A 288,358-nucleotide genomic window follows, 5' to 3' on the forward strand; every position below is an offset into this window, starting at 1 on the left:
TGAATAGTGACATGCAGCTACTCACAGCGACGCATATTCTGCAGCTGTGTTGTTGTGCTTTGTGGCCACAGCAAAAATTAAACAGCAAGCTGCTTTCGGCGAAAATTACGAATGCAGGTCTATGGAGCCACCCTGCAACCATTTCACAATTTCAGCACTGTAATGCAGTCTTTAAAATGTTAAAGGGGTTGTAAAGGTACAATTTTTGTTTCCTAAGTAGCTTTTACCTTAGTGCAGTCCTCCTCCACTTACCTCATCCTTCCATTTTGCTTTTAAATGTCCTTATTTCTTCTGAGAAATCCTCACTTCCTGTTCTTCTGTCTGTAACTCCACACAGCAATGCAAGGCTTTCTCCATGGTGTGGAGTGTCATGCTCGCTCCCCTTGGACTACAGGAGAGTCAGGATGCCCTTTAACACACAGCTCCTTTCTCTATCTGCAACATAGAGAGCGTCCTGACTCTCCTGTAAGGCAGGGGGCGAGCACGACACTCCACACCAGGGAGAAAGTCTCGCATTACTGTGTGGAGTTACAGACAGAAGAACAGGAAGTGAGGATTTCTCAGAAGAAATAAGGACATTTAAAAGCAAAATCGAGAGGGGCGTGGCTAGCCGCGGACTGTGATGGCTGCTTGAGAGCCGAGCTCCTCATCATCGGGTCACACAGCGGCACTAATCTGCTATCCAGGCACCTTCTCAACACCCTAGCTTGGCGGCTATTTCCTCGGTGATCGAGCAGCTATGACGAGGAAGAGAGAAGAGGACAGAAAGCTGCAAAAGCTGACCGAGTTTTACCCGTACTGTCAGCATGGAGGTAGGCAAGATGGCGCCGGTCTATCCTCCACTCCAGCGCACACCGCTCATTTCCCTCCTCTCTCATCTGCTTTCCAGAGCAAACATAGCGGGTCCCCTGGGAGCCCACAGTCTTGCCCAGACACTCCACAGATAGCCATTCCCGCAAAGGCACGTTTCAGGATGGATGGGCTGGGATGCAGCCCGGTAACAGGGCCGGAGGTGGATTCAGGGGATGACACAAGGGAGCTTCCTGACAGGATAAAGAAGTTCCCTACTGCTAACCAACCCGTAATGGTCACTGTGCTGAAAGATATGTTACTCTCCCTCCGCAGCACCATTCAAGCAGACATAATGTCCTGCATAAAAAAATTCCACACAGACATACAGGAGGTGGAAACGAGGGTGGAACACATTGAGTGCAAGATGGGGAAATTTGCTTCAACTATTAACGATCTGGTGGATGCCCAAGAGAAGGGTGAGGATGAGCTGGAGGGCATCAAGGCTAAGCTGGCAGATATGGAAGACAGGAGCAGGAGAAATAACATAAAAATTATAGGCTTCCCTGAATCAGTTCAACAGGGGGAACTGAAGGCATATGCTACTGCCTTGTTTTCAGACATACTTCCTGACCTCACTGCATAGACGTCACCATTGATAGGATTCACCACCTCCCCAAACCATCCTATCTCCCTGATAACTCACCTAGGGATGTGATCCTAAGATTGCACTTCTTCCATGTCAAAGAGCAGCTAATGGTGGCTATGCGCACCAGAGATCGCATTCCGCCACAATACCAGCACTTGCAGTTTTATGCAGATTTATTGCAGTATACCCTGAAAAAGCGGAGAAGTTTAGTCACTATTAGTGTTGAGCGGAATACGCCATATTAGATTTCGCGATATATCACGAATATATAGACGAATATTCGGGAAATATTCATTAAAATCGAATATTCGTGATATTTTATGAAAAAAATAATTTGTGCGAAATTTCGCTAATGCGAATGCGAAATTGATTGCGAAATTCTCGTCCGTGCATGCGCGCTAAGAACACGCGAGAACGGAGATCGTTTCCTGGATCTTTGCCAGAGACTAAACACACACTAAACTAAGCTACCTTAAAGAAATGTACACTTACACTAACTACACAGAAATCTATCTAACACTAAGCTACACTAACCTGGACAAAACAACACAAATCTGAGCTTTTAGAAAAGCTGTTGGGTCTTTTGCTTTGAAAAAAGCAGTTGGTAATAGAAGCAGGAAACTCAGAACTGAAAGCACTATAGGAAGCACAATGCTCTAAGCTCTAAGATCGCAATACACTGGAAAAACGCACAGAAACACTCCACTCTCTCTAGCCACCTTGTGAATCTGCACTGAAATACTGCTGGGAGTGATCTTATATACTGGTCGTGCAGGCAGGTTCCTATTGGTTGCTATGGAGGTTGCTAACCTCTGACAACTGTGGTAGGAGAACTCTGATTGGCTCTGATGCAAAAGAAGGGCGAAGAAAGTATTTGCGAATATTCGTCAACATAAAAGGATCGCCTCAGCTACTCGGCCCAGGGTCTCTAATCATACCAGCAATGCTTTTAGACGTCGATGGAGATCACTAGGATGTGATCTGTTTTAAAAATACATTTGAAAAAATACGAATATTCGTAATAGCGAATTTTGACCGCGATATTCGAGTTATTCGCGAATACTCGAATATGCAATATTCGTAACGAATATTCGCAATACGAATATTCTTGAGCAACACTAGTCACTATAACCAAAGCACTGAGGAACCATCAGATCTCCTACAGGTGGGGTTTCCCAACTAGTATCCCCATCACCAAGGATTGGAGGAGCCATGTGGTGACCTTATTGGAGGGTGGCCTGTCCTTACTCAGAGATTGGCATATTCTCCCAGATGGGGAAGCCAGTGCTGGCACCTTAAAAAAGAACTTTAAAAAACACGCCTGAGCCTGGTGGGCAGTAGGGGGGAGCCAATAGGGGGAGCCTATCTCTCTCGTCCACAAACTTTTGAGTAGCAATTATCTGCACCCTAAGACATTGTTGTTCTCTTTTGACCTGAGCAGTCAAACCTGGGGTTAAAGGTTTCCTTCTGCCCAGGACTTCAGTTGTGTTTCTTTTTTTCTTCTTTCATGTTGTTTTTATTTTTTTCAACCCTGTTTCTCATTACACGTCAGAGTTTGCCTCAAAAAACAGTTGGAGGAACGCCCGGAATTACCTCCTGCAGACCGCCTCGCCGGCTGGAAGAATCGCGGGGATGATCTTTAACCACGACTCTGTAGCCCCTGCAACATCACCTCTGAGTTCTTCCATGGAGCTTCTTCAGAACGTTAGTACCTTAGCTAAAAGGATTCTGCATGCTTCCAACCACATGTCTTACCCTCTGTCTGAAAATTGGAAGTTTACACACCATATGCATCAGTTATCCTTGCCGTGGGGTCTCCAAACCAATAACCTTGACCTGCTATTATGGGGGTGACCTTTTTGTCTATTAATTATAAAGGCCTCAATCACCCTGCTAAACGCAGGGCGCTGTGGGCTGAGGCCCTACAGCACAAGAGCGACATTTTGGGTGCACAGGAGACACACTTTTGTGCCTCAGCGCAGCCTAAGTGCTCCCACAAAAACTTCCCTTATGTTTTCACCGCGAGTGCTGGACTCAAGGAAAAGTGGTGTCCTCACGGAAATCAGGGAAACAGTTTCTTTCCAGCTCCATTAGGAAATTAAGGACGATAATGGCAGATATCTTATGCTGATCTGTGATATCAACTCTGTCGCATATACATTGGTGAACGTTTACACTCCTAATTCTCATCAAATAAAATTCCTTAACAAGCTGATGAGGAGGGTGGATCGTGTCAAGAAAGGGGCTCTGATGCTTTGTGGGGACTCAACCTTGCCCCTGAGAGATCTATGGACTCCACTTCTGCGTCCTCCCGCACACGCCCTTCACTCCTGCATACGATACGTCATCATGGCCTGTATGATGCATGGCGATGCCATCATGCTGGTGAGAGAGATTTTACCTTTTTTTCTGCGCCCCACCGTTCCTATTCAAGGATCAACCTTTTTTTGGTTGACTTTGGCCTTCTGTCCAGATCTACTAGAATGGACATTAACACCATCACCTGGTCGGACCACGCGTCCATATCTCTCACTTTATCAGTGTGTTATCCCGGTCTGGAGGGCTAACCCATCCCTCTTACAGAAGGAGGACTCTAGGGGTACATTGGAATCTAATTTGGAATTTTTTTTTGATTCAGTTGATGATTGTTCAGTTTTATGGAATGCCCATAAGGCATTTATGAGGGGAATTTTTATTAAGATTGGGGCAGGGGTGAAGAGGCGGAGGCAAAAACGCATTAAAGAGCTGACCGATACTATTGGAGATTTAGAATCCTAAAATAAGCAGGCCCCCTCACCCTTAGTTTCTCTGTCGCAATTGCGACATGATCTTAGGCTGTGTCTTTTGAAGGACTTTGAGAAGTCAACCAGACGACTTAAAGCTATGTACTACGCCAACTGTAATAAGGCAGGGAAGACACTTGCACTACGCATCTCCGCAGTAATAGATATAAATCTAGAATCCCTTATATCATACATCCTACCTCTAAAATTAAACAACACCATCCCAACGATATTGCAGATGGCATGGCACAGTGGTGACAATTGGTGGCACAGTGGCTGCGTTTGATGGCATGGCACAGTGGCTGCGTTTGATGGCATGGCACAGTGGTGACAATTGATGGCACAGTGGCTGCATTTGATGGGCCCAGTGGCTGAATTTGATGGGCACCGTGGCTGCATTTGATGGGCACAGTGAGGCTACAATTGTTTTTTTTTTTTTTTTGCCCCCCTAAAAATTTGGAGCACCTGCCCCTGACCAGCTCCAAGAGTTGAACGCTCCTTTTAGTCTTTCGGAAGTTCATTCAGCTATAGACTCCTTACCACTTAATAAATCCCCGGGCCCTGATGCGTTTGTTGGGGAGTACTACAAGTCATTCAAGCAGATCCTTTCTCCCCATTTAGTTGGTCTGTTCATCGGTGCGGTTGCCTCTGCCTCTTTCCCTTTGGAGATGTTAAAGGATTTGATTATCACGTTACCCAAGCCTGTGAAGGAACCATCTGAGCCACAAAATTTTCGGCCTATTTCACTTCTTAATACCGATTTAAAATTGTATGCCAAATTAATTGCCCATCGGCTAAATGATGTTCTCCCTGACCTTGTGCATCCCGATCAATCTGGCTTCATGAAAGGGCGCCAGACCTCGGATGCCACCAGGTCATTGATCAACATCATTCACTATGCAAATCATACGCGAACGCCTTCTCTGCTCCTCGCTTTGGATGCTGAGAAGGCGTTCGATCGGGTGCACTGGGGATACCTGGCCAAGTTGCTAGCTGCTTTCGGTTTTGTGGGCCCGAAATTCTCAGCTATCTTGGCTCTGTATACCAACCCCACGGCACAGGTGTTTATGCCTGGGGTGTTATCCACCCCATTTCCTATCGCAAATGGAACGCGCAAAGGGCTGTCCATTGTCCCCTCTGATTTTCAACTTATTGATGGAGCCCTTGGCGTGTCACATTCGCGATCACCCTCATATTTCTGGTTTCAGCGCTCTTAATACCACTCACTCCATTAGTCTATTTGCTGATGATGTCATCCTGATGCTCACAGATGTGGAAAATTCCCTGTCTTCGGTACATAATTCCTTACAATTGTTTAGTCGTTTATCTTATTATAAGGTTAACGAAACCAAGTCTTATATCTTGGGTCTGAATATAGGATCTGACTTGCAGAGCAAGCTGGCCGACTCCTACCCATACGCCTGGGATAATGTGGGGATAAAATACTTAGGCATTACCCTCACACCTACAACGGCAAATTTAGTCAAAGCTAATTATATTCCTTTGCTAGATGAGCTCAGGACTAAACTTCAGGAATTGGCGAAAGTGGAACTCTCCTGGTCGGGTAGGTTAGCGGCCTTCAAGATGGTTATCCTGCCCCAATTGATTTACATGTTCAGGACACTCCCTATACCAGTGCCACACTCCTTTTTTTGTACCGCACAATCAATTCTTAACAAGTATCTTTGGCAGGGTAAGAGGGCACAGTGTGCCTTTTCCAAGCTGATCAAGAACAGGCGTGTGGGTGGAGTAGGTATGATTGTTTTGAGGGATTACTACACGGCAACCCTGTTGGCCCAACTTAAGGCCTGGTTCCCAATATCCAAACTGAACAGGTGGTCGGAACTGGAAAGATCCCTGGGTATAGCATGCATCACTTTCTTTTGATGTCCCGCTTTACCACCATGCAGCGTAGAGAACTCTCCCCTACGATCTTAGCATCCCTACAGGTCTGGGACCTGCTTACTACCTCAAATTTCCACCACATAGCTCACTCTACTTTACCTCTACTGATTCAGTGTTTTGTTAGCTAATCCCCAATCTCAACATTGGTAGTTGGGTTGCCAAAGGGATAAGAGATATCACAGACTTAAGGGTGGGTCCAGCTCTGAAAACGTTCCGTTCCCTCCAATTAGAGTTTGATCTGTCCTCTCAGGACATATACACTTACTTACAAATCAACCATTTTCTATGTTCTCATCCGATTGAAGCCATATCCCTCCCATGGCAGGTGACTCAGTATTATTCCAGCCCTACAGTCAGAACCAAAGGTATCTCATTTTTTTATTTGCTGCTCAGCAACAAAGACAAGTTTTCCAAATCTTCTGCAATGTTGGCTTGGGAAAGGGAGTTTGGGACTGTGTACACCCCAGATCAGTGGCGTAAGGCTTTCAGTGTGACATATGCAGCTACCAAGTGTGTAAATTTGTGGGAACTCACCCAGAAGAGATGGTTATATGACCCCATACAGGATTGCTAGTTTTGCCCCGCAGTCTTCCGCCTGCTGTGGAGACTGAGAGACTGTGGGGAGATAGGCACCCTTTACCATATTTTATGATCCTGCCCCTCAGTGACCAGATACTGGATGGAAGTCTTTCAAATGATTTCACAAATTTTAAATCTTGTCATTCCAGCAGCGCCAGGCCTGGTGCTATTGTCACTGGACATTGAGACACTTCCTGCTGGAACTAGAATAATAGTCGCCCAGGTCCTCCTGAGTGCAAGATTAGTGCTTACCCGGCACTGGAAACAACAAAAAGCTCCTTCTCTAGAGGAGGTGATTATAACTACCCACACCCATGCCACAAATATGAAATACTGTTCGCCTCAACGCAAAGTTCTCTTCACAGAGTACGCCCCTTGTGGAAGTTATGGTTTGACTGGTATGAGAAGAAAAAGGTGTATTGACACATTAGTTAATATTGTGACACTGATTGTAACTAGCTCTTTTAGTTTGGGCTGACTCTGATGAACGGGTTGACACATCCATTGTTTATTTTACTTTACTTTTATTTTATTTTGTTTTATTTCAATATGTTCTACTTTGACTTGTTTAGATTTCTCTTGTGTTATTCCTTCTAGCAGCACTCTGCTTCCATATGTCTGTTGCTGTTGCATCAGCTCTATGCTTTGTCTGTTGATACTTGAACATTTTCTCAAAAGAAATATTGAAATTAAAAGCAAAATCGAAGAATGAGGTAAGTGAGGGAGGACTGCACTAAGGTAAAGGAAGCTATTTAGGAAAAAAAAATGTACCTTTAAAATTAGGAAAATAAGGGGGGATATGATCAACATGTACAAATATATAAGGGGTCCATATAGTGAACTTGGTGTTGAGTTATTCACTTTACGGTCAATACTGAGGACAAGGGGGCACTCTTTACGTCTAGAGGAAAACAGATTTCATCTCCAAATACGGAAAGGTTTCTTCACATTAAGAGCTGTGAAAATGTGGAACAGACTCCCTCCAGACGTGGTTCTGGCCAGCTCAGTAGATTGCTTTAAGAAAGGCCTGGATTCTTTCCTAAATGTACATAATATAACTGAGTACTAAGATTTGTAGGTAAAGTTGATCCAGGGTAGGTCCGGTTGCCTCTCTGGGGATCAGGAGGGAGTTTTTTCCCCTACTGTAGCGAATTGGATCATGCTCTGCTGGGGTTGTTTGCCTTCCTCTGGATCAACTGTGGGTGTGGAGTTGCGTGTATAGGATTGTACTGTATTTTTTATTTTTATTTTTTGTGGTTGAACTGGATGGACTTGTGTCTTTTTTCACCCTGACTAACTGTGTAACTGTGTAACCCCTTTAAGCCTTCAACAAAAGACATTACCTATGCCATTTACTGCCTGTAAAATGTCTGTAAAAAGCAATCTGGGCATAGGTTGCTTTACAGAGATGTGTCCTTACTGCACATCTAAATGAGTCCTAAGAGAAGAGCGTACATACTTATTGGGGGTTCTTAACAAAAGGCAAATCCACTTTGTACTACAAATGCAAACTACAAGTGCAAAGTGCACTTGAAATTGCATTGAAAGTGCACTTGGAAGCGCAGTTGCTGTAAATCTGAGGGGTAGATCTGAAATGAGGGGAAGCTCTGCTGATTTCATCATCCAATCATGTGCAAGCTAAAATGCTGTTTTTTGTTTTCCTTGCATGTCCCCTTTTTGGATCTACAGCGACTGCACTTCCAAGTGCACTTTCAGTGCAATTTCAAGTGCACTTTGCACTTGTAGTTTGCACTTGTAGTGCAAAGTGGATTTGCCATTTTGTAAATAACCCCCATAGTGTTGAACGAGGCTTCATTGAGTCCACTAAAGCCCATAGAAGACACTTCCAGGATTGTTAATTTCCTAGATCTCCCACAGATCTCACTGGCTCCTCCCGCCATACTCCATGGATGAAGTAGTGACCTGGAGGTCTCATCTGTAGGAACCAGTGATAGCTGCAGGAAACAAAAAAGATGAATACTCTTGGAAATGTCAGCGGTGGACTTTGAAGCACAACAACAGAGCTGGGTTCAGCAGCAAGGTGCCAGAAAAGGTGAGTATGTACACCCTTATTTTACAGGTAAAGCTTTTCTTGGAAACTCTAATATAGGGACAGAGTCCCTTTAAAAGTCAGCTATTGTTAATACAATTAAAATCTGAAATTTATACGTTAGCGGTTCAGAGCAGATGGTCAGTTTAGATGGACATGATATATTTTACAAATGCGCCAACATAACACATTCATTTTTCAGCATTTACTTTTGATTATAGCTCAATTTCAGTAAAATGCAGGAAATTGAGAGCAGCCATTATTAAACTCTGACCAGAGAGAGATGCTCCCAGCTGTACACTGGAAAGGCAATGAGAGAAAAAGCAACCTGACTGTCCTGATAAATAAATATACTTAGTCAGTAGCACAAGCCTGGCAGATACACAATTCAGAATCTCTTCTGTAGGCAGAGATTTCCACGTAGCTGTGCCAGATTACATAGGCATATTTCACATTTACTCTGGGGGATCCATACCTTGTAGAATAAATGTTGTTAATTTGATGACAGGCCAGACTACAGGGGGGCCAATATATAATAAATACTTAAAATAACTTCAGAGTTATGGACAAAATTGTGTGACTATTTGACTATGCATTGCTTGTTTTTATTATTATACAGAATTTATATAGCACAGTTTGCCCAGTACTTTACAACATGAGGGCAGACAGTGCAGTTACAATACAATTCAATACAGGAGGGATCAGAAGGCCCTGCTCATGAGGCCCCATGTACACGGGACGCTGCTAAACGTACATTCAAAAGGCAGTTGGACACTTTTTTCAACTGCTTCTGAACTTATTCAATGCTATCCTATGTGATCATGTACACAATTTTTTCCCATTCTTCTTTGCAAAATAGCTCAAGCTCTGTCAGATTGGACGGAGAGGGTCCGTGAACAGCAATTTTCAAGTCTTGCTACAGATTCTCAATTGGATTTTTAGGTCTGGAATTTGACTGGGCTAACACATGAAAATTCTTTAATCTAAACAATTCCATTGTAGCTCTGGCTGACAGTCAGGATCATTGTCCTACTGGAAGGTGAACCTCTGCCCAATCTCAAGTCTTTTGCAGGCTGTAATAGGTTTTCTTTTAAGATTGCCTTGTATTTGGCTCCATCCATCTTCCCATCAACTCTGACCAGCTTCTTTTGTCCCTGATGAAGAAAAGCATCCCCACAACATGATGCTGCCACCACCATGCTTCACAGTGGGTATGGTGTTTTCAGGGTGATGTGCAGTGTTAGTTTTACACCACACATAGCGTTTTGCTTTTAGGCTACAAAGTTCATATTTGTTCTGATCTGACCAGAGCTACTTCTTTCACGTGTTTGCTGTGTCAACTTCATGGCTTCTCACAAACGGGACTTCTTATGGCTTTTTTTCAACAATGGCTTTTTGCCACTCTTCCATAAAGGCCAGATTTGTGGAGTGCATGACTAATAGTTTTCCTGTGGACAGATTCTCCCACCTAATCTGTGGATCTGTGCAGCTATCCAGAGTTACCATGGGCCTCCTGGCTTCTTCTCTGAATAATTCTCTCCTTGCCCGGCATGTTAATTTAGGTAGACAGCCATGTCTTGGTAGGTTTGCAGCTGTGCCATACTTTTTCAATTTTTGGATGATGGATTGAACAGTGCTCCGTTAGATGTTGGGGTATTTTTTATAAGCTAACTTCTCCACAACTTCATCCCTGACCTGTCTGGTGTGTTCCTTGGCCTTTATGATTCTGTTTGTTCACTAAGGTTCTCTAACAAACCTCAGGGGGCCTCAGAGAACAGCTGTATTTTTTTTTATAAGCTAACTTCTCCACAATGTTTTCCCTGACCTGTCTGGTGTGTTCCTTGGCCTTTATGATTCTGTTTGTTCACTAAGGTTCTCTAACTAACCTCAGGGGGCCTCAGAGAACAGCTGTATTTATTTATACTGACATTAAATTATACCTAGGTCAGTGGTTCTCAACTCCTGTCCTCAGGACCCACTAACAGGCCAGGTTTGCAAGATAACTGAAATACATCACAGGTGATATCATTTGTCGTTCAGTGGTTGCAGTATTTTAGTCTGGATCTCTCCAAGGTAATACTTAAAATCTGACCTGTTAGTGGGTCTTGAGGACAGGAGTTGAGAACCACTGACCTAGGTGGATTCTATTACTGAATAAGTGGCTTCTGAAAGTAATTTGTTCTACTAGATTTTAGCTGGGGTATCAGAATAAAGGGGGCTGAATACAAATGCCATACCTTTGATATATTTTTTTGTTAAAAAAAATGCAAACCATTATTATTTTCCTTCTAGTTCACAATTATGTGCCGCTTTGTATTCGTCTATCACATAAAATCCCAATAAAATCTATTTTTCTGGTTGTAACATGAGAAAATGTGGACAATTTCAAGGGGTATGAATAATTTTTCACTGCACTGTATATCATATAAAGCGTATTTCTAGGGATAGAAAAACACATTCCCTTTCCAACCCCACCTCCCTACAGACTATGGCCCGGATTCACGTAGAATGGTGTATCTTTGTGCAGGCGTAACGTATCTTATTTACGTTACGCCTCCGCAACTTTTACAGGCAAGTGCCGTATTCTCAAACGAAAGTTGCGGCGGCGTAGCGTAAATTGGCCGGCGTAAGCCCGCCTAATTCAAATGCGGTAGATGTGGCGTGTTATGTAAATTTTATGTGACCCCACGTAAATGCTGCTTTTTTTGACGAACGGCGCATGCGCCGTCCGTGAAAGTATCCCAGTGCGCATGCTCCAAATTAACGCGCAAGAAGCCAATACTTTTGACGTGAATGTAAATGACGGCCAGCCCTATTCGCGAATGACTTACGCAAACAACGTCAAATTTTTAAAATTTGACGCGAGAACGCCGCATGTACGCCTCATATAGCATGGGTAACTTTACGCCGGGAAAAGCCTAACGTAAACGGCATAACTGTACTGCGTCGGCCGGGCGTACGTTCGTGAATTCGCGTATCTAGCTGATTTACATATTTCTAGGCGTAAATCAGCGTACACGCCCCTAGCGGCCAGCGTAAATATGCAGTTAAAATAAGGCGGAGTAAGAGACTTACGCCGGTCGGATCTAATACAAATCTATGCGTAACTGATTCTAAGAATCAGGCGCATAGATACGGCTCGGACTCAGAGTTACGACGTCGTATCTGGAGATACGCCGGCGTAACTCGTAAAAGAATCCGGGCCTATATTTTTCATTTAAAACGTTGTTACCCTAAAAGCTCCAATTCCTTCCCTAAAATGACAATCAAGGGCCAGATTCACAGTGGACTTACGACGGCAAACGCCGTCGTCCGAATGTGAGCCGTCGTATCTATGCGCCTAATTCTTAGAATCAGTTACGCATAGATTTGGCCAAGATACGAGCGGCGTAAGTCTCCTATGCCGTCGTATCTTGGGTGCATATTTACGCTGGCCGCAAGGGGCGATTCACGAACGTACTTGCGCCCGCTACGATGTTTACGTTACGATGTTTACGTTAGGCTTACGTCCGGCGTAAAGTTACCCCTGCTATATGAGGCGCAGCCAATGCAAAGTATGGACGTTGGCAAGCGTATCTTTTTACGTCGTTTACGTAAGTCGTATGTGAATGGGGCTGTGCATAGGTTACATTCATGTCACAGGCATTGGGCCTGGCGTATCTTATGGAGTAAATTCAACGTGATACTGAGCATGCGCGCGCATGTGCCGTACGTTAGCCGCGTAATTTACGTGGGGTCACGATTCATTTACATACAACACGCCCCCTACCAGCCTATTTTGAATTAGGCGGGCTTACGATGGCCAATTTACGCTACGCCGCCGCAACTTACGGAGCAAGTGCTTTGTGAATACTGCACTTGCCTGTTCAAGTTGCGGAGGCGTAGCGTAAATAGGATACGCTACGCCCGCACAAAGATATGGCCAGATACGTGAATCTGGCCCCATGTGTCATTTCCCAGGTCTACGCTCCACTGTTCTACAGTGTGTGTAGTTTTGGTCTGACATGTTTTTTGTTTGTTTTTTTGCCTTGTGGATGCTGTTTATTGACTGACCCAAGTGTCCATCTTTGGGTACTCACAGCATCCTGAAGAATTCCAGCACGATATCCCAACAAGGAGTTGACACAAGAGCTAAGCAGCAGAAATCAAAGTGAGAAATTTCCAATCACCAGTCATTGCTACTAGAAGAGGCACTACATGGTACCATGTGATTCAGAGGTAAAGGGAACGATATGTGTGTGTTTTTTTTTTACCTGCCTTAAGTCTTCTAATGGGTACATTACTGCAATTTCTTTCAAGTTCAAGCTAGAACATCTAATCCTTTTACAGAAAATCTTCAGCAGGTATGTGTCTAAAGCAGGATTAAATTGTCACCCAATCATCTAGCATTGTGTATTATGGAATGCAGCAATCTAGTTTACCTGCCGCGATATATATGCATTGCAATTAAAGCAATTAACTTTTCATCGAGCTGTAATTATGCACATAATTAGTTCATGTATATTTCTCATTTTAACTGAGGTTTCTTCAAGATGCAAAAGAAGCAAAGCGCTGCTTGAGTTAAGCATTTCCTACACCTGCCAGCTTTTTCCAACCAATACTGATATTAATGTTTATCCACAGCTTCCAGCTGCTCCAGTTTTGGAGGGACTAGCTTACTAACCCAAATGCCTCTTTCCTCTACGTTTTTTTTTTTTTTTTAGTTTGATGTAAAAATTTGCTATTTACCAGCCAAAACGTTTTTATTGCTTTTTTTACATTAAAATATATCTGAACCAAGCACAAACCTGTAATGTATTGCAGCGTACCATGCCTTAGGCCCCGTACACACGAGGAGACATGTCCGATGAAAACGGTCCGCGGACCGTTTTCATCGGACATGTCTCCTGGCAGCTTTTGGTCTGATGTGTGTACACACCATCAGACCAAAATCCCCGCGGACAGAGAACGCAGTGACGTAGAAGACACCAACGTTCTCAAACACGGAAGTTCAATGCTTCCACGCATGCGTCGAATCAATTCGACGCATGTGTGGGATTTCGGTCCGCTGGTTAGACGTACTAACCAGCTGACATGTCCGACGGACAGGTTTCCAGCAGACAAGTTTCTTAGCATGCTAAGAAACTTTTGTCCGCTGGAAACCTGTCCGCTAGGCCAGGAAACCTGTCCGCTAGGCCGTACACACGACGGAACATGTCCGATGAAACTGGTCCGCGGACCAGTTTCATCGGACATGTTCCGTCGTGTGTACGGGGCCTTAGATGTGGTAGCTGCAAAGTTTTCTTTTTATTTCAAGCTAAGAACTTTTTCAGCAAATACAAAAAATATCAGTTGATCATGCCAGAAATGCACTTTCCTTTTCACTTCCTGTGAGCAGTTATGAAGATTATCTTCCTTCTGTATCTTTTGTAAAGTATCAAATTCCTTGCCCTTGTGTAATATATGTAGGCAGGTGGCCTATTGTAAGCTAGTTAGTCATGGCTGGCCAAGGTTTGAAAGGGGTTAAACCCATTTTTGAAGTTTCTCCCTTTTTTTGGGCCCTGCCTCTCTCCCTGTTCTGTAAATAAAAAGGGGAATGGGCACTACAAAGTGAACAGTCGGCATGGAAGAAAACACAGACAAGACACAGCATGTAATCTCCAGCTACTTCACAGAATTCTAAGAGGAGCCGGGACCAAAGAGAAGACAGGTCATCTATAAGAGTTTGCTGGGACCTGTGGTCCATCTTGAGATACTGACTCATCAGGACACCCAAAGTTCATGGACTTCTCCACATGAGCCTTTCCAAGAATGGACTATTCCCATTATTTCACCTGTTCAGGTGAGCTTGGGCAGCCTCCGCTAGGTGTAGCTAGGCTAAGAATGTTTTGGCATGTTATATGTAGCGCCTGGTTACTTTTCAGAACCGGTGCTATTGAAATTTAGAGGGGGTCAGAGAGTTAAGTCACTCTGACCATTCATAATTAGTTCGAATTTGGAGCTTCTGGCCCAGCTTGGCTGTGCTGTGGGCTCATGCTGTTGTTCTTGGGGTGCAGTACTACCCCAAGTAGGCAGGTGGCAGCAGTGGAGTCAAGGACTGGATACTTTTTTTCCAGCAGCTTATCAGGAGGAGGCTTCCTTGCTGTGCATGCTGAGGAGGGGTATTTATGGGGCAGACGCCATCTTCTTGGGTCTTCGTACTAGGATTTCAAAATGAGGTTTTATTAAAATGCACCAATTTACCTGTATTTGATTATATGTCACTGCGTTTTTCACTATTAAGTCCAGGCGCCTGTAACACTATTTACCACATCAGCACTGCACTTTAAAAACTAGCGCCATTCCTACTTCCATCCTCTCTCAAATCATTATCTCACCTAGGTGAAATAAATCAGGTAGGGGCAGCTGCTTAAATTAATTAATTAAAGGGTTTGTAAAGGATTTTTTTTTTTTATCTTAATAGCTTCCTTTACCTCAATGCAGTGCTGTTTTCATGTCCTCATTGTTTGTTTTTGCTCTCAAGTTGCTGCAATTCTTTTCTGATCTCCACACTTCCTGGTTGTCTGTTTCCTGATAACCACAGTACTGGGAGCTTTCTCTCTGTGGTCACTAATCAAGGAGGTGTGATTACTGTTAGCTGGATTCATATACAGTTATGACGGCGTATCAGTAGATACGCCGTCGTAACTCCGAATCCGCGCCGTCGTACATTTAAGCGTATGCTCAAACTGAGATATGCTTAAATGTTGCTAAGATACGACCGGCGTAAGTCTCCTACGCTGTTGTATCTTAGCTGCATATTTACGCTGGCCGCTAGGGGCGTGTACGCTGATTTACACCTAGAATATGTAAATCAGCAAGATACGCCTATTCACGAACGTACGCACGCCCGTCGCAGTAAAGATACGCCATTTACGTAAGGCGTTTTCAGGCGTAAAGATAAACCACCAAAAAGATGGCGCAGCCAATGTTAAGTATGGACGTCGGCACAGCGTCGTATTTTTCACATTTTACGCCGTTTGCGTAAGTCGATTCAGAATAGGGCTGGGTGTAGGTTACGTTCACATCGAAAGCATTGACTATTTGCAACGTGATTTGGAGCATGCGTACTGGGATACGTCCATGGACGGCGCATGCGCCGTTCATTTGAAGCGTCATTTACGTGAGGTCACAAATAATTTCCATAAAACACGCCCACCTCTTCCACATTTGAATTAGGCGGGCTTACGCCGGCCAATTTACGCTACGCCACCGCAACTTACGGAGCAAGTGCTTTGTGAATACTGCACTTGCCTCTCTAAATTGCAGCGGCGTAACGTAAATAACATACGTTACGCCCGCAAAAAAGTTAAGCCGCCGTACGTGAATCCACCTATGTGTGTCTAAAACCCCTCAGCACCAATCAGTTTAGTTTTCCAAACCATCACTGCCCTGTATTGGCTCTGTGGCTCTGTACAGCAGAGGCAGGAAACAACATGCAAAAACGAAACTAGAAACTACAGGTACATTATATAATTGATGTTTATCTATTTGTAATCGTTTTTAAAAGGAATCAGTTAACTATTATGTCTCTATACTCTGTAAACAGTCATTTCAGCAAAACATTTTTTTTTATTTACAATTCCTTTAAGGGTGTAAAAACTCTATACTTACTCACAGGCAATATTTGGTCCTATTGCGCGGATTCATTTTTCACTATCACACTGGAAATGGCTGAAATGGGAATAATGGGCCTAATCCTCAAAAAAATGGCGCAACGTAACTTTTTCCATTTAAGTTACACCGCCGCAAAATCTCTAACTAAGTGCCCGATCCACAAAGCACTTACCTAGAAATTTTGAGCGGTGTAACTTAAATCGGGCCGGCGCAAGGCGTTCCTCTTCTCCATGGGGCGATTACCATTTAAATGTTGCGCGCTCCCGCGCTGGCCGTACTGCGCATGCTCGTGACGTCATTTTCCCGACGTGCATAGCGTGAAATTACGTTACGTCGGGCTTTGTGGATTGCGACGGGACAATAAAGTTGCGTCGGGTAAAAAAAAAGATACGGCGCCAAAAAAAAATTCAAATTTAAAAAAAATTGCGTCGCGAGCAAGAAAGGTCTGTTTTTACAAGGTGTAAACAGTTTACACCTTGTAAAAGCAGCCCTAATTTTGCGTTTGCTAAATTAAACTTACGGAGAAAAAACGAAGCTGAAAAGCTTCGTGGATCTCCGTAAGTCCTAATTTGCATACCCGAGGCGGCATTTCGACGCAAAATGCCCCCAGCGGCGGATGCGGTACTGCATCCTAAGATCCGGCAGTGTAATTCAATTACACATGCCGGATCTTCGTCCTAACTATGGGAAACTGATTCTGTGGATCAGTTCCATAGTTAGGACCAGGGATACGACGGCGTAACAGCAGTTACTCCGTCGTATCTCTTTTGAGGATTTGGCCCAATATTTTTATAGTGTGTGGTGGGACTAAGAGCAATGAACCATGATTGGATAAAGTCATTATCGCAGTGGCCAATTATGGCTCTGACAGTGCTATGTGTCCTGATTGGGCAAAGCTTTCATTGCTTCAGCCAATCGGGGGTTCCAATGCACTGTGTGGCGGCACAGTGCATTGTGGTCATTCGGTGGGCCGAACAAACGGTCAAATACTTCAATACTTCAATAATTCAGGTGTTCCTCAAACGGGTAACAGACAATGTTTGGCCTGAACTCATGCTCGGGCCGAACCGTTCACCCCAACACTACTAGGTACATTTTTCACAAAATACTATTTGACTTTAAAGCAAAACGCAATGCAGAATACACACACTGGTATGTGTGTGTGATGTGTCTATTTCCTCCATTGTCAATTTTTTTTTTCGGTGGCTGGCTGGCTTGATTGGGGGTAAGGTTGCAGTCTTACTGAAGCTTTTTTCTTATAAGAAGGGTGAGTTGCTAAGCATCCACTCACTCACTTGCAGGTTAATAAGAATAGTAAATCTTTGCAGCTGTATACGTCATGTGGAGATTATTCAAAGTTTAGATGATTTATTGTGTAAAAATTATAGCAACTGCCAGAGTGGCTATGGTCTGTTTTTCCATAATTGTATTTTACTATAGACATATCATACTGTTTATTGTTATTGCTGCTACTATTACTACTTATTATTATTATTATTATTATTATTATTATTATTATTATTATCCTTGCCATTTTCCTCTGTATTCATATATACTGTATACCAAGTATATTATTACTAACTTATTATTATTAGTAAGACTATAATTATACACCTGTCCCTATCCTTATGAAATTGTGAGTTGTATATCAGTGAACTGTACAATTACCATAAGAAAAACTGCTGGTGAGCATGAATGTGGCTGTCTGATTTATGCAATTGGGACAAACCCCAGCTCTCAAGGTTTAGCTGCACAGCCATTTTAAAGATGAACACCCTCCCTCACATCTACAAACAATATTCATCAAGCTCCCTTCAACTTTATTTCAGGCATATAAACGACCTTGTGTCAAATTCTTATGTAGTCACAAATGCCCTAGGACAGGGATCCTCAAACTGCGGCCCTCCAGCTGTTGCGGAACTACAAATCCCATGAGGCATTGCAAAACTCTGACATTCACAGACATTGTGTTGTAGTTCCTGAACACCTGGAGGGCCGTAGTTTGAAGACCCATGCCCTAGGATAAGCTTTGACCAACTATCGAAACCTAAAAATAAAGGCGGAATCGTCTCCCAGACATTAGAAATTATTTCCAAGCATGCCACTTGAGGAGAATCATAGATTGGACAGTACACAATTGTCTCAAAGACTCGGTTAGCTTTGAAGATTCTTTCTCACCCTTACTGCTTAGGTCTGTTCCTTGGATCCTTCCCTACCACATCCCCCAGACCTTAAAAGACCACCCTCCTACAGATTCCACTCTAAGCTTCTTCAGAGAGGTATGCAAGAAATTTCAACTTTCTTCAAACCCAAGGCCTTTCCATCCAATTCCTGACAGGCTCTTGGCCACACTCTGAAATATTGGCACACCAATTCTACCGAAATGGCACACTCTTATGCCGCGTACACACGATCGGTTCTTCTGATGAAAACGGTCTTATGGACCGTTTTCATCAGACGAACCGATCGTGTGTGGGCCCCATCGTTTTTTTTCCCATCGGTGAAAAAACTTAGAACCTGTTTTAAAATGTTCTGAAGGTTAAAAAAATGATCGGCTGTGGGGTTAAAATGGGTTAAAAATCAATGCATGCTCAGAATCAAATCGACGCATGCTCGGAAGCATTGAACTTAATTTTTCTCAGCACGTCGTTGTGTTTTACGTCACCGCGTTTTGACACGATTGTCTTTTTAACTGATGGTGTGTAGGCAAAACTGATGTAAGTCAGCTTCATCGGATATCTGATGAAAATATCCATCAGACCGTTTTCGTTGGATGAACCGATCGTGTGTACAGGGCATAAGACTGCAACTCACTCACAAAAAATCTGAACAACAACCCCTTTCTTTACTTGATCTACTTCCAGGTCCACCACTTCCTTCAAAACATCAACCACAACTCTGCATTATCTCGCTTCCTTACCCCATTCAAAACTCTCTGCACTCAATCCTCACCGCAACAACACATGATTTCTAATAACCATACCATGCTCTTTGCATCTGTCTAAAGCCCGGAAAGCATGCCAAGCCTGGTAAAGGGAACTGCAAGTAAACCTACCTAAGGAGAAGTGGGAGTGTATTTTCACAATAGCCCACAAAGGCTCATTCAACGTCACAACTCAAGAGAATAATTATACAAGCCTCACTTGATGGTACAGAACACCTGAGTTGCTCAATAAATGTAATCCAGACATTCAGGACAAATGCTGGAGATGTTACAGGGAACCAGGCACACTTCTGCACATCTGCTGGTCTTGTCCACTAATACAACCATTTTGGACACAAGTTCATGCAGTAACATCACAAGTCTCCACATACTGTCTAGATTACACCCCAGTTTAATTCATTCTTCACCATACCTCTACATCTGTTCACCCGTACTGAGTATATTGGGACGTCTGCCTTTACACACACAAGAAAGTTAATGACATCCCAGTCTTAGTCCATAGGGTTCAATGTTGAGTTGGCCCACCCTTTGGCACTATAACAGCTTCAACTCTTCTAGGAAGACCATGGACAAGGTTTAGGAGTGTGTCTATTGGAATTCTTAACCATTCTTCCAGAAGCGCATTTGTGAGGTCAGGCACTGACATTGGACAAGAAGGCCTGGCTTACAGTCTCCACTCTAATTCATCCCAAAGGTGTTCTATCGGGTTGTGGTCATGACTCTGTGGAGGCCAGTCAAGTTCCTCCACCCAAAAATCGCTCATCCATGTCTTCATAGACTTTGCTTTGTGCACTGGTGTACAGGCATGTTAGAACAGGAAGGGGTTATTCCCAAACTGTTCCTAAAAAGTTGGGAGCATGAAATTGTCCATAATGTCTTGGGATGCCAACGCCCTAAGTGTTCCTTTCGTTTTTGTAAATATTTGATCATATCTGACGACACTGAATAAATAACACTTTGCTACAATGTAAAGTAGTGAGTGTACAGCTTGTATAACAGTGTAAATTTGCTGCCCCCTCAAAATAACAACACACAGCCATAAATGTCTAAACCACTGGCAACAAAAGTGAGTACACCCCTAAATAAATGTATATATATATATATATATATATATATATATATATATATATATATATATACATTTTATTTAAAAACAAAGGTTTTTTGTTATTGTTTATTCATTTTATTTTATTTTTGATTTTGTTCGGGTGGAAAATTGTTAGGTTTAGTCTGAACGGGGGGGTTAAGGTCTTAAGGTACAGACAAATGCATTGTTTTTCTTTTAGCATTTAAAATGAGAATTTTTGAGAAGCAACATTCACGTTAATTTTTTTTACATCTTTGTTCATACCATGGGGATCCATTTTAGAGTGGGTTCATCCTAAAGAAATCATGGTTGTTTGATAATGATAGTTCAGAGTTGCAGAAGCCAGGCATACTAAATTCCTGGGTTCCAAGGAGGGAACTATAAGTAAACATAGCAAGCGAGCAGATATTGTGGATAACAATGTGATTCTGCTCTTGTTTTTCACTTCCAGAGTCCTGGTGGAGCGAGATTGGAGAGGTCTCTGGAACAGAGATGAAAGATGTTCATCTGGTTGGCAGTTTGTGCCGTACCACACTGCAATTTCTTTTCTGAAAAACATTCAGGGGAGAAGGGACAAACAAAAAGCAGGTTTATTTGTGTTGTTAGACTCAAAATTTATATAGGAAATGTATCTATGCAAGGTAAGGGGCGAATTGACAGTAAGGTCTCCTTAGAGGCTTTGCTGCCAATTCAAAGCACTGAAATACCGCTGAAGTGCCAAAATTGTGGTAGAAAAGGCCATTGTGAGCAAGCCTGCCGACCGATATCGACAGTAAAGTGTTATAGGAGGTTGGGAGTGAAGAAAAGATGGGCTGCATGGTCAAGTTGATAGAAGAAAGCCATTACTGCGCAAATGCCACAAAGTATCCCGCTTACAAACAGCACAAAGACAAGCCTCAAACCTTCTGGCACAAAGTAATTTGGAGTGATGAGACCAAAATTTTACTTTTTGGCCACAACCATAAACCCTTCGTTTGGAGAGGAGTCAACAATGCTTATAATGAAGGGTACACCATTCCTACTGTGAAACATGAAGGTGGATCGCTGATGTTTTGGGGATTTGTGAGCTTTAAAGGCACAGGAAATTTGGTCAAAATTGATGGCAAGGTGAATGCAGTATGGAGAGGGAGATATTTTATGGAGAGAGAGAGATTTTGGCACTGAAAGGTTCAAGAATTATATGCATGCACCTGGACATGAGTTTGCGTTTGTCATAAAACGTCACTATAAGGTAGACTTAAAGACTGCACACAAAATTGGTTGATAACTTTATTTCAGCACACCTTTATTTTATTGTGCCATTTTGTCATTATTTAATTTATCTTATATTTTTGCAATTTTAAGTATACTTGTATCTATGGCAATAACTTATTTATTCACAATACTGTTGCTATATGAGCATACGTGGAGGTAACAGCATGTAGTGTAGTTGTCATTTTAGTCACAAGGTAGTGTAGCACCATTTAGTGTTTGTAGTTTTATTAGTCCTTGTGGGAACACAATTAGGTGTTAGCAGTGGCCACATTATTTATTTATTATTTCGGTTGCTTTTTGGTAGCGTGGGAGTTAATTCTTACTTTAGCACCAGCCCCACCAACACATTCAGCAAAAACCTCACAAAGTGTTAATCTTTTTTCCCTTCTGTATGTGTGAAACTAATAAATAAAAAAGCTTAAACTTTAAATTTCTATGATGTCTTTTGAAGAGTCCAGAGAAGGGGGAGTCATTTGAACTAAATAAAAATGAGTCATGAAATATAACAATGCATTGGGTATTCAGTGGTTAAACAGCTATTTCTTACACTGATCAGCCATAACTGTATGACCATTCACCTAATATTGAGTGGGTCCCTTTTTGCCACCAATAAAGACCCTTTTTCTGCCAAACCAGTCCTGACCTGTCAAGGCATGGACACCGCTAGACTTCACACTCAATTAGACTAAATTGAAGAATTTGTAGGCCAAGTCAACTCCTTAAACTTGGTTTGAGAAACACAATAACATTCTTGAATGTTTTTTCTAGTGTGACAGGGCACATTGTCCTGCTGAAAGAGGCCACTGCCACCGGGGAATATAATTTCCATGACGGAGTGTACTTGGTCACCAACAATGTTTAGGTAGGTGGTACAGGTCAAAGTAACTGCCACATGAATGGCAGGACCAAGATTTCCCAGCAGAGCATTGCCCAAAGCATCACACTGCCTCCACAGACTTTTCTTCTTCCTGATGCCATCTCTTCCCCAGGTAAACAACACACACACACACCTGGCCAGCCATATGCTGTACAGGAAAAGATGATTCATCAGACCAGGCCATCTTCTTCCATTCCTCAGTGGACCAGTTCTGATGCTCAGGTGCCCATTGTAGGCTCTTTTAGCTGTGAACATCGATCAGCTTGGGCATTTAATGCCATTTTTTCTTCTTTCAACACAATCAACATGTTTTCTTGATGCCTTATGTAGCACCCTCTTGTTAGTGTGCTAGTTTAAAAAGGTTAGTTGTTAGTTTAGGCAAATTTTCTTGGCTGAGATCTAGGCCTGGGTTTTGAATCTGGGTCAGGGTTTAGTGACTCAGAGAGGCTGCATGACTCATCCTGACAGATTTTCTGGTGCCCCTCCCTGTTCTCTGGAACACTAAAGAATGTTCTAGAAATAGTGTCTGTAAGCTAGGAGGGGCTGTCATGCATATTTATGAGGGCCTCTGACAATCCCCTGCAAATTGGCGGGCAGAGGGCAGACTCCCCTCATAAATGAACATGAGTCAGGTGGAAGATGGAGATGGAGTGCTGAGGAGGCTGTCGGTGTCCCTTGAGGGCCCCCAGGTGACTTCGGGACTGGGAATTGGGTGCTGGAATAATCCCCCAAATCACATGGAGGAAACACTTCATGGAGGCATGGAAGCAAGAAGAGGACAGCACGTCCGGGAGATCTCCTGAGAGCCACCTGGGTTTGCTGATGAGTGTCAGTCTCGAGGACTGTGGGGAGAAGTTAGCGTAAAAGGGGTGGCTTGGCAGTGCATGAAGAGGTGGTGCTGGGATCAGTAGCCACGGGAGGAATGTAAGCTGGACACTGAACTTGTGCTTCACATGCAATGGGCCTCGGGTTCCTGCCTATACCAGGCCATTGCTCTAATCTGACTGAGTATTTGTCAGATCTTTATAGTGTGCCAGCTGAGTTCTGCAAGCAAGTGAGTACTGGACAAAAAAGTGGAGTGTGTATATAGAGGCTGTACATAGGACTGTATATAGGTAGAGTTGTCCCTGAAGTGGGCATCCTATAATCTGAAAATCCCTATCCAAGTTATTATCTCTCAATAAAAAATACAAAACAAAATCACGGACTGTTCTCTGACTCCGAGTGCCTTTGGAAATTCGATGTGCCTGGCTGTGAAAGGTGGTGCATCCCATTCTACTTGCAGCTCTTTAGGGGATGTGCTACACTTATATATTCTATTGACTTTCAGATGTCATGGTAATGAGGTAATTTTTAATTAACCTGTCAGTGTTTATAAAGCTGATCTGTATATGTATAAGAAATAAGGGAAGTAATAATATAACGGTTAGAATAAAATCCAAACAAAAACCTTTAACATTCAAAGAGGGGGAATACCTGCTAATACAAGAATATACTAATAATCTGGATTTGGATCCTTTAGGGTGTGTGGCTTAAGAGAGTGACTGTTCTTACTGTACCTGCCTCTAATGATTGAAATTTAGTGCTGCTAAATCTAAAAACAGACTAATATGATAAGACATCCTGACAAACTTGAGACAACTCCCCAACAGAGAGCTGGAGTTGCTTCTGGCTTTTTCTATATACCATGCCTCATAAGGTCTTTGTTTCCATGGTAATATGTCATTGGCTCTGATGTCACATATTGCATCCAACCCTGTGAAGTCTGGGAAAAGGATTTATAAAAGCTGAAGTAAAAGAATGTGTATTTATTGCCCACAGCAATCACATTTTAGTTAAAAACAAAAAGCAAAGCAGACAATTTATTGTTTTCTCTGTGTGTGACATTTTTTTTTTTTGTATTTAATAGAATTAATGAATACTCCTGATTTAAAAATAATGCAATATCATAAAGAAAATGCCTCCGGCGTATTTCTTCTGTGAATCTGGCCCATTATTTTGTACTTTTTGTTATAATAAATATCCCCAATTTAAAAAATAAATAATTTCTTCGTCAGTTTAGGCCGATATGTATATTTACAGTAATAATTGCAATAAGCGTATATTGATTGGTTTCCGCAAAAGATATTGGGCTAGATTCAGGTAGGGGGACGTAAGTTTATGCGGGCGTAGCGTATCCTATTTATGCTACGCCTCCGCAACTTAGACGGGCAAGTGCAATATTCACAAAGCACTCCGTAAGTTGCGGCGGCGTAGTGTAAATCTGCCGGCGTAAGTGCGCCAAATTCAAATTGTCAAGAGGTGGGCGTGTTTTATGTAAATAAAACATGACCCCACGTAAATGACGTTTCTCACGAACGGCGCATGCGCCGGCCGTGAACGTATCCCAGTGTGCATGCTCCTAATCACGTCGCAAATAGTCAATGCTTTTGACGTGAATGTAATTTACGCAAAGCCCTATTCGCGAACGACTTACGCAAACAACGTAAAAATTTCACATTTCTGGAGATACGCCGTTGTATATCGTACCTGAATCTAGCCCATTGTGTCTACAAAATAGGGGATAGATTTATGGTATTATTCTTCTTATTATTTTTTTACTAGTAATTACTAGTAATCAGACACTTTTGACACTTTTTGGGGACCAGTGACATTGATACAGCGATCTGTGATATAAATAGCCACTGATTACTGTATAAATGTCACTGGCAGGGAAGGGGTTAACACTAGTGGGTGATCAAGGGGTTAAATGTGTTCCATATGTGTGTTCTAACTGTGGGGGGGGATGTGGCTGACTAGAGGAGGAGAGAGATCGTTGTTCCTACATGTAGGAACACACAATCTCTCTCCTTTCCCCTGACAGAACCGGGATTTGTGTGTTTACACACACAGATCCCGGTTCTGGCTCTGTCACAAGCGATCATGGGTGCCTGGTGGTCATCGCGTCTGCCGGGCGCGCACAAGCGGCTCCAGGGACACACTGCGAGCGTCTTAAAGACTTAAAGAGCCGGTGTACAACCAGTAGACGTACCCCTTGCTGATCAAAATGTGGTCTGCCCCATATTAAAGGGGCTTTAGACAGTTGTCACCAGGAGAAGTGTCCATGTTAGAAGATTTGAGATTTGTCCTTGCTTTTATTCCAGGGGACAATAGTCATCAAGACAAATATAGTCAAATGTCCCAACAGGGACACCATCAGCTACAGGTATAAGCTTCATAGGTTCAAACCTCTCACCACTCTAACCAAAACAATCTTTCTAAATGTAGCTCTTGGCTACATTTTATTCTCATCATCCTTATCTGGACTTATCCAATCCGAACACACCCAACCACCTTTGATCTGCCCCCCTCCTCTTACATTCTCTGTATGGGTGTACTGACTCCAATTCAGTCCATTTCCCAGTTATCTAAATGGCTTTAGCTTTAAACAACACTTAGTCTGCTAAGAAACCAGAAAATATATTCATAATAAATGCATCTTATGAGAAATATGTTTTGCATAGATAGTGAAAGAATAAGCTGTGCATGAATAATTTTGTAATTACCTAGGATAAAAGATTAGATTGATTGCAATGAAGATTACACTGCAAACATTCAGTTTCCCAGCTAAGCTATCCAAATCATAATGCAATTTCACTAAATGAGCTAAAATAAGTACACAAAATAATAAAAAAAGGAATTTCCCAACAATGATAATCAAGTAAGCCATATCTGCTAGCAATAGGCAGAATATCTTTACTAAGAGATATATATATATATGCTACTATTCCTGATCTTTCCATCTTAAAATGCTACTTATGCCACGTACACACAATCGTTTTATCCAATGAAAACGAACCGATGGATTTTTTCATCAGATATCCGATGAAGCTGACTTTCATCAGTCTTGCCTACACACCATCAGTTAAAAATCCGATCGTGTCCAACGCGGTGACGTAAAACACAACGTCGTGCAGTGATTTCTCTAAGCTAATATCTATAAGTCCTACAAAAGTATTTGAATAGTGCTTGCTCAGTTTGGACTGATATGTTTTGTTTGCTTCAGTCCTCAGGTTGGTTGCATTCTGGACTTAAACTGATCATAAAGCTCTCTTAGAGGGCAGATCTCTGCACTCCCTGTCATATCCAATGTCTCATGGGTAGACTATCCCTTACTCAACCAATACTTTGATAGGGGGCTGCTTCTGAGACTCAAAGGAGAGCCAAGACTTTCTAGGAGGGGCGTAATACTTTCTCTGGACTTCCTTGCTGGCTCCAGATGAGATCTATTTGCAGTCCAGCTTGGGAAAAGAATGATCTATGAAGACATGCACTCTAAAAGCTCTTCAGCCAGGAAGCTTGCCAAGATCAAAGCTTTAAGCTAGGAAGGATCTTTTGGTGACTTACAGCTCCATGTAAGATCCCATCTAGTCCAGTTGGAGTAAGGTATGAGCCATGATGTCAATCTCTCTAGGGCTACATCCTTAGCAGAAAGCTTGGCCAGAGTCAGGGCCTTAAGACCCCTTGACAGCTTGCTGCTCCAGATGGAATCTTTCTGTCCAGTTTTGAGTAGTCTCAGTCAAGAAGGCAGCGTTTATATGGGTTCTTTTTCCTCAGTCAGGAGGTTTGCCAGGACCTGGGCCTTGTGCTGAGTGGGATCCTTGTGGCTTTCTGTCCAGTATCGGTACTATTTAAATTCATACTTGGCCGCAATCTGAGGTGGCTTCAGCATTCTATGAGAACAAAAAGATTTCTTTCTCCCATATGCAGGACCACCAAGTATAACTGGTTCCATGCCATGGATATTGGGGTAATGTGAGCATGCTCTCAAGCTACAGCATTGCTCAGAGATTTAGGACATATTTGTCAATCTCTCTAGCAGAACCAGCGGGAAGAAGATATCATCCAGAATTTTCGCTGAATTTGTCATGCCAGCTAGCTATTAGGCTTATTAGGCTTAGGGCTTGGTTCCTACAGAAGCAGTCATCAGTCACCACACACTCATCCAGGATTGTGTAGGCTTTGTGGGTTCCCTGTGAAAGGGTGCCAGCAATAGTTGTAGGAAGATGACATGTCTTCCATTGAAGCTGTTCTGGCTCATTGTGGGGTGTAGCTAACTTCCTTATTCTGTTAATATCTATCCATAGGGTTTATGTTGGCTATGACTGAAACCCTACTTTTTCAACATCCCATCCTTCTTTTTTGGGGCTAGTTAGTTTCCAAACATATGCTGCCACGGAAGTATGTCAGGAAAACTGAAAATGTACTATTTTTCTTTCCTGATGCACTCCATGGCAGCAGGTGTTCCTTCCCAGAGTCATGAGCAAGCTAGTTACGGAACGCTGCCTCTGGCTCAGCCTGAAAATGTATGGGCTACCCAAATGTTTACTGCCAAGGAGTCCATCAGAAAAGGAAAAATCTGGCAAGTATTTGATAGTAAATTTTCCATTTTATATACCTAGTTTTCCATTTAGAAAAATGTCAAAGTTACTCTTTGATTCTTTGCTTTAATGACAGTTGTGGGAAACTTTCTTGCCTGCTTTAATGTTTTTTACATATGCATAGGATTGAGCTATTTACATTGCAGTAAAGTAAACACACAGTATAATTTTATTTATTTCTCATCTTAAGGGTATTCTCATAAATAAATCACTTGAATAATGTAAGCATTCCAAAGGCTGAAAGGCTGAAAGCTGTTCATACAGCATATACAGTATTTACATACTTACTGCATATGTGATTTAGAGAGAGAGAGAGAGAGACAGAGACTGCATAATGTATGGCCTGCCTTACCATGCACAAAATGGGTTGGCAACCCTTTAAGCTTTAATATAAAGAATTAAAAAATCTTTTAATCGAGTGTCCCCCTTACCTTCTTTGTATACTGTACCCCACACGACTGATCTCAAATCAGCTGGCAACCTCCTCCACTAGCCTTGGCCTACAGTGCCTTAGGAGGATGTAGAGAAAAGCTGCACAGCTGTAAAATCATAGGGCCAGATTCTCGTACGCCTCCGCAACTTAGACGGGCAAGTGCTGTATTCTCAAAGCACTTGCTCCGTAAGTTGCGGCGGCGTAGCGTAAATCGGCCGACGTAAGCCTGCCTAATTCAAATTTGGAACAGGGGGCGTGTGTTATGTAAAATAGCCATGACCCGTCGTGATTGACGTTTTTCACGAACGGCGCATGCGCTGTCCGTGGACATATCCCAGTGTATATTGCTCCAAGTACCCCGCAAGGACGTATTGGTTTCGACGTGACCTTAAATTACGTCCAGCCCCATTCACGGAAGACTTACGCAAACAACGTAAAATTTTCAAATTTCATTGTGGAAACGACGGCCATACTTAACATTGGTATGCCGCATATACGCCTCATATAGCAGGGGTAAATTTACGCCGGGAAAAGCCTAACGTAAACGGCGTATCTGTACTGCGACGGCCGGGCGTACGTTCGTTAATTCGCGTATCTAGCTGATTTACATATTTCAAAGCATAAATCAGCGTACACGCCCCTAGCGGCCAGCGTAAATATGCAGTTACGATCCGACGGCGTAAGAGACTTCTATGCGTAACTGATTCTAAGAATCAGGCGCATAGGTACGACCGGCCAGACTCAGAGATACGACGGCGTATCTCTTTTGAGAATCTGGCCCATAGTCTTTCTTAAAATAGGATATGTTATACACAGGGCCGTCTTAATAGCATCATGTGCCCCTGGACAAAGTAATGCTCTGGGGCCCCCTACAATGGTGCAGGTAAACAGACATCAAGTAGGTAGGAGGCAGACTGCCTCCCCTGTGTATCTATCACTCCCAGTGCCATCATGGGGCCCCCAATTTTGGGGCAGCGTGGGCTCAAGGACCAGCTGCTTTGAGGAAAAAACAGGGGCCCCCCATGCAGCTGGTGCCCCTGGGCAGTGCCCAGGTGTGCCCTCTCATTAAGACAGCCCTGGTTATACATATGCCACTGGCACTTCTGTATAAATCAAATGAGTTTATTTATAATCTATATTAATAATGTTGGTAATGTTAAAATCTCCACTAACTACAGGACTCTTTATATTAATTAGATCACCAACTACAAAATAAGTGTTAAACATAAATTTATAAATATGATCCCAACAAGTTGTGCATTACAAGGAAAAGTCCTTGGAATGTTAATGAATTGGAATGTTAATGAATGCTCTATTTCGTAGCTCCATTAATCCATTTACCGCCAAAATACCTTGACTGAACCCTAACTAAGTATGCAGAAATACACCTAGGGAAAGATGTACAAAGGATGTACAGAGAATGCACACACAAAATCTTGCTCAATTATGTGCACTTTTGTGTATTTTTATAGTAGATTTTGTTCATACAACATGAAAATGCATTATCGTACAAATTATTGCATTTTCTAAAGAAAACACACACCACAAGCATAGACCGAAAAAAGGCCTGAGCTTTTACTGAGAGATTTCCCATATCGCCTTGCAACAAGGAAGAACACTTATGCCCCGTACACATGATCAGAAATTCCGACAGCAAGTCCGATGTGAGATTTTGAACGGAAATTTCGACCGTGTGTATGCTCCATCGGACTTTTGCTGTCGGAATTTCTGCCAACAAAAGATTGAGAGCTGGTTCGGAAAATCCGATCGTCTGTAGCAATTCAGACGCGCAAAATTCCGACGCATGCTCGGAAACAATTCGACACTTGCTCGGAAGCATTGCACTTAATTTTCTCGCGTTCTTGACAGACGAAAGTTCAGAGAACTTTTGTGTGACCGTGTGTATGCAAGCAAAGCTTGAGCGGAATTTTGATCGGATTTTCCATTGGAAAAAGCTTAGATGGTTTTTCCGACGGAAAATCCGATCGTGTGTACACGGCATTAGGCCTGATTCACACCTATGCATTTTTTGTGCTAATTTTAAAGGCTAATATGTTAGTTATTGTCCTAAAAAGTGTTTGGGGACCTGGGTCCTGCCCCAGGGGACATGTATCAATGCAAAAAAAAGTTTTAAAAATGTTTGTTTTTTCGGGAGCAGTGAATGCTTAGAGTGAAACAATAAAAGTGAAATATTCCTTTAAATTTCGTACCTAGGGGGGGTGTAAAGTTAGCATGTGAAAAAGCGCATGTTTCCCGTACTTAGAACTGTCAAAGTGTCATTTCTGAAAGAAAAAAAGTAATTTAAAACCGGACTCGCGGCTATAATGAATTGTCGGTTCCCGGCAATTCAGAGAGAATTCATTCATAAAAAAAAAAAAAGCGTGGGGTCCCCCCAAATTCAATTACCAGGCCATTCAGGTCTGGTATGGATATTAAGGGGAACCCCGCCGTCAATTAAAAAAAAAAGACGTGGGGTTCCCCCCAAATATAAATTCCAGAACCTTCAGGTTTGGTGTGGATTTAAAAAAAATGGCGTGGAGTTCCCTCAAAAATCCACACCAGACCCCTTAACCGAGCACGTTAACCTGGCCGGCCTCAGAAAAGAGGGGGGGACAGAGTGCGGCCCCCCTCTCCTGAACCGTAGCAGGCCACATGCCCTCAACATGGGGAGGATGTCCCCATGTTGATGGGGACAAGGGCCTCATCCCCACAACCCTGGCCGGTGGTTGCGGGGGTCTGCGGGCGGGGGGCTTATCAGAATCTGGAGGACCCCTTTAACAAAGGGGACCCCCAGATCCTGGCCCCCCCTATGTGAATTGGTAATGGGGTACACTGTACCCCTACCATTTCTCGAAGGAAGTGTAAATAGTTGTAAAAAACACACACACACCGTAGAAAAAAGTCCTTTATTAATAAAAAAATTTAAAATAAATCCAGCGGAGGTAATCCACTCGGTCCCGGCTCCCTGCTCCAACATTGTCGGTATCCAGTGACGAGTGATCTCCTCTCCAGTCCAGCGGTGAGAAGATTGTCCGGGATCCAGAGCGCAGCATCGCCCGCCTCCTCTCTCCGCCGGACACAGCACGGCGAATGACGCGGCTGAAGCTGTGACATTTATTTTATTGGTGAGGCGGGGCCACCCGTCACGTGACCCCGACCCCTCTGACATAAATGGTGATAAATACTTAAAGGGTTACTAAAGTTTTTTTTTTTTATAAAAATAACAAACATGTCATACTTACCTCCACTGTGCAGCTCGTTTTGCACAGAGTGGCCCTGATCCTCGTCCTCTGGGGTCCCTCGGTGGCTGTCTCAGCTCCACCCCGCAAGAGCTAACCCCCTTTCTGGGAAGCGCTCTCCCAAGGGGATTAGCTTGCGGGCATGCTCCTGTGATACACTCGGCGGCCATAGCCAAGTGTATTTGCCAAAGTACTGTCATTTACCATATGAACATTTAGCATCTGTTTCCATGGGAAGCATGGGCTTAGTATAATGTAATGCACAGGTGTCAAGCACAAGGCCAGTGGGCCGAATCGGGCCCTCCAGGCCATTTCATGTGGTCCTCGCACCTCTTCCGCAGCTGACGGAAAGCTCCAGCCCTCTTATGATCCTCCGCCAGACACTTACTTTCTGCTTTAAAGCAATGCATCCAGTTTCTTCCCAGCAGCAGCATAAGGTAAGAGGGGTGTACTGTGATGATGGGGTGGCAATTGACATCTAATGTAAGGGGAGGGGATGCGCTGGACATCTAATCTTACAGATACAACCGGCCCTTTTGAGGGCAATCATAATGCTGATGTGGCCCGCAATGAAATTGAGTTTAACATCCCTGATGTAATGAATAAGAGCCAAATCCAGCCGAGAAATAAATAAAATGGAACCATCCTGGCAATTTCTGCTAATTCCATGACGTCTGTGACAAGCTGTCCAGAAAAATAAGAATATTAAGCTGTTTGAGATGCTGATCAAGGAAATGCAGAATGGCTAAATTATCTTGTCTTCTTGTCATGTCTGAATTTGAAATCTTTGCAAGACACAGAAGAGAAAAAAAAAATGAGGGGTGAATATCTTTTCAGTCAGCTCAACTGCCTAGTGTGATGTTCAAAACTACGAACAGGCATTTTAGATGGTACCCTACAGAGCTGCTGATTATCATGTCATTGGGGGATGATGTACTTGTCAAGAGCCAAGAGAAAAATACAGCATGAAATTCTGTCAGCTCAGTGTTTGTAGTAAGAACAGTTTGGAATTATAGTACAGAGCTGTGTTTTTTTATTTAATTAAAAAACACTAATTTTAAAGTTAGTTTTGGTATCTAAAGTGACTTTGCCTGTAGAAGACAGCACAACATGGCAATAAAATTTACAGGAGAGGTAAACACTAAAAGGTTTTGGTACATATCAGTGGTTTAAGAGAATTCTTTATGGATATTGTGCACAATTAGCCATTTTCTCTCTCCGGTGTCATGTAACTCCTTAGTGTTACAAGGTCTCAGGCTTTGTAAATTTGGTGTTATCGCTCTCACTCTCACTTAGTTTGTAGGGTTCAATATGGAGTTGGCCCACCCTTTGCAGCTATAACAGCTTCAACTCTTCTGGGAAAGATTAGGAGTGTCTATGGGAATGTTTGATTATTCTTCCAGGGCATTTGTGAGATCAGGCACTGGTGTTGGATGAGAAGGCCTGGCTTGCAAAGTTGTTCTTGAGCAAGCTGAGGTTATAAGCTAATGGGTAGAGATGGGCCATACATACTCCTGTTCGGTTCACAGCAAAACTCTTGAACTGGGGGAAATTCTCCTCCTAACAGCAAATGCCATTGAAGTCTATGGGAGCTGAACTTGAAAAATCAAAAGTGCTAATTTTAAAGGCTCGCCCCATCTCACTTGAAGTTTACGGACAGTGCGCCCAACGTATTAAAGCCCAAAGGGGCACCTTAAAAGGTATATGGCACATTTAGTACTGCATGTGATAAATGATTTTATCGGGTACGTCACACCTGTCTTAGTAGAACTAAAATCTGTGAATCTTCTACCCTGAAGAGCGTTAATTTTACAAGCTCTACACTTCCTACATGGGTAGAACCCTTTGAGATCACCAAAGAAAACTGGGCGTGAAGGTGGATCCAAGACATTCAGTGCAATTGAATGTCTAAGGTTTGGGGCACCTCCAAATAGGATTCTAGGGTTAGATGATAAAAGTGGACCTAAAATTTTATCGTTTTTTATTACCGGCCAGTGTCTCTTGATGATACGTTTAATGGCCCAGTATTGGCTTGAAAGGGTGGTTAAAAAGGCCAAGCCAAAGTCCTCTCTGGTGTCCCCATTGGGTAATTTTTCACAAAGGAGATTTTGACGATCTCTAGATCCCACTAGATCCCACCTCTTTTATTTGTGCTATCATAGCCCTTTGCCAAAAATCTAGACCTTAAAACCTCAGCTTTTCTATGAAACTCCACTAAATCTGTACAATTGCGCCTAAGGCGCATGAATTGACCTTTAGGAATAGCCGACAGCTGATATCTTTATCTCCTTTTTGAATCTTAATGATAGAGGGATTGTTTTGAGTCATGAGCGAAGTTCTACTAAAATACATTTTTTGGACCTCGATATTTCCATCGATGATGGTAGGATTGTTACATCCACTTTCTTCAAGCTGACAGTCAGGAACGGTTATATACCGTTGGATTCATGTCATCACAGCTCCTGGCTGTCGGCTGTTCTTAAAGGTCAATTCCTGTGCCTTAGGCGCAATTGTACAGATTTAGTGGAGTTTCATAGAGAAGCTGAAGTTTTAAGGTCTAGATTTTTGGCAAAGAGCTATGATAGCACAAGCCTTGATCTTACCATAAAAGAGGTGGGATCTAGAGATCGTCAAAATCTCCTTTGTGAAAAATTACCCAATGGGGAACCAGAGAGGATTTTGACTTGGCCTTTTTAACCACATTTTCAAGCCAACACTGGGCCATTAAACGTATCATCAAGAGACACTGGCCGGTAATAAAAAACAATAACATTTTAGGTCCAGTTTTATCAGCAAACCCTAGAATCCTATTTAGAGGTGCCCCAAACCTTAGACATTCAATTGCACCGAATGTCTTGGATCCACCTTCACGCCCAGTTTTCTAAAGATGGGGCAAGCACATCGTTAACATTATAGCTGGCTTCGACAAACACAATGGGGCAGATCCACATACATCTGCGCCAGGCGCAGCGTATCTAAGATACACTACGCCGCTGTAACTTACTTTGCTTTGGTTTGAATCCACAACGAATCCGCGCCATAAGTTACGGCGGTGTAGTGTATCTCTCGCGGCGTAAGGGCGCGGAATTCAAATGGCTGTGATGGGGGCGTGTTTTATGTTAATACGTCGTGACCCAACATAATCGACGTTTTTTTTTAACTGCGCATGCGCCGTCCCTGGGGGTATCCCAGTGCGCATGCTCGAAATTAAACCGGAACCAGCCAATGCTTACGATGGTGACGTCATTCTATGCAAATTCCTATTCGCGAACGACTTACGCAAACGACGCAAAAAAATCGAAATTGTACGCGGGAAGGACGGCCATACTTAACATTGAGTATGCCACCATATAGCAGCTTTAACTATATGCCAGAAAAAGGCGAACGCAAACAATGGAAAAAAATGCGCCGGGCCGACGTATGTTCGTGGATCACCATAAATAGCTAATTTGCATACTTGCCGCGGATTACGACGGAAACGCCACCTAGCGGCCGCCGAAAAATTGCATCTAAGATCCGAAGGCGTACGAAGACGTACGCCTGTTGGATCTAGCCGAGATGCCATTGTATCTTGTTTTGAGGATTCAAAACAAAGATACGACGTGGGAATTTTGAAATTACGCCGGCGTATCAATAGATACGCCGGTGTAATTTCTTTGCGGATCTACCCCAATGTGTCGAAGCACTACGACTTGAAGCACAACATAGATCCAAAGGGCACGTTTTTTATGGCCCTGGAAAAATATGTGCCTCATTGGCGTGGGAGTAATGGCAAAAGGACTATATCCAGGTCTGAAACCAGCTGGATTCATAGACTTGGTTGCCATGTCCCAGGGGGCCTTAATGTCGAATGGGACATCAACTGCTTTATCAATAATGGGTGATGTCCCTCTTCATTAATGCTTTTCCCTTCCTTTTTAAATTAAATAAAAATAATCTTTTAGAGAATAAAAAGATCTTTTAAATTGGGATAAGTATTTTCTGCCTAATGAATTTTTTATATTTGTCCTTTTGATTAGTCACTTTTGACTAATATTAACAATTTCTAGTTACTTTCAGGATCACCTTTCAGACTATGTAATGATTTGTGTATTCCTTTGGGCTAAACTGTATCTGATTTTATATAATATATAATTTAAAATGTTTTGTGCCAGTATAATGTTGAAAATTTGATATGTTGAGCATTATCTTTTTATCCACTAGATGGCACTCTCTTATTTTTAACAATGTTGTTAATGGGAGAGGGAAGTGTTCTTTTCATTAACCACTTAAGCCCCGAACCATATTGCTGGTCAAAGACCAGAGCACTTTTTGCGATTCGGCACTGCGTCGCTTTAACTGACAATTACGGGGTCGTGCGATGTGGCTCCCAAACAAAATTGGCATCCTTTTATTCCCACAAATAGAGCTTTCTTTTGAAATAAATTAATATTTTTTACTTTTTACCATAATAAATATCCCCCAAAAATATATAAAAAAAAAATTCCTCAGTTTAGGCCGATACGTATTCTTCTACATATTTTTCGTAAAAAAAATCGCAATAAGCGTTTATTGATTGGTCTGCGCAAAAGTTATAGCGTTTACAAAATAGGGGGTCGTTTAATGGCATTTTTCTTCATATTTTTTTTTACTAGTAATGGCGGTGATCAGCGTTTTTTTTTTTTCGGTACTGCGACATTATGGCGGACACTTCGGACACTTTTGACATATTTTTAGGACCATTGGCATTTCTATAGCGATCAGTGCTATAAAAATGCCACTGGCAGGGAAGGGGTTAACACTAGGGGGCAGGGAAGGGGTTAATTATGTTCCCTGGGTGTGTTCTAACTGTAGGGGGGTGGACTCACTAGGAGAAATGACTGATCGCTGTTCATACATTGTATTTCTCCCCTGACAGGACCGGGAGCTGTGTGTTTACACACACAGCTCCCGGTTATTGCTCTGTAACCAGCGATCGCGGGTGCCCGGTGGTGATTGCGACCGCCGAGCACCCCTATTGGCTGCTGGGAGAGATGACGTAGATCTATGTGATCTCGCCCAGCAGAGCCGACCTGCCACCGTAAAACTGCGGCGGCTGGTCGGCAAGCAGTTAATGATTATTCCTCTCTCTCTGTTTTTATTCTGCAGCATTCTGCCATTCATCCACAAGATGTCACATGTGCTGATGATCATTGACCAGTGCTATGTGCACACCTTTTTTCCTAGCTCTGTGGTTGGTCCACTGTAGAACCAATGGACTCGCTCCATTGGTGTCTTGGACTGTATATTAGGCACATGCACGTGTGCGTGCCCCTTGATGACGTCAGTGTGACAAAATGATCGTCGGGCGACACGCACATGCACCACGCATGCGCGAAATCCCCAGGCTGACTGACGCCAAACAGAGCTGCTGCCTTTTTTTCCTTGCAAGGATTATTTTATCTCTCACTGACAGGGAGTGTTTGTATTTTAACTTTATTTGCTAAATAAACCTCCCTCCTCTTTTCAAAACACCTGCACTATGGGATTTTTTATTTTTTTTTATTTCCATTGCGGCTTACTTACCATCCCACTTCTGAGTGTGCGCTTCTCACATTCAATCACACACCTGTGACACCCCTGGAAGGATACACTTGGAAGGATCTGCTAGCTGTGGATCGGAGCTGATCGGTGCATGAGAGACCGAGGAACGATTCCGCAGGATTCATCCATCTATTAGCCTGTTTTGACCCCCCTGCTAAGGGCGGTCACTGGCTTTCTGGTAAGCCTTTAATTTACCTCCAGGTGACGGGCTGGCTGCACTCAGTGGAATCACTTTTTTCACATTGGATGTTCACAACTTTTCTTTGAACTCACTGAAGCTTTCTTACTTTGGATTTTCACCTGTGGATCTATCAGATGAATTGATTCATGGACTATTTGTTCACGTGCAATTGTTTTCAGATTTTATTTAAATATTTATATATTGATTTGTATTGATTGTACTAAAGGTTTAATCTATTATCCAGTGCTACATTGTTTTTACATAGTCTTTTTTCGTTAAGTTAGCAAAAAATAAAAAACCCTGTGATGATTAAATACCAACCAAAAAAAAGCTCTAGTTGTATGAACAAAATGATAAAAATGTAGTTTGGTTAAAAAAAAATGTTTTTATTGCTACATGTCCCCAGGCACACTGCCTTTGGCAATCTGGTGCCTATTAGCTCCGGAAATGGCCATTACTGATTTCTATGGTTAAGCTCCAGTTTCATTGGGGTTCAGAGTCATAATCCAAACTTCTGTCATATAAATTGAACCTGCGTTCAACCTAGTTGGGTACATTTGGATTATCCCTTTTGGTGGCAAACCAATTTGATGACATTATCTACAATATGCTAGATGTAAATGGTAAACATAAAACAGATCGGAATTTCCTTTAGGATAAACTCTGATGGATTTTTCTGACAGAATTCCGTTCAAGCTGTCTTCCATACACACTGTCACACCAAGTTCCGACCGTCCAAAACGCGATGACGTACAACACTACGACGAGCCGAGAAAAATTAAGTTCAATGCTTCCGAGCATGCATAGACTTAATTCTGAGCACGCATGCTTTTTTCTTAGTCGGAGTTCCATACAGACAAATGGAATTTTTATCACAAAAAAAGAGAACATGTTCTCTTTCTAAGTCCGTCGGAATTTCCGATAGAAAAACTCAGATGGGGCACACACACGTCAGAATATTAGATGCAAAAAATCAGTCTGACCTTTTCCATCGGAAATTCTGATTGCGTGTACAAGACATGACTGTATATGCAATTGTTTCTACTTGACTGAAAAAGGTTTTCATCTTGATCATAGTTTATAGAAAAAATATGCACAAAACACTGCATTTTCTTGAACATATAGATACTGTATATGGTTTTGAATGTAGAATAAAGTAACAGGCAAATGTAAAATAAGGTCTTGCAACAATACAACGGTAAATGAAAAAAGATGTTGTCAAGTCTCATCATGAGGTTCAAGGATGAGCAAAACAACTTATAAAGTATCAGAAACGGCATTTCCTATAATGCAGTACAATAAGTAGTGTATGCATAACAAGTCACTTCATTGATGGTAGGCATGCCATAACACCTTGAGAGCTCTTCAATACTGAACAAGGCCAAGCATTGGGAACATGTTGTATTTATACCACTATTGTAATTAGAGGACATTCCACATAAAGACAAACCTCACACTCTAAGGTTCCTGCAGCAATGAATCCGGAAGTAATACACCTCCTCTTCTGCAACCAAGCAACCAAGGACACTGCTTCTTCCAAACAAGGACCTTCCTAAGGATTGTAAACACAGCTTGGTGATCTAATGTAAAACCCCACCATGCAAAATGTGAGATTAAAACTGAGTTTAAAAACCTGATTCAACGCAACCACCAGACGAATGAACAACATAAATATGGAAACTCTCTGGACTATATTAAATTGTCACTTTGTTAATTACCAAAACGAATTAGAATGTACAAATCCTTGTAGTAAAATGGTACCACACACAATAAACACACCTAAAACCGCACATACACCTCTCTCTCTAGCATTAACCCTGTATAAAGCAATATAGCTAAAAATGTATAATATATATGTATTGTATATATGTATGTTGTGGGGGGTGGATGAAATTGATTTCAGATAAATTCTTATGCATGTAAATCAGAGTTCATAGCACCCATCCAAAGAAAGACATAAAGTATCTGTCAAAGCAAAGCAGTTGAAAATCAGAGATAGATCCAAGATTTGTGGTGAAATGATGAGCGAGTCCTCAGTTCTAATAAGAATCAAGATATGATGTGGTCCAGAGGATGGTCAATGGTCACTGATTATATAGTTGTATCAACTTCGTAGACATACAGGCATATACAGTAGCCACAGCAGTGAAGAATCAGCCAAAAGATATGTGAACATGGATATCACCTCACTCGCACTCTGATCATGATCCAGGTTATACAGAGTAAATATGGTCCATCAGCAACTTGTGATGTGTGTCAAAGAGGCTAAATTGTCACTATGTCGTTATATTCTGATATCTCCACAGCTCAAAAAAAGAAAATTTGCTTCATTGACCTCCACTCTCAGGGAGCATAACATCACCTGCAAGTGGGGCTTTCCTTTCAAGCGCTTTGTAACCTTCCAAGGCTAAACCATCACCATTCATCATCTAAATCAAGGCTTAAAGCAACACCACAATTGGGGTATCTCCCCACCTCCTTGAATCGGTCCTCCTCAACACGTATATCTGAGGCCTGGAACACAGTCAATAACACCTGATGTACCTACTACATTGCTCTAACCTACTGTGGCCTTCATATTTTTTTTACAAAACGTTCTCCTGTGCTGGGCTTTATTCTGACAAACATTTAGCATACAGAAAATGGAGAAAAGGAGCCCAAGAAGGCAAAGGTCCCAAATCACATAAGCTTAACATTGACAACAGGAACTTATTGGTACACCTGACCATGTGAGTCATTTAATTTAGTCAACTTTACTCCCAAAAAGCACTGGCGAGTGTGCTATAAGTTGTACAAATCATGAGCTGAGAGCCCATGTGCATGAGTAGGGAGAGAAGGTATTAAAGGGTGAGAGCAAGGTAATGGGGGAGGGAAAAGGGAAGGGGTGGGGAAAAGGGGGGGAGGGGGGTTTCCAACAAAATAAAGTAGGAAAAACAACCAGCACTTTAACTGAGAGCATAAATGTTGCTAACTGAAATATTTCATGGGTCAGAGCAAGTCCACTCTAGTCTTTAATAAGATAAACTAAATCAATTACTGTGGAGGTGTAAAGGGCCAGAGGCAGTGTGCTGAGGACCCTGTAAAACAGTCGAAGTATAAAAAATCCAGGTGGCACAAATACCATAAACACACATACACACATACTGTATATAAACACACACATATACTGTATATTGTAAGGGGTTAGCTCGGTAGCGGGGTGTGTGACCCCTTGGATGGGTTCACTACACACTAAATTTATACAGACAGGCAGTCGAAGACGGTTGAAAACAAAGATTTTGGTTTATTCTTCCATCTTGCTGGAAACAAGTGCAAGCATCCAAAACAGCATAAACAAAATCAAACATAAAATAAACCCTAAATTCAGGTATGCAGACACAAATAAACCAGTGGCGGCTGGTTCTTAGCATTTTTAGGGGGGTGCAAGCAAACTGAAAAATCCTGAAAAAAAAAACATCAATTGCATCCACTGTACCATTAAATGCTGCCACTTTGCCTATCAAACAATGCCACTCTGCCCATCAAACGTCACCACTGTGCCCATCAAATGCTGCCATTGTGCCATCAAATTCCTCCACTGTGCCATCAAATGCCACCACTGTGCCATCAAATACTGCCACTGTGCCATCAAATGCCACCACTGTACCCATCAAATGGTGCCAGTGTGCCCACTAAATGCTGCCAGTGTGACAAATGCTGCCACTGTGCCCATCAAATGCTGCCACTATGACTATCAGAAGTTGCCACTCTGCCCATCAAACTCTGCCACTGTGCCATCAAATGCCACCACTGTGCCATCAAAGTTCCCCTTAATATCCATACCAGACCTGAAGGGCCTGGTAATGGGATTTTGGGAGGACCCCACGCATATTTATTTTTTTTTATCTTGGTTCCCTGCACAAAATGTAATTTTTGAAGGAAAAAAAAGCCATTTAAAATTATTTTCAGCTATTAATGAATTGTCGGGGTCCCGGCAATACAGATAAAAGTAATAAAAAAAAAACGGCATAGGGCCATAGTCAATTTGCATCTGCATCTGGGTGCAGGCCAAAACGGTCACCCAGCCAAGCCATGGCATCTTTTGGGTTGGTGTAAAAGTGAGCTTTTCCATTGTGAATGACCCGTAGCTTAGGCAGAAAAATCATAACCTATTGTAGGCCTTCAGTGTACAGATCCTTCACAGCGTTGATGTTGGACTTCCGTAGAAAAGTCAGGATAGATAGATATAGTATTGCTATTGTAGCGGAGTGCCCCTCTTTTCTCTAGCTAAGCAAAGAATGGTGACGTTTTTGTCTTGGAATTTGAGGATCTGCGCAATTAGAGAGTGTGGAGAGGCAACTGAGGGCGGGGGGGGGGGGTGGAGGGTGCAGTGGGCCTGTTCAACTACAAAGGAGGGGGATAGCTTGTCAACCCCAAATACTTTTTGCAACCAGAAATGAAGGAAGCGCTCTGGGTGAGTTCCCTCAGAGCGTTTGAGGAAGATCACAAAACAGAGATTGTTCCAGCGGGAACGATTTTCCAAATCATTTAATTTTGCTTTAAGGGCCATCATTTAATCTGTGGCTGTGCTTAGTGTAGCAAAAAAGGGGGTGCAGAGTAGCCTCTATTGTGCTAATTTGTTCCTCAACCACCCCAGTTCTTTCATGCAAGTTCTGTACATCTTGCCTCAATAAAGAAAAATCAATATATATAGTTTCCATCTGCGTTGTAAGGGGGGCTGGAAAGCCAGCCATGGTGTCATTAACAGCTGATGAGTAATCAACTGTCAAAGGGGTTCCCCGCTGACAGCTGAAAAAAAAAACAATTGGGCAGGGAAAAAAGGAAAAAAAACTGTTTGGGGTCCACCCAAAATCCATAAAAGGCCCTTATCCAAGCATGAAGCCTGGCAGGTGAGTGTCCCCCTCCTAAAACATACCAGGCCACATGCCCTCAACATGTGGAAGGTGCTTGTTGCAGGCGAAACCCCTCTTTAACCACTGAACACCAATGGTGGGTGGGATTCATTTTACTATCACTAATATAATTTAGCACCTAGTGTATTCCCACTGACACCATTGATCAGCACTTATTTTACTCCACCTAACATCATGATTATTGCTTCTTTTACTCCCACTGACAACAAGGATTGAGGCTTATTTTACTCCCACTGACACCAACTATAAAGGGTTTATTTTACTTTCATGAACACCAATTATTTAGAGCTAATTTTATTCCACTGACACCAAAGATTGTCATGATTGCTGCTTATTTTACTCCCACTGATACCAAGAAGACACAGGCAATGGGACTTATTTGACTCACACTTTCTGTTTAGACTACCCCAAGCCACAGTTTGTGAAAAACAGCCTCAACCTCCCAGGAGCAGCCCATAAAGGATTTACTTTAGATCCAGCATATCAGCCACCTTTTAAAAATCTGACTTTGATCATTTTGACAGAGGTTGGAAAATTTATCCTGTAAAGGGCAGGGTTTGTTAAACCTTGTACTTTCAGAGATGTTGGTTAAAAGAAAAATGGTCTACATGGAAGATTTTTGTATGGGAATTAAAGTGTATATTTTGTGAAATTAGTTTCTTATAAAACCGTAATCAAATGAATAGACATGGGCATGATATATCCGAGTCTTCGAATAACTAAACATTTGGCCGAATATTCATTCGGAACTAAACGAAACGCACATGTCTACAAATGAACCACATTTATTTAGCCTTGCCTATATTTCACTGCGTCACACTGCTACTTGATCACCCTGGTAATTTTCTCCCTCAGTTGGCAGCTCTGAAATTGCGACTTTTTGTTGTTGCTGTCATATTTTAATACACTTTGCAAATTGCCCTTTGCCTTTCTAAATAAATAAATCTTTAGAAAAATAAAATGGGGTTGGGACTTTGTATGAGGCACGTGGCATGCACCACCACAGGCCTCCATCCCTGTAAGGGTATAAAAAATGGAGGGTTGGGACTTTAAATGAGATGCGATTATAGCAGTATGTGATTAAAGCGGTGGTTCACCCTGCAGAACAACATTTCAGCATAAAATTCGGCATAGTAGCGCAAGCTACAGTATGCCGGTCTTAATTTTTTTATCGCCGTACTCACAGTGTAATCGTACATAGTAGATTCTGACTGCCCCGCGGGGAATGGGCGTTACTTTCAAGAGGGAGGGTGATTGACGGCCGGCTCTGGCACGTCACGCTCCCCGAAGACAGCCGGAGTAGGTCTCGGCTCTTCACGGCGCCTGCGCACAGACTATGCGCAGGCGCCGTGAAGAGCCAAGCCTATTTCGGCTATTTCCGGAGAAGCGTGACGCGCCAGAGCCGGCCGTCAATCACCTTCCGTCTGGATTGGAACGCCCATTCCCCGTGGGCAGTCGGAATCTACTATGTACGATTACACTGTGAGTACGGCGATAAAAAAATTAAGACCGGCATACTGTAGCTCGCGCTACTATGCCAAATTTTAGGCTAGAAGAAAAAAAAAAAAATTTATTTTATAGGGTGAACCCCCGCTTTAAGTATATATATGGAAAATATTAAAATTGTTTCCATAATGACCAGGCTCAAAAATACCAGCCCAAGAAGCACTAAACCAAATTAATCCCTGTCTATTGCTAATCAATAGACAGGGAGCAGATGGCAACAATTTTTATATTTTCCATATATATACTTAATCGCATACTGCTATAATCGCATCTCATTTAAAGTCCCAACCCTCCATTTTTTATACCCTTACAGGGATGGAGGCCTGTGGTGGTGCATGCCACGTGCCTCATACAAAGTCCCAAGTATTAGCTAGGGATGGAGATGCGATTTTCAGGAGTGTAACAGAGTGCCTCCACAGATCTACCACCAACAGTTAATTTATGCATTGTAATTTTTTGACTAGCTGACCCAGTTTGATGTGGTCCGCACCCAGTTTGGTGGTATTTTGGTTTGGTAGGCATGTATTGGTTTCACCCCTGTTTTTTGTCTTTCCAGTGCTCTCATTTGCCAGACCAACTATATATAGGGGCAGGTCTAGGTTGCCATCTGCTCCCTGTCTATTGATTAGCACACCTGTGCTCCTCCTTTGGAGGCTTTAAAAATCATAGTTAGGACTGCAGCTACACAGAGTGCCGTGACGCTTGGCCTGCAGCTTGCCAGGTATTTGCAAATTCCTGCAACTAAACCTCTGTTTTAATTACATACAGTTAGACAGATTAATTTGGTTTAGTGCTTCTTGGGCTGGTATTTTTGAGCCTGGTCATTATGGAAACAATTTTTATATTTTCCATATATATACTTAATCGCATACTGCTATAATCGCATCTCATTTAAAGTCCCAACCCTCCATTTTTTAAATAAATAAATCTTTAACTTTAAGCAACATCAACAACACACAGCTGACAACAAATGAACATTTAGAACAGCCTGGGTTTTTTGGAACATATACAGGTAATAATGAAAGCAAATCCTGCTGTACTAAATTTGTGTGTTTACCAGTAACCAGATGACAATTGTGACTAAAATATGGGGGTTATAAGATAATTAGGACCTTATTATAACTCCACAGCTAGCAATGCGATATATTGAGGAGTAGCTAGAAGAGAAGATCTCCACAGGGAACAATGAAATATTTATCAGTCAGACATGATTTCCCAAATGATATGCCTTCTAGCCGCTCTGCTGATTTATGATGATTCTAGTTCCAATCAACCCTTTGTTTCAGCATTCAGATATAATTCTTATCTTTTAACCTAATGTTGTATTGTGTTTTTTGCTGATTTTACTCCTTCCAAAGATGTATCTAATGGGAAGCAGTGTTGATCCTTTTATTTTGTTTAGCTGCAAGTGCAGTTTAAAGTGTATCTGAATTCAACTAGAAAAAACAAATGACCATAGCAATCAAAAGGTAAGCAACCAGAGGCGTCTCCACATACCATAAGATATTTTTAGATTTTCCAGGGTGCATCGAAACCTAGTCATTCTGTTATGCAAAAATAAAGTTTTCGCTATAGAATGTACTTCAACCAATATCAATCCCCTGTTTTTCATTACCTTGTAACTGACCACTTAAAATGATGAGAAACTTCACTCACTAGTGGCAAGTAACAGGAGGTGGGAGGGTGGGGTGAAGCATTAAGGTAAAAAAAAAGAATATGATATGAGCATATTATAGCATTTTGGTGATTTGAAGGCTCCCAGGATACGCTAAAGAATTTTCAACATATGAGCAATTCTGGGCAGATGAAGCCTTTAGCCTGTATGTTGTGTGCACCCTTTAAGGTGCCATGCTTATTAATCTATGTGGGAAGGATCTTGGTGTCACTTCCAGTTTCACGTCATTACCACAGATAATTGTCAGTATTTATAGTCACCCAAGAGTCACAGCTAGTACTCATTTGTAGCAGTGGTAGCCTGTTCATATGGGGCGCAGGGGCACCACCCCCCTAATCCATGCACATGGCCCCTAATCTACATACATGGCACCAGACACATGGATTCCAATGTTTTTTTTTTTTTTTTTTATGCACATGATTAGAGCCTGACACTCTAATTGGCTTCAACAAAGGGTAGGCAGAGCACCGTGCCCTGAGCCCACTGAGTTGTGTGACAATTGTGAATTAATATTTGCTATTTTCTGGTAGGAACCTAAGAAAGAAAGAAAGGTAGAAAATAAGGAAGGAAGGAAAGAAAGAAGGAAAGAAGGAGGAAACTAGGAAGTTATGGCAGGGGAAGGGGGGAAATAAGAAAGGGTTCTAATCTTTATTAAAACAACAGTACCCTTTCACAATCTTCTTAATTTTATAAAACTCCATAATATCTTTAATAGAAGAGAATACAGGAGCAGCTGTTTCAGCTCTAATAACTCCTCTCCTCATTTCTCTATTATGTAATACTTCAATTCTGTATCAACCTTTAGAATATTTACATACTGCTTCTCCACTACTATTATCATAGCCTCTGAAAGGAAAACTCTCAGTCTTGCATTTGCTTATTTTTCAAGGTCTCCCATACCCAAGCAATTCCATCACAGATAAATGAGTTGTCCTCTCACTATTGACCTCATTATTTGTTTTGTAAAACAGCTACTAGTGCAGAGAATTAAATTCTTGGAAATGTGTTTTCTACAAGATTGGATTACCAATTGTTTCCCTCTACTGGAGTTCTCAATCTTAAACCCAAGAAGACCTGGACCTGTTTATAATCCTCCTTAAATGTGAATCCTCCTTAAATATGAATGTCAGAGTTGTTATTTATATATTGTATGAATTTGTTTTCAACCATCCATCAACAACTTAAATCAAATCAATATTCAAATCATTGATGAACCTACCAAAAATACATTTGTCTTTAAAATGTGTTGCTATTTCCAAATACGATGCTCCTCCCATTAATCCATGTAGGTTGGTGCCACACCTTAGATAGCATTACATAGTTATATAGTTACATAGTTGGTAAGGTTGAATAAAGACACCAGTGCATCCAGTTAAACCTGTGGGTGTATGTATTATATTTCTACCACTTCCCATATCCCTGTGTACTGCGTTCTAAGATTTTTTTTTACATTAGTGACATTACTTCCTGAAACCACTGGTTGTAGAAGGGAGTTCCACATCCTTACCGCTCTAACAGTGAAAAACCCTTTTGAGTGACCTGAGACTGAATAGTCTCGGATACGGGTCTGATATGGACGTAGTTCTTTTGGCGTAGGGGTTCTCCTTACAATCCATACCAGACCTAAGGGCCTGGTATGCTCCTGGAGGGGAACCCATGCCAGTTTTTTATTTAAAATTTGGCATGGAGTTCCCCCTCATGATTCATACCAAACGCTGTGGCTAGAATTAGCGGGAATCCAAGTCGGATCCCCGTCGCTTTTATGTCGCGCTCACTGGAATGTGCTTTTTCTATTCCAGCGAGTGCGAGATGTCACCCTGTCGCCGAGAACCAGCGTGATGCCGTCGTGCTGGAAACACATTCTCACAGACAGGTACTGTACAGCATGTGTGGGAATAGGTAATGGATTCTTCAAGCCTGTCCGAAGCCAAGATTGGTTTCAAGCCTTGTTCTGGTTTGTAGCCTGGAAGTGATGTCAGTATACATATGGAGACAGTCTGGTCATAGGGGGCTGTAAATATTTATCCATGAAATCTCCAAAATAATTATTCAGAAGCCCTATGCTCATCATTAGATTTCTTGCAACCAGGGCATTTTTTCAGCTGGAACTTGGTGGAACCACCTCTGGCTCTCTGCCTACCACTATCAACTGGAAACACAGAAGTCACCTACAGTGGAGGTACAAGAGCCAGCTGGGTGCTTGAGCTGTATACAGAAACAAAAGTAAGATATGTGGACAATGGTGGAGCTTTTAAGGAAGGTGGGGTTGCATGGAGAGGTCAGAGCTGAAGATGGGGGAAAGTGGGATGTGGATGGGGGATGCAGAGGTAACCAGCTGTGGAAGAAAACTGAAGTCTCTTTGTAGTGCCCCCCCGATCTCTGCACCCTCTATGTAATGCACTCCTGGTGCTTAATGCGCCTTAAGACCCTTCCACTGTTAGTGAAATTTAACCACATTGTTAACCCACTATGTGATGAGGGTTTGAGAGTGTGTGTGTTTGTGTGTGTGAGGGGGTTTCGGGGGGAGGGGAATCGTAATTGAGTTCCTGTACCTATTTTTGAGAAAAAAAGCCCTGCTTGCAACAATCCCTAGGGAATATCTCAAGGTTTTGTCCAAACATATCAAACTGTGGCTGTTCAGGAATTTGTCTACACTGGATTTCGTCTAATTTTTATCCATTACTATATATGAAAGCTTCCCTGCTGTCAATGGTTGACACGCGCACGCCCACTAACGCCAGGCGTGCTATTTAAACCAGACTGACACACTGGGACTTTGCTGTCTGCACTACAGCGTTACGTGTGTTCCTGATATCTGAAATCTGTTCCTGTGCTTTACCCGGCTTTCTCATGACCATCCTTGTCATCTGCCTGCATCTGACTTTGGCCTGTCTGACTTTTCTTCTGCCTACTTCTTTGGTCCCTCTACTGCCCGCCTTGTCTAGTTTCAGTCTGCTGCACCTGAACCTGTTCCAGGTTCCAGTCTGCTGTCCAGTTCCTGTGTGCTGTCCAGTTCCAGTCTGTTGCACCTGCCCGCTGATCCAGCCTGTTCCAGGTTTCAGTCTGCTGTTCCAGGTTCCAGTCGGCTATCCAGTTCCAGCCTGCTGTTTCCCTGCACAGAGTCTCCAAAACTACAGACCAACCTCCTGCTGTTGATCCTGCCAGACGCTTGTGCCACTCCTGACTCTTGTGCCTCCTATTTACTCTACCAGGGGCCTCAAACTGGAGCCGTGAGAGAGGCCCTCCTCTGCAGATCGGGGTCATCCACTAGGTACATGACAGGTGTTTTTATTGATAATTGTCACAAATGTCACGTCTACCCCAACGCAGGTGGTCAGACACTATATCTGGCTACTGTGCGCTTCACCTATAGCAGCCCCCTTTCCCTTAAGGCAAGCAGGCCTACCTACTTGGTTGCTCCTAGGACTTAAACACAATGCTATAGTGTCTGGCCCGCCCAGCTGGCGAACAGAGCAAACAACATTTTACTGGCAGTTAGCAGACAGCGTGGTTCAAAGACAGTCTTTTACAGTATCCGTTCCAGGTAGAAGGGCATGCTGCGTTCAAGTTGAAAATCCAGTCCAATCCGGGCCAAACACAGGGGATCCTGTGTCTCTATCATAAGCTAAGGATAAAGTATTCAGTTTGCTTGTATCAGGTGACTGAGCAGATCAATCACCTAACAGGTGAACACAAACAGGGAAAATGCAAGAGCCAAACTCCATGCTGCTGGAATTGGGAGCAGGAGCACTTAAAGTGGAGGTTCACCCAAAAAATCTATTTTTAACAGTAGATTGGGCCTAATTACGGGAAGCAGAATCGGGTGTTTTGATTAAAATCAATGCAGTACTTACCTTTTTTGAGAGAGATTTTCTCCCGCCGCTTCTGGGTATGGGCTGCGGGACTGGGCGTTCCTATTTGATTGACAGCCTTCCGACCGTTGCATACAGCGTGTCACCAGTTTCCGAAAGTAGCCGAACGTCGTGACGCGCTGTATGCGACCGTCGTTGCAAAACGAGCAGGATTCAGGCCAAAGTGGTGTGCAGTAATGCGTTGGCCTGGGGGGGGGGGGCTGAGCAGAGCCGATCGGTGCCGTTCAGAAATGCTTGAAAAGACATGGAAATACTCAATTCCCGAGCCTTTCCGAGGTTTGCCGAGGTCAGCCAAGCTGTCCTTGGGCCTTTCCGGACGTTTCTGAGGCTCTCTGGCGCCCCCCACCTCTGGCCACATGTGGTATTGCATGTCATTGAAGTCAATGTCGAACAAATTAGTTTTGTTTCCATTGACCTCAATGGGGAAACTCGCTTTGATATGCCAGTACTTTGGATTACAAGCATTCTCCTGGAACGGATTATGTTTGTAATCCGAGGTTCCACTGTATATATTTTTTAGGGGAAACCCCATGCTGTGGTTTTTTTTGTGGGGTCCGCCTTTAACAACTATACCAGACCCTCAATTAGGTCAGAATATAAAAGGAATACCTGACTGATTTTTTACAAACGGAAGTGAGTCACTGTAGCTGTTATTTACTGTCATTTAAATTCGCAGCACCCTACTTCAAAAGGTCAAATTGACAGCAGGGTGGTAATATACCTTTGGGTCATTACACAGTAAGGAAGCTGATAATCTCTGATATGGAAACCCGTGCCTTGGCAAAAAGCATAGATGATCCAGTGATAGCAGATTATCTAAGTTCTCAACCGAGGCACCACACCAATTGTTATTTCATTATGGGTCCACTTTAAGGAGAACTCTTATTTTGATTATCAAATACAAATATCAAATTATAAAATACATTTGAGTAAAAAAATGATGACAAAATCTATATTACTTTCACATTTTTTTAAATATGGTATAAACGAACCAAGGATTTGTTTAAAGTGCTTTATAAATAGGCAGAATTCTGGTGAAATATTGATTTAAATTTTTAAGGTCCATGCAGTACTTAACCACTGTGCCTCCTGCACATATACGTTGGCAGAATGGCACGGCTGGGAACAGGCACGTACAGGGCTGTAAATAAAAGCCCAGCTGTGGGTCGCACGCGCGCGCCCCCGGGGAGCACACGCGACTCGGTCCAAAGTTCCGTGGCCGCGGGACCAGCGGACCTGATCGCCCCGGTATCCCGCGATCGGTCACAGGAGCTGAAGAACGGGGAGAGGTGTGTGTAAACACACCTTCCCCGTTCTTTACAGTGGCACTGTCATTGATCATCTGTTCCCTGATATAGGGAAAGACGATCAATGACGTCACACGTCCAGCCCCGCCCCCTACAGTTATAAACACATATGAGGTCACACTTAACCCCTGCAGTGCCCCCTAGTGGTTAACTCCTAAACTGCAATTGTCATTTTCACAGTAATCAATGCATTTATAGCACGTTTTGCTGTGAAAATGACAATGGTTCCAAAAATGTGTCAAAATTGTCCGATGTGTCCGCCATAATGTTGCAGTCATGAAAAAAATCACTGATCGCCCCCATTACTAGTAAAAAATCCCCTATTTTGTAAACGCTACAACTTTTGCGCAAACCAATCAATATACACTTATTGCGATATTTTTTTTACAAAAAATATGTAAAAGAATATGGCCTAAACTGTGGAAGAATTTTTTTTTTTATATATATATTTTTTGGGGAGATTTATTATGGCAAAAAGTAAAAAATATTGCTTTTTTTTTACAAAATTGTTGCACATTTTTGTTTATAGTGCAAAAAATAAAAACCACAGAGGTGATCAAATACCACCAAAAGAAAGCTCTATTTGTGGGAAAAAAAAGACGCCAATTTTGTTTGGAAGCCATGTCGCATGCTTGCGCAATTGTCAGTTAAAGCATTGCAGTGCCAAAATCGCAAAAAGGGGCATATTGGTCCGGGTCTTAAGTGGTTAATGGTTACATTTATAGTATCTGTTTCCTAAAGGGTTACAAAATGTAATCTTTACATATCTGTTCTTGTTTCTTACATGTTCATGTATACATTTATCTTGTACATTACATATTTGGCCACTAATGTAGGCAAAACCTTGCCATAATCTTGTTTCATTTGATTGATGTGCATGCCTTCACAATCGCTCCACAGCCATAGAAATAGCATCCAAGTTTTCATATTCACCAGTGGTCCAGAATCATGTGTTGTAATGATTATGAATCTGTGACAGAAAGTGTAACCCCTGGGGAAAGATTACCTTTAGTACCAGTGTTCACATGATGGCTTCTGCATTAATCCAGGAGGTTGGTGGCGATAGCAGATGGAATATCCTTTAAATATTTTTTTTTTACACTTTGGCAAAATATAATAGGTTGTTACAAGTAAAAGGATTGACACTACTACACCTATCACAGAAACACATCTGTCAATTAATTCATGCCAAGAATACACATATCATACATCCACCAGTGACAAATGATTAGATGACAGTCATATATATTTGTACTTTTATAGCCCTCTAAATTTTCAGAGAGAGAGAAAAACATTTTTCTTATTATAATATCACAAATAATGTTATTTCCTAAATGGTAAATAGGATCATTTCCTTTGTTGCAACACCGATCATATAACAATTATCAAGCATTTCCTTAGAAATAAGATGATCAATTTGTTTGGAAAAGTATTAAAATATATATATATATATATATATATATATATATATATATATATATATATATATATATATATATATATATATATATAGTGGTTTTGGAGAATCTGAGAGTTGTGACTCTGCCCGTGTAGACATTCTGTATCACAACATGAACTGTCAAGTCATGTTTATATATTGACTACAATTCTGCCAAGAGTTATCATATGAGTCTGAACAGTGGCGGTGCATCCATAGAGGGCGCAGGAGCGCCGCCCCCTCTCTCTCCTGCACCGCCACTTCAACAATACATAGATACATGCATTGCATGAATCTATGTATCTTCGCTGCCGCCCGCTATTCAGATGGCCGGCCCCCTGGTGAGCGATGGTCATCTGAATAATGGCAGCTGGTTGGCTTTGGAAGTGCCTATCAGAGCCAGCGGCTCTGATAGGCTTTCTGATTACAGCCCCCAGGCTGTGATCGGCTTCCAAATAGTTATCCAGGGGACGCACGGGGGGTGCGTTCCCTGGCTAACACTGACAGGCGTCTCAGCCAATCAGGTTCACCGTTTACCAGTTCAGGTTCTGAAGCATCATCGAGGGTGGGAGAAGACATCGAGGGACGATGGAAGCAGGATGGCTGACCCCAGAAAGGTAAGTGCCGGGGGGGGGGGGCATTTTACAGGGCACAGTGGTAGCATTTTACAGGGCACAGTGGGGAAAATTGATGGGCACAGTGGCAGCATTTTACAGGGCACAGTGGCTACAATTGATGAGCACAGTGGCTACAATTTATGGGCACAATGGCAACAACTGATGGGCACAGTGGCGACACTTGATGGGCACAGTGGCTACAATTGATGGGTACAGTGGCGACAATTGATGGCACAGTGGCGACAATTGATGGCACAGTGGTAACAATTGATGGCACAGTGGCTGCGTTTGATGGTATGGCACAGTGGCTGCGTTTGATGGCACAGTGGCTGCGTTTGGCATGGGCACAGTGGCGACAATTTATGGGCACAGTGGCAACAATTGATGGCACCGTGGTGACAATTGATGGCACAGTGGCTGCGTTTGATGGCATGGCACAGTGGTGACAATTAATGGGCACAGTTGCGACAATTGATGGCACAGTGGCTGCATTTGATGGCACAGTGGCTGCATTTGGCATGACACAGTGGTGACAATTGATGGGCACAGTGGTGAAAATTGATGGGCACAGTGACGACAATTGATGGCACAGTGGTGACAATGGGCACAGTGGCATCAATTGATGGCACAGTGGCTGCGTTTGATGGCATGGCATAGTGGTGACAATTGATAGGCACAGTGGTGATAAATGATGGCACAGTGGCTGCGTTTCATGGCATTGCACAGTGGCTGCATTTGATGGCATGGCACAGTGGCAACAATTGATGGCACAGTGGCGACAATTGATGGCACGGCACAGTGGTGACAATTGATGGCACATGTTTTAGTATAGGTGGTAATGTGTTGGCTGTTGTGTATATATATATATATATATATATATATATATATGTATATTATATAAGTCCAACATATACAGGCCGGATTTCGAACCTGTAATTCAAAGAGACAGGAAGGGTCTCAAACCATTACTTAATCAGTTGAATTAAATTAAATGATAAGTCTAGTTTACACATCAGACCTGTAATTACATGTTATAAGTCAAAAGAGGTTTGTCTATTGTCAAATAGGCAGAGACAGGATGGAGTCGTTTTTACATATCAAATCATTACTCAGATCACATGCAATCTAATTACTTATTAGAGGGGGCTTATTGGTATGCAAGGATGTATACTAATTAGCTCCCTAATACTAAGTAGTGACTTTGTCAATGGATAAATAGATAGGAAGTCTTGTTAACACTTCAAACCATTACTTAGGCCACAGGTAATCTAATTACTTATTGGAGGTTATTGGTATGCAAGGATATATTCTAGTTAGCTCCCTAATACTAATTAGTGACTCCTGCTGGGAGTGACAATTACTTGGCACTCTAGACAGGACATAGATCCTGTCCTTCAGATCAAAGATGACCAATCGGGTTGCTCAGCTATTCAATGAACAAGCAATATATGGTTGAGAGTTCTGGTTAGCAGACAGAGAGAATGTATTCACGGTATTCTCTCTGTATGGGTTTGGAGACATAGGTCTCTGAAGACATTTGAATTATATTCTGTTGGACTCTTGTATCATCTGTGGACTTTGGACTTTGTATGTTATTGGAAGTTAATTAAAGTGGTTGTAAACTCACTTTTTTCACTTTTGCCTACAGGTAAGCCTATAATAAGGCTTACCTGTAGGTATAAAGAATATCTCCTAAACCTGTACGGTTTAGGAGATATTCCCCTCGCAATGCGCCACTGATTGCAGCGGCGCCCGCGCAGGGGGGATCCTCGGCTGAAGGGCCGGCCCCGTCGACCCATGCCGGAAAGGAAATCTCCCGCGCGCATGCGCGGGAGTGACGTCATCGCCGCTCCAGCCAATCACAGCGATGGAGCGGCGATAACCGGAAGACACGCCGAGGCTCGGCTCGGTGTGGACCAGGTAAGTTACCTACCTCGTTCCGAGGTAAGTATTTCATAATGAGCTAATATGCGGTGCATATTAGCTCATTATGGCTTTTTCCTTGCAGGTGTAAAAAAATAAATAAATTATATGCGGGTTTACAACCGCTTTAAATTTGCGTTCTCTGGAGAACCTGTGTTGCTGCGAAACAACTTAATTTATGGTCATCATACTAACATCTAAGATATTAATTATCTAACCGGACTACTGGACACTATACATCTATATCACTACAGCACAGTGGCGACAATTGATGGCATGGCACAGTGGTGACAATTGATGGCACAGTGGCTGCATTTGATGGGCACAGTGGATGCATTTGATAGGCACAGTGGCTACGTTTGATGGGCACAGTGGCTGCAATTGATGGGCACAGTAGCTGCGATTGATGGGCACAGTGGCTGCAATTGTTTTTTTTCTGTTTGTTTGCACCCCCAAAAATGTTGAGCACCAGCCGTCACTGAGTATGAATATGCATATATTACCCAGCTGTTTTAACATAAACACATATCTTTGTCCCCAAGAGGTATATACTGGGGATGTATGTAAATGTAGCCACATGTTTCAAGATGTTTCAAGATGTTCCTCAACAGGCTTGAGAAAGAGACAGGAACACCTTGAAACACATAGCCATGCCTCCAGGATGTCCCCTAGCAAATGACATCATCTATTGAGTTCCCTGTAGTTTCCTCCTGGAAAGGAAGTGCTATGAGCTTCCTATGCCTTTGCGTGTCAGTGCTGCACAATCCCTGGACTGCATGCCTCTGCTACAGGGTTCCCTGGATGTCCTGATTTTTTTAGGCACTACATGCCTTCACAAACTTACTTCATGTGAGTTGCCAATTTGTTTTACTGTTTACTGCCCTTAGATGGCACCCTCAGCTGTGTGTATTTTTATGTCTTGATTCAGATATTTCTTCTGTATCTCAGGAGGTGCTGCATCTTATGAAAGGAAGGTTACCGGAGTCAACCCCTGACATACCTGATAAAGACTGGTTTATTGTACTTACAGTTATGCATCCCAGTGTTGATTTCTCTTCTTTAAGGAGGTTACAGTGCCTTGAAAAGGTATTCATACTCCTTGAAATTTTTCACATTTTGTCATTTTGCTACAACCAAAAGAATAAATGTATTTTATTGGGATTTTATATGGTAGACCAACACCAAGTGGCACAGAAATGTGAGGTGGAAGGAAAATTAATAATGGTTTTCAATTTTCTTTTTACAAATAAATATGTGAAAAGTGTGGCGTGCATTTGTATTCAGCCCCCTTGAGTCAATACTTTGTAGAACTTCCTTTTACTGCAATTACAGCTGCAAGTCTTTTTGGGGACGTCTCTACCAGCTTTGCAAATTTTGAGTGTGACATATTTGCCCATTCTTCTTTGCAAAATGGCTCAAGCTCTGTCAGATTGGATGGAGACCATCTGTGAACAGCAATTTTCAAGTCTTGCCACAGATTCTCAATGTGATTTAGGTCTGGACTTTGACTGGGCCATTCTAACACATGGATATGCCTTGATCTAAACCCTTCCATTGTACCCCTGACTGTATGTTTAGGGTCGTTGTCCTGCTGGAAGGTAAACCTCTGGCCCAGTCTCAAGTCTTTTGCTGACTCTAAGGCCGAGTACTCACGATCAAACATGTCCGATGAAACCGGTCCGCGGACCGTTTTCATCGGACATGTCTGCCCGGGGACTTGTGTTCGATGGCCGTACACACCATTGAACAGAGGTCCGCGCGTAAACAATACGTGGGGCGTGTCCGCGGTGTCGCCGCGACAATGACACGGCGACGTGGGCGGCCTGCCTTTAAAAGGCTTCCACGCATGCGTCGAAGTCATTCGATGCATGCGAGGGATGGCGGGCGGCAGGACATGTACGGTAGGTCTGTACAGACGACCGTACATGTCCGGGCGGACAGGTTTCCAGGTCCGCTGGAAACCTGTCCGATCCACCAGAAAATGGTCCGCTCGTGCCTACACACGGCCAAACATGTCTGCTGAAACTGGTCCGCGGACCAGTTTCAGCAGACATGTTTGGTCGTGAGTACGGGGCCTAACAGATTTTCTTCTAAGATTGCCCTGTAGTTGGCTCCATCCATCTAACCATAAACTCTAAAAAGCTTCCCTGTCCTTGCTAAAGAAAAGCACCCCCACAACATGATGCTGCCACCACCATGTTTCACGGTGGGAATGGTGTTCAGGGTGATGTGTAGTGTTATTATATATATATATATATATATATATATATATATATATATACAGTATATATATATATATGCACAGAGGTGGATTAAAGTGAAGATATTTACCTTCATTCATCTAGTCATATCACAGATCACCAAATGGACTGTGTGTTTGTTTTTTTCATGATCGTTCTCTTTTGGAATGTATAAGAACACTGCGTGCAATAAGGAGTACATTGCACTTTATTGCTAGTTTTAAGGCATATAATTATTTATTTTGCATAATATCAGAAAATTGACAGCATATTGCACATTTATTTCAATTTTTGTTATTTATTTTTTATATATGCACATTGGATATAATTTTGTATATGCACATTTGATATTTGAATTTTCTATAGTGCTGCACTTATTTTGTATCATTTTGTATTTTCATATATTTTGCAAGGGTTTGAAGTGCCGGCAGCTTTTTGAATACTATATAGCAGCTCACAAGGTTTTATCTAAATTTAGAGTTCGATTTTGGTCTCATCTGACCTGCGCACCTTCTTCCACATGTTTGCTGTGTTGCCCACATGGCTTCCCACAAACTGCAAAAGGGACTTATTATGGCTTTCTTTCAACAATGGCTTTCTTCTTGTCACCAGGGCCGCCATTAGGGGGGTACAGGCAGTACACCTGTAAGGGGCCCATTTGGCAACCCCCTTTAAAAAAAAATACTTTTTTTTAGGGGTCCGGAGCCCCCCAGGGCCCCAGATGACAACCCCCCTTTTTTATTATTTTTTTCAATATATTTTTATTAAATTTTTTATTAAAGGGCCAATTTTTTTTTTTTTTTTAGAGGTCCAGAGGTCCCCAGGGGCCCAGTGCCCCCCATGGCCCTGGACGGCAACCCCCCTTTTTTATATATATGTATATATTTATTTTTTATTAAAGGGACAATTTTTTTTAGGGGACCTGACATCCCTAGGGGCCCCGGAGATCCCCAGGGCCCCAGATGACAACCCCCCGTTTTTTATAAAAAAATATATTTTTTTCTTATATATATATATATTTGTATATATATATATGTATATATATATATATTATTAAAGGGCCCAGAGGTCCCCAGGCCCCCGGATGGCAACCCCCCTTTTTTATAAACAAATTACATTTTTTTATATTATTTTATTTCTTTTTTTTTTCTTTTTATATATATGTATATATATATATATATATATATATATATATATATATATATATATATATATATATATATTATTATTATTATTAAAGGGCTTAGAGGTCCCCAGGGCCCCATGTGGCAAACCCCTTTTTTTATAAATGTTTTTTTTTTTTGTTTATATATTTTTTTTTATTAAAGGGCCCAGAGGTCCTTTTTTTTATAAATGTTTTTTTTTATATATTTATTTTTTATTAATTTTTTTATTAAAGGGTCCAGAGGTTTATTTTTTTTTATTTTTATTAACCACTTCTCTACTTTGGGTGTTTTTCAGATTTGGTGTTTACAAGACTATTTTTTTCTAACACCCTAGAGAATAAAATGGCGATCATTGCAATACTTTTTGTCGCACCATATTTGCGCAGCGGTCTTACAAGCGCACTTTTTTTGGAAAAAAATCACTTTTTTGAATTAAAAAATAAGACTGCAATAAATTTGGCCCAATTTTTTTTATATATTTTGAAAGATAATGTTACGCCGAGTAAAATGATACCCAACATGTCACGCTTAAAAATTGCGCCCGCTCGTGGCATGGCGTCAAACTTTTACCCTTAAAAATCTCAAAAGGCGACATTTAAAAAATTCTATAGGATGCATTAAGGTGAAAAAACATGAGGGTTTACAGCCCCTTTAAGACTCACTTGTAACACGTGTCTCACATACCTCATGCCACAATGGCACTAATTTAAAGTAACCACTCTTTTAAAAGAATATGTCATAAAAGTTTGAATGTTATAAGATCTTTTAGTCTGTTGAGAATGAAAAGATATACGTTTCCTGCCTACAACAGAGCTGATGTTACAAATATCACACTTACGGCAAGGATAAAACCCTGTCAGAGTCTCAAAAAACATTGATCTCCTGGGGATGGGGGTCTAAAACATTGCATGCAATCCTATGCCACCATGATGGAACTCCTCCTACCATAGGATGTACAGCATGATGATGTCAATACGAGACATCCCCTTCCTACACCCAGAGGTCATTACCTAAGGGTCAATTTCAGAGGGATTTTACCAAAAAGGAAGATTACTATATGCAGGCTCAAACTTTGAAAGCTAGGTTTGTTAAAAAATGATATGATGTATAGAACTTTAATGAGTTATTAAAATGTTAATAAAAATGAAAGGAAGGATGTTAAAGAATCCGACAAGTATGGTTGGTCCATGGTGACCAATTATTCCACACAGCACTTTGCAGTTAAAAGAATTTTTAAAAAGCACTGGTCAGCCTTAAGGAAAGATCCTACCGGTATTTAGGGATCTTTGCTGCCTGTACATCTTATGGTAGTTTACAGAGGAGTTCCATCATTGCAGCATAGGATTGCAACCAATGTTTTAGACTCCCTCAAAAGACAAAAAATGTTGAGACTCTTTCATTTTTTTTTTTTTTTTTTAATTGGAACTACCCCATTTGTAATTTTGTTGTCTTCTACATATTTTCTTTTTTTACATTTTTGGATATATATTGGTTTTATGATTGTAATATTTTAAGATTAACACATGAGGGTGCTGTGCCTTTTTTGAAGTCCATCTGACGTGATGGGGCTGTTTACAATTTGCTGTTTGTCAAATCGGAGCCAGATGTTTTGATCTTTCTGAGACTATAAATGGATGTCTGGTGGTGCCTCCTTCCTGTCACTGCCCCTGATGGCATTTGTTACAAAGAAAAGCATTGGCAGGGGCCAGACGAAGTGACAGCTCCACGCACGCTGATACCAGAAGTGGCTTCATATGGAGTCAGCGACTGATCGGATGCTTATGGTAAAGGGCAATGTTGCCTTTTTGACTTACTGTATTTATTGCCGTATAACACGCACAGGCGTATAACATGCACCCTAACTTTAAGAGGGAAGTTTCAGGAAAAAAAACTTTCCACGCCCCCCTGCGTATAACACACCCTCCATTTTCAGGGTAAAAAAGTGAGTGTTATACACCAATAAATACAGTATTTCTATTTTAATACGTTTCTGGCCTGAATTTGCTACACTATGAGAGCTTTCCTTCTTATATGCTACTTACCTTTGGGGATTGCTGGAGCCTTCAGTATGATGCTTATGTGAAGATCTGTAGAGACCAGGTGGCTGTACATTTTGAGCGCTATATGACCATGCTTCAATAGATAGTAATATACAGTGCATCTGGTAAGGTACCTTTGTACACACTGAGGTAGACATTTACTTGATGGGCTTATTCTTTACAATTTGTGGAAGATCATTATTGATGTTTTCTTTATATGACGCCATATCTTATTAACCTCCCTGGCGGTATGATTCTGTCTGGAATTACATACCAAAAGTGGTACAATTATTTTGCAAGGAAATTTGGCATTTTATACTGTAGGCCTGCAATTTTTAGGAATTACTCATTTAAATCTGACCAAACAAGAGTCTAGTAGGCATCCCGGGTATGAATTTTTTTTAAAAACAAAATTATAAATTATAATATAATAAATAATTATAAATAATTCTAACAAATAATAATATAATTATAATAAAAATTATTCAATAATGTAATCAACTCAAAATCACTGAAATTTGCTCAGTTGCAGAATTGTCGCTGTCATTACTAAAGGGACACTTTTGGTTGCTATGGACAATCTACAGTTTGCAGTCAGAAAGAACAGTTTTTGTTTATATAAAAGTACATGTAGGGCACTGGGCAGACCACTAGGGACAAGGGGGATGTGTATTTTTTACATATAGTACTGTAATCTATAAGATTACAGTATACTGTATGTAATGTGTTTGTTTATTTTTTTGAATTTGGCGCTGTACTCCGCCCCCGTCGCAGGGAACGGAGATCGGCAGCACACGGGCACTGTGTGAATCAAGCGAGGACGCCGCTCGCTCACACAGCGGGGATGCATCGCAGGATCCAGGGACAAGGTAAGTAACTGTGGATGCTGCGAGAAGGTAAGCCGCGCCGCTGCACGCTCTGTACATCTACCCCGAGCGTGACTCGGGGATACAGATCCTAGCATGGAAAAACCACCCCGAGTCACGCTCGGGGATACCGGTAAGGAGATTAAATAGTAGTTCACTCTACTGCCTAGTACACACAATAGTTTTTCCCATCTGGAAAACTGCTGTGTTTTCCTTTGGCTGGGAAAACCAGACGTGTGTATGCTCCTTAGCAGTTTTCCCGTAAGGAAAGCTGCGGTTTAAAAAATGAGAACATGTTCTCGTTTTTCTCGCTGTAAATCGCATCATTGCATCACTGCGAGGGAGCCTACACACGGCCGGTTTTCCTGACCAAAGTTCTCCTGGCAGTTTTCCTGTCGGGAAAACCGGCTGTGTGTACAGGGGAAAAGGGACCGAGCCGTTTCCCGATTTTCCTGTCGGTCTTTTGACCGTCGGGAAAACAAATCGTGTGTACTAGGAATACTTGTTTGGACACTTGCGAGATTGGACACTTCTTTTGATTGTTTGCACTTTATATATTAGTGGGTTATGTGACTACTTGATATTGTTGGATTTTTGTTATTTTTGTTTTATATGTTTTATTACTTTTTATGATATGTTTATGTATATGCACTTACTAATCTAGTGGTGCATTCTTTTATATACATTATTGAAGATTTTGGATCACAGAACTTATTGCTGGCAGCTTACCTATGGTCAGCAGGTAGCTCAGAGTTATCTCCTCTATATATAAAATACCTTTATAACCTATTTACTAAAAGTACATAAAAAGTTATTTTCTTCAATTCCAATTCTTTTACAATCATCTGCAGTACTAAATGTTTCAAAGAGCTCAATATTGTTTAGCACCTGACAGGAGATTTAAGGATAACGTTTAAAGGGTGCAGTAAAGTACGCAATATTGATCGGTTTATATATATATATATATATACACATACAAACATACACACTTGTATTATTATTATTTTTCTTTTTTTTTGGGGGGGGGGGTTGGCTTTGCAAAGTATTCAGCTTTTACATTGTACACCTGATATATTCTCTATAAACGACAAATATCAAAACACTATTTCCTTATGCTATTTTATATAACCAGAGCTCTGTGTAATTGTTATTCTAGGTCTGTACAGAACTGTCTCATCACCATAATTTTGCTGATGCCAATCTGCTGACCTCCCTAGTTAGTCTGACCGGTGATAATGACCGCTGTGCTTTGCTTGCTGTTAGGGGAGTGGGATAATTTACTTCTAATTACAGAAGTTCGTTAGTAAACTACTAACTACTTGGCCTAATAACATGCTGTCATTAGCACTCTTAGGTTTTCTGTCTCCTTTGACCACGCATTACAATGTATTTGCAAAGGGACGAAATTATTTGCACCATTTTCCCATATTCAAATGTCAACTTAATGACCATTTCTTACAACTTTCACTAAAAAGCTTGTCCAGCTTGAACAGAAGTTCATTTGCTTCTCACTCCTTCATACTCTTTGCAGCAGCAGGGATGTGTCATCACATTTATAAGCCCCCATTGAACATTATAACTTCCATGACCTACAGTAGCTAAACAATATCTGTGGGAAAACATTCAGGACTAGGAATGAGCTGATGGTTTGATCCAAACCTAGGTTTGCACTGAATGTTGGCTGTTCCGGCATTTTGGTGGACACTTGAACATTTGGCCCCATTTGGCGGGGGCGGAACATTTTATATAGAAGTGGTATTTCTACCACATCTATATATACCACTGTCAATGCTTCCAAAGGAAGCAGTGGGTTCTGGTCTCCATCAGATTCTCGTACATGGCAGCTGGGAATCCTCTGTCCCGTAAGCAAAGAGACGGGGCTAGCAATGGCCAAATTTGGTCAATGATGTCGCTACTATCCCTTCCCTTTTATAGCTGATGACATTTTGAAGAGCCACCATTTCTCAAGCAGTACCATCAGGATCCGTGGTATGTTCCAGGTCAGTGCCTGGACAAGGTCATCCAATGCCCAGGTCAAAGATGCCAAACTGGGGACAGTGCTGGGGACAGTGCTGCCGCCTTCTTTCTACAGGTGCAATATCAGATTAGCACTTTGAAGGGTTTGCTTAGCCACCCTTACCCACAATTTCTGCGGCCAGTGTAGAGAGGAGGTGGACGAGGGTTATAAAATGACAAGAGAAAGATGTGGGTGGGGGGCTGGGTAAACAAACCCCGCAAAGTCACGATCTGTCAGTGCACCTGTATGGAAGCTGGTAGCTGTGTATGTAGGAGCACTGCACTGACAGGAAGGAGGAACTGGCGGGAGAGAGTGAACTCCACCCTACCTCCCCCAGCTCTCTCCCCATATACTGTACAGTTCAGTACTTGGCTGTGCGCTCTCTTCCCTTCCTCCTTCCTACCAGTGCAGCTCTTCTGTATGTCTGTGAACATTGCTGCCAGCTTGTAATACAGGAGTGCTGCACTGACAGGAAGGTGGGGGATAGAGAGCACAACCTGCACCTGCACCTAGCTCTCTCCTCGCTCAAAGGAACCTAGCATAGGGCGCCCCATCCCTAAAACAAATCATTGCACCCAGAGCAGCCATCCCTTGTTCTGGCCCTGCTCCGGTTTGTCGAAGTTGCTGGCAGGCATTATGATTGATGATGAATTTACAATAAGGGACATTTTTCTTTTTTAAATTATTTTTTTAAATTAACATTGTCAAGTGTTTGGCTGTCTTTATTTCTAGATTACATTATTTTGTGTAAATAAGTAGCGGCACTATGTATCCCTTACCCACTCATGTAGGGGGCAGAAGTGGTATCTGGGAGTCCCTATACTGTACCTACCAGCCAGGGCTGTGGGGAAGAGGCCCTTGTCCTTATCAAGAAAACACAACAAAATACACTGGCGCTGTACAATGATAGTATAATTATGATGGAAAAAATATGTTTAGAGAAGAACCTCTTCTCTCATAAACAGGGTATACGTGAGAGAATCCAGAGCTGCAAGAATATATAGTACCTGGAAGTACCATGGACTCTGAAAAAACACACAGAGTGCGAAACACACCGTCAAGGCTCCCCTCAATACCTCCCCCCACTTTTACAGATCTATGTTAGACTCTATTTCCTTTACTGGTCTATGAAGTTTTTAATTCCAATATTTCCACCAAATACATTGGAGCGAGTGGACCATATCTTTGTCCACTAGAGAGCAGCAACAGCACATGTTTGTGCTCTAACTATTGACCAAAGGCATCACCAGCTCCAGCAGTGTCTCTTCCTTGGATGGTATCGGCGTCGCAGACGTGTGACGTCACCCGATACGGAGACCGTTGTGCACCTGAGCGCGTAGCTGTTTCCCGGTTCCTGCTGCGATACCATCTCTGTCAGCACCATCGGCGATTGAAGATTCCCCCGCCCTACATCGTGGTGAGTTACCAGCCACATGGGTAACCTTGGGAACACAGCTCAGCGCCACTAAGGATCTGACTATCACACTCTGACAGCCTGAACAAGGTAGTGTTTGTCCTTGTTTTCCCCTTTTGAGGAACTGGTCTTAGAGCTCTGGATACCATACCCTCTATGCTCCACAGTACCTGTTGATTGTACACTATATCACTGCATATGTGCTCCATGACTATACATAGACCATTTCCATTGATTTTACTATATACCTTTTTTTGTCTGGACTGCTTCCATCAATAAATGGATTTTGCTTATTAAATTCTTGGTATATATTGAATTTTTGATACATATTGAACTTCCTGAGAACCATGAGCACGGACTGCTAGTTCCTTGTCCTTATCAACATGAGGACAAGATACTTTTCTGAAGGGTGGTCCTCCCATGTTGAGGGCATGTGGTCTGGTTTTGTTCAAGAGAAGGAAGGGGCACCACTCCTTCCCTCCTTTTACTCCATGCAGGCTGCAAATCATTTGGGGGGATTGTCATAGAGATGATTGGAAATCTCCATGGTCGTCATCCAGCGGCAGCCGGTTCTTTCTCCGGGTCCCCGATGGCACAGCAGAGCCCGAAGAAGCATCGGATGGTGGTGGAAAGGGGATGTCCCCTCCTGTCGCCTGTAGCTGCAGGCATCATCCAGATATCCACAATGAAAGCAAAGGATGTCATATGACGGCCTGCAGTAGGGAAGTAGTAAAGGAGCCTGCCGGAGATGTCATCCCTGCTGTCAGCGGGGGATTCTTTGCTGACAACAGAATGTAAACAAAAGAGCTGGCATAAAAAACAGTGTGGGAATCCCAATCTTTATGGTGATGCCATGTCAAAAATAAAACATGTGTGAGGTCCCCCCAAGTCCATACAGGTCCTTAACTTAGCATGTAGCCTGACAGACCAGGAAAGAGGGAGGACACGTGAGAAACTCCTTCTGGCCCATGCCTGGCCACTTGGAGGGGCCCCCCCGGGGGCCGTACAGACCCTCCACCTATACTTACCTAAAACATTACAGGATAATTATACAGTATGCTTTAACAAAAGGTGCAGATTTGAGATGGATTAAAGATCAATCTGTAGGTGGAGGAGGAGCAATTGTTTATTTATTTGGTTGATAATATAATTCCTCTGTCAGCTTTAGCTGGCAGTGCACATAACACTCAAAAACTCCATATTAAAATGGTAATTAAGGTTAATCATGAAAAAATCTACCTCTATCAACTTGAAGTTGTACTCAGATGATCTGAACACTGCCGTAATTAGGAATGTGGGGGGTGTATAATAACAATAAGGGGGCGCTAATAGTAGGTGATAAATAAATTCCAAATTTGGAGCCAATGTTAAATTAGAAGTGAGTATTAGCCTTTACTCCACCAGCAACAATGGTAGATCTGATAAAAAATATATAAATAGACATTATCAGGGTGTAAAAAAAATAGGCAAAATTACCAAGGATAAAGGTGAAAGTAGAAGGGGCCGGCCATAGTTACACTAACCTTCCAGGTCATGATCTTAATTGCAAATCCGCCTCTCAGGTATCAGCACTTCCTGTGAACTGAGTAACCTGGATTTTTCCTAAGGGGTTCACCATTTATTTAAAAAAAAATTTAGATCATATCTTTGAGAATGTAGAATTTGCCCATAGTCAAGAATAACATACCGTTTAAATAGAATTAGAAAATTTTGCAATCTTGCACTTTGTTTTCTGTGCAGCACTGCAAATACAGATGGATACACTTTCCATCATCCTTCTTGATACATAAGTATCTATGGCTTATAGGGCATACAGACAAATTAATATAAGAGCTACTTTAGAAATGCTGTGTTGTATTAAAAAAATCTGAATTACCCACTCTCATTCTGCAGCTTCCGGCTCTTTCTATATTAATAACAGCTGCTGTACGAATGAGCAATCTAATTTCATTTTACCGCACTGTAGAAATCTCACACACAGACGTGCCCTGTTTTTCGATGTTGTCCTATTATCCCAGCAGGTGGAGTGCTTTGACCTAGGTTAGTAAATTTCAAGACTGGCTAAGCCTAAGGGCCTTTAGCTCAGAGATAATTACAAAAAGCCGCAGTGTCAATTCCAATATATGACACAGGATTGTTGGATGTTACAGCTGTAGCACCCAAGAACACATGCCTGATTTGTAGTTAACCAGGGACATCTGCATTTCTCAAATGGCTTTGGCATAAAATAATAAAATTGCTCTATTTTTACAAAGAAGAATATATGGCTACTTCATAGTGATCTTACAGTGTTTGAGATGGGCTGGTAAAAATGATTGGGCTTATCAAATTAAACAAAGGGAAAAGTGCAAGGTCTAGCAATCCACAGCAGTCAGTTGTCAGTTGTCTTTTATTCTTTTGACTTTTTAAAACTGGTCAGGATGAATTCCGATTGGTATTTACAAATGATTGCACATTATTTGTTCTGCTCTACTGTATAGAATGTGTGAATCTTTCTTTTAATAAGCAGCATTTTACTGTCAGTCTGACAGCAAAGGTTTAGGTAGCAAAAACACTTGGAAATTGAAAACTGATAATTCTTATGCTGAGTACACACGACCATTTTTCATAATGAGAAAAATAATTTTTTTAAAATTAGTCATTAAAAACGGTTGTGTGTAGGCTCCAGAGCATTTTTATCGTTGTCGTTTTTCTCGTCGTGAAAAATGGTTGTGTGTAGGCTTTAACGATGGGGAAAAAAATGCGCATGATCAGAAGCAAGTTATGAGAAGGAAAATTTGCATAATCAAGCCCAATTGGTGGCGCCATTGGAATAGAACTTCCCCATTATAGTGCCGTTTTACGTGTTGTACATCACCGCGCTTTTCTCAAGCATTTTTTATCACGATTGTGTGTATGCAAGGCAGGCTTGAGAGGAATCACGTCGAGAAAAATTTAGTTTTTTTCCATGACATGGTTGTGTGTTAGATTTAGCCTCCCTTCAGAGCAACAAACTGTGGTAAAAAGGTGTATTTTATTTGTGGATTACTGCAACACATGGCAATGCACAGCACTCTGTGTGGGACTTTGCTGTGCCATTTATTTATAATGGCCTCTCTTAATGCATAGTACATTAGGTGCTTGCAGCAAACCACAATGAACATAGTGTGCAATGTGGTGCTCCGCTTTAACATAAAAATTGCTGCACTGTTTTTTGGTTCTGTTGACCTGAATTGGCAGCCTATGCAAAATATTTCAAGTTCATTATGCATGCAGCCACTTGCCCTAAATAAAGCTACATTTATGGAAAAACTGGTCATTTCCTGTGTTTGTGTGTTTGAGTCCATGACTGAGTCCGTCTTTAGCTTTATTCAATAGAAAAAGCAAGGAGCAATCTGCTAATTTCTAGAGAGACCCTATAACCAGACCATAAATTACACATCAGGAGTGCCCCTTTATATATCAGAGCCCTGATTACACACCAGGAATGCCCCTTACCCATTAGAGTCCCCTTTGCACATCAGAGCCCCCATTACACATCAGGAGTACTCAATTACAAATTACAGAAAGGGATGAGCCCTCGGTTCGAGTCGAACATTGGGTGTTTGCCCACAAACAAACCAAACATATAGGGCGTTTGTGGGAAATTCGAGGGCCACAGAACGCCCCATAATGCACTGCAAGATCGCAGTGCATTGACGTCTGACAATTGGCCAAAGCATGCAACTGACCTGCATGCTTTGGCTAATCACAGCACGCTCTGCTGCGAGAGCCATAATTGGCTAAAGGCTGTGTGCGTTTGGTCCACCCTCCACACTATAAAAGGCTGCTTACATAGCGGCGGTGTGTGTATATATATATATATATATATATATATATATATATCTAGTCTACACTAAATGCAGAGTAAATATATTCTGTATATATATATATATATATATATATATATATATATATATATACTCTGCATTTAGTGTAGACTAGATATTCAGTGTAGACTCTATATTCAGTCAGTGCAGGCAGTGTATTATAACACACTGTATTGAAGTGGTTAAGGGAAACCCCGTGGCAAAGTAAAAAAAATGGCATGGGGGTCCCCCCTAAATCCATGCGAGGCTCTTCAGGTCTGGTATGGATCTTAAGGGGAACTCTGTGCCAAAATATTTTAAACAAATGGCGTGGGGGTCCCCCCCAAAATCCATACCAGAACCTTATCTGAGCAAGCAGCCTGGCAGGGCAGGATAGGGGGGACGAGCGCCCCCCTCCTGAACTTTACCAGGGTTCTTGTCCTCAACATGGGGAGGGTGCTTTGGGGTCCCTTTAGGGTCCCCCAAAGCACCTTGTCCCCATGTTGATGGGGACAAGGGTCTCATCCCCACAACCCTTGCCCGGTGGTTGTGGGGGTCTTCCTATGTGAATGGGTATGGTATTGTACCCCTACCCATTCACCAAAAAAAGTGTAAAAAAGTAAAAACATAAAAGACAGTTTTTGAAAATTCCTTTAAAAAAAAGTGTCCTGCAATGTCCATCCATCTTCAATCATGGCGCAAACATTTTTTTAAATTTTGGCGTGGAGTTCCCCTTAATATTCATACCAGACTTAAAGAGCCTGGTATGGACTGGGGGGACTCATGCTGTTTTTTCCCTTGATTTTTATCTATATATCTGGGACCAGGCAATACATTGCAGCCACGAGCAAGTTTAAATTAAATTTAAACCTTTAGAATTTTAATTTTGCTGTGGGACAGTAAAACACTTCAGACAGATGAGCTACTTTACAGGCAGACTAAGTGGAACCCCATTCACGATATTTAAAGGAATATTTTTTTTTTATTGTTTCACTGTAAGCATTCTTAAAATCACTGCTCCTCAAAAAAAACTGTAGTTTTAAAAAAAAAATGATTTGATACATGTCCTCTGGGGCAGTACCCGGTCCCCATACACTTTTTATGGCTAAAAACTTGCATTCAAGCCTTAAAATTTAGCACGTTTGATTTTTTATGTTCGTGCCCCATAGACTTTACACAACAAGAGTGCCCCCTTACACAACAGGAGTGCGCTCTTATGCATCAGAGGCCCCATTATACATCATACATGCCACTTTACCTCAGAATTGACCCCATACACCTTTATCCCTTCCTGCATTACACATCAGGAGTGCCCTCTTAGACATTAGAGCCCTTCTTACACATCAGGAGTGCCCCCTTACACATTATAGCCCCCATTACCAATTATAACCCCCCCCCCATCGCACACACACATACTTTGCCCTTAGTTCCAAACACTGTGTCGTTGACAGCCAACACTACTCACCACCCTCAGAAAACATTCCACATACCGTACTTTACAGACTGAGGAAACATAAGTGAGGTGGAACAGATCTGGACAGAAGTTTCTTACTCCTTTTAATGCTGTGGTCTGCAATTTATTGCGAAAAGGGAAATCTTGCTGGAGACTATGGGGGCTGCAGGGGCGAGGGTGAGGTACAGAGACCACAGATGATGAGCATCCCTATCACTACTGAGTGGTGTCCTCCTTCAATTAGGGCCCAGGGAATGTGCCATAGCTAGCATACTCGAGAAACATCACCAATGGTATGATGCTATTTCACTACAATAGTTACTTTATTGTCAATTGATTGAGATAGTGTCAACATAACACCAGATTTTGGGCAAACATTGTTGGCAAACATTTTTTAAATCTAATTCACCCAGTTCGACAGCTAAGCTAAGTTTAAAGGTTTCACTAATCTGTAGATACCAGTATAATGGTACATTGTGTTCTGCAGGCATTGTGTGTGAAGTTTCATGTCATCTGAAACAATTACAACAGCAGGCAAGATAGTACATAGGAACCCTCATTTTTTACATTGTTTTGGAAGTATATATAATCTAGGTATTTTGAACCTTGAAAGCCAGAAAGCTATTACACCTTCCTAGTAGTTGTATTGATTACTTTTCTGTTTTACCAGGAATAAAACAATATATTCATCCAACAACTCAATGGTCTTGGGGGGAATTCATCAATCCAGAAAAGCCAGGATAACTTTAAGTCCTATTTCACCCAGCACTCTTTCTGTGCAGCACATTAATGCAATCCTCGACTCCTCGAGATATGAGTCACGTGTGTGCAGCATCAATGTACAGAATCCATCCCTAAGATGTTTAATCCCAAGTAACTACACATTTGTACGTGTTGAATTCAGAGGAACATGCAGAGAAATTGCCCATTCCACCAATTCAGCGTACCTCTGTTACCTGACTCATAGTAATGTAATGAAGCCCCACTGGACACATAGCGCGGGTCTCATGCATGTCCTAAGTTAACTCGTCCCTTGCCATATATCTCCGTAATGCTAGTCTGCTCCAGGTGACTAGAGGAGACAGACAGCTAGGGAGGGAGTCAGGACACTGACACCCTCGCTATCGAAGGACCTGTCACTTAACCAGGTACCACGCCAAATGACTGGTTGCTATAGTTCTTCCTTTCGGTTACTCATGAAAACTACCTCCTCTTCTTTCCCTTGTAAGTTAACCTTTTGTAGTGGTGTTACATACCTTTATAGTGTCTTAACAGATCCAGTTTTTTTAGGAATACACCAAGACCCAACATGCACCCCTTGAATAACTTCAGACCAGGCTCAAAGCAGTTTAAACAACCGTTACTGAGAATTCAGTAGAACATGTGTAACATGGATAAACATCCTTTCCCTAAGTTCACCTAACCGAGGCTGTCCCAGTGTACCTGCAAAGGTGAAGTCCTTTAGGGAAAAGTCCAATATTGAAAGAACTTGAGTAGAGGTGTCCATAATCACTAAAGAGTCGGAGCTCGGAAGGTGGACCACAAGTCCCAGCAAGTTTCTGTCCGCATGCCTGCTCACTCGCCTCCCTGGGATCCAAACCTATTTCGTTTTATATCACGCAGGAAGGAAACAGGACCTCAGAAAAAACTCATAAGCATAATCAGGAAAGAAACATTAAGCTTTCCCCCCTGACCTGGGCAGCCAAGTAGCTAAAAAACACATACAATACAGTAGGAAACCTGCATGTAATTAAGGCAAACGTGAGCAAGGAGACCAGACACTACAAGTTTTTCTGATGAGGCACCTCGCTCAGGGTTTTCATGATGGTGGGGCTAATGAAAAATCTGAGTTAATGTCAAAAATGAAAGCCACCAAAGCAATTATGTATAACTTCAGCATCAATAGTAGCTCCTCCTCCATGTATTATTATATGCATTATATGTTCTGCCTTAACTAATAATTATTGGAGGTAATTTATAAATCTAGAAGAGAACCAACACATTTATTATTTTCACTACAAGCTATCAGTTTGTTTATTACATTTCCTTTCATTAGATTTATGGTAAGAATTGTGAAAATATAAGCTAACCACTCCTAACCAGCTCCCATATTAGCATCTTTCTGAAGGGGAAAAAAATAGTTGCAACATCAATGATAAATTTGAGGCAAATGTGTTAAAAATACTACAATAAGTTTATTAGGCCTGTATATACACGGGTAACAAATTAGAAAATGACGTGAATTTGTGCAAGGTGTGTGTCCCACTCTGTCTGCAATATCCATGCATAATAAATCCACCCTCAGTGTCATATCAGGAATGCTACATAAGCTTCTAACAACACATACATTTCAGTGAATACTGAACATTTTAAGGTAAAGAAAAATGTCTGCTATATTTTTGTTATTAACCAGATTAAAGTAATTTATCTTTGCTTTTTATTACTAAGACAATGATAATTGTCCTTATGACATGTCCTGCTCATTATACACACAACCATGAATACAATTAAAATGAGGGAAAAAATAAAATCCAGCCACTGCCTACTGTGCTCATTGTCAGTGAAGGAGTGGATTTTATTAAATTGCTTGTCTTGCAATAATCATATTTTCCTTTCCCTTAATAAGCAGAAAAAGCTAATCGCATTATGTCTGTGTGCTTCTTTCTTGGCTGCGGGCCACCTCAATAGGCGACAAGGATTAACTGCTGAATGGGCAGACATAACAGAATACTTTTTTTTACGTTTTTAGGTGTACAAGTTGGTTTTACTTTTATGTCTTTTATCTTTGTCCATGGATAGGAGATACTTACTTTATGTTTTAAATATTGAGTGCTGCTGTATGAAACATTGAGAGTGGCTTAAAGGAGTTATAAAGTCTCAAGGTTTTTCACCTAATGCATTCTATGATTTCATACCTGCATTTCAGTGTGTTTTCAGGAGCAATTTCTGAGACATCTGTGTGGGTTGCTACACAGATGTCTATACAAATAGCACCCCAAAGTCGCTAAAAGTAGTACAGAAACTACTTTTGGGAATCAGTGCAATGTCACAAAGTCGGCATCCAACCGATTCGGACAAGGCCTTTGCTGGCAATAGCCGCCAATTTGGCATGCAATTTGACATGTCAAATCACATGCCAAATCGCTGCCATGGGAACCTTAACCTCAGCTTGTTTATGAAGCACCCTGGAGATTAGGCAGGAATGCGCCGCACAGATTTACTTGCCAGGAGTAGTTATCCTGGTTGATTGTTAGAGATCCATTGATTTCTCCCTAAGTTTGGCCTTGTTGCACTTTTCTCTTTTACCACTAGGTGATCGGATACTTGGTGGTACTGGATATGAGAAGGGCAACCCAAGGTCTGGTTATGGTTATATGGGGTATCTCAGCCAATGGGCAGGGTTTTTCTTGGGTCCATTGGCCTGCTGGGAGAACCTATATATTTGGGTGGAGTCAGGTGATCTAGGTTCGGTGCCACCTGGAAGGCTGTCTGGGTGGATGTGTGTCATGTGCCCCTGGTTCCTAGGCTATAGATTGGGCCTATCCCAGGGGTGTCTGGCTGCTAGGCTGTCTGAGGGCCTATCCAGAAGCAAGAGAGCAGTGCAGGGTTGGGACTGCGGCTTGCAGTCCAAGCAGAAGTGACGGTTCTGTCGGCCAGAGAACCTGTCAGTGGTCGGATGTAGAAAGGAAACTGTCGCCACTTAGGGACCAACAACCTTATTATCAGGGACCACAGTGAGTAACTGAAGCAAGTCAGGGAGCAGTATTCTCACCAAACGGGATCGGTGGAGAATTGGGAAACCTCAGGCGGTGATCAAGTAAGGGACCCAGCCAGCGGAGGTGAAGCTTGCAGAGCAGCCTTGTGTGTCAAGCCAGGAAACAGCTCCACATTACAAATGAGGATTGAAGGTTAGTTTACTCTTTAAAAAGGTGATTTAATTTTTTGACTGGAGTTATGTTTTTAAAAAGGCTGATATATCATCACTCTAACTCAGTATGCTTACTTATGTTGGAGATCAAGTTTAATCACTCTGGTGATGTTGAGCATTCATGCATATAGCCCTCTGTGATTTATGTATCCATTATATTTGGTGGCCACTGGATGAATTACACAAGTTCAAGAATGAAAACATGCTTTACAGCTTGTCAGACTATTGCTGGCTATTTTTATTGCTTACAATACTTACTTGATCATCCCATAATTATAACACGCTGTGTATTCCATGTGTCCTACCCTGTGATTGCATTTTCCTATGTATGGTGGCAGATAAATTGACCATAATAGCAGCAAAATACAATATATAACCATAGCTCATAAATGGTTATTGCCTTACATTACTGTTAACTATGCAGTGTGTTTGCTGTGCATTGGTCACAACACTGCTATACACCAATGATGCATGCCTTTTTATTGGGGCTGTTATTTTTTTTTTAAACAGATTGGAGTGTCTTTAAATATATATATATATTTTTTTACATTTGATAATTTTGTTTAAGCTGGAGCATGCTGATGAAATAGAAAATAAACATGTAAAATCCATTGAGGCCACAGACAGCAACAAAAGTCTGACAAAGATTAATGCCGCGTACACATGGTCGTTTTTTGTGATGAAAAAAAACAAAGTTTTTCTAACTTCATCATAAAAAACAACGTTGCCCACACACCATAGTTTTCTGAAAATGCTCTAGCAAAGCGCGGTTATGTACAACACGTACGACGGCACTCTGTTCCATTCAAGCTCCCGTCTCATAACTTGCTTCTAAACATGCGCTGGTTTAAAACGTCGTTTAAAACGTTGTTTTAGCCCACACACGATCATTTTTTATGACACAAAAAACGACATTTTGAATGTTCGAATTTTTTTTGGTCGCTTTTTTTAAGACAAAAAAACATGTGAAGCCCACACACGATCATTTTAAATGCCGTTTTTAAAAACGTTGTTTTATTTCATCACAAAAAACGACCGTGTGTACGCGGCATAATTGTTTAACCTTTACTCTTAGGCACATGCATATTAAATTGCAATGTTTTTATGAAGCACCTTTCACTTTTTAAATCCTGCAGCCCCTCTGCAGCTACTTCATGTCTGCCAAGGTGGCATCATGTGTATTAAAATGGTCACTAAAAGTAGAACAATAGGTAAAAAACTTATTTTTTTCAATTTTGGATAGAGCAAAGTAGGGTTATAACCCCTGTCAGATTTTTTTTTTATCGCCATCTGTGTCCCATTGTGGAGATTTACCTTCACTTCCTGTCCCATAGCCAAACTGGGAGTGAGAGGAAATCCCTGCAAATTAAGGAACTTCCTTGGGGACCCCCAAGACACCAGAACTAGTGTCCCCATTGGAAGATTTCCCCACTAATACTTTTCTAGGGACAATCCAAAATTTGTGATTTTCTTTTACGTCCACTTTCAATGATAATGGTAAACAGGATAAATAGAAAGGGTGCACAGACAGCAATAAAAACAGACAAGTGTTACAATCCCTCTGCACTCTATCCAAAACTAAAATAAAAAGTTTTGCCTTTAGTTAAATTTTAAGGAGGGACGTATATGATCGGTGCTTCAGATGTCCGCTTGATCCTGGGCTCCACTTGGCCTGTAATATCAGCAGCAACAAAGCAACCACAGAAGATAGGAAAACAACAAACTCTGCTCTTGCTCCTGCTTCCTAGTGCTCAGAGCACTATGTCAAAGCATCATACCGGCATTCCACAGAAGCTCATCAATTTCAACAGGATCACAGGAGACCCAAGAAGGCACTGGTCTGTCTTCCAGAGGCTCCCGGTGTCCACACAATACAGTCTACGGACTTCTGCAAACAGGGGACACAAGCACCCTAGGTGATGTTGAGTTCTCTTAAAAAAACACCCCACACCCAGCACTCGCAGCCTGGCCAAAACTCTAAAGGGAGAAAGATTTTCTTTGCCCTTCACAGAGTCTTATAGACACTGGTTGTCCCACAATAGACATACAACATCAGTTTTCCATAGAAGATTTTGCCACTGCTGACTAACCAGTATCAGAACACTCTATGAAAATAATATTACTCTCTCTAAGGCACACTCTCCATAGTGACTTTTTAGAGATGCCTCTCTGAGAAACAACACCACAATAAATCTAAAATGTGAGACCTATATGTACTGCACAGTGGTCTAGTAGACACATATACTGATCACGATACTGAGATACAGTTGCTGAAAATTAAACTTGCTGAAATGGAAGATTGCTCCAGGATATACAATATTAAATTTAGAGGCATACCTGAATCTGTTTCTCTGTCTGATCTTGCAGCCTTTATTCAACAGCTTATGAAGGTGCTTACTGTATATCATATTCAAGCAATTTGGAACAATGCATTGATAAAACTCATAGGATCCAAAACCTAAGTTCCTACTTCATATTGCTCCTAGGGATGTCTTGCTTACACATTCTTCACGTTAAAGATTGCAATAATGGCTGCTGCTAGACAAAATCAAGTCTTACCAGATATATTTGCAGGAAAATCCCTACACTGTATGTGGATTTGTCCTAACTGACTTATCTGAACAGGAAAAAGCCTAAACTACTGACCAAAGTTCTATGGAACAAAAATATTTCTTACAAACAGGGCTTTCCTATGAAGCTCCTTGAGATAGGGCAGGGCACAATTGTCCCAATCTATAGCCTGTCCTATTCAAGACATGGAAGCTTTTTCCAGCAGATGTCCAAATCTTATTTAGCAAACACAGGGTGCTAAACAATTGAATTTTTACAGCAACACCCTTCTTTACAATTGTCTTTTTCCTCTTCCTACCAGCTTTTAAACTCAGGCCTACCTGAAGGAGCTCATGATTATCACTGGTTCTATCTTACCTGTTAAGCATTTGTTGCCTTACAGGACACAACCTTACTAAAAGAAGCCCAGGCACTTAAAGGAGTTGTAAAGGTTTTTTTTTTAAATAACAAACATGTTATACTTACCTCCACTGTGCAGTTTGTTTTGCACACAGTGGCCCCGATCCTGGTCTTTTGGGGTCCCTCGGTGGCTGTCGCGGCTCCTCCCCGCAACTACTATACACAGACATGCGAGCGAGCTCTCATGGTGTGTACAGTAGCTGTTGCGGGCGTGCTCCCTTGATACAGCGGCGGCCACAGCTGTATCACTCGGCCCTGTCTCCCAGCGTGCCGCATCATTGGATGTGATTGACAGCAGCTTCAGCCAATGGCTGCGCTGCTTTCAATCCATCCACTGCAGCCAATCAACTGCCGGGCATCGACTCGAGGCATCATCTGATGTCTTTTCACCTTAATGCATAGAATGCATTAAGGGGAATTTTGTTTTACCTTTACAACCCCTTTAAGGAAGATGTCTTTCTGGTCTGAGAATCTAATTTTTCATCTTCTAAATGCCTACAATTTGTAGGCAATTCCTTTAATTGCAAATGGCCCAAAAAAAGTTCTGATTGCAATTAGTGAGTCTACCACCTTTAAACATATCAAATAAATCTCTGACCCTCAGGGAAGATACTTTATTGAAGTTTGGGAACTTAAACAACACGCTCTATATACATGTATGTCTTTCTCCCGAACACCAACAAACTCTAATTTCTAACCACATTACCTAAAACTGTTCAAGACATCCATCAATGACAGTTTGTAATAGGCAGACACTTCAATATGGTCTAAAACCATCCCGTTGAGTCTTCCTACTCCATAAAAGCCTTATTCCAATCTCTAGGCAAATGTCTGCACAGATATAAGTTATATGATATTTGGCATTGTCACCACAGAACCCAAAAGGACTACCGTATTTTCCGGCGTATAAGACGACTTTCTGGATGCAAAAAAATGCATCCAAAGTCGGGGGTCGTCTTATACGCCGGGTATACGCTAAGTACTCACTTTTTTCCCCAGCGCTGACAGACCCCCATGCTGCGATCGCGAGCGTGTATTGATTTCAAAGCCGCGCCTTCACTGCAGAGTGTTCTGTGATAGGAGGAACAAAAATCTTCCCAGCAGCGCCTCTGTTCTTTGTTCCTCCTATCACAGATGCCTTCTCATCCTCGGACGAGATGAGAAGACGTCCGTGATAGGCGGAAAACATAACAGAGGCGCTGCTGGGAAGATTTTTGTTCCTCCTATCACAGAACACTCTGCAGTGAAGGCGCGGCTTTGAAATCAATACACGCTCGCGATCGCAGCATGGGGGACTGTCAGCGCTGGGGAAAAAAGTGAGTGTTATTGCACTGGGGGCAACAAGTACAGGCACAGTGGGGGCAAGTGATGGCAATGTGGGGGGCATGTAATGGCACAGTGGCAATGTGGGGGCATGTAATGGCACAGTGGCAATGTGGGGGCATGTAATGTAATGTAATGGCACAGTGAGGAATGTAATGGCACAGTGAGATTTGAAAAAGACTGTTTCTGTCAGCGGTTCTGGCTACCCCTCAGCTTCCAGAAAGACAGTAAGAAGGGGGTAGTCTTATACAGTGAGTATATCCCAAAACCAAAAATTTTCCTGGAAAATTAGGGGGTCGTCTTATACGCCGGGTCGTCTTATACGCCGGAAAATACGGTATATATTCTTCTTCCCACATACCTCTTATTCCAAGATAGGCTATATTTTAACAAATAAATGGTAACTACAAAATATCTCCGGATCAGAAAGTGGTACGATTACATAGTCTGACCCTGCCCCTGTTGTGTTCTAAATTGAGAATACCCACTAAACTCATCACATAATATATGGAGGCTTAGCACTTCTCGTTTATGGGTGGACCCTCACACTTTTTTTTTACTGCATTTATCATTGTCAGCATTCATTTATTCACATTTCAGAACTTTACAGTTCCGCAGGAAACCTGCTGACAGCTGATAAGTCATCGGTTGTTAAAGACACAGCTGCGGGCTTCCTGGCCCGCCCCTTAACAACCAGCTATTCTTCATAAAGAATTTTTTTTGGTCAATCATTTTTTATACCAATCTGAATTTGAATCGTTGCGAAAATTTGGAATGAAATTAAACTAAAAAAAAACTCCAAAACGAATCAACAAAACAAAATTAATAACATAACGAATCTATCCAAAACAAGACTAAACACATATTTCCATTCTCCATATGTAAACTGTACAAATTGAAATACAAACTTTTTTATTTTTAATATCTACAACAAGTTAGAACTCATGAACTCTTAAAAGCGGACAGAATAATGGTTTTAGAAATGTTATTACTCTCCTCTCCAAAGTACTCTAATAATAATAATACATTTTATTTATAGTGCCCTTTACAATTAAAGAGATCTCAAAGTGCTACAAGTTAAAAACAAAAAGAAAAGAAAAATAAGCCATTTATTCCATAAAACATCTAAAAGAGGCAAAAATATTTGCAAAAAAGAGATGTCTTAAGACCTTTTTTTAAAACAGCCAATTGATTGAGGAGCCCTCAGGGTGTCAGGTAGGGCATCCCACAGACACGGGGCAGCTGCAATAAAGGCCCTGTCTCCCATTGTCTTAAGTCTAGTTCTGGGTATGTGCAGAAAGTGCTAGGCCCTGTCACTGTATAAAAGTAGGCACAATCAACACAAATACCAAGGGAGGGGCTCCAGATTGTTTTTATTGATTGGAGAAAACGGACTATTCAGTTTTCTCTGTGTTTTGTAATCTCAGTTCGGAGTCTGGAGTTTGAAGACTTCAAAGAGACTTGAGAGGGATAAAGCCTTCAATCTTGTGTCAAGGTCTTAACGGAGACCTGCAGGCTGTGCGAGTGTGCAAATGTGCACGCTTGTTGCATGCATGGATCTGACTTTAGTGCAGGGCTCCTGTTAAAGGAGTTGTAAAGGTTTGTTTTTTTATTTTCTAAATAGGTTCCTTTAAGCTAGTGCATTGTTGGGTCACTAAACTTTTCCTTCGATTTCCCTTCTAAATGTTTTTTTCCTTTGTTTTCTTTGTCTGAATTTCTCACTTCCTGTTCCTCCTCAGTAAGCTGTTCTGGCTGACTAACCCCCAGACAGAATTGCTCAGATGATGGGGGCAAGCTTACTGAGGAGAAGGGAAAATTTAGAAGGGAAATTTTTTGCCCCCTGTATCTCCCTTTTATTCCGTTTCCATCTAAATTCTATCCAAACTACAAACATTTAAATTGGCTCTAAAATAGAAAACAGAACTTTAGCAGTAATACCAGAGTAACAAATGAAAAAAAAAGAATTTGTTTATGCAACAGCAACATCTACAACAGATAAAACAAAATTTAAAACTCAGAAATCTATTTTGAAAGCTTTCTTGTACATATGAAGAATGATTTGAAATATAACTAAGTGTTGCTACAAACAGATGTCACCTTTAGAAGATGCATTTGATTTTTTCTAGTATTTTTTTTTTCTGTTACTTTGTGAAGTTCCTTGAATGCTGCAATATTTTTTTGTATGCAGGAGAAATACAACTAAGTTAGAAATTTGTCACCTCAAAACATTCTGAGAGATGAGTATCATGTAAAGTTGTTTCCTGCATTTTTTAGACACTCATTTTTTTCTCATAGAATCAGAAAACGTACTTTACTGAAGGACATTACAAAATCTCAAGGTTTTATTTCACTCAAAATGATCTAATAATTGTGACATTGTTTTGCACTTTCTCTACATGGCTGTGAGATTGAATGTCCCGAATTAAGAATAAGTAATGGGTCAGTGACCTTTTTCACATTTAGGAGTGTAATTATAAAAAAAAAAAAAAATCCATAACAATTCAGCCAGTAAAAGTACATGTACAATTATTCTGTGCAAATAGGGAAATACCTAATTTGATTCCTAGATGGTGAGATGTATCATAGGAATTTCCTATGATAAATTTAGCATCATCTTATGTCCAAGTGCAGTGTTTTCTGTTTTAAAACATTTCAAGACATTTAACCAGTGCGGGGAATAGCCTAAAGAAAACTGCGTTAGAAAAAAACTACAAGAGAAGCTGCAACAAGAAGTGGGATACACACAAATACAATGGAAAATAACTAATATTTGCGCTCTAATTAATTAATAAATAAATTGATGAATAAATAAATGTGAAAACCTAACACATAAATGGATCAATAGGCAAGTGAATCAATAGGTACTATAAGTGAATAATTAATTCCCACACATGTAAATGTAATATATAATCCTGTGAATAAACCTGTGAATAAAAAGTAAAATCCAAAGAAAAAATATGTGTTTCCAAAATATATAAACAAATGAATAAAAATCCTGTATAAAAAAACCCTGCAAAAAAGAATCCAAAAGTATATATCCAAGGCACAAGGGGCCAGATCCACAGCCAGCCGCCATAACTTAAATATTCCCATTTAAGTTACAATCCCGGAAAATTTCTACCTAAGTGCCCGATCCACAAAGCACTTACCTAGAAATTTTCGGCTGTGTAACTTAAATCCGGCCGGCGCAAGGCGTTCCTATTCAAATGGGGCGAGTCCCATTTAAATTAGGCGCGCTCCCGCGCCGGCTGTACTGCGCAAACAGTTTAGGCCTTGTAAAAGCATCCCTAATTTTACGATTGCAAACTAATACTTACGGAGAAAAAACGAAGCTGAAAAGCTTTGTGGATCTCTGTAAGTGCTAATTTGCATACCCGAAGCGGCATTTCGACTCGAAATGCCCCCAGCGGCGGATGCGGTACTGCATCCTAAGATCCGACAGTGTAAGTCCCTTACACATGTCGGATTTTCTGCCTATCTATAGGAAACTGATTCTGTGGATCAGTTCCAAAGATAGAAACAGGGATACGACGGCGTATCAGTAGATACGCCGTCGTATCCCTTTTGTGGATCTGGCCCAAGATCTTTTGCAAAAAAGAATTCAAGTCCAAGATACAAATTATTTTGCAGTAGAAAACTCAAGTAAGAAAGTGAATCAATATGTGAATTTGTCCAACTTCATGTGACTCTTAAAACACCATAAATCCACAACCTAAAGAAGTGTGCGCTTTCCAACTGCACAGACCAATATAGCCTGTAGCTTACACCCGGCCAGGGTCTTTTCCTTGCGATGGTTCCAAAGGATAATCCGGTCACTCCACAAGCAGGGCCGTCCAAGCGGGGTCAAAGGTGAGCAATCCGTCTCCACCGGCCAATTGATAGCTCAGGGGTAGCAATATGTCTCTACTTGTCTCTGATTGTAGAATTATATGAGTGTGATACTGTTCTATTATCTGCACCATGCAGTAGAAATGGAGATATATATATATATATATATATATATATATATATAAATATATACACTATTATATTTTATATATATATATATATATATATATATATTATATATAATATCCCCCAATTTAAAAAAATGAATAAAATATTCATCAGTTTAGGACAATCTATATAATCTTCTACATATTTTTGGTAAAAAAAAAAATGCAATAAGCATATATTGATAGGTTTGCACAAAAGTTATAGCGTCTACAAACGATAGGAAAGATTTATGGAATTTTTATGGCATTTTTATTATTTTGTTATTTTTTACTAGTATTCGCGGTGATCTGACCTGATGGCGGACGTCTCACTGACGCCTTTGCATCACTGCCCGTACATTACGCTGGGGGCGGAGCCTTTGGGCCCTTGTGGGCATATCTGGACGTTCAGCACAGCTGAGACTCACAACTGATGGTTGGAAAGAGCGGTTACATCTCTATGAACAAACTGACAACCTTTGGATATTTTTCACTCCACTGAGATATTTTCTAGACATGATTTTAAGGGGCTAAGTGGAGACCGCAGTAAGAAATACCCCTATCCAGACCATGCTGATCCTCCGGATGTTCCCCTGTTGTGGCTTTTGTTTGCTCCGCCTCCTAAGCTCCCAAGCTGGATGCACTATACGGCTGCCATCTTGATATCCGGCGTTTGGCGATCTATTTCAGTCCGTCGATACAACATTGATGCATTCGCCCCTGAAGAAGCAAGCTTGTTTTATGCCGGTACATGCTGGGTATTAATGATGTCTGCATTATGTTTACATATTTCCCTGTTTTTATGTATGCACATTTTATTTTCTTATTGTATATGTGTATCCACTGGCCCAGCAACTTTCAAGTTTTATTGTTGCTGATTGATATATAACATTTGTAATAAATATTTACAGTATATATTTACTTTTATCTGTGCTGTGTACATTGGCTATTATGACGGGTAAATCACAGTCATTGTTGTTGCCGCTCTGTTACATAACACCTTAAAACGAATAAATACATTTTGTCTCATTGTTCGCTGTGAACATTGGCTAAACCTCTCTCACCTCATTCAAAGTCCCTTGGCTACCTCTTTTGTCTTTTTGTGTACAGTATAATATAATCAAACATTCAATTAGGGAAAACTCAAAGTTTCTTGTAGTAGAATCAGACGTCAGGCCATAACAGGGTTTTCCAACCAAATATTTTAAACCAGGGGTCTCCATACATTTAAAGGGTCAGTTTACGGTCTTTCAGACTTAAGGGGGGCTGGATTCTGACCAGTTGCGGTAGAAAATGCCCCAGGGCCGAGCATCAGTGAGAATAAACATGGCCCTTGGTGGGCAGTAGGAGGAGTAATAGTACTCCATCATTGCTATTAGTAGTGCCCCATTGTTGGTGGCATTGGGAGGAGGAATAGTGCCTCATATCATTGGGAGCAATACTGCCCCAAGTGCCGGATGAAGGCTAGCACAGGGACACATCCAGCCCTCTGGCCGCAGTTTGGAGACCCCTGGTTTAAACAGTGGGTTTTATTTACTAACACATGATCTCACATGTAATGTTATTGACTAAATATGATGATGTGGACAATATGGACGATTTGGATCAAACACATAGTGCTTGGTTCTCAGAGCTCCGTGAGCAGAGAGCTGGTGACTGTCAGTCACCACTGTCTGCTCCTCCCTCCACACTCACTGGAGTGCTGGAAAGTGAAGGGGCGGGAGCGGCTGGCTCAGCCTCTTAGCGGCTCACTGAGAGGCTGAGCCAGGTGCAGTTCCAGTGGTCTGGGTGGATCCTGACCATATGGTTGCGATCTTTCCCCAGCCTGGACTGGTTCTGTGACGTCAGCTGATAGTGGACTTCAGTCAGCTGTCTCAACTGTCTGCTGAAATGGGGTCACAGAAGTGCAGACTGGCAGAACGGACTGCACTCCTGTGGACCACAGGAGAAGTACAGCCAAAAGAGCTTTGGCTGCACTTCTCCTTTAAATGGGGGATTACAAGCATATCCATTAATTCAGTCACTTTCCAAGTGACAAATATGGCACAATTGGTGCTAGTATATCAGCATTTAATAAAAATGCATCCTGGAGGAGTTAAAAAGAACAAAAGTAAAACATGAGAATTAGACATCTCTGTAAATCTAGTAAGGTACATCACTCTTTAATAACCTGTCTGGTTACAATTATAAATAATTAAATAAGAAAACAGAAAGTGAAGGGGGAAAGAAAAGAGGACCAGAAATAAAAATAAAATTGAGTGAGGGGGTGGAGGGGAGTTATTGAGTGGACGGGAGGCAAGGAGGGGTGGGGAGTGTGGTACTCTAAGGGCTTGGGGGGAGGGGGTAGGAAGGTGCAAGAGGCAGAACTTGGAGTGGGGAGAGAATCACTGGACTCTAAGCAGGATAGCATTGAAAATGCTCCCTCATATGGCTTACTACCGTGGGGACCCAACTCTTCCCATAAGTACCTCTAACTTATATCCTGAAGTAAATTGGCATATTCAATCGTAGCTCTGTAGGTGATCCAGCCGGCCCAAATCAATTATAATGTGATATTCTATCTTGTGTAATGTGAATCAGTTCCTCCGTGTCTGCTATTTTGTTATTGGGAGAAAACCATTCTGCAGTAACAGGTGGTTGTGAGGTTCTCCAGTAGACAGGGATACATAGTCTGGCTGCTTTCACCATGTGCATTACCAATGATTTAAAATATTGGCACTTAGGCAGGCTCGTTATGATGTACCAAATATTATGTGGGATTAAAATCTAGATGGAGGATTGAGACAGCCAAGGTTAAACAATGGACCTCACTCCAGTAGGTGCTCAGGACTGGGCACTGCCACCAGACATGAATCAGGGTTCCTTCCTCCATATGGCAACGCCAACATTTATCAGAAGCTTCAGGTAATAGACATGTGCATTCCTGTTCATAACAAATGGATTTTCGTACGAATTTGTTAGTATTCGTACATTCGGATCAATTCGAACATCCGAAAAGCTGAAAGAACCAAAATACGAAAATGATGGAATTACGAATAAGCAAAATAACGAACAAGCGAAAATACGAACATACGATTGGACAATCTTACTAAAAAACAAAACACCAAAACAGCAAAAGAACGAAAATGACATCTATAACGAACGATTTGCATTCCGTATTTTAAATCCTTTGTCTGTTTGTATTTTCATTCGTATGTTAGTATTTTCATGTGTCTGTTTTGTAAATCCGTTTCTTTGTCTGTTTGTAAATTTGTGTACTCATATCGTTTTCTCGATTGGGCACTGGGCAGTGTAGTTAGTGAGTGATCTATCTTACTTAATATCTTAAACAATCAGCTTATCCCTTTTGTGCTGAGTCACATTGTACAGTGTAAAGCCTCGTACACACGATCGGACTTCAAACAAACTTTTCCGTGGATTTTTGTCTGAAGGGAGTTGGCTGGACTTTTGAAACCGAAAAAGTTTGTCCGATGGAGCGTACTACACGGTCGGATTTTTTGGAAAACACTAATTTTAAAGTTTGTTGGCAAAAAGTCCAACCGTGTGTACGGGGCTTAAGAGAAAGTCTATCTTGATATGGATTAGCCGCGTGTTGCGATGTATTTACGAAAGTACAAAATTACGAATCCATTGAAAATTATTTTCTAACAAAATTCTGAATTTCGAATCAACGAAAATAAATTAGACAGAATTACGAATCATTCAGTATAAACGAAAATAAATCTGTTACGAAAAGGTCCGAATAGGAAAAATTGCGTCTTACGAAATTACGAATCTTTACAAATCCACGGAACGAGATGAAATGAAACAAAAAAAAACATTTTTTGTTGTTGTGCACATGTCTATCAGGGCATACAATACTATCTGGTTTGCTGTTTAAAACAATTTTCTTGCACATTCACATTCAGGGGGCCTTTATAAGTCATTATGTGAATTAATTCCTAGACCTCATCAGATAATGGGCCACTTTTTCATATCATATATGGTTTGGCATTCACTTTAGGCATATGCCAAACCCACACGATGAATGGTTTCTAAATAGATTTAGATAGTTAAAGGAAATCACATGATTTTTGGGCGAGTCTAACATAGATATAGATTTCAAGAGGTGCAAGTTCTACCATGGATAGATCTGTCCGAGGGGGCATTCAGAAAGTGCCTAATTTAAAAGTAAGCCCATAGAGGTGTCAGATGAACAGACAATATGGTCTTAAATGTGTCCCCTGTCAAAACAAAATACAAATAACCTGCCTGCACCGTAGATTTGGTCCAGCAGGCTTCCAACAGTTTTCAATTTTTTTGAGCTACAATGGGACTTTTTGTTCCAATTATGTCACTGGCAAGCCCAAGCAGTTTCTCAGTTCCTTAGCCCCGCCATGCAATCACTGAAAACATCAAATTAAAAGTTTATTTTTTCATAACAAAACATGCAGAGTATTAATATTGCATGACTGTACTATATCATGCATTATTGTGAAATGCAGGGTTCACATCCACTGATCAGCCATAACATTACAATGACCCACCTAATATTGGTCCAACAAAACAGCCCTGCCCCATTGCATCATGGACACTATTAGACCTCTGAAAGTATGCTGTTGTATCTAGCACCAAGCCGTCAGCAGCAGAATATTTAATTTGCAAGGTGAGGCCTCCCTGGATCAGACTTGTTTTTTCAGCATATCCCACAGATGCTCGATGGATCGAGATATGGAGATTTTGGAGGCCAAGCCAACTCCCTGAACTCAATGTTTTGTGGCAGGGTGCATTATCCTGCTGAAAGAGGCCAATACCATTAAGGGAATATTGTTGAAAAGGTGAACTTGGTCAGCAAAAATATTTAGATAGGTGGTACATTTTAGAGTAACATCAACATGAATGGCAGGACCAAGGTTTCCCAGCAGAACATTGCCCAAAGCATCACACTGCCTCTGCTGAGTTGCCCTTTTCCCATACTGCATCCTGGTGTCATCTCTTCCCCAGGTAAGTGACACACATGCACCCAGCCATCTATATGATGTAAAAGTAAACATGATACTTTGGACCAGGCCACTTACTTCCATTGCTCTGTGGTCCGGCTTTGATGCTTATGTGCCCATTGTAGCAGCTTATTCTACTTTCAATGCATGGACTTTATGGACAACATTTAATTATATAAAGTGAAGTGTGACAAATATAAAGTGTATCTTAAAGAGAAGTCCAAAGATATTCAAATAAAAGAGGTCTTCCACCAATCCTGCAGATCCTCTCTGTGTAAAGAAGTCACCAATTGCCACCACCTTTAACAAAGCATACGATCACCAGACCATAAACTGTAACAAATACAGCAATCACAGCATGTTTCACAAGCACAGCTCTTCCCCAGATGTTCACTATATGCAACTACTCCAGAATCAGTCATTTTCAGCAGCAGCAGAAATAAATCCCCACTAAAATTAATAGAGAGAAAGAAAGCTGATGCCAAGTCGCGTTGTGCAGTAGTGTGATGAAAGCACTGAAACTCTGACCAACGTGTTTCGTCCAATCAGATTTTCTCTAGGAGTGATTGGTGGCACAGGCTGAGGAAGAATTGGGTAAAAACAATCTTCTTTGCACTTTTTTAGAATTTATTTTAGTTTCAAGACTGGATACGTGAACTGATTTAACCACCTAAACATGGTACCAATTATTAAGATGCCCATCAAGACTGGATACGTGAACTGATTTAACCACCTAAACGTGGTACCAATTATTAAGATGCCCATCATCACCCTTGTCAAAGCTACCACTACCAACTACTTCTGTCTGGGCAGCCCAGTGCAGCAGGCACAAATGCATACTGACTTGATTAACTTTGCCTCTAAGGGGTAAACTGGCAAGCTATAAGGCCAGAAGATAATTTCTCTAATTCCTGTTGGAGAACAGGGCACTCGGAAAGAGATAACATTTCTGATGAGCATTATTTAAAGTGGTTAGGCCAGAAATAAATATAACAGTATAGTAATTAATTCAGCTACTGACAGATTCAGCAGAAAATGTATTTCTTTTTTAAAGAGTTGTAGCATGTGCAAGTGTTATGCTGTAGGTGACAGATTCCTTCTAATAATTGTAATTAATTTCATTATGGTAAAGTTTCTCATTTGACTTTCAGAATAACTTGTAAAACTTGACATTTGTTTTCATTGCAAAATAATCAACAATGCAAATGAATAACGTCAAATTATTTTTGAAAACAGCAGGAATCAAAATTAGCATGGCTGGGAACTGAAAGTGAGACTAGATAAAGACGCTACTGTACATTTCACTGGTATCATTAGGTTTAGTTTTATGAAACAATTAAAATGCTCAAAGGACTTAAACAGAACTCTAATTCCATTAATGCTGTGTAGGCAGCTCATGCTTCAGAGACCATGACATTTTAAGTGAGCACTGTTGACACTAAAGGATTAATTGAAATTATGAAACAGTCAAAAAGAGAATGACTAAACTAAGTATTGCAAAAGTCAGCGGAGAGGAGTAAGACAGGTAGAAAAAATAATTTCTGAGCCAAAGTTCAGCTTTCTTGGTCACTTTTACAAAGACTTTAAAGACACAAACTGTGGAGACCATCATAATGCTTTACCCTTCTGGAAGCCAGCTACAGTACCATGAAGAAAGAAAAAAATATTAAAAAAGAAAGGCAAAAACACACATTACAAGGTGAGTATGCCATCTCCTATAGATTCAACAGAAATGATCAATACCAACCTTTATCAATCTTGTTCATTACTAGACTTGTGCATTCGTTTTCGCCCAAATGCATTTTTGTCCGAATTTCGGGTGTTTTCGTAATCGTTTTAAAAAACAAATACGAACATGCAGAATCCGAAATGCTTTATTTTCGTTTTCGTTGCTGCAACAGTTCGATATACAGTAGATAGGAGATTCGACATGACACTGACAATAGAAATCTGTGTCTATCGAACCTGTGGTCGAAATCAAATGTGCCTAACCTTAACTCTATTAGTCCAAAATTATTCTACATAGAGAGAAAAGATTCGGCATTATAGAGACATTGTTGTGGTAGACCATTCAACACGACGAAGATTCGACAAAGCAGCGAAAAACATACAAATGTCGAATCTGTCATTGAAGGATTATGGTGTCTGTCGAATGTTCTAAGAAGATCCAACAAGCAGCTAAACTGTACGACGCCGCAATCTTACATTTCCGGTCAAATGCTTGGCCCATAGGCTATAGAAGAATTCAAATGTTGGTTGACGAGTAATAATAATTTATAAATATAATTAATACTAGTGTCATACAACATAAGAATTCTTCGATAGCTTGTAGGCGGAACATTCGACCGGGAATGTAAAATTGCTGCATCGTACAGTTTAGCTGCTCTGTCGAATCTTCTTAGAACAATCGACAGACACCATAAGCCTTCAATGACAGATTCTACCTTGGTTAATTCGGATTTTCGGACAAATGCATTTTTTAACAAAACAAAATAAATAAAAACAAATTTCGGGAGTAATAAATACATTTTTCGAACGAAAACTAAATTCCGAAACAAAATATTTCAGTGTGCACATGTCTATTTATTACTATGCCCTAGAGACCCTTTGAGTAATTTCTAGGTCTCAGGGAATAATAAGATCACTATATTGTAGATATATAAAAGTGGTATATGTGTATTTGTTTAACCACTTGCACACACATATACGTTGGCAGAATGGCTGGTACAGACAAATGGGCGTACCTGTACTTCCCTTTGAATTTTCCACCTATCGGGTGCGCGCATGTCGTGGGAGCATGCCACAAACTTGATGTTCACCACCGGCCAGCAATTGTGGAGAGGAGAGGCAGAACAGGGAGATGCCTATGTGAACAAGGCATTTCCCTATTCTGCCTAGCAACATGCCAGGGATCTACTGCTCCCTGTCATCAGGAGCAGTGATCTCTGTCATGTTGTAGTGAGCCCATTCCCCCTAGAGTTAGAATCGCTCCCTAGTACACACTTAACCCCTTAATCGCTTCCTAGCGTTTAACCCCTTCCCTACCAGTGTCATTTATACAGTAATCAGTGGCTATTTGTAGCTCTAATCGCTGTATAAGTGACAATGGTCTCAAAATAGTGTCAAAAGTGTCCGATGTGTCCGCCATAATGTCGCAGTCCCAATAAAAATCGCAGCTCGCCCCCATTATTAGTAAAAAATTCCCTATTTTGTAGACGCTATAACTTTTGCGCAAACCAATCAATATACACTTATTGCGATTTTTCTACCAAAAATATGTAGAAGAATATGGCCTAAACTGTGGAAGAATTTTTTTTTATATATATATTTTTTTGGGGAGATTTATTATGGCAAAAAGTTAAAAATATTGTTTTTTTTTTCAAAATTGTTGCACTTTTTTGTTTATAGCGCAAAAAATAAAAACCACAGAGGTGATCAAATACCACCAAAAGAAAGCTCTATTTGTGGGGAAAAAAAGGACTTCAATTTTGTTTGGGTACAACATTGCACGACTGCGCAATTGTCAGCTAAATCAATGCAGTACTAAAGCAACGCTGTACAGAATCGCAAAAAATGCTCTGGTCAGGAAGGGGGTAAATCCTTCCAGGGGGCTAAAGTGGTTAATATACTATATATATATATATATATATATATATATATATATATATATATATATATATATATATATATATATATATATATATATATATATATATATATATATTTATTTATACATACATACATACATATATACTATGGCCCGGATTCAGAAAGGACTTACGACAACGTATCTCCAGATACGCCGTCGTAAGTCCAAATGTGCGCCGTCGTATCTATTCGCTTTTTCAGGAAAGCAGATACGCCTGAATTTTGGCAAGATACGACCGACGTAGGTCTCCTACGCCGTCGTATCTTGGGTGCATATTTACGCTGGCCGCTAGGGGCGCTTCCGTTGATTTACGCGTTGAATATGTAAATGAGCTAGATACGCCGATTCACGAATGTACTTGCGCCCGTCGCAGTAAGCTATGCCGTTTACGCAAGGCGTACGTCCGGCGTAAGTTTACCCCTCATAAAGATGTGCTACGCCTATCTAAAGATGGGATGCGCTACGCCTATCTAAAGATGCGCCAATCTCTCTGAATCCGGGCCTATCTTTTTATACATTGTTAAAACCATGAGACCAAGACTTGCAGTTAGGTCACCTTTTACCTCATGTTTCCTCGTGTTGTCATTACATTGTTAAAGGTGCCCCAAGTTCGGCAAACGCACCAAAAACTGTGGTAACATACCATGCGTCGCTCCAAAAATAGTTGTAGCGCTACCCCCGCAGGAGCCGCTGGTTAGATTTGGGATCTACTCTCTTTAACTGATTCACCCAATTTAACTAGCTCGACCCCCCCCCCCTTGGCACATCAGATCAATGCAAAAGTATTGCGGCTCCTACTTGGCTGAGGCCACAATAGCACACATAAAACATGCAATGACAATGCAATAATATTGTTACCTTTCTGTCTTGTTGACGGCTCCCAGGAGTAAACACATGTCACACAATTAATATATTCAAACCAACTAATAACTTTACTGTGCATATGGTAAAGAAAATTAAAAGGGTTTGAATAACATATAGATTATACACAGGTATTAACACACAATGACTCTGCAAAGGCCCTTGCAAGAGTCAGCAAGTAAAGAAAGGGGATCTAATACTAATAGGGTAATGCTATTTAACTTATGTTACTTTAGGCAATCTATGCTCGCAAGCTCCCCTTAGCGGGCAGTCCTGCAGAGCAGCTAGTGTAAAGAACCTTTTGTCAGGCCTGGCTCTAACAGCTCCCGGATGTCTTCTAAGAACAGAGTTAATGTTGCAGCCATTGGTGCACTTTTAAATTGTAATCCGAAATTGTAAAAGAAGGAATAAACTCAGTCAAACAGGGTACAATAAACACCAAGGTGGATGAACTGATCTCCGGTCAGCGTCAGTACTATGCTGGTATAACTCTCAACTTGGTAGGCCTCTCAGTTTCAGTCATATATCAACACGTGGCTCCGGCCTATGGAGTGACACTAAGTTATAAGCTGACGTGGGGTAGAAAACTTTGGGCATGTGCCCTCTCACCCGAACAGACCCGATCTGCCTGAGTACTTCACAAAGACAAACGATCAGTCACTGCTCCGTAACACACGGTCTCCGGTATCTGGCTCCCCACTGCTCTTCAATCGTCAGCTGGCGAACTCTCCGGTCTCCTGGAACACCCGCTCTCCTGGAACATCGCAAGGACGTCATTGTTTTCGACGTGAACGTAAATGGCGTCCAGCCCCATTCACGGACAACTTACGCAAACGACGTAAAATTTTGAAAATTATACGCGGGAACGACGGCCATACTTAACATTGAGTATGCCACCAGATAGCAGCTTTAACTATACGCCGGAAAAAGCCGAACGGAAACGACGTAAAAGAATGCGACGGTCGCTCGTACGTTCGTGGATCTTCGGAAATAGCTAATTTGCATACTCGACGCGGATTACGACGGGAACGCCACCTAGCGGACGTCAAAAAATTGCATCTAAGATCCGAAGGCGTACGAAGATGTACGCCTGTCGGATCTAACCCTGATGCCATTGTATCTTGTTTTGAGGATTCAAAACAAAGATACGACGCAGGAATTTTGAAATTACGCCGGCGTATCACTAGATACGCCGGCGTACTTACTTTTTGGATCTACCCCATACAATTTAACAATCCATTCAATTTGTATCAAATCAGACAGGTCCTTGTACTACATAGCTGAGGACGTACTCAGCAGGTGTCCATGAGGTGTGGTGTGGAGCAGGACATACTTTTCACGTACCTGGTCCTGAATCTGAAATGCTGAGAGGGCTCCCCTTGCAGCTGAGTGCTCAGTGTTCCCGAAGATAGATAAAGGGAATATGAAGCCCAAAGAAGCATAGATTGCCAGCTGTGCCACAGATGAGAGATGTAGGTATGGAGATCTCTCTGCAGGTGGATACCAAATAAGGTGAGCAGTAGGACCCAGAAGAGCTGATGGTTGTGCAGGCTGCACACAGCAGGAAGCAGGTTGCAGTGGTAGGTGCAGCAGGCTGGATACAACAGACAATGCTTTAAGCTGGAGCAACAGGTGAGTACTGCAGGTAGGTACATCAGCTAGCCACCAAGGCGGATCACAGCAGACAGAGCAAAGCAGAAGGCATAGTCAGGGATGGATGCAGAGATCAGTGAGCCGGTGGTCAGCAGACAGGAGATCAGTGACGTGGTCAGGCAAGCCGAGGTCATACACGGGACAGGAGACAAGAGCAGATGTGTGGGCAATTCGATTTCAGAGCCGGGAGAGACAAGAGGTAGCCAAGGGCAAGCTGGGTCAGTAACATGTAATCAGCAGCATAAGCAAATCAAGGGAACAGAAAGAGCGAAGCTGAAGACCAGTCAACAATGTCCTTGTACAACAATCACTCTTTTAAAGACTGGAGGGTAACATCATCCACCATGAATTGTGTGTGGAGCACACACACATGCGCCATGTCAAATGTGAATTTTCAATACATGTGTGGCATTCCTGTGCACAGGGGCACAACCATATTGGAAATTGGCCACTGTGCCAGGCCTACGGGCAACTCTCCTCTGGCTAGTCTCTTGACAACACTTGTAAATAGGAGCTGTGTACTGTTTGGGCTACTGAGACACTGCTGAGTTTTTGCAGAAGGTGAGCCGAGGTCTAGATTTATACCAAAGGTTGAAGGAACGTTTTGTTTTGTTTATGCTGATGAAAGCTACTTTGTTTTGCCTATTTTTGGAAAATGATGACTGTTTCTATTTTCTATCTATAATTGACCTTGAATGCTATTCTTTTTTTAGCAAGAAAAAAAAAAAGTTTACTTTGTGAATATGCACGTTCATTTTTTATCTTAAATCTTATTCTGAGTCATCAATCCAACACTAGCATGTATTATAGCCTCAGGTGCTCAAATGCCTTATTAAAGAGACTAATTGTGCAATGTCTATAATTTGGATTGTTCTCTTGAGAGCAGCAAAAACAGACTATATAAGATACATAATAATTTGTGCTGAAACTAATGGCTCATGAGAGTACCTGTCTTCTCTTTTTGCTTTAGCTTTATAACTGAAGTTTGTAATGAAAAATGGTTCTTTTTAAAACAAAATCAAAAGTTAGTGTAAAAGCAATGTCCTTTTTAGTTGGGATCTGGTCCCATAGGGGAAATTATATATATATATATATATATATATATATATATATATATATATATATATATATATATATATATATTTGTATGTGCACTATATGATAAATTTACATAAATGTCTGATAAATAAAACACGCACAGTTTTTTGTTTTTTTTTTATTCATACAAATGTAAAAAATAAAAATAAAATGTACTGTACACACTGATTAGAATTAGACTTTGTCTAATTGGACTTTTTTTGGTTTGCTATTGGAATTTTATTTACCAGATTTAAATGGGCAAATAAAATCATAACTCCTGGGATATTGATCTGGTCTGGATATTGATCAGAGGGGGAGAGGTGTATACAGAGGTGGTTGTTAATCATTTTCAGATGTTTTGCTATTAATTGCTACTACCAACTACCATCCGATTAGAGTCAGACCACTTGGCCTTCAGGAGAAAGATTAAAACCCATCTCTTCTGAGGTCAAGGGGTTTTCCTTACCCATGGAATGGAAACAGCGCCCAGAGGCGATTCAGTTCGCATGTGTTGCGCTTTACAAGTTTTTCACTCACTAACTCAATTGAAATTAACAACAGGTGCACTAGATGGGCAACAATGAGACAACCTCCAAAACAGGAATGTTTTTTCAGGTGGAGGTGTCTGACATTTTTTTCCCCTACTCATCTTTTCTGACTGTTTTTAACTAGTTTTGCATTTTTCTAGGGTCAGCATCACTACTGGTAGCATGAGGCAATTCTTGGACCCTACAAAGCAGGGATATGCAATTAGCAGACCTCCAGCTGTTGCAGAACTACAATTCCCATGAGGCATAACAAGACTCTGACAGCCACAAGCATAACACTCAGAGGCAGAGGCATGATGGGACTTGTAGTTTTGCAGAAGCTGGAGGTCCGCTAATTGCATATCCCTACTATAAAGGTTGCACAGGCAGTCCAACTCCTCCAGGATGGCAAATCAATACGTGTCATTGCCAGAAGGTTTGCTGTGTCTCTCAGCACAGTCTCTTTTCAATTGTTTTTATTAGAATTATGTCACTTACAAAGGTAAAGAAAGTTAAAATGTTCAACATTGGTCTACATAGGTCAGTACCAAACAAACGGAATAAATTGTGACACATGACACAATGACACAATGCCACCATATGTAGTAAATAATGGAAAAACCATGGGTCGGAGACCGCGCATCCTACTACACAATGTGGAGCTACGGCCTCCTACATAGGAATATACCGGTAACAACACGTATATCGTGAAGAGTCAACTTGATATGTAACATACTAAGGTACATACTGTTCCATCTCTTTGAACGGTTGAAAGTCATCTGCCTACAGGAGCCTGGCCAAAGTAGACGGACCCACACAGGCAGATGTTGGTAATCCAATATGCATTATACATCAGTGATAGAACATTGAAAGGAACATTAATGCTCCCAGCACAGTCTCAAGAGCATGGACGAGATTCCAGGAGACAGGCAGTTACTCTAGGAGAGCTGGACAGAGCCGTAGAAGGTCCTTAACCCATCAGCAGGACCGGTATCTGCTCCTTTGTGCAAGGAGGAACAGGATGAGCACTGCCAGAGCTCTACAAAATGACCTTCAACAGGCAACTGGTGTGAATGTCTCTGACTAAACAATCAGAAACAGACTTTATGGGGGTGGCCTGAGGGCCCAACGTCCTCTAGTGTGCTCTGTGCTCACTACCGGACACTGTGGAGCTCGATTGGCATTTTCCATTGAACACCAGGTCCGCCACTGGTGCCCCATGCTTTTTACAGATGAGAGCAGGTTCACCCTGAGCATATGTGACAGACGTGAAAGGGTCTGGAGAAGCCGCGGAGAATGTTATGCTGCCTGTAATATTTTTTCAGCATGACCAGTTTGATGGTGGGTCAATGATGGTCTGGGAGGCATATCCATGGAGGGACGAACACAGACCTCTACAGGTTACACAATGGAACCCTGACTGCCATTAGGTATCGGGATTAAAATTCTTGGACCACGACAATGCCCGGCCTCATGTGGCGAGAGCATGCAGCCAGTTCCTGGAAGATGAAGAAATTGATACCATTAAATGTCCCGCACGCTCACCTGACCTAAATCCAAAAGAACACCTTTGAGACATTATGTTTCGCTTCATCCGGTGCCGCCAGGTTGCACCTCAGTCTGTTCAGGAGCTCGGTGATGCTCTGGTCCAGATCTGGGAGGAAATACCCCAGGACACCATCCATCGTCTCATTAGGAGAATGCCCTGCTGTTTTTAGGCATGCAAACAAGCACTTGGGGGCCATACAAACTACAGAGGACCATTTTGAGTTGTTGCAATGAAATTTCAGCAAAATGGACTAGCTTGCTGCATAATTTTTTCACTTTGATTTTCAGGGTGTCTTTGAATTTAGCCCTCTGTAGGTGGATAATTTTCATTTCCATCAAATGATGTGCCATCCTTTTATTCCTAACACATTACCCAGTCCATATCAGTATAGATATCCAGCATGAGATTTTTGCCCGTTGAGATGTTTTCAAAGTTGTCCTAATTTTTTTGAGCAGTGTATATACCAGGGCTTTTGGAGAGCGATAGCAAGAGTGCCACAGCATGAGGAAATGCATGTACAGTATAAGGCTCATGAACCCCACGGCAGATATTATGCAAGGATTTAACCATAGGGGTACCCAAAAACTGTCATATGAAAACACCTAGCTTGTGGTTATGGCATAAGTCTCTTCAGCATCTCAGTGAAAGGAAGCATGCCGGTTTCTTTCACGTTTCTGTTCCTAATTATTTTATACATATATAGATAGATAGATAGATAGATAGATAGATAGATAGATAGATAGATAGATAGATAGATAGATAGTAGGGTGTGAGTATGAGTACTGATACTTGCACATAAGTACTTGACGATACCCAGTACTGATTCCTTTGCGGTGTGATATGAGCTCATACAAAATGAATGGGCTTAAGTCACACATGAGTTCGACTCGAACTCAAAGCTCATCCCTACTCACTTCCCAGCCCCCACACTCACCCTATACACCCCTAGTGCCCACAGTCACCTCATATACCCCCAGTGACCACACGCACATGTCTTCAGAGGACAATTGTTGGCTAGGAGATGTAGTTCATCTATACATTGGCCCCCCCAGCCAATCACTACGGCATCACCCAGCATCATCTCTGCAGAGGAAGTCTGGGGTTAATCCAGATGACAAATAGGGGATGCCCAGTGTCTGGGCTATGTTTCCACCTCCCTGGCTCTCCTGCACTCCCTTCCAAAGATGGATCGGGAAGCCCACAGCAAATGGCTGGAGATCCACAGGGCCTCTCCTCCTGCTTCCTCCTCTTCCCTATTTACAGCCACGGACACAGGTTAGAAAGAAGGATGCAGCTGTGAAAGAGGGGAGGAGGAGGAACCGTAGCTGAGCCCAATCCCAGTGCGAGGCCGTAACAATTCGGGAAAGGAGGGCAGGGGTCTCGGGATGAATGACAGCTTCACTCATCCTTCTGGCAGGTTCTGGCAGTGGCGAACAATGTTGGGAATGTTGCACGGATGATGGGGGGGGGGGGGGGGGCGACAGCAATCCCCACTGAAAAATGCCACCCCAGGCAAACGCCTAGTTTGCTTCATGGTAGCTATGCTCCTGGGTATCAGAGTATTTACAACAGTGGAAAAACTTGTGCAAATGCTTAGTATCGACACTGATACCGATACTGGTATCAGTATTGTTGCAACCCTAATATAAAGTATAATGCCTCGTACACACGACCAGTTTTTCCATCGGAAACACTGCGGTGGAGCATACACGCGGCCGGGTTTCCCAGCCAAATCTCTCATTGCAGTTTTCCTGCCAGGAAAACCAGCCGTATGTAGGGGGAAAAAGCTGCTGAGCAGGTTCTCGGTTTTCCTGGCAGTCTTTTTACCGCCGGGAAAGCCGATCTTGTGTACGGGGCATAAGAAGCAGAATTTTAAGTTTGTGTGTTTAACATAGACAAGCTGGGCAGGGCTATCCTACACAAAGATCTTATACAGTAGGTGAGTAAAACGGCCTTTCCTGATTGTTGGAAGTCCTGAAAAAGGAACCAGAGCTAATATATTTGCAGTAAAGAGATTATGTCACTTAATTAAAAAAAAATACAGCTGCTAGCAGGTATAAAGTGCAGCAGATTTACATGTTTCTTGCACTCCCAAAGGCTGTGCCACTCTGAAACTGCAAGGCACCATACCTTTCTGTTAAGAGCTTGTCCACCCACTTCTAAATCCCTTGCATTCCTATTGGCCAGTGATGCAACTCTCTGTTGTGATGGGCCAAAATAAAAGGGGAGATGTGTGTGGTGGTGTTGGTGGGGTGTCAGGATGGCAGGAAGAAATGTGCACTGCTTTATACTAATGTCTGAGTTGTATCAGTTTACAATAGTCTAGTATATAGGTATGCTTCAGCTAATTACAAGTCAGAGAATGTTTTCCACTCTTTTGAAGTGTGAAGCCAAGAACACACGGCCGGGATTCCCGGCAGTATAAAGTCTGCCAGGAATCCAGACGGGAAACCCCAGAACCTGCTCGGTAAGTTTCCCTGTGTACACACGGCCAGGGTTTCATGTCGGGAAAACTGCAGGGAGAGCTTTGGCCGGAAATCCCGGCTGTGTGTATGCTCCCTCGCAGTGTTTCCCCATAGGAAAACTGCCTGGTTTAAAACCACCAGGAATCCCGGTGGGAAAATAGAGAACAGGTTCCCTTTTTTTCCCACCGTGATTCCCGGCAGTTTTCCTGTCGGGAAAACTGTGAGGAAGCATACACGCGGCTGGGATTCCCGGTCAAAAGCTCTCCCCGCAGTTTTCCTGGCAGGAAAACCGGTCGTGTGTACGGGGTTTAAGAAGACAAACACAGTAATATGGCAATATGCTTAAACCACAGGAAATTATAGGAATTTTTTTCCCCTATATAAATAAAATAAACACTTAGACTACACAAAATGGGAAGAAAAGAAAGCAAGAGGCACTGAACGGTAGCTAGGGGGGGGGTGGGGGTGTGGGGTGGGAGGAGGGTCGCATGATTGAGTGTGGTAGAGGGAGGTATGAGAGTTCATCAATGATGAGTAGTATGGAGGCCACAGGTAGAGCCCCTTGGGGAGGCCTAAGAGGGCTAAGGGTGGGAGGATTGAGTAGGTCGGGTAGGGAGAGGAGGGTGGGATCTAGGGGGGGGAGAGGGGGGAAGGGGGGGAGGATGGGATGGGGTACACACCACTGCTAAAAACTTGATGACACTATTTACAATTTTCTTACTTAGTTTGTTCCTTTTTATTACCTTCTTACTTTTTAGGGTATGGCGAAGCGGGTAGACACTTATTGTGGCTTCCCCCTTTTTCCTTTTTTTCCTTCCTTTTTAAGGGAGGGGGGGGGACAGGGGGGGAAACAAGGAGGGGAAGAAGGGTAGGAAGCAAAGAAGAGCACCCTGGGGAGCTACTCTCATATAGCCAGTATTTTATTTCCAGATGTTTATGTTTCCAGTGGTGTTTCCCATTGGTATACAGAACTTTTATTGCTGCCCAGATTTTGGACCTCCTTCTTTCCATTTTAATGCCGGGAATTTTTTCTTTTTCCTTTTTCTTTTTCTCAAAGGTCAAAGGTCAATGCATTTTTACGACTGCATTGAATTTTTCCATTTTGATCCCTCTCGATATAGACAAGAGAGAATAAAAGGGGGACCAATGTTAAATTCAACTATAGGATATGGTAGATAAGACGTTCTGTATAAAATCTCTGAATGTGCGTGGAATGAGAGACTCCATTAAGAGAATGACCATTCTAGATATGTTGGGGGCGAGAGGAGCAGGCCTGCTCTGTCTGCAGGAGACGCACTTAACCGCAAAGACAGCCGCACAGCTGAGCGGCCCAAAATTCCAGTCCACTTATCACTCGTACCACTCATCCTATTCCAGGGGAGTGAGTGTACTGGTGGGGAGAGGAGTGGTATTCTCCTGCAGAGAGAGCAGGATAGACGACCAGGGAAGGTTTATATTTCTATTCTGCTCCATTGAAAATAAATTATTTGTGATAGCCAGTGTCTATATCCCTCCTCCATTTAAATTCGAAGTTCTACACAAATTGATAGAGTTTACATTGGACAAACCAGGGATACCGATACTTATTATAGGGGATTTTAATGAAGCCCTAGATAGGACGCAGGACAGGTTCCCGCCGGGAAATAGACCTAAAACAAAGGGAGAGGATCGACTAGCACTATTTCTGGATGAAGTTGGACTATGTGATATTTGGCGTACGCGCTATCCGCAGGAACGCCAATATTCCTGTTTCTCGAAGACTCACCATACTTTATCCAGAATAGACATGGCGTTGGGCAACGATGAGGCAGTAACACTGGTAACAAATATAGAATATGGCCCAAGAGGTATCTCCGACCACTCACCAGTTGAGTTGACAATAAAAGCTAGGGGTAAATGGTACCCCAGTGAATGGAAAATTAGTCCTCAATGGCTCGAGCTAATGAGCGAACATGATACGGTGATGTTTGCTCTTAAAGAATTTTTACAGATAAATGAGGGAACTGCACCGGTAGGGGTGGTATGGGATACCCTAAAAGCCCACCTCCGAGGTCTCCTGATTCAAAAGATAGCAGGGATTAAGAGGAAGAACAGAGAGGGAGAGTGCGAGGTAAGGAACCAGTTGCTACAGGCAGAGAAGAGATACATAGAAGCCCCAACCCCGCACAGCTTAAAAGAGTGGTTAGAAAAACAACAGATATACAAAATGATTATATTAAAAAGAACAGAGGGGAAACGAATATTTCAAAGACAGAATCAGTTTGGAGAGGGAGAGCGAGTAGGGCGTCTATTGTCTCTACTTATTAGAACTAATTCCCCCCCCTCCACTGTTACAGCAGTCAAGTTAGCAAGTGGGGAAACGTCTATCGACAAAACCGTAATATTAAACACCTTTAGAGAATTCTACGTATCCCTTTATAGCTCCAAGAGGAGGGAGGGGACCGAAAGGCCGGGAAACTTCCTACAGGGAATGTCCGTCCCTACCTTGACGGAGGAAGATAATGTTGATATGGAGACGCCAATCACTCTAGGTGAACTAAAACAGGCAGTGGCTGGGATGTCAACTCAAAAGTCACCTGGCCCAGACGGGTTGCCCGTGGAGATCTATAAAAGATATGGCGATATTCTGCTACCAGAACTCCTCAAGACATTAAATTGGGCATTGACCCACGGAACACTCCCTACCTCTATGATGGAAGCTACCATCATTGTCCTACATAAGGAGGGGAAGGATCCAATTGAGGCCTCGTCGTATCGCCCCATATCACTCCTATGCACTGACGCCAAGATCTTGGCTAAAGTATTAGCAACGCGCCTAAACCGATATATCCAAGCGCTCATACATTATGATCATTCGGGCTTCATCCCTAATAGGTCAACCAGTATTAATATCAGGAGACTATTCTTGAACATGCAAATTCCAACACAAGGGGTGGGTTCCAGAGCTGTCTTGGCCCTGGATGCCGCCAAGGCTTTTGACAGTCTGGAATGGGACTACCTATGGAAGGTCTTGGAAAAGTTCGGGTTCGGCCCCAGGTTTATTGGTTGGGTGAAGCTGTTATATAACCAGCCAAGAGCAAAAATTAAAATCAACAACGAACTCTCTGATATCTTTCAACTAGAGAGAGGAACTAGACAGGATTGCCCACTCTCCCCCCTTCTGTTCGCGCTGGCGATGGAACCACTGGCTATTAAAATTCGAGGATCAGAAGATATACAGGGGTTCCGTAGACTAACCAAGGAGGATAAGATCGCATTGTTCGCGGACGATGTCCTTTTTTTCCTGGGAGATACAGAAAACTCGTTAAAAAATGTGATCAAAACGGTGGGCTCTGGGCTGGTCATTAATTGGGAAAAGTCGGCACTATTGCCAATTGATTCCCTCGGTGTGCAGATACCCCATGGTGTCCCCCAGTTAAAAGTAGTAGATATGATGAAATACCTGGGGATATGGATCACGAGGGATATTAACAGCTTCGTCTCAAACAATTTAATTCCCCTCTTGTCCAAATGGGAACAAAAAAGAGACATCTGGTGTAGACTACCGCTATCTATAGCGGGGCGATGCAATCTAATAAAGATGCTGTGGCTGCCCCAGCTACTCTATATCCTTCATAATTCCCCAGTCTGGATAGATCAAAAATGGTTCAAAAGGATAGAATCCATTTTCAGAGATCTAATTTGGAAGAAGGGTCAAGCCCGGATTGGTCTCCGGACCATGCAGTTACCAGCTAAAGAGGGGGGAATGGCAGTTCCCCACCCGAAAACATACTTCCTAGCTTCGCAACTACAACACCTTGCGAATTGTGGACCGGAGGGAGATGGGAACCTCGGTACACTGATGTTATTAGGGGCACCACACAGGACAATATTGGAGGCACTCGAGGCTGGCTCATTTATTTATAAGGGTTCAACGATAAAACTAATCCTTAAAGTATGGCATACAACAAAAGTACTGTTGGGCTATAAGGGAATAACAACGTTTGCCCCTCTCTGGTGCAATCAGAACTTAAGGGAATTAAAAGACATTGAGAGATGCAAGGAATGGGAGAGACAAGGGATAAAAAGCTTGAATCAATTGTACGATGGTGAACACATGAAATCCTTTGCAGATTTGCGACAGGAATTCAACATAGCAAATAAAACATTTTACAGATACCTCCAGATCCGGCACGGCATCCAAGCCCAGTTTGGGTCACAACCCATTGTATGGTCCTCGGCCCCTACCCTCTCGAAAATAACCTCTTCAAAAACAACTAAAGGCCTGATCTCTGAATTGTATTCCAGAATAGGAGTTAAAACAATAAGTAGGGCAGGCCCCATTAAGAGCAGGACGGGGTGGGAGAAAGATTTGGGGCAAATGACCACGGAACAGTGGAGTACGATCTTGAGGAGGGGGGTACTGGTCTCGATCTCTCCGGCTCAGAAAGTATCACACTTGTTCCTCTTGCATAGAGTATACTATACCCCCAGGAGAATGTTCAACCTTGGGTGGAGAAGTACTGACAAATGTCCAAGGTGCAGAGCGACAGGCAGTCTCATCCACATGATGTGGAAATGCCCCAAGCTATTTAGATACTGGGAGGAGGTAATAGACATAATAAATAAAACTTTTAAAACGAATCTGGAAGCTGAATCTAAGACATGTTTACTAGGTAGTATTGAGGAGAACAGAGTGCCTGCTGGTACCCTTGAGGTGGTACTGAGATGCCTCTTCCAGGCCAGGAAGTTAATTGCGTGGAGGTGGCAGGCCCAGACTCCACCTACTGTTAAATCTTGGGTTGAAACCATTAACACAATGATCTGGAGCGAGAGAGTGACACTCACTAGACAGGGCAACTATGGAAAATACGTGAGGATGTGGAAACCTTGGCTAGACATAATGGGATGCCCTATATAATTGATATATACTTTAACCAGCTATCTGATACCCCTATATGGGGAGGATTTATTTAATGAAACAAACTAACTTTAAGAAACTAGCCCACGGTGTGATGGGAGGGTGAGGGGTGGGAGAGGGGTGGGGGGGGGGCGGATATAAGGGAAGAGAACTTTGGAGTTTAAATGGGGCTTTTCCCACTCAATCACAATGACACGGAGACGCAGGGGGGGGGGGGGGAATGTATGTTTGCGTATGTAGTGTGCTAATTCCATGTAAATTGGTGTACCACTTTTTGTATTTTGTGTATGCAAACAACAATAAAAAATGTTATAAATTAAAAAGAAGACAATGACTTTCCTGAGCTTTGTCTCTGTGAATACCTAACACTGGCTTAGGCTACCTTGAGAACTGGTCACACTTGCATTTTTTGCGAATTGGATGAGGTGAAAACCACATCCAATTCACACATATGTGAACATGGCCTCAGGGTTTAGCTAAGACTAAACCAACCAGCACTAGACATATGGGGAGGACAGAGTAAGATTCCAAAATCACATAGTAAACAAGTTACAGTGGCCAGAAACTGCCACTAGATGTCTGCATACTACAGAAAATTGATAACCTAATCACTTGCCATCCAGCGACATACGTTGCAATTAACGAGATATCATTTTTTAAGGCTGACAATTCCCCTCAATGTAAAATAAATCATAGTGGCTAAGAAGCTGCTGGATTACTTTTACAGGCAGTGGAATGGGGTCCCATCCCCCACCCACCGCCGACTTTACTGTGCTTTCCCTGTGATCAGAGAGCCAAGTAAGGATATGACTTATGGCATCAGGTACCTGGGACACATAGATAGGAACTGATGTTGTTCTTCCCACTGTGTGATGTCAGAAAGTGGAAGCGACAAGTATTTTGGAACTTACGGTTTCATTCTCATGTAAACCAGCTGTTACAAGCTTGAACAAACATCTGATCCAACTGATCTTGGTTTGATTGGATGTTTTGGAGGGCAGATGAGAGATCTCAGCCCATACTATCACAAGGGATGTTGTTCATCTATTCTGACAGCATTAAAAGAGATTAAAAAAAAAAGTTACAGTGTACATTTTAAAACAAATAATAATAATCCCCCCGTGCTTGCGCTTAAAGGTGACTACATACATAGGTCATGCACGCATATGTAAACTATGTTCCCACCACACCTGTGAGGTATCGCTGAAAATGTTATAGACAGAGCAATAATTCTAGCCATAGGTTTGCGCAGCCTAATGCATTACGGTGTGCACCCTTAAGCTCAAACACACATGCATGTGTATGTATCTATATATATATGACCCTGGCACATTGATCGCCCTGCTGGCACAGTGAAAGAGAAGAGCATAAACACTTCTCTTATGGCAGAACTGGTAAGAGGGAGATCTTTCCCATGTTCCTGTTGCTACACAGAGCGATAACACTAACGTGCATGGGGTGATTAGGGTGTGCCTGGGCACACCTGGCACACCCTGTGCGAACGCCTATGATTCTAGCACCAGACCTCCTGTCTAGCTCTAAACTGGTAACTGTAAGGCCAGTTCACACCTATGTGAATAGCTCCTCTGCATGGGACAGCATGGGAAACCTCAATATCTCTACAATGCTAATATTATTTAATTTCCACTTTAAATTGCTGTAATTGCTACAGACAAGGGTTAGAGAAAGTTGCATAGTGATCTGAATTGATAGGGATGTTCCTCTTAACAGGAAATTTCTAGACAGGCAAAAAGTATTGGAAAGTTCATATAAAATAAAAAAAAATCATCTTCCAGATGAATGGATATCTGCAGTAAACAGATATGCCACAATGTATAAATATCCAAAAGGATATTTACACTTTCAGTATAAAATTGTATTAGATACAGCTGTAGTTAGCAGATAGTAATTGTTTAAAATTAGCAGCCAAACTTAACAGAAAACCCTGTAATTGCAATGGCCTGGCTAAATCACTCAACTGACAAGTTTATAAAGAAACTCTGACATTAAAAACCCTTGTAATTCTCTGACATTAATGCAAACATCACAATAATCTGAGTATTATAAAATATGTAAATAAGTCATCATTTTTTTTATTTTTTATAATAATATGAAATTTAAAGTTCTGCAACATGATTTGCATTATGTGTTGTTCAGCACATAAAATGATAACAAACCAGATTGTGTATTTTCCACCTTCAGCATTTTTAGATTGTATAAGTTTATTTTCTTAGTATTTTTATTGCAGCCTAGTAGTTTTGCTTTTATGTGTGCTTGGCATTCATGATTGTGAAATAAAAAGAAATTGTGAAAAAAAAAAAACAGTCAATAAATATGTCTTAGACTAGGCTCACACTGTAGCAGATCGATGCGGGCGCGTTTAAATGGGTTTCTGTACATGCAGGAAACGTGGAGAAAAGGCCAAGCCAACCCTTTTTAAACGTAGCTGTGCGGAACTGCATGGTGCTGCGGCACTACATGGTTTACTGTAAAGGGTGGGCCAACTCAATATAGAACCCTACAGACTAAGACAGGGATGCCATTAAAGTTCATGTGCGTGTAAAGGCAGACCGCAATGCTTTTGACAATATAGTGTAAATATATATATATATATATATATATATATATATATATATATATATATATACTATATATATATATATATATATATATATATATATATATGTGTATATATACTGTATATATATACTGTATATATATATATATATATATATATATATATATATATATATATATATATATATATATACTGTGTTTCCCTGATAAGCCCAAATAAGCCCAGGTCTTATATTAATTTTGATAAAACAGGGTGATATATCTGCACTAACAAATAAAACAGCAAAAGGAAACCACCAGCACAGTTTGCAGATAAAGCAAACACAAATAATAAAGTCCAAGGGTGCAGCGCTTCAGTGTAAAATTATAAACAATATAAATGTAATAGTCCAAGTGAATTTTTTTTTCAAGATAAGGCCAGCCTGATGCAAGCACGCTATGAGCCACAGAGTTTTTATAGGTCTTGATGTTTCTCTGTTCCTGTAAGTAGAATACAATAAAACTGTGTTTTTTACCTTCAGTGGCGTCACTATTGTTGCTTTCCTCTTTGCATTTTGGTTAAACTCCTGCTGATTAAGGATGAGCTCCAGCGTGTTCGCATAGTGCACGTGCAGAGCCCGTCAGGAAGTCTGCACGGCGCTGTGCTAATCACAGCCAGGGAGACATTTCCAGATGCTCAGCTACAGAGATCGGAAAATGTCTCCCTGGCTGTGATTAGCACAGCGCTGTGCAGACTTCCTGGCGGGCTCTGCACGTGTACTATGCGAACACGCTGGAGCTCATCCTTACTGCTGATGATTGCACAACATATCCTTATGTCCTTGTGAGTTCTGAATGTCTTTGTATTGCTGACAATTCCCTTATCAAGTTGGAGAGTGAAAATTGCTACTGACTTCATACATTATATGATTACGATGCCTGTATTTATGTCTATCTGGTAAGCAGATTGATTGACAACACAGTGGTGTGGTGTGCTTTTATCAGCTTTATCTTAAAAAAAAAATTCACTTGGACTATTACATTTATATTGTTTATAATTTTACACTGAAGCGCTGCACCCTTGGATTATATAAATTTTGGTAACAAAAGACACAGTAAGGCTTATTTTCGGGGTAGGTCTTAGCATGTAATGTGCTGTCTTCTCTCCCCCTCTCTCTCCCTACCTGACAGGAATACCCAGTGCAAACTGAGTTAAAATGCTTGTAAAATCCTACAATCCACTCTATTACAGTAGTATATAATGTACAATGTGTGTGTTTCTGTAATATAATTGTGGCAAATACCTTCATTATAGCACCGTGTAACAGGCGCTCCTCGTGCCCGTTCTATCTGTAATGGGTTCCGCGCTGAAGCGCATTACGGTGACCGCGCAATGATGTCCTTGCGCGCCACCCTGTGCGTTCCACCGTGGAAAGCGGAAGTGTGCTATACGGCGCTTCGTTTAAATTATCTGCCAATACATTACAGCTGTCTGGTACTGGTCTCCTGCCTATAAAGGCATTCTCCTGATACACAGACAGTGTTCTATTATTGTCAGCCGTAGCTCGGCCACGCTACTGATATTGGTGCCATCGCTCCCCATGCTGCAACACTGCTCCAGCCTGCAACTACTCCTTTAGTGTTGTTACATCTTCTGCAACAGAGAGCCATTGCTGGGGACAACCTTGAGGCCTTCCTTGCTGAACACCTTACACCACGGAATCCCTGCTTACTACACTGAAGCCTGCAAATGGACACGTAGCTATTGTGTCACTTGTAGTGCCATAGAAAGATCTGCTGCTTGTGTTCCATCTAATGCAATTACTATTACTTATTATGCCTTGTGGATATCAACATACTATTTGGGATATATTATTGTTCTAAGGACTGTTTGCTAAGGAATACCTTAAAGGGCCATCTTCCTCCAAATTACCTAAGCTATATTGCTTCTCATATGCAACTATAACTACCTAAGCAATATTGCTTCTCATATGCAACTACTATTACCTGAGCTATATTGCCTCTCATACGCAACTACTAGTTGTCACTACAACTCCTATTTACTACAAGGTTGACATAAGTACAAATCGCTTATAGGCCTTCTCCTAAAATTATTGAACATGTTCGCTCTAACTTTTTTCTGTTCAAATTTTTTATTGCAAAAATAAAGAGTACAGAGTAAAAAGAAAATAAACATTTTCCGCTTAAAACAATTGCGGAGATACAATGGTATATGGTAGTATCATTGTGTACATACATTACCGGGAGGACCTCCCGGAATTACTTAACAAAGGATTAAGTGCAACTCAGTGAGAGAAGGTGCTATACTAGGGTTATGTGGGGACATAATGGTTAAAGACAAATAAACCTAGGATAACAAAGCACACGTTTCTATACCATAAGGTGACGTAGAACAATAATCCGTACTCAACACATTTAAGGGTAGAGAACTGAAGGCTAATGGGGGGTCACGGGTAACCGTATCACCCTAGTGCATAAGACGGTAGTTTTCAACATAAGGGGGGGAGCCCAGGAAAACCAGGGCAGGGAAGGGGAGACGTAGAAACGGGAGATGAAAGAAAAGATGGTGAAAGGAGGATAAAGTAAAGAAAAGAAAAAAAGAAAGCGTGTGTCGACGCGGGCGGGTGCACCCCCAGTGGGCCATTGTGTCAGTTAATGAGAACATCACGACAATCATGGGATAGGGAAGGTGGCTACAAAGTCAGGAGGGAGAAAAAATTCCACCCATGGAGACCATATTTTATCATGCTGTGGGAACCGGTCCAGAACAATTGCTTCGGTCTTGCTGTGGATCATTGCTTGGGTCACTCTGTGTTTAACTTCGGCTATATGTAGTTTGGAGGTTTTCCAGGCCTTGGCTATTGTTTGTTTAGCAGCAGTGGTCAGTTGTAATAGGAGGCGAATTTGAGCTCTGGTATAATTACCATTGATGTGGTTCAATAAGGCCAAAGCTGGGTCAGGGTGGAGGGTGTCGCGTAAAAGGGTGGAGGCCATAAGGAATATCTGCTTCCAGAACTGTTGTGCAATGGGGCATGACCACCAGATATGTTCATGGGTACCCCTTTCTCCACAACCTCGGAAACATACTGGAGAATACAAAGGTGAAAATTTAGCTATCCTAGCCGGGACCAGGTACCACCGCATGAGGACTTTATAGTTGGCTTCCATGGCCACCACATTCTGTGTGGAGGACATAGTACGGGCCCAGATATTTGCCCAGTCCTCTGGTTCCAGAGCTATTTGTAGGTCCTTGGACCACTGTGCAGCATATAGAGGGAGTACAGAGGGCGGGGTCGTAAGATGACTGTAGATCCGTGAGATAATGCCGGGAGCATGTGGATCTGAGTTACATATGTTCTCATAGAAGGACATACCGTCAAATGAGGAACAAGCACCCACTACCGAACGAGTGAAGTGGGATATTTGGAGGTAGTGGAAGTATTCGACAGAGGGTAGCTGAACTTGGGACTGGAGCTCTGAAAAAGTTTTCAAAGTGGTTTTATTCATTATATCGCTTATCCGACATATTCCCGTTTGGGACCAAAACCGGAAGGATTCCGGTTCTACAAAAGCAGGATAAAAAAGTGGGTGGCCAAAAAACGAAAGTAAAGGGGCATGGGCGGAAACTAAATGGAAAGGGGAACGTAAAGAGTCCCAAAGTCTGAGCGAGTGACGCGTGACCGGGTTTGTGATGGAGGTGCGGGCCGACGATGGTAACCATAGCAAGTTATGGACCAATAGGGGAAAAATATCGATGGCTTCCAAACCGACCCATATGGGGATTTCAGTGGATGCATGAAGCAAAGTGATTTGGGCTAGCTGGGAAGCCTGATAATAACGAAGAAAATTGGGAATCCCAAGTCCCCCGCTAAGCCTGTTGCGGAGAAGAATGGATCTGGAAACCCGTGGTTTAATAGGGCCCCAAATATATTGGAAGACCCGGGATTGAATAACTCTATGATAATATGATGGGACAGCTATCGGGAGGACTCTGTAAAGATAAAGTAATTTAGGGAGCAGGGACATCTTAACGGCAGCAACTCTGCCCATCCAGGACACACACAGGGGTTTCCAAGATTCTAGTAAAGACGATAACTGTGTCAACATGGGGAGGTAGTTGGACCGAAAAAGGAAAGCTGGGTCACCCGTCAGCTTTATGCCTAAATATGGCAGGGAGACAGTGGACCAGGTGAATGGGAAATATTCTTGGAGGTGAGCAACCTTATCATCAGGGAGAGACACATTGAGAGCCCGCGATTTAGATTGATTAACATCTAGACCTCAGATTTTAGCAAATTTATCGAGAATTCGTAGTAGACTAGGGAGGGTTAGACGGGGGGAAGTTACAAATAGGAGAGCGTCGTCTGCAAATAGACAAATCTTGTGAGAGGTAGAGGCAATTTCTAGTCCCTTAATTTCAGGGCTGGATCTAATCAGGGCAGCCAGTGGCTCTATTGCCAAGGCAAAGAGTAGAGGGGATAGGGGGCAGCCTTGCCTAGTGCCCCTACCAATTTGGAAGCTATCAGAGCAGAACCCCGAGTATTTGACATATGCCTGTGGGTGGCTATAAAGGGAGCCCATCCACTGTAAAAAATGTGGGCCGAAACCCCATCGGGAAAGTATAAAATTTAGATAGGGCCATGAAACTGTGTCAAAAGCTTTCCTGATGTCGAGGGACAACAGGTGCATGGGAATTTTACGGCTTCTAGCAACATGTTGAAGCAGGACCACTCTACGGATGTTATCGCTAGCTTGGCGGTGGGGAATAAAACCCACCTGGTCTTTGTGTATCATTCCTCCTATGATGGGATTAAGACGTAAGGCCATAATCTTGGCTAATATCTTGATATCTAAATTGAGTAGCGAGATAGGTCTTAAATTGGACCAGATTGTATTGTCTGAGTTGGGTTTGGGTATCATCGCTATAATGGCTATCAAAGTGTCTCGGCCAAACGAATGCTGCTGCAGGATTGCATTGAAGGCTTTAGAGAGAAGTGGGGCCAAGGTAACAACAAATTTTTTATAGTAATTGCTCGAGAGTCCATCTGGACCAGGTCTCTTATGGGGCTTAAGGGTCTTTATAGCCGAGATGACCTCCTCTACCGTTATAGATTTATCCAAAAGCTCACGGTAGGAATCCGACAAAACTGGCAAGGAGATGTCTTGGAACAAAGCTTCAGCTTCAGCCGGTGAGAAAGAAGATTGGGCCTTGTACAATTCTTCTAGTTTCCGACGGAAAATCGCTAGAACCTTAACAGGGTTGCTAGTAAATGAGTTCTTATCCGTACGAAGCCGGATAGGGACATGGGTTTTATCTGGACGGCGGAGGCGTAGTGCCAGGAAGGTGTCAGGTTTGTTGGCCTTGGTATAAATGGTGTGGGCGGACCTGCGGATGGCCTTATCTGCTGACTCGGCCAGCAACAGGTCCAAGTCCACCTTGGCCCTTTCCATAGCTATCCTATGGGGCTCAGAGGGGGAGGATTGAAACCGGAGGAAGCATTGATGAAAGTCGTGTTCTCGTTGGGCTAGCTGTAATTTCCTATCACGATTTAAGTGGGTCGACACGGAGATACACTTACCCCTAATTACTGGCTTGTGCGCTTCCCACAGGAGAACAGGGGAAATTTCAGGTGTAGAGTTGTGCTTAAGATATTCTGTCAAGGCAATCTGGATATCAAAACAATAGGACTGGTTAGTAAGGTGGGCTTCATTCATACACCAGGTGCGATCCTTAGAGCGTGGGATCAGGGACGAGACTGAGGTTAATACTGCACAGTGGTCAGACCAGGTAATAGGCTGGACAGTGGAGCTAAGCAAGATAGGAGAGGAGGCAACCGATACAAAAATATGGTCAATCCTAGAAAATGACTTATGGGGGTAAGAATAAAATGTGTAGTTTTTCTTGGTTGGATTACATTCCCGCCATGAGTCAAGTAAGGAGGCCTGTTGAAGAAGTTTCCGAAAACGCAGAGAGGGAGAGTATTGATCAGGAGCATAAGGGGATTTGTCTAGGTGAGGCTGTAGTATCAGATTTTTAGTCACCGCATAAGAACAGAGTGCCCTTGCAATGAGAACGTAGGACCTGAAACAGGTGTGAAAAAAAGGGAATTGGGTTGGTATTTGGGGCGTAATAAGAAACAAGAGTGACCTCTACTTCTTGGAGCAAACCAATCAATATAATGTAGCGGCCTTCAGGGTCTTTTATTTCTGAGGTCACTGTAAAGGGGAGTGAGTGATGTAGGGTAAAAAGGACACCTCTGTGTTTTGTACTAGCTGAGGCAGTAAACACCTGAGGGTATTTAGGGCTGAAATATTTTGGAGTATTGCGGGCAGAAAAATGAGTTTCCTGGAGGGCCACTATGTCAGCCTTCAAGGAGGCAAATGTATGAAACGCCTTAACTCTCTTGTTTGGAGAATTCAGGCCCTTGACATTCAGGGAAAGAACATTCAGGGGGGCCATTTAAGGCTGAGAAGATTACTATACTGAGGCCTCACCAGGGGACCCCGACCACGTCGACAGGAGAAGAGAAGAAAGAAGAGAATAGAAAGGTGAGATAAGGAGGAGGAAGAAAGGGAAGGGGAGGGTTCGTAGGGCAAACCAGTAAACATCAGGAAGGGTGAGAGTCAAACTCTGTCGCCCGACCAAATAGTGCTCTGATCACCGGCCAGCCAGCCAGCACGGGGGTGGGTGCACCGTAGAAAGGGGGAGCAATGACTGCTCTCCGCCACGAACAGGGGATATAAAGATTGCGTTTCATATGAATACGTGAAAGGAATAACATACAGTAACTTTAAATCAAGCATATTCCTAACAACAAAAAGTAAAAAACATAAATGATAACTTACGTAACGTTTTCAGACTAAACTGAGGGTGTGTTTGGTTAACACTTGCAGTGTATATAGCGTCATATAACAGAGGATAAGTACCTGGTCCTAGACCTGGGTATTAAAATACCCCATTCTCTCAGGGGGACACTCAAGGGTGTAGCGGGGTAGGGAAAGGAGAATGGGCGAGGGAGGGTAAGGGAAGGTAAAGGAGGATATGAGATTTTGGGGGCTAGGAGAGAATCTAGGGAAGGTTAAGGTAAGTTGGGAAGGGTGGGGAAAGGAGGGTGGGAGGGGGAAGCATTATTCCTGAGACATAAGTCCCGTGGGGGGACATAATGTAGAGCACATAGTAGGAACCAGAAAGTTCCTGATGGTGAACCAAACAACCAATAATAACTTTAAGACTGGAACTATACCTGTGGTAATAGGGTTGTATTTGTAACACACAAAATGCATAGGTATAGCTTAAAATGAACCTGGTAGGTGAGTGCAAAAATGTGTCATACTCACTCCAGGTCACAAAAAGTCGCGGCCCGAGGCGAGCAGACTCAAAACTAAATGGGGAACATGCCTGAATATATATGTATATATAACAAAAAAAAATTTTTTTAAAGGCATAAAAAAGAAAAAAAAAAGAAAAAATGTTAGATAGCAAAAAAAAATTGAGGACTGGACCTGAGCAACCCCTGCGGGTTCCACAGGATTGTAGTAGCCTCTCTCCGGGAGAATGGAGTGGAGAACCAATGCTGGCAGACTCTCCTAGCTTCAGCTTGATCTTCCGCGAGTGGAACAGTGCAGGGCAACAAGCATCATCTGAATATTAGTTCAGTTCGGCACTGGGGAAGAAAACAAGATACAATCGAAAAAAAAGAAAAGGAAGGGGAGACCTGCAAGAGAAAAAAAAAAATGAAGTTTAAACAAGCCTCTTCAGCGAGGCGAATACAGTTGACGGTCAGGAGCTCCATCTCTATGTGAGCGAGCAGGGGTCCCCTTGCGGACTGAGGAGGGACCCTGCTGTGCTCTCCTCGGGGTGAAGGAGTACGGATGGGTGGCATCACGGGCAGGGGTGCGGGGCAAGTTAGTCTCTGATGACTGAGCAGGGACGGCGAGGTGGAGGGATTCCAAGAGGCGCTGCAGGGATTCAGGCGACGTGCAGGAGTGTTGTTGGCCTTGATGGGTGAATTGCAGGGCGAAGGGAAATCGCCAAGTGTACTTCAAGTGGTGCTGGATGAGAACCTGCAGCTGGGGTTTCATCGCCCGTCTCCTAGCGATGGTGAGGGGAGCCAGATCAGAGAAGAGCTGATAGGTATGGTCCTGGAACAGGAGGGTATCCTTGTTCCGTGCAGCAGCAAGCAATTGTTCCTTCGTGCGAAAGAAATGCAGCTTGATGATAATGTCCCGGGGGGGGGCCATCTTGTTGGCGGCAGGTTAGGGCCCTATGGATCCTATCGAACTCCAGGCGTTCAATTGGGATGGAGGGTGCAAGCTCTTGGAACAAGGCTGTAGAGAAAGATTGCAGGTCATCTACAGTTTCAGGGATGTTGCGGATACGCAAATTGGACCTGCGCGAGCGGTTCTCGGCGTCCTCCAAACGAGAGAGAAGCGCGGCATTCTCCTCACGGAGAGCCGCCTGCTCTTGGGCCTGTTCCTGGAAAGTTAGTTCAATGTCATCCACCCGAGATTCGAGGTCTGATGTACGTTGACCAAGCTCTCTGATTTCCCGGGACAGCCTATTGGTGATCTGATCCGAGGTGGTTTTGAGCACTTTGTGAAGCATGGCCTCCATATATTTAAAGAAGTCCCCTTGTGACATACCTGATGGCGGTATAGTAGATGATTCACCGGGGTGTGCTTCGATGTCTTCATCGTCCTCACTTTCAGCACGGGTGGATCTGTCTGGTGAGGCTGCGAGCTGCTTAGCCAAGGCCTTCGCCGCCATCTTGGACGAGGCGCGTGCCAAGGCCTCCTTAATGGGTTTAGGCTTCGTTTTGCCTCGATGTCCGGTCAGGACCATTCCGGGAGGTGCCTGGTGATTACCGGAGAGGAGTGCTGGGAAGAATGGGGTTGCTGGGCGGTCCAGATCGTTAGTCAGAGCCCGTTGTAGTGGCGGGGAGTGCGGAGCTCTAGAAGGACACGTCTTCCATCACGAGCTTCGCGCATGCGCCCCCCGTTCTAACTTTTTTATGCTAAGGGTTGATGGTATTTTATACCAACTCCCTTAGTGGCCTAATACATCCCTATATGTTCAATGTGATATGATGTAGAGAACCCCCAAACTCCTGTTTGTGTGGAGTGACGCCTGGGGTCCCGTACTGATAATCACTTGCATATAGAGGTTTATTGGAATATTGATCTTTAAAGTAAACAATATAATTTTAAACGCTAAGCTCTGGTCGCATGTTGTAATGCGTCCATCCTTATTAGCTCAACGCCTTTCTTTATGTGAGAGAGAGCTGATGTAGAGATCCCCCAAACTCCTGTTTGTGTGGAGTGACGCCTGGGGCCAATCCTGAGTGCTCACTTAAAGAAGCGCATTGAAGTCCTTGCTAACCGCAGTTGTGGTTCACTCCGTTCACCAGTGATGTTACACACCGCTCTGCGCTTCTGTGACCCGCCGGAGCTCACTTCCCTGCAATTATATTATAGAAACACACGCTGTACATTATATACTACTGTAATAAAGTGGATTATAGGATTTTACAAACATTTTAAAACTAGGGCTTATTTTCAGGGTAGGACTTATATTTCAGCCCTCCTGGAATATAGCTCTAGGGCTTATTTTCGGGAAAAGACAGTATATATATTGAGAATCTGTGGCAAGACTTGCAAATTGCTGTTCACAGACGCTCTCCATCCAATCTGACAGAGCTTGAGCTATTTTGCAAAGAAGAATGGACAAAAATGTTCCTCTCTAGATGTGCAAAACTGGTAGAGACATCCACAAAAAGACTTGCAGCTGTAATTGCAGTGAAAGGTGGTTCTACAAAGTATTGACTTGAGGGGGCTGAATACAAATGCATGCCACACTTTTCACATATTTATTTGTAAAAAAAATTGAATACCATTTATCATTTTTATGTGCCATTTTGTGTTGGTTGATCACATAAAATAACAATAAAATACATTTATGTTTTTGGTTGTATCATGACCAAATGTGGAAAATTTCAAAGGGGTATGAATATTTTTTCAAGGCTCAAAAGTTGCTGACTTGTGTTCTGACTTGATCTGAGGAAGGGCGTTAAGCATGTTAGCCCGAAACGGATATCATCAATGTCTGAATATCTTGAATACTTTTTTGGTATGTAACCTTTATGAAGATATTTGAAAAATAAAGACATGATTTTAAGTGCAGCAACTCTTGAACTTTCTTCATATATATATATATATATATATATATATATATATATATATATATATATATATATATATATATATTCATATGGTCGGTGGGAAGACCTGTTTGATGGCACTTGTTGTACACCGGGTGCAGTTCTCCTCTACTTCTTTGCAAATTTTATATATATATAAATATAAAATGTATGGTAGTTTGGTGTCTACAAACATCTCAAACATCTGGTCAAATAGTATAGTATCTTGCAATACATTTAACACAAAATCAGCTAAAAGAATTGCAAACGTTTAGCAAACAGTTATCGGAAAGGGGGGATCTGAGCAATTCCCCTGGTAAACAAAACATTTGAACGTGCTTTAAATTTAATGGAAACAAATATATATAAAAGTGGAACACACAGCTATTTGATACTTTACAAATACCCTCAAAAATGCCTAGAAAGCTATATTACAACAAACTTGCAAAGACAAAAATAAAAAGCTGGACATATTCAAGGTTTGAAGAAAACACATTTTATTTTATGACATTTTCATTTTAAAACAAATTTAATTAACAATGTTACACAATTGACCTTACAGTAAACAAATGCCAACTGTAATCATTAATATGTATCATTTTCTAAACAAATGCATGAAATGTTCATAAAGATCATACTGAAATAAAAAAAAATAAAAAAAAGGCTTTTCTGTGATTCTCCAAATCTCTGAGGATTTTTGCAGTAAATTAAAAAAGTGTCTGCAAAATGAAAAATGTTACTACTGTGTTTTAGAATAGTGAGATGGAAATACAATATGAATGTTAATAAATTGCATATCTGTAAAGTCTCTGGCACTGTCAGACCAAGCTGGTACCTGTCAGCATTTTAATTTTATTGTGTTTAACAAGGCTATTAATCATAAAAGTGCAAGTTCGTTTTTTTATCACAGCTTTGCAAATTCTTTAATATTGGCTCAGTAGCTGAAAAAGTACAGTTGTGAGACTTACAGTGTGCAGAGTATAAAAAGTTGCTAGGTCAAGTGTTAGAAAAACCTGAAATTAACTTGTGACTTTAGTTTCTAGCTGGTTAAACTAAAATCAATAACATTTGTTTAAATTTCTCAGAACAATTGCTTTGCTACTTTGGGACAACACCTAAAATTGGACATAGACAGGTAAATGTCTCACTGGGAATGATAAGTGTTCAGTTAGTCTCTTTTGAGAGTTTGTCAAGCCAAAAACGTTCTATGTTTTGTAAGGTCCAGGGTCAAAACTAGGGGGGGGGGGGTGCAGGGAGGGTAACACACCCCACGTGACACATCTGGGGGGGGGGGGGGGGCGCTGCCAGGGGCTTCGTCATCCCCACCTGCACTAGGAAGCTCTTCTCCAAGGGAGTCACTGCCGCCCACTTCATAGTTTGGCAAACACTGGAGAACCAAATAAGAGGAAGACTTTACATGGGGCACTAGCACTGAATCACTCTTCTCCTCCCACCCACCAGTGCAGTAGAGGCCCTGGACTGGGGGGGTGTAGTGGGGGCCTTGGGCTGATGGGGGGCGCAGAGGAGACACTGGGCTAGGGGGGGCAGAGGAGGCCCTGAACTGATGGGGGTGCAGAGGAGACCCTGGGCTTGGAGGGTGCAAAGGAGGCCCTGGAATGAGGGGGTGTGGAGGAGGCCCTGGGCTGGGGGTGTTACAGAGGAGGCACTGGACTGGGAAGGTGCAGAGGACGTGCTGGAGTAAGGGGGGTAGAGGAGGTCCTGGTCTAGAAAAGGGTTGGTGTGGAAAAGACCCTGGATTAGGAGAGAAGGCCCTGGACTAGGAGGGGAGTACACAGGGGGCACTGGACAGGAAGGGTGCAGAGGAGGCCCTGGACTAGCAGGGAGTGCAGAGGAGGCCTTGAACTAGGGGATGCAGAGAAGGCCCTGGACTAGGAGGGGAGTACACAGGAGGCCCTGGACTGGGGTGTTCGGGTGTTGAGGGAGAGAGAGTGGAGGCTTCTGTATCCCAGAACGCACTGGGGAATGAGAGAACTAGGACAGAGCCTTGGTTGTACAGAACTGCTTTGTCGTAACCCCATTTATTTCTGTGTGCAGGCAAAAACATCAACCAGCCAGCAATACTGACAGTGCCAGGTAGGAAATGTCAATTATAATATATCACTGCACAGCCAAAAAAGTGTTAACATTATATATAATAAACAGTTGAACACAAAAGGATTAATCCACAAACAATTTTCTCGGCTCGTCGTACGTCTTGTACATCACCGCGTACTTGATGTTCACAATTTCCGACAACATTTGTGTGACTGTGTGTATGCAAGACAAGTTTTAGTCAACATCCGTCGGGAAAAAAAAAACATGGTTTTGTTGTCGGAATGTTCGATCGTGTGTACGTGGCATTAGACTGGAAAAGAAAATGTCCTTCATGGAACAGGAGAGCAATAGTGAGTATGATTACATGTGAAAGTATATATATACAATGTGTACATATGTTCACTGCGCTACTCAAATTACAGTAACAAGCAGCCAACACCACAAAATAGATCAATTTTGCAAAACAATTCAAACAAAGAAAATAAGTGTAGCGCTAACGAAAAAAAGTGAAAAAGACTGTGGGCCATATTCTTAAACAAGTTACGTAGGCGTATCAACAGATACGCCTACGTAAGTCCCTTTCCTATGTTTAAGTGTATTCTCAAAATGAGATACACTTAAACATGCCTAAGATACACCAGCCTGCGCCGTTGTATCTTAGACTGCAATATTTACGCTGACCGCTAGGTGGCGGTCAGCGTAGAATATGCAAATGACTACTCACGCCGATTCTCGAACGTACGCTTGCCCGCCGTAGTGTTTTAACGTCATTTCCGTAAGCGATACGCGGCGTAAAGATAAAGATGCCCCCTAGGTGGCGTACTCAATGTTAAGTATGGCCGTCGATCCCGCGTCGAAATTTCAAAATTGAACGTCGTTTACGTAAGTCGTCCGTGAATGGCGCTGGACGCCATTTACGTTACAGTCAAAACAAATGACGTCCGTGAGACGTCATTTAGCGCGATGCAAGTCGGGTAATTTACCCGACGGAGCATGCGCATTACGATCGGCGCGGGAGCGCGCCTAATTTAAATGATCCACGCCCCCTGCCTGGATCATTTGAATTAGGATGGCTTACACGGGTGGACTTTACGCGATGCCGCCGCAAGTTCACAGGTAAGTGGTTTGGGAATCCGGCACTTGCCACTTAAACTTGCGGCGGCGTAACGTAAAGTACATACGTTCCGCCGCCTGAAATGTATGAGAATATGGCCCAGAGTGAATAAGTCTTATGGCAAATAACATGAGAACACCAAAATGCTCATAAAGTCCACAGTGCAAAAATATGAATAAAAAGTCTGTGAAACAATCCAAATTTGAATGTTGGTTGACTAGTAATAATAATTTATAAATAAAGTGTCATACAACATTAGAATTCTTCTATAGCTTGTAGGCGGAACATTTGACCGGAAATGTACAATTGCGAAGCTCCGTCAAATCTTCTTAGAACATTCAACAGACACCATGAGCCTTCAATGACAGATTCAACCTCGGATTTTTGGACTAATGCATTTTTTAACGAAGCAAAATAAATAAAAATTAATTTCGGGAGTAACTAAATGCATTTATTTTTCGGATGAAAATGAAATTCCGAAACAAAATATTTCAGTGTGCACATGTCTAATAAGGATCATAACTGGAGTTTAGCTTTAACCTTTTTCTCTCCAGTACAAGTACAACTTTGATACAAACATAATTTTTCATGCTACTAGTTTCAGTGAAAGAATGCAAGGAAAGAATCGTATAAATGCTCAATTCAAAGTGAGAAATTGGGACAACCAAGTAAAGACAGCCAAGCTACAGTATCCTGGAAATGCAATTACTTCAGTTTTTCTTGCTTGTGGTAGAGACAGAGGTTAAGGAGGAGACACACATCTGTTTCATGTTGCTTTCTGCTTGACATTCTTTACAGCCATTAAAATACACAGTCTTATCAGAGCCTTTGAAGATATTAAGGAATACAATGCCTGACTCACCAATGTAAAATGTGAAGATGTGCTTTTGGTCTACTGTCAGCTCAGCAGATGATTCTCCATCTTCTGATACAGTGTAAATGTCGCCCCTTTGTCTAAGCTGTCATCTTGGATTGGCTTCCCTTTCAGCAATACTTCACTTACTTTGAAAGGGAAAACCAAACTCAGGAGTGATCATCTTTGTAAGAAGCTAAAAGACATAAAACAAAAATGAATGCATGTCCGGAAACATATTATAATGTGTTTTAATATTGTAAGATACAAACTTGAGAGCATTTAGTGAAATGGAAGTATAACAATGAAGCAACTTAGTTAAGCTCAGAAAGTAGCTGTACTGTATGCTTAGTTTTTTTTTTATGGAACAAAATCTGGTTTATGCCACAATATACCAACGTGTTTTAGAATAATTGGATTAATGCAAATCGATCCACCCAAAGCCAATATCCCAAACCCAAAATAAAGTAACCCCTTTATATCTGTATGCTGCATTGTAGTGCATTATCAGTCATTTTTGTGCATTAACATGTGTTTCATTTGGCCAGCCCATTTAACGTATGCAGAATGGGCTGACAATGCACCACATTGTCCAAAAAATTAAGGGCCAGATTCACAAAAGAGATACGACGGCGTATCTCTGAGATACGATTGTCGTATCTATGCGGCTGATTCATAGAATCAGTTACGCATAGATAGTCCTAAGATCCGACAGGTGTAACTGTGTTACACCGTCGGATCTTAGGCTGCAATTCTAGGCCGGCCGCTAGGTGGCGATTTCATTGCGGTCGGCGTAGAATATGCAAATGACTAGTTACGCCGATTCACGAACGTCCGCTTTGCCCGTCGATCTAAATTTACGTCGTTTCCGTAGAGATGCGTCGCGTAAAACTAAGGGTGCCCTCTAGGTGGTGTAACCCATGTTAAGTATGGCCGTCGTTCCCGCGTCGAAATTGCACATCGTTTGCAAAAGTCGTCCGTGAATGGTGCTGGACGCCATTTATGTTAACGTCAAAACCAATGACGTCCTTGCAACGTCATTTAGCGCAATGCACGTCGGGTAATTTTACGGACGGAGCATGCGCAGTACGTTCGGCGCGGGAACGCGCCTAATTTAAATGGTGCCCGCCCCATTTGAATTAGGCGGGCTTGCACCGAGCGGATTTACGCTACGCCGCCACAAGTTTACAGGTAAGTGCTTTGTGAATCAGGCACTTACGCTGTAAACTTGCAGCGGTGTAATGTAAATGGGATACGTTACGCCGCCGCCGCAGCGTAACGTAGTTTTATGTGAATCTGGCCTTAACATCCTAGAAACAAGAATGGAGCACCAAGCTCAAGATAGGGGTCCAAATGTCAATGCTATCAAAACATTTTTGATTAGAGTGGGAGTTGGACTCTGGGAATAAGAAGTAGAGTGAAAAAATCCTAATGTATACAGACAAGCTCCACATGTGGCGGTACAAAACTGCTTTTAAGGCACATAATATCTTTGTTTCTCTTGGAAGCAATGTACTGCCTTTTTAACCACTTCTGGACCGCCCGCCGCAGTTTTACGCCCTTTGTTTTAAGAAGAATAACCGTGTTCTGGTAGCAGCTAACCATAACCACGGTATCCTCTTCTTCAGTGGGCGGTCCACTACAAGATAAAAGTGGTCTCTTCAGCGAATACATCGTGAGATCGCTTTCCGGTCCTCTCTGTTGCTGTGTATGGAGATGAGTGAAGGGAAGATGGCACCCACCCGTCTCCATATAAATGCAGGGCAGAAGCAACGTCAAAACGTCACTTCTGCCCATACGTCTTAAAGGGACATTTTATTGTTGTCATTTTTTACATGACATTTTTTATTGCATTTAAGTCCAAATATGAGATATGAGGTCTTTTTGACCCCAGAGCTCATATTTAAGAGGACCTGTCATGCTTTTTTCTATTACAAGGGATATTTACATTCCTTGTTATAAGAATAAAAGTGACCCAATTATTTTTTTCTTAAAAAACTGATTTAAAATCAATAAAATAAAGTAGAATAAATAAGATATATTTTTTTTAAATTGCCCTGTCCCGACAAGCTCACGCACAAAAGCAAACTCATACGTGAGCAGCGCCCGCATATGAAAATGGTGTTCAAACCACACATGTGAAGTATCGCCGCGATCGTTAGAGTGAAAGCAATAATTCTAGCACTAGCCCTCCTCTGTAACTCAAAAAGTGCAATTTTTTAAACATCGCCTATGTAGATTTTTAAGGGTAAAAGTTTGACGCCATTCTTTCACAATATAAAAAAAAATAGCTAACTTTACTGTTGTCCTATTTTTTTATTAAAAAAAGTATTTTTTTTCCCAAAAAAGTGCACTTGTAAGACCGCTGTGCAAATATGGTGTGACAAAAATGATTGCAATGACCGTCATTTTATTCTCTAGGATGTTAGAAAACAAAATGTATAATGTTTGGGGGAGTCTGAAAAACAGGCTTGGTCTTTGGGTGGTTAAATCGTATAATTTCAAGTTGAATGCTTCAACAAAGCTTATGAAGCTGGCTAAAAATCTCACTATTGGCGTATTAAAAGCCTGCTGTACATATGTTTATTTTACAAGATGAATCATGTATTGATGAGGCCTAAAGGTTTCAAGAATACTTCTTCAAGCTTGCTGAAAGAAAAAGCTTGCTGTACAAACTACTTGTATGCAAGCTGAAGTACTTATATATAGTGAATCTCTATGCCAAAATACATTTCTGACTCTGCTCTTGGCCCCCTGCTAGTTTGAATGCGCCTGCCCATTTTGGCATAATCTAGCAACTTCTGTTGTATTTTCCCTAATATAAAATAAAATTCACCAGGGTCTCATAATGGGCATAGAAATTGTTCAAGCACAGATACATAGAGATCTCACCTACAGTCAGGTGGTTTGCCTCTTCAGTGTCTACCTTTTAATATACCATAGAAAGAATAAAAGTTGCTGATTTCTATGCCTTACACCATATGACACTATGGGCTAGATTCAGAAAGAATTTACGTCGGCATATCTATTGATACGCCGCGTAAATTCAAAGCTGCGCTGGCGTATATTCTTTCTGTATTCAGAAAGCAAGATACGCCGAAATTAGGCTAAGATCCGACTGGCGTAAGTCTCTTACGTCGTCGTATCTTAGTTGCATATTTACGCTGGCCGCTAGGTGGCGCTTCCGACGATTTACGCAAGGATTATGCTAATTAGGTAGATACGCCGATTCAGAAATGTACGTCCGCCCGGCGCATGTTTTTACGTCGTTTACGTTAGGCTTTTTCCGGCGTAAAGTTACCCCTGCTATATGAGGCGTACGCAATGTTAAGTATGGACGTCGTTCCCGCGTCGAATTTTGAAAATTTTACGTCGTTTGCGTAAGTCGTTTGTGAATAGGGCTGTACGTAAGTTACGTTCACGTCTAAAGCATTGACGATTTGCAGCGTAATTTCGAGCATGCGCACTGGGATTCTTTCACGAACGGCGCATGCGCCGTTTCATAAAAGACGTCAAATACGTGGAGTCACACTAAATTTAAATAAAACACGCCCACATCATCCACATTTGAATTAGGCGGGCTTACGCCGGACCTCATAAGCTACGCTGCCGTAACTTAGGGCGCAAGTTCTTTATGAATACGGAACTTGCGCCCTAAGTTACGGCAGCGTAACGTATCTGAGATACGTTACGCCAGCATAAAAATACGCCGGGCGTATCTGAATCTAGCCCTATATATACATTTAAAAAGCAGAAAATAATTGGGGAGTATAAAGATATAATGGGTTTATTCATAAACTATAAAATTCTTTATTTAGACATAAACCGACTGACTGAACATCAAAGCTGCCATGCCAACGTAATTAAAAAAGATGTCTAAATAAGCATCTTATATTTAGAGTACACTTGAAACAAATGTTTTTATGTCACTTGTAATAGGCTTTTGTGATAGAAAGATATAACACATTTTAGCAGAAAACATTAAACTCTTGTCACGGTTAAAGAGGATCTAAACTGTGAAGTGAAGACTGCTTTTATCACATTGGCCAGTTTTAATGCCACCTACACACGGGCGTTTTTCATGATGAAAAAAATGCCATTTTTTTAATTGGTCATTAAAAACGATCGTGTGTAGGCTCCAGAGCATTTTTCTCGACAAGAAAAATGGGCAATGAAATTTTTTTCTCGTCATGAAAAATGGTCGTGTGTAGGCTTTAAAAACGGGGGGAAAAAATGAAGGAGCAACTTTTGAGCGTTAAGAACGCGGTGACGTAGAACACTACGACAAGGCGAGAAAAATAAGAACAATGCTTCCGAGCATGCGTCAAATTGTTTCCGAGCATGCGTGGGTTTTTCCCGTCGAAATTCCAAATTCGGAAAAATTGAGAACCTGCTCTCTGATGCCACGTACACACCATCACTTTATGTGATGAAAAAAAACGACGTTTTTAAAAACGTCACTTTAAATGACCGTGTGTGGGGGAAACGTCGTTGTATGTCTTCTGAAAAACGACAAAAAAAAATTGAAGCATGCTTCAATTTTATGTGTCGTTTTTCAAAACGTCGTTTTTTAATTCACAGAAATTGACCGTGTGTAGCAAAAAACGTTGTTTAAAACAACGTTTTTACACCCGCGCATGCCCAGAAGCTAGTTATGAAGCGAGCTTCAATGGAAAAACGTGGTGAACGTAACCTCGCTTTGCTAGAACATTGTAAGAAAAACGATGGTGTGTAGGCAACGTCGTCTTTGAAAATTGAAGTTTCAAAAACGTCGTTTTTTACTTCACAGAAAATGTAGTTTTTTTTCATCACATAAAGTGATGGTGTGTATGCGGCATGAGTCTGTCGGAAATTCAGACGGAAAGTGTGTCCTATGGGGCATACACACGGTCGGAATATCCAATGAAAAGCTCCCATCTGACTTTTTCTGCCAGAAATTCCAACCGTGTATGCAGCATTAGGCCTTATTTATACTTATCCATCCTGGTGCATTGCTCTACTACAACACGTTATTATACATTTCAATATCATTTATTTTGAATGGCACCCCAAATCATTAAGGCCTCGTACACGTGACCAGATCTGTCCGATGAAAACGGTCCGCGGACCGTTTTCATCGGACATGTCCGCTCGGAGATTTTGGTCTGATGGTTGTACACACCATCAAACCAAAATCCGCGCGGACAGACAACGCGGTGACGACGGCGTGAAGGCGACATGACGGCGACGATGACGCAGCGACGTGCATGAACCCGGAAGTTAAATGCTTCCACGCATGCGTCGAATCACTTCGATGTCATGCGCGGGTTCTCGGGCCAGCGGACATGTCCGATCGGTCATACTGACCATCTGAATAAAGCACTTGCCTCAAAAACTTGCGGCGGCGTAACGTAAATCAGATAGGTTACGCGGATCTAAAGATCCGCTGACCTATCTGAATCTGGCCCACTGTGTTACACCAAATGTGTTACTGCAGTGTAACATATAGGTGCAAAAGGTGAACTAATGCCGCGGACACACGACCGTTTTTCATGACTTGAAAAATGCAATTGTTTTAATTGGTCATTAAAAACGATCGTGTGTAGGCTCCAGAGCATTTTTCTCGACGTGAAACATGGCCATTAAAAATTTAGAACATGCTCTATTTTTTCTCATAATTTTTCACTTCGTAGTTTTTCATGTCGTGAAAAAAGGTCGTATGTAGGCTTAAACGACGGGAAAAAATGCACATGCTCAGAAGTTATGAGACGGAAGCACTCGTTCTGGTAAAACTAGCGTTTGTAATGGAGATAGCACATTCATTACGCTGTAACAGACTGAAAAGCACGAAGACTGAAAAGCACGAAGACCAATCTTTTACTAACACGAAATCAGCAAAAGCAGCCCAAAGGGTGGCACCATCTGAATGGAACTTCCCCTTTATAGTGCCGTCATACGTGTTGTACGTCACTGCGCTTCGCTCCAGCATTTTTTTTTCACAAACGTGTGTATGCAAGGCAGGCTTGACAAGAATCACGTTGAGAAAAACTTTTTTTTTTCCTAGGACATTAAAAATGGTTGTGTGCATTAGCCTGTTAAAGCCATCTTCAGCTGCAGTTTGAGCCTATTAATTGCCCCAGCCTATTAGATTGTAAGCTCTTCTGAGCAGGGCCCTCTTAGGCTGCATTCACACTATAACGCGGCGTACGCGTTTTGCCGTGATTTGTAAACTTTTTTTTTTACAAAACATTTACATTGATGTCAATGCCGAACGCCGAAAGCCGCCTGAAAAAAAGGGTCCGGGACTTGTTTTCAGGCGGCAGGCGTACGGCGTTTCGGCGTTCGGCGTGAGATGTGAACCATCTCATAGACATCAATGTAAATTCGCCCCTCCAGCGGCACGAGCGTCGGGCGTCGGGCGTAAATACGCCTAGGTGTGAATGCAGCCTTAATCCTCTTGCATTTTATTGTATTATAACTGTATTGTCTCCCTTTTATATTGTAAAGCGCTGCTTAAACTGTTGGCGCTATATAAATTCTATATAATAATAATAATAATAATAATAATATTTAACACAAATCATCTTAGTAGATCTGACTGTCTTTATCCAAGGAAGGGAGGCCCAGTTCTCTGCTTGTGGTCAAAACAGTGAGTTGATCAACACAGTGCTCAACTGCAAATAGGATATAATGGGCTCAATTCACTACACTTTACTACAAAAAGAAAGATCTTTATTTTGAACCATGTAACTGTAATTCTCAAAACGTATTAGATTAAAAGTGGATGTAAACCCATTTTTTTTATTTTTTATTTTTATGTCACTATCTACAGTATAAAATTTCCTATCATCTGTGCCCAGTCTTGCTACACAGAGTTAATCCAGCTCTGAGCAATCCTCTTTTATTGTTCAGTGAAATAAAACTGACTTACAGAGAAAAACCTTAGTCCGTTCTGCCCCCTTGCTGTGAGTTACAGGTTATTTACATATCTCATGCACTAGTCTGGAGACAGGCATTATTTTTTAATTCCTACACCCACTTTTTTTCTGAAGTCATGTGGTTACTTTTCTGGATTTTGACTGTATGTTAGTGATCATAGCAGAATTTAGTGTAAGGGGAGTGTAGAGGTGGGCGGGGAGTCTACTGACATCATGACTCCACCCACAGAGCTCCAGACAACGGATCCACCCACAGAATCTGCAGTTTTTCAGTTTTTATAACAGACAGAAGGGAGACATTTGACAGGTAAGGATACATGCAGGAGGCATCTATATCCTTATAGATCAGCACTATGGCAGTAGTTTAGAAAGGATGAGAGTGGGTTTACATCCACTTTAATTCAAAATAACTGTCACTGTTTTTGAAAATAAGGATCCCTGTCCCTTTGTCTCATTTTAGTGCAGGCACTTCTGATGAAATTCTAATTTGAAATGTCAGCTACTGCGAAGCGGAAATGGTTAGAATTTGCTGCAAAAGGGTTACAGGTGAAGACACAGGGTTCATTGGGCAACTACTTTTTTCAGACTTGAGAAACAAATTAGAGTGTGCAAGCAATCAGCAATGTTTATACCCAACTATATTAGCAGTGACACTATTCATGAAATATCAAATGAGTGCTTCAAAATGCAGAGTTATGATGGGGCTGCCATATGTCAGTACATGCATTTACTTGTCCTTTTAATATCTTTTTATACCAACTTGGTCCATTTCCTCCAGCGCTGCTATATATTGCAAGTCTGCCCTTTTCCACAAGATAAGAAAGGTAATGTTTGCTTCAGATATCATATGAACAGCTTGCTTAGTCTCATCAATGGCAGTTTTAAAATGTCACTATAAATTTGTTGCCAATCTCACGTAGAGGTGAGAGCAGTTGGTGGCCATTTATGAGCAAAGAACCATTTGTTTAATTTCCAGACTAACTGCGTTAAAATAAGAGTGACAAAATGTTTTGTGTAAACAAGGTACGGTACTTTGATTTTTCTACTGTAGTTTCACAGTCCACCATTGCATTAACCACTTAAATACCAGGCACTTACACCCCCTTCCAGCCCAAGCCAATTTTCAGATTTCTACGCTGTCGCTGTTTAACCACTTCAGCCCTGGACCATTTGGCTGGTTAAAGACCAGGCCACTTTTATGTAGCACTGACAGGGCAATGATAGGCAACACTGATGGGCACTAAAAGGCTGCAATGATGGGTATTCATGGGTGGCACTGATAGGCGCCACTACTGAGAACTGATGGGCACTGATAGGTGGCACTGCTGGGCACTGATACCTGGCACTGATGGGCTTTGATACGCAGCACTGATAGATGGCACTGAAAGGCATCACTGGTGGCACTGGCACTGTTGGCACTGGCACTGGTGGCACTGGCACTGGTAGGCTTTGTGGATGGGCACTGATTGGCAGCTGCCTGGTCTAGGGGCATACCTGGTGGTCCAGTGTGGGTGCTCATCCCTGTTGGTCCCGGCGGCATCCTGGAGGTCCTGGGCGGTCATCCGAGGGGGGGCTATGCTGGTAACAAATCAGCACAGACCACCCTTGTCAGGAGGGGTGGTCCGCCATCTTGCTGCACCATACCTATGCCTAGGAAGCTACCGTGCATGCGTCAAAGTAATTTTGAGCATGCACGGGTTTCCACGGCGACCAGGTAAGTACACACACTCTCGGGTTTCTCGTCTAGAATCTTGCCGAGAATCTCACGACTAGAAAATAGAGAACATGTTCTCTATTTTTCTTGTCTAGATTCTGGGCAGTTTTCTTGTCGAGAAATATGAAAGCCTCGTACACACGCACAGTATACTCGGCAAGAAAGCTCTGCCAGCAGTTTTCTTGCTGTTTCTTGCCGAGTATACCGAGCGTGTGTGCGAGGCTTGATTCCCAGCCAAAGCTCTCCCTACAGATTTTCTGGCGGGAAAACCTCTCGTGTGTACACTGGGAAAGTTACAGAGCAGGTTCTCGGTTTTCCCGTTGGGATTCCCAGCGGACTTTATACCACCGGGAATACTGGACGTGTGTACAGGGCTTTACAGTATGTATTTATACATGTTGATCATACCACCCGCCCCCACCCCCTTAATATCCTCTTCTCAAGAGAGAAAAAATCCAGTTCCTCTAATCTTTCCTCCATGCCTCTTATCAGTTTGGTTGGCCCTTCCTCCAGTTCTCCAATATCCAGGTGAGTATTAATATAATATATCAGAGCACCAGAACCAAACAATAAAGTGATATTTCCCCGGAAGCTGCATACAATCTGCTTCCCTTTGCAGAGGGAAATAAAAATTGGCATCACAACCAACGCTCATAAGAAAATAGTAGTGCCAGAAACAGTCCATTAAGAGTTATTTCAATATATTATTTGGTAACCTCTGGAACAAGTAAAGTACATTTGTCCAAATTATGAGTGCATCTTGCTCTCTTAATCTTCATCCAACATTTGAAGTTCCAGGAAAAATTACAGGAAATATACAATGTTTAAAAGTACATATAATGTTGCAGAACAGCATGGCATATATATGATGAGGCAGTGAGGAATAGTGAACAAACAGCATGGAATAAAGTCTGTACAAGCAGAGTTACGATACAGCAGTGATTTAATTTAACTGCCAATTGAACGGTCGTTAAACGCTGCAGCCAAATAAAACATTTGTCCTTTTTTTCCCCATAAATAGAGCTTTCTTTTGGTGGTATTTTATCACATCTGCGGTTTTAATTTTTTGCACTATTAACAAAAAAAGATCGTCAATTTTGAAAACAATTATGTATTTTTTATTTTCTGCAAAAAAATAAAAAAATACAATAAAAAAAGGTAAACAATCACATTTCTTCATCAATGTAGGCCAATATGTATTTTGCTACATATTTGTTGGTAAAAAAATCCTAATTAGCGTATATTGGTTAGCATAAAAGTTATAGCGTCTACAAACTATTGGATTTTTTTTTTTACTAGTAATGGTGGCTATCAGCGTCTTATAGCGGGACTGTGATATTGCAGTGGACAAATCAGACACCTAACTGACACTTTTGACACTTTTTAGTGATAATAATACAGTGATCAGTGCTAAAAAAATATGCACTGTCACTGTACTAAAGACACAGGCAGGGAAGGAGATAACATCAGGGGCAATCAAAGAGTTGACAGCATGCCTAAGTTGTGCTTACTAACTTTGTCGGAGGTGTTTTGACTAGGGGAAGGTAAAGATCCATGTTCCTGCTTAGCAGAAGCACAGGATCAGTACCTTCCCCTCTCAAAGAACGGCGACCTGCATTGTTTACAATAGGCAGAATGTTGTTCTGCCTGTGTTATGAATGATTGGTGGGTTCCAGTGCACAATCACAGATTGTGTGCCCCAGACCCGGAAATGTCAGATCACATACTGGGTACGTGATCTGGCACAGAGCGGCCGCCCTGCCGCAGAATATGGGCAGTCCACACAAGGTTAAACCTCAGAAATGTAACATACTGTATTGCAGCTTACCAGACATTCAGTGTGGTGGCTGAATTATAGATACAAAATAAAAACAAACTGTGCTATGTAATCCACATTAACTAAAAGCAGCAACTCTGCTGTGAGATACACACAGTCATAAACCACAATTAAAAGAATAGAGCTGCACTAAACATCAATATAAAAAGAAAACAATAATGAATGAACCAACAGTTATTAATTAGATCTCATTTGGAAACTTAGTATAGACCATAATAAAGGTCCCACCCCTCGTGAACAAAATTAGAAAAGTGTATGTCACTTTAAACGCCCTCCTCGTGATGTTAGTAACTCACAGCACGACATGAAGTGCAACCTCCACCACATAAATTACTAGACATGTGCACACTGAAATATTTTGTTTTCGGAATTAATCCAAATTAATTAAGGTTGAATCTGTCATTGAAGGCTTATGGTGTCTGTCGAATGTTCTAAGAAGATTTGACGGAGCAGCTAAACTGTATGACGAATCGTACATTTCCGGTCGAATGTTCCGCCTACAAGCTATAGAAGAATTCTAATGTTGTATGACTAGTAATAATTATATTTATAAATTATTATTACTTGTCAACCAATATTCAAATTCTTCTATAGCCTATGGGCCGAGCATTTGTCTGGAAATGTACGATTGTGGCATCGTACAGTTTAGCTGCTTGTCGAATCTTCTTAGAACTTTCGACAGACACCATAAGCCTTCAATGACAGATTCAACGTTTGTATGTTTTTCGCTGCTTCGTCGAATCTTCGTCGTTCATGTCAAATGGTCTACCCCAACACTGTCTCTATAATGTAGAATATTTTCTCTCTATGTCGAATCTTTCCTCTCTATGTAGAATAATTTTGGACTAATAGAGTTAGGTTAGGCACATTCTACCACAGGTTCGATAGACACAGATTGCTATTGTCAGCGTCATGTCGAATCTCCAATCTATATTGAACTGTTGTAGCAAGAAAATGAAAATAAAGCATTTTTTTATGTCGGATCTTTCGGATTTTGGATTCTGCATGTTCGTTTTTGTTTGTTAAAACAATAACGAAAATACCCAAAATTCGGACAAAAATGCATTCGGACGAAAACAAATGCACATATCTATAAATTACAAGCTTACCAGATAGCAAGCCTATTTGCACTTGCGGCTAATACCCAGCCATGGCCTTTGTCCTCAATGGGAAAGTCAGATGACAGCTCACATCATAAGAAAAAATCTATGCATACAGGATGGTAGGCATACAGGGACATATACCCTGCATGCAAAGGGTCTGCGCTTGTGGCATACGGTCCTGCACACAATTAATGCTGGGATGCATACAGCTTCTGTGTAATTTAGGCCACCATTGTTTTTGACAGGTTGCTGGCAGCAAGCTGCATGCTCCATCCTTGTGAATGCCAAAATATGCAAGAATTTTACACTGTACAGACATATGCGTCTTTGTGCATCAACACCTCAAAATTTTTTACACAATTAACTTTTTTGCATGCATACACATTACTGAATTTTGACATTTTGCCTGGCGTTCTCTTTTAACCACTTGCTTACTGGGCACATAAACCCCCTTCGTTCCCAGGCGAAATTTCAGCTTCCGGCACTGCGTCGCTTTAACTGACATTTGCGCGGTTGTACGACGTGGCTCCCAAACAAAATTGATGTCCTTTTTTCCCCACAAATAGAGCTTTATTTTGGTGGTATTTGATCACCTCTGCGGTTTTTATTTTTTGCGCTATAAACAAAAAAAGAGCGACAATTTAAAAAAAATGTATATTTTTTTTACTTGTTGCTATAATAAATCTCCCATTTTTTTTAAAAAAAAAACAATTTTTTTTCTCAGTTAAGGCCGATACGTATTTTTCGACGTATTTTTGTAAAAAAAAATCGCAATAAGCGACTGGTTTGCGCAAAAGTTATAGCGCCTACAAAATGGGGAACAGAATTATGATTTATTTTCATTATTTTTTTTTTACTAGTAATGGCGGCGATCTGCGATTTTTATTGGGACTGCAATATTGCGGCGGACGTATCGGACACTTTCGACACAAATTTGGGACCATTCACATTTATACAGCGATCGGTGCTATAAAAATGCACTAATTACTGTATAAATGTGACTGGCAGGGAAGGGGTTAACACCAGGGGGTGAGGAAGGGGTTAACTGTGTAGCCTGGGTGTGTTCTAACTGTGTGGGGGGAGGGGGGTGACTGGGGGAGGTGACCGATGCTGTGTCTCTATGTACAAGAGACACAGATCGGTCTCCTCTCCTCTAACAGCACGTGGAGCTCTGTGTTTACACACAGAGCTCCACGTCACTGCTGTTACCGGCTGTGTTCCCGACGATCGCGTGTACCCGGCGGACATCACGGACGCCAGGTACACGCATCGGGTCCCCAGCGATGCGGCGGCACAGTGGTTACCCGCCGCGCGCCCCCCAGTGGCGCGCGCGGGTAATGCATTTCAAATGACGTCCAAAGACGTCCACTTGGCACCTGAGAACCGCGCTGTTGACATCTTTTGTCAATAGCGCGGGTCTCAAGTGGTTAATAAAATGGTAGAGAACATGTTCATGGATATGACTCTAGTTTATAGGTTTCATTTCTATCTATATGAAAGAGGCATACTCATTTGTTAATAAAGAATGCTGTGCTCTAAGATTGAAATAATAGCACAATAGTTAAGCCTAAACTACTGTATAACACCAATCGTATTTTTCAGGCTAATTTTATACATGGTTCTGTTATAACCTCTCCGTAAAAACTGTTCAAATTCTAGGCATCTGAACAGCAGTAGCTCAAAGCTATTTTTTAATCGTTATCGAAACGTACAGTTGGAAACCTCAATTACTCCAACCGCCCTTCCAGCAGTCTGCTAGAAAGAGGCGGAATATCTCTGGGGCAGCACTTGCTGCTTGAACTGCACTGTATTTCAGTTCTCCTTCCTATCTTTATCTGTGGAAATACATGTATGCTGTTCCTGGGGCTTGCTTATGATAATGTCTAATGAGATTGACAAGCACAGCACCCAAACATACACTTTAGTGGCTTGTCTTTGGGGCTTGCACTACTCTAAAAACACTCTGCGGTGTAAATAAAAAATGATGTGCAATGTACAGCAAGCCACCAAAATCATATTTCACTTTAACCTAGTCATATTAATTAAAATTAATTTGAATTGCTATCAGTCACTGAACATAAAGATTAACACATGCAGTATATACTTCTGTAAAACAAGCACTTAAAACGCAGTTACAAATTATTATTTTTTTTATGATTATGGCAGCCCTTGCTGAAATAAAAAACAACTGTAATGCTCATATCCATACAGGAGAATTCTGCAGAAAATATATCTTAGGTAACAGATATTAAATCAATAAAAAACAAATAAAGCAAAACAGACCCAAAACCATTATTATTTCCCTTTAATAAAACTGCCTCTAACATTATTGGACCTCAGCTTCTCACCACCTGCATCTGATTCAGTTATTGTAACTACAGCAGCTGCTATAGGGCCAAGACCAGGGTGGGAGCCCAGTTAAGGCCTCAGTGATGAGGATCGGTGGGCATAATTGTGGTACAATCAAGCCCCTCAGCTGTCATTGCTGTCACTTGTAAATGAAGATCCAGCAAAGGAAGATTCCACTACTTGCTTCATCTGCCGACTCTTTGTTTACAGGTGATAGCAAGCTGTCACTGCATCTGTTGGTCTGTGATGATGGAGGCTTGAATTATTATTTAGGTACTTATATAGCGCTGTCAATTTATGCAGAATTGTTGCACACGCTCTAACGCGTGCGACGATACCTCACATGTGGGGTTTGAACGGCGTTTACATATGTGGGCGGGACTTGCATGCGTGTTCGCTTCTGCGCGCACCTAATGCACCTGTCTATGAAGTTCAAGGCTTAATAAGCTCACCAAACCAAGTGTGTGTTCCAATTAATCAGTGCTAAGTAGTAACAGGTATCCAAAGTCAACAAAATGACAAGGGTGCCCAAATTTATGCACGTGTCTGATTTTGTTTTGATGCATATTGTGCATTTTCTGTTAATCCAATAAACCTCATTTCACTACTGAAATATTACTGTGACCTTCAGTTATTTGATAGATCAAAATGAAAATTCTGATCCAAACACCCAAATATTTATAAATGATAATCATGGAAATTGTCAGGGGTTCCTAAACATTTGCATTCAACTGTATATATATATATATATATATATATATATATATATATATATATATATATATATATACACTCAAATTTACTTTTTGTGCCTTAAAAGTCCACCCTAGGGTATTTAGTTATATCTAGATTATTGGATGTGGCACTTTGAATACAATTACCGATACCGATTTCCAGAGCTTTTTTTCTCAGAAAATAGGTGCAGGAACTCAACCACGACCCTGTTCATATTTCACAAACAGTAGAAGGGTCTTAAAGGGGCATTAAATACCAGGATTGCATTACATACAGAGTGCAGAGGTCAGGGGGTTACAAAGCTGTCACTTGTAAACACAGAAACCAGACTTCTGTGTTTACAAGTGATTGTGGTGAGCGGGCACCAAAGGGTCTGAGCCTGAGGTGGTGGAACTGAGTTCCCCCAAGTTCCCCCTGAAAAAAAGCCCTGCCGATTTCTAGTCCTTACTGTCAATTACTTTGTGTGCTAAATTGCCTTATTACCATTTTATGCTTGCCTAATTACAAACTATACTGGGTGACAACATATTAGGTTTGCCTTACTACCTGGTTTGGTGCCTGTTTTCTTTGAAATAGTACTACTATTAGGTACTAAGTATTACGTTGAGTGATTTCCTTTAATGTTGTATGTTTGTACACTCAACCTGGTGTGTCCGAGTGTCTGAGGTTCTTGAGAAGGTTAAGGCAAAAAACAAAGGACCCATTCTACCCAGTGGCTCCTATGATGGCAGCGCTACATTACTAAGAAAAATTTTTTAATTACAGAAGATGTTCCAATTTTGACTTTTAGTACATATTCATAGGTTGACATATGCAGTAAGCTTTAACAAGGTGCACCAAACACTTCTATATAACAGATATTTCGTATTTCTGATCCTGCCTTCTATTCGATGCTCTAAAATCATGGCCCATTGTTGTTTATTGTGTGCTCAGTCTCTAGTTTATTATCATCCATCAAACTGAGCAGGTTTCACTGACCCAAACACTACATTGCAGTCAGTGACACTTAACAATACATCTCACATTTTTAGTGAGTGTTTAACTGTCAGATACTCTGGTGACCAGGGTTCTCTGGTGACCAGATCCAATTTATAGCTACAAACAGAGGTATGTATAGAAATTTGGTGTACAGATGAAATGGTTTAGTATCTCAAGTGTTCTTGAACTAGAATTTCACATGGAAGAGACTTTTTGATATGGAGTTTAAAGGGGAAAACAACATTTTTGTGGTAAAAAAAACCCCAAAAAAGCAAAATAAATAACTAAATAATATAAATGAGCAAAAGGTGGAAATAAAGGCCGTCTAACTGAACAACCCCCACTGCGCTCGACTGGAGAAAGGTGAATAATATAAAGATAAATATATTATTAAAGTGAACTGTAGCTGCTGCTATTAAATAAATAAAGTGAAACAATGTATATACATATATGATGACAACTAATTATGAATCATGTGTCATTGGTGATGTTAAGCAGCGCTCACATGAATAAAAATAAATCAACATATAATTAAATAAATGACAGAATGAATAAGTGAATTATACACCCTGTATGTGAAAACAATATGTGCAACTAAATTCACACATAAATCAATGGCAAAAAAATTCTAAATCCGTGAACTGAATATGTGGACATAAAAATAAAGTTCATAAGCAGAGAAATTCCTTCCAGGATCTTTAAGATGTACTTCCACCACACCACAGTGTTTGCGTGATTCCACCACCCTTCAGAAATGCGCACTCACCACAACAAATGGCCTGACACTCTCGTGTTTAGGCAAATAGGCTTAAACTGGAACACTCAGATCAATGGATGAAATTCGTATCAAAGTGAAAACTCCAAGATGGTAGCCTCATAGGTAATGAAGAGAAAGAGCACAATAGTGTGATATTGCAAAGCAACTTTTAATAAAACACTAAAAAAACTTCCAAAAGATGCACTCACAAAACACTCTCTTGTATCAAGCAGTGAATAAATCCAAAAAATCACAGTGTTGCATGAAAACAAAACAAACTTCTCCAGGTGAACTAGTGGTCACGGCGGACCAACGAACAGCCCATATGTACTCACAGCCCTTTGATGGTATACTGGAGCAGCTGCTGGGATGGATGCTAGTGTCAGATCAGACCGTCCCACATCCAGCTAGTTCAGGTTAGATTGCGAAAGTGACCTAGTGACCACGCCCCGACATGTTTCGTCACAAGGACTTGTGACGAAACATGTCGGGGCGTTGCAACTAATCCAAAATTAGTTGCACATATTGTTTTCACATACAGGGTGTATAATTCACTTATTCATTCTGTCATTTATTTAATTATATGTTGATTCATTTTTATTCATGTGAGCGCTGCTTTACATCACCAATGACACATGATTCATAATTAATTATATGTTGATTTATTTTTATTCATGTGAGCGCTGCTTTACATCACCAATGACACATGATTCATAATTAGTTGTCATCATATATGTATATACATTGTTTAACTAAATAATATAGCATTTAAAAATGCTATGCAAGTCATATTGTAACTTAATGTTGTTCAAAATTACCTTTCTAGTTTAATCTGCAGCAGTGTAATTTTCTAGTGGGATACTCCCCAAGAGATAAATATTTCTATAGCGATGCAAAGAACTTCCCTTTTGCTGCCAAAATATTTTTTTAAAGCAGTCCAGTAAGAACATCACAGAAGAAAGGACTTTGTTTATTTGGACTTTGGGGTTTTAATCACTTCCCGACCGGCCCATGTAGCTTTACTGCTACAGGCCGGCAGCCCTGCGGTGAATCACGTGATTCTGTATTTGCCGGTTGGGGGTGCACACCCACCCGGCTTTGCTGTGATTTGTCATAGCACATGCCGATCACCTGGTCCTGGCCAGTGATTCACTGCTGGCCCTTGGTGATTGGCTCTACAGTAAAGCCTCATACACATGATTAGATTTTTCTCAGACAAAGCGTCTGACTTGTGTCCAAAGGTTGCGTGCCTGGATTTTGTCTTGCATACAAATGGCACAAAATTGTCGGCCAACAAACACAAACGCAGTGACGCACTAGACGTAGTGACATACTAGACATACTACGTGGTTTTTAAGCTCTTAGTATCACCCTTTGGGCACCTTCTGCTAATGTTGTGTTTGGTGACCATTGCTTCCGAGCATGCGTGTTTGTACTTTGGACTTTTGTCCGATGGACTTATGTACACACAATCAGAAAATCTGACAACAGACCATTGTCCATGGAAAATTTTAAAGTCTGCCATCCAACATTTGTCCGCGTAAAATCTGACTATAATTGTCCGATGGAGCGTACAAACGATCGTATTTTCGGCCAACAGTCTGTCAACACACAATTCCCATTGGAAAATCCGATCATGTGTACAAGGTTACACAGCTCTGTGAGTATAAACAGCACAGAACAGTGTTCAGTGACAGGGGATCCCCAGTAAAAGCAGCACACAATACACACATAAAAACTTGTTAGGCACATATTTAATCCCTTGATCGCCCTAGATGTTAACTTCTTCCTGCCCAGTGTCATTAGTGCAGTGACAGTGCATATTATTAGCACTGATAACTGTAATAATGCAACTGGTGATGTCATTGGCAGTCAGTTAGTTCCCACAAAGTGTCAGTTAGGGTCAGATTGGCCACCACATTACACCACATTATTGCAGTCTCATTATAAGTCACTGATCACCACCATTACTAATATGAAAAAAAAATACAGTATATAGCCCATAGTTTTATATGCTATAAATTCTACACAGACCACTCAACTATACACTTATTGGGATATGTTTTATAACAGAAAGTAACGTTTTATTTTTTTCTTCCAAAATATTTCTTTTTTTTCTTTTATATAATAATAAAAAAAAACAGAGGTGATCAACTATCATAATTGCGGTGTCCTTTTAAGGGGTGTGCTGAGCCGTTGAAACTTCTCGGGTGGTATGATTTTTGCTTATCTGTACCAGTTTAATGTTTTTCATCTGTATGTTATTATTTTCAACACATTGTCATTTATTTGTTTTCTAGAAAAGTTGTCTGTTACACTTTCTGACTCCACACATACTTCGGTCCCTGAAGAAGGAAACCCGAAACGCGTTGGGCCCAGTATTTATATTGTGGACTCTTCACCTTTTTTCCAATACACCCCATTAATGTGTTGTTTTTAAACCTTTGTACTATATACGTTTACTGAACGTTGTTTGATACCGTCCTGTTATTATTAAACTATTATATATTTTGTATCTACCATGACTACTTGTACTACTGTTGCCTAAAAAGCCCCACCCTGGGGGATCCTCCATTTTTTTTTTTTTAACTATCACAAAAAGAGAGCTCTGTTTGTGGGGAAAAACAGATACATTTTGTTTGGGTACAGCGTTGCATGACTGCGCAGTTGTCAGTTAAAGTACCGCAGTGCCTCATAGTAAAAAATGGCCTGGTCATAAAGATGGGTAAATCTTCTGGAAGGCAAGTGGTTAAACTACAGCCAAACTTTTTTTTTTTTTTTTTTTACATTCCAAAGTTTATTAATGTTCCAGTCAAGAACAAAATATATAAGGTGCAAACAAAAACAGTACAGCATGATAATGACAGTCATACACAGAGGTCTTATACATCCAAGGTAGACAACCAAAACTATTACAGCGAGTTGCAATAAGGCTCACGTTACGCGGCACAGCTTAGGGCCAAACTGAAATAGTCTCAATATAGAGTCTGCTCTACTGTAATTGTGATCATATAACATCTTGTGTAAACCCGAAGTTAAACCTTTTCTTTGCGGATTCATCTGACATTATATTTCTGCAGAATCGTCTAACGCTTTTGTGTGTACTTTCCACTATCATACCATAGAGAGAAGCTAAACATTCCTGCCAATTAGAAAAGGCAGGGCAGGGGGAGGAGGGGGGGTGGGAGAGTGGGTCAGAGATGAAAGAAGAAGTAGGGGAAAAAGGAGGGGTGTAGTGCAGAAATTGGCTAAGCCAGTGTACTATCTCAGTACCAAACCTTAACAATTGGTCAGTGATACATCAATTATTCAGCCAGTGCCCATAAGTGTCTCGTAGGCCTTAGAGAAGCGGAACTCAAACCAGGGTGACCACGTCTCGTGGAACTTATCCACGTTGTCTGAGGCCTGTGCAAGAGTATCTTCCATCTCGCGGATCTCAGAGATCTTTTCCAGCCACTGTGTGATCGTGGGGACCCTGGTGGTCTTCCAGAAGATTGGGATCAGGGCCTTTGCTGCGTTTAACATGTGCTTCGTCAGGGAGTTCTTATATCTCTTTAATGAGAAGGAGGAGATGTGGAGCAGACAGCACGCGGCGTCCAGTATCAAGCTGGTCTCCGTTATTTGTTTAATTAGGTCCTTGACCTGTTGCCAGAAGCTAGCTAGGCGAGGACATTGCCACCAAATGTGTAACAACGTGCCCACTTCCTCTCCACACCTCCAACATTTATCAGACGTCTGAGCATACCAGGAGCTCAATTTAGCCGGCGTGATATACCAATTTGTGAGTAACTTATATGACGTTTCCTGTATTTTTGTGCTGATAGAGCACTTTTGTGCCAGAACACAGGCGCTTCGCCATTGTCTCTCTGAGATGGTCTTCCCAAGAGCTTTGGACCAGCCCTTTTGGAATCTATCTTCTGTTGAGATAGAAGATACTTGTAGCCACTTATAAATGACAGATGTCGTTCTCTGCAGGAGATCACCCTTGTTACAGACCTCTTCTAGATCAGTCAACTGTCTGGTATAGTGTTGTTTGTTCACTTTGTCACCTGTATAGCTACGTACTTGTAGGTACGTCCAGAACTGCAGGGAGGGGCGGTCAAGGATTTGTTTAAGCGTCCGATATTCCACAAATGTTCCCCCTCGGAAGCATTCTCCGGTTGTAAGTGTCTTATTGGAGGATGTGTGACTTAGTGTCCGTGTTCCGAGTCCCGGCTGAAAGTCTAGGTTATCTGAAAGCGGCGTTAGAGGGCCCATCACTGAAGAGATAGTGGAACATTTGGTCCCCAAGGCAAAAACTTTCAGGGTATTCGCCTGTAGGGGTTGATGAAGCAGTGAGTGCGGTTTTCTCAGACCTGGGTTCCAGGGGGAGAAAAGGAGTGGGAAGGGACCTAGGTCCTCTTCCAGGGTCACCCAGTCCTTCATCTCTCTGTGGCAATGCCAATCTACGACCCTCGTTACATGTGCTGCTATATAGTATCTCCTGAAATCAGGAAGCCCTATTCCCCCATCTTCCTTTGGTCTGGTCAAGAGAGCAAATTTAATCCTTGCCCGCTTGTGAGACCAGAGAAAAGCCAGAAGCACGGTTTGGAGCTTTTTGAAAAACTTATTAGGTATGACTATAGGTAGGGCTCTCAACAGATACAAGAGTCTGGGCAGCATCACCATCTTGATGATGGCAGCTCTCCCGAACCAGGAGAAATATCCCGCATTCCAGAGTTTCAGATTGTCCTCAATTCTACGCAGTAATGGCGTGAAGTTAGCATCATAGAGTGATGCCAGGGACGGGGTCAACCAAATTCCCAGGTACTTCATGGCCTTACTTTCCCATCTAAACGGACAGTTAGATTGTGTCCTGGTGAGGGTCGGGGCAAGCAGTGTGAGATTCATTGCTTCTGATTTGGTTAGGTTTATCTTGAGATTTGTGAGGTAGCCATAGTGGCTGAATGCCTTCAGAAGATTTGGGATAGTAACATGTGGGCCTGTCACAAAAAATAAGAGGTCATCCGCGTATGCCGCCGTTTTGTACATCCTACCGCGAACCGAAATCCCCTGTATTGAGTTGTCTTTATTAACCGTACGGATGAACGGTTCTAGGGAAAGGATAAACAGTAGAGGGGAGAGGGGGCACCCCTGGCGTGTCCCGTTTTGAATTTCTATTACGTCTGACAGCGACCCGTTAATTTTGACCCTAGCAGAGGGGTGGTGGTATAACGAAGTGATCCACGCCATCATACGTGAGCTAAGACCTATGTGAGTGCAAGTCGCGAACATAAAGTCCCACGACACTCTGTCGAAAGCCTTCTCCGCGTCTGTGGACAGGAGAAGGCCTTCGACTTGTTGGGTACGCGCTGCCTGCATGAGTAAGAGGGCTTTAATGATATTGTCCTTTGCCTCCCTCCCTGGTACAAAACCCGCCTGCTCCGGACCAATCACCTCAGTCAAAAGTGGCCTCAACCTGTTGGCCAATATTTTCGCCAGCAGCTTCAGGTCTATGTTCAGGAGGGAGATAGGCCTATAGCTCGCACAGGTTTCGGGGTCCTTATCTGCTTTCGGGATAACCGTGATGTGTGCAGCGTGAAAGTCCCGCGGGAGAGGTCTAGGGTTCGTCAATGAGTTGAAGGCTTTCTGCAAGGGACCTGCCAGTATGTTACTAAATGTCTTGTAGTAAATTGAACTGAAGCCATCCGGCCCCGGACTTTTTCCGGGTTTCAAGGCCTTAATGGCACAATGAATTTCCTGTGGTGAAATCTGTTCGTCCAGGGCAGAGATGGCCTCAGCCGGCAGTTTGGGTAGGCCACTCTGACTCAGATAGTCCAGGATGGCCTGAGTCCTAGATCCCTCCAGCCCAGGCGGTCTGTGTTGTAACGGTAGGTTGTAAAGTGTAGAGTAGTATTTATGGAAATGTGCCGCAATGTCTTCCGTTTTAACGTCCAGTAAGCCTGATTCATTTCTGATCCCAGAAATGTGGGTGGAGGAATGGGGGTCGCGCAGGGCCCTCGCCAACAGAACTTTTTTTTTTTTTTTTTTTATCTAATTTTCAAGGGTAAGAGTACAGGACAGGAAAACACAGAGAAAATCTGAAAGATGTTTTAAACCTCTTCACTAATGGTATATTTTTTTTGTTACTGTCATCGTCTCATCACATTTTGTCCTTGTGATTCCCTGGACTAATGGCGCGTACACACGATCATTTTTCAGCATGAAAAAAAACGTTGTTTTTCAGCATGTCCAAAAAACAACGTTTTCCCAACTTCATCATTAAAAACGACGTTGCCCACACATCATCGTTTTTAAAAAATGATCTAGCAAAGCGCGGTGACGTACAACACGTACGACGGCACTATAAAGGGGAGGTTCCATTCGTCTTTGGGCTGCTTTAGCTGATTCAGTGTTCGTAAAAGACGATTCACGCTTTTCTGTCTGTTACAGCGTGATGAATGTGCTTACTCCATTACGAATGATAGTTTTACCAGAACGAGCGCTCCCGTCTCATAACTTGCTTCTGAGCATGTGTGGGTTTTTAACGTCGTTTTAGCCCACACACGATCATTTTTTACAACCCGAAAAACGACATAGTTTAAAAACAATGTTAAAAAATGCAGCATGTTCGAATTTTTTTTTTTTTTTCGTTTTTCAGAACATGAAAAACGATGTGCAGCACACACACGATCATTTTAAATGACGTTTTTTAAAAACAACGTTTTTTTTATGCTGAAAAATGAACGTGTGTACGCAGCATAAGAATTAAGGGCCAGTCTTCTCGTGAGATACAGGCAGTTGTATAAACCTGACAGAAGCTCTAAACCTTTCCCACCTCATCCAAAATTAGAAAAAAAAGGTTTTAAATAGACCACAAGTGCATCACATATGTGTCTACATCTAGCAACTTTGTTTACGTTGACTTGTAATCATTTTCAACCTAAAGAAAATATAGATAATTAATAAGAAAACATAATGGAGCAACACGGGGGGGTCAAACCTTGCTCATCTTTTTGGTTTGCTATAGCTATAAATCATAATAGATAGTAATGATTTATCAGGAAAATACTATGGTGGCTAATGATGGTGACTGTTCTGCCACTGATAAAGATGTTGAGGATTGAGGTGGCTGTTCTTGCTTCTAAATGGGAATTGAATATCAGTAAACTATTAAAAAAAGATCTATCACATACATACTTCTAAAGGTTTAGCTAACACTTAAACAGGAAGTATTTACTCTGAGATTTGAATGCACCTCAAAGATAAAAATAGAAACATACATAAGTTCAAAGTAGTGTAATTAAATTACTATCACTTAAAAAAAATATAAGGCACTGCCAAATGTTTCATGCACTAAAGAAAAAATATTGAAGATCAAAATCCAGCTTTATTTCATGTTAAGGGAAAAAAAATACCATTTATCTAGTGCCAGCAGAACAAGTTTAAAGATTTACATTAGAGCTTTTTTCTAGTCAATTTCTAATTGCCAATAATGGCCCTTAGCACTGGAAATTATTGATGAGACTAAGTGACAAAATCATAGGCGGGTGAATGGTCTTAATTTTAAAGTCCCCTTGGGGTTCACAAACATAGTCTTAAACATGATGAATTTGTGTATTACTAAGGTAATTGTTTAGGCTTCTGTTGGCATCTGGACATGGTCATTTATACAGCTTTGAAAATGCATAATGTACAAATTATAGATGGTAGGTAATTAGGGCACTGTCTGTATTTGTCATATTTTGGACGATACTTGGGAAAGATGAATATACATATACAAAAGCCTGTGATATTGACAACACTTACCTGTGGCAAACATGAACTAGAACTAGATAAGGGTGTGTTTTCCTACGCACCAAAAGGCCACTTAACTAAAATGTAACCTTTATTGTAAATCATAAAACGTATTTAAATGTCGATAACAGGTCGACAGGCGCGGGGGGGGTGTCCCCCCTCGCCGCCCGTAAGAATGATCAAGCGGTGGATCCTTCTTATGGTGTAGGGAATCGCCAGTTGAAACCGGAAATACCACCACAAAGCCCAGGACGTTATAAAACAACCATGATCCAGTGGTGGATCCAACTATGATCGGCAAGTGGTTAATTCAACAAGGGGTTAGAAGCTCATTGGTTTCTATGCAGAAGTGAGCCTGATTTCGGCTTTCCAGCTTTAGTAAAATAAACCCCATTGTGTACTTAAAAGTGGGGTATGCCTGTACATATAGGATGAGGTCAGTGCCATTTTATATGAACCAACATTCTCTCTGTATGTGATAATTCAAACATCTACCAAGTTTAATTGGTGAAACTTCTCTTGATATATACAGTACATATTAACAATATGAGGTTTATAGTCTCCTCGTGCATTCAATATAAAGGCTCCAGGCTGTTTAGAGGATATATAAACTCAAGGTCTACTCACCAACACCAACTGATATGAAGAGATGGGGGGCATATCTATCTCTCCTCCCATCTATTGGCCAAATATAAAAATGAGATCAACAGAAAAAGAGAAAGTATGCTAGTAAATAATGTCTTCCTAAAGATGTGGGCTATCTGTCTTCTGCCCTATGAAATGATCTATCTCTCAGATATGTAATACGGGTACACTCATCCATGCGAACACAAATAACCACTGATGGACGAGCCCCATATACTGTATCACCATATACACAAAAAAGCCTCTCTAATTATCAAGACTGCATTGACACAAGGCATATTTCACGCCACAAAAATGAAAAAAAAAAAGAGGTAGGGAGGGGAGAAAGAACAAAAATTAAATGATGTGAACCTAAATGAAATTAAAGTCAGAAGGTGCTCCCAAAATCAAATCACCCAACCCTAACATGTTTCACTGTTCAAATAGAGCTTCATTGGAGGTAAAAAAAATCTAAGGAATGTGAAGAAATTGAGCAACCAAGATTAGCTGACTGTCACATGGTGAAAATAAAATGGAATAGAATAGAATGGAATTTGGTAAAAGATGAAGAAAGAACAGATCACAACAAATCAGCTAAACACCAACGATCTAACAATAATCAAGGCTTTATCCAAAAATTAACTATAGCTGCAGTCATCATATGGAGGTCTACCAACACGTTTCTCAAAATTCAGGTTTAGTTGTAGAAGTCAGCTTGGCAGAAGATAATTCCTGTGAGTGGATATCTGCATGCTGTCTTAGAAAGAATGGTGACTGGTATGATGGTCCAGCTTGAAGTGTATGCTTGCAGGCACCATGTTTATTTCATAAGAACCTTTCTCAGAGGCTGGATGGCCCGTCAACTTCAGATGAGAAACAAGGATTACAGTAAAGAAAATTGGTAAAGATAAATGTAACGGAATGACCCGGGACAAACAGAGACTTTGGAAGGATGAGGGCGTCACCAAGGAGTCTTATGTCTAGGGTCACCTTATGGCCATAGGGTGACTGAGAAATTATATCCTAAATTACAGGACAGGGGACATTACTGATAGCTCATATTGCAGGATCTTGAGATATTGCAAAGTGTTGGTTTATTCTATGACTCATCTCTCTGTGTAGACTGTTGACATGCTAATTGAGTCTGCTTCTGAAAGGCCTGTCATTGTGTGATAACACTGTTTAAAGCCTATTGATGCTCAGGTGTGAATACCTTTCTGTCTAAAGATGTGGATTGAGGAGAAATCATTGTGTGATGGTGTTTTGTTTGAATTCTGTTAATGAAGGAATGTGACTTCTCAGGTACAGTGATTAGGTCATGTTAATTATAGACCGGCGCCAAAATGTCTGGAATGTTTAGCAATTAGCCATCTGAAGGTGTATTGAAGCCCCCCAGGGTGTGATGTGTGTGGGTGAAAAGTTTGATTGTTCCTGTGATCACTGAAACATGCCTTGAAAACTGTATATAAACTTGAGAGCTAACCATTAAAAGTGTTCATATATTTGAAACCAGTAACAGAGCAAGGCTCGTTATTCTGGGAAATGGGATGTCTGATGTCAGTTGGATGGTTGGAGTGTCAGATAAGCTGTCGTGGGTTGATGGAAGTTCGTAAACGGTGTTGAACGTTACAATAGACATAAGAGAGTTCTCATTGCTGAGTTTCTTTTAAAACTGCAGCTTCATTGTATCCTGATCTTAGTTGTAAATATTGTTTTTCTGGAACAACTGTGCAAACAGAACATTTTGATGATAATGAAAAAATTGATATCCAGGAAGGGAAAACAAGGATGAGAAAGGCTGCACTAAGTGACGAATCCAGGACCAGAATGACAGCTCCAGAACACACATTTTTAATACTAACACCAGCCATGGCAACTCCAATATTTCTTTCTCTAGATCCTTTCTAATGTTGAACTTCAGATTTTTTTTTTACCTATGTAAAAAAATGGTAAGGCTTAGAACCCCTTTCAGGTTATTATTGGTGTTGCTCAGTGTTGGGGAGATTTACACTCACTTTCAGTGTGGCGACTGGGATATAAAGTAAGGAGATGCATAAATGACAAAACAGACACATCTTTTGCCAGTGACCACACAAGAAGTCTTAATGGAGACAGAGCTCAAAAAAAAAAAAAAAACAACAACAGATGTCTAAACAAATAAAGATAAATAGATAAGGATACAAAAATATTCAGATACATATATAAGATAAATAAACAAAATCAACATGAATAAATTTGTCTTTTTTTGTATGTAATTTTTGTTTTCTAATGCCGCGTACACACGACCGTTTTTCCTGTCATGCAAAAATCCGAAATTTTTCTCAACGTGACTTGTCGTGATTAAAGCCTGCCTTGCATACACACGTTCATGAAAAAAAAACGCTCGAGCAAAGCGCGGTGACGTACAACATGTATAACAACACATATGACGCCACTAAAAAGGGGACATTCCATTCAAATGGCGCCACCCTTTGGGCTGCTTTTGCTGATCCTCATGTTAGTAAAGGTTTGGTGAGAGATGATTCGCGCTTTTCAGCCTTGTGCTTTTCAGTCCGTTACAGTGTGACACATGTGCTATCTCCATTATGAATGCTAGTTTTACCAGAACAAGCGCTCCTGTCTCATACTTGATTCTGAGCATGCATGTTTTTTTCCCCAATGAAAATCCTACACACGAGCGGTTTTCGTGATGAGAAAAAGAACGACAGGAAAAACGGCAAGAAAAAATAGAGAAGGTTCTAATTTTTTTGCGGGCAGTTTTCTCATCGAGAAAACTGCTATGGAGCATACACAAGACCGGTTTTCACGGCCAATCTAAAAATGGCAGTTTTCTTGCCATGAAAAACGGTCGTGTGTACGCAGCATTAGACTCCCGTCATTTCCCATTCAGATTTGTAGGGACCCAGGTAAGTATGAGCTCAGAGGGGCCAGTAACCTATACTGGGTTATGCAAAGAACAAGCTTAAAACAGCCATGTGCATCACTGCAATGGTGTGCCACTACCTCCAACCAAGTCTGAAGAAAGATGGATGGGGAAGTTCCCTGGTGAGTTCAAGGTGATGATAGAAGTCTTTACAATTCTGACACATTTAACTGTGCCTTATTCTACCTATCCCTTTAGCTAGCTAATCTTTTTATGTGCCACCTTTCCTTGAAAGGGGTCTATACAAAGTTTAGCTTTATTTCTCTCATTTTAGTATGGTAACATATATCCTCTTCCCTGAATATAATTATTTTTGTCTCAGTCAGATAAAAGGGTGTCTGTTCATTTAATATAAAGTGTCGTTCTGCTGAAGCAATAGACCCATCTCTTGTGGAGAATAGGATAAAGACCACATAACCTAAAGCAGTATGATAGACAGGTGGAATAGAATTCACTGTGGTATATGAAGTGTATAAAATGTCTGGAGATAAGTACGGTAAGTAAATGGATTTAGAATGAAAAAGATTTAAATGTTTACTATAATTCTCAGTGGTTTTCAAGAAATTACAAGAAAAATGACAACTGGTGTTCAGAAAGACATTCTTGAATAGGTCAGAGCTACATACTGAGCTCCATTAATAACTTTTAACCACAGGGAGGTGGGATGGACAGTGAGTTTTAGCATTAATCTCTGTAAGAAAATGTTTAAACTGGCTGCCAGTACAAATAAATTCAATATACTGTATATGTAATTTCTTAAAGTCTTCAGAGGGTTAGTCATAAGTGATGTTTTTTTGTGGATGACGGCCATAGTATATCTGGGAATCCACATCACTGCTAACTTTGACTTGCTACTTGCCTAACTATCCTGCAGTTCTTTGTGAGTTGAATCCCATTTGAGGCTTGGAAAAAAAATCCAGATTATCTTAACTGGCTGCATTACTGTGGTCAAAATTACCTCCCAAAGTTATTATACTTATTTCCACTTAACCACTTAACCACCAGCCGCCGTCTACAAACGGCGGCAAGGTGGTTGCTTAACTGGGGGTCGCCGTTCTGAAACGGCGCCCACCAGAAGCAGTAATGCGCGCCGCCTCGGGCGCGCACACAGAAAATTCTGTGCGCGCCGGGTCTATGAGACCCGGCGCTACACAGATCACGGTAACTGACCGGCAACGCCGGTCTTTTACCATGTGATCGCGCCGTCCAATGACGGCGCGACCACAGGTAAACAAACCGGCGTCATCTGATGAGGCCGGTTCCTCCCTCCTCTCGCTGTACCGATCGGTACAGTGTGAGAGGAGAGCGCGGATGGCAGCAGCAGTGTGGGATGGATCTGTGACTATTGCAGTCACAGATCCATCCATCCCTGCTCAGCCATCCCTGCATTAACCCCTGCAATACTCTGCCTTCCCTGCGCAATACTCTGCAATGCTCTGCCTTCCCTGCAATACCCCCGCGCAATACTCTGCAAAACACCCGCGCAATACTCTGCAAAACACCCGCGCAATACTCTGCAAAACACCCGCGCAATACTCTGCAAAACACCCGCGCAATACTCTGCAAAACACCCGCGCAATACTCTGCAATACCCCCGCGCAATACTCTGCAAAACACCCGCGCAATACTCTGCAAAACACCCGCGCAATACTCTGCAAAACACCCGCGCAATACTCTGCAGTACCCCTTGCGCAATACTCTGCAATACCCCCGCACAATACTCTGCAATACCCCCGCGCAATACTCTGCAATACCCCCGCGCAATACTCTGCAATACCCCCGCGCAATACTCTGCAATACCCCCGCGCAATACTCTGCAATACCCCCGCGCAATACTCTGCAATACCCCCTGCCAGTACTCTGCAGTACCCCTTGCGCAATACTCTGCAATACCCCCCGCGCAATACTCTGCAATACCCCCGCGCAATACTCTGCAGTACCCCCCGCGCAATACTCTGCAATACCCCACTCGCAATACTCTGCAATACCCCACTCGCAATACTCTGCAATACCCCACGCACAATACTCTGCAATACCCCACGCACAATACTCTGCAATACCCCACGCACAATACTCTGCAATACCCCACGCACAATACTCTGCAATACCCCACGCACAATACTCTGCAATACCCCCGCACCAATACTCTGCAATACCCCCGCACCAATACTCTGCAATACCCCCGCACCAATACTCTGCAATACCCCCGCACCAATACTCTGCAATACCCCCGCACCATACTCTGCAATACCCCCCACACAATACTCTGCAATACCCCCCACACAATACTCTGCAATACCCCACGCACCATACTCTGCAATACCCCACGCACCATACTCTGCAATACCCCCGCACCATACTCTGCAATACCCCCCACACAATACTCTGCAATACCCCCGCACCAATACTCTGCAATACCCCCGCACCATACTCTGCAATACCCCCGCACCATACTCTGCAATACCCCCGCACCATACTCTGCAATACCCCCGCACCATACTCTGCAATACCCCCGCACCATACTCTGCAATACCCCCGCACCATACTCTGCAATACCCCCGCACCATACTCTGCAATACCCCCGCACCATACTCTGCAATACCCCCGCACCATACTCTGCAATACCCCCGCACCATACTCTGCAATACCCCCACACCAATACTTTGCAATACCCCGGCCAATACTCTGCAATACCCAGAAAATACTCTGGGGAAAAAAATGTGTTTTAACCACTTCCCGCCCACGTCATATGAGGTCCTTGACTTTGTGCAGGGATATCTAAATGATGCCTGCAGCTACAGGCATCATTCAGATATCATTTTTTTCAGCCGGCGATTCTCTACACCATAAGAACGATCATGGCGGCTGTTCCGCCTCTTGATCATTCTTACGGGAGGCAAAAAGGGACGTCCCCACTCCCTTCGCCCTCCGGTGCTTCTTCTGACTCACCGCTGCGATCGAAGCCAGGATCGTTTTTTTTCTTGTTTTTTTTCTTGTTTTTTTTCCAAGCTTCCCAGCCTAGAGGTGAGATGTGGGGTCTTATTGACCCCATATCTCACTGTAAAGAGGACCTGTCATGCTATATTCCTATTACAAGGGATGTTTACATTCCTTGTAATTGGAATAAAAGTGATCAAAACATTTATTTTTGGGGAAAAACGTGTCAAACTAAAATAAATTAAGTAAAATGAACAATAAAAATAAAAAATAAATATTTAAAGCGCCCCTGTTCCCGCGTGCTCGTATACAGAAGCGAATGTGTACGTAAGTCCCGCCCACATATGAAAACTGAGTTCAAACCACACATGTGGGGTATCGCTGCGAACGTTAGAGCGAGAGCAATCATTTTGGCCCCAGACCTCCTCTGTAACTAAAAACATGTAACCAGTAAAAACATTTAAAACGTCACCTATGGGGATTTTTAAGTAGCGAAGTTTGGCGCCATTCCACAAGCGTGTGCAATATTGAAGGGTGACATGTTGGGTATCTATTTACTCGGCGTAACTTCGTCTTTCATATTATGCAAAAACATTGGGCTAACTTTAATGTTTTTTTTTTTAAAAAGCACAAAACTGTTTTATTTCCCAAAAAAATGCGTTCGAAAAATTGCTGTGCAAATACCATGCGCGATAAAAAGTTGCAACGACCGCCATTGTATTCTCTAGGGTCTTTGCTAAAAAAGCATATATAATGTTTTGGGGTTCTATGTAATTTTCTAGCAAATAAATGATGATTTTTCCATGTAGGAGAGGAATGTCAGAATTGGTCTGGGTGTTCCAGAACGCCTGATGGTGCTCCCTGCATGTCGGGCCTCTGTATGTGGCCACGCTGTGTAAAAGTCTCACACATGTGGTATCCCCATACTCGGGAGGAATAGCAGAATGTGTTTTGGGGTGTAATTTGTGGTATGCATATGCTGTGTGTGAGAAATAACCTGCTAATATGAAACTTTTGTGGAAAAAAAACAAAAAAAAAAAAAAACCTTGATTTTGCAAAGAATTGTGGGAAAAAATGACAACTTCAAAAAACTCACCATGCCTCTTTCTAAATACCTTGGAATGTCTTCTTTCCAAAAAGGGGTCATTTAGGGGGTATTTGTACTTTTCTGGCATGTTAGGGTCTCAAGAAATGAGAGAGGCTGTCAGTACTTCAGATGTGATCAAATTGATCAATTTTCAGTAATTGGTACCATAGCTTGTAGACCCTATAACTTTCACCCAGACTAAATAATATCCAAATTTTTTTTTTTTTTTTTACCAAAGATATGTAGCAGTATACATTTTAGGCCAAATTTATGAAGAAAAATTCATTTTTTGCAAAATCTTATAATAGAAATGAAGAAAAATTAATTTTTTTACAACATTTTCGTTCTTTTTTCATTTATAGCGAAAAAAATAAAAACCGCAGAGGTGATCAAATACCACCAAAAGAAAGCTCTATTTGTGGGAAAAAAAGGACAAAAATTTCATTTGGTTACAGTGTTGTATGACTGAGTTATTGTCATTCAAAATGTGAGAGCACCGAAAGCTGAAAATTGGTCTGGTTATTAAGGGTGTTTAAGTGCCCAGTTGTCAAGTGGTTAAGGTACCCCCTCTACAACTGGTGGCATTACGCAAAAACATTTTGGGTAAAGATAGACCTGTATAAGCCGTAAAAAGCTCTTTCAGCTAAAACAACGTGGAGGATTGTCAATCCATCAGAACACTGCTGACCCACCTCTGTAGGTTACGCTAGAGGCCATCAACATGGACCCTATCTCCGTGGAAACAGTGCTGTAGATTCAGCCACCAACTGCAAAAAAGGGATTGTAAACCCAGAAATTGACAGTTGTTACTTATTTGGGATGGAGTGAAATACTCCAGCAGACCTATGTCCCCATACGCAGTGTTAGGAATCATTACATCAAACCCTATGTTTTTCCCAGGATATTTAGAAGTGACCTGATTTAAATGGTGGGTCTCCAAAACCATCTACAGGGTTTATAACCTATTCACTCTGACAGGAGTCCTTAAAAACATTGTTGCCCAAACAGTTAGTCATCCTCTTCACTTCTAACATTGACATTATTTAAACATATATGCCTACACGACCCCACCTCAAATGACATCATAATTACTGTGTATACCTCACTCTTTAGATTGGAAAACCCCTCAACCACACCAATACATGTCTAAATGGAAAGAAGACTTGAGGGGTGGTTTGGAAATGGATGACTGGAAACTAATTTGGCAGACCACAGCACATTGCTCACAGAACACATCTGCCATGAAGTCAAACTATAAATTACTTGTATCGGTATATGGTACCTCACCATTTGGTAAGATTTGGGCCTCCAGCATCTGACCAATGTTTCAGAGCATGGCCAGTACCAGGCACTCACCTACATGTTTGGTGGAATTGCCAGAGCTCCCGAACATCACAAAAGTTTGGACCTGAACCCTTGACCCCATTGAAGTCTACTGGACCCGAATTAAAAAAATAAAAAGCCCCATTTTGAAAGCTTATATGCAAGTTATTGCCCATAAAAAGGTTAATAACTATTTTTTCATCGGTTTAGGCCAATATGTATTCTTCCACATATTTTTGGTAATAATAGGCGTATATTGATTGGTTTGCGCAAAAATTATAGTGTCCACAAAAATAGCGGAATTTTTATTATAATTTTTTTACTAGTAATGGCAGTGATCTGAGTTTTTTTTTATCGGGACTGCAATATTATGGTGGACAGATTGGATACTTTTGACACATTTTTGGGACTATTGTCCCAAAAATGCACTGATTACTGTGTAAATGTCACTGGCAGGAAAGAGGTTAACAGTAGGGGGCGATCAAGGGGTTAAATGTGTTACTTAGAGACTGATTCTAACTGTGGGGGGATGGGACTGCCTGAGTGAGGAGATCGATCGTTGTTCATACTTAGTATGGACAACAGATTGCTCTCCTTAAACCTGACAGCACGGAGATCTGTCTGTTAACATTGACAGATATCCATTCTGCGTCTGTGTGTAGAGACATTCTGTCTCATCGCGATCGTGTCCCATCTACTCCGGCGTTGCACCGCAGGCGCCTCCAGCGCCTCGCACGTGCCCCCTAGTGATCAAAAGGTGAACCGACATGCAGCTATGATGGTTCACCCAGGGGAGCCAACCTGCTGCAGTATAACTGTAGAGACTGGTCGGGAAGAGGTTAAAGGAGCAGTGATTTTAATGATGCTTAAAAGGAATCAATAACATTTTTTAATTCCTTTAAAAATAGTGCCTGGGAGGTACCCTTAGTGCCACATCTGTACCGTGTATAGAACCTGCCACAGCAAAACTGACATTTATATAAAAAAAATCACATTTAAATTTCCGGTAATACAATACCATACTCAGCAATAGACAAATGTTTAAACAAATGGCATTGGCCCCCCCAATCCATACCAGGCCCTTTGGGTCTGATTTAGATTTTAAAGGGAACCCAACACCAAAATAGAAAAAACAACTGTGTGGGGTACCCCCTAAATCCATATCAGACCCTTATCCGAGCATGTAACCCGACAGGTAAGAAAAGAGGAAAAAAAAATGAGCGCCCCCCTCCTGAACCATACGAGACCACATGCTCTCAACATGGGGGGTGCTTTGGGGTGGGGGTCTTTGCCCCTCCATCCCCATGTTGATGGGGACAAGGGCTTCTTCTGACAACCCTTGGCTGTGGTTGTGGGGGTCTGCGGGCAGGGGGCTTATTAGAATCTGGAAGCCCCCTTTAACAAGGGAGCTTCCAGATCCCGACCCCCATACACCAAAAAAGTGTCAAAAAGAAATAAAAACACACACAGTTTTTGAGGATTCTTTTACAAAGTCCCTCGATGTAGATCCATGTAGAGTCAGGTGGCCCAGCCCCTTAACTATTTAGGAGCAGGAGGAACATTTTTTCTGGGTCCGACGATGGAGTCCTCATCATGATTGATGTTGGATTTACAGTTAGGGAATTTATTTTATTTATTTTTTTAATAAAGGAATGGTCAAAAACTGTGTGTATTTATTTATTTTTGACTATTTTTTGATAAATGGGTAGGGGTACTTTTGGTGAATGGGTATGGGTAGGGGTACCCCATACTCATTCACATGGGTGAGTGGGAGTCTGGGGACCCCCTTCTTAAAGGAGGTTTCCAGATTCCGATAAGCCCCCTGCCTGTAGACCCCCAAAATCACAGCCCAGGGTTGTGGGGAAGAGACCCTTGTCCTCATCAACATTGGGACAATGTGCTTTGGGGATAGGGGTCTGGTATGGATTTTGGGGGGACCCCACACCATTTTTTTTAGTTTTGGCATGGGGTACAACTGCTCTGTGAAGCCCTCAGCGGTTTGTTAGAGAACCTTAGTGAAGTAACAGCATCATAAAAGAACATAGGTCAGAGATAAAGTTGTGGAGAAATTTAAAGCAGGGTTAGGTTATAAAAAAATATCCCAAGCTTTGAACATCTCACAGAGCACAGAAAATAGAAAGAGTATGGCACAACTGCAAACATATCAAGACATGGCCGTCCACCTAAACTGACAGGCCTGGAAAGGAGAGCATTAATCAGAGAAGCATCCAAGAGGCCCATGGTAACTCTGGATGAGCTGCAGAGATCCACAGCTCAGGTAGGAGAATCTGTCCACAGAAGAGTTGCAAGAAGAAAACCATTGTTGATAAAAAGCCATAAGAAATCCTGTTTGCAGTGTGCGAGAAGCCATGTGGGGGACACAGCAAACATGTGGAAGAAGGTGCTCCTGTAAGATGAGACCAAAATTGAACTTTTTGGCCTAAAAGCAAAACGCTATGTGTGGTGGAAAACTAACACTGTACATCACCCTGAACACACCACCCCCACCGTGAAACATGGTGGTGGCAGCATCATGTTGTGGGCATGCTTTTATTCAGTAGGGATGGGGAATCTGGTCAGAGTTGATGGGAAGATGGACAGAGCAATCTTAGAAGAAAATCTGTTAAAGTCTGCAAAAGACTTGAGACTGAGGCGGAGGTTCACCTTCCAGCAGGACAATGACCCTAAACATACAGTCAGAGCTACAATGGAATGGTTTAGATCAAAGCATATTCATGTGTTAAAATGGCCCAGTCAAAGTCCAGACCAAAAAAAATTGCTGTTCAGACCTTCTCCATCCATCTGACAGAGCTTGAGCTATTTTGCAAAGAAGAATGGGCAAAAATGTCACTCTCTAGATGTGCAAAGCTGGTAGAGACATCTCCAAAAAGACTTGCAGCTGTAAATGCAGCGAAAGGTGAGTATTGATTCAGGAGGGCTAAATACAAATGCACGCCACACTTTTCACATATTTATTTGTAAAGATTTTTTTTTATTATTTATAATTTTCCTTCGACTTTACAATTATGTGCCACGTCTTGTTAATCTATCACATAAAATCCCAATAAAATACATTTACGTTTTTGGCTGTAACATGACAAAATGTGTAAAATTTCAAGGGGTATAAATACTTTTTCAAGGCACTAGATGATGGCCAAATCAATAGTTGAGTTTATTAAAAAACAAAATGGTAAATCTGTGCCAACTGCTCACAAAAATAAATAAATACAGTAGTTATAACAGAATTAAAAATAGATTATTTCCTGTCTTTCTCTTTACCAGTAGCTGCGATTTATCAGTATTTTGCAAATTCTTAGAGCAACCCCGTCACTACAGTGTCATAATGAAAGTAATTGCAGCCTGTAACATAAGATGTTTTGTATCCTGTAGTGACATAAGAGCTAAACAGTTTTTCAACACAACCCAGCATGAAAATGTCTACGGTGCCTGCAGGGTGGCTATTAATACAATAAAATTGTATGACAGATCATTTGTAGATATTTTACCTTGAATACTGTAGCACTGCAGCATCATTAATGATGGACGTTTACCGAAGAGACATGCAGGATGTCAGAAAAAGATAGAATCATGAGCATTTAGTGTAAGGGGATCAAAAGAGTCCTTTACCTTTCTACATCATGCAACTGTTCATGATGTGCAAATGTGACAGAAGAGTTATAGTAAATCTGTACACATATTTGCCTGCACACCATGGATCGTCAGTTGCAGAGAGATCACAACAGAATAAGTGAAACCTTTTGGAGCCTTGCATGACCCCTCCATCAGGCATTTGATAAAGTTCATACAATGAAAACAGAATATAAATGAACTACTAGACATTGTTTTCGTACAAATGCATTTTCGTCCGAATTTCGTGGATTTTCATGTTCGTTTTAACAAACAATAATAAATGCGCAGAATACGAAATCTGAAGATCTGAAATAAAAAAATGCTTTATTTTCGTATCCATTATATTTTTGTATTGTTACTACAACAGTTCAATATAGATACTGTAGATAGAAGATTCGACATGACTGTGACAATAGTGATCAGTGGCTATCGAACCTGCGGTTGAATGTCCCTAACCTAACTCCCTAAATTTAAATTTAAATTTAAATTTCCCTAAAATTAATCCAAGATTATTCGACATAGAGAGAAAAGATTTGACATTGTAGAGACATGAAGATTCGATGAAGCAGGTAAAAACATATGATCGCCGCGAGCGGACCTTTATAGTCAAATGCTCCGCCCATAGGCTATAGAAGAATTCTAATGTTGGTTGACTAGTAATAATATTTAATAATTACTCGACTCGAACATTGCCTGTTCGTCGAACAGCAAACAGTTTGGGGTGTTTGCGGCAAATTAGAAAAGCCGCAGAACACCCTGTAAAAGTCTATGGGAGAAATCTAAAGTGCTAATTTTAAAGGCTTATATGCAAGTTATTGTCATAAAAAGTATTTGGGGACCTGGGTCCTGCCCCAGGGGACATGTATCAATGCAATTTTTTTTTTAAAAAACGTCCGTTTTATCGGGAGCAGTGATTTTAATAATGCTTAAAGTGAAACAATAAAAGTAAAATATTCCTTTAAATTCCATACCTGGGGGGGGGTGTATAGTATGCCTGTAAAGCAGTGCTTGTTTCCCGTGCTTAGAACTATCCCTGCACAAACTGTAATTTCTGAAGGAAAAAAGGTAATTTAAAACCACTTGCGGCTATAATGAATTGTCGGCTCCCGACAGAAAAAGTCATTGATAAAAAAAAATAAAAAATGCATGGGATCCCCCCAAATTCAATAACCAGGTCCTTCAGGTCTAGTATGAATATTAAGGGGAACTCCACCCAAAATGTAAAACAAAAATTACGTGGGGTTCCCCAAAAAAATCCATACCAGACACTTTATCCGAGCATGCAACCTGGCAGGCCGCAGGAAAAGAGGGGGGATGAGAGAGCACCCCCCCTGAACTGTACCAGGCCACATGTCCTCAACATGGGGAGGATGCATTGGGGGTCTGTGACAAGGGCCTCATCCCCACAACTCTTGCCCGGTGGTTTTGGGGGTCTGCGGGCGGGTGATGCAGGTTTCCTGTTGCATCAGAGGTGGTCGGTTCACCCGCACATCACTGGGAAAGCCTGGGTTTCCCCTTGCATCAGAGGAGGACAGGGTCACGTGACGGGTGGCCCCGCCCTCATCTACATAAGAGCTGTCACTGGCTCCTGCCGCATCATTCCCACCTGCTACCATGGTACTTCTACTGCTATAGCCAAATAAGTGGGCACAGAAAAATAAGGTAATTCCTCAATTAGGGCAAAGAGAAAGAAAAAATAGACTATATGGCATTCTCTCAACTAGTTGGAATGCCCTATAGTTTTTTTTTTTATTTGCCACAATTCAGGAATTAACTTATAGCCAGTAGGAGTACCATGGTAGCAGGATGTCAATAACTTTCCCTCCCCCCATTTTTCTGTTTATAGCACCCTTTTCACCCATCACCCCAATCACTCCCACTGCGACCCCCCCACACACCGCTCCTCCAATTTTAATCTTTATTTATCCTGCTTTCTCTGATATTTACCTCATTTTTGCTCTTATCATTAGTTTTTTGTTTTTGTTTTTCGTTTTATTTTTAATTATTGTATCATTTAATTTTTATATTTATTTATTTTAATTATTTTTTTTTCTTTTTCATTTTCTCTTTTTTTGTATTTTTGTATTTTTTGTTTATTTCACCTGCTTGGTATTTATTTATTTTTTCCCCTTTTTCCTTTTTCCAATATTTTATTTTATTTACATTTTTTCCTTTTTTCACTTGCTTTTCCTTATTTTTTTTCTTTTTCCTTTTAATTTTTTTTTATTATTATTATTATTTTTGGTTATTATATGTGTTTGTTTTAATATATTCCATGATCTGACACATCTCGATGATGTGCCTGATTGCCGTGGAGCAACTTCACAATGAGGGGCTTGCTGGGACCCCCTTATCTATTAAATAATATGCAGGGACACTGCTTTGATGGTCATACATGCGTATTGGTTTTATAATATGTAATGGGCTTTTGGTGGGGAATATGACGTCATGCGACGTCAGAGAAGGAGGTGTTTTCTTGATTTTGATTTGTGGTAGTTCATTTATATTGTTTTCACTGTATGCACTTTATCACATGCCTGAAGAAGGGGTCCTGCGTGGCTCCAAAATGTTGCACTTATTCTGTTGTGATGTGATCTCAATGCAATAAAAGTGTTTGGACTGCAATTAAAGATCCATGGTGTGCTGGCGAATATGTGTACAGTAAAGTGTCCAGCTGGTAATCACTACAGCAGTTCCTGTAATCCAGAGATGTGTGTGATGGGAATATAAACAAGAATTATAGTAAAGACACAACCTTGTGGGTGTGTTATGACCATGATGTATCTTAAAATCCAACTAAGAATATCTACACTATAAACATATGACACTATAAGCTGCATTACAAGTATAGGACTTCATGTAAAAGAACATTGTTTTCCAATGTTTGATGTGCATTTTAAATCTATATCAAATACCGGTCAGCAGATTCTTGTTTGATTCAATGGTGCAGTGTGAATGACAATTATGTGTCTGTGTTTGACCGGCTTTGCAATGCAATTCTTTAGACACAACAGGTCCTATTTAAATAAATTTGCATTGCAGGCAAAGCAGGTCAAATACAGATTTTCGTTTTCATTTTGATTTCAAATGCATCCATTCATTTATGCATTATTCAAATGCAAAAAGCAATGATGTCCATCTCCACAGCCCACAGTTTCATGTAATCAATGCACTGGCTAATGTTGGAGGGAGAACCTTAAAAGGGAGCAAGAAAAAAAGGGACATGCCAACAGTCTAGTTACCAGGTGACCAATTTGATCACATTTGTTTTGATATATGGACAATATCCATAATCTAAAACTATTTTGCAATTATGAAGCATTGTGTCAGGGCCTGGACCTGAACCCAGGACCTTTTCTTGTTTGATTTGATTTGATTTATTATGGGATTTGTACTGCGCCGCATGTTGTTCTGAGTACTGACTACTGCCCAGAAACATAATTTCTTGTGTGATTGGCTCACCTATTGTCCCAGAAGTCTGCCTAAGATACAAGTCAGATTTCAGGCATCCCCTGCAACAACATTTTTTACTTTGGGTGAAGTACTTTCAAAAAGAACCAGTCTATGGTTGGGTCCACACTGGTATGACAAACGCTCCGACATTGGGAGCTCATGTCGCATGACGTGTGAAAATCAATGTTTTCCTATGATAGTCGTCTTAACTGGTCCGACTTTGAAAATTCTCCCTGCACTACTTTGGTCCGACTTTGATCCTACTTCAGCCCATTGCATATCATTGAAGTCGGATCAAAGTAGGATCCTTGTCCTAACCATCTGACTTTTGACATCCGACATGGTGATTACAGAAGCAAAAGTACAAAAGTAGTATCCTGTTTATGGAAGTCGGATGTATGTAGGACCAATGTAGGACTGATATTGCAAAGCAAAGTAGGATGAAAGTTGTATGACTGTCAAGTCGTACCAGTGTGAACCCAGCCTAAAGGGGATGCAGGCCCAGCAGATGTCCTCATTAGAGCCCTGCAGCTGACAGTTAATTATGAAACCGCACCCATTAGACCCACTCAGAACAGAGGCACATAGAAACACAGAGGGATTTCTTCAGAATAACAAAAGATAGGAAACTGCCTTTATAGCAACATAAAGTTTGCAATAATCCTTGCAATGTACATACAGTAGATCACCCAGAGGGAAAAAAAAAATTCTGTCAGCGGTTGTTCCTGTCAGTGATTGTTCTGGCTACCCCTCAGCTTCCAGACAGACTAGTAGGAAGGGGGTCGTCTTTATACGGCGAGTTTATCCCAAAACCAACATTTTAGCTTGAAAATTAGGGGTGTTGTCTTATACGCCCAGTCGTCTTATACGCCGGCAAATATGGTACACTTTTTTGAATTATAAAATAAGACAACAGTAAAGTTAGTGAAAGCTAAATCAAAGAATCACTAAATTAAGCATGTCAAAGGAACAAAATCAGTGATATATAAATATGTGACCAATGACCTATGATAACGTGACAAATATGTCACTGTTACAGTAAGGACAGGCCACGCCCCCAGCAGGTGCAGATCAACCGATTTAAAGATAGTGGTAGCCTGAGCTGCATTGTGGAGAGCGTGACTTCTAACTACACGTGCTTAATGATCCCCTGTCATAAGGGATCGAGGCAAGTCAGTAAGGAGCCATCATTATTCACTGGTGGAGGATTCATCACTTTTTTGTTTGGACACGTTTTTTATTAGAATGTGGATCCTGACACAGAGCACGGGAGTATTCATGATACAGCACTTATGAACTATAATTTTGTATATATTTGAATTTTATGTCAATTGTTTTTGTTTTTTTGCTATATATCACCATTGGCACATGTAATTTGTGTTATATGTGTAGTATTTTTAGCGCAGTTTTTTTTTTATTAATACCCAACATGTCATGCTTCAAAAATGCGCCCGCTCGTGGAATGGGGGCAAATATTTGGCACTTAAAAATCTCCATGTTTAAAAATGTATACACGCTACCAGTATTGAGTAACAGAGGAGATCTATATTATTCTTGCTCTAACAATCACGGCGATACCTATTTTCATATGCGGGTGTGACTTGCGTATGCGTTCGGTTCTACAAGCCAGATCAGCAGGAAGGGGCACTTCAATTTTTTTTCTTATTTATTTTACTTTTAAAAAAAATGGGTCACTTTCATTCCTATTACAAGGAATGTAAACATCCCTTAGAGAAAAAAAAAGCATGACAAGACCTCTTTAATGTGAGATATGGGGCCTACGTCATTGGCTATTCCCCAGGCAAGCGGGGAAATCCGGGACTTACCCTATGATCTGATGGGTGACCCCACCCCCTCGTACTTCAGACCCCGACTACGTCATTGGCTATTCCTCGGCAAGGGGGGAAATCCGGGCATGCAACTTGTATATAAGCCTTTAAAATTAGCACTTTAGATTTCTCCCATAGACTTTACAGGGTGTTCTGCGGCTTTTTTGAATTTGCCGCAAACACCCCAAATTGTTCGCTGTTCGACGAACAGGCAATGTTCAAGTCGAACATGAGTTAGACTTGAACTCGAAGCTCATCTCAACTCTCCAGACAATATCTCACTCTTGTCACGCTTGCTGCTGTCGGTATCTTTGCTACCACTTGTTACTAACTTTTGGCTCGTTCTTCAACTATGCTTCTGCTTGATCCCTACCTTCTATATCTGTTACTGCACCTCGGCTTACTCACCTCTTGGTGGGGCGATTCTGAGGATCCTGACCTAGTACTAACATGCAGCAAAACTAATTTCCAACATCAGGAGCTCTGGTGAACACCTGTTAGTGCTTAGGCTCCTCAGATGAGCATGTGTTATTTGCTAGGTTGACCTGCTTGTGTAATTACCCTGCTGGTCAACAGGAGCCTCTCTACTACTGTAGCTACTGGTCTCCTAGCCTGACCCCTGACTGTGATAAATTGGCCCAATTCCCTGTAAATCAATGTTTAGCCAAACCAACTTACTCATTACTGTGTATAATAGCTACTCAGTCATCAAAAGAATATATGATGTTTAAGAGTATCTATTGAGAAGTTACCTACTTTCCAAAGTTGCCTTCTTTACAGAGCAGAGATTTTGGCTTGTTTAAGTATTGATTAAATAATGTTAGTTTTGCATTTTTATCTGATATGTATTTAAATGCACAGCTGGGTCTATTATAACAAAGTAAAAGTAATTATCAGATCCAGCCGTGTCCAACCTTGCCTTTAAACCCGTGAGAATGCTCCTAGTCTCATATTTATATATGTAGGGCTGTGTCAATTAAAAGCCTGTTGCTCTGCGCATCTGTTCTGGTGCCTGGGACTAAGAATCAATAGTATTAAGAAACACAATAGAATTATTCATGTTAATCCAGGAGATGTTAATGTCATCACTAATTACATTTGTAGAACCCAAACGGCTGCCTGCTTTTCCCAGAATGTCACAATCTAATTAATAAAGATGCTTGGTAATCTTAAGAAACTTTAATAAAGTTCAAGACTTGTGTAGCTACCAAGATTCTTCCTGTATGAAGTCTTGCAGATGAAATAATTCAAAATATAACATTTGCTGTATAATATAATACAGAGGGTGAGCTAGCTCTGAATCTTATATTGTAGCAAAACCACTAAAGATGGAATGCAATGCTTCTTTTTTTTTTTACATATAGTGGGCAGCTAGGATGTAACCAGCCTGAGCTGGGATTATTATTGTATTTTACAATCGTTGGGTTTGCCCTAAGCCCAGAGCACTGCTTCAGCCTGTTGCCTGGGAGGGTGTTCTCCAGCTAATAGAGCCAGAGGATACAATATATCTTCTATGACTAATTCCATCAGGTAAAAAATGTCAGAGGGATGACATGGTCCAGGATCATCCTGGGGAAGGAACTATGTTCAAGCTTTTCGGCTAATTAAGGTTTTGCTTGTGAAGACATCTATGTGCAACTTAACTTTTGGACTAAAATTGGAATGAGAGCTATTAAACTGGGCTTTGAGGGCACACAGTACAATTTGTATTGAAAAAACTAGAACATGTATTGGTATGAAATATCATAAAATCAGTTATGAACATAAAATTAGAAATCATGTCAATAGCTGGTACTACAAGGGTTATAACAACAGTTATATAGTCTCAGTATACACAAGCTTTGTTTAGAAAGCGCAGTCTAAAGATACAATCATTGAATTGTGTAACCCAAGTAGTAATCCGGAGGTTAATGGAGGGCTTGCTCTACATGTTACGCGCTTGGACTAGCGCTTCCTCAGGAGCACAGATATTTGCATAGATAAGCCGCGTTGGGGGTAAGCAAATGACGGTCATGTATTATCCCCACAATGGCTGGGTATACAGAATAGTATTGATCCAGCCTAATGTAGGGGTAGTATCATAAACACGAAACTATAAAAGTAAAAAAAAAATTGCAGTGTTTCCAAAATATCTGTACGTGTGAGATACACCCTTTAGATACTTTTCTTCTATTGTGCTATTAAAAAAACACCCATTTAGGGCAAAAAAAATATATTTTACAGTGTTTCCTCCAGTGTTTGCAGTGTTTTCTTCCATATCCTCCATATTGCTCCATTTAATAAATAAATTAAAAACAAAAACCTGTGTTGGCTACTTCGTCCTCCTCCACCGCCGCTTCCACCTACACCACCACATCCACCGCCACCTCAACCTCCTACTCCATATGGACCTTGTCCTCCTAGGTCAAGATTTTTTTTTATGTATTTTATGGTATCTTTATTTATTTCCCTATCAACATTTGTTTGCAGAGTACTTGCCATGCTCTTACTAACATTTTGCTGCCATTTGCAGCCCTCTAGTCCTTTCCATTAGTTTTTTAGAGACATTTTAGTACTGAAAAGTTTGGGTCCCCATTGACTTTAATAGGGTTTGGGTTCGGGGTCAAGTTCGGGTCCCGAACCCGGACTTTTTTCAGAAGTTCGGCCGAACCCGTCGAACCCGAAATCCAGGTGTCTGCTCAACTCTACTTATGGGCACCATTAAAGTGTGGACTTGATTTTCTAATATTTTACAGAAATCTACAGCTATTTTCCTTCTGTAATCAAATATGATCAAATGCTCTATCTAGCTTTTAGGTTTTGTATACTGAAGTCTATATTTGTTGACACAGGCTCTTGTTTGTTTCAACAGTTTTGCATTCCAATACAAATCTATGCAAAAGTAAAACCAGCTTAAAGTAGCTAAAATAAAGGTCACAGGGAGCCAACTGCAGTTCAAATTCACCTTTCAGTATATTTTAAATGATCTTAGAAGTATTTCAAGCAGATGCCATCAACACAAGCTCAAAGGCCCAAACACAGGCCCTTACAATTATAAACATCTCTTATCTATGCTGTTCTCTGATTCACCACAGTGACAGTTTATTCATTTACCAAGAAAAATATCTCCATGCAATGTGCAGACTAGTCTGTGTACTTGATCATGTATGAATGTTTACATTTCCAACCATTATTTTTATATGAGGTTTACATATTCTGGGACAGTATTCTGTAATATGCAGCATTTGGGCAGCAATAAGTTAAACCAGTGGTCTCCAAACTGTGGCCCTTTGCTTGCCTTTTGCCAGGGTTGAGTTCACCTGCTGGTGGCACTGGGGTTCACTTTCCAGATGGCTACAGCATGGATAAGTCATGGACATCATCAGCAGGCGGCATCAGCATGGAGGAGTCATGGACATCATCAGAAGGCAGCAACTGCATGGAGGAGGACTGGAACGCATCAGCAGTCTGCATGGAGGAAGACTAGATCACATCAGCAGCAGTCATCTGCATGGAGGAGGACTGGATCACATCAGCAGAAGTCGTCTCCATGAAGGAGGACTGGATCACATCAGGCACTGGATCGGTGGGAACAGAATCAGCAGGCAACATGGATAGTAGCGCCCTGGGGGAAGGGAGGAGCAGCCTTAAATATCCACCTGGCAGCTGGAGCCAGGTGTGGCTGATCAGAACCTGCTGGCTTCTGGGAGACACCTGCTGGTGGACACTGGAACTGCAGCCATCTGCAAAGTGAACCCCAGTGCCACTAGCAGGTGAACTCAACCCTGACACCTTTATCTGGCCCTTTAGGGCACTATTCTATCCACTGGCACCAATCATGGGGCACAATTCCTTCCATTGACAACAATGATGGGGCATAATTATTTTTATTGATACCAATGATGGGGCACAATTCCTCCCTCTGACACCAACGATGGGACAGAATTCCTTCCACTGACACCAATGATAGGACATTGCTTACTTCCACTGCACATCAGTACATGTTCTTCTCCCAATGGCCACAGTCTGGCCCCCCTAACATCTGAAGGACATTAAAGTGGCCCTTTGTTTAGAAAGTTTGGAGATGCCTGAGTTAAACCATTAGTATTATGACAAAACTTGTTACATACATATAGGCTTTAAATAATCTAAAAAAAATGGTAGTCAATGGTGTCCCTGACACTAGACAACTATGGTAGGTAGGTTCAAATATGCTTATAATTAAAATGATCTTATACACTAAAAACATAAACATTAACAGCGCTTGATTCAAGCTAATCGTGCTTGAATGAAAAATGTGTCACCACATCCTGCTCAATATAGGTTTCTATTGGGAAGCCGCATAAATGAACCACCACATAAATGCACCTCAAAAGTAACCTCCAAAGGGTTAAATTGATCACAATGACCTCAATGTGAAAAAAAGATAACAATTGAATAAAATAAAAATTACGATGCAACTAGAATGGTTCTATAGTCCTCAAAAACTGTGATGGCTATCTGCCACTCTACAACACTAGATCCTGCAGCAACTTTCAGTCAGTCCTTTGTCCAAACCTAGGAAAAACTTTTAAAATACACTTCTGCAATGGCTGTGCTGTAGCAAACATTGACATCCCCCAAAAAAACCTCACTCACCAGATGGATGTCATCAAAGGCATTAACGCTGACTCTCTCGCTGGAGTGTGTGGTGGTTCAGCTGGATCTCTCCCCGTCCTACTGCCGTCTGGTGGGCTCTGGTTGTGCTCAAATGGATGCAATCATGAAAAAACATGATAGGTAGTTAGTTTATGCAGGTTTGGTAAATTATAGAGGAGAGAAGGCTAATAAGGTCAGTTGAAAGAGAGTGATTCATGCACATTCATGGAGCTTGTGAAGAACTCCTTGGTGCTTGTATATAGGTCTTATAATGGTGCAGTACTTTTTGTTAACCTATCTAGAATATTGAGCTACAGTGGAGCTCTACCCACTGTGAGATAAAATGATAACTGACTAATTTGTCAGGAAAAACATTACCATGTAATGTACAGGCCAGTCTGTATATTTCATCACGGTGGACTTCATGTAAAAAGGTGTCCGATTCCAACTGGTGAATTTATATAAGGTTTATGAGGTTTAACCCCCCTGGCGGTTTTACCGAGTCTGACTCGGGGTTACATTTTTGTGCTGCGATCGGTAACCCCGAGTCAGACTCGGGCTCGCCTCGCTGAATCCACAGGCTTGGTTTACTTACCTTGTCCCTGGATCCAGCGATGCCACCGCGCGGTGTGAGCGAGCGGGTGCTCGCTCGATTCACACATCGTTGCCTGCGATGTTACGACGCACGGGGGTGGAGAACGGCACCAAATTCAAAAAGGTAAACAAACACATTACATACAGTATACTGTAATCTTATAGATTACAGTACTGTATGTAAAAAATACACACCCCCCTTGTCCCTAGTGGTCTGCCCAGTGTCCTACATGTTCTTTTATATAATAAAAACCTTTCTTTCTGCCTGCAAACTGTAGATTGTCCATAGCAACCAAAAGTGTCCCTTTATGTCAAAAATGGTTTTAGAGCAGCTAGAAAACGATAATAAATTATAATCACTTGCAGAATTGAGCGATAGCGATTTGTGGGGAAATTCATCATAAAAAAAATAAAAGTAATGAAAGCGACAATTCTGCAACTGAGCAAATTTCAGCGATTTTGAGTTCATTACATTATTGAATAATTTTTATTATAATTATATTATTATTTGTTATAATTATTTATAATTATTTATTATATTATAATTTATAATTTTGTTTTTAAAAAAAATTCATACCCGGGATGCCTACTAGACTCTGGACAGATTTAAGTGAGTTATTCCTAAGAATTACAGGCCTACAATGTAAAACGTCAAATTTCCTTGCAAATAATGGTACCGGTTTCAGCACATTTTTTCTGAAATAATCATACCGCTAGGGAGGTTAAATAGACTGCGTTGTGGGACAGTCTCCTGCAAAGTACCATATTTGGGTAGCAATGAGTTAAACCCTTAATATTACAGCACAACATGTTACGTGCAGCAGCAACAATATATTCAGGATTAATCTGAAAACACGATAGTCGATGATGTGTCTGACACTCGACAATTAGATGTTTTATGCAGATTTTGTAATTAATAGGAAAGCTAATGCCAACACAGCCAGTTAAAAATTAATGTTCAATGCCCATTAATGGCACTTTTGAGGAGCCTGCTGGTGTGTGCTATACAAGTCATGTAATGATGCTGTCCTTTTTCACAACTGCTATCTATATTAAAGTGCTACAGTGGAGCTCTACCCACTGTGAGAGAAGATGACAACTGACTTGTTTGTCAAGAATAATATCTCCATACAATGTGCAGGTCAGTCTGTGTATTTGATCATGGTGGGCTATATGTATGAATGTGTCTGATTCAAGCTGTTATTTTTATGAAAGGGCTATGAGGTTTAAATGGGAGGTTTGCTGCAGCAATATCCTGTGGAGTACAGTATATGGGTATTAATTAGTACTGATTATCTTTCTATCTATAAAATGGCCCACAAAGAGAATACCACACATGGATACTGTTTGGCAAATAATTGTGATAATAAAGATTTTCTTCCAAAAAAATCTACTAGTGTTTTTATGCATATGACATGATGCATTTTGGGTGTAGATTTATTAGTGGGATATATCTTTTTCAAATTAACTTAGGCCCCGTACACACGACCGAACATGTCTGCTGAAACTGGTCCTTCCCTGCCAGTGATATTTATACAGTAATCAATGCATTTTTATAGCACGGATGGCTGTATAAATGTGAATGGTCCCAAAAATGTGTCAAAAGTGTCCGATGTGTCTGTCACAATATCACAGTCACAATAAAAATCACTGATCGCCACCATTACTAGTAAAGAAAATTATAAAAATAAAAATGCTATAAATCTATCCCCTATTTTGTAGTCGCTATAACTTTTGCGCGAACCAATCAATATACACGTATTGCTTTTTTTTGCCCAAAAAATGTAATAGAATACATATAGGCCAAAACTGAGGAAAAAAATATTGTTTTTATATATTTTTTGGGGATATTTATTATAGCAAAAAGGAAAAAATATAGCTTTTTTTTTTTCAAAATTGTCGTTCTTCTTTTGTTTATAGAGCAACAAATAAAAACTACAGGGGTGATCAAATACCGCCAAAAGAAAGCTCTATTTGTGGGGAAAACAATGATAAAAATGTAATTTGGATACAGTGTTGCATGACCGCGCAATTGTCATTCAAAGTGTGACAGCGCTGAAAGCTCAAAAATGGCTTGAGCAGGAAGGGGGTTTAAGTGCCCTGTATTGAGGTAGTTAAACAATGTCCCCTGATGTAAACATATCATCAATCCCATAATCCAGTTATGTATGACCAGTGTCCACCACAATGATCCACCTTCATGAGGATCCACCACCCAAACATGTTGCTGCACTTCCACACAGAATCTCTGGTTGATTTGTTTATATTCACCAACTGGGTAGACATCTGACATTTTGTAGCAGTGGTCTTCTTTAAAGTGGATATAAACCCACTGTCATTTAAAATTCAGTAATACAGTGTAAATCTATAAGGATATACATGACTCCTTCATGTATCCTTATCTTTCCAACCCCCCCTTCAGCTGTGAGGAACCCCACAATATTGCCGAATGTGTGGGCGTATCTTCCTTCCGGAACTCGGTGGGTGGAGTTGTGACATCAGAGGACTTCTCCGCCCACCACTACACTCCCCTGGCCAGCCAGTGTTGCGAGGGTGAGCCTTGCGCCAGGGGAGACTGAAGTGCATGTACAGGAGTGACAGAGTGCATTCTGTGAAGAAGCAGAGCGTGCTCATGTTACTCCTGCGCATGTGCAAAAGAAACAACAATCGAAAGAGAAGGATTATAAAGAGCTGAGGCAGAGCTTGTGCATTAGATATGCAAATCACCTGTCACTCACAGCAGGGGGGAAGAATGGACTGAGTTTTCTCTGTTAAGCCCCATACACACTATCAGTTTTCCTGCAGGTTTTCTCTTCAGGTTTACCAAAACCATGTAGTGCAAGGACCTGCCTGATTGCATACAAATTCAAACTCTTGAGGTTTGACCTCATATTGGATAATTTTGGTAAACCTGAAGAGAAAACCTGCAGCAAAACTGATAGTGTGTATGGGGCTTTAGTCTGTTTTATCTCACTGAAAAAAGATAAGAGGATTGCTCAGAGCTGGATTGACTCTTTGTGGCAATACTGGGCACAGATGATCAGAAATGCTATACTCTACATTGTGCTATCCAAAAAAATAAATAATTGGGTTTATATCCACTTTAATGTCAATGTTAACTCATACATTTCTGTAACTTCACCTGCAGCTTTAGGCATCCCCGAGAATGTCATTTAAAGATTTGTTTGTACTTTCAATGCTTTTCTATTAAGCTGCATTAAATGCAAATTTTCCTCTATTATAAAAAAAATGTTTTTAACCACTACCGACGATATACGTTGGCAGAATGGCACGGCTGGGCAAAGGCTTTTAAGAGCCCAGACCCGGCACACGCACGCGACCCGGTCCGAAGCTCCGTGACCGCGCATGCAGGACCTGTGGACCCGATCGCCGCTGGTGTCCCACGATCGGTCACAGGAGCTGAAGAATGGGCAGAGGTGTGTGTAAACACACCTTCCCCATTCTTCTGTGTGGCAGTGACACTGATCGTCTGTTCCCTGATATAGGGAAAAACGATCAGTGATGTCATGCCTACAGCCACACCCCCCTACAGTAAGAATCACTCATTTAGGGCACACTTAACCCCTTAGCGCCCCCTAGTGGTTAACCCCTTCACTGCCATTGTCATTTTCACAGTAATCAGTGCATTTTTATAGCACTTTTCGCTGCAAAAATGACAATGGTCCCAAAAATGTGTCAAAAGTGTCCGATGTGTCCTCCATAATGTCGCAGTCATGAAAAAAATTGCTGATTGCCGCCATTACTAGTAAAAAAAAATATTAATCAAAATGCCATAAAACCACCCCCTATTTTGTAAACACTATAACTTTTGCGCAAACTAATCAATAAACGCTTATTGCGATTTTTTTACCAAAAATATGTAGAAGAATACGTATCAGCCTAAACTGAGGGGAAAAAAATTATATATTTTTTGGGAATATTTATTATAGCAAAACGTTGCTATATTGTCGCTAACCACAGAGGTGATCAAATACCACCAAAAGAAAGCTCTATTTGTGGGAAAAAAAGGACGCCAATTTTATTTGGGAGCCACGTCGCATGATAAAGCGACGCAGTGCCGAATCGCAAAAACTGGCCAGGTCATTTACCTACATAATGGTCCGGGTCTTAAGTGGTTAATATGTACATGTCCAATCTACTCATGCCCTGTTTTGGGTTTTTGCATTCTCCTACAATTCTATAGGTATGCAAAACCTGCCTTAAGTAGGTAACATAAGAAGGTCATATTAAAGTGATTTTTAAGGGTACAATGCGCTTTGAAAATATGGATGAGTTCTTATTTAACCCCTCTTTAGCTGGATGGAACATAATTGTACATATTGAGAAACAGAGAAACCCTAAAGTGAACTCGTTTGCTAGCCCTTTAATCAACAAAGCAATGTCAGCACTACTAGTTTGGAAGGTGCAACTGCCACATTATTTAAGATAATCAGGGGTGATAAAACAATTTCCAAAAACCTTTTTTGAGATCTGTCGTATCTGATCCAGTGGGTTGATTTACTAAATGTTGTTCACTTTGAAAGGGAAGTTTCAATTTGCAAGGACATTTTCTCCAGAGCCTAGTTAATACGATATAACACTGCTGGCTTCCAGCATCCAATTATATGCAAGTAAAAATGCAGTTTTTCTATTTTCCATGCATGTGATTGCGTATTCTTTGTAAGTGAAATGTCGCCATACTTATTAACTCTGGGGTAAGTTCCCTTGCAAAGTAAACAGTTTATTTGCCTTTAGTAAATCATCTCTAGTGTGCTCAGCAATAGAGGATATTTTAGACAGTATGGCTGATATATTATACTATAGCAAACTATTCCAATATTTTATAATATTGGTGTGCTTAATGACATCACCTCTCCTGGATGCTACTAAGGGAAGCAGGACCTAATAACCAGAACATTTTGGTGTGAATATGTGTATAATAGGGCAGGCAGATGGGGGATGCCAACCACCAAAACGTATATAAAGGATGCACAAATTACTTAAAATCCCAAAGTTTTTGCTTACAGTGAAAACATATAATCTGAAAATCTTTGTTGTAGTAACTTGATTTTCTCATCACATGAGTGGGATCCTGCACTCAAGACTCAAGTAAATGAGTCTCTAAAGCAATATCAATGTAATATATTAATTAGCTGCCATTTAGCACTCTTCACCTGTTTAAATTATATAATTATTAAAACTCATTGCAATATAGAATGACTTCAATACAGGGTATTTTCACCCCCTTCCTGCCCAGACCAATTTTTAGTTTTCAATGCTGTCACACTTTGAACTTCAATTGCGCGGTCGTGCAACGTGGCTCGGAAACAAAATTGATGTCTTTTTTTCCCCACAAATAGAGCTTCCGTTTGGTGGTATTTGATCACCTCTGCGTTTTTTATTTTTTGTGCTATAAACAAAAGAAAAGCGACAATTTTGAAAAAAAAACACAATATTTTTTACTTTATGATTTAATAAATATCACAAAAAAATGTTTCCTCAGTTTAGGTCGATAGGTATTTTTCTACATATTTTTGAGAGAAAAAATCGCAATAAGTGTATATTGATTGGTTTGCGCAAAAGTTATAGCGTCTACAAAATAGGGGATACATTTATTGCATTTTTGTTTATTTAATTTTTTTTTACTAGTAATGGCGGCGATCTGAGATATTTATTGTGACCGTGACATTTGCGACGGACACATTGGACACTTTTGACACATTTTTGGGACCATTTACATTTATACAGGGATTAGTGCTATAAAACTGCACTGATTACTGTGTAAATGTGACTGGCAGGGGGTGCTAAAGGGGTTAAATATGTTCCCTAGGGAGTGATTCTAACTGTAGAGGAAGAGAACTCACAAGGGGAGGAGACCGATGTGTGTCCCTCTGTATTGGGAACACACATCGGTCTCCTCACCGCTGACAGGACGTGGATCTGTGTGTTTGCACACACAGATCCATGGTCCTGCTGTGATCACGGGCAATCACGGTGCTGTGGGTGCACGTGAAAGCCCTGCCGACGACACGCGCATGCCCGCTAGATGGCCGGAAAGCCCAGGACATCATATGGTGTCCACTCAGGATGGGAGATCCCATCTGTGGATGCCATTTGACTATGGGCAGGTAAGGAAGTTATTACAATATGTAGAAAATTAGCTACTTGCAATATCAGGAAAATGACTGCTCTTCCAGTTCTCCAGTGTACAACCATCAACTTTACTGCATGGTCAATTGTTTCTTGGTAGTTGGAGTTCCCTTTAAGGTTGCTGTGTGATCTATTTGCTCTTACTAGCTTTAATTCACTTGGCGTTTGTTTTGATCTATATTTCCTTGTTAAGTATGTGTGTTTCTCTAGTCAGCATGTTTAAATATGTGTGTATATATATATATATATATATATATATATATATATATGTGTGTGTGTGTGTGTGTGTGTGTTTTTTTTTTTTTACTTAAGTGGTGAAGCATTTGAGAAATAGCCACATCACACAGGAAATGTACACTTTATAAGCATGCTAGAGCAACTATAAATAGCATATGTGTATTTTCTCAGGAGGTGGACCCCAGTGGTTCTATTGAGTGAGGAAATGGAACTACCACAGAGAACGGGTTATACTATACACAGGTAGATAAGTGTTAGCTATTGGTAGCAGCAGGAAAAGTAGAAATTAATTACACATAAACTCAGTCATATACTATATAATATAAGCATTGAAGCTCAGTTGAAGCTTGTGCCCGAACTATATCAATGGAATCTGCATGAAGCAAAATAGAAATGTGGTACTGATTGCTGATTGCAGAGCTGTAGCCCTAATGCAGCAGTAATATGAAACATACTTTACTAATTTTACTATTATTACATTTGTTCAAACACCTTCTACTACGGAGTGACATCGTTTTGATCCTGCCTCCAATATATGCCATAAGAAATGCCATGCAGCTATTACTAGAGTGCATGTATGTAGACAGCAAGTGGCTAAAAGAGGTTGTAGGAGATATTTATCACTAAAATGCAACAAAAATAGAAAAAAAGAAGAAAAAAACACAAGCAATTGTTGTTTGTTATACACTGGGTTTCATTTACAAAAAACTGTAGAGTGCAAAATCCGGTGCAGCTCTGCATTGTAGCCAAGCAGCTTCCAGGTTTTATTGTGAAAGCTTAATTGAACAAGCTAAAGTTAGACGCTAATTGGCTACCATGCACAGCAACACCAAATTTTGCACGTGCTGGTTTTAGTAAATCATTCCCACAGTGCTTTAGCAGACTAATGCTGGCTATACACTATGCGAAAAATCGTTTTTCGAAAAACGAACACTCGGCCGTGACAGAAAACGATATTGCCATCATGTAATGACCGACAAATCATTCAATTGACATAAATTAATCAGTTTCTTGATCGTTTTTTCACATATAAGTGTTGCGTTAAGGTAGCCCACATGGGTTGTCTAAGGCACCAAAATGCACCCAACAGGTAGCATTCTGGAGAATACATCACACCATACAGCAATGTACTGTATGTTAGTGAATTGCAGCACATTGTGTTGCACTGCAATGCACATACATTGCCAAGGTACATTGAGAATGAAGGGCACCGTATCACTCCAATGGATCAACCCTTCCTATAGCATCTTAAATGCAACTAGAAAAAATACTTACATTGTATTTGAATTCAACCTTTTATAATCCCCTGCGTATTGTATGGGTTTTGAAGAGAAAGCATCACTGCAGGTAAGAGGGGTAAAAAAGACAAAAATACTCTGCAAGTGCAGTTGCTCCGGAGCTTAGTAAATGAGGTAAAGCTTTACTCTGCAAAAAGTACCCAATCACGTGCAAGGTAAATTAAAAAACTGCATTTTTGCTTGCACATTTACTAAGCTCTGGAGCAATTACTCGTGCAGAGTGCAACTGCACTTTGGAAAGTGCACAGTCTATTTGCCTTTAGTAAATCAACCCCTATGAGTACCACTTTAACTGGTTAATATTTACATTTTTACCTGTTCTTAAATGTTAATGATCAGAATGCCATCATTCTTGGGTTTATCAACTGGTGCCTGAATGTGACCGCTTTTTTCAGATCTGGAATTATATTTGGCCTGGTATGTATGGTCCACCCCCACTTTTCTGCTGGGTTATGTATGCTTTGCTATATAGAACACTATAGAATATAGAATATTAGTGAGAAATATATGCATATGTTTACACATGTAGGTACCATACAGCTCTTTATCTGCTCCCATGCTCGTTTGGTAAGCATTGGCTTTGTGTGTCTCTGGCCTTCCTGGTTCCACTTGCTATCGCCTCCAGCAACTTTATGTGTCACTCGTTGCTCCCTTGAGATACCTGCATATTATTATTTGTATTATTTTTTGTTTATATCAATTTCGTTGGAAATTTTATAACCCTCGAATATTCCCGAAAAAGCGGGAAATCCGCTAAACATGCCGAGACTGGCTGACTATATAATTGCTTCCATTATCCCTTTTATGCCTAAGCCTATTTCTGACATTTGTTGCTTACAAGTTAAAATCCATATTTTTTGCTAGAAAATTACTTGGAACCCCAAACATCATATATATATATTTTTTTTTTTTTGTCTAGAGAATGGCGATCATTGCAATATTTTATGTCACACTGTATTTGCGCAGTGGTCTTTCAAATCCAATTTTTTGGGAAAAAATACATATTCATGAATAAAAAATTAAAAAAAACAATAAAATGAGCCCAATTTTATCTATTTTTTGTATAATGTGAAAGATGATGTTATGCCGAGTAAATAGATACCTAACATGTCATGTTTTGAAATTGCGCACACACTTGGAATGGTGACAAACTACGGTACCTAAAAATCTCCATAGGCGCCACTTTAAAAAAAAATGACAGTTACCAGGTAAGGCCTCATGTACACTGCTGCTGGTAAACAGACGTTTAGGAGCAGTTGGACATTTTTTTCAACTGCTCCTATACTCTCCTCTATGTTATCTTATCAATACATGTACACAGGGTCGTTTATAGTCGTTTCTAGGCAGTTAAGTTTAGAGGCTTTTTCTGGAACCCAAATAAATGCATCCAAAAGCTGTGTTTTTCTGGAACCCATGTAAATGCGGCTAAACAAATTTTTTTATACACTGTTATACTCACTACTTTGTAGCAAAGTGTAATTTCTTCAGTGTTGTCAATGCAAAAGATATGATGAAATATTTACAAAAAATCGAGGGCTATACTCACATTTGTGAGCTACTGTACATTAGCATTGAGCACAGTTCCATATGCTCTGTGCATTGGGTAAGGGAAATAATTGCTATTTGAAAAAAATATACTGATTTCATATTTTTTTACCCTTTTTCTTATCTTTGTCATTATTGTGGACTGGCTTACTGCTATGATAGGGACAACTGTGAATCGTATCGGCACAATGTCTGATGCCGCGTACACATGTTTTTTGGGTTGTAAAAAATGACGTTTTTAAGGGTCTAGAAAAAACGAAGTTTTTTTCAACCCGATCATTAAAACGGCCTTGCCTACACACGATCATGAAAAAAAATGCTCTAGCAAAGCGCGGTGATGTACAACACGTACGACGGCACTAAAAAAGGGGAAGTTCCATACCCTTTGGGCTGCTTTTGCTGATTTAGTGTTAGTAAAAGACGATTCACGCTTTTCAGTCTTTTACAGCGTGATGAATGTGCTTACTCCATTACGAACGTTAGTTTTACCAGAACGAGCGCTCCCGTCTCATAATTTGCTTCTGAGCATGCGCGTTTTTTTCACATCGTTAAAGCCCACACACGACTATTTTTTACGTCGTAAAAAACGACAACGTTAAAAACGACGTGAAAAATTAGAGCATGTTCGAAATTTGTAATGCCCATTTTTTACATTGTGAAAAATGCTCTGGAGCCCACACACGATAGCAGAGCGCCTGTTAACAAGGAACAGGCAGCGCCTGTTACAATTGTGAGGTATTGAGCTATAGAGGGCTTCGACATCTGAGAGCATGAACACTTGTAGTCTTCACCAGGGGCATATGTGATAGGGTGACAACACAAAAGTGCAATAAGGAAACGATATTTACCCTATAATAGGAAGTGCCAGAACACAAAGCAGGAACACCAGGGATGTTTTTGCTTAAAGGGGTTGTAAAGGTTTGTTTTTTATTTTCTAAATAAGTTACTTTAAGCTAGTGCATTGTTGGTTCACTTACCTTTTCCTTCGATTTCCCTTCTAAATGTTTTTTTTTTTTTGTCTGAATTCCTCACTTCCTGTTCCTCCTCAGTAAGGTGTTCAGTAAGCTGTTCTAAATGACTTTCCATCGATCGGCTGATGGTGTAAAGATTACTAAGGAGAAACAGGAAGTGAGAAATTCAAACAAAGAAAAAAAAACATTTCGAAGGGAAATGGAAGGAAAAGGTAAGTGAACCAACAATGCACTAGCTTAAAGGAACCTATTTAGAAATTAAAAGACGAACCTTTACAACCCCTTTAAAGCTGCAGAAAAAAAGATTGATAATTACTTTTGAAATAACATTACAATGGTAAGATTTAGGCCCTGTACACACGAGGAGACATGTCCGATGAAAACGGTCTCCTGGGATATTTTGGTCTGTACACACCATCAGACCAAAATCCCCGCGGACAGAGAACGCGGTGACGTGGCGGTGACGGTGACGCGGCGACTTGCGCAAACCAGGAAGTTAAATGCTTCTACGCATGCGTCAAATCAATTCGATGCATGCGCAGGATTTCGGTCCGCTGGATAGACGTACTAACCAGCGGACATGTCCGACGGACAGGTTTCCAGCGGACAAGTTTCTATGAAACATGCATGCTAAGAAACTTTTGTCCGCTGGATAACGGTCCGATAGGCCGTACACACACGACCGAACATGTCCGATGAAACTGGTCCGCGGACCAGTTTCATCGGACATGTTCGGTCGTGTGTACGGGGCCTTACAGTATATATGGTTTTAGTTATTGGGTTTACCTCTAATTTAAAAAGGTCTCAACTTCTCGTTTTGTCCCATCTCCCTGCCAGCTGAGACTACCTCATTGATAATTAATTTGTTCGTTCGGCCCTTCACTTACGCCGGCCCATTTACGATATGCCGCCGTAACTTAGGGAGCAAGTGCTTTGTGAATACTGTTCTTGCCTCTCTATGTTATGTCGGCGTAGCGCATATGAGATGCGCTACGCCCACTCAAATATACGCCGCTCTACATGAATCCAGCTATATGACTCTGAAGTCTACAGTATTTTATTTAGTAGCCCTTGATTGGATGGTTCCCAACTTCCCATGCTGTTGATCTTTTATAATTTGGAGACCATTACCATTTGGCGAGGGAACTGGCACACTTGATTTCAAGGTGATTTTTTGGGACTGTTGCATGCAGATTTTTATTTATTTTCAAGATTTAACAAGTGGACTTAAATATATGTTTTTTTAAAGCTTACTCTTTTATTATGCACACATTTTAACTATACTGTATGTTCTGTAATGGACACTTCACCTTGTATTTTGATGTATATTGTGTATGAAGTATTTTATTATTATGATCACATATGACTTACCAGTGAGTTATTGATATATTGATTTTGAAGTAGTTACTCCTAGAACATGTGATAAGAATGGTTACATCACCAGTTCTAACAAAAATATTTAACATTGTCAGGGGGTGTCTGGGAAGTTGCAACATTTTCCCTTTGCACCAAGAAACCAGAATCCACACTTCCTTGATGATCCTGTAAAGGGAAGATGTAGAAAATGTCTCTGCCCTTGAAAGACAGCATCATGGTAAGTAATAGCAAGATATGGATTTCTAAGAAATTATTTGGGACCTTGGGATGTGAGAGCATCCTATTCTTCCCATGAGATGAGGAACACCAGGCTGGCCATTATCATCTCACTTTCTGATACCCTCATATGTTTTGATTTAACTGTGATTGAAAAAAAAAAGTAAATCTCTTAAATACTCAAAGCAGAAATCCTACTGGAGTCAATGGGAATGCATGTTAAAAAGTGTTAAATAATGCAAGATTGTGTGGAATGATTCAGGGATCTCCTGGCAGCTCTGCCTAATGGCAGGAAAAAGCAAAAGAAAAAAAACAACCTAAGCCACTCACTTTAAGATTTTTTCAAGTATACTGAGATAGAAGGGTGGGGCCTGGTGGCCCTGGCAGTCAAGCTAAGGGTGCTCAAGCAACAGCAATAGCTGACATAGGACAAAAACAACCTTTGAAGCATACTTTGATCCATTTCCCTCAGAAGTCTTTTTGTAATCTATACCACCAAACATAAAACTAAACATTAAAATTAGATATGACCATTCTAATTCCTGATATTCGGACTAAATCTAATGCCATCTGAAATGTAGGATCAACTTTATGACATACCTTGAGCTACCTGTTTAGAGCTCAAGGTTCATGCCTTTTTGTATGATTTCATAAAACACAACCCTTCGATATCAAGTAAGAAGGCAATTATCTTTTTTTTTAAAAGATTTACGCAATGGAGGGCAAGACTATATCAAACCAATAAAGGTATTACATTTGCACATGGGACAACAGGGAGAAGCTTTTGCCCAAAATGCACATAACCTGTGTGGACTTAAATGCACCCAATATAGAATGTCAATTTGGAACATCCTTTCTCCATATTGTAGGGAAACTGTTTTATGCATCATTTAGATGTTTTACCAATCTTCATTATCTATTGGATCAACATTCTTCTCCTAGGATATTTTCTAAGAATAAGCCTCCTTAAAGTAATTGCAAATCACATTTTATTTTTAAAATAACAAGTATGTCATACATACCTGCTCTGGGCAATGATTCTGCACAGATGACTGCTGATCAATAGGTGCAGTTTTTCTTTGCAAAATGGTATCTAGCTATGCTGGAGATGTGCGTCTCAGGTTTAATAAAGTGTGTCTATGTCCAATGAGGTGTGTCTCCTCTCCCAAATAATGAGTGTGTTTTACATGATCATACCACCCTCCACTTGAGCTTGTTATTTATAACAATTGACAACAAAACAACTCTTGAAAATCTGTCCAGAGATTGTAGCTAGTATTATCTACTTACTTTTCATTGGTGGATCAGTTTATTGATGGCCTGTTTGTTTGGATAAGCACCAGCTCAACTTGACCACCAGGTGGCACTCTGAAACCAGAAATGTATATGTTGAGTTTATCGGGAAAAGCCTGCATCTAATCATTATAGAGTAATTAAATCTTTGTTTATACAGATTTAACTATGGTTTTTACCTAAAGACATAAAATGTCTTTGAGGGTTTAGCAGCCATTCAATTTGTGGTATTTATTCTTTTGGGTGCAGCAGTATTTAATTGGAAAATAATAAGAAATAAAGGATATGCATAAAATATTTTGCACACAAACTACTACTTGGGTATGACTACATTAGAATACACATTTTAAACAATATTGATAACAATATAAAACAAACCAAAAATATGATGAAATTATAGTTTCCTTATAGTCATTTTTATCTAATATGATATTTCATCATGATTACGTCTTTTTGTATATTATACAGTACACATTAAAAAATTAAGGAACCATTTGAGAATCCTTTCCAACCTTGTACTCAGCAATATCACAATTTTGTCTGATACAATATTAAAAGTTAAATTGATTCTCATTTACTCTTCTCTGGGTTAACTTGTCTTGTAACAAGTCTCAGAATGTTTATTTTTTAAAACTTCCTTTGTATGTCTTTTTCAGCCTTTGAACAAGGGGGACTAGCTGGATGTTTAAGTGTGTTCTCTGTTACTTAAAACATCCTGTGTGTTTTACCCATATAACGCTGGTATAAGGTTGCTGTGTGCAAGGACTGGCAAACATAGCAAGTAACTTGAACAGCGAGCATGCTGTCCTTAATCAAAAAATTGGTTGAGGCTTTGCAAACATAATATAGTTTGACTTTAATCAGATGTCTTTCTCTTCTCAGAGTCCAGGTATTGTTTATGTTTCAATACACTCATTGTCCTGAAGTTTAAACAACCTTTGATGCCGCGTACACACGATCAGTCAAACCGATGAGAACGGTCTGATGGACCGTTTTCATCGGACCAAACCGATCGTGTGGAGGCCCCATCGGTTATTTATCCATAGTTTAAAAAAAAAGCAATCTTGTTTTAAATTTAACCGATGGATACCTAACCGATAGAAAAAAAAAACGATTGTTTGTAGGCACGTCCATCGGTTAAAAATCCACGCATGCTCAGAATCAAGTCGACGCATGCTTGGAAGCCTTGAACTTCATTTTTTTTAGCACGTCGTTGTGTTTTACGTCACTGCGTTCTGACACGATCATTTTTTTAACCAATAGTGTGTAGGCACGACTGACCATCAGTCAGCTTCATCGGTTAACCGATGAAAACGGTCCATCAGACTGTTTTCATCGGATGGACCGATCGTGTGTACGCGGCCTTAGACTCTAAGCAATTCTTATAGCTTAGTTAGAGGGAAAAACTATCCAAGGGTTCAGCCTTAATTTATTCAGCTGAATTATTACTATATACTGTAGAGTATATATATATATATATATATATATATATATATATATATATATATATATATATATATATATATATATATATATACATACACACAATGCCTTGAAAAAGTATTCCTACTCCTTTAAATGTTCCACATTTTGTCATGTTACAACCAAAAACATATATGTGTTTTTTTGGAATTTTATGTGATAGACCAAAACAAAGTGGCACATAATTGTGAAGTGGAAGGAAAATGAAGAATAGTTTTCAAGATAATTTACAAATAAATGTGTGAAAAGTGTGTCGTGCATTTGTATTCACCACCCCAATTTGTAGAACCTCCTGAGCCAATGTCTCAGCCAATGAGGAGGGAGAGATGCAGAAGAGCCAAGTCTCTTGTGCACATCGCTGGGGAGCTACACACTGAAGGTTTAGAATGAATGAAGGTAAAAAACCTTCGCCCTTTACAACCGATTTAATAGTACAGTAACCTGTGTCATGAAAAGCTGGTGGAGTCAAGACAGTGTCCTGCGCTACATTTCTCAAAATTATTTTGTAGTCAGTGACATGAGAGGAGGCATTGATGGGACAGAAGACAAAGTCCTTCTGTGTTTCTGGGACTCTGGAGTAAGCTATGGCCTCTGGTCGTAGAGTGGTGGTAATCCCTCTGGATTTAGTGAAAACTGTAAAGGTGCTCATGGTGGTAGTTTCCCCAGTGGCCCCTAGGGGTAACCTGCTAACATACAGATCAGAGGTTTTCTAAATAATGTGCATTAAAAACTGGGATACAATTTATGAGTTATGTAAACCTAATGATATGCCTGATTTCAGAAGTATGGCTTGTGTATACCACATATGCCTGCATTTCTCCTACTTTAATCCATTCACTAAAACATAGAAAGATTTTCCATTACTTTTCTTCTAGAAAAGGAATATGTTTTAGTATCACCAATGATATTAATATCTAAGATTTGTATCCCTGAAGTAATGAATTTTTCATCAAGATGCACTCAGTATAAAATTGCATGAATCTTATTTTCCCAAGAGCAATGTTGGGGAAAAAAGCATCTTTTATTATCAAAAGTATGGCTGTCATTTCTTCTGATAAAAGGTATTTCTCTGATTTAATTTCAAAGCTTCAGTGCTGATGAAGAGTTTAGCAGGAAGACCTTACTGGCAAAATGTATGCCTATATCAAGCAACATGATAGTATGTAATTCTTTAAGCCTAAGTTTAGTAAAAAAAAAAAAAAAAAGAACAAGAACAGGGACAGTATTAATTTTCAATGAGAAGTGTCCCTTGTGCTGCTGGCTGCTTCTTTAGTTGAAATTCAAAGTCCTCCAATACAGCTGTGATCTTCCACCATTGCTGCAGGGGTTAATAGAGCCTAAGGACCTGTCATAGGCACTTGTTAAAGCAGTTGTAATCCGCTGGACATTTTTTTTCCGGTACCTGCAAGGTAATGTCATAATGTGCTAGTATGCATGACATACTAGCCCTTTATGTTAAACTCAGCTTAAAACAGAGCTCTTCCAGTGCCAAGATGTTAGCTCTGCATGCCCTCTCATCTTTACCCTAATTGCTTCCAGGTTTTCAGACCCTGGTTCTGTGTGACTGGCCAGAGCCACAATTATGCCACTCACGGCACAGGGCTCTGAAGAAATGGCAGGGGTGGCCGTTCCTTCAGAGCGCATGCGCCAGTAATGTCACTGGCTGCATGTACAGAAAATATCTCCTAAACGGTGCTTGTTTAACCACTTAAGGACCCATTCACGCCGATATACGTTGGCAGAATGGCACGGCTGGGCACATCCACGTACATGTGGACGTGCACGCGGCCCGGTCCAAAGCTCCGTGACCATGGCCGCGGACTCACAGACTCGATCGCCGCTGGAGTCCCGCGATCAGTCCCTGGAGCTAAAGAACGGGGAGAGCTGTGTGTAAATACAGCTTCCCCATTCTTCACTGTGGCGCTGACATCGATCGCGTGTTCCCTTTCATAGGGAACCACAATCGATGACGTCAGACCTACAGCCACACCCCCCTACAGTTAGAAACACAAATGAGGTCATACATAACCCCATCAGCGCCCCCTTGTGGTTAAGTCCCAAACTGCAACTGTCATTTTCACAGTAAACAATGCATTTTAAATGCATTTTTTGCTGTGAAAATGACAATGGTCCCAAAAATGTGCCAAAATTGTCCGAAGTGTCCGCCATAATGTCGCAGTCATGAAAAAAAAACGCTGATCCCCTTTTTTGTAAGCGCTATACATTTTGCGCAAACCAATCGATAAACGCTTATTGCGATTTTTTTATCCAAAAAAAGGTATTATCGGCTTAAACTGAGGAAAAAAAATATGTTTTATATATTTTTGGGGGATATTTATTATAGAAAAAAGTAAAAAATATTGATTTTTTTTTCTAAATTGTCGCTCTATTTTTGCCCTATTAAAGGCTTACCTATAGGTAAAATAAAGAGATGGAAGTCTACTTGCACTTTAAGAGTGCCAACTATGCCTGCCCTTTCTGCCCCCTCCTTCATTCATGGAAGATGTACTATAGCTTCCATCTATGAAAAGTGCTCCATGAATGAAGGGCCGGTGACTTGTCCTGAATGTTCCCCTATGGGGGAAGTTCCTCCACTGACTGCGCAGGCGCAAACTTCTTGACGGAAATCCCCGAACCTCCCCCGGCATCCAGGCTCATTCTTTAACATCCCCGTGGATTGGAGGATGTTAAAAAAAGAGCCAAGAGGCCGAGCGAGCGAAGCGAGCCGTCCGAGCGCAGCGAGGACGTGAGGCCGACTGGCCACTTACCTCAAAATCCACGTCGCCCTGGATGCCGGCCGCCGTTCGGGGATTTCCGTCAGCCAGTTTGCACCTGCGCAGTGCTTGAAGGAACTTTCCCGATGGCTGGAACCATCTCAGCGCATCAGTTCGCGCATGCGCTGGAACTTCCATGATACATGGAACCAGCACGTCAGATCACCGGCAGATAAATAAATGTTCCACTTCTTCCATTAATAGAGCACTTTTCATTCATGGAAGCTATAGTATAGATTCTATGAATGGGGAACTCTTGATGATTTCCTGTGACAGGCCCCTCAACTCTATTACAGTGGCTCCCACAGCACCAGAAAATCACAGCTACGGAGGTATGGGGGAGGGCTGAGGACTTAGGATTTAATGAAAACATCAGCCAGCAGCACAAGGGACACTTCTCATTGAATTGAAGTGCTGACCCTTATCATGAGTTTTTTTTTTTTTTTACTGAACTTAGGCTTTAAACACTTGCCAACCGAGGACGTCATATGAAGTCCTCGACTTTGTGCGGTGATATCTGAATGATGCCTGCAGATACACACATTATTCAGATATCACCATCTTCTCCTGGCGATTCTGTGCACGATAAGAATGATCAAAGCAGCAGTTCCGCCGCTTGATCGTTCTTATAGGCAGTGGGAGGGGACTCCCCCCCTCCTGCCGCCATCCAGGGTTTCTCCGGGCTCTCCCGCCGGCGCCAGCTCACGACGATAGAGATGACTAGTGATCTCTATGACCATCGTACCCGGAAGTAAACAAAGCCGCAATCGCGGCTGTCGGCATGAGATCTGTGAATTTTTTTTCACAATCTCATGCTTGTAAGCCTGGGGGAGAGATGTGGGGCCTTTTTGACCCCACATCTCTCCATAAAGAGGACCTGTCACAGTGATTCCTATTACAAGGGATGTTTACATTCCTTGTAATAGGAATAAAAGTGATAAAAAAAATGTAAAAAAAAAGTGTAAAAATAAGAAAAATTAAGTAAAATAAAAATATTATTATTTTTTTTTTTAAACACCCCTTTCCCCGGTAGCTCGCGCTCAGAAGCGAACATGCATGTAAGTCCCGCCCACATATGTAAACGCCATTCAAACCCCACATGTGAGGTATCATCGCGTGCGTTAAAGCGCGTGCAACAATTCTAGAACTAGACCTCTAGAAGAACCTAGAATATGAAATATATTTTCAGTTGTTTCACACTTTTTTGTTATGTATAATTCCACATGTGTTAATTCATAGTTTTGATGCCTTCAGTGTGAATCTACAATTTTCATAGTCATGAAAATAAAGAAAACTCTTTGAATGAGAAGGTGTGTCCAAACTTTTGGTCTGTACTGTATATATATATATATATATATATATATATATATATATATATATATATATATATATATATATAAAATGTTTGGGGGTTCTGATTAATTTTCTAGCAAAAAAAATGTGCTTTTTGCATGAAATAGGCCCGTGGTTAATAGTCTGAAATAATTTTATGACTAGCATAAGTTTGTTTATAGTGGATAGGTATAGCACAATGCTCGACATCATGGGGGATTTTGGTCAATTTTAATTTTCATTTGTTTAATTATTTTTTTTTTTTTATAAACTGACTTTGTATTGAATATTGAATGTATGTTTTTAATGTTTGTAATCCTCTGTAGCCACTTTACCAAGCATTTAACACTACATCTACATTAAGTGTTACTTTTCTCAAAGAATTCTGTGCTCTGAAGCCTTCCTCTCAAGCTTGTGTGTGTGCACATTCAGATGTGTTATTCAGAAGATGAGGATAGTGGCAAGCATAGTGATTTCACAAGTATAAGGTGTGTTAGTTGGGATTGGAGGTTTATTTACTAAAGAGAAACAGGGTATTTACTCTGCAAGAGAGTTTGCCTCGGAAACAAATGAATGTGGTGAAGTTTCAGTTTGCATAGAATACACAATCACATGCAAGGAAATTTGAAAAAAAAAACGATTGCCTAGATTCACGTAAGTTGCTGCAACTTTGCAGCGGCGTAGCTTAAGGCATTTAAGCTACGCCACCGTAAGTTAGCGATGCAAGTACATGATTCACAATGTACTTGCCTGCTATGTTACGGCGGCTTAGCCTAAAGCGGGCGGGCGTAAGGGCGCCAAATTCAAATGTGTGTAAGGGGGGCGTGTTTTATGTTAATAAGGCTTGACCTTACGTTTTTGACGTTTTTTTCACTGCGCATGCGCCGGGCGCCTACATTTCCCAGTGTGCATTGCGGCTAAGTACGCCGCACGGGCCTATTGATTTTGACGTGGATGTAAACAGCGTAAATCCCGATTCACGGACGACTTACGCAAACGACGTAAAAATTTTGAATTTCGACGCGGGAACGGCGGCCATACTTAACATTACTATTCCATGTAGGGCTAAGCTCTAACTTTAGGCCGCCTATCTCTAACGTAAACGGCGTAAAAGTACTGCGTCGGCCGGGTTTACGTTCGTGAATCGGCGTATCTACTCATTTACATATTCTACACCAACCGCAATGGAAGCGCCACCTAGCGGCCATCCGAAATATTGCAATCTAAGATAGGACGGCGCAAGCCGTCGTATCTTAGATATGTTTAAGCGTATCTCTGTTTGAGCATACACTTAAACATAAGTCGGCGTATATTCTGAGTTAGGTCGGCTTATCTACTGATAAGCCAGCCTAACTCTTACTGAATCTACCTATATAGGTCCCAACAGTATGAATCAGTCACTCTAATGGCTAAAACTCAAATTTTTGGGTGGAACTCCACTTTAAAGTATGATTGCCTGTATTTCTGTATAAAGTGAGGTTGTTCTATGTATTTTTTTTATTTTTTTTACTGAAGGTGATCCCTGCTTATGTATAATTTACTACATGCTCAGTTTGAATTGCAGAGGCTTTTGACATGCTTTCTTCAAATTTACAATAAAATTATACACAGATGACAACACTATATCATATTTTTTTTCTGTAGTTTGATAATCTATGGATGATGTTTTGTCAAGCCAAGGTCAGAGTGGATTTTTAAAAGTTGTCTCATTTCTAGCTGAAAATAGTGTATTTTGTTCTGCACACTTGACTGCTGACTTTTTATTTTTGCAAGCTATTTTCACTTTTTATTACATGTTATTATTTTTGCAAGCATTCATTGTTAAAACTTCCACCATCTGTTTCTTTGTGAGAACTCTGCTAAAGAATCCTGCTATTTTTTCCTGCTGTGGAAGATTTTTCAGTTTAAGGGAAACCTTTTTATGACATAAGCATAGAACACAACATTCATTATTTTTTATTCTGAATATGCTAGTATCTTGGTTGTCAATCTAACCCTCTGGGTTCAATTATCCGTGTGAGTGACCTGGCACAAGTACGCAATATTCTGCCTTTAAGCTGACTTCTCTAATATGCCTACCTGATACATAAAAAAAAACAACGCATTACAATGCATGGTGTGAATGGGTCTTTAACCGGTTAAGACCCAGACCATTATGCAGGTTAATGACCTTGCCCCTTTTTTCGATTCGGTACTGCGTCGGTTTAACTGACAATTGCGCGGTCATGCGACTTGGCTCCCAAACAATATTGGCGTCCTTTTTTTCCCACAAATAGAGATTTCTTTTGGTGGTATTTGATCACCTCTGTGGGTTTTATTTTTTGCGCTATAAACCAAAATAGAGAGACAATTTTGAAAAAAATTCTATATTTTTTATTTTTTGCTATAATAAATATCCCCCAGTCCATAGGGGGCACCCGGGCGCCGCCCCCCCCCCCCCCCCCTTAGTCCATAAAAAAAGAAAAAAAAAGGGCCCTTTAAGGCTTTTAAAAATGTGTTTTGCAGCGCCGCGCAAATAACATACACTTGTGCATTGCATGAGTGTATTTTATTGTGGCCAGCCTATTCACATAACCGGACATTGGGCGCCGATTATCTGAATAAGGACAGCTGGTTGGCTGTGCGGAAGTGCCTATCAGAGCCAGCACTGAGCCCGCCAGCTGCAAGTGATTCTGTTGCACTGTATGCCTTATGCAGTGTTAACAAGAGGGCTAAGGATTATAGAATACACACTCAGCACCATAACATAGGAAGTTGTGTTCTCTTGCCCATAGAAAGAACTGGACACAATGTAAATGATAACATTTAGAAGAGGTATAGAGCACAGAAAGTGATCAGCTCACTGAGTTTCTGACATTTTTTGTTTAAGTTATTGAATTTATATAATAACAATTATATTTAACAGACTGAAAGGAGGCAAAAAAATGTTTATTTTTAGGGTTTACATACATTTTGGTTCTTGTAGCAGCTAAAAAAAAAAATGATTTCACATTACTTTCAGTACCAGTAATGATGGCCTTTAGGACAGAGAAAGAGGGTGAATCTCACCAGTATGAACTCAGACAGAAATATCCGATAGGGGTTTAAACATTTCCTCACACCATAAACAAACAACAAAAAAAGGTTAATAATGTGGCTTTACCTGGCAGAAAGGACACAAGCAAGGGAAATAATCCAAACTGATGGCACGCATATTAAAAAACATGGGGCCAGATTCACAGAAAAAGTACGCCGGAGTATCTGCTGATACTCCGGCGTACTTTCAAATTTGCCTCGTCGTATCTTTATTTTGAATTCTCAAACAAAGATACGACGGCATTTGGCTAAGATCCGACAGGCGTACGGCTTCGTACGCCTTCGGATCTTAGGATGCAATACTTCGGCGCCCGCTGGGTGGAGTTTGCGTCGTTTTACGCGTCGGGTATGCTAATTAGCTGTTTACGGCGATCCACGAAGGTACGTGCATTCGTTCCATTCTCTTACGTCGTCGCTAGTCGGCTTTTCCCGTCGTTAAGTTGCAATTGCTATTTAGGTGGTGTAAAAATAGACAGCCCATGTTAAAGTATGGCTGTCGTTCCCGCGTCGAATTTTAATTTTTTTTTTTTGCGTAAGACGTCCGGGAATAGGAAAGGACGTAACGCACGTCGCCGTTCAAAAAATTACGTCGGTGCGACGTCATTTAGCGCAAAGCACGGCGGGAAATTTTAAAACGGAGCATGCGCAGTACGTTCGGCGCGGGAACGCGCCTAATTTAAATGATACACGCCCCATTTGAATTAGGCGGGCTTCCACCGGACGGCTTTACGCTACGCCGCCGCAAGTTTACAGGCAAGTGCTTTGTAAATCAAGCACTTGCGCTGAAAACTTGCGGCGGTGTAACGTAAATGACATACGTTACGCCGCCGCAAATGTATGTGAATCTGACCCATATTGTATAATGTAATGCTGATCTTTTTGCTCATACTGTATATATTACTGTATATGTTGCAAACATATATATTTGTACTTTTTAATTACTTATAAATTATTTTAATTGGTTTTATGATTCTATTTTATATGCAGGATATATATATATATATATATATATATATATATATATATATATATATACACACACAGTTGGAAGAAAAAATATGTGAACCCCTTTGGAATGATTTGGATTTCTGCACAAATTGGTCATAAAATGTGATCTGATCTTCATCTAAGTTACGGCTAGGGATGAGCTTCGTATTCGAGTCGAACTCATGTTCGACTTGAACATCGTATGTTCGATCGTTCATCGAAATATGAACAAAACGGGTCGTTCGCGCCAAATTTGAGTTACGTTTCACAGACCATAATTCACTGCGGCATCGCTGGCTGATGATTGGCAAAGCATGCACTATGACCCGCATGCTTGGCCAATCACAGCTTGCAAAAAACGGAGAGCCATAATTGGCCAAAGCCAGGGTGGCTTTGGCCAATTATGGCTCAGGGGGTTTAGTACATGCCCCACACTATAAAAGGCCGCCTGCAGGTCGGCCTTGTGTAGTGTGTTGCGGTGGTTAAGAGAGGATAGAGAGAGTGTCATTTTTTGTAGGTAGATAGAGCAGGCAGGCAGGCTAGTCAGTTAATGTTACAGTGTGTAGAGAATATATATGCATCCCAGGTGTTGTACATATATTTATACACTGTATAGCAGGGGTCAAGTCCTGGGGAAAAAAGTGTGGGAACTCTCACCCAAGATCCACTCCCCCACCAAAAAAAAAAAATAAAAAACGCTCATATGCATAATTACTAAACCACAAGTTCTTTCTAAATCGTGCGATAACTCGCGGCAGACCTCCGCAATGTCTCCTGGGAACAATGACAAAAGCTCCTAGGAGACATTGCAGCATCGAGGAAGTAACGGAATACCCGCACACTACCCGATGAATCCATACACAGGAAGCGGCCAGTAACTTAAAGGATCACTAAGGTTCGCTTGCCCCTGAGAGTGACTCGAGCTGGGCATCGCCGCTTAGTGAAGAATTGGCTCGGCTGCTCTAGTCCTGCAAAGGGAACTGAGTTCCTGCTGTGAAAAAAGTGCAGGAACTCTGTTCCCACGCGTTCCCGCAGGACTTGAGCCCTGTTGTATAGTTTAGCTAGATCAGTTCTTCCTAATTTACTGGCAGGCAGGTGATTGTGCTAGCTGCAGTATTCTTATGTGGTTTATTGCCTGTGTCCTCTGTAGTTTGCACCTAAAACTACTTGGTGTGTACTGGCCGTGTGCTCTGTAGTTTGCACCTAAAGCTACTTGGTGTGTACTGGCCGTGTGCTCTGTAGTTTGCACCTAAAGATTCAGGAGCAGTGATTTTAATGATACTTAAATAAAAAAATAAAAAAAAATCCTTTAAATATTGTATCTGCTGGGTGTCTATAATATGCCTGTGAAAACGTCTTTGAGAAACCGGGTCTTGCCTGAGGGAACATGTATCAATGGAAAAAAAGTTCTAAAAAAAAACAACCGTTTTTAAAACTTTTTTTCCATTGATACATGTTCCCTGGGGCAAGATCCGGGTTCTCAAAGACGTTTTCACAGGCATACTATAGACATGGGTGCTGGGGCAGGTACAATATTTAAAGGAATTTTTAATTTTTTTATTTTTTTTATTTAAGCATCATTAAAATCACTGCTCCTGAAAAAACGACCGTTTTTACAATTTTGTTTCCATTGATACATGTTCCCTGGGGCAAGACCCGGGTTCTCAAAGATGTTTTATGACAATAACTTGCATATTATGCTTTAAAATTAGCACATTTGAATTTGAATGTTCGAGTCCCGTAGACGTCAATGGAAGTCTAAATGTTCACGCGAACGTTCGGTCCGTTCGAAGGTTCTGGTGCGAACTGAACGGGGGGGTGTTCGGCTCATCCCTAGTCACGGCAATAGACAATCACAGTCTGCTTAAACTAATAACACACAAATAATTAAATGTTACCATGTTTTTATTGAACACACCATGTAAACATTCACAGTGCAAGTGGAAAAAGTATGTGAACCCCTTGGATTTAATAACTGGTTGAATCTCCTTTGGCAGCAATAACTTCAACCAAACGTTTCCTGTAGTTGCAGATCAGACGTGCACAACAGTCAGGAGTATTTCTTGACCATTCCTCTTTACAGAACTGTTTCAGTTCAGCAATATTCTTGGGATGTCTGGTGTGAATCGCTTTTTTGAAGTCATGCCACAGCATCTCAATCGGGTTGAGGTCAGGACTCTGACTGGGCCACTCCAGAAGGCCTATTTTCTTCTGTTTAAGCCATTCTGTTGTTGATTCACTTCTATGCTTTGGGTTGTTGTCCTGTTGCAACACCCATCTTCTGTTGAGCTTCAGCTGGTGGACAGATGGCCTTAAGTTCTCCTGTAAAATGTCTTGATGAACTTGGGAATTAATTTTTCCTTCAATGATAGCAATCCGTCCAGGCTCTGACACAGCAAAGCAGCCCCAAACCATGATGCCCCCACCAACATACTTCACAGTTGGGATGAGGTTTTGATGTTGGTGTGCTGTGCCTCTTCTTCTCCACACATAGCGTTGTGTGTTTTTTCCAAACAACTCAACTTTGGTTTCATCTGTCCACAGAATATTTTGCCAGTACTGCTGTGGAACAACCAGGTGCTCTTGTACAAACTATAAATGTGCAGAAATGTCTTTTTGAACAGCAGTGGCTTCCTCTGGGGTATCCTCCCATGAAATCCATTCTTGTTTATGTATCATAGATTCGCTAACATGGATGTTAGCATATACCAGAGACTTTGGTAAATCTTTAGCTGACACTCTAGGATTCTTCTTCACCTCATTGAGCAGTCTGCGCTGTGCTTTTGCAGTCATCATTACAGGACGGCCACTCTAAGGCCCCATACTCACGACCAAACATGTCTGCTGAAACTGGCCCGCGGACCAGTTTCAGCAGACATGTTCGGTCGTGTGTAGTTACGAGCGTACAGAATTTCACCGTACATTTGCCCGCCGGGCCGTTTTTCAGCAGACATTTATTTGCAAACTTGTTTTAAAACCGTCCGCTCAAATCCTGTCCGAACGGACATGTTTGGTGGTGAGTACAAAAACCAACGTACAAAAACCCCGCGCATGCTCAGACTAAATGAGGCCACGGGAGCGCTCGTTCAGGTAAAACTCACGTTTGTTTGGGATATGGCACATTCGTCACTAGAAAGATAAATTCTAGCAATAGAACACTGAAGCAAACCACACAATAAACAACACTTGATGCCGTCGTTTTATTCATTCTTCTCTTGCTAGAAATAATCAGTTATTTAGCTCATGTTATTTCAACTGAGTTGTTCCATACTGAAAAGTGACATTTGTTAGCTGTGATGTAGTAAGATTTTAGCAATCTTTTATTGGCCCGACGTATCATATTTTTAGTGGTCCTCCACATGTATATTTTTTTGCTTTTAATGTTTAATGTTTATATTTCCCACTTTATTTATGTGTTTATAGTTATGTCACCATTTTGAAATTTTTATTAGCAAATTGTTAGGATTTTGCATTTGTTTGTATATTTCCCTGGATTATTTTGAAGGTTGTTTAAATTGTCTACCATGTTGGCACACCAAATGCCCCCCCCCCACATGAGTTAGTGAATATTTTAGATGAAACATTTTATTGGTTTGTAATGTTTTATGCCTAAAATAATACCCACAGTATTCCAAACAATAGGCACGTTTTTAAATTCAAGAAAAAGGCTTTTATTTTAGCAAATGATAAAAAGGAACAAAAACAGAATGGCAGCACTTGAACAGCTAGCAAAATACATGCAAACTTGCATTGTCAAACATGGTGAAGGCTAAACTAGCCAACCTCAGGAGGCACACAAACTAAAATCTGAAGCAGCAGCACATAACCAAAGGAACCCAAGCTGTGGTAGTCCAAACAAGATGCCATTTGTGGGGGATCAAATGGAAGGCAGGGCATCAACGTCTCCTCTTCCTTGCAACCTTCCTTCCAGGCTGCCTTACAGCGGGTCTTCCCTGGGCCCTTGCAGGTGGGGATGATGTGGCAGCAGGAGTATGATGTTCAGCAAGCTGGGCCGGGTCACATAGCCCAGTGTCTGGGGTCAGCAGCTCCCTCTGCATCCACCAAAGGGCCTGGTTGATGATGCCCTTGGCCAATTGCCTCTGCTCCTCCGTGCCTTTATTCAGATCATGTGCCACGGAGGCACTGTAGGCCTCAGTGGGGTTGAGGGGGGCCCTCATGATGGCACTCGCCTCCTTAATCATTTGGAGGCTGGCTTCCTCCACTGCCCCCAATTTCTTCTTACGGCTTGGTGGCCTAATATAAAGGGGAGGAGCCTGGCTGGTGGTGCTTGTCCTGGGGAGCTGCTCAACGCCACTGGGCCCGGCCTCCTCCTGGCTGCCACTGACCCCTTCGGCCTGGCTGTCAGTGAGGAGAGGATCTGCCACCTCCTGGCTGGTCTCTTCTTCCTGTGTAAAAAAAAGGGACATGTTGTAATATATTTCGAAATATAATCACTCACATTTTCATGCTTGAATCTTATTTTTTGCATTGAATTTAAACTTGAAAACAGACTTACCCTCTGACCCCTGCACTTGTCATCCCTGACACCTATTTGTTTGCCCACCACTTTTCATTTTTGCTTCCCAGCTTGTATTTTATTAACCAATATCAAGTCAAGAATCAAACAATAATTAATATTAGTCCATAACTAGTTATGAAACTACTATACCTCATCATCGTAGAGGCGCAGATCTGCCTCTCTGTCAGCCAGGCCCTCTTCATCCGACTCTGCAGGGCTGTTGTGATCTGGGGAAGTCCCGCTGGAAGGTAGCGTGGAGGGAAGGTTGGGATTCAGACTTGACATTGATGGCCTGCCTTCCAGTTGATCCCGCAAAAATGACATCTGGCTGTAATACCACAGCTTGGGTTCCTTTGGTGGTCTTGCTGCTGCTCCAGATCTTAGCTGCTTTTGGTGAGCTTTGTACGCTCTCCTATATGTGCCCCTGAGGTTGGCAAGTTTATCCTTCACCATGTTGGCACTGCATTCTGGCACCCATGTCCTCATGTATGCTGCTAGCTGTTCAAGTGCTGCCGCTCGTACGTCCTTGTTGTGGTAGGTGGGCTGCTTTGAATCCCACAGGATGGGCATTTCCCTAAATTTATCCAGCAAGTGCTGGATAATCTCTTGGGTCTGCAGGAGATCCATTGGTAAATCTTGATTCTTTTGATTTTATTCTAGATTACAAAAATAACAAGAAACCAAAAACATGATTTAAAAAATGCTCAGCATTTACATTGATAGAATCTGTTGTTAAAAAATTAGGACCTATATAGAAATACAAACACAGTGTCTCTTGTTTCCAAAATGCTGGCCAGCTCGGCCCCATTGGTTGGTTGTAGCTAACATTTTTGAAAAACATGCCGCCCCTTTGGTTACATTGCAGGAAATAATAGAAATGTACAACCATACACAATTATTACAAATGACAGCATTCATCAAGGCACTATTGCATGTGTAGATATCCTGCCCCTCAGCATTGATTACCTGAAAGAAACTTCCTAATGACCTCTGTCCAACCAACACAGAACAATACTTGGCCTGATCTGAATACACCCTACATAATTACTAATGAGTCACAGCATTTTGGCCATCTCTATTTTGTGATGTCTCCAAAAGCATTTGGGTACGAAAATCACATTCTGGTATCCAAGAGACATAATAGCTTAATCAAACTGTGCAACCAACAGACCAAACCCCCATCCCATGGCTCTACATTTTCTAGCCCGCTGCTGATCCCATGTTTAAATTTCTTACCTGCCTCTCTCCAAATCCTCGTTTGTTACGCTCGATGAATGAACACGTAACCTACGTAATCACGTCAAGCGCCTTTTATCCACTCCGCGTATGTATGAAATGCCGCCCTCGTCACCTTTGCCATGCCCCTAATCAATTGAAAAAGTAAATATGGCGTTAACTGTGTAGGTTATGGAATCGCGCGAATATTCTCCGTGTAACCTACGTCAATACGTTGTTGGCATTCGCGACACTCCGCATATGCAAGAATCCCCGCCCTCATCTCCGCCCCTGACGGGACATTTCCTCGTTTCCACGCCCCTAATCTCTGTGGGAAGGAAAGATGGCGATGTCACACGAGCGGGCACGGAGCTCTCATGGCGCAAGTGAAGGGACAGAGGCAGGACCGTCCCGATCCAGGCCTAAAAGATATAAAGCCACTAATATGGCGTTCGAAGAAATGGTGGAGTTGGTTTACATCATGAGGAGGAAGGATTATGATGGTGAATGTAGGCCCTACAAAACACCGAACCGTAGAAAGTCACACATAATGGACAAGGTGGCAAGGAGAATGAGGAGAATGTTTGGTGTCACCAGGTCCAAGGAGCAACTCCGGAAGCGTTGGTCCGATTTAAAATTGAGGGAGCCACATCACATGAAGAAGATCCTCAAAATTCTGCGTAAAAGTAAGTCCATATTATTTAAGGGGGGGGGGGGAATGTCTGCAATAATGTGTTGACATGGAGTTTTTTACATCTGCCTCCTTGGCCTGCTTGTACTTTTGAACCTGTGTAGATACTGTATTGTGTTTATGTCAAATAACAACCTTAAACAAATTTTGTGAAATAGTAAACACGCGTAATATGACATTGTTTTGCAAAAAAGCGAGGTGAGTCCAGGAACAACACACCTGGACATGGCTGACTGGCCACAAACTTTGTTTTCAAACATTGTTGAATAGCAAAATCACATAAATTAAATTGAGTGAATGTGACAGGCAAACAAGATTCATTCTCCAAAATGCAAATAAAGATGATGTTTTAACATCTGGAAATGCAAAGCACCTGTGTCTCAACAATCAAAGGATATTTATTTGGAGGGTCGACGAGAATTAATGTTTTGGGGGGACATCCATTTGTGTCACTTCTTTGCAAAAAAGGGGCAGGATCAGAGCTTGGCCTAGAACTCCGCCAAAAATGGAGGATTGCTGAAAGACTAAACAAACAAAAATCATCATAAATGTATCGTCTATGCAATGTGTGCGATTTATGATATCCAATATCAGTGTGCTGATGAGTATACCTTTTGTTTTTTATTATTTCTTATAGGGGAAAGAAAACGCCAGCAATTGGAGGAGGCAGAGAGGGCCAGACACCCCCAAAATCAAACACCTCCACATGTTGAGGAGGAGGAGGCTGTGGAAGGAAGAGAGGAGGATGTGGAAGGAAGAGAGGAGGATGTGGAAGGAAGAGAGGAGGATGTGGAAGGAAGAGAGGAGGAAGACTTAACTCTGGATTTAGAATTTGGTGAAGATGAGGCGGAACTTGACGAAGCAGAATTGCGTGATTTTGAAGGGGTAGTGATGGATAAAGAAGGAGTTATGGAAGAAGATGGAGGAGTCGTGGATGATGAGGGGGGGGTGGTGGAAGAAGGAGGAGTCGTGGAGGATGAGGCTGAGGTGGTGGAAGAAGGAGGAGTGATAGAAGATGAAGAAATTGGGGATGTTGAAATTATCAGGCCATCAGGTCAGTGTCACCCCAACATTAATAGGGCCAAACATATGCAGATAGGCCGGAAACTCTTTACATATTTTGAATGCCAATTTGTTTGTTTTTAGGGGATGAAGATGGTGTAGCACATTTTTCACGTGCAAGTGCTTCAATAATTGTACAGCAAGTAATGGAGTGCAGCACGGAAATGGACATTATGCGGGAAAGGATGGTCGTCATGGAGCAGAATGTGCGAAATGTCATCTCAGAGTGCAGCACGGAAATGGACAACATGCGCCAAAGGATGCTAGTCATCGAACAGAATTACAAAAATATCATTGACATGATGGGCCGTGTCAAAGACTGAAACACAAAAGCCCATCCCCGCCCATCCCCCGCCCACAAAACAATTTTTACTTTTTGTACTTTATAATACGCCAAAATTTCTAAATGCATGCACAGTGTGCCAATATGTGCTATCTGCCATCACAGACTATCTATTGTCTGTGCTTTGTGGGTACAAACCCCTCCTCGATCCTCAAGTAGTTGAGAGGAAGAAGGGTTTGCTCCCACAAAACACAGACATTGATCACCCATGATGTCAGATAGCACATGTGGCCATTTGTCTGTTTAACCAATGACATTTGGCGATTTTTCACTGAATGTGTGCATTTTGAAATTTTGGCGTGTTCCAGTGTGAAAGCACACCATCCATGACTGACTGCTGTTCTTTTTTTATATTTTGGTTTGTTGTTGATCTTTTTTTGTTTCTAAATGTTTACAGTTCCAGATCACAGAACGAACAAGAAATCTCACCTAAAGATATAAGTTAACTAATTATCTTTAAAAAAGATAATATTTTTTGGTTGTGTTAAAATTATTTTAAAAAATATATACACAAACAAATACAAAGCAAAAAATATTTTAGTAGAAAAACAATACCCAAACATTTCTAAATGTAAATAAATGTCTTCTTTAAAAAAAATAAAAAATATAAAAATGCAAAAAAAAATTTATTTAAAAATATACCCAAAAATAAAAAACATAGACATTATTCTGGGTTATTGAAAAACAAAATAAATAAAACCTTGAATTTTGAACAAAAGTATAAAAAATATATGTTTAGAAATGTATATATATATATATATATATATATATATATATATATATATATATCTAGAGATAGATATATAGGAGACAAGCCAAACAATTATGGCGTATAGTTTCTGTGAAATTATTATTACATTGTGTTTAGATCTGTATTATTGCTAATCACTGTCAATAAAGAAAAAAAATAAAAAAATTCGAAGCTAATATTTTCTCAAAAAAAAAAACATTTCTTGTAGAAAAATGACTAAAATAAAAAAAAATAGTTGTGACATCAAAAGCAGAAAAATGAGTGGCTTCTTATTTCTAGACTGAATACCCAGTTTGTAGATGAGTGAATAATGTGCAAATGTGGTTAGTTAATACATCTGAATAAGTAAATTTGGCACTAGAAGTGCACTATTTTTGGAGTGAACCTGGAAGACAGAAAAATAGAGAAAAAGCAGTAATGACAAACAACTGTATAAAGTCCAATGGTCTAATTATTTATTAGTTGTGAGAATATTCCTTTCTTTTGGGGGCCGAATTAGAAAGAAATATGATCTGGCATAGCAATGGCCCCCCGACCCATGAAGTACTCAACATATTTGTCGCGTACCTCACGAGCAGATTGGGGGGCCAAGCCAGCGCGACCAGTGTCCAGGCCAGGAATGTTCTCTGAGGGTAGTCCTGCCTCAGAGCCCATGGAGGCAAGGTACGTCTGGGAATGCCTGCGTAGAAAATTGTGCAAAATGCAGCAGGCAAATATAATGGTGTTCAATTTATATTCCGCCAAATGTATCGATGTCAGGAACAGGCGGAACCGGTTGGAGAGGATCCCAAAGGCATTCTCGACTACCCTCCGAGCCCTGGACAACCGAAAATTGAACACCTTCCTCTCTAAGGTGAGGGTCCTCTGGGGAAAAGGCCGCATTAGGTGAGGTCCAAGGCCGAAAGCCTCGTCCGCTAGGAACACAAACGGAAGTCCTTCCACATTATCTTCATCTGGTGGCAATGCCAGACCACCAGTTTGGAGACGATCATAGAAATCAGTCCGTGAGAACACTCCCCCATCTGACATCCGGCCGTTCTTCCCCACGTCCACATATAGAAACTCATACTGTGCCGACACCACCGCCATCAACACAATACTATGATAACCCTTGTAGTTATAATAGAAGGACCCCGAGTGGGGTGGGGGCACAATGCGGACGTGTTTCCCATCTATTGCTCCACCGCAGTTAGGAAAATCCCACCGCTCGGCAAATTGGGAAGCCACAGACTGCCATTCCTGTGGTGTGGAGGGTAGCTGTGGGGACAAACAAAAAAAGAGATTTAGTACTTTGGCACATAAACATTGCAAACATAATCCTACAAGCATCCTTGTGCAACTTTACATTTTTTAAATAGCATTTGCAAATTCTGAAGGGAGAATTTCGGGGCACAAATAGATAGGCCCACTTAATTAATAAGAGACTCCACAGCCCTCTGATGGGGACAAAAACACTTTTAAGGGGGGGTGGGGGTTGTTTAAACTGTTTTTAGAAAACAAAACCCAAAAAATATAAAGTGGCAAGGTGGGGGTTGGCCAGAAGATAGCATGCTGGACAGGTTAATATTGGGTAAGATCCAAATATGCAGGTAGGCCAAAATAAAAAGAACATGTAAAAGCTGATATCAACATGCATAGGGAGAAAATGGAACGTTAGTTAAACACAAATCATATCTGGGACTAAAAAAAAAATGTTAGTTGACAACATTATTAAAGACACATTGTGAGGTTCAAATGAGGGAACTTACCTTAATATACTCCTCGTGCAGAACTTTGATGATGGCAGCACACGTGTCCGGTATGATGACCCCAAGCGCCTGCGGAGAGATGCCTGTCGAGAACTTGAGGTCCTGCAGGCTCCTCCCAGTCGCCAGGTACCGCAACGTGGCAATAAGCCTCTGCTCGGCCGTGATGGCTTGGCGCATCACAGTGTCCTGCCTCATGATATAGGGGGACAGAAGATCCAGCAGACTGTTGAATACGGGGTCCGTCATGCGGAGAAAATTCCTATAGTCATTAGGATTATTCTCCTGGATTTCCCTAAGCAGAGGCATATGTGAGAACTGGTCACGCTGGCGCAACCAATTCTTGGTCCAGAAACGCCTCCGCCCCCTGTTTCTGGCCAAAGTACTGGAATAATGAACATATCCAGCAGCCATCCCATAAACAGCACCAACTCGCGAAAATTGACGCTGCTGCTCCATCATGGCTTCAAACCGGCCGGCTGGTCAGTCAAGAACACACTCCAACAGAAAGCACAATCAAATCCAGCGGTACCTGCAAAGAACGCACGACACACAGATACGAACGCACAGTACGAATCTGCAAAGCAGAACGAACTGCACGCCTGTACCCGAATGCCAACTACGTACCCACAAGCACACGCACTGAACGAGAAAATACTACCTGCTAAAGCCTGGAGACCGAGAAGCGCGAATCAGCTCTAACCAAACCTTCACTAACACGAGCAAAGCCGTAACTAGCAAAAGCGGAACAGAGGGCGTCGCCATTGACTTTGGCCTTTCCCTTTATAGTGACGTCAAACGTGGATTACGTGCACGCGTTCAGGTCCGCAGGGAAATATGGTCCGCTGGTGTGTACAAGCCAGCGGGCCAAATGAAAAAACAGCCTTGTACGCCGGAAACAGCCCGTCGGACATTTCGAGCGAACATGTTTGGTCGTGAGTACTCGGCCTTAGAGAGAGTAGCAGCAGTGCTGAACTTTCTCCATTTATAGACAATTTGTCTTACCGTGGTCTGATGAACAGCAAGGCTTTTGGAGATATTTTTATAACCCTCTCCAGCTTTATGCCAGTCAACAATTCTTAATCGTAGGTCTTCTGAGAGCTCTTTTGTGCGAAGCATCATTCACACCAGGCAATGCTTCTTGTGAAAAGCAATCCCAGAACTGGTATGTGTTTTTTATAGGGCAGGACAGCTGTAACCAACACCTCCAATTGGCTGACACCTCACTCCAATTAGCTCTTGAAGATGTCATTAGTCTAGGGGTTCACATACTTTTTCCACCTGCACTGTGAATGTTTACATGGTGTGTTCAATAAAAACATGGTTACATTTAATTATTTGTGTGTGTGTGTTATTAGTTTAAGCAGACTGTGATTGTCCATTGTTGTGACTTAGATGAAGATCAGATTACATTTTATAACCAATTTGTGCAGAAATCCATATCATTCCAAAAGGGTTCACATACTTTTTCTTGCAACTGTGTATGTATATATATATATATATATATATATATATATATATATATATATATATATATACACATATAATATTTTTTTATAGCTGTGATCCACTCTCATGCCCCATACAGACGGTCGTTTTTTGTGATGAAAAAAAAATGACGTTTGAAGTGATGAAAAAAAACGACATTTTTGAAACTTCATTTTCAAAAACGATGGAGCATACACACCATCATTTTGAAAAATGATGAACAAAGTGACGGCACTCTAAAGGGGAAGTTCTATTCGCCTTGAGGCTGCTTTTAGCTGGTTACTTGTTAGTAAAAGATGATTCGTGCTTTTTTGTCTGTTACAGCGTGATGAATGTGCTTACTCCATTATGAATGGTAGTTTTACCTCCCGTCTCAAAACTTGCTTCTGGGCATGTGCGGGTTTAAAAACGTCGTTTTCCCCACACACTATCATTTTCATTGACACAAAAAATGACATTTTGAAAAACGACACAAAAAATTCGAGCATGTTCGAATTTTTTTTTGGTCGTTTTTCTGAAGACATAAAACGACATTTTCCCCACACACTATCATTTTAAATGACGTTTTCAAAAACGTCATTTTTTTTCATCACAAAAAACGATCGTCTGTATGCGGCATAATGCTAAGACTAAAAAAAAATCGACCTCCTGACTTATTTAATTTTACTACCTTACTTTATATATATATATATATATATATATATATATATATATATATATATATATATATATATATATATATATATATATATATATATATATATATATATATAAAAATATTACAAAAAGGCTGTATAGATAAACTTGATAAACTTACCATTGATGAGCTACTAGTTTAAAAATACCAGACTCCCACTGGGATCAACTAGTGTTTTTTATGTCTTCCTACCAGTTGCTACGAATATAATCATATGCATTCATATGTGTCACGAGATATGTTAATTTTTGAAGGGTTTTTATTTCTTTGGTGCTGGATATTATTAGTGTTGGTTGATACAAAACTGACCTTCAGATCTTTAGATGTGTGTACAAGGGCATCATAATAATAATATTGCTGGCAAGCATAAGAATTTGATTACAATCCCGCACTACATTCTTTGTGGCATCAAATACAACACTGGCATAATACCTCAAGAATGCAATGCCTGTTGTTTCTTCAAACATTATCTTTGGCAGAGAGGTTGTAGAATATAATACTTAAAGCAGTATTAAACCCAAAAGCCAACCTTTATTATATTGAAGCTATTTCTTAGATTTTTCTTAGATTTTCTTAGATGTGATTAGATGTGATGGCTGTATTAGTTTCCTTTTTAGGCTTTCTTTCTTTTTTATTCAACAGAGAAGCTTGAAGTTACAGGGATAATACATACCATTTAATGTCATGGGTGCATACAATGATCAGCTTTAATTTATGTAAAACCTTTATCCCAAAAAGGAACACAATTGTTTGCTATCTAAATCTGCTAGTACATGTAACAATCCCCTCCCCCCAGGATGACAGTGCTGCTGTCTGATGTGCCCCTGTGCTCATTCATCCAGTGTGAGTGCACTCTAAAGCCTCGTACACACAATCGGATTTCCATCAGACAAATCCGTGGAACCGTGGCCGTGAACTTGGCATGCATACAGACGGCAGAACTTTTTCAGCCGACGTACACTGAACTACGTGTTTTTTCGGCTTTTTAGCGCCACCCTTTGGGTAACTTCTGCTACAGTAATATTGTCTCATGGTTAGCATTGGTTCGGAGCATGCGTGTTTGTATTTGAATTTTGTTCGGACATACTTGTGTACACAAGACAGACTTGTGTACACAAGATCGGATAATCCGACAAGACACATTTGTTGTTGGACAGTTTTAAAACATGCTATCCCACATTTGTTGTCAGAAATTCCGACAACTGTCTGATGGAGCGTACAAACGGTCGGATTTTCCAACAAAACCCTGCCATCACACATTTGATGTCGGAAAATCTGATTGTGTATACGGGCCTTTATAGGTAGGTGTGTTACTGACCAGGTCGCCAGGGGAAAACAGAATTACATTTTTGGTTTTGAGTTTAGTACCACTTTAACTGCTTGCCGACCAGCCACCGCAGTTATACAGCGGCAGGTCGGCTCTGCTGGGCGAGATCACGTAGATCTACGTCATCTCGCCATTCAGCCAATAGGGGAGTGTGCGTGCCCTTTGTTTGCCCCCTGATGCCGACGCGTGTGCCTGGCGGGCGAGATCACCACTGGGCACCCGCGATCGCTCGTTACAGAGCGAGAACCGGGAGCTGTGTGTGTGAACACACAGCTCCCGGTCCTGTCAGGGGGAGAAATTACTTATCGTCTGTTCATACAATGTATGAACAGCGATCTGTCATTTCCCCATGTCAGTCCCACCACCCCTTCAGTTAGAACACACCCAGGGAACATAATTAACCCCTTCCTCGCCCCCTAGTGTTAACCTCTTCCCTTCCAGTGGCATTTTTATAGTAATCAATGCATTTTTATAGCACTGATCGCTATAAAAATGCCAATGGTCTCAAAAATGTGTCAAAAGTGTCAGAAGTAATACAATTGTGGTGTGGGGGTAGTGGCGCTGTCTGTTCAGTAGCCACTGGCTAAAAAAAAAAAAAAAAGAAAAAAGACACACGGCAATATATATGCAGTAATGCACACTAGTTCCACCAGAAATGGCGTCCACCAGCCTGGAATTATGATATAATGCTAGGCACATCTGAGTATATCTAAACCAAAATATTGAAGCAGCATCTAAACCAAAGTAATGTAACATACTATGTGGATAAAAATAGGCGCATATGTGTGAAATAGATGCAAATAAAAATAAATTGAACTAGAACTCCGCTAGCAAAATATAAATATATGTGAACCTAAAGTGAGATAAAGTCCTGTGATGCCCATAGCATAATAGTTGAATATAAATATAGTATGCGCACAATTGTGCAAAAAACATCAGCATATATCACCAAAAAGTATTGAATCCTGTGATAACCAGAGTTGGATATATGTACCCAACAGTGTTGGATAATGAAAAGTGTAACACAAAAACACCAAAAAGTGAAACCAAAAAGTCATAAGGTCAATCCAAAAGTATGTGTAAAAAATGTCACAAAAATCAGCAGTAAAGTGATGAATTCTCAAACAGTTAATTGAAATTCAAATTCAACTTGAGTGCAGTAATCAACTTGAAACAGTGCTTCTTGCTGTGCTGGGTGATCACACTATGCAGTTTGTGTAAGCGGGGTGGTCCCGGTGCTCCCCCACTTAGGTCCCCACTCACCAGAAGCCCTCACCCCTGCAGGGGTAGGGTGCAAAACACGCTGCGATGTCTCTCGATCCCAATCCTTCCTTCCCTGAGCTCTCTGGGAATGATTTCCACCAGGTGGCAAAGATCTTCCTAATCGTCCAGACTCCTCCAGAAAAAAAGACAGGCTCCCATAGCGTGATATGTAAAAACCAGGGTAAGCTTTATTGCACTGCCAATAAGAGCTTGGCGTGCTAAATAAAATATGAGCGTGTACAAACAGTGTATAGTATTGCCCATAAACTAATCAGGACAAGGATAATTAAAAATAAAATTGAATCAAAAATAAAAAAGTTGAAAAAATAGTAAATAAAAGATGAGCTGTCTGCGATAATCGCAGATGTGCAGACACGGCACTATCAGTCCGGTATGTATGTGGTAGCAGCTGCCGGACGCCGTGCGTTCCACTGAGCTAGCTAGCTGTTCCACCCGGAATTGCGTGTAACCGCTTAGAGCGGTTACACGCACATGGCAAGTGGTTAGGGTTGAACGGCTTCTCAGAACCTAAAGTGGATGTAAATCCAAATCATGAAATTTGAGATGGGCACATATATCTGCAGTGTTTTCATATCTCATAAAGCCCTAAATCCTGTGACTTTACGTTCTTCTGATATCAGCATGATAACCTCTGACAAGTTCTCAGACTGTGATAAAATCAGCCTGAATTTTGTGTCAGGGCGGGTGCTATAAATAGATTAGCAGAGGGACAATCTATTCACAACACAGCTCTGCAAGTCTCTGCCTATGTGGAGAGGGTGTGTGCCTTTCCTCCAATCAGCTGTCTCAGTGTATGGCAAGACTCTACACTCACAGGTGAATCAGTAAGAGACAATTCTAACAGGATGTGCACTTTCTAAACAGTATATAAAGCTGAATACAACAGATATACTGTACATGTAAAACTTATGTAGCGGGATTTGTTTCATCCCTGTGTATAATCTGAGGCTGTTCACTTCACTCTGTACATGTGAGGGTTCAGATCCACTTTAAGCATTTAGTAAAATAACATAAGCAAGCGTTGCCTTTAGTGAAACAATGTGTCAAAATTATTAATGGATCCAGAAAACAGGGGAGCTTAAATTATATACAAATCTGGACTTTTCTGCAAAGGTTGGCCCTACCCCTTCCCACCTTGAGACCATCAAAATTGGTTAGTGAGGCCATTCATGACATTAAGGATCAACAGAAAGACATATAACATTGGCTGGTGCAGAATTACATTTAATATTTAAAAAGAAAGTCTGGATTTGCATATACTGTACATTTTAGCTGCTTATCACTCTGGATGTTCTAGTAACTTCCCACATGGTTTTTACTGAAAGCTACCTCTTTGTTTTTTGTTTTTTTTAATCATATTATTAGTTTCATTTACCCAGGTTTGTTACCGTGTCCTTTAAAAATGTAATGTGCTAACACATTTTGTAATCATAATGCAATATCAAAAATCTTTTACTTTACTAGCTTCAGGAAGACTGTTTTGGATGGTAATGTCAATACAAGACTTGAGTCTGGATTTAATGTTAATCTTAGCCTTTGGCTGCACACATTGCCTAAAGCAAAAATGGATTTGCCATCTGACAATGTGAAAAAAATATTTTTCAGTACTAGACAAAGTACTGCACCACCTATAATAAACCACGAGTAATCCAAAGGTAAGCTAAATATTAATCACAAATATAGCTCAAACCTTAAAATGTAAAAAATAAATAAACAGCATTCAAAAAGGATAATTTTTGGCAGACTAAATATATCCTAAATCCAGTTCTTGACTAGAGAAGTAAAATGTACATATACTACAAACTACTAAATTGTGATATTTATACAAAGAGGGATATAGATCTAAGGAATTGGATAAAATCATAATAGAAATATGGATATAGCTGCCATTTTGGATGGCACGTCAAAATCCAATGAGAAAGATCATAACGTTTCATTGGTCACCACATTATTCCCACCAATACTACAATATTAAAAAGATGATGTCTAAACACTGGGTGTTGGGTCTGGTCCTTCCTGACCACCCACAAGTTATCTTTAGAGGTGTTCCACCCTTGAAGCTTCATGTTGCACCCAACATTTTGGATGCACCCAACAGGGTTTCCTTTTTAAAAAAATTAAAGGATTTCTTTTCGTGCCAGAAGTGTGCCATTTGCCATTTAAACCCGGGATAAAAAAAAATGTCAATTCAAATCCAATGTAACATCTAGAGTGTATGATATCAAAACTTTCATTACCTGCACATCCCAAAATGTTAATCTGTCTGTGTGGCCTGCAATATCAAAGAACATGTGCAAACAAGTTTCCCAAGCATAGTGTTTCCAGACACTATCTTGAATGTCATAATAGAAATCCAGCGGGTGCCACTTTTGTTTCTATTGATAGGTTCACGCCTAATTGGCGAGGGAGTTTTGTGAAGAGGGGGATTTCACGTATTGAGACCCTCTGGATTTATGACTTAAAATGTTACATCCCCTTTGAATTGAACGTCGATTGGGACGTAAACTGTTTCATTAACAATGGTTAAAAATGCTGTTTTGTCATTAATTTTAGATTTTTTTTAATTATACCTGTATTATTACCCTATTCCTGTTAAATTCATTGGTTGTTTTGCAATTATGAGAAGTTTCCACTAGGGGTGGTTTCTTCACTTGTTGGATGTTCTCCTTAAAGGGGTTGTAAACCTACGTGATTTTTCACCTTAAATCATCCTATGCATTAAGGTGAAAAAACACCTTGCAGTGACCGGCCCCCCCAGCCCCCCCATTTTACTTACCTGAGCCTCAAATTTTTGTGGACGCGTCTCCGCCGTCCTTCTCTCCAGAGTACAGGCTTTGATTGGATAGATTGATAGCAGCGCTGCTGTCAATCCAATCAAATAATGCGGGCGCTGGGGGGTGGGGCTGAGTCATACACTCAGCGTCTATGGACGCCGAATGTATGACTCAGGAGCACACCCACACGGTAACCCCCTCGGGAGAGAGATTCCCAGAGGGGGTTATCTTATGTGGGGAGGATCTGCATGAGCTGCCGTGAGACCCCAGAACAGGTGGATTGGGCCACTTTGTGCAAAACTAACTGCACAGTGGAGGTAAGTATGACATGTTTGTTATTTAAAACAAAAAAACACAAACCTTTAGTGCCACTTTAAGATTTTTATTTGTTTTTGACTATTTATATATACAGGTATATAGATATATAGATACACACACACTTTTTTTTAACATATTGATTACATTCTGATGAGCATTAAGTTTTGTACATGAGTATTTAATAATATTTTTGTATTATTCATTTTCAGGGAACCTCCAGCAGTGTGAAATTGCATCTCCTAGGTTTGTTTTAAGTATATAGGAGACCATCTGTTACTTTCGTTCTCCACCTCCACCGGATACAAATAGGTATTTTTCTTCTTGACTTCCAGGCAGTGGAACGCAATCGTGGACATGTGATGCGTTCCAGCTGTCAACTTCCGGTTGATACATCATCCATGATTCCCATAAATAGGCGTGCTTGCATTGTAAGGCCATGCCTCTGATGATGTCTCATTGGATAAAACTCGGGCCCAGGAGACACAAGCACACTGAGAGCCGTGGCAGTTTTACTATTCTTTTCTACATACCGGTACTTGTTTTTACCTTCCTTGATGTAAGTGCAGTCCTAAATAATTCATTTAATTTACCTGTACGGGCTTCACTATGTATTGCTTTATTGTTTCACTGGTGATGCCATCCTCCTGATTGGGAGAAAGTGTTTTGATCACACCTGGATGCTTTGGTTACCAAGAGTGGTGGTTGATGCAAGTCCTTTCTGTGTGATTCCATTGAGTCATCTAATTATAGAGTGGGATTGGAGGAACTGCTGAGTTTCTGATTACATGTCTGCTCGTATCTTCTATCTGGTAAGGAGGTTGGATTGCCACTGTGGTGTGCTTTTATTAGACACTGAAGCTGGTGCAGAGATTTCTTTCTGAAAGACTGTTTGTATGTTTACATCTTAGCGCCGCATGTGGACTTATATATATATATATATATATATATGTGTGTGTGTGTGTGTGTGTTAAATGCTTTTGTATGTATCTGTAATATATATATATATATATATATATATATATATATATATATATATATTGTGACAGTAGGCACGTTAAATCCCCTGGTTGCATCCAAGATGCTGTATATATTTCTCCTAGGTTCAGGCTTTATGCCAGTTTGTACCTCTAGGGGGAGTGCTGAGAGTCCTGTTGGGAGGACTTGATGAGCCCAGCTGTATCAGGTGGGCTCATTAGGTCCTCTACAAAAACTCCCAGCATGCTAAGAGATATGCGCCAACCTGGAACCAGACCTGTGTGAATAGTCTGGGAAGTGATCTTTGTGCGGTGAGACAGAGCCTGTGTGGCTACTATTACCAAAACTCTAACCAGCAGGGAGTTAGGGACTGGGGCAGCACTAGGCTGTACCCAGGCGTTAGTTAGTGACATCAATGTGTTTAGTAAGCGGTCAAGTGACCAGGATTTATTTTTGTATTTCTTTTGTTTCTGTCACATTTGTTTTGTATATAGTTCAAATAAAATCCACACCTTTTTGTTTTCCTCCTACCATCGTCTGCTGTGCCTAATTGTTTTTGTGTGCTGAACCCGTCCAGGGGGGTCACACACACACGCTGACGGGCTAACCCCCTCACAATAGGATGATTTAAGGTTCTAAGTAATTTTCTAGCAAAAAAAAAAATTGTTTTTAAGGTGTAAACACCGTGAGTCTGAAAAACAGGCTCGGGGGTTAAGTGGTTAATAGCCATTTTAACTTGTGTGTCACCTTCTGTGTCTGTACCAAGGCCAAACATTCCAGGGTAAGTAAACTTTTGATCAGGGCTATTTGGGTTATTTCTGTTATCATTATGATTTTAAAAGGAGCCAAAAAAACTATGTGATAATAAATGGCTTCATGTGATCAATATCCTTGAATAAAAGACAAAATTTCAAAATTTCAACATTTCTGTGAGGGTATGCAAACTTTTGAGCACAACTGTATAGTACTCTGTGTGCATATAATCCTGAATTATATTTCTCCTCTATGTGTGGATCGTTTCTATATACCGGTAAGTATACTGGTGGGATGGGTGGTGTCTTTACAAGCCATATGAAGAAATTACTCTGCAGGACTATATGCACACAGAGTACTGTATACCATGACTCTTCATATCTACACTACTGATAAAGCCTATTTATTTACATACAGCATAAAGCATGGATTAAGTATCCCCCCTATATGGTTGGACCGTGGATTAAGTGACTCCTGTTACAAACGGCTGATCGATTTTTGAGTACACCACCATGGAGTCTTCTAGTTTGAGAAGTGGATGAGTCACATTAATCAGTTGATTATCCATAGTTTTGAGGTTGGGCTCACATATGTGCAGCTGCGGTTTTGTGCCTGAGGTCCGGTGCGTGTCTTTTCACTGGTTCAGGTGTGATCCAGGTCCAAATTTTTGACTGAATTTGCACCTGAACCAGACCCAAACACGCACAGGACTCTTCTGCAATCTGGACAGCGGGCTGCCTTGGACCTGTGTGAACCGGCTCCATTGAGAGCTGGTTACACCTGCCTGTCATGTAAAATGGATGCAGAGAAACCTGCATCCAATTCGCATATATGTGAACCCAATTTAATTAAGCTTTGACAATAAAACCTGGAAGTTGATTGGTTTCAGTGTAAAGCTGCAACATATTTTTTACTCTCCAGGGTTTAGTAAATCTCCCCCTTTGTTAATTTAATGATGCTTTAACAACCATGTAGTCTTCTTTGAATTATTAAATACAAAAACTCAGTATGTGTTTATTTGAGCTCCTGTTATGCTATAGAACCTTTTACATCCTTATGAATTACTGAACTGTAGATATGTATATTATGTTTAATTCTCATACAATTTAGGTTTGACGGCTTTTGATGTAAGTATTATAATTCCTGAGAAGTTTTTATATTTATTAACAAAAACACAGTCTATATTCTGCTCCGTGGAGTGCAGGAAAAAAAATATACAATGAACTTACCTGTAAATTAATTGTCCGTAGAGTAGATAACAAACTGCTGATGTAAAAAATAGTACATTATTAGCAGGGGCATTACTAGAATTGTTAAAAAAGACTTGGGGCAACCTGAGCAGAACAATGATTTGACACACAATGCAAGCAGTTTAGAGTAATAGGTGTGGTCAAAAAGAAAAATACACAATCTAATAATGAATATTTCACCCTCAGCACAGATCCTTTCCTTACCTCCCTAGAATGTACTCAAAGGGCCAGATTCACAGAAGAGATACGACGGCGTATCTCCTGATACGCCGTTGTATCTCTGTGATCCGCCCGTCCTAACTATGCGACTGATTCATAGACGCATAGATAGCCATAAGATCCGACAGGTGTAATATACTTACACTGTCGGATCTTAGGCGGGCTTGCGCCGAGCGCATTTACGTTACACCGCCGCAAGTTTACAGGTAAGAGCTTTGTGAATCGGGCACTTACGCTGTAAACCTGCGGCGGTGTAATGTAAATGGGATACGTTACGCTGCCGCAGAGTAACGTAATTGTCTCAGAATCTGGCCCAAAGATCTTAGATATATTAATGCAGGTAGAGTGAAAATAAACTGTTGCTTTAGTAGGCCAGGCGGCTAAATAATAAAAAGATCAGTGGTGTTGAGATGTCAGAACCAAATGCATTAAGGTTCAATTCTCTTGGTTGAAACCTATCAGTCAAAACTGATAATTGTATGCACCAAGGCATTACCCAAATGTACCCCCAAACCTTCCTCTCTCCTTTTAGAGCATATCCTATAAAAAATAATTATTTGACCTTGTTCTTGGAGCAAGAACCTGACAGCTGCTCGGAGGTCATGTAGGCACACCAACCAATCTCCCACCTCTTTCACTATACAAATTGTATTAGGAGGCTATTGGGTAGAGATGAGCTTTATGTTCGGGTCAAACATTGGCTGTTCACCCGCTCGCCGGATAGCGAACAATTTGGGGTGTTCGCTGCAAATTCGAAAGCCGTCTATGGGAGAAATCAAAAGTGCTTATTTTAAAGGTTAACCGGTTAAGCCCCGGACCAATATGCTGCTAAATGCCCAAAGGTGTTTTTACAATTCAGCACTGCTTCAGTCGCTTTAACAGACAATTGCGCGGTCGTGCGACGTGGCTCCCAAACAAAATTGGCGTCCTTTTTTCCCCACAAATAGAGCTTTCTTTTGGTGGTATTTGATCACCTCTGCGGTTTTTATTTTTTGCGCTATAAACAAAAATAGAGCGACAATTTTGAAAAAAATGCAATATTTTTTACTTTTTGCTGTAATAAATATCCCCCAAAAACATATATACATTTTTTTCCCCTCAGTTTAGGCTGATACGTATTCTTCTACCTATTTTTGGTAAAAAAAATCGCAATAAGCGTTTATCTGTAATGATTGGGGTATCAAAAAAACTGCGCCCGACTGATAACCCACTACTGCGCCAATTGGAAAGAAGTTGAAGCGCCTAGCTGCTGTTTAAATAAATAGTATGTGAAATAAAGGAATATATTATGTACATCAAGTGACAATATAAAACCACAGCGCTGTGAGAATAAATAAATATTCAAATCTAAATATATATACAAGTGTACAATGTGATATCACAATTATAAGTGAATAAACTCATAACATTGTAAACGTGCTAAATAAGTGAAAAAAAGTTTGTGATGTTACAAAAAGCGTGAAGTATTTAAGAGGAAAGTTCATGTGACTTCAAACTAGTTGTTCCACTCTTCCAGGGCTTCCACCACACCTCAGTGTTCAGTGCTCCAATCCCCCCTCACAGTGGACACTCACCACAATATTATGCCTCCCACTCTCGTGTTTGGCTAACGAGCTTGTAGTAAGAGTATCTCCAAGGTATCACCAATATAAATCCCAGTGTCAATTCCGAGGATGTTTCCAAAATAAAAATGCAAAAAAAGGAAAAAAAGTGCACAATAGTGTAAAAACGTAAGACCAGTTTATTAAAACACTCAAATGAACCTTCAAAAGATGCACTCACAAAACGAAATCACAAATCCAGCTTTGTGTGATAACAGATCACTGCACACTTCAAACTCCTTAATTGCAGATAACAATGGTCACGGCGGACCCTCGATTAACTGGATGATCTCACCACAATCCTTGGCACAGCATAACACTTCTAACGATAACTCCTTGGCTCGATAGTATAAACCAGCTGAGAGATGGCTACAAACAGTCCTAGATGTAACTTGGAACTTTTTTCAAACATGGATTAGGCCACGCCCCGACATGTTTCGACTTCCTGTCTTATTCATGGGTATGGCCGAATCCCACATTGCCCTCTTTTTTATTTGCTAAGGGTCACTAGCAGCGAATCAAAGCAGAGAGTGACGATTAACACACCGCATCTAGCGTGTGTGTATCGCACTATCTGACAGCGAGAACGTCACCCGGTCACGTGTGATCACGCGTCCAATGGGATGAGATCCTCGCCGTTTCTATGGGTGGGAGCTGTGTGGAGCGTCTTACTCGTCAGTCCGGCAGCGAGGCGCAACCAATCATGCTGCATTTCTCTTGTGTCCAATCAGCCTGCTGGAGACTGACGGAATAAGCATAACCCATCAACAGAGTGCCGCGTTGTCCTAATAAGCGTTTATCGATTGGTTTGCGCAAAATTTATAGCGTTTACAAAATAGGGGATAGTTTTATTATTATTTGATACCTATTTGATCCCACTTATGTAAGTTGTAACAATTTAATATTAAGGGGTACAGAGCCTGTGCTTCTGGACACAACCTACGTTTCACAGTGAGTGTGTAAGTGGTCCTTTTGTGCTCTTCTTTTAAAGTCCACTACATGCAGGGCAGATTGCAAATATCAGCCAATCGTGCAAGTTTCACTTTCCATCATAATTAATAGCCTGTGGTTTGCTCTACCCTGGTTTCTACTGAATGTTCATGGGGTATATGGACTTTCATACTTTGATGAAACCTGGCCCACAAAAACCTTCTACAGAAATCTACTATAGATTTGAACTGGTCATTTCCAAAATATTTAAATGCTGTTCCATAGACTAGACAAGGCCACAGACCCCACTGCTGAACTATTTTTCTTGTGTGAAACCCACTAGGCTCAATGAGCTATCAATTTAGTTGAATGGATCCTTAATTTACTGTATGTAAGATCAATGTATTATCCTTTTCTAGAATTATTGTACTCCATTATTAATAATATTTAAAAAATATATATTTTAGGAAAAAAGCATACCACACATTTGTTCCTTACACATACACACACATACAACTGGCAAGATCTTTCTTTAAAACCAGTACACAGTTATGGCTCACGTCAGAAAGTGAGAATGGTCCAGTTACAGTATGCTATATGTGGAGGTTTCATTCGGCCTTTTGGAATATTCAATGTATGACACTCTGACTAGGTTGTATACAGTATATTGGAAAGCTGAGATCTTTATACTTTGTATTGTTAAACTTCAATAAAAATTTGTGAAACATAAAACCAATACACAAACAAGCATCACACCTTAAAGTGGTACTAAATATATGTGGACATGCTTCATGATATTAGTAGTGTATACAATTATAAAACCACCCATTCATCACTGAATAAAAATCACTGTACCTTTTTTTTGCTACTGCCTGTCATTTGATCTTTATCTGTACCTGAACGAGTAATCTGAGGGTGGAGCACATTTCCTTTAGCCTATATCACTACAAACAGATCTGGAGGGCAAAAAAGTTTTTAATGTACACAATATAGTAGTGCACAAGCAATCAAAAACAATCAAAGGAGTATCCAAATTAACGAAAACCTGTTTAACAAATTTTAGAATATTTAAATTTATGTATATTTGGAAAAATTTGTTAAACAGATTTTCGTTAATTCGTTTTGTTAAGTCCACATGGATTACATTTGTAAATTTGGAAATCCGAAAACCTGAAAATCTGATAATCTGAAATAATAACGAACTCATAAGTTATAGGTATCAGAATTTCCTTTCAAATTTGTCTGTTAGTGAGCATAACAAATATGAATTTATCCGAAGCTACGAATTATCCGAAATAACGAATGCTGTATCCAAACAAATGGAACGTAACATATTAATAATAATAATAAATAACAATAATAATAAAAACATTTTATTATTTATTATTAATTTGTTCCATTACATTTGTTTAGATGCAGCATTCGTGTTTTCGGATAATTTTTAACTTCGGATAAATTTGTATTTGTTACGTTCACTAACAGCCAAAATTGAAAGGAAATTCCAATACCTATAATTTAATGTTTAGTTATTATTAGTTAGTTATTATTTAGAATTTTCGGATTTCGTTTTGGATTTTTGGATTTTCGAAATTCCGAATTTGCGAATTTTCAAATTTACGATATTTAGAATTTAAGAATTTACAAATTGCCCAAATTGCAATCATAACGAATGACCCTAAAAAAAAAAAAAAGAATGATTGAAACTAAGGCCGCGTACACACGGTCGATCCATCCGATGAGAATGGTCCGACGTGAAACACACGACGTGCTGAAAAAAACAAAGTTTAATGCTTCTAAGCATGCGTCGACTTTGGTAGATCTTTAGCTGACACTCTAGGATTCTTCTTCACCTCATTGAGCAGTCTGCGCTGTGCTTTTGCAGTCATCATTGCAGGACGGCCACTCTGAGGCCGCGTACACACGGTCGATCAATCCAATGAGAATGGTCCGACGGACTGTTTTCATCGGTTCACCGCTGAAGCAGACCGATGGTCTGATGTGCGTACACACCATCAGTTCAAAAACCAATCGGGTCAGAACGCGGTGACGTAAAACACACGACATGCTGAAAAAAACGAAGTTCGATGCTTCCAAGCATGCGTCGACTTGATTCTGAGCATGCGCGGGTTTTGAACCGATGCTTTTGTGTACTAACCATCGGTTTTGACCAATGGTCAGCCGTCCATCGGTTTCGATTTCAAAGCAAGTTCTCTCATTTTTGTCCGAAGGACAACAGACCGATGGGCCGTACACATGGTCGGTTTGGACCGATGAAACTGGACTTCAGGCCGTTTTCATCGGTTTGGACCGACCCTGTGTACGCGGCCTAAAATGAAACAAACATATTTCTCAGCAGTGCACATGTCTAAAGATTTAATCAATGCAGCCTGGGCCGGACTTACCATTGGGCTTGACTGGGCTCAAGCCCATAGGCCCCGCCCAATAGGAGGCCCCTGCCAGTTTATGTTAAATTTATTTCAATAATATGCCAGTCATTTAATTTTTCATTTAAAGTGTGTTGATTGGTCTAGCATTTGTACCTGTTCTAGGGACATTGATTATTTTTGTCCTCCGTCCAAGAAGACAGACTGTCTTTCTTTTATTATTACCCTTGTGAAGCTATTTTAGCAATATTATGCCCAGTGTCTGTCCTTGCTGGATGTGGCATGTTACTTTGGCTCCAATTGCTGCATTTGTCCTTTGAATACATTGCACTCTGACTTGTGTCAGTGCCTTTTTGTGCCCATGTATACATCATGTCCTTCTTGACAACGCTATGTTTACTATTGATGACTATGTGACATGGTCGCGATGACATCATTACGCCCGGTAATTTTTCTGCGCATGTGCGGGCATCCAAATGACACTATTTATAGCTGTGGCGGCTACCGATGGACAGACGTGACGGCTCATATGGTGGAATTATATGATCCCTCTTCATCTGACAGGTAAAGCGGAAGCTCTTTCCTTACCTGGCTCTTTGTGGTGATATTGGGTTATTTATCCCCATACACACATTATTTTATGCTGTTTTGCTTCCCTAGGCATACCCCTTTGAAGTGGGAGAACAGTACCCTCCACTTTTCATTATGGGTTACTTATACAATTGTGTAGCTTTAATACATAGCTTGTGTATGTATCATTTTGTAATATTTAAAGTAATGTATAGAAGGTAGGGCCCAAAAGTGACTCAAGCCCAGGGGTCCCCAAATGTGCAAAAAACGACAAGGATATGGACAGCCGCACTCCAGTAACTTGAAAAAGACGTGCCCTTTATTGGGTACAGGAAAGAATACACTACAGGTATCAGCACACAGTGGGATAAACAGCTGACGCGTTTCGCATTGAGTGTCAATGCTTAATCATAGCTATGATTAAGGGGTCCCCACCACCCTAAGTCCTGCCCTGCATGCAGCGCAGCACAATATTCAGAGTTCTGCCTCTTTAGCATGTGGATGGGATAAGTGAAATAGCAGAGCATAAGTGCTGCTTCATTGTCAATCAATATCAATGACCAGCTCCCATACATGAAGGAGAGTCTTGTGTGTCAGAAAACTGTGAAAGATCACAGCATCCTGATGGAGCATGTGCACATAGAGTTGCAACAGAGAATGCTGGGGAACTCCAGCAATAGCATTGCCACTCTTCATAGCGGACACTGTAGAGCTGGGAGGTTTTCCAGTTAATTAGCCGCTTATGGACCAGCCATCGCAGTTATACTGCAGAAAGCTGGCTTCGGGTTGTAGCTGTACTGTATGTGGGTCGCTTTAAACGGGCTAGCAGGCGCGCGCGTGCACCCACTGAAACGCGGTGGTGCTGATGCTCATGACCGGTGGTCGCAATGACCGCTGGCCGCGAGTGATCTTTAGGCATGAGAAACTCTGTTCTGTTCAGTGAGGAAATGCAGATCGTGAGTTCCTAATTGCTAGGAAACATGATCTGTAATTTCCTCTAGGTCAGTCTCATCCACCTTCAGTTAGAACACACATTAGGGAACACAATTAACCCCCTGATTTTTATAGCACTGATCGCTGTATAAATGCCAATTGTCCCAAAAATTTGTCATTGCAGATCGCCGCCATTACTAGTAAACAATAATAGTCATATAAAATGCTATAAATCTATCCCCTATTTTGTAGACGCTATAACATTTGCACAAACCAATCAATATACGCTTATTGTGCTATTTTAAACAAAAATATGTAGAAGAATACATATCTGCCTAAACGTTAGATTTTTTTTTTTATTATAGCAAGAAGTACAAAATATTGTGTTTTTTTCAAAATTGTCGTTCTTTTTTTGTTTAAAAAATAAATAAATAAAAACAATAAAAAATAAAAAAATCGCAGAGATGATCAAGTACCACCAAAATAAAACTCTAGTGGGAAAAAAAGGACGTAAATTTTGTCAGGGTAAAGTGCCTCACGACCGCGAAATTGTCAGTTAAAGCGACTCAGTGCCGAATCGCAAAAAATGGCCCGGTCATTGAGCAGCCAATTCTTCTGGGGCTGATGTGGTTTGAAATGTGCAATAAATAGACTTTTACCAGAAGTGATCAGTATATATATAGTCATACATGAGCATTTTGCAGCTTATATTGATTTTTTTCATGATTTAAAGTTTGGCCCTGACATGGAAATTTATAGATAGGCAACTCCAACCTATATTCATATTGATTAGTAGTTCCAAATGAATAATAACTACTGCAGTAGGGAACAGACCCACAATATACACTCTGCATCTTTCCAAATATCTGTTCTGCTTTATTATGACGCATTTGAAGGTTTTTATACACATAATTACGTAGGTATCTCATTAATATTACAATTGTACGTTTATGGTAACAAGGGGTGTAACATAGGCAGAGTAATTCTAATCAGGACTCGAAAGAATGCAAACATGTAATAAAAACATTACAGTAAGTGCAGTGTGCTATACATACAAAATAGAATACAATTATATACAGAACTTACAAATTTCCTTTACACCCCACACGTAGATTTCTTTGGGGATCTTTAATCCTTGACTGTTCTCCAGGGATTGTATCATATGAATCATGCACACTTGCAAAGTTTTTCTCACAGTTTTATGTGAACATAAAACTATCTACCGTATTTTCCGGTGTATAAGACGACTTTTTGGATGCAAAAAAATGCATCCAAAGTCAGGGGTCGTCTTTTACGCCGGTGACAGTCTCCGTCTGCTGCGGGCGTCCATGATTTGAAAGCCGCGCCTTCTTCTCAGCGTGTCCTGTGATAGGCGGAACACAAATTTTCCCAGCAGCGCCTCTGTTCTTTGTTCCTCCTATCACGGATGCCTTCTCATCCTCGGACACTCGCAGCAGACAGAGACTGTCACCGGCCTGGAAGCCAGAAGCTGCAAAACGTGAGCGATGGCACAGTGGGGGGGGAAGTGATGGCACAGTGGGGGCAAGTGATGTCACAGTGGGGGCAAGTGATGGCAATGTGGAGGCAAGTGATGGCACAGTGGGGGCAAGTGAAGGCACTGTAGGGGCAAGTGATGGCACAGTGGGGGCATGTAATGTATTGGCACAGTGGGGCATGTAATGTAATGGCACAGTGGGGCATGTAATGTAATGGCACAGTGAGGCATGTAATGTAATGGCACAGTGAGGCATGTAATGTAATGGCACAGTGAGATTTGAAAAAAGCCTGTTTCTGTCAGCGGTTGTTTCTGTCAGCGGTTGTTCTGGCTACCCCTCAGCTTCCAGAAAGACTAGAAGGAAGGGGGTAGTCTTATATGGCGAGTATATCCCAAAACTTTTCCTGGAAAATTAGGGGGTCGTCTTATACCCCCAGTCGTCTTATACGCCGGCAAATACGGTATTTGTTTGTTCACAAGTGTATTTAACTTCAGTGCAATTGAAATTACAGATGTACATATTTTTCTGGGCCCTCTTGCAAGGTAAATCCTAAAAGTTAATTTTAGTTATGAGGGGGGTGGGCAGCCATGTTTGCCATTAACCCTGTCTGTATTGTGCAAGCATGTCTTCATTATTGTAAGAAAAGAAATGGCTGCACATCCAGGAATTCTGATTTGCCTTTTATTGTTCAAAGTGATAACACCAAAGACACCAACACGAGGTCACATACTGTAGACGCGTTTCACACAAACATCTTGTGCTTAATCATCTTGTAGGTAATGATTAAGCACAAGATGTTTGTGTGAAACTTGTCTACGTGACCTCAAGTTGGTGTCTTTGGTGTTATCACTTTGAACAAAAAAAGGCAAATCGGAACTCCTGGATGTGCAGCCATTTATTTTCTTACAAGTTTCCCACGGAGGCGGGTCAGGGCTGGCAATCTATGAGATATTCCACCTCAGGTTATCATCATACACCTGGTGCAGCGGCTCTATTTCTTTGTATAATGTCTTCATTATTATTTGTAACTAGACACTGTGGGGTTTATTTACTAAAGGCAAATAGTCTGCGCACCTTGCAAGTGCAGTCGCTTCAGAGCTTAGAAAACTGGATGGACTTGTGTCTTTTTTCAACCTGACTAACTATGTAACTATGTAAGATAAAGCTTCACTACAACAAGAAAACCCAACCACATGCAAGGAAAAAAAACAGCATTTTGGCTTACATATGATTGGATGACGATAGTCAGCAGAGCTTCTGCTCATTTACTAAGCTCTGGAGCAACTGCTTTTTGCAAAGTTCACAGTCTTTTTTCCTTTAGTAAATCAACCCCTGTCTGTCCTAAAAATGGGTTAAGCCCCGTACACACGATTGGTTTGTCCGATGAAAACAGACCGATGGACTGTTTTCATTGGACAAACTGATCGTGTGTGGGCCTCATTGTTTTGTTTTCCATCAGTAAAAAAAAATAGAACATGTTTTAAATTTTTCCTATGGATAAAAAACTGATAGAAAAAAACGATCGTCTGTGTGGAAGTTCATCGGTCAAAAATCCACGCATGCTCAGAATCAAGTCGACGCATGCTCGGAAGCATTGAACTTCATTTTTCTCAGCACGTCGTAGTGTTTTATGTCACCGCGTTGGACACGGTCGGATTTTTGACTGATGGTGTGTAGGCAAGACTGATGAAAGTCGGCTTCATCGGATATCCGACGAAAAAATCCCCCGGATTAGATTCCATCAGATATCCAATTGTGTGTACGAGGCTTTAGAGTTTTAGGGGCTGGGCTTTTTGCATTATATGCTAATGAGGACAGACTTGGGTCAGGCTCACTCTAAAATTGTTCAAAATGCCTAGCAGTCAGCCATGACATCTTGTCCTGAGAAACATCTAAAAGGTATTCATGTTGTGTGAAGAGGAACATATAACAAACATACTGTGGGGTTTTCTAAAATTTGACTTCAAAAATGGAAATGTGCTTTAAACCTCTACACATCCAGTGTCCTGTGCATCAGTAGGTAGAAATCTATAATGTGTAAACCCCACCTCTACACATCCAGTGCCCTGTGCATCAGTAGGTAGACACCTATAATTAATAAACCCCATCTCTACACACCCAGTGCCCTGTGCATCAGTAGGTAGACACCTATATTGGGTAAACCCCACCTCTACACACCCAGTGCCCTGTGCATCAGTAGGTAGACACCTATAATTGGTAAACCCCATCTCTACACACCCAGTGCCCTGTGCATCAGTAGGTAGACACCTATAATGCACAAACCCCACATCTACACATCCAGTTCCCTGTGCATCAGTAAGTAGACACCTATAATGGGCAAACCCCACCTCTACACATCCTGTGTCCTGTGAATCAGTAGGTAGACACCTATAATGTGTAAACCACACCTCTACACATCCATTGTCCTGTGCATCAGTAGGTAGAAACCTATAATAGGTAAACACAACCTCTACACATCCAGTGCCCTGTGCATCAGTAGGTAGACACCTATAATGGGTAAACCCCACCTCTACACATCCAGTGTCCTGTGCATCAGTAGGTAGACACCTATAATGGGTAAACACCACCTCTACACATCCAGTGCCCTGTGCATCAGTAGGTAGAAACCTATAATGGGCAAACCCCACCTCTACACATCCAGTGTCCTGTGCATCACTAGGTAGACACCTATAATAGGTAAGCCCCACCTCTACACATCCAGTGTCCTGTGCATCAGTAGGTAGACACCTATAATGGGTAAGCCCCACCTCTACACATCCAGTGCTCTGTGCATCAGTAGGTAGAAACCTATAATGGGTAAACCCCACCTCTACACATCCAGTGTCCTGTGCATCAGTAGGTAGACACCTATAATGGGTAACCCCCACCTCTACACATCCAGTGCCCTGTGCATCAGTAAGTATATACCTATAATGGGTAAACCCCACCTCTACACATCCAGTGCCCTGTGCATCAGTAGGTAGACACCTATAATAGGTAAACCCTATCTTTACACATCAAGTGTCGTGTGCATCAGTAGGTAGACACCTATAATGGGTAAGCCCCACCTCTACACATCCAGTGTCCTGTGCATCAGTAGATAGACACCTATAATGGGTAAACCCCACTTCTACACATCCAGTGTCCTGCGCATCAGTAGGTAGACACCTATAATGGCTAAACCCCCCATAACATACACGTTTCTCATATTGGAAAATCCCTTCTTTTTTGTCACACCTTGAATTTGACACTTGCAAAGTACACTCATTATACAATCAAATTTCCAGACTGCATAGATTTTTCCATACATATGTGAAATGTCTGACTTTCTCTGCACTCAACTGGCAGAAAAATAACAGTCTAATCATGTGCACGTATATACAGTTCTTTTGTACTTATCTGTGTCCAGGTTAGACTTAAATGATGTCCATTTAATTCCATATTCACTGTGGGACAACACAGTTGCCTCGGGAATCAATGGAAATTACTCTACGGCAGGGCTGCTGTCTCATAATGCCATGTGCTACACGGCGGGGGTGGTTTTGTCTCAACAGTTTCAATACTAGCACTGATGTTTATATTCTACGCAAATACTTTATACCCTACAATTTTTTAGTTCTTGAGATTATTTCATAAATAAATCCTGCAGCCACTGACATATCTGTCCCATTTAACAATGCCTACAGATTTCAGCAAGCCACTTTTGTAGCATTCCTCAAACTGTGTAGAAAATAGACATTTGGTATACACAGTGAAAAAGCATTCATACCCCAGGGGGTTAATGCTTCATTTCTGCTTAAGGACATAAAGCTATTTCTAACGTCAACCACTACCCTTTCGAAGAAAAGTCAATTTAGTTTTTTCTTTTTTCATTGTGCCGAAGGCACAAACATGCATCTATTCCATCTAGGTTAAATCCCAGAGTTCTAGAAATGGTCAGGACTAATGGGAGAAAAAGCAAACAAATAAATAAAAATAATAAAAAAAGATTAGCAGCCTGGAAAACTCTCTGCTAACAGGTGAGGGCACTGGAGTTTGATTTTTTTTTCTTTTAAGAGCCTGTTTCTATGGTAACTGGGAGGAAATGATAAGCCTCTGAACTGAATGTACCACTGCCATAGAACTTGATTTAACTCCCGTTTACTGATGCTGTCTGACATGCATTTTCGAATGTACTATAGAAAAATATTCTCCCTTCATGGCTCCCAAGACGCAGATTATTTTAAGATCAGTTAAGCAGCTGCACATACAGATATTTGGAAAAGAGACATTTCAGTTATTAACAAATTTGTGCGTTCGCAATAAATCTGAATATTCAGAGCAAGACACTGCTATAATTTTGAATTATGATACCGAATATTTCTTTTATGGAAATACACGGTCTGAATTTGTCAATATTTGTTTGTTACTCTGATAGGAAAAAAACCCTCTGAAGGCTGTTTTTGGTCTCAAGAGGATAGTCTATCTATTTTTATACTACTGCCTGTGTATTTGTTATTGCAACAAAAAGTCCAATTTATTTTTTTCTCAAAAAAAAAAAAAAGCCTTTGACTGGTAATCAAAAATCCACTTTCACCCAAACACTCATGCAAACTGGTTTGCCATATTCTGATATTTTTTTTTGTTTTTTTTTTTATTGTTCATAATGTTTTCAAAAAAAAGTTACATATAAAAATATTTTCCCCAATATGTCATCTGGACACACCAAATTTTGTTGTTGACAATTCCATAACTGTAAACCAGAAAGCATGCAAATCAGTTCCATACTGATAATAGCTTATATATCCTTAGCACTGACTGTGGGCTTCAGTAGGGGGAATCCCCCATCTCAAGATATTAGCCCATTGAACACCAGACTCTTCTGCACATCTGATAAGTGTTGTCCCGCCTTTCTACATACTGATTCCAGTAAACTGAAGGCTCTACCAGATATCTCTGGAGCACTTTAAAACCTTGTAGCTACCCATACTGAATTGTCATAAACATTTCCTTGAGATCAAGAAACCACTATTGAATAGAGGAGTGAAGCATAAAACACAGGGGTTTAAAAAAAAATTGCTAATATCTCAACACTTGCTGAAAGTCACGATTAATGCCTATAATGTTTGTAATATGTGTGACATTTTAGTATCTATTGCCTTTTGAAGGGTATATGGAACATTCCATAGACTTGTGCATTAGTTTTTGTCCAAATGCATTTTCATATGAACTTCTGGGATTTCCGCGTTCATTTTAACAAACAATAACCAATGCGCAGAATCTGAAATAAAATAATGCTTTATTTTCGTATCCATTATATTTTCGTATCTTTGCGTCAACAGTTCGATATAGATAGATAGAAGATTCAACATGACGGTGACAATAGCGATCTGTGTCTATTGATCCTGCGGTTGAATGTGTCTAACCTAACTCTATTAGTCTTAAGATTATTTGACCGAGAGAGAAAAGATTCGACATTATAGGGACACGAAGATTCGACGAAGCAGCTAAAAACACCGCCCCATAGGCTATAGAAGAATTCTAATGTTGTTTGACCAGTAATAATAATTATAATTCTCACTAGTCAAACAACATTAGATTTCTACTATAGCTTGTGGGTGGAGTATTCGACCAGAAAGGTACGATGGCGGCGTCGTACAGTTTAGCTGCTTCGTCAAATCTTCTTAGAACATCCAACAGACACCATAAGCCTTCAATTGACAGATTTGATCTTAATTCATTCAGATTTTCGGACAAATGCATTTTTTAATGAAATAAAATTAATAAAAACTAATTTCGGGAGTAACTGAATAAATTATTTTTTTCAGACAAAACCAAAATTCCTAAAAAAATAATATTTCAGTGTGCACATGTCTAACATTCCATAACATTGGATCCTAAGATAAAAAAGCCATATTTGTTAAAGATGTCGCTTTGGATTCCCCATCCCTTTGTATATACAGTATGAACTGTCATCTGCCAGACCTGTCATTAAATGAAAGTGAAGCAGCAAGGTCAGACTGACATTGTTTTTTTCTTTTGGTGGGTTACCATTATTGACATGGCTCTACATTGCTGGATGCTGTGACTGATGATGGATGTACACTGTGGGACATTATTAAGCTTTTTGATTAAAGTGTTTATCAAAAACTGTGTATGCTTCTACTGTTTTGAATGTTTACATTTGTTGTGACCCCCCTTTGTGTCTTTTACTAATTCACATAGGGGGGTATCTGGGTGCCCCCTTACTGTAAAAGGGGCTTTCAGATTCTGATAAGCCCTTTGCCTGCAGACCACCACAACCACCAGGCCAGGGTTGTTAGGAAGAGGACCTTGTCCTCATCAACAAGGTACCACCCATGTTAAGGGCAAGTAGCCTAGTAAGGTTCAGGAGGGGGGTTGCATGCTTTTCCACCCCTTTCCAGGCCTGTTAGGCTACATTCTCGGATCAGGGGATATTCGGGGGGCCTTATGCTTTTTTTCTTTATTTTTTACATAGGGTCCCCCTTAAAATTCATACAAGACTTGAAGGGCCTGGTATGAATTTGTGGGGGGGGGGGGGGGGGAGAGGGTCGATCCCTAAGCTTTTTTTTAACTGCTGTATTGAAGGCAAAACTAAAATAAATAAATAAATAACATTCTTATCAATTAATAACATTCTAATATAAATGTTCAGGTGTCTGAGATGGGACAGGGCTGTACTTTACAAAATTAATGTACACTGTTGTGCTTTCTGTATAGCAACCAAAATAATATGCTTTACTTTATTATTCATGCATTATCTTTATTGATTAAAATCAATAAAAATCTATTGGGGGGGGGGGGGGAGTGTTCCTGATTGCCACTACACCAGTCCCAGTGTCACCAGACCAGTATAAAACCAGTAAAAGTGTAAATAAATATAACAAAAACGTGCTAATGTTTGTACTGGTTACAATTACTTCTGATCTTGTTCCTCCATACATCTTTAAATCAATACAATTACAGGTGAAAAAAAAACCACTTCAATCATGATGAGTGATGCTGGCCAATGTTGACATTAATGATGTCACCCTACATCCCTGCTGCTGTGTTTACATTCCAGCAGGACCAGGGATCTGTGATATAATTTAGTGGTGGTATTGTTATGGCTGCTAAACATTTGACTTCTGAAGCTTTGGGCATACAAACTTGCATACAAACTACAAAGTGGATTGCCATCCTATGGGTCAACATTCACATCCTCTAGTACAGCATCTTTAAACCTGTTCAATGCCATGTTGTTGATTCATGCTGTATTTAACTGCATAATACATCCTTTCAGTCTAACATCCAGTTGCTTGAGGTCTATTTTCTGTGCAGTATTATAGAAGTTACACAGGTGTGTCAGTGGGGTCTAAGCAATTTAAAGAGTTGTTAAAGATCAGAGAACCCATCATATCCAGCAGCTTCTGTGGGGGGAAAGTGATACACTAATTTATTGTTTATTTATATATGCAACACTTCTTGGATCTTTGCAATCACTTAACTAATTTAGTTGAATAGGAATAACATAGGATGCTTCCACTTTGTTATTTCTGTAGCTTCACTTGGTAGTACCGCTAATTTCATGATTAGCATGTCTTAACAGAAATAATCTGATTAACTGTACAGAGCAAAAAATTTTGCAGGGTGTTAAATATTTAACATCTCAAATGGAAAACATAGTTGGAAAATTATGAAATTGTTAAATGCCAATAGTCCTCAACTCTATGATTCTTTCTAGGCATAAGCTAAACAGGGCTTGTTTATAGTTATATGTATTCTGTCTTTGCTATTTATATAAACAGTTTTAGATACTCTTTACAATTTCAAATGTACTATATATATATATATATATATATATATATATATATATATATACACACACACACACACACCGTATATACTCGAGTATAAGCCGACCCGAATATAAGCCGAGGCACCTAATTTTACCACAAAAAAATGGGAAAACATATTGACTCGAGTATAAACCTAGGGTGGGAAATGCAGCAGCTGCTGTAAGTGGAAACAATGCCCATCTGCAGCCTCACTGTGCCCATTTTCAGCCTCACTGTGCCCATTTGCAGCTTCACTGTGCTCATTTTCAGCCTCACTGTGCCCATTTTCAAAGGTTGAAGTGGTGGGTGCCCAGGGTCAAAGATTGAACAGCCCTGCTGTAAAAGAATACAGAGTATACTCTACCCACCCCTACCCATATACTGCCAGCCAAGGGGCCCCACACACAACTGGCAGCACATGCCAGGCAGCTTCCATTACTTTCCACCCCCTCCCCTTCTCCCAGAGCTGACAGGAACAATATAGATGAAGAATAAAGTGAAAGCACAGAAAGAACTCTCCATTAATTTCCTTACTTTGTTCCAGGCCGCAGCTCCACATGGATGGCTCGTCTCTATGGCAACCGTAACGCCAAGCCAGGCTTCCACACTTCCAGCCACAGCAACTTGAGCCCCTGATGTACTCCAGTGCCCGACGTCCCTGGTCAGCAATGGATGCGGGCGGGTGCTCCCCAACGATCCTGGTAACGATAGCTGTCCTGTCTGTCTGTTTACAGTCCGCGCCATCCACTGTAACAAAACTCTGCCTCCTCCTTGTCACAGCGGGACGGCATGGACGGCGCAAACTTCCTATACACAGTCACACAGCCCTGAATGACATGGCGGTGGGAGAGGAAACCTAACCTGACTCGAGTATAAGCAGAGGGGGGGATTTTCAGCACAAAAAAAGTGCCTAAAAACTTGGCTTATATGCGAGTATATACGGTATATATATATATATATATATATATATAGATATATAGATATATATATATATATATATATATATATATATATATATATATATGTTTTGGCACATTTTTTAAAAGCAAAAACAGCAAGGCTATAAATTATTATATTACAATAACCAATACCACATAATTTCTTCTATCAAGTGTCTGACCTTTTATTAGTTATCAATGAGTCAGAACCTCGATTGAGCTTTCCATATTTCCTCTCTCTGTGACATCAAACCCAGAAATAAGGTGGGTAAATAGATCACTGGTACAGAAAGGCAGAGAAAGCAATACAAATCTGATAGATGTTGTAACCCTTACCACTTGAACATAATTTGGGTTGGGAGCTACGGTGGGCCTCGCCCCCCCCCCTCCCCCCTCTCTTAGGCAGTTTAATACTCCATTTGAGATTTGTTTGCCCTCAAGGGTTCATCTGTATACATCTAGTGTCCAGCAGCCCGGACCTAGCTTTTTAAAGCCTCTATAAGAAATCTATTTCTTCTATGCTCTATATCTATGATTTTGAACCTTCTGATACCATATCAAACTATATCTAAGAGACTCTGGGAAGAAGCGCTTTTAGACGCGCGAAACCGGTCGAGTTATCCCATTGCAAGTTCCATCTCTCAGACAGTATATTTCCGAACCTCCCTTACTCACACAGGATATCTTAATTACCTAATATACTTCTTATAGCCTGTATTCCATTCTATTTTGAAACGCTGTATCACTATGCTTTGATTATCATTTGACTATTTCCTGTTATGGTCTTGGAGGCGTATTGCAATGCCTAGTCAGTTTGTTAGCTAGTTCCTTCTGGAACGTCAAGTTTTTAATATATGAACTGTATTTTCATGTTCAATTAAATTTATTTTTAGAGAAATTTCTCTTTGTATGACTGTATTCTTACCAGCACACTGTGCCTGTAAAGTCCAAAAAACTTGCCCTCAGTTTCCCTTTCTTTTCAAAAGCAAGAATACATTTCAAAGAGAACAGTCGGCATAGTAGAAACACGTATCCCCCCTCATCATCCAACATTCAATCAAGCTCATAGTCCAAGGAGCTATGTGCCAATACACTTACCTATCTGAAATATGATGTGTGAGTGGAATGGTACATCCTCCCCACCCAGGCAAAGTTCAAGCAAGAGACCAAAACCCTTGTAAGATGTATCTCCTGCAAGGTACATATGGCTGGTAAGTATTTGCGTATTGAAGTCAACACCATGATACGCTTTAAAGGGTACTGTAACCCCCTAATGTTCCACGTTCGCATTGGTACCATCATCATTTGAAGAGAATACATATGGGTATCGCAATGTACAGTGCCTGCCGCCGAGAATGTGTTTTTAGCACGACAGCATCGCTCTGATTCTCGGCGCACTCGCTGGAATAGTAAAAGCACATTCCAGCAAGCGCGTCATAGAAGCGACGAGGATCCGACTTGGATTCCCGCCAATTCTACACGTGTGCGGCGTTTGGTATGAATCCTGAGGGGGAACTCCACGCCCGATTTTAAATAAAAATCCGGCATGGGTTCCCCCCTCAGGAGCATACCAGGCCCTTAGGTCTGGTATGGGTTGTAAGGAGACCCTCCTACGCCGAAAAACGGCATAGGGGTCCCCCTACAATCCATACCAGACCCGTATCCAAAGCACGCTACCCGGCCGGCCAGGAAAGGAGTGGGGACAAGCGAGCACCCCCCCTTCTGAGCCATACCAGGCCGCATGCCCTCAACATGGGGGGGTTGGGTGCTCTGGGGCAGGGGGCGCACTGCGGTGCCCGCCCACCCCAGAGCACCCTGTCCCCATGTTGATAAGGACAGGGCCTCTTCCCGACAACCCTGGCCGTTGGTTGTCGGGGTCTGCGGGCGGGGGACTTATCGGAATCTGGGAGCCCCCTCAAATAAGGGGGCCCCCAGATAACGGCCCCCCACCCTTAGTGAATGTATATGGGGTACATCGTACCCCTACCCATTCACCTGGAGGCAAAGTGTTAAAGTTAAAAAACACACGACACAAGGGTTTTTAAAATAATTTATTTGTCTGCTCCGGAGGCCCCCCAGTCTTCTTTAGCTCTTTTAGCAGGGGGGGCTTCTTCTGCTATCCGGGGGGTCTTCTCCGCTAACCGGGGGTCTTCTCCACTCTCCGGGGGTCTTCTCCACTCTCCGGGGGTCTTCTCCGCTTTCCGGGGGTCTTCTCCGCTCTCGGGGGGTCTTCTTCTATGTTCGCCGCTCTCCGCTGTTGACTCGGCGCACCCCGGTTCTTCCCCCCGATGTCCGATGCCTTCTCCTTCAGGGCTGGCCGCCGCTATACTAGCGGTGGCCAGTCCGCTCTTCTGTGACGTCATCTTCTTCTCTTCATCTTCTTCTCTTCTTCTCTTCTCGTCACAGAAGAGCGGACTGGCCACCGCTAGTATAGCGGCGGCCAGCCCTGAAGGAAAAGGCACCGGACAGCGGGAGGAAGAACCGGGGTGCGCTGAGTCAACAGCGGAGAGCGGTGAACATAGAAGAAGACCCCCCCAAGAGCGGAGAAGACCCCCGGAAAGCGGAGAAGACCCCCGGAGAGTGGAGAAGACCCCTGGAGAATGGAGAAGACCCCCGGATAGCGGAAGAAGAAGCCCCCCCTGCTAAAAGAGCTAAAGAAGACAGGGGGGGGCCTCCGGAGCAGAAAAATAAATTATTTTAAAAACCCTTGTGTCGTGTGTTTATTAACTTTAACACTTTGCCTCCAGGTGAATGGGTAGGGGTACGATGTACCCCATATCCATTCACTTAGGGTGGGGGGCCGTTATCTGGGGCCCCCTTATTTGAGGGGGCTCCCAGATTCCGATAAGCCCCCCGCCCGCAGACCCCGAAAACCAACGTCCAGGGTTGTCGGGAAGAGGTCCTGTCCTTATCAACATGGGGACAGGGTGCTCTGGGGTGGGGGGGCCCGCAGTGCGCCCCCCTGCCCCAGAGCACCCAACCCCCCCATGTTGAGGGCATGCGGCCTGGTACGGCTCAGGAGGGGGGGCGCTCGCTCATCCCCACTCCTTTCCTGGCCGGCCGGGTAGCGTGCTTTGGATACGGTTCTGGTATGGATTGTAGGGGGACCCCTACGCCGTTTTTTCGGCATAGGGGGTCTCCTTACAACCCATACCAGACCTAAGGGCCTGGTATGCCCCTGGGGGGGAACCCATGCCGTTTTTTTATTTAAAAATTGGCGGGAAGTTCTCCCTCTCAGAATGCATACCAAACGCTGGCTAGAATTGACGGGAATCCAAGTCGGATCTCCCGTCGCTTCTATTACGGCTTTGTCTCCATCGCGGCAAGCCAGCTCGGCGCTGGCTCCCGCGATGGGGCTCGTAGGTGGTCAATCTCGCCGAGAAAGGGAGCGAGATTGACACAATATCGCGGTCACCCACTGTAACAGGAGGGTGCTCCTCTCGGAGCTGAAAGTAGAAAGACATATAGTTCCACAATCCTTGTACAGTCATCTGATTTCCATGCAGTCTAAGAGTAATCATTACCCCTGGGGGGTTAAAACGAGAATATGCTAATGCTCTGGTGTGAATTTAAAAAAAGCCCTAGGAAGCACAACAGAAAAAATAAATACTTGAACTGTATGGACAACAGGCCAGTTTCACTATTTCCTTGCCGCCAAGATTGGTGGTATCCAAGGCTCAATTAGGTGTGAATGAAAACATTGCTATATAGCAAACTCAGTTCCGAACTCAGATGTGTAAACTTCCGGCAAATTCCTTATGTGGGAGTAGGTAATGTCAAACCCATCAGGTACTTGCAGGCTGTGATATCCAATAAGCCGTATTCCCAGTCCCCCTCAGCCGCTGGCCTCCGTCTGCCCCCTTAAGGTGATGCCTGATTTAGCTGGGTAAAGCATAGCATATGAGGCCTCGAGTTTCTTCAGGCATTTTTTAACTTCAGAGAAACGTGACTTAAGTTTGTGCACCTCTGCCAAGAAATCCAGGTAAAAGGAAATTCTTGTGCCATTAAATTGGATATTTTTTTTTTTCTCAGCCAGCCACAGAATAATTTCCCTGTACCTGTAATTCAGTAGCCTTGCAAGGATAGGGTGCGGTGGATATCCCGGGGCAGTGGGAACCCTATGAGCTCTTTCCACTGCATATGGTGAATGCCTCCTTTACAAAAATGTCAGCCAGCATTTTTCCACAAATTCTGTGGTGTCACGGCCCTCCACTTTTTCTGGTAAACCCACTATACATACATTATTGCGCCTGAGGTGATTTTCAAAGTCCTCGGCCCTCATATCAGTGGCTTTAACTAAGCGGGCAGTAGACTGAGTGTCTATGGTGAGAGTAGGGAGTTTATCCTGCAGCAGTGGTTCTCTCCCTTATTTTTTGCAGATCTTGCCTTATCAAGCTGACCTCCTCTCTTAGACCCCCATTCTTGTAGGTTATTTACAGAGGCAGTGCACTTAATAACAGCTTGCAGGATTGCTGCCAGTGTTGGTTGTTCTCGCTCCACCTCTCCAGTCTCCTCATCCTCCCGCAGACTTTCTCCTTCTCTTTCGTTTCCCCACATAATCATTCCCCTTCAGTGGTCAAAAAATGATCCAAGAGCTGCTGCAGGTGTTCAGGGTAGTGCTGGGGCCAAAGTGCATAGGCGTTATGCACACATATTCACGTACATGCATGCACATCTGTTGCTCACGCATGCATCTTTGCCAAGAGTGAGATTGGTCTAAAGTTATGTGGAGCATTCTTCTCTTTACTGAGTTTGGACAAAGTAACAATTGTGGCAGTTAATATTTCGGGTGGAAAGCTGGCGCTGGATATAGCGGTATTAAAGACCTGTAGTAAATATGGAGCTAAAATTGAGCTATAAATTTGATAATATTTTGATGAATAGCTATCAGGTGTCGGAGACTTGTTGTGGGGCATATGTTTGATTAACGTTTCTATTTCTGGTGTTGTGAATGGTTGGTTTAGTTGTTATATGTCTGTTTGAGAAAGTGTAGGCAGTCGTATAGACAGATATGATTTTTTCCGAAGGTTGGGGAGTATCAGAGTAATTTCTTAAATTATAAAGTGAGTCATAATATTCACTGAAGGCGTCTGCTATATCTTTCGGGTTGGAGACTCTTTTACCTGTTTTGGGTGTTTTGAATGTATGTAATTTTTTGTTCAATAATCTTGTCTTTTAATTGGTTGGCCAGCAATTTTCCCACTTTGTTTCCGTTTCCATAGGAATGAGCTTTAAGTGATCAAATGTGTTTATCGTATTGAGTCATTAATAAAGTATGTAGGTCTTGTCTAGCCTGGTAAAGTTGCTCCCTTGTCTTTGGTGACGTTGAGGTTTTATTTGTATCCTCTCGTTTTTTTTATAGTGGATAACAGGTCTTTAAGCCACTCTCCCCTTTCCCTTTTTATTTTTGCAGATAATTGTATAAGTAAACCTCTAATGTAAACCTTATGCGTGTTCCAAAGCGTGAATGGGTCTTCCACCGATGGGGCATTGATGTAAAAATCCTTTAGAGAATTTTGAATGCGTTTTTATTTCCATGTGAAGATGTCATTGTGCCACCTATTAGTGCCTGTTTCAGTGCAAATTTCCCCAACACTTATAGAAACTGTAGCGTGTACAGACCACGTGATATACTAAATATCTAATTTTGTAACTTTTTGTAGTAAGAACTTGTCTATCAAAAATAAATCAATCCTAGAGTAGGTATGATGCAAACTAGAAAAAAAATCTTGTTCTGTTGAGTGTTGACATCTCCAGATATCGTACAGGCCTGAGGTGAATATGAAGTTCGCCAGTGTTGCTCTATGTCTCGAATGTCTTGTGTCGCTTGAGCGGTCTGATATTCAATATGGCGTTAAAATCTCTGCATAAGATTACATGACCTTTCTGGATTGAAGAGACTTTTTTCCAGATTTTTTTTTAGGTGAGATACTTGTTTAGTATTGGGAAAATAAAGGTTTACAAGAGTGTATTGTTGATTTTGCCAATGTTATTACAAAAAAGGAAGAAAAAATAAAATAAATACTTACCAGCCATCAGGATATTCAACGGAACAAAAATAACCTCCTTTTTTCTCTTTTTCGTTTTTGGTTTTCAGTTGACTATCCTGGTGGCTGGTAAGTTGTTTTTTTTTTCTTCATTTTTTGTTATAAAAAATGTAATGCATATATTTTGTATTGGCACATTTATTGGTTTTTAATGTTGTTTTAATCCACATCTGTAATAAAGTATATATTCTGTATATATCGGTGGTAGCTTTGTAGATTGATCTTCTAAAAAAATCACTGGGGCTACAAGGTTTTCGTCATTTTTTGCAGGTATACTGAAGACAATGCACATGTGGGTCTGTCCGGTTGTAAAAGCAGAGATTTGGCATTGGTATCATGTCATTTTATAATGTAGGACAGGTTTAGTGCTCTTATTTAATGCTGTTATTTGCTGTTATGCACTGAGAAAAGTGCAAAAAAAAATATAATCTCCCAGATAATTTTAAAATACATTTTTGCCAATGAATATTACTAAAATGCATATACTCCAAAAATACCATCATTAATTTGGTAAAAGAAATACAAGTGTAACAGGAAAACATTACAATAAGCAAACATCAAGCTAAGCAAAAACATGTAGTGTAAATATAAACAGTAACAATCAAGTAAAAAAGAAGCATAATAATAATTATTATAATAAACACAATTAACAATACCAAAAAAAAGAATTATAAGGAAAAAAAATAAACAGAAATAATGGGTATTTAAAGGAGACTTTCTTTATGGAAATATAGAGGCTCCCTTTCTGAAATTATAGTGTACAACTATACTACACCACTCTTTTCTGTTTTACCAACCCAGGAACCAATGAATCACATGTGTTGTTTGGAAAATATGATAGACGTTCCTTATAAGGTCTGCTCTATTTCATGTAAATATTCAGGTATTGTGCAGTGGCTTTTGTATTTAGTGATATAAGCCAATGGATTTAAAATTAAATACACATTTTGGCTTAGGTCCTCTATCGAAGAAGTATTTTTTTCTCATTTATTTAAATTTGTTTTTCAGTTTACATTTTAGTTTTTAAAGGTTTTTGTTATGTTTGTATTTTGTGTACTGCTGGCCTGAAAAGGCATTAATGAATGATATGAAATATCAGCATTATCTTTAACTAAAGAAGCTGATTCTACTGCCATTTAGTGTCCTTAATTTTAATGAAAAGAAATACTGTTCATATTACAGTACTTTATAAACGATAAGTCATCTGTGTCAGCTCTTGGAAGCAAGCTCTTGGCCACTGGCAACCATAAATGCCAACACTTCCAATTTGCTTCTCTCACTAAAGTGTCTGACAGTTGAGACAAATGTCACAAGTGGCTCTTCTCTTACAAGATGTTCAGTTCCTCAGACTGCCAAATTAGCTGTGATCTGTTTTTATGTACAACCACTGGTTATTTTCCACATGCTGCGGAAAACATTGCCCTATCTTACAGGTATATTAACATGGAACCTATTTTGAAGTACAAATGAGGCAACAGAATCAAAATAAAAAGACACAATGTATTTTTCACCATTAAGACAATTTTAGCTGAACTCCAGTCAGCAATTGGGGATCTAGGAGGAGCACTGGCTAGGGGAGCAAGGAAAAAGGTAAGTATTCATTTACCCTACATACCCCTAGACTAAACAAAACTTTAAGCATTGTGAAGGGGGTGGGAATATGAAATAAAATAGTTAATACTAACTGTAGTTTAACTTTAATCACTTCAGCGCCGGAAGGTTCACCCCCTTCCTGACCAGGCCATTTTTTTGTGATACGACACTGCATTGCTTTAACTTACAATTGCATGGTCATGTGATGCTGTATCCAAATAAAATGTATGTCCTTTTTTTCCCCACAAATAGAGAATTATTTTGGTGGTATTTGATCACCTATGCGGTTTTTATCTCTTGCTCATACATCACGGGACACAGAACCTTAATTACTTAATGGGTTATGTAGTCACCACAGGTGATTGGTCACTGTTAAACCCAATTAAAATTGAGTTCCTCCCCTATATAACCCCTCCCAAATGGAGAGTACCTCAGTTTTTTCGCCAGTGTCTAAGTTGGTTGGTCACGTTGAACATGTGCTAAGAAGAAAAAGCTCTTTTGATGGTCTTCTGTGGAGGCCTAAAAGCTATAACTGGATCCATACCTCGGGCCAATATCAAAAGCCTAAGATGGGTGGTACCCGGGCCTTGTGTGAAGAAGAAACAAGGTCTGCCTGTAATGTCTCTCTGCAGAGGTCTGGGCTCTGGGATCCAGGCTTTGGTGTACTAAGGCACGAAAAGTTACTGGCAGAGTCTTCTACAGGTCCAGGTATGAGGTTCCTCTAAGTAGGAACCCTTGGTAAACCTAAAGGTTGGCACAACATACCCGTCGTGATGGGTGAAAGCTGGATCTACTTTTTAGTAGACAAACAAGGAGAGAGGCGCCTCTGGGTGCAATACTTAAGACAGTTTTAAATTTTACATTTTTAAAAAACCACAAGTTAAAAAAACACTCACATTTTGGTGGTCAATCAAAAGCGTGTGGAAACAATTTTTCAGGAGAATAGGTAGGTATCATCTGGTGGAGTCCTTTCCCTTTGTCCCTGGTACAGCGCTGTGGGATGCAGGGGATCTGTCCTTCTGCCGCTGGTGGAATCTTTAATTTTTGGCGTTAGGCAGGGGGATCCTGTGCAGGCGCTGCCGCCTGCACAGGATCCCCCTGCCTAACGCCGAAAATTAAAGATACCACCAGCGGCAGAAGGACAGATCCCCTGCATCCCACAGCGCTGTACCAGGGACAATGCTCTGATAAACTTCTTGCGCATAATTTACTCGCTATATTCTACTTTTTAGTAGCTTTCCTGCAGTGTGGATAAGGTAAGAGAGGATCATTTTTTTAAATAAATGTTATCTTCTGTGAGTAGGATGTGTTTCCTTGTTTTCACCAATAGAGGGAGTAAGTACATACCTGGTGTATTCTTAAACGCGTACATTGATATCCTGTGATGGGAGATAGCACGTGTTGACACACTGTGTTTTGTGGCTTTAGCAAATAACCTGTTACCTACACACATTTTAGGTAGGGCATCATAAGGGACATTTAACAGTTATGCCTCTTCAAAATGTGGCTTTTAAAGCCAAATTCAAAAAGTTGAACTTTGTAAGTTCCAGAGTTGGGGATGTGTATGCTCTGCTTTCAAACATGCCTGTTTGGCCACTAAAAATGCTAAAGAATGGCAAATATACATTGTATACACAAATAACAATGTTGGTTTGTTCTAAAACCATAAAACGCACATGTGAATGTGCTTGTAGTAAAATGTTTTTATAAAAACAATGTGTGGCTTCTTATTTCAATGTTTAATAACAGTGTATGTGTTAAGTTGGTGTAGTTACAGTGACAGTAACTCCAAAATGTGTGTAGCAGAGCCAGAGCACAAAATAATAGTTAGCTCAAGGCGAGATTGTCACCTCACATTGCACATACGGTACATTTGCACTCTTGGAGAAAATGACAAAGATTAAGGCCATTTGCAAACCTAGTAAACACAGACAACAGTAGTTCAAATGAAATAGTCATGATCAAGTACATTTTGCTGCCAAGCCACTGCCCCTCTACCCACAAAGTAGTTCATATATTGTTCACGGACAAGGCAGGCATTCTGGGAGGGAAAACCAGCACGTCCACTTTATAGAGGCGCAAAACAGAAGGGTCAACATCTGTTTGCCCTGAGGCAATGTATCTGCTAGCATTCCTCCTTTAAAAATTGTGGAGGATGCAGCAGCACCACACAACATGGTTTAGTTTATACTTGGCCAAGTTTATGGAGGTTTAAAACAGCCTAAAGCAACTGGAGAGGATGCTGAAGGCGTTTTACACCACCCTTCTGGCACAAGAGAGCCAATAATTAAAAATGCATTGGGGTGAGGTTCCTCATAGGAAAGGGCTTTAGAAGATGTTCCCCCAGAGCAAAGGCATCATCTGCCACAAAAACAAAATTGAGGCCCTCGACATTGTCCTGAGCATGTGACAAATGTAAGGTGCCATTCTGTAGCTGATGGTAGAATTCGGTATGCATCATGACACATCCATCAGAAGGCGGCCATTCTTCCCCACGTCCAGGTACAGGAACTTGTATGTTGCAGACACTACAGCAAGCAGAACAATGCTGCAAAAGCTTTTGTATTTGAAGAAATATGATCCTGAGTTTGGTGGTGGGACAATCCTCACATGCTTCCCATCAATGGCACTATTACAGTTGGGGAAATTCCACAAATTTGCATACTGGGACACCGCATCCTGCCATTGGTGGGGGTTTGAAGGAAAATGGGGAGTCAAACAAGGCAAAAAAATTATTACTTGTGCACATAAAATTGCAAGCATATTTAACACAAACATTCTTGGGCAACATAAAAGTATAACATTTAAATTAGTATTTAAAAAAAGGGTAAGTTCTACTTATATGATTCCTCACCCCCTCTGGTGGCACATTGAAATTTTTTAGGGTGGAGGAGTTGAATGGGTAGATGTTTTGGACAGGTAACCCTCTACACTTCCATGAGAGCTAAAGTCATAAAAAATATGGTTAATTTGGGCAGCCCCTCTGTCTTTTCAAGATTGGCAGCCCAGTGTTCATGTAAGAAGTGTCATAATCCAAAAATAGGAATACACACTGTCCAAATAGAAGCACATTTTGACATAAATAATTTTGACACAAATAATTTACCATTAACAAGATAATAGTAGACCAAAAATGTATACTGTACAATTTGAAGATAATCAGACAGGCCTTTGCACTACATGCTTTGGAAAATTCATGCAGAAATCTGACCACAAAAGAGGTATACGGTGTATGGGTTTTGCAAAGTCAGCAGATAGAGTAGTTGTATTGGTTGACTCTGCATTTTGGGGAGGGAGGGTTACAAAAGAGTTTGTGCACCCAAAAAAAGGGACTCTTTCACGCTGCATGAATTTGAGGACAATAATAAGATTGTGACACATTTTAGGGGGTGTTTAGGGTAAACATAAAAATGAAGCATCAAAAAAACATTGTTAAGTTAGTAGGCTAGGTCGCTATGAGACTTTGCTCTGCTGGAATAGCAGCCTTCATGCAGGTGTCCTGCTTCCAAAGGACAAGAGTTGCTGAAAGCAGGAGTCTGTCATCCGGAGATAATTCCTAAATTCATTAGGATTATTCTCCTAAAGCTCCTGCAGCAAAGGCATATGACAAAATTGGTCACGATTAAGCAACCAACTTTTGGTCCAACAACTCCTCATCCTCCTCCTGTTCCTGGACCGGGCTAGAGTCAAAGCAATAACTCCAAGCCCATAAATAGCACACTCTCTCGTAGGATTGCACAACATGGCTGGTTGATGATCGACCGTTCAGAAACTAGTTGAAAAAGCACAAAACTGAAAAGCGCGAATCAACACTGGCCAAACTTCTACTAACTCGAGATTAGCAGAAGGAGCCCAAAGGGTGACGCCGGGGAATTGAACATCCTCTTTTGAAGTGTTGTAAGTACGTTGAAACGTTACTACGTTCGTGTTTGTTGGCTGAAAATGTTCTGCCGTGTGTATGCATACCAAGTTCACGGACAACACCCTTTGGACAAAAATCCATGGAAAAGTCAGATGGAAGTCTGATCGTGTTTACAAGGCTTTTAAGAGTGTGCCTGCTGTTGCCATGGTTCGCTATTAACATAATTTAAACAAGAACTATTATTTTTGCGTAGAGCAATAGTTCCATGCAAATTAAACAAAATTTGTCCAAAATGTTACCTATTGACTCAGAGAACCTGTTCGCACCACGGTGTTGTGGTAACATACAGTAAACAGCATGCATTACTGCCATGTGTGGTAATGCAGCAAGCTTAGCACAGTGTTCCCATTGAGGCACATCTACAGAATGCAGCAGCATTAATGCACAATGCATGTGGCAGTATGCTGTTCTTAAAAAATAAATAGCCATAAAGCATGTTGTAGCATGTAACTACAAAAAAATCCAGTTTAAAGTATATATCCTAGTAAAATCAATTCAAACTTTACTTTTCAAAATTTACTTACATTTCCCATATGTTGCTAAACTCTGTTTAAGGTAAATTTACAATTTCACTGCAGGAATGTACTCAACATATATTTACCATTTATTTTTCTCATAGTTTAGTCACAGTCAGAAGCCCTAATTTACCTGGAAGGATGCTGTATTTGTATTTGTAGTGTTCTGTTTTACATTATTTAAGCAGTTAATCTGTCTTCCACATTTTGTATTGCTACATCATTGCTAGTTGATTAATTAATAAAAAAGGAGAGCCAAGGAATTATATGAAAGAGTGGTAATTTGTACAGAATGCTAGTTACCACCTGGAAAGGGTAAATTATGAAAATATTAGTGTCTACTTTTCTTCATTATCTGTCTTTTCCATGTTGTCCAGTTCTTCCAGATGTAGCTGTGGAGTCCAAAGCTAGTAAATAAATCATCAACCAGTACACCCAGTATGCATAAAATTAACGGAACAACTTGTCTTTCAAAATAGCAGACTTATTTCAATTTATAATTATTCAAAAGGCAAGTCCTGCAAATATGCTCTTCTGTGACAAAAGTTTTTTTGAAATTGCAGTATGTTTATATCACATCTGAAAACAAAAAAAAAATGGGTGATATGGTTAAAATTCAATGATGAAAGGAGAAATATGGGGAAGGGGAAAGAGCACTTGGTGGTGGAGGTAATTTGTTTAAAAAATAGTTTTTTTTATGGGGGAATTAATCCATGTAAGGTAAAAGGATAACTGTTCAAAGAAGGCTGCCAGTTCAAAGCAAGTGTAGAAGTAAAGAACTCTGTAATAAAAGAAGAGGAGAGAGAAGAGCACCCTCTAGGTGCAGTAATTACGTTTTAATATGACACAATAGAAATTATTGCACTCACAGAAAGGTTGTGAAAACAGGAATGGTAAAGATCATCCGCTCCGACTTCCAGGTTCAAAGACAAGAGGAAGGTGAGTCCGGCGTCGCTGTTGTGGACGGGTGTCAGCAGTCGGGTCTGTCCTCCGGGAATAAAGCTGGAGACGATGCTGCCGGATGGATTGAACACGATCTGCGGTGCACAGTGGACAGCTTCACTTCTGGGTCTGGTCACTTCTGGGTCTGGTCATTTCTGGGTCAGGTCAGCGGGGTGGTGCTAGCTTTTAGAGTATTCCTACTCGTTCTTCAGGCATTGGATGATCACATCTGTTCAGATACAAATAGTGTTAAATATAAATGCACTATATTCAATGGGACGCCTGCCTTTACACACATGAACTTTAATGGCATCCCAGTCTTAGTCCATAGGGTTCAGTATTGGATAGGCCCACCCTTTGCAGCTATAACAGCTTCAACTCTTCTGGGAAGGCTGTCCACAAGGTTTAGAGGTGTGTCTATGGGAATTTTTGACCATTCTCCCAGAATCACATTTGAGAGGTCAGGCACTGATGTTGGACAAGAAGGCCTTGCTTCACTGTCCTGGCTTGAATTCATCCCAAAGGTGTTCTATTGGGTTGAGGTCAGGACTCTGCAGGCTTTTTTAAACTTTTTTAGCACGTAAAAGCAGCCTCAGCCCAATTCATCCAGACCACAACTCAACTGTGTTTTGCCCCAATCTGAGGCGTATTCATGAGGATGAAGGTCTGCTGGTGGTAGGGGAAAAAATACCATCATCAGCCGCCTAAATATTGATGTAGGTAAACCACTCATCAGACAGGTGAATGAAAAAGTACACCATGTAACATATGAGTCCAAACCCCTGAAAAGCAACCACAGTCAGGAACTTCACGTGTGATACAGTTCAAACTTTGCTGAATGTGGGAGTCATGGCTGATAGTTTTAAGTTACACAGCTGGAGCACTTTTTCTTAACCCGTTAGATGACTGTTTAGGGGTTATTGGATTATTTTATCTTTCATTTGTATATTCACTTTTTAGTGATCGCGTTTAATGTTCTACATTTTTTGTTTTTATAGAGGTCTCAAGATTTTGCCATGCCCTTACAGGGATCATCATAGATTATAGTCTATATACCCAACATTTAGCTTATTGCTTCCACTTAGACTTTTTCTCAGTGGACATTCTAAATTGGTATTGTCACGTACCTTGTTTGGTGAGCCTGACATGCAGAGGCTCTCGTATGGCTCTAGCTTGAGGGCCACTGATGGTGAGACAGTAGCCGCTGAAGCACGGCGGGTTTAAAGGGTCTACGATCAGTCCAGTAGTCTGTGCAGGTAGTAGTCAGAAACACACAAGAAGGAAGCTAGGAGTCGCTGACAGCAGGCAGATGTGCCAGCAGGATGTCTGGAAGCAGACAGACTGACTTGGCTGATGACAGACTGTGGATGCACAACAGGAAGCAGGTGCCTGAAGATGCTGATCTTGACTGAAGGAGTTTAGCAGGCTGGAAAAGCTGGAAGCAGGGTCAGGTGAGCCTGGTCGGTAACGGATGGGCAGATTAGGCATATACGGCAGACAACAGCGTAGTCGGGTCACAGGCAGAGTTGGCAACGGATGCAGGATAAAACATTAGCAGCAGGCAGAGACAGAATCTGGGGTGGAGCCAAGGGTTAGGATAAGTAGCAGACCAGATTGGTCGGGAGAATGCTGGGTCAAGATCAGAGGTCAAGCACAGGAATTAGGAACATACACAGAACAGTGTAGACCAAACAGCAATTAGCCAATGCTAAAGCTCAGTTTGAAGCCAGCCTTGGTGACAGATGCATTCGTGCATGCCCATGTGCATGTTTGCCCACATCTGTTTGGCTCATTCTTGGCTGGCATATGCGCATACATGTGCCTGGAAACAGCACCTCTACTATGGAGAAGGCTCTCCTGATATGTATACATGGTTTATTTGACTTTTTTGCACTTGAACTTCCCCACCAGTGTAGCACATTTAGAGGGTGGTCTTGTATCTACAATAGTATTATTTGCATATTTAAACAATTCTGAAGTATACTCACCAGTTTTTGGGATTATAGTCTATACCACTTCCAAGGAGAGTATAGCCATCCGTTCATACACATTTCATCAAATCAGGATTGAAAGCCTTTCTACCATTAGTCTTTAATCTTGCTTCAGCCCTGGTTCAAATTGATGCTACTTTGAAATTGCGCTACTTCACTAGAAGTAGCGCAATTTCAAAGTAGCAAGGTCAGTGCGATTTCTTGTCCTACTTGATAGACATCTGTGTGGCTTCATGCACAGATGTCTATTGAAGTTGCTCCTGAAATTGGCAAAAGTAGTGCAGGAACTACTTTTGCAAATCGTCACGGAGCCGCAAAATTGGTGTCGCACCAATTGCAACAGTGCAATTGCCTCCAATACGCTGTGACTTGTAATGCTATTTGATATCTCAAATCGCATGACAAATTGCTCCATTGTGAACCTAGGCTTAAGGTTTCTTGTTTCAGCACTCAATTTATTCCTGTGAATTTATTTTTACATTTACAGTATACAACATCTTTACTGGATTTCATGATACCTTGTGAACCTACACAGATTATCCATATTATTCCCTTTTTTTCTCTGTTGGAGACTATTTATTTAGTCAAGTGCAAATGCAGACTGGCAGGGGGACAGGGTGGCAATTGCTACCCGGGACGTTCTGATGCCCGTTAAAAAGGCTTCTGGGGCAAGACACTGTATATGGCCATCGCTACACAGGGATAAACCTGCAGAGCTGCAGTGGAGCGGTATGAGTGTGCCTAGTGTGTTCCTGCACCCGGCCTGGCAAGTGTACCACCAACACTGTCACTTCCCTGTCAAGGATCTCCACCTGACAGGAACTTCCTAGGCCTTGTACAGCATGACATCATTCAGAGGCCGGGAGGGAGGATGAAAAGGTAGGAGTGCTGCAGATTCGACTTGTGGGGAGCATCCACTACTGTGACAAAGTAAGTGAGGCTAATAAAAATGCTGCACTGCTTTGTCATAAAGGTGTGATGTTACCAAAGTGGGTTTTTCTTGTGGGGGGGGGGGGTTAATTAATCGATAATGCTATTTGTAATATGCAGCATGCAGGGGGTTAATGTATTGCCATTGGTCACGGATGTATTACTGACCAGTGGCAGTTAATTAACCATTTTGTACTGCATGCAGTGGCAGTGGTGTCCGTGTTTATTAACCCCTTCATGCTGCAGCATTAAATGGGTTAATTAACACTGCCAATAATGCAGCACAAAGTGTGGTCAGTAATGCATCGGTGATCAGTGGCAATACAAGAACCCCCTGCATGCTGCATATTACAAATAGCATTAGAGGGTCGTTAACCCCCTCCAAACAGTTAAAGTGGTTGTAAAGGCTGCAGGTTTTTTACCTTGATGCTTTCTACGCATGAGGTAAAAAACACCTGTGTGCAGCAGCCCCCCTTATATTTACCTGAGTCCCATCTCCATCAAGTGATGTTGCACAGGAGCCCCAGCTCTCCTCATTAGCTGTGACACAACAGTGAGAGCTATTGCCAATTACAGCCAGTGAGGAGTCAGGGGGGTGGGGGCGAGCATACACAAGTGCCCAATAGCAGTCGGCTTGGGAGCACTAGTCAGGGGGAGGATCCAGAAGCACCAGCAAGGCACCTGAGAAGAGGAGGATCATAGCTGCTCTGAGCAAAACTATTACACAGAGCAGATAAGTATAACATGCTTGTTATTTAATTGGGACAGCTATTGTTCTGCATTTTTCCCTCAGACACAGTGCATCACCAATCACAGTAAAGACCCAACAACGTTGGCTCTTTATCATGTTATCAGCTGTGTCCAATCACAGCTGATTACATGTAAACAAATGCCAGTTATTGTTATTTCTTTCCTCAGCACTGTCAGTGTCTGAGGAAAGGAAAGTTGATGTGTGAAGTGGCTTTCCTGTGACAGGGGCATTTACACAGAAAATCAACCTCTGTGTTTTTATAATTTTTTTACACTTTTTTGGTGAATGGGTAAGAGTACTATGTACCTAATACTCATTCACATAGGGGGGGGGGGCGGATCTGGGAGGCCCTTGTTAAAGGGGCTTCCAGATTCTGATAAGCACCTTCCCACATATCCCCACAATCACAGCCCAGGGTTGAGGGGATGAGGCTCTTGTCCCTATCAACATGGGGACAAGGTGCTTTTGGGTGGGAGGGAAGAGCAACCCCCCTCCCCATATTGAAGGCATGTGGCCTGGTATATTCAGAAGGGGGCGCTCACTGATGTCCCCTCCCTGCTAGGCTGCATGCTTTTGTTTAATTTTGGCATTCCCCTTAAAATCCATATCAGACCCGAAAGGAGGGGGGGACCCAACACTGTTTTTATTTTCACTTTTATTTCATTCAGCTGTCAGCAGGGAAGCCCATTGATAACTCATCAGTTGTTAAGGATGCTGCAGCCAACTTCCCGGCCTGCTCCGCAACAACCAGCTATTCACTGCATCTTGATTTTGCAAAGCTTTGCCCAATCATGGCTCAGAATGCACTGTGCAGAGTGCAGTGCATTGCAGGGCATTCAGCAGGGGTTGGCATGCAAATTTGGCCTGAACTGTTTTCCTGACTATTTTTAAACTCTCCAACTCTCTAACTGAAATGAAAGGCAAAATAATTGTGTAAAAATATATATAAAAAAAACATAAATACCTTTTTCTCTCTTTTTTTATAAGTGATCACAGTTAGAGTTGAGCGGACACCTGGATTTTCGGGTTCGGGTCCGAACCCGAACCCGAACTCCGAACCCCATTGTAGTCAATGGGACACGGACTTTTAGAAAAAAAAATGCGCGGAGGTCCCCGCAAATTCAATAACCAGACCCTTTAGGTCTGGTATGGATATTAAGGGGAACCCAGCCATCAATTTAAAAAAAAAATGACGTGCGGTCCCCCCTAAATATCCATAACCAGACCCTTCAGGTCTGGTATGGATATTAAGGGGAACCCCGCCGCCAATTAAAACAAAAATGACGTGCGGTTCCCCCTAAATATCCATAACCAGACCCGTTATCCAAGCACGTTGACCTGGCCGGCCGCAGAAAAGAGGGGGGACAGAGTGTGCCCCCCTCTCCTGAACTGCACCAGGCCACATGCCCTCAACATGGGGAGGATGTCCTCATGTTGATGGGGACAAGGGTCTCATCCCCACAACCCGTGCCCGGTGGTTGTGGGGGTATGCGGGCGGGAGGCTTATCAGAATCTGGAAGACTCCTTTAACAAAGGGGACCCCCAGATCCTGACCCCCCCCTGTGTGAAATGGTAATGGGGTACACTGTACCCCTACCATTTCACGAAGGAAGTGTAAATTCTTGTAAAAAAACACACACCGTAGAATAAAGTCCTTTATTAATAAAATAAAAAAAAATAAAAAAACTCCAGCGGTGATAATCCACTCGTTCCCGGCTTCCTGCTCCAACGTTGTCCCGATCCAGCGACGAGTGCGGGTAATCTCCAGCGATGAGAAGATCCAGCGAGGGGTGATCTCCGCTCCAGCGATGAGAAGATCCATCCATCCGGAGCGCAGCATCGCCGACCTCCTCTCACCGCTGGACACAGCCCAGCGAATGACACGCTGGAGCTGTGACATTACTTATATAGGGGAGGCAGGGCCACCCATCATGTGACCCCGCACCCTCTGACGTACCCTCTGCTACGTCACTGGGGAAGCCCAGAGTATTCCCTCTTCCTGGGCTTCCCCAGTGACGTAGCAGAGGGTACGTCAGAGGGTGCGGGGTCACGTGACGGGTGGCCCTGCCTCCTCTATATAAGTAATGTCACAGCTTCAGCGCGTCATTCGCTGGGCTGTGTCCAGCGGTGAGAGGAGGTCGGCGATGCTGCGCTCCGGATGGATGGATCTTCTCATCGCTGAAAAACCCAAAGTCCGTACCGAACCCGAACTTTACAGTTCGGGTTCGCTCAACCCTAATCACATTCCCTCTGTTCTCTCAGTTTTCAGCTGCATAACAGCTGTGAGGAGGAGAGGCAACAGTACGCTGAGCTTCCTAGTGATAGGCTGGGTAGAGGGGGCATGTCAGGACAAGTCTGATCATGTCATGAGCTGGCATGCTTTCCTGCTTAGTGTGGTCAGTTTTTAATAGGCAAGCATAGGGACTGCCAGGGATTTCACACACAGGAAGCAATACAAAGAGAACAGGATATTTTTTTTTTAAAGGACATGGTACAGCAGGCATGGTACATCAGGAATATGAAATGCTGGGTTAAAAAACACTGTAATGTTAAAACCATTGGTAGGATGCAGGGGAGCCATTTTAATTTATGGCAGGGTAATCTTCTAAGAGACACATGAGCAAATTGTGATCGATTAAGAGGAGAATATTGATATTGGTTCATATAGTGTAGGATATTAATATTTTGGTAAATATGACTTTAATATTCAAGTTATTATGTTTATAATAATGCTATGAGCAATATATATATATATATATATTGCACACTATTCTCAGTAATGTTAATCAACACCAGTAGAGATGTTCCTTTCTGAGGAAGAGAGCGATGTGTGCATAGAAATAGGAAATAGGTAATCAACAGCATCATTATGATTATATCACTACTGATAAGATGCTTACAAATCTGGTATTAAAATGTTAAACAAATTATTATATGTAAATGGAATTAGTAATGTGACACAAATACATGTGATGTGATTTTACTGAATCTGATGTTGTGCAATATAAAGCTATTGAAAAAGTCCCCTTTTTATATATGTTATGCTTGAATTACTAGATAATTTCTTTCCATCCAAGTCACTATCTCATCTTGAAACCATAGGTAGTGTGCAAGAGAGAAAAAACAATTAAATGCAAATAGCCTTGTGTAGAGATAAGTGGATAATCTCATAAGCTAACGTATGTACCTTTTAGACTTATCTCATGTCTCTTTTTTTCTAGCATTACATTTTTGATAAGTGTAATTTATTGCTTCTATACCTTGTGGTCAGCATTAAGTAAAACATATTATTTTTTTTAGCCATGCCTAAAGATGATGACAGGATCTCCTTTGTCTACTCACCTGACACTTCTGTTGGTGAAAACACAAATGACTTATTAGCTTTATCTTTTGTGTTTGCATTTAATTCTTTACTAGCGAACCATTTTGTTTACCTAGCTAAACACAGCGGAAAGTATAATTTATGTGCAGTGCAGATAAAAGACTATGTTCTGCTTGTTGTATTCTTCTTCTATTTAATCTTTCTGGCTTAATGCAACAGTCTGCACAATAATGCCTGAAGTACGAGGATAAGTAATAGCCTTTATGTGGCAAAGAGTTTAGAAATGCTCAGCAATCCTCTATTCTAATTATAGTCTATGTATTCCACCTATTGCCTTACAAAAATGTAGCCCACAAAGTGTGGGCAAGCTGTGCATAACAACCAAATGATAGATAACAAGTGGAACCATGTGCCATTTTATCCTTTGAAGATTTATTTAAAGTGGAACTCTATGTTAAACACAACATTTCCTTAAAGTGATTGTAAAGTCTAGTTTAAAAAAAACAAACAAACAAACAAAAAAAAACTTGTTATACTTACCTGCTCTGTACAGTGGATTCTGTACAGCCTGATCCTTTTCTTATCGGGTCCCTCTTCTGTGCTTCTGGCCCATCCCTTCTGTTGAGTGCCCCCACAGCAAGCAGCTTGCTATGGGAGTATCCAAGCCGATGGCAGCACACTAATGGAGCTCCAGAGAACACACAGACTTAAGCCTGACACCCTGCTTCCTAAACACCAAAAATAGACAAATAACTTCACAATTCCTCTCACACCCGCTCCTGTCACTCTTCAACAGCTTCATCGTCCTGGAATATCTCAGATCTGTTCAGAGTTCAGCCATCTGCCCACAACAACGTGGCGAGGAACAAGATGGTGCTGACACAGCAGGAGGAAGACTTCAGCGAGGAATCCCAGTCCGCATCAGAGGACACCGGTAGGGAATCTTCTTATGCTTACCACCCCCTCACATATGCTGACATGTCTGGCTTTGCTGAAAACATAGAAATTATAAAGTGTAGTGCTATATATGAAAGAAGTGGGATGACCCACTTCAAAAATATATATGGTGATTGACAAATAATGTGAAAATATAAGGTGTTAACCCTATATATGATACAGCGTGAATAGCTATAAAAATACAAATGGTGACTAGGGATGAGCTTCGAGTTCGAGTCCAACTCATGTTCGACTCGAACATTGCCTGTTCGCCGAACAGCAAACAATTTGGGGTATTCGCGGCCAAATTCGAAAAGCCGCAGAACACCCTGGAAAAGTCTATGGGAGAAACCTAAAGTGATAATTTTAAAGGCTTATATGCAAGTTATTGTCATAAAAAGTGTTTGGGGACCTGGGTCCTGCCCCAGGGGACATGTATCAATGCAAAAAAAGTTTTAAAAAAATGGCAGTTTTTTCGGGAGCAGTGATTTTAATAATGCTTAAAGTGAAACAATAAAAGTGAAATATTCCTTTAAATTTCATACCTAGGGGAGGGTTTGTAGTATGCCTGTAAAGTAGTGCTTGTTTCCCATGCCTAGAACTGTCCCTGCACAAAGTGTCATTTCTGAAGGATAAAAAGTCATTTAAAATCACTGCTCCTGAAAAAACTGCAGTTTTAAAAACTTTTTTTTGCATTGATACATGTCCCCAGGGGCAGGACCCGGGTCTCCAAACACTTTTTAGGACAATAACTTGCATATTAGCCTTTAAAATTAGCACTTTAGATTTCAAACGTTCGAGTCCCATAGACTTTAATGGGGTTCTAAAGTTCACACAAACTTTTGGTCTGTTCGCAGGTTCTGGTGCAAACCGAACGGAGGGTGTTCGGCTCATCCCTAATTGTGACTTGTGAGTGAACAACAAGCGACAACAAAAAGTGACGTGAATCATAATGCAAATTAATATATCATTTAGCCAGATTTCATGAAGAACCTAGGACCATATTGGGAGTGTACAACACATATATGCATAAAAATGGGTGACCATAAATTGTGCAAAATGGAATATGGAATGTCCCACTATAGTAAATAAAATTCACAAATAGATGCTAGGACTTATGTAAAGATCCCAAGGTTCTGTGACAACTGTCACCTAAAAGTTAATCAATGGACATCCAAATAAGAACATACGTCAAAGGTTAACACACTACGGTAACAGATGACTCAAACAGTCTTTATAGGTAAAAGTGGTATGTAGCTGGAAATATCAACCGAGAGTGCCTTCACCTTTGGGCAGTGGGGAGAGAAGTGAATACTCTTACTCTCCAATATGGACCCAGCTCACCATATGGTGGTGGATCACTTGCGCTTATATCCACAGCGTGGACTCAAGGTAGCAGGATCTATGAATCACCACCTCTCTCAGCTAGCAGAACTTCCGACTGGATCAGCAGCTCCAAAGCAGACACCGAGTGTGGAAAGATCAAATATCCAGACTACGACTTCACCAGACATGAAATGCATGAAAAAAGGGAAATCCTCCACGTAGTGTAAATCCAAATGGTTTCGGAATTTATTAAAATATTTAAAAGTTCAACAACTGAACAAATAATAAAAAATCTGAATATGCAATAACAAAGTGCGGTGTGGGCAGCTAGAGCTGGCGTGTAAACCTGACATGTTTTTTCTAAAAAAAACATCAAGTGGGGTACATCCCAGCCTGCTACCCCCCACACTTATATAGGAAGAGAGTTTAGAACTAAATTGGTGTACTGTCAGCATGTGTGTCCCACCACAAATCGTGCTTCCGGGATCCCAGCGTCATATTAGAAGTCTAATGGCGTGCTACATTGGTCACATGTGCGTTTCAACCAATCCACTCATCTTTTGCTTAATGGAAAATAATTTTTTTTTTTGTACATGCGTCATCATTGCTTGAGCTACGCAGCATTGCAGACCCCACCTCCATCAAAGTAGCAAACCAACACTTCAAATTCACAACACGTGACTCCCAAGGTATCCTGCAGTGCAGGCTGGGACGCGTAGTTATTTGAGGCCCTTATTATTTATGCTACATGCGATTTATTACGCTACCAATGTGAGAGTTCTGGGAGACTGGGCACAAATAAAGTTGTGTGATTGCATCGTTCAAAACGTGGATATCTCCAGGGGAGTAGTTTAGTTACCATCACTCCATCACTTTGAGAACCACAAGCCCCATAGGAGGATCTCTCCGTATCTAAGACTTCCATCCCACATTTTTCTATAATTTGTTTGATTATTCCCCTTTTTTACACATATACTACCATAGTGGTTCTAGGTCACTTGGTGTTTAATCACTTTGTTGTATTTTGTGTTACCACATCCATTTAATATTTTGTGTTTATTGTTACATCCAGTATCCCCCACAGGGATTTTCTTTAGCGCTTATCACCATTTTTGATTTAGTCCCGGGATATGCCGCACAGGCTAAAAATTCTGGAGATCTACCATCCAGCGTACTGACGTAGATCATACGTTCTGCATTGACCCTTCACAGTCACGAAAGGGAAGAGAGCAAGGCATGCTGGGGCACATAGTTTCCTGGTATGCCGAACTGCTGAAAACCCGGAACCAAGTCTACCAGCATCCTGACAAAAATCACAATGAAATGCTCCACATAGTGAAGTGATTATCATGATGTGGAAGAGTTGCACAGTATTATTGCATGGTGGTGCATCTCAATTTAAAGACATAGATCCAAAATGTAACAAGGACGGTGTGCCCCACACATGCAAACTGCACATCAACATAAACATACACATCAGTGCAATTTACACACTTAAGAATTTTAGCTTGACACTGAATGTCCGAGAGGTTGGTACAATTGCGCCTAATCTTCAGCAATTGGCTGCGAGGTACCGATTTTAACCATGCCGAGTGGTGACAACTATTGACCCGGAATGGCTAAAAATGTTTTTGTCTGCAATTGACCACCACTGGAAAAAATTTCCAAATCAAGGAAATGTATACTTGTAAAACTTGCCTCATATGACAATCTAATGCCAATCGTATTGTTGTTTAAAGTGGACATACAAGTCTTCAAAGAGCCATAAAAATGTTGGCCAAGCTGGGGGAAAATTTAGCCCCCATTGCAACCCCCTTTTGTTGCAAAAAGAATTCATTGTTATACCAGAAATAGTTATGCTTGGTAGCAAACTGCAAAAGGTCCATGATATATCTCTTTTGGGTGCCCGAAAGAATATTTTCTCTGGACAAAAACAACCCAACAGCGGATAAACCTAATTCGTGAGAGATACAAGTGTATAGTGAGGCCACATCCGCCGTGACCAGCAAGATGTCCTCACTATAATTTACCTGTTGCAGCAATGAAATAGTATGTCTCGTGATCTTAAGGTAGGATGGAATGGACTTGACAATGGGTTGTAAGTGGAAATAGATGTACCTACCAATTCGGGAGGTTACTGAGTCAATTCCACTAATGGTTGGGCTTATTTTAATTATTCTAATACCCCCCCTTCTATAGGGTGGAAGTTGTGCCTATTAGGTAATATTTTATATTATTAGAGGTGTATTTTTATCATCCGTATTACAACAAGAGGTCTACACCTATAACATTTTATCACATGCTCTTTACACCTAATTTTAAATGTTATCTTGTTGCTGTTGTGATTTTTGATTATTTATTGACTATCTGTGTAAATTGCACTGATGTGTTTGCCAGCTCCTGCCCGCCAGGTAGAGCACACTACTCTGGTCCCCCCTATGGCATCAGATGAGACCCTTTCTCCCAATTCACACCGAGCGGCACACAAAATGGCTCCAAAAATCCAAATACAAAAATCCAAATACAAAAATGGCTGTTGCAACACAGGTACACTTTCCAGCAGGAATGAATCCTCCAGTCCTTGATCTGCATCCAGCCTCTCCTGCACCCATCCAGCACTTTGGGACATTTATGAGAAGCCCCCTTGCTGGTCAAGCCTCACCATCTTCCAATGAGTCCCTTATTGGGCATGCCATGGATGAGATGCTTCTCTCTACGGATGAGCTTCGAGTTCGAGTCGAACTCATGTTCGACTCGAACATTGCCTGTTCGGCGAACAACGAACAATTTGGGGTGTTCGCGGCAAATTCGAAAAGCCACGGAACACCCTGTTAAAGTCTATGAGAGAAATCTAAAGTGCTAATTTTAGAGGCTAATATGCAAGTTATTGTCCTAAAAAGTGTTTGGGGACCTGGGTCCTGTCCCAGGGGACATGTATCAATGCAAAAAAAAGTTTTAAAAATGGCTGTTTTTTCGGGAGCAGTGATTTTAATAATGCTAAAAGTGAAACAATAAAAGTGAAATATTCCTTTAAATTTCATACCTGGGAGGTCTAAAGTTAGCACGTGAAATAGCGCATGTTTCCCGTACTTAGAACTGTCTCTGCACAAAGTGTCCTTTCTGAAAGAAAAAAAGACATTTAAAACTGACGGCTATAATGAATTGTCGGCTCTGGCAATTCAGAGCAAATTCATTCATAAAAAAAAAAGCGTGGGGGTCCCCCCTAATTCAATTACCAGGCCCTTCAGGTCTGGAATGGATATTTAAAAAAAAATGACGTGGGGTTCCCCCCAAATATCCATTCCAGACCCTTCAGGTCTGGTGTGGATTTTAAGGGGAACTCCACCCCAAATTTTAAAAAAAATGGCGTGGAGTTCCCCCAAAAATCCACACCAGACCCCTTATCCGAGCACGTTAATCTGGTCGGCCGCAGAAAAGAGGGGGGGACAGAGTGCAGCCCTCCCTCTCCTGAACCGTACCAGGCCACATGCCCTCAACATGGGGAGGATGTCCCCATGTTGATGGGGACAAGGGCCTCATCCCCACAACCCTTGCCCGGTGGTTGTGGGGGTCTGCGGGCGGGGGGGCTTATCAGAATCTGAAAGACCCCTTTAACAAAGGGGACCCCCAGATCCTGGCCCCCCTATGTGAATTGGTAATGGGGTACATTGTACCCCTACCATTTCACAAAGGAAGTGTAAATAGTTGGAAAAAACACACACACACACACACCGTAGAAAAAAGTCCTTTATTAATAAAAAAAAAAGAAAAAAATCCAGCAGTGGTAATTCACTCTTGGTCCGGCTTCCTGCTCCAACGTTGTCTGTATCCAGGGATGGGTGATCTCCTCTCCGGTCCAGCGATGAGAAGATCTTCCGGCATCCAGAGCTCCAGAGCACAGCTTCAGAGGCCGCCTTTCTCCGCCGGACACAGCCCAGCGGAATGATGCGGCTGGAGCTTTTGACATTTCTTATATAGGGGAGGCGGGGCCGCCGTCATATGATCCTGCCCCCTCTGACGCAAGGGGGAAGACTGGGCTTCCCCAGTGACGTAGAAGAGGGTGCGTCAGAGGTGCGGGGTCACGTGACAGGTGGCCCTGCCTCCCCTATATAAGAAATGTCAAAAGCTCCAGCCGCATCATTCCGCTGGGCTGTGTACGGCGGAGAGAGGAGGCCGGCGATGCTGCGCTGTGGATCCCAGAAGATCTTCTCATTGCTGGACCGGAGAGGAGATCACCCGTCGCTGGATACAGACAACGTTGGAGCAGGAAGCCGGGACCGAGTGGATTACCACCGCTGGATTTTTTTCTATTAATAAAGGACTTTTTTTCTATGGTGTGTGTGTGTGTGTTTTTTTAACTATATACACTTCCTTTGTGAATTGGTAGGGGTACAATGTACCCCATTACCAATTCACATAGGGGGGGGCAGGATCTGGGGGTCCCCTTTATTAAAGGGGTCTTCCAGATTCTGATAAGCCCCCCACCCGCAGACCCCCACAACCACCGGGCAAGGGTTATGGGGATGAGGCCCTTGTTCCCATCAACTTGGGGACATCCTCCCCATGTTGAGGGCATGTGGCCTGGTATGGTTCAGGAGAGGGGGCGGCTGCACTCTGTCCCCCCCTCTTTTCTGTGGCCGGCCAGGTTAACGTGCTCGGATAAGGGGTCTGGTGTGGATTTTTGGGGGAACTCCACGCCATTTTTTTTTTTTGGGGTGGAGTTCCCCTTAAAATGCTCGGATAAAGGGTCTGGAATGGATATTTGGGGGGAACCCCACGTCATTTTTTTCTAAATTGACGGCGGGGTTCCCCTTGATATACATTCCAGACCTGAAGGGCTTGGTAATTGAATTTGGGGGACCCCCACGCTATATATTTTTTTTATGAATGAATTTGCTCTGAATTGCCAGAGCCGACAATTCATTATAGCCGCAAGTCAGTTTTAAATGTCTTTTTCACTTTCAGAAATGACACTTTGTGCAGAGACAGTTCTAAGTACGGGAAATTATTTCGCTATTTCACATGCTAACTTTACACCCCCCCTAGGTACGTAATTTAAAGGAATATTTCACTATTATTGTTTCACATTTAGCATTATTAAATTCACTGCTCCCGAAAAAACAGCCGTTTTTAAAACTTTTTTTTGCATTGATACATGTCCCCTGGGACAGGACCCAGGTCCCCAAACACTTTTTAGGACAATAACTTGCATATTAGCCTTTAAAATTAGCACTTTAGATTTCAAACGTTCGAGTCCCATAGACTTTAATAGGGTTCTAAAGTTCACATGAACATTTAGTGTGTTCGCAAGTTCTGGTGCGAACTGAACAGGGGGGTGTTCGGCTCATCCCTACTTCTCTCTCCTATGACCCCAGGCCCCATGCATCCTCCACAGATACAACCTCCTGCTTACCTGACTTCTGAACAACAGGCAGGTTTTGCTGAAATGTTCACAAAGTTTGCAGATCTTCCTGACCTTACTAACATAGCCAGTAAAATAACTAATTACATTAAAGGGGACTTCCAAAACCTAGGTTCTCGCATTGAGGCGATTGAACAAAACATTTATTCCACTATTACCAGGACCAATCAGAATACGGACCATATCCAGGACCTTCAAACTCAATTGGAAATGGCCCTGACAAAATTAGATGATCTGGAACACAGAAATAGAATAAGGGGTATCCTGGAAACGTTTAAATATGCCCCTGACGCTGTTAGATCCTTTTTTAGGGACCTCATCCCGGATATCCAACCGCATTGACTGGAACTTGACCGTGCCTATAGGACCCTCGGTCCGCTAAGAGCAGACAATTGTGCAGAAGGCGCGTTCCATAACTCAACTATACTTTCAAGGCCATGCTATACAGGTCTTTACAGATCTCTCTCCTACAAAAATCCAAAGAAGGAGATCCCTCAAGCCACTGCTGGCAATTATTTCACAACACAAAATTAAATATTGGTGTCTTTTTCCATTCAGTCTCAAATTTTCAAAAAACAAACATTCACCTTTGCTACATTCCCTGAAGGAGAACCCCTCTCGCTGCAACTAGGCCTCATCTCCCAAGATTGTTCCCTATCTCTGCTGGGTCCTGCTATGAGTGCCACCAAGCATCAACTTCCAACAAGTCCTTTGACCCCAGTCTGGAATAAAGTTAAATCTAAGAAATAAAAAGACAGTCCTCCTCCTTGATACCCAGCTCTCAGAATTGAGTGCCTTTGTTTCTCTTTACTAACTTGAAAATTTCCCTGATTCCAGTTGCTGTTGGCATGTTTGATCTGTTTATAGATCCCATCTGACCCTAGGGTCTTTGCAAGACCCTCAAATTTTTCAGTTCAGCTGATCGTTTTTCTTTTTGAGCATGATTCTTTTTGCTCCCAAGGTATTGTGGGACTATTAATGTATCTTATATGATCTCTGCACACTCCCCTCCTCCTTGGGCGGCTTTTACAAAAATGTGAGGGGTGTACTCATCTTTTAATCTTGCACGGTATTTGCGCAATCATTTTTCAAACACCTTTTTTTGTAAAAAAAATGGTTTCATGAATTAAAAAATAACAAAACTGTAAAGTTAGCCCAATTTTTTTTGTAAAATATGAAAGATGATGTTACGCCGAGTAAATAGATACCTAACATGTCATGCTTTAAAATTGCGCACACACTCATGGAATGGCGCCAAACTTTGTTACTTAAAAATCTCCATAGGCGACGCTTTAAAATGTTTACAGGTTACCAGTTTAGAGTTACAGAGAAGTGCTAGAATTGTTGCACATATTCTAACGCACGCGGCGACACCTCACATGTGTGGTTTGAACGACATTTACATACGTGGGCGGGACTTACGCGTGCGTTCGCTTCTGAGCGCGAGCTACCGGGGACAGGGGCGTTTTCATTTATTTGTATTTATTTATTTTTTATTTTACTTATTTATTTATTTTTTACACTTTTAAAAAAAAAAAAAAATTTGGTCGCTTTTATTCCTATTACAAGGAATGTAAACATCCCTTGTAATAGAATAAGTGTGTGACAGGTCCTTTTTAAGGAGAGATGCGGGGTCAATAAGACCCCACATCTCTCCTCCAGGCTGGAAAGAATGAGATCATGGAAAAAAATTCACAGATCTCATTCTTACTAGCCGCAATTGCGGTTTGTTTACTTACGGGTACCCGGGCGTGACGTCATCACATCGCGCCCGGGCCTCTGACGGTCATAGAGATGACTGGTGACCATCTGGTCACCAGTCATCTCTATGCTGCACATCCAGCAGACGGCGATCATCTCTCCAGGCCCCCAATGGGACGGGAGAGCCCGGAGAAGCACCGGATGGCGGCGGGAGGGGGGATGTCTATAAGACATAACCGCCGCTATGATTGTTCTTACGGTGCGCAGGATCGCCGCCGGAAGAAAATTATATCTGAATGATGCCTCTAGGTGCAGGCATCATTCAGATATCCCCGCACAAAGTACAGGACGTCATATGACGTCCACCTGGGATAACAGATCCCCTTTTTGGAAGTCATATGACGGCGTGCGGTTTTAAAGTGGTTAAAGTAATTTTTCATTTATTTTTTATTTTTATTTAAGCATCATTAAAATCACTGCTCCAGAAAAAACGACCGTTTTTAAAACTTTTTTTCCATTGATTCATGTTCCCTGGGGCAAAACCCGGGTTCTCAAAGATGTTTTCACAGGCATACTATAGACACCCAGCAGGTACAATATTTAAAGGAATTATTATTATTTTATTTTTTTTAAGCATCATTAAAATCACTGCTCCTGGAAAAACGACCGTTTTTTTTCATTGATACATGTTCCTTGGGGCAAGACCTGGGTTCTCAAAGACGTTTTACGACAATAAATTGCATATTACGCTTTAAAATTAGCACTTTTAAATTCGAACGTTCGAGTCCCTTAGACGTCAATGGGGTTCTAAATGTTCGCGCGAACGGTCGGTCCGTTCGAAGGTTCTGGTGCGAACCGAATGGGCGGGTGTTCAGGTCATCCCTAGCAATAAGTGTCAGGATGAAAACCAGGTTACAGATTCAGCTAAAGAGGTTATTATGGTCAGTGGTGACCCACCTGAAGCACAGGAGAGGACATACTTAGCTATTCCTGCACGAATGGCTCTGGTCAGGGCCGTTTGAAGAAATTAGGGGGCCCCAAGCAAACAAAAAAAAAAAAAAAACACTTTTCAAGTTGAGAAGCGGGGGGGGTTTGGTTTGTCGGCTTACACAGTGAAGGTGTTATTTAATGATAACACAGGGAAGACATTAGCCCCCAGGACAGGGCAGGACAGGTAGGTAGGTGATGGATCTGGTGAGTCATTGATCTTTGGGATGTGGAGTAGAATATCATCCTCCATACAACCCAATAAAATCATAAACATGGAATATTGCAGCACAAGCTAAACAAATGCTGAGACCATAAACAAGCATATTAGGAAATGAGAACTGGGCAGATAGAAATATGACATGAAAGGAAAGCAGTGTTTATGAGAGGCACATGTCTAGGATAGAACCCCCACCCCTCCCCCTATCAGTCCTATAATAGATCTGCACACAGAATGTTACCTGCAGTCGGTGATCTGTGTCTTGGCACTTGTCAGTGCATGGATCTCTGTCCTAGTCCCGAGCTGGCAAGGGGCCCCAGCAGGGAGGGCCCTTGCCGCACCGCTGATTCCTCCTGCAGTCCGGTCGGCCGTGTACCATAACCGCGCGGGAGATTCAATTTGCTGTTCCCAGGGCCGGACTGAAAAGGATGTGAACACTCAGTGTATGCACTTCCTGTCAGTCCGCCTGGGAACAGGAACCTGATTCTCCTGTACTGCCCGGTTATGGTACACGGCCAACCGGACTGCAGGAGGAATCAGCGGTGCAGCAAGGGCCCTCCCTGATGGGGCCCCTGGCCAGCTCGGGGCCCCAGGCAATTGCTTGGTTTGCCTGTCGGGTTCCGACGGGCCTGGCTCTGGTGGACTTTAGTTGTCCCAAGTGCCCATAACTATGTGAGCATTATGGGCTGGCAGATGAAGTTGGCTGGGTGTTACTGACTCAGCACATAGAGAGGGAATCCCAGGCCATGTCACCTTGGTGGTCAGTAAGAGGAAAAAGGGCCTCTTGATATGAGTCCCAATTTGAAGAAGGAAGAATGCTCCCTTACTTTGGTGGTCAGTAGCAGGGAGAATGCCCTGTTGTAGATTTAGCTAAAGTAATCATTGGTGTCAGTGGTTACTTACCTGAAGCATGGGAGAGAAGATACTTTCTAATTCTTTATTGCTATCTCTGGTGTCCCAATTGTCCAAAACTGTGTGAGCATGATCTGCTGGGATATCAAGCTGGCTGAGAACAGCTATGTGCCCCAGGTACGTAACAACATCTAGGTGGTATGTGTCTTGTTTTTCAACTGCAACACAATTCTTGCACGAAAGATTCTTCTGTACAAAGGCAAAGTATTTTTTCTGACTGTCTACCTGAAAAACAGGATGAACAAATAAATGCGAGCTAAAAGCATTTATTGTGTGCGCAAAATAATAACACTCAGTTACTGATAATACAAAATACTAGATCTGAGCTTACTGAAATCTGCCTCTTTCTGACAATTAGGTGTTGATAGGGTCAATGAAGACCTTAACAACAAGCATGAAATTTAGATAAAATTGTCATGCTGGACAAAAGACTGCCATGGAAAAAGTTCTGCTGCAATTGTAAACACAGTAATGTCATGCTTTGTCAAGTTTCTCCTTGACAGATAATTTAACATCTGTCAGTGCATTCTGCGACATACTGTCATGCTATGAAACCATTCTAAAAATATGAGCAAAAAGACATTAGTGTTAATAACAAATGTGCTATGGCAACATAACCATTAACATCTCTATGTCTCTTACTGTGTATTTTATGTGCTGTATAATTGTGTACTTTGAGTCAATCTATCTAATGACAATAGTCTTATAGCATTTCTAGAATTTCCTTTTACACTATGGGAGAAATTTGCAGATGCAAATTTTGCAGCTACATTATTGCTTCTGTTAAACGTTAGAATAAATATACTATATCCAGTATACGGTATATACATTGTATAGATTCTGGGGCAGATCCACAAAGAGAGTACGCCAGCGTATCTACTGATACGCCGCATACTTTCAAATTTCCCGCGTCATATCTTTGTTTTGAATCCTCAAAACAAGATACGACGGCATCTGGGTTAGATCCGACAGGCGTACGGCTACGTACGCCTTCGGATCTAAGATGCAATTTTTCGGCGTCCGCTGGGTGGCGTTCACGTTGTTTTCCGCGTCGAGTATGCAAATTAGCTATTTCCGACGATCTACGAACGTACGAGCGGCCGTCGCATTCTTTTACGTCGTCTCTAGTCGGCTTTTTCCGGCGTATAGTTAAAGCTGCTGTTTTGTGGCGTATAGTTAGACCTGCCATGTTAAGTATGGCCATCGTTCCCGCGTTTATTTTGAATTTTTTTTTTGTTTGCGTAAGTCGTCCGTGAATCGGGATGGACGTAATTCACGTCTATGTTAAAAAAAATTACGTCCTTGCGACGTCATTTTGCGCAATGCACAGCGGGAAATTTAGGGATGGCGCATGCGCAGTTCATTCGGCGTGGAGACGTGCTTCATTTAAATAAAACACGCCCCTAATCGCTGATTTGAATTATGCGCCGTTACGCCGCCAGAGATAGACTACGCCACCGTAACTCACGGCGCAAAATCTTTATGGATTCGAACCAAGGACAAGTAAGTTACGGCGGCGTAGCGTATCTCTGATACGCTGCGCGGGTGCAGATCTCTGTGGATCTTCCCCTCTATATATCTATCAATCTGTCTGTCTATCTATAGTATCTATGGGGTCAATTCAGTTAGGCCTTGTACACACGAAAGAATAGCCAGAGGACAACGGTCTGAAGGACCGTTTTCATCACTCCAAACCGATCGTGTGTAGGCCCCATAGGTTAGTTAACCTTAGGTTAAAAAAATGACAACTTGCTTTAAAATTTAACCGAAGGACAGGTCAAAACCGATCGTAAGTATGCAAAAGCATCGGTTAAAAACCGGCGCATGCTCAGAATCAAGTCGACGCATGCTTGGAAGCATTGAACTCTGACATGATCAGTTTTTGAACTGATGGTGTGTACGCACAACGGACCATCAGTCAGCTTCATCGGTTAACCGATGACAACAGTTCTTCAGACCGTTGTCCTCTGGCTATCCTATCATGTGTACAAGGCCTAAGAGTTATATAACAGTCCAAAAAATGTGGTAAACCTGCAGTAAACCAGTTTTGAAAGAGCAATTCACCAAGATTTTTACGTTAAATACCGAATGCAGTATTTGTTTGATCTAGCGATAATTACCACATTTTTTCATGTGCTAAGTTACTGAATTAAGCTGATCGCTAAGGAGTGGGATGGGAAGCCGCCCCCTGAATCCTTAACAATGGATGACTCATCAGCTGTCAGTGGGTTCCTCACTGACAGGTGAATGTTAAAAAAACATGCCGGCAATTAAAAAGTATGGAAAAAAACAGCGTGGGGTTCCCCCTGCATATATATATGGCATGTATAGAACATGCTGCAGCAAAAATGAAATTTCTAAAGGAAAAAAATAGATTAAATGCATAAGACATTTAAATTGCTGGCAAAAGAATACCATTGTCGGCAACAGAAACCCCCCAGTCCACACCAGCCCCATCAGGTTGAGTTGGGATTTTAATGGCAAAATAAACAAAAAATGGTGTTGGAGTCCTCCCAAAATCCATACCAGACCCTTATCCAAGTAAGCAACCGGGTCAGTCAGGAAAGGAGGGAGGGATGAGCGAATGCCCCCCTCCTGAACCATACCAGGACACATGCCCTCAACATGGGGGAGTGGGTGCTTTGGGGCAGGGGGCTCTACCCCCCACCCTAAAGCACCTTGTCCCCATGTTGATGGAGTTCCCAGGGCTTAACCACGTTGGAGGATTTCCAGCAGGACTCAAAATCTTTCTCTTTTTCCCAGTTGCAGGCCCAATTTTTTTTTCCAGCAAATGATTTTTTTTAGATATCTCCAAATCCGCCATTTATATCAGACACACTATGCGGTCACCTCATTGGACTCACACACCTTTTTTGAATCCCTGTGCCAGACTGTCCCCAGACAGAAGGGCCTAATCTCAGGGCTATACAAGTCATTGGAAAATGTAAGGGAACATCCCAAATTAAAGCATATGACCCTTTGGGAAAGGCAAATTGGCAGAAAATGCATAAGTGCACTAAATCTCTTACCATATGAGAAACAGCGATCAAACTATTTACCCACTGGTACTATACTCCCACACATTTAGGTAAGTTTTACCCACAGGCCTCCTTGTCCTGCTTCCAAGGCTGTGCTCTCCCGGGCTCTTTTTTGCACATGTTCTGGGAATGTGATTTTCTGCAACCCACTTGGAAAAACCTGGAGCTGGTGGACGAGTTAGCGGGGAGGCACATAGCTCTGATATATGCCCATTGTCTATTATTTGAGAAAAATCCCAAATATCCCAAAACACCTTATGAAATGAATACATACTATCTGTATTGTGTCACAATGGGCAATTGCCCTTAATTGGAAGTCTAATGCAGTCCCATTTGTGCAAGTTATCTCGCGTATGGATCAAATAATGTTATCCGAGAAAATATTCCATACACTGCATGACTTCATGCCTACCTATGACACTAAGTGAACCCTTGGTTCATTTATCGTCTTCAAGAATGACCTGAGTTATTGTTTTCTTTTCTGTTTTGGCCTCTTCTGGTCGCTGTATTGTTTTGTATTCCATATAGAGGTTGAGATCATACCACACCAAGGTCTTTGAGTATGACTATGATTATTTACAATACTTTGATGATCAACGTACAACCTTGTAAGCAAAATAATTTTCAATATGTTGATTTATATTTGATAACATTTTGTATTGTAAGCCTCTTATTCCTAATAAAAAAACAATTAGTAAATAAAAAAAAAAGATCCACTTGAGGTCATTGTCTTATGAAGACCGAAGTGTACCTAAGTACTTTAGAAAAGGTAATTTCATGTCAAGTATCCCTTGACACTTGTGCACTTTTTTAAACAGCATATAAATGTTTTCCAAGCAATCCCTTGTTTTTTTTAAATGGCTAAACTACTTACTCAGGTCTTGTTTAGAAGTGATTTATTGCAGAATGTTCGAAAACTCAATTATTATGATGAATTTCATTTAACAAGTGCAATTATCTCCTCAGCCTGTCTGAAGTACCACCCGGGGCATGAAAACCATTGGCTGTGGACCTGTAATTTAAACATTGTATTTAAAGGCCAGCTAGAGTGTATTTTCAGTTAGCTAAATTTGGATTTGAAATCTACTGTAAACTTTATACAAAAAGTAAAATTTTACTATTTTACATGTGTTCTGCTGTGGTTTCATAATCAGATTTTATTTTTTCATTTAAAGGTTTTACCCTTTTTGGACTCTCGCCATAACTGGCAGTGATGTCAGCATATTTAACCACTTCAGCAACGGAAGATTTGGTTGCCCAATGGCCAGGTATTTTTTTGCGATTTGGCACTGCATTGATTTAATTGACAATTGCGCTGATGTGCGACACTGTACCCAAACAAAATTGACGTAATTTTTCCAAAAAATAGAAATTTCTTTTGGTGGTACTTAATCATCTCTGCAATTTTATTTTTTTGCTCTATAAACAAAAAAAGAGCGACAATTTTGAAAAAAACACAATTAGCCGGAATTCAGGTAGGGGCGCGTATCTTTAAGGCGGCGCAGCGTATCGTATTTACGCTATGCCGCCTTAAGTCAGAGAGGCAAGTACTGTATTCACAAAGTACCTGCCTCCTAACTTACGGCGGCGTAGCGTAAATGGGGCCGGCATAAGCGCGCCTAATTCAAATGAGGATAGGGGGTGTGTTTTATGTTAATGGGGGGTGACCCGACGTGATTGACATTTTTTACGAACGGCGCATGCGCGTCCGTGTACATAACCCAGTATGCATTGCTCCAAAGTACGCCGCAAGGACATATTGGTTTCGACGTGAACATAAATTACGTCGAGCCCCATTCACGGACGACTTACGCAAAAAAAGTAACATTTTCAAGGGGGCAGCTTTATCTTTACACAGCGTATCTCTTACGGAAACGGCGTATCTTTACTGTGATGGGCGCACGTACGTTCGTGAATCTGCGTATCTAGTCATTTACATATTCTACGCCGAACTCAACGGAAGCGCCACCTAGCGGCCAGCCTAAAAATTACACTTTAAGATACGACGGCGTAAGAGACTTACGCTGCTCGTATCTTAGCCTAATTTAAGCGTATCTGGTTTCCAGAATACGCTTAAATTAATGCCAGCGTAGATTCAGAGTTACGACGGTGTATCTACTGATACGCCGGCGTAACTCTCTATGAATCTGGCTAAATATTTTCTACTTTTTGCTATAGAAAAAAAAACATGTTTTTTCTCAGTTAAGGCCGATATGTAGTCTTCTATATATTTTTGGTAAAAAAAAATCGTAATGAGTGTATACTGATTGGTTTGCGCAAAAGTTATAGCGTCTACAAAATAGGGGATCGTTTTATGGCATTTTTATTTTTTATTAGTAATGGCGGAGATCTGCGATTTTTATCGTGACTGCAACATTATGGTGGACATATCGGACACTTTTGAAGCTATTTTGGGACCATTGTCATTTATACAGCGATCAGTGCCATTAAAATGCACTGATTTTGTGTAAATGACACTGACAGTGAAGGGGTTAACTACTAGGAGGCGAGGAAGGGGTTAGGTGTGTCCTAGGGAGTGATTCTAACTGAGAGGGGGCTGGGCTACCAGTGACACGACATTGATCACTGCTCCCGATCACAGGGAGCAGTAGATCAGTGTCATGTCACAAAGCAGAAAATGGGGATGCCTTGTTTACACAGGCATCTCCCTGTTCCGCAGCTCCATGATGAACAGGACACTGAGTCCGTGGTTCCCGCGGGCATGGTCACACGCACGGCGGAAAATTCAAAGCAACGTTCCTGTACATCTACTGGCGGCGGTCGGTAAGTGGTTAAATAAATAAGTATTTTATATAGTTATCTACGTTAATGTGTGAAATGACTGAAAAGTCCCTCCAAAATTGATTTCTTTAGTTTGTATATTGAATGTTGGGATGTTTACATTTATCAAATGTGTGCATTATGTTTTTAAATCCCTTTTTTTTCTATAGTTTTGGGTATAAATGTATATTATGTGGAAAATATATTAATTTGAACATACAGGATGGGACTCCTGTATAACACTGCAGTAAAAAAACTAAGCTTCAGTGCTCCTCTGTGCATTTCACATTTGTGAGTTTTAGCGCAGTATGATTTTGAAGCTCTGGCATGTTGCATTTTTGGTGCCATTTCCAGGGGACCTTCTGTAGGAATTAATAGTACTGCAGGCAAAATTCATGCCAAACAATTGTAAATATTTCACTGCAAAGAAAGGAAAATGCAAAGTCATGAGTGTACCCTAAAGCAGTCCCATGCAAAGAAGCCCCATCTTCCAATGTCCAATGTCAGTATATCAATGAGATTCACACTCATTGAGAAAGGGAAGGGGTTAGTAAATTATATATTTACTGGCCCCTTACCCCATTCATCCTAAAATATCCTATAGCAACAGGTGGCGGGAGAGGAGGGAAGCCAGCAGTGCTTCCAGGGGAAGGAGGGGGAGCCAGGCAAGTAGGGTGAATCTGTTTTGCACAGGGTGATTAGGGTGTGCCTGGGCACACCTGGCACAACCTGTGCGCACGCCTATAATTGGGTAGTTATACAGCCACCCCCCTCAGGCAAACCCAGGGAAGTCTTCCCCAACAGGATCTATAGGTGCCAATCTTAAAGAAGAAAAAAAAGTAATAAATAATACACTTGGTATTTTTCTTACTAGTGAAATGTGAGAAAATTGTACCCCATGGTTTTCGATTACTAAATGTTTGAACAGCTTTATATGATGGTTTTAATAGATTATTTTATGATATGTTAAAATAAACAAATATATTTTATATATTTATCAATATATTAACCACTTAAAGACCCAGCCTTTTCTGACACTTTTTGTTTACATTTAAAAACTATGGGGCAGATCCTCGTACAATTGCATGGGCGCAGCGTATGTGAGATACGCTACGCCGCTGTAACTTAGTTTTTTAATCTTTGAATCCACAAATAATTTGCGCCGTAAGTTACGGCGGCGTAGTGTATCACTTGCGGCGTAACGGCACGTAATTTCAAATCGGCGAGTAGGGGCCGTGTTTAATTTAAATGAAGCGCGTCCCCACGCCGAACGAACTGCGCATGCACCGTCCCTAAATTTCCCGCCGTGCATTGCGCTAAATGATGTCGCAAGGACGTCATTGTTTTGACGTGGACGTAAATTACGTCCAGCCCCATTCACGGACGACTTACGCAAACAAAATAAAATATTTTCAAATTCGACGCGGGAACGACGGCCATACTTAACATTGCGTACGCCACCAAATAGCAGCTTTAACTATATGCCAAAAAAAGCCGAACGGAAACGACGTAAAAGAATGTGACGGCCGCTCGTACGTTCGTGGATCGTTGGAAATAGCTAATTTGCATACTCAACGCGGAATACGACGGGAACGCCACCCAGCGGACGCCGAAGAATTGCATCTAAGATCCGAAGGCGTACGAAGACGTACGCCTGTCGGATCTAATCCAGATGGCGTTGTATCTTGTTTTGAGGATTCAAAACAAAGATACGACGCAGGAAATTTGAAAGTACGCCAGCGTATCACTAGATACGCCGGCATACTCTCTTTGTGGATCTGCCCCTGTATTTTTTGCTAGAGAATTACTTAGAACTCCCATGCGTTATATATATATTGTATGAAAATTCCATCTATTACCTTCACAAAGTGAAATGTAATGGATAAAGTGTATTCAAACTTTGGACAATACATTTGTTTTTGTTGACTTGAAATTGCACAGTTTCCCATATACATTTGGGTGTTTAATATTAATGTCTTTGCTGACCACATTATCTACCTTTAATTGTATTTATTTTTCTTTCTCTCTCTCTCTTCCTCTCTCCCTCACTATTACTGCTGTGGCTTAAACAGAACATCCCTTGTCAGTCTGGAAGGAGAGATAGACAAGAATGGTAAAAAATGCTGCATATTAGTTCCTATGAAAACCTCCATGTTCCTGCAGAATAACAGAAGGAACATTTGATTTAATGCTTAAAAACCCAACAGAAGCATGATAACTGCTTCTGTTTCCTAGAGATTAGAAGCCCAGAGGTATCTTTCTGAACCAAAACTACTCGGCTAGTGTTGATTCTTTCAGTATCATCTACATTGGAACTAAACCGCAAATGTGTTCTGTTTAAATAGGGACAGTTCATGGTGAATGTAAAAGTATTGGTCTGGGCAGCAAGATTCTAAAATAAAAAAGGTATAAACTAGGGTTGTCTCAATACCGATACTAGTATCAGTATCGGTACCAATACTGAGCATTTCCCTGAGTACTTGTACTCGGGGCAAATGCTCTGATGCTTCATCCGATACCTGGGAAGTCAAGCATGATCCGTGCAGCGGGGGGAGTTACAAGCACCGATCTCCTTGTATAGATTTCAATAAAAAAAAGGAAAAGGAGGGCGCACCGACCTAGTGCATTCACCAATGGCAAGGTTTAATTAAAAATAATAGAAAGATCATAAATACTCACAAAGCAAGTTAAAATACAAGCGTATACAACACTCCATCAGCAGGGATAGATGCCACCAGAGGGCCTCCTATTGGAACTAGACGGCCGGAGAGTCCAAACGTCATTCAGTGCTACATACGCGTTACGAGGGCCAACCCTCTTCCTCAGAGTCAAAGCAATAGCAGTATCCGGACCTCTCTCCAGTCCCCTCTATATATGTGTGTATGTGCACATGAAGGCTGTAGTCACATGCCCACAGCACCACCTCCCATGCAGGTCACTCCCCCTCACTGCATAGGTGCACATGATAATCCCCTTTATCCTTACTTTATCCTGGGCTGATTATCTAATTGCTGCTTAGCATAGAATAGAAAAGAAAAGAAGATTTGGTGACTATATACAGCAAGGGATCACTAAGTTGGTAAGCCCATTTTGTGTTGGCAATCTGGTCCTTTATTTTGAAAGTGCATATTGTTGGGGCAACAGTTCAATTAGATCATCAGCCTATGATTCAGTAAGGATAAAGGGGATTATCATGTGCACCTATGCACAAAAAAGTGGTATCGGGACAACTCGGGACAACCCTAGTAAAAACAAAGCTAAATGAAAACAAAAACCTAAGGAGGGTCAGATAATGGCATTCCATGTTTCTAAATGTCAACAATGCCTTTACTAGAAGGTGTAACTCTACCTATAATTTCTATAAAATGAACATGTAAAGTGGTTGATCCAGGGATTTGATTCAACTACCTCTGGCGGTTTCAAAAAGGAAATCTTTTACTCCTATCAGGATTAATTGGCTTCTCCCCAGTCAGCGAAAAAAGCAAAACTAAAGACAACCATAGCTACACTATATTGTCTAAAGTATTGGGCCTAAATAAAAATACCAACATAGCACTAATGTCCAATGAGCCTTAAAAAGAGCAAAAATAAGAACACAATGAAGAAATCCACAGAAAAAATATTAGTCGTGTGTAATAAAAAAAGTTTTCACCAAGGAAGGGGTTAACTAGGTGTGGTATGTAGTGAGTCGCCCTACACCGTCAACCTGTGGGAGAACTGACAGCTGCAAAGATCAAATAGAAATTGGCACATTGGCTCCTGGTGCAATACTGTTTATTGTAGAGGCAATGTGATGATCATGTGATCTCCAGACTTCACAGGAGGAAAAAACTCTAGATCTCCTCTGCCACCAGGTCCTGGCTCACAGTCTCTGCTCTTATTCAGAGCCTGCAAGCCAGGCCTTCTCTCCAACATCAGTGCCTGACCTCACGACGCTATGATGTCATCACGGCACTCCTCCCTTGAGGGACAAGTGTTCACAAGTCGGCCGGCTTTTAAACCTTGATGTTTTATTCTTCACTTCTTGTAAGAGCAATCTTTTTGTTTTAATACATTTGTATGATACGATTTGATAAATCAGCATACTTACACAAATTTGTGAATACAGGAGGATCATCTTTAAAATCAGAATAGGCAATACTGCACATAATTTTACATCTGAATGAGCATACCCTGAATATGGCACTGAACCCTACAGAAGTCTACGTGAATCAAATATTTTTTTTTTCCGCCTTTTTCAAAACTAATTTGCAAGCTATTTAATAACAAAAAAGGCAAGAGTAGCTTGACCTCAACCCGATTGAGATGCTGTGACATGACCTCAAGAAAGCGATTTACACCAGACATCCCAAGAATATTGCTGAACTGAAACAGTTCTGTAAAGAGGAATGGTCAAGAATTACTCCTGACAGTTGTGCACGTCTGATCTGCAACTACAGGAAACGTTTGGTTGAAGTTATTGCAATGTGGGGTTCATGAGGGGGAATGTATCCTAATATGAAATCCCCTTTATAATGAGGGGGCTCCCAGTTATCTAGCCCTCATAGGGGAATTAGTTCAGAGTTCATTATGGGTACATGTCATCTCACCACCGCAATTATCTGCTGTATGACAATGCTTCCCCACCTCAACTCCTGTTATAAATAACAGATCCATAGCTGCCTGCTGTTTGCAGGCACACCCAGCCAGGGATGCTGGATGACATCATTGATCAAATCTGGTCATGACCAAATTAGGTTTATGATGTCGCCCATGATCCCTGGCTGGAATGCTCACAAACAGTAGCCAACCAGAGATTTGCAATATCAATACTAGCAATACTGGAAAGAAAGCATCATTGTGGTTGCAGCTTTTAGTTATCCCGGGGCAAAATTACTAGGCAATGGGTCATATTGTGTGCATATTATTATGATTTACATGCAGTACCTTGCATAGGGACCCTGCTGCCCCCTTTGCAAGTGGCAATGTTTAAAGTAGTTGTAAACCTAGTTACACCATGTGTACCTACAGGTAAGCCTATAATAAGGCTTACCTGTAGGTACTGTAAATATCCCCTAAACCTGCACAGTTTAGGAGATATTTACCATATATGCATGCGCCAACATCATTGGCGCATGCACACTGAAGAAATGGGCCACTTCTGCCGTTTCTTCAGGAGCCGTGCGGAGAGCGGCGCCTCCCCATGCATGCGCAGGAGTGACACCATCACAACTCTGGTCAATCACAGTGTAAGAGCCCACAAACCCAAAAGAAACTTGGGGAGACATGTCGCTGGTCACATTGGTGTGCAGGGCCACTGCAACAGCTTTGACCTAAGCTAAGTATTTCATAATGAGCTAGTATGCGATGCATACTAGCTCAGTATGCCTTTGTCTTACAGAGGTTTTTTTTTGTTTGTTTTAGTTTTTCTGGTTTAAAACCACTTTAAAGTATGTGTTCTTGTATGATTTGGGAAAGATGGGATACATGTTCCTTTCCAGGATACCCTGATCTGGTATTTTTATTTTTTTAAGGGACCGTGCATGTTCCTTCCACTTCTGAACCACTACATGCCTTACAACAGTAGGATGGCACTTTGCATAGCATGCTGTCCCCCAAAAGGGAAGTTTATGTTTGCAGAGGACATTTATTAGAATCTGGAAGCCCCTTTATAATAAGGGACCCTCAGATATCTGCCCCCAGCTAAATGAGTACATGGTACAGGAATACCCCTTTTTACTTATTCACAGAAAGAGTGTACACAGCAACACCTTACACAAAGTCTTTTAAAAAGTCATGCCTCTTGATGTAAATCCACTGTCAATCACATCACCCAGAGTTGTAAGTCCTTGTCAACCACAATGAGATGATATAATGAGGAGCTGCAACCCAACAATATTTTCTTGCTGCCACAATGACCCACCACACAATAATTCCTGCTGCTACTCTCCAAATCAATGACAGATCTCCAGCTGCCTGGAATATGTCATTTAGCAGTGGTTGTGCTCTAGCTGTTAAATTACAAATTCTCACCCAGTTTGTTTACAAACAGCAAGACAGGGATTCAGGCGGGGCAACTGGTCATTTCAGACAGGTTTGTGAGACACTTACCTGAACTGTGAACAGCCTTGGTGCAGGCCCAAAGCTCATTTCTATTTCAAACCTAAGATCATTTGGTTTTTCAGAGTTTACAATCTTCAGCCTTTCAGCTTCAGGTCTGTCAAAAAATGTATCCATGCCAGCATTAGGCATTTACAGAGTTAACACAGTTTGAAAGTTAATGTAAAGTGACTAAAATAAAAATCCTTATCCTTGTGAAATGAAACTACTGTATTTGCTGGCATATAAGACAACCTTTTACACTTAAAAGGATGTCTGTTGGATGTGCGGTAATACTGTATGTAGCTTTGGCTACATACAGTATATACCGCTTAGCCAATCCCGGTGAGCAATGTATTCAAATAAATGCAGAGTCTGCTTGGATTGGAGTAACAACCTCTGCCAATCCGAGCAGGCTACATACAGTAGCCTGCTTGGATTGGCTTTGAGAGTCAGAGAGGCGTGGGCTGATGATGTTACAGCCTCTGCTAATCCAAAAAGGCTTTGTATTCATTAATAGAATACATCGCTCGCAGTGATTGGCTCCAGGTCCAGCAAGAAGGAAGAAGAATATGGCTCAAGCTCCAGCAAGAATGAAGAAGAATATGGCTCCAGAAGGAAGAAATACGAAGCGTTGGAAGCCTCGGAAGGGGGGTCGTCTTATACGGTGAGTACAGGCAAAAAAATGTAAAATTAGGGGGCGTTTTATACGCCCGGTCGCCTTATACACCGGCAAATATGGTATATATCTTAACTAGTAACTCAAACAAATATGCTTTTTATGAGACAAATTTTTCTTTTCTTTTTTTTTGGTGCTTGATTTACCGAAAAGTGCTTACAAATGTAAAGACAAAAACAAACAAAAAAATTACAATATTAAAATTTGTTTATTTGCTGTCTTGTCTTATCTGTCACTCTAGGCTGTCTAAAAGTGTATTATGGTAAATACAGGCAAACTTATGCAATGTTGATATCCAGGAACATTCTCCTTTTTTGCCTAGTTATCTTTTCTCATGTTAAATAGTGAATTGTTTTGACATAATGAGTGCATACTGCCTCATTTATAACATTTTCCATATACAGTATGACTGCATTTTTTCCATGTTCACCTTAGCAATGAAATTTGGTAAAGCACTCTGCATTAATTGCTCATCAAAATTAAATGTATTATAGATTTAGAGGTTAAGCCATTATTTACTTGTCCAAACAATTGTGTACTGAACATATACTTATCATGCAGGCATGTCTGTGTTAATTGCCTATAAGGGTTTTATTTTAAATAGTTTTTAATCTGTATATAAATTTGATGCATGAGTAATTATCCACATTTTCAAGGACACCTATTAGTTAAACAATGAAGTACATAACTTATAATGAGGAAAAGTAAAGTGAATGAAAAAAAAAGGCAGAAAATATGCATTAGTAAAGTTAAAGCGGTAGTAAACTGCACCAATTTTTTTATACATTTATTGCTCTAGAATTACCCGGTTCACATATAGCCTTTACTAAGTACTGTATTTGAATCTGGCTCTAGTTTATACTACCACGCTGCTTGGGATTACTTATTGTGCCTCGTGTAACAGTTGTGGAATATCTTAAAGGGACATACACTCTTAAACCACTTAAAGCTACAGTTGCCTCTCTCAATTATATGCTATCTGCATACAGTATTTTCATATGCTACGTGCTTGACATTTGTTCTTTATAGTGGCTGCAAATACCGAACATGTCCGATATACCTTTTTAATGCTAGGGGTTGAAGCTATGTTGTATTACCGTCTCCCTTAGTAGCTCAATGCATTCCTATATGTGAGAGATATGATGTAGTGAACCCCCAAACTCTTTTTCTCTGATTAGAGTGACGCCTGGGTCCAGTACTGAAATTCGCATTACATAGAGAAGTGCATTGAAATCTTTTCCCTAAGTGCAGTTATGCTTCACTCTCATTCACCACAGGTTGTGACAGTACCCTTTTTAAGCTAGGGGCTGAAGGTATGTTGTAATACCTGCAGTTGTGTTTCACTCTCGTTCACCGTAGTTTGTGACAGAATGGGACCTCAGGAAGCTGGGGGTTTTAGGGCACGAAGAACCCACACATTAACACCCCTTTCACACTGGGGAGCTGCAGGCGTTTTTAATTTTAGTGGTGCTTTACCGCTGTTATAGTGGCACTTTAGCGCCACTAGCAGGGTGCTTTTAAACCCCAAGAGAGGGTTAAAAAGGAATTAGAAATGCCCGCCTAGTGCTGCTTTCAAATCGCTTTTAAAGCGGCACCCATTCATGGGCAGTGGTGGTGGAGTGGTGTATACACTGCTCCTGCGCTGCCCCAAAGATGCTGTTTGCAGCACTTTTTTTCCTGTCCTACAAGTGCTCTGCTCAGACTTTCACACTGGGGCTGCAGAAGAGGCAGTTTACAGGGGCTATTTTTAGACCAAAGATACCTGTAAAGCGCCTCAGTATGAAAGGGGTTTAACTAAGGTAGATGCTGGTTATAGTTCTCTCCCTTGTGGTCAGATCTATGGAGGGCAGATGAGGTCTGCTTTTTGGAGTCATGGTCCTGCATGGGCATTGTGGGAGAAATCTAGTGGAGACTGATAGGTGCATCACAATTCAGTATGAGATTTTAATGTGGAGAGGAAGCGAAAAAGCTAGGTAAGCTGGTTGAGGTATTGCAAGATGAAACTTTCACCATTACAGGGAGTTTTAGGCAGAAAGCATAGCCCCAGATGAGGGAACTGCCTATTTGTTGTATAATATCCAGAAGAGGCTTTATAAATCTATGCATTTGAAGGGTCCTGTAGGAGAGGTCTAGGAGCAGTTAGATGTCTGATTGAAAGGCAGCTTTATTCCAAGCCCTGCACATAATTTATTTTTCCAACATAAAGAAGTGGACACTGCATTGGACATTTCTGGATTGAGATCTTTTTGGCCTTTAGTGACTCACTGGACACTTTCTTGATCAATAGGTGGTGTGGGAGGTTTGTCGAGCAAGGCTTTCAGAATTCCAGTGATGGTGGCTCTGAGTTCACTGCCACCATATTTTTATATTAGGTGTTCTATTCTGGAAAAATGGATATTACCGCGCTTATCAAAGGAGGGGAAACAGAGAGGGGAAGAAAGGGGGAGGGGAAATGAAAGTGATGAGAAGTGGAGGTACAGCTGCGGCACTGGAAGGTGTATCAAACCATAAGCAATTGAAAATGGGGAGGGTAGTGCTGCGCTAATCAGTGGTGAATGGATAAGTGAATAAACAGGTGGGGGAGGGGAATGAAAGTAGGTGTAATTGAAATGAGGAGCAATATAGCCCAAATGGCATCAGCATAAAAATAAATATAAATGATCAGTGGACAATAACAGTAATGGTGCAAATCATATAACTACACAGGTTCCTCTTAATGTGATGAAATACACTATAAGTAATGGTGCAAAAAAATCCCAGGTAACTGTGCTAAGTGACACTCCTATATTGGTGATAAACAGTCCATCAACAGAGTTTGAAAAATATTAGCAAAAAGTATAAGTAAGATTTCAAAAGTCCAAGAAAGCAAAAGTGCAAGTGTAGGTCCGCAATATGGAGTGAGAGGAAAATGGGTATCCAGTGATCCTTTTAGGGTAAGTAAGGATGTCCCCTTACCTTACTGCTGTAAGGTAACAGCATATAGATCCAACCACATTAGATGGTTCACTCGATGGGCTCTGATCCAACAACGGCAGGTCCTCCTTGGAGTTCTCGTCCCAGATTGGTCAGTTTCTCGCCCCAAAGAAATAAAGCATCGATGGTGTGATACCGTTTTAAAAATTTTAATTCTCAAAGAAAATAGACAGGGGTACTCACATAATCCAAAATACAATTGAGCATGTAAAAAAGAGGGGCAATCTGTCGCCAACGTCACCTCCGATACCTCTCAGTGGACTCATGCGCATTCGTCACTATCATGTGACTTCCTCAGGAGTCCCTCCTGAGGAAGTCACATGATAGTGACGAATGCGCATGAGTCCACTGAGAGGTATCGGAGGTGACGTTGGCGACAGATTGCCCCTCTTTTTTACATGCTCAATTGTATTTTGGATTATGTGAGTACCCCTGTCTATTTTCTTTGAGAATTAAAATTTTTAAAACGGTATCACACCATCGATGCTTTATTTCTTTGGGGCGAGAAACTGACCAATCTGGGACGAGAACTCCAAGGAGGACCTGCCGTTGTTGGATCAGAGCCCATCGAGTGAACCATCTAATGTGGTTGGATCTATATGCTGTTACCTTACAGCAGTAAGGTAAGGGGACATCCTTACTTACCCTAAAAGGATCACTGGATACCCATTTTCCTCTCACTCCATATTGCGGACCTACACTTGCACTTTTGCTTTCTTGGACTTTTGAAATCTTACTTATACTTTTTGCTAATATTTTTCAAACTCTGTTGATGGACTGTTTATCACCAATATAGGAGTGTCACTTAGCACAGTTACCTGGGATTTTTTTGCACCATTACTTATAGTGTATTTCATCACATTAAGAGGAACCTGTGTAGTTATATGATTTGCACCATTACTGTTATTGTCCACTGATCATTTATATTTATTTTTATGCTGATGCCATTTGGGCTTTATTGCTCCTCATTTCAATTACACCTACTTTCATTCCCCTCCCCCACCTGTTTATTCACTTATCCATTCACCACTGATTAGCGCAGCACTACCCTCCCCATTTTCAGGTGTTCTATTCTGTTGCTCCGGATCATCATGTTGAAGATGGAGAAAATAAACATTTTGCTCTTGTATAGATTTTCTATATGAACTAGCCATTGTCTGAAGACAAGGAGACTTTGTTATCCAGCTTATTGTCTGTCTGTTGTTGTGACTTCTGTGTGTATGTCTTCACCCTCCATGTGTTAAAGCAAGAGAGTCCATGTTTTGTCTTGTAGGCAGCAAGTGCAATACTAACCACTTAAGCCCCAAGAAGGATTTACACCCTTAATGACCAGGCCATTTTTTGCAATACGGCACTGTGTTGCTTTAACTGACAACTGCGCGGTCGTGCGATGGTGTACCTGTACCCAAACAAAATTGATGTCCTTTTTTTACCACAAATAGAGCTTTCTTTTAGTGGTATTCGATAACCTCTGCAGTTTTTATTTTTTTGTGCTATAAACAGGGAAGGAGGGGTTAGGTGTGTCCTAGGGAGGTGTTTCTAACTGTGGGGGGAGTTGACTGACTGGGAGGACAGAGAGATCACTGTTGCTAATCATTAGGAACAGATAATAACACTGTACTCCCCTGACACAACGGAAATCTGCTTTGTTTACATTGGCAGATCCCTGTTCTGCCTCTCTGAGGAGTGATCACGGGTGGCAGGTGGACATTGCGACCGCCGAACCCATGCATCAGCTCCCCCACTGTGCAGCGGGCGGGTACGCCACCAGAAGCACATGCATGGCCTCAGTGTCTTGTGTACGGAGCGACATATGGGTACGACATATCGTGCAATAGACCCACCCTGCCCCAGTATATATGCAGTGGGCGGTCCTTAAGTGGTTAATGAGATCTTGGTAGGAGAGAGAATAGGGCTGGAGAAAGTTCTAGAAACACTCTGTTTAGAAGGAGCAGGGGATATTGGAGATTCTTTGAGTCTGAGTGGGGGATTTGTTTCTTGGATGCACCATGTTCTCATTGTGGGAAGCATGGGCAGCAGATACTGGTGAGGGAAAGAATCTGTGTATGTCAATTTTCACCAAACCTGCTCTCTCCCCCCCTGTGATTTTTTATTCGTTGGCATCCAGTCGGAGCATGAAAGAGTACACACTCCTCTGAAAAAGTTAAATGAAGAGCCCAGTCCGGAATTTTCTTCATGCTGCCACTGCAAGACCATGCCCCCTCAGACTGAGATATCTAGAATTAATGCCAAATGGATGTCAGCAACCACATCTCAGAGGTGGAAGTGGAAAAAAAGGCAGTGAGGTTGTTACCTCCATGACATATAGAAGAAGCCACCTGTAACTGAAATATCACTTTTCTTTTCTGGGTGAGTGACTCTTTAATGTAAGTTTTATATCTCAGTATTTTTCAATTCCCATAAACAATTACTTATTCTGAACTTTATGCAATACATTTACTTTGTAGTGAACACTGTTACAGTGTTCCTGTTTTTATTGCACAATTCTTAACAAAGTAGGTTTCATCCTGAGTATTGCAGTTTATATATTTAATCATACGAACAAACGTGTAAGAAAAGCAAAAAAGAAAGAAACATGTTATTTGTCCAACACAGTGCAAGCACTTTATGGTCTGCATTAATTTAACCAAAATATTATTCAAGCATGGACGGTAAAAACACCAACCTACAGTAAAATCTAGAATTACGCAAAGCTGCTGTTTGGAAGCACAGCTGGACAGGTTGTCAAACAATACATCCATAATCAACCATTCTTTAGAGGTCACTTAGCCCAGCCTGTCACTTAACACTTAACTGCTTTAGTTGTTAGGTATCTACCTTGTCAACTGTGATTGCTAAAATGAAGCAGGTTAATGGTTCTCAAACTAGAATAGCTGTGTTCTGCATTAAGAGTTGCTGTAATTGCATTCTTAGTACATTCTTTATTACAATTACGTAACAGAGTGCAGCTTTTAGGGGAAGAAACAAGTTGTTTTGTTGTCACTGGCTCAGAGAGTGGCAGACAATTTGAACAGCATGAGATTGTGTAAAAGGCTTATTATTTTAGTGTTGCAGGTGGAAAGTATTTAACCTGTCAAAAAAAAAAAAGTTTCCGTATTTACCTGGCCTGAGTGAAACATACAGAGTGTAACTATACTAGAAATTGTCATCAACATAAAAGATTTTATATTACTTGAATTGCTTGCATTAACACACACTGAAGTGTCTCACCTACTCTCCCCTCTCCAGAAAAAGCAAAGAAAGAGGGTGCAACTGCCTAGTGCATTAACTATATAAACCTTTTTAGTGTAGTGATAAAATATATACAGTATATACTCACAAACAACTGCTTATCACAAACTCAACGGAATGATACACAAACCATGATTACAGGTCAGCTGCACATGTTTCAATCTTGGGAAGCTGCCATCCAGACCTCAAGGGCTTACACGCTTTGAGGGAAGAGTCCCCTCTTCAACAGAGCCAAAAGGTAGGTCCCTAGAGCTAGATTTATACCGTATATCTTACTAAACAACACTTGATACACTCTTTCTCTTCCCACCTGCAGGTGGGTTGGGAAAATCCTAGGTCACATGACCACCATCCTCACCAGGGAAGATGGCCAAGGGCTCAGCAATAAATAATTTTTAACCATTATGTATATATCCATATCCATAAAAAGTAGTAACACATAGACAGGCTGTCCTGATGAATATCTTGGAGTAAATGCAATATCATATATTTCCAGGCATCAATAATGCCTCGTACACACGTGCGGGATTTGCGACGAAAAAGTTCCCGTCGGAAATCCAGAGGGGAAAGCCGAGAACCTGCTCGTTCAGTCTTTCCCCCTACACACAGCCAGTTTTCCCGTCAGGAAAACTGCGATGGAGCATACACACAGCCAGGATTCCTGACCAAAGCTCCATAATTTTTCCCATAGGAAAACTGACAAAAACCACCAGACAAAAGTCCGCCGGTATTACCTGCGGCAAAAAAGAGAGCTGGTTCTCTTTTTTGTCCGGCGGTTTTTGGGCAGTTTTCCTGTCAGAAAAAACGGCCGTGTGTACAAGGCTATAGAGTGGTGGCAACCAAAGAGAGAACAATAGTAGAATATGTGTAAAATGCTTTAGAGTTACAATGGAAATAAAATAGGCATGTCTGACCTCAGCTTCCATACATGCTGGAAAACTAGTGACCATATTAACATCAGTATCCACATAACCACAAATCCCATCCAGGTAGAGAACCTTTCAGAGTTTCTATAATCAAGTTATCACTATACCTTGGAAAGAAAAATGCCTCAATGCCCTTTTCACTAATTTTAGACTAATCTTTAAGGGCATACAAGCTTTAAACTGTTAAATTCCATATAAACATGTTTAAAATTGTAACGGGGTGAGGTCCTGCCACTGTGCAAATGTAGGAGAAATCTACACAGGATTCGCATTAGGGCTTAATGTGAAGTTACAGACTATCAAGTCTGAGCTGCAAAAACGGTGTTTTTGGTTTTCTTCAAATTCTCTAGTCTCAGATTGAGCCCTGGAGCTTGAATATTCCAACGAGCCCTAGGTGGAATGGAACCTTCAATTCTATGATGCCCTGGCCAGTAGCCAAGAGACAGAAAGTTTTGTTCCAGGAGTCAGGTGGACTCCTATCGGAGTATCAGGAGATCCCCAGTGAAGTATTTAAAAGTGGTATACATCCTATTGTATTCAATAAAGCTGTAGTATGGCTTCTATGAATGGAGCAGCTGGGAAGAAAGAGTGGGCATAGACAGGCTTGATGAGACCCTGAGAAAGCTCCTTAGATCTATTAACCCTCCCTGCTCCCATGCTCGCCTAGTGCTCTATGCCTTGATGCCCCCAAGATGACTGTCGATTTAGGTTAAGTGTACCCACACCACTCTTCTAAACAAATATAGTTCTGTATGAACTGTATGGTATAAATCTGTATCTTATGTGTCTATATGGCTTTTTATACTGTGCTGTCAATAAAATGTGTACAAATAAAATGTGTTGTGTCCTATGACGATACCGATAAAATCCTGTTGCCCCCACATCATTCATTTCTTCCTTTCTTTATATTTAGAAAGTGGGTACCTGTATTCAGGAAAAAAATATTTTTCTGTGCAGTCACTTTAATCAACATGAAATATTCACATAAAATAAATCTCACCAGAGCCCAAGTGAGAACAAGTCAATAATGCTCTCCAAACTGGTGAGAATTGATGACAACTGATGAGAATAATGCTCTCCAAACTAATGAGCCTTGAATTTTTTCGGAGAACACAAGAATTCACAAGAATTATATAAATGTGCCCTTGTCCTACCATCCAGATGTTAAACACTGTCTCAACCTCAGGCCTATAATGAGACTTGGGAGTTATGTAAGCAGTCCTCCGGATGTAATAGGAACATCACAGGCTGTATTTATAAAATGTGCTTATCTGAAATTCAGGATAATGTCATAGTAGTGACAAACAAAAAGATTAATAAACCTTTTACCACGCAAGGATCTTTGTGATATAAAAATAGGTTATTAACTAAAATAGTGCCTAAATAATTGCAATCTAAATAATAAATATGAGAACTGCTCCTTGTATAGCTATATCATAGCCAAGATTTGTTATATCATGTATTTAGCACTTATGAAAGCTTTATAAAATAAAGAAAGAAAGTCCAGTGAAGTAGTGATAACACGAACAGTGTTCCTTCCAAATGTTCCAACAGCTGTATATCCACTAACACCACAAATATGTCCACAGCAACAGTGATTGTCGAATCTTAGAACTTTCGACAGACACCATAAGCCTTCAATGACAGATTCAACGTTTGTATGTTTTTCGCTGCTTCGTCGAATCTCCATCGTTCATGTCGAATGGTCTATTTCAACACTGTCTCTATAATGTTGAATCTTTTCTCTCTATGTCGAATCTTCATGTCTCTATAATGTCAAATCTTTCCTCTCTATGTAGAATAATCTTGGACTAATAGAGTTAAAGTTAGGCACATTCAACCACAGGTTTGATAGACACAGATTGCTATTGTCAGGGTCATGTCGAATCTCCTATCTATATCGAGCTGTTGTAGCAACGAAAACGAAAAAGAAGGATTTTTTTATGTTGGATCTTTCAGATTCCGGATTCTGCGCGTTTGTTTTCGTTTGTTAAAACGATAACGAAAATAACCGAAATTCAGACGAAATTGATTGCACATGTCTACCTGCTACTGGGTGAAAAGGCTGAGTGCTGATATAATGCTAAAAAGGTACATGTACTGCCTGTTTTAGCTGCTTGGACAGTTATGCCGCGTACACACGATCATTTTTCGTCATGAAAAAAAATAAGTTTTTCGGCATGTAGAAAAAACTTTGTTTTTTCCAACTTCATCATTAAAAGGGCGTTGCCCACACACCATCGTTTTTAAAAAATGCTTTAGCAAAGCGCGGTGACGTACAACACGTACGACGGCACAATAAAGGGGAAGTTCCATGCGAATGACGCCACCCTTGGGGCTGCTTTAGCTGATTTCCTGTTAGTAAACGACGATTCACGCTTTTCTGTCTGTTACAGCGTGATGAATGTGCTTACTCCATTACAAATGGTAGTTTTACCAGAACGAGCGCTCCCGTCTCATAACTTGCTTCTGAGCATGCGTGGGTTTTTAACGTCATTTTAGTCCACACGCGATAATTTTTTACAACCCGAAAAACAATATAATTTAAAACGTTGTTAAAAAATGCAGCATGTTCGAAAAAAAAAAATTGTCGTTTTCCAGAACCCGAAAAATGATTTGAAGCCCACACACCATCATTTTAAATGACATTAAATGTTTTGTTTGCTTTATGCTGTGGACCTGCACAGAAACTTTGTTTGCCGCCTAAAGCCCTGTACACACGATCGATTTGTCTGATGAAAACAGACCGATGGACTGTTTTCATTGGAAAAAACGATCGTGTGTGGGCCCCATTGGTTTGTTTTGCATCGGTGAAAAAAAAAACATGTTTTAAAATTTTCCTATGGGTAAAAAAACAATAGAAAAAAACGATCGTCTGTGTGGAAGTCCATCGGTCAAAAATTCATGCATGCTCAGAATCAAGTCGACGCATGCTCGGAAGCATTGAACTTCATTTTTCTCAGCACGTAGTCGTGTTTTACGTCACCGCATTGGACACGGTCGGATTTTTGACCGATGGTGTGTAGACAATACTGTTGAAAGTTAGTTTCATAGGATATCCGACGAAAAAAATCCATCGGATTAGATTCCATCAGATATCCGATCATGTGTAGAGGGCTTTACTGAAAAAAGTGTACTGACAAATCTGCTTAAAATATTTATAGATGCCCCTGTCTTGTGCATGTTTTACCGCTGTCACTACAACAGCATATACTGTACACAGATAAAGAATATAATATAATAAGTAGTGATAAGCGCTCAAAACTGTAGTTGAAATCTACTAAAGTGATAAAATCCACATATTATTATTATTATTATTATTATTATTATACAGGATTTATATAGCGCCAACAGTTTGCGCAGCGCTTTACATCAGGGAAGACAGTACAGTCACAATACAATCAATACAGGAGGGATCAGAGGGCCCTGTTCGTTAGAGCTTACAATCTAGAAGGGAGGGTCAAGTGGAACAAAGGGTAGTTAGCTGTGGGGGATGATCAGATGGACTCAAATGAAAAAACAGTTATGTGTGGGAAGGGTAGGCTTCTCTGAAGAGAAGGGTTTTCAGGGATCCTCTAAAAGCTGATAGAGAAGGAGATAGATGGATAGATTGGGGTAAGGAGTTCCATAGGCATGGAGAGGCTCTAGAAAAGTCCTGGAGACGAGCATGGGAGCAGGTGATGAGAGAGCTAGAGAGTAGGAGGTCTTGAGAAGAACGAAGAGAACGTACAGGTTGGTATTTAGAAACTAGGTCAGTGATGTAGCTGGGGGCAGAGTTGTGGATGGCTTTGTAGGTAATTGTTAGTATTTTGAATTTAATTAGTTGGATGAGCGGAAGCCAGTGGAGGGATTGACAGAGAGGAGTAGCAGAGACAGAGCGGTTGGTAAGGTGGATTAGTCTGGCAGCAGCATTCATGATAGACTGAAGGGGGGATAGAGTATGCAGCGGTAAGCCAATGAGGAGGGAGTTGCAGTAATCGAGGCGAGAGATGACCAGGGAGTGAATAAAGAGTTTTGTGGTGTCATTGGTTAAAAATGGGCGTATTTTGGAGATGTTGTGAAGGTTGAGGCGGCAAGATTTGGACAGTGATTGAACGTGAGGCTTAAAGGAGAGTTCAGAGTCCAGGACTACTCCTAGGACCTTGGCATGTGGGGATGGGCAGATAGTTGTACCATTAATTTTGACAGAGAGATCAGGGGAAGAGGCACGTGGGGGAGGAAAAATTATAAGTTCCGTTTTGGATAGGTTGAGTTTGAGGAAGTGGTGTGACATCCAAACTGATATATCCGATAGTAAATTAGTGATACGTGAGGAGAATGAAGAAGTGAGTTGAGGGGTAGAGAAATAGATTTGAGTGTCATCAGCGTAAAGATGGTATTGGAAGCCGTGGGAGGCTATCAGCTGACCCAGGGAGGAGGTGTAGATAGAAAATAGGAGAGGTCCAAGAACAGAACCTTGGGGGACCCCAACAGAGAATGGAAGAGGAGAGGAGGAAGTAGAGTTGTAAGCAACGCTGAAGGTGCGGTTGGATAAGTAGGTGGAGAACCAGCGAAGAGTACAGTCACGGAGACCAAAATTGTGGAGTTTTTTGAGGAGGAGTGGGTGGTCAACCGTATCGAAGGCGGCAGAGAGGTCCAGGAGTAGGAGCACAGAATAGTGTCCCTTGGTTTTGGCCGTTAGTATATCGTTTGTTAGTTTTAGGAGAGCAGTTTCTGTGGAATGTTGAGGACGAAATCCAGACTGAAGGGGATCATGGAGGTTATTTTTAGCAAGGTGGACGCTCAGTTGGTTGTAGACTAGACGTTCAAGGAGTTTGGATAAAAAGGGGAGCAAGGAGATGGGGCGTAGGTTGTCAAGATTGGACGGGTCCAGTGAGGGCTTTTTAAGTATGGGGCTGACTAGTGCATGTTTCAAAGAGTTAGGGAAGATGCCAGAAGAGAGGGAGAGATTGAAGATGTGGGTTAGAGAGTGTAGAATCGAGCCAGAGGGCGAACGTAGCATTTGCGAGGGAACAGGATCCAGAGCACAGGTGGTAAGATGGACGTTAGCAAGTAATTTAGCGACCTCGTCTATAGTGGTGGGGTTGAAAGAGGGAAGTAATGACTGTACCTGTAGGCATGAGGTGTGAGGCGTGGAGGGTATCTGAACAGTAGAGATCTCGTTGCGAATTGTGTCAATCTTCCGCTTGAAGTGATTGGCGATCTCCTGGGCGGTGAGTGAGTTAGTGGGTGGAGGCAATGGAGGACGAAGGAGAGAGTTGAAGGTAGAGAAGAGTTGACGGGGACGGGATGATAAGTTTTTAATAAGGGTGATAAAATAGGTCTGCTTGGCAGTGAAGAAGCTAGAATTGTATATTTGGAGGGCAGATTTATACTGGGCGAAGTCTTCCTGGGACTTAGTCTTGCGCCACAGGCGCTCGAGAGCACGGCTATGTTTTTTCAGACTTCTAGTATCATTTGTTTGCCAGGGTTGAAGGGAACGGGGCCTTTTTCTGCGTGTAGTGAGAGGGGCCAGTCTGTCCAGTGATGCTAGAAGTGAAGTGTTGTAGACTGAAGTGGCTAGGTCGGTGCAGGACAGGGGTGCAATTTTGTCATAGAGGTGGTCAGTCTCAGAGTATAGAAGAGAAGGGTTGATATGGTCCAGGTTTCTACGAGTAACTGTTAGGCATTTGGGGGGAGAGGGTGTGGAGGAGAGTGAGAGAGTAAAATTAATAAGGTAGTGATCAGAGAGGGGGTAAGGATAATTGGAGAGGTTGCATAGAGTGCATAGATGGGAAAAGACAAGGTCAAGAGTATTGCCTTCAGAGTGAGTAGGAGCATGTATCCATTGCTTCAGGTCAAAAGAGGAGGTTAGACTGAGAAGTTTGGAAGTTGCAGGAGTGTTAGCATTAGTAGGGATGTTGAAGTCGCCAAGAATGATTGTGGGGATTTCAGAAGAGAGAAAGTAGGGTAGCCAGGCAGAGAAATCATCAAGAAAGGAGGATACTGGACCGGGGGGGCGGTAGATGACAGCTATCCTTAGAGAAACTGGGAAGAAGAGACGAATGCAATGCGCCTCAAATGAGGAGAGTGACATAGAGGGAGGTGGCTGAAGCACCTGAAAGGTGCTATGTGGGGCCAATAGGATTCCAACACCCCCTCCTTTGCGTCCACTGGGTCTGGGGGAGTCCAAAGAAGACCACTGTGAGATAGAGCAGCAGAAGACGCGGTGTCGGATTCATGAAGCCAGGTTTCAGTAATGGCAAGAAGATTAAATGAGTTAGCGATAAAGAGATCATGGAGGGGGGTGAGTTTGTTACAGACGGAGCGAGCATTCCAAAGGGCGCAAGAGAAAGGGAGTCTGGTCTTGGGAAGAAGGGAAATGGGAATTAGATTGTGTGGATTGCGACTGCATCCAGAGGGTGTAGGGCAATGGGTGCGTTGAGCACAGTTAGATGGAGGGCCAGGGTTTGGGGAGACATCACCAGAGGATAGGAGAAGTAGAAGGGTGAGGGAGGTAATGTGAGAATGCGATTTATATGAGGGGACATGCCCCAGCGATTTGGAGCATTGGGCATTTGGTTTTAGAATTAGCATGAGTTGGTGAGTGCAGTAATAAGAAGAGGACAGAAGTGAGGGTGATATATACAAGGTGTGGGGTGGCGAAGAGGGGTGAAGGGAAGACAGTTTAAGGATAGAAGACACAGCTGTCAGAAGCAGTGGTAGACAGTGCATTTTAGGAAGGGGAGGAAAAGTAAAACCTCCCAAAAAAAAAAAAAAAAAAGTGATACCTGTATTATAAAAGACAAGTCATTTAATACTTCTCCGCATTGTACAATCGCTGAAGTGCAGAGCCGAAGTGCTTCCACTTATAGAAACGCCCCACTTGAAGAATGAGCCCCAGACGCTATGAGCCCCCTGCTAATGCTTCCCCCTAAAGGATGCTTACATTTATACTGACAGAGATAGGGGGTGGGTGCATTTCAATTAGCTAATCAGGAGGTATTAAAGTTATGCTGATCAACAGGGCAAAATTCTTTGGTCAAAAACAGATCAGCAAGAGGGCAATAAAATTAATGGGCCGTGATTTTGGGTAAGTCAGAGGAGATAATAAAACATTGTAAGGTGGACAGATCTACAGAGGGTTAAGCAAAAGCAACATGCCAGTATTATCAAATAGACATAAACAAAACAGACAGCAATGTTTCAAATTCTAGGTGGATCTCAGACAGCTGAACATACCATAGTCATTTAAACTAGAGAAAACACATCAGTTTTCAATTCAGGGTGGATCTCAGACAGCTGAACATACCATAGTCATTTAAACTAGAGAAAACACATCAGTTTTCAATTCAGGGTGGATCTCAGACAGCTGAACATACCATAGTCATTTAAACTAGAGAAAACACATCAGTTTTCAATTCAGGGTGGATCTCAGACAGCTGAACATACCATAGTCATTTAAACTAGAGAAAACACATCAGTTTTCAATTCAGGGTGGATCTCAGACAGCTGAACATACCATAGTCATTTAAACTAGAGAAAACACATCAGTTTTCAATTCAGGGTGGATCTCAGACAGCTGAACATACCTGTGAAAAGACAGAGAAGAATTCTTCAGACAAGTGCAGAGCCGAAGTGCTTCCACTTATAGAAACGCCCCACTTGAAGAATGAGCCCCAGACGCTATGAGCCCCCTGCTCATAATGCTCATAGCTCATAATGCCAAATAGTAAATTATTGACACTTAAACCGCTGTGAATGATGTGAAAGTGATACAAATAATAATAAGAGTGTCCTCAGACTAAACCAAGATCGAAAATGTTTAAATAAATGTCCTTTTGGAATAATGGATCTACAAGTGGGTGTTCCAGTCTACTCTGAGATTTCTGATTAGATATGAATCTATATGCAGTAGTGCAATCCGTGCCCGGTCTCCCAGAACTCTCACCTTACTGTTGTTGTAATAGTGCATGTAGCATGGGTGTATGCGTCTCCTGGAATGTGTGGCTTAATCCTCTCCCAATTTTCTCCTATATGTCTGTCTCCTGATTTGAATACTTACATTGATCTCCAAGGGATACAAACGTAGTGAATCCTCAATGGTCAGATATATACGGGAGGAAGAAAAGAGAGGAATGCCTCCAATAGTGTGATATCGTTTAAAAGAGGGTAATCTTTTTTAGTGGCTAAAATGGACTCTTACATTGGTGTAAAATATAAGTGTCAGGTCACCGTGGCCAGGTGACAAGTGCACCCCGTTGGGGTCAGGGATGCACCGCAGGGTAGTGAACCCTATAGCCGACTGCTGCTACAGAGAGGAAGCGTGAACCCAAGATCACCCAGGGCGCGGAGTCTAAGACCCAGTTTTGTGTTCACCAGAGCCTCTAGTGGTGAGGATGGCCTTGGTCGCAACTGGATCCAGGTCACGACCCCCGAGATCCCCTAAGTTACACTCTGCAGGAGAGAGAGGGGAAGAAGCCAGCAGGACAAACGGTGATGATGGGTAGGCCAAGGTCAGGGCAACAGGCAGACAAGGGTAACCAAGGACAGGCAAATGGTCAGGGGCACAGGCAAACAGAAGAAGTCAGGAACAGGCCAAAAACGGTACACATGAAGATGATCGTAGCACACTTGCAGACAGGAACTTAGCAAATTACACTGTTGAACAGCACTGCAGACCTGTAGTGCAACCGTTAATATAGACTTATCTGGGATGGCCTGGGTGGGGCCATACAGGAAGAGGAAGTGATAAAAAGGGAACCAGAACAGGGTCAGGCCTCTAATGAACAGATGGAAAACACAGGTAAGCTGCCAGGCTA

Source organism: Rana temporaria, chromosome 10 (assembly GCF_905171775.1).
Source record: "Rana temporaria chromosome 10, aRanTem1.1, whole genome shotgun sequence".
Lineage (NCBI taxonomy): Eukaryota > Metazoa > Chordata > Amphibia > Anura > Ranidae > Rana > Rana temporaria.